Genomic DNA, 264,743 nt, shown 5'->3' with positions numbered 1-264,743 from the left:
ACACAGATATGATTTTTTTAAAAAAATGTACACACACATATAAATACCTACACACACAGGTATGTAAAATACTCAGGGTGCTGTCCAGAGAAATCTAACAGAAGTTCCACTGCTAAAAGGTACACACACACACATGCACAATTTAAGAATTTCAGATTTTTTCTTGAAAGTCAAGACACCATTTGATCGCTATTCGAAGCTGCACAACTGACCCTCAGATACTACCTCTTCCCTTATTTTATTTACTGTGCAATATCCACAGCAGCTGGACAAATTTTCAAGAGCCCTTTCAAGACAGACACTGTAGTTTTTTACAATTTAATTCAATTTCTTTCTAACAAAATCCTGGTAGGGATAAAAATTCTTCATCAACCAAGGCAGTTTTTTTCAACACATTGCTCCTGGGGAGTGTAAAGCCCTAAGACAGCAGAGCTGCCAAATGTTTTACACTCAGCCCTCTCCCGCTGCTGCAGTACAAGCTTGAGACCTTCTGTTTTGTTGCTGTAGAGCAAAAACTTTCTTCCTCAGAACTAGCCTTAACTTTCTTCCTTTTTAAATAGTCAGAGCCTACATAAGCACAACTATCACCATTTATTTTAACATCTTCTGAGCTGACCGAAATTCCCACCTGGAGACAAAACTCCAGCCTAGCATGGCAAAGTCCCTCTCCCGTGGGGAGCGTGTGTGAGCTCTGGTGGAGCAATGAAATTACATCAGTTCATACATTTCAACAGAGCAGTGTTAAAGCATGTAAGTGTCTTCTCACATTTAATGTGCAAATGCCAGAGGAGCCATTCCAGTGTTAATCTCCAGGACTGAAGACACATTCTCACAAGTCCTAAGGTACACTAAAGTACTCTAAACTCTTCCTCTGAAGCCTTAGCTCCATTTGCAGACCTCTTCAGGACAGTTAGCCATCTATCACCTTCTTGTTTATTTTTATTATTTTTTTCGTATATAGTCAGGGCCAACCACTATGGCAAATGTATTATGGTGTAAAGAAGCACTGCAGCAGCTGGGAGAGAACCTCTTTTTCTTCAGCAGCCCCATGTGCTTGCAGATGACAGAGGTCAGAGTCCAGGCAGCGCACACCTCGCGTGTGCAGAGAACTCACTGAGGCAAAGTCATTGCCAGATACAAGAAATTGGAAGTGCTGTTTGGTTTGTGGTCAAAGGATTATTTTTAAAAGGCAGCACAGTCGGGAAAGACAAGGCAGAGCTAAAGATGTTCGCTTTCCCTTCAGTCTGTTCTGGCTAAGAACAAAAAGAGTCAGCCCTCGTACATGAACTTTGGAAGATTCTTGAAAACACCTACTCCCTGTAACAAGCCAGTATTATTACCCAAAGTTAAGTGGCATGCCCAGGGCCACCAACAATTCGGTGGCACATTCAGACTTGGAAAGGAAGGATGGACCTCGCCTGTCTTTGCTGCGGTTGTTGGAAGAGCTGCTGTAGTTCTACTGGCTGGTCCGCAGCAGCAGGGACAGCAGCATCACCCTCCTCTGAAATGGAACCCGGTCATTCTCCAAGGGCTGTAACCCAGGCTGGATTAAAGAACTCCTTGGACTAACGAGCTGCTTAAAATTGAAAACTGCATAAGCCATCATCTCTTGCAGATGATACAGAAGACAGAAAATATGACTTGCAGGTACTGGCTAATCAGTCCACCCAGATGCATAATGACAAGGGATGCTTCATTAAGTGGTTGTTCTAGCTGGCTAAATGAACGCGCTGATGTTAGAGAAGGAACATGCATCTGCCATCCCAGCATTCAAGCAGCATCCCAGGATGACTAACATAGTGCTGTATGTTTAGTGATGTTACCACAAAAACCCTAAGCTGCCTGAAAACGTTAGTCACATCAAAACCGCGGTACAGTGTTAGAGCACAGCTGGCTACCCGCGTTTAGAAGTGAGAGAGCTTGGTACTCACCCTGGAGAGCACACAGAAAGTGCCGCGGCTCCGCCTGGTCCAGACTTTATATGCCCCTATCTCAAGGTCATTGGTCATAACTGTTTAAAGACATCAGCAGCTTTCCCTCATGCCTATATTTGTCCGCCGGATCCCGGGTGAGGAGACAATGCCCGAGGAGGGGACACGTGTGGCTGCGCCCTGGTGAAGGGACGGGGGGAGGGGGGGCAAGAATGTCAGCGGGGAGCGGCGTGCTCCTCGCCGGCCGCCCCTCGCCACACCATTCTTGCTCCATGACTTCATGGAAGAAGCTTTTCCTGCCTCTGTGTTTTCACAGGGGCAAGTGTTGCTTTTCCAAGTGCCTCAGAACTTAATTAGCATGGGCTTGGGGGTAGGGAGTGAGGGGTAGAAATTAAGACTATTCAGATGTAACTCCTTTGGGATATGAAAATCTAATCTTGCACAAGGGACAAGCGATTTTAAAGGGAATTTGGTTACGTGAGCCAAACTACCTTCAAGGAACAAAGCTAGGATGTGAGTTCTCACATCGCAGTCAAGCACTTTAAATCCCCTTCTTCAAAGAACAACAGACAAGCCTCTAGGCTGAGGTTTAGGATACACAGGTATTCCTCAGTTTATGAACAAGGCAAGGCATATATTAAGGATATATTGATTCTGCCTAGAAAGGGAATCACAGATAATGAACAAAGTAGGCACTAATTTTAGTGAGTGCTTTGCTTCAGGAAACTCATTTATGAGACGGATTTTAGGTGGTGTCTGGCCTTCTTATCATAAACTCATTTTTGCTGTAAAACAAGTGCCGTAAGTAACTCAGGTCTTATTTCACTTCCACCCACAAACAGCAAAACAACTGGCATATTCAGATTGATTTGCTTTTACCAGCAACGGGTAAATATATAGGTTTCCTTTGATTCCAGCATAAACTGATTATAAAAGCACAAAGGAAAATAAATATTGTGGATAATGCTTGTCAGCCATAAGAAAAGACAATATATTACAGCTTTAGAAAACACAGTCCCAGGGAAGCAAGGGGGAGCAGGGAGGGAGCTTACCCACAGCTCCATCGAATTCTCCGATAGCCACAGGAGCAAGTGGTTTGGTTTGTGACCAGGCAAGAAGAAAAATGTTTGCATACCGAGTCAGCTATTTTTAAAGCTGTTGTCCTGATGACTGGACAGGGACAGGTTGCACAGATAAAGTAGGTTTGTAAGAAACAGGGGGATTTATGGAAGTGACAGACTCCAGGAGAGGAGATTGAAGTGGCAGGTCTGAGGATCTGAGTGCTTTAGTGGCCTGGTATTTTTAGCGTTTGGGGAATGCATCCAAGAGACAGAGAATCAGTACTGCTTTTCTAGAGGCGTGCCCACCTCCAGACAGGCTGAAGCTGAGGAGTGGGCCCTCTGTTACAGCTGGAGTGAGGCTTTCAGTCCTGGTCTGGAGACATCTGCAAAAGGAGCCTGCGCTCGAGCTGAAAACGAACAGCGTGTGTCACGCACGCTCCAGCGCTTGACGGGCTGTCGTCCTCTTCTCACTCGTTTCCTTAAGCCAGGATCGCTTCCCGCCCCTCCCAGCCTGCTGCTTTAGAGCTGCTTGGTGCTCTGCAGCACAGATAGATGTTGGTGTTGGATCTAACTCATCACCTTTTTGGTTTATGTCTGGCAAGAAAGAAAACAGAGCCAGTGATCTCAGCTGCTTAGGTGAACAGTGAGTGACTGTGTTAAGCTCAAGCAGGTGCTCCTGATCACGTAATTTGAAACAGTAAACTGCATGCGCCACCAAGTTTTATGGATGCTGTTAATCTGCTGTGAAGACTGAGAATATGATTATTTCATGCCATGAGGGTATATAATATTCTCTCCCTCCTGCTCCTCTTTCACATTGCCAGTAGCTTTAGTTCTAAACACAATATTGCCATGATCACCTACTTTGCTTAGAAGAAGGCATCTTTTTACAAATACACTGTTATCACTTCCATTTTTCCTGTACTGCAAATATTCAGCTTTCACCAGCCCTGCACGAACACTACAATCTCACTCCCACGCCTCCCTTTTCTTTTTTAGGGCTGCAAACCACTGCTTCCATAGCTGATGCCAATGCAATTTCAATGCTTCTGTTGCTTAGAAAGGGATACAGCCATCACTGGTTCAAACATGATCAATTAATTTTCCTTGCTAGCCTGATGTGAATTGATATTGCATGTGTTCTTTTAATATGAACCAGAATTTGCAGCACATTTTGCCCAGATTAAATTTGTAACAGTGACAACCAAAGACATTTGTCTCTCACAGGGGTTACTTTTAGAAAGGTTAATGCTGGTCACTGTTTCTAGGGAAACAAGGGACTTTGATAAGAAGCCCCTGTGACGAACCTATTTTTAATAACATTACACATTGGAAAGGAATGCAATAACGTTTATCAGCTCTAGACACAGATAGTGTCAATATTGTGGTCTTATATAGAAAAGTTGGCATCTGGGATCTGTAATGAACCCTCTCTATCTTCTCAGAAGAAAAGATTGACCAGCCAGCTGCATTTTGTCAAAAGCTGTCCTTTAGACTACTCCTAATTAAATGCGCACTGCAATAAGCTGGCACTCCTGAAAAGCAAGATCAATGAGACAGGAGGACACTAGCTCAAGATAAAGATGCTTGGAGAAAGCGTCTTCCGAGTCAGGATCCTCTGGACTGCTCCATAAGCAGACAGAAAGACCGTCCCTCATCGAGACGCATCTAAGTGACTGTATCTAAAGAGATTGAGAACCTGTTATTTGCCTTGAGGGGTTTTTGGCTAATAGTCCCTGCTGCTGTTGCAGTCTCCATTTAAAGGACAAACGGGAAAGAGCCAAAGTGACCTAGTTGGATGCCCTTTCAAAGAAAAAGGTCTGCCACGTAGGAATAGCTGCAGCAGAAGAAAAATGTGAATGTTGTACCCAGCAGCAAATCCTGACCCATTCTGTACAAGTGGATGTATTTTCTCCTGCGAGGAATTATGGTTTCATTCTTCAAGCCATTGATGCCCCAAAGAGAAATCAGAGGAGGAGGGAAGTTTAGCTTTAAAAATAGTTGCACTCTGCTACATCTCTAAAGGATGAGAAAACTGGCACTAAACAGTACATCTGAAGTGTGTTTATGACAGCTAGATTCACTTACTGGAATGGGAGATTTTCAGGTTTCTGCAAGCCTTTGTGCTCCCCCTGCCGCAGTGCGCATGCTAGAAGTGGACACAAGCGTCTGTACCCTGAGGGGCTATCAGGAGCTTCTGTTCATGCTCCTTTCAGAATCATCATTTTAAACAGTTTCCTCCACTTCATTCTTTGCTGATAGCTACCGCGTGGTGTGACAGTATGAAGCAAATTTAAATTTCTCTATGGAAAGCATCTGCTTTCATGCAAACATGCCTGGGGAAATAATTTCTAAGCCACCAAAAATGTTTTAAGTGCCTTTTAAGCCACTGAAATCCATGATCTATTGCTATCAGTATGCAGACCCCTGAAACAGAATACCTCTTCCCTCTTTGAACAGCTTGAAAGCACCAGTGACTGCGGAGAATTAACGCACGAAACCACAAGAGGAGAGCAGCCGATTGTATCGGCTCGGTATCGCCCAGCAGCATCCGTCCCTTGGCCACGCTGCCAGCAGGCCCCCGGCCTCTCATCCCGTGCCAAGCGCCGAGCTCCGGGCTGCATCGGCACACTCCCCTTCTAACCCGGGCTGCGATAATAAACATTTCAGAGCTGTCATTGCTGCCTCTCCCCTGCTGACATTCGATCATTACGGTATCTGAAGAACGTTTAAATAGGTCAGGGTTTTAATAGGAGAGCTCGGCTTCTGGGAGCGAGACTGACAGCACTTTGAGAGCAGATTACGGCGCTGATAAATCAACCCCAAACTGATTCACAGCCCTAAGAAAAATAAGAAGGTGAAAACAGTAAGAAGCATGCCTAATTAAATAAATGGTCTCAGCTCTTCCGCCCTGGAGATATACAGGGGAAAGGAAAGAAGGTTTTTGTCAAGTGCCTTCTCACTCTTCTCTCTCTAAAAGCTGACATGCCCCATCCCCTCTGAGAAAAGTTCTCCATCTCCAGCAATCTTGAGCATCCCACCTTCCCAGTCAGGTCAGAGAGCACGTAATGGCATGTTTTCAGAATTGCTGTGCATCCTTTTCCCAACTTTCACATATCCTAATTGCCACTAGCGAGATCTGGGGTTTTCTTCCTCTCATCTTAAACTGCTCTGCATTTTCCATAACCACTGGGGGAAGGCAGGGAGTTAAAAGCCCTAATAATGCATGTAAGTAGTTCAGCTTAATCTTTTCAATATTCATTAACTAAGCATTTGTTTGCAGAGCACGTCATTAGAATTACCATAGCCCATTCACCAACTTTATTATGCCCTTCTGAAGTTAATAGAAGTACTTTAGCCTTGATCAATGCAGGAAAAAAAAAAATCCATCAATATGTGTCTAGGGTTTGTATTGCACAACCTGGCTTCAAAGACAGGGTACTTCATTACCCGGGCTTCACTGTGACTATGATGCACTCTCTCTGCTCCAGCAGCCTGAAAACCACATTTCCATTTCAATAAGCAGCACTGCCCTAAAATACTGCTAGGCCTTCAGACAGAACGTATTCTAGCTCCTGGTGCCAAGCTCCTGCAAGATAACTTACCTTCCTTTGCCTTTTTTACATTTCAGCTTCAAGGGTTCAGAGCCTGCCTTTCAGGTGTGGGCAGAGGCGGGTACAGTCCTTGCTGATCGCCTGCGTTTGCTGCTGTGGAGGTTTATTTTTCAGAGGAGGTGAGGGGGAAAGGAAGGAAAACATTCATGTCTTCTTAGACACAAGCCATTTTTCATTTTCTTGCTTCTGTAACTCTCAGAGTTGTAACTTGAGTTCCTGTCAAGGATTGTTTGCTATCTTGTGTTTACCTTCTGCCAAGTGCAAATGATGCTAAAAAATGCAGCGACACTTTAATTGGTGAAATAATTGCCATGGGGGGAATACTTTATTGACATTGCAAGTGCCAACAGAATAAACCTGGTGCAATTGACACAGCACTAAATAACAAGCAGGCACTGCAGACAGCAGACTGTATGACTCTTTTTCAGCATTTACATTCTGTAAATAAAGACATGACACTGTTCCTCTCCAAGCACAGCTATGCTGAGCTGGTCACCTCCGCCAGGAAACTGAGTCAGCAAAGCTCCTTGAAGAAACAAGGCCAGTTTTTAAAGAAAATCTGTTTCCAGAGCTATTACTTTCTGCCAGGAGCCTTAAAAAGCACAAGCCTGTGCTTCTCACATGGTCTAATGACTTGATGTTTCTCATCAGTTGAATTTAGACGCCTCCAAAAATGGACATGAGATCCTTCTCTCCAGCAGCAACGTTCTGGAGCGACTGGCAGGTGTGTGCATATAAGTGTGTGTGTGGATATATATATATATATATATACACACGTGCATATATATTTATATGTCTGTGAGTGTGTAGATATATATATATAAACACATGCATATATATTTATATGTCTGTGTGTAGAGAGATATATATATAAAAACACATGCATATATATTTATATGTCTGTGAGTATATCTAAACATACATATACATGCATATATGTAGATTTATATACGTGAAAACAAGTTTATTCTCTCCCAACTATGATGCTCCATGCTCACATCTTAATACTAATTAAAATGACCATTTTCCCTTGGAGACCTGCCGAACTGATCCTGCGAAGCGGCGCTGTACCGCAGCCGAGCCGTGGTGGGCTCCGCCGCCGCTGCGCTCCCCCCTTTCGCTACGCCAGGCTCCTGCTACCCAGACTCAGCATCAGCGAGATGCAGAGGCTGACACTGGAGCTGAAACCCTGCCACCAGCAAGACCCCTGCAGCGCTTCAGGCTCAGCCCCTTTTCTGCACAGGGCATTTCTGTTTTGCTGGACGAGCACACCGTGTCTAACCCCAGACTAGTTTCCGAAAAGGCATCGGAGGGTGAGGTTGGAGAGGGGTGAGCTGCAGCACGCTGGGCTGCTGCAAACTCCCACCGCTTCAGCGCTGTTTGGGGAGGGCAGAGGCTGGAGTGCTGAGACGCCACGAGTTACAGGAGAGAGGGTCGAGAAGGCCACAGTGAGAAAAGACCATGCTGGACCACCTAGAGAAACCCACGGAGCCCTTTAGGGACAGGCTACGCTACATGTCTAGACCAAAACCCACTGACAGACCATCGCCAAGATCAGCCAGGCATCGCTTTTGCCACAACAGCGAGCAGGAGCTGGGATTTCCAGTGAGGTTACAGGCATAACTCCCTTCAGAGTCACACCGGCTCCCCAGCAGCAGCTAATCCTGTTGTAACAGAATTGATTTTAAATATCTTTTTTTCTGTAATTGAAATACACATTTTGTCTTTACAGGAAAAAAATGAAGGATATGGGGAGAAAAAAAAAAAATCAGATTATATGCTTGAGGCTTATTGCACAAAGCTAAAGTACCTGCCACACATGCAGTTTTAGGCACTTAGGTCTCACACAATGGTCTAGAAAAGAAAAGGGAAAGGAAAAAAGAAATAAAGCATCTGTTATGATCATGCAAAGCTAGATTGCTGTAAAAACACTGAGCAAGAATGGGAGATGTGCCCTGCCTCAGTTGGGGCCTCTGAACCTTCGCTTTAAATACCAGTAGCTCAGGGGCATGAAAACACCAAATAACTCATTTACAGGACCACCAGCCCATGCTCAGTAACTTGTTAAATTTTCATCAAAACTCGCTCAGTCAAAAACCTCAGGATTTGATCTATGCAGCCAGTCCCACAGAAACTTCTCACCAGCAGCTCCACCTATTCAAATTTATTCACCAAGAGAGCACTTTGGAATAGTCTTGATTGAAGAGCTGTTGCTGTACTGCACTGTGGATGCCGATACTCACCTCCCCTTTCTAGACGTTGCTCTGCAGGTCCGGTGCCTGTGCCTTGCCTCTGCTAGAGGAGAGAATAGGATCCTAACAATAACTCCTGCAGGGCAACAAAATAACATTTTTATTTATATAGCTATAGAAAGATGTATATAATTTTTTTTAAAAATAATCGCTGATGTTTTTCAGAGCATCCAATTTTACAGCAGAAGGCTTAGCTGCAAAATTTAACACAGAACTTTGACAAATATGTGGGCTATTTTGGGGTATGAAAATATGTTATGGAAAAAAAGAAAACAAAGCTTTAAGTTGGATTATTCTGCCTCTTGTCTGTCAGGATATACTGGTCCTGGTGGAAACTCGGGTCCTTCTCGCTGTACTGCAGTTGATGAACAGGGATTTTCCAGAGTAAAATCTCTCTACCCATCCTCACCTAAATGTGCACCAGAACCTCAGAAAACGAATTGCAGAGCTTAAGTGCAGCTGATGTCCATTGCATTGCCAGCACGATCTTGATAACCTGCATTCGTCAATTACTGACCCACCTTCATACTTCAAGATCTGCAATGTATCCACCCTCAGGAAAAAAATAAAAAGAAATATATAAAAAAAAAAATCACTGTGATACAGAAATTACTGATGCCTTTCTAGGAAAGGGAAGCTGATTGAGGCAAAAGGTAGAGGCTACATCCATATAAACGATGAGGCATTTAATTCCCACTGCCTTCTCTGTGTGGAGTTACAAAGCTGATTACCTTGGAAGAAGAGGGACTAAGCAGCCTGTTCACGATCACGCTGTTGGACCATGAAAAACCACCGGGCAACAGGGTGGTAAGAATTTGTCAGCACCCTGGGAGTCAGAGTTCCACTCTTCTCCATTGGGAGACAGGCTTCTCACCAGATGGGTCGTCTCCTTCATGCTTACTTGGTTTAAAAAGTAGGAAGTTTACCCATGTGAAAACTAATGGCAAGTCGTTCTTGTGTGCCCAGTTTATTCCAAATCAAGAACCAGAGGGCCAGATTTTAGATACCGAAAGTATAAGGGGCAACAGCACTAAGCGGCACTATTGTTCAAAGCAGAATAGGTAGATACATTCAAAGATAACAGCAACACCCATAACGTTTAAAGTTACCTCTCAGGGAAACCTGGCTCACTCTTTACTGGACACACAGAACTGAATTTTAGCTACTTGCAGCAATCAGTAAACTATCCCAAACAGACCTGAACAACTCACAGTTTTCTATTGCCACACAGGCTGTCTGTGCCTTGGCGTGAAGAAAGCATGCAAAGTGGAGTATGAGACCAATCAGTAGAATTTATTTCAATGAGAGAATGAATCAGAAAGCAGACGTATAGATCCATTCCCCAGAAAAAATAAACCAAACGCTGTTTAATACTGAGTCCAACAGTGGGCACCAATTCTATCCCATACCCATGCAATGCAGACAGGTTTTACTGGTTTGATCATAGCGTGTGCATAAAGTTCAAAGAAAAAGAACCACCCAAACAATCCCTTAACCAGAAAGGACATGGTCTTTCAGACTACAGCTTCAAGATCTTTTAGTTAGCATTAAAAACAAACAAATATAAATGAGTGCTTTTGTACAGCTCATGGAAAGGAGGTTGCAAAAGGACTAACGAAATGAAATCTTCCGGTCTCTCCTGTTCCCCATACCACAGCCTGTTTGTCAGCAGTAACAACGTGTGACATGTCACACAGGGCTCCGCTGAGCTGAGCTCCAGACCCTTGACACCAAACCACTGATAAAGTCATAACATGGAAAAAAGGGCCGTCCAAGTCCCTTCACAATGGCCAAGCTCAGCAATGCCCGCCTTCATCCAGCTATCTCCATTAAGTGTCTCCCACCACCCTTATCAGAACCAGAAGTGAAAGGTATTAGCAAAGGAAAGATATTTTTGCACAGTGCTCTTTCGCTGGATAGGGTTCGTGTCCGATTTCCACTGTCCAGCTCAGCAGCAATGGGCTGAGAGAGGAGAGTATGTGTGTGCCAGGGCACGGGTAAGGACTGTCAGCCAGCCGTGAAGGCCGCTCCTGACACGTGCATTCAAAGAGCAAGTCAAATGACAATCGTTCAACCATGCTCATATCATTTAGTTTTCCTTAGTGTCACCTCCTTTCTCTCCCTGTCCCCAACTAAGGCCAAGATGATCTAGGAGCCAGCCCATAACCTCCCTCCACATCATTCTCTTTTTGGAGTTGGGGGAAGCGCACTGCAGGAGGAGATCACCAGGAAAGCTCATCGCTTGTGACTCTGCATTTACAAAACAGAAGACAATCTTATATAGGCAAGAAAGATAATTAGCAGATATTGTTTCAGTCTCAACTCCTCCTTTATTCACTACTGTCTTCAAAGACATCCCCATCCTCCCGCAAAATAAACCCCTCATTGAAACAACAGGATGGACACATCACCTTGCGTGTTTTTACAACCTGACACAATATATCAAGCACTGACCTCTACTTCATCATTCTCAAGATTCAGCACTTGTTGTCTCTATCAGAATTTCTTCAGAGATGGGAAATATCAAAAAAGGAATCCAGCACTTCCTAAGACAGTATCTCCCTAGCCATAAAGTATTAGGGCCCTTAAATAAAAGCTGAAAGTTCCGCATGAACTGATGGTAGGAACAGATCATTAGTATTAAAAAATGCAAACACACAGAGGATATGCCATCCTCCTGCACCACTAGTATTTCTGATCAGATGGTCTAAGTAAATCCAACTTGGTATTTATGTATTCAACTTGAAGAAAAATACATATTAAGGACAGAATCACAGTTAGGAATATGACAAATGATGCTGCCATTAGCCTCCAACCAAGCATCACTGATCCAGAAAATTAGGAGACTGGATAAAAAGAAACCCAACCAAACTGACATAAGAAACATATAATTAGGGAGTTCAAAAAGTCTTAATGTTGCTGTATAGTCAGGACAGCCTGTGACTAAGGCATCTAAGTGCTTGTATTCCTACAAACATTTTTAAAGCTGATCCCACTTTTCTGAAGTCATTGAAGGAATAATCACTAGCATGCGTTCACTTTATCAGGCTTTTTTCTTCTCCCCCCTTCAGGAAGTCCCCATTTCAAAGCGACTACGTGGAGGTGGAGGCTCAACGAGGAGCACCAGCTGGGGGGCTCCTGCACCACATTTCTGCCCTTCTGGAGGAGCAGAGCACCAACCAGCAGAGCGAGTGCTATTTTAGGGGCAGAGCTACTGGAGAAGCACAAGACAACCAGCGGTCGCCAGCCCTCTGAGGAGACTCGCCTCTGTTTTGCATGACTGGGGCCTCACAGAGCAGCCCGTTCCACTCACGGGTTTGGCTTTTAATTTGCAACGGCAGAATTGGCTTAGGGCTTTTTTTAGAAGGCAGAACACATACAAAGAAAGGCCTGAAGATCCTTCTGCTGGAGTCCACCAGAAGTTTGGTGCCGGCAGTTCTCCGTGGTTCAGCCTCATTGCCACCAGCAGGCAAGGATTCAGTGGCGTGGGGCACATTTCAAGCAGAAACATGGAAGCCCCTCAACAATTAAGCCATTTAACCTTTAAAGACTACAGCTAAGTGACATGGCTAATCCACCAGTGAAACTCTATGTGCCTGTCTCCCCCATAAGAGTGGCATTTCAGCCTCTGCAGAAGACGGATAATAAGTTGCATTATCTCTGATACCACGGTGGACTTAGTTAAGAATTTTTAGCCTGGCTGTACTCTATATGTAACATTAAATACAGCCATTGCTAATTAGCCGATTTCTTCATATACACGCAGGCAAATGATCTCAATTATGTTTAATTGCATGGAAAGTTCCAAGTGTCTGTTCTATTCTGTTAAGATCATTCAGAACTCAGTAAAACCTGCAAACGCCTAATTCTTTAAATGACAGTTTTTAATTAATTTGAACTCAGGCTAATTAAAAGATTTGCAGATTGCAACAATCCAGTCCATTTTCAACTGGCAAGCCTTCACGTCTGCAGAAAACATGTTCTGTCTTCTGTTCAGATTAAAGATTCAGCCCCTACTTTTAAGTGCAAAAACCTCCTCAGCCTTAACAGTGGAATTACAGCTGACAGGATGTAATAGAAATGCTCTGTTGGTTTGGGCTCTAAGCTACAAACCATCTCTGGAGAATACCCAAGCCGACTGCTCCCCCTTGCATGAAAATCTAGCTGCTGCAGACAGAAACAAGAGCTTTAGCCAGAGCCTTTGGTGGTAACAGCCTTGGCTTACTCACCCTCATCTACCAAACACTTACCTGTCCGTGCAACGCTGTATGAAGGGTGAAACCAACACCCAGCTCTGACAGCCACCTTGCAAGAAAATAAGGGAACTGTATTTGCTAGGTAGCCCCCAGAAACACTAACTGCAGTGGGCAACTTCAAAAAGGTAAGATAGAATATTTTACTTTAAGTTTGCAGTCAATGAAAATAAGGCTTGTGGTTGTGCTATAGACCTCTCCACACCCACAGCTACTTTTACCCTCACCGATCGATTCTAATGACATTTGAGAAAGGGAAAGTGTCTCTGGTGACAGCCCTACAAGTCAATAGCTGGCTAGAAGCTGGACTCTGAAGCCAACATGGGCAGAAGTTCTTTTTCTCATATTCTGAACACCAGAGCCTGGGCCAGCTAGCACCTCCATAATCTCCAAGGCAGCATTGTGACGTGCTGTTTCCATCCCCGTGGAAAAACCTCCCCATGGACATGGTAGAGCCCTCATCACAGGAGGGTTTCGGGGTGCGATTGGGCAGGGTGCCAGATAATCTCATCTAGGCTCCCTTCCCCACGGAAGTCTGGGCCAGCTGATCTCTCCAGGTCCCTTCCAAGCCAGGGTTCTGCGATCACTTGGAGCACAGAGACGAGGAACTGAGGTCACTTTTGCACAGGGCAAAACAAGGGCTTGAGGCGGACACAGGACCCGATCCCACGGTGCGCAAGTTCTGCTGCTTTCAGTGTGTGCTGCTTTAAATGTGTGAAAGTCACTAAGTCCTTGACTGGCACAAACAAAGTTGAATTTTCAGCACAACACCTTCACACAGCTGCTGGCAATGAGCTTCCTTCGCATACAAATATAGTTAATGTATACAGCGATTGTTGGCTTGATTTCTCCATTGAGAGTGAGTAATGCATATAGCCATAGTAACCACCTCCTGCCACTGAGGCTTCCTTCCCGTCTGAAGTCAGCCTGTTTATGCACGGATCTGTGGAGAGGAGCTTACATTTCTCCTGGTTGGAAGAGCAGGTGAGGGTGACCTGGTTCTGCTGTTCCGCAAACACGCTGCAGAAGTGACATGGAGTGACCTTGGCTGTTGTTCTGCACGTGGTTTTCCAGCATGTCACATGCATCTGTTACCCACTTCTTGACCCACTTGAGGCTACATAAACCAGCCAATATTCTCTTTGCTAAACAGGGTTATTAAAAATGCAACTTTGCATGCAGGAATACCTCCAAACAAATTTCCCCATCAAGGTATTAATAGTTTTAAGGTGTTTGAAAATCATTCTCAATTAGTTTATGGAGCTTCACAGCAAAATAGGTTTGTAGTTAGTATTCACATTAGCATTTTGCTTGCTTAAAGCATCTCAAATCAGAGGACATTTAGCTTTTAATGTTTTAAAGATACAAGCATGTCAAAGCCTTTAGCACAAGATAACAAAATCCAATTTCACTTGCCCAGATCAGCCTTTAAGTGTTGCTACCCAAGTGCTGAACTCGGGTCTCAGATCTGATCTGAGCTTTATCCCTTTCTAACTGGGTAAAAATAAACACATCGTTTCTTGCCCTTTGTGGAGACAAAACCTGGCAAAGAAGGAAGCGCATGTGTACTGCAAAGGACTGAGCCAAGCAGCAAAGATTACCCCAAAAGAACATGCAGCAAGTACTACTGTTATTGAGCTCTTTATAGTAAATAGTGGTGCTTATATATAAAATTAATGATTGAGATGGTAGCTTAGACTACAGACCTGTGCCTGGAAGAAGGGGAAATTCTGCCTCCTTCCCCAGGAAGCACTAAAGAGGTTACAGAGACCTTTGCATGGAGGGAAGATACTTAGAGACTAAGAAAAAGATCAAAGCTATGATTTTTTTTTTTTTTTACTGTTACACAGTACCTTACTGAATGAGAGGGAAGCCGGCCATGTGCGTGAACCGTGGAAAGCAACTTATTTTAGAGAGCAGTAAAACAGGTTTTACCTAAATTGCTGAGCTTAACTTTACCTTGGGCTATGCACAAGTGCAGAAGTTACCAGAGCCCAGGTGGCATCAGTAATCCCACTGAAACCCTTAGCTTATCCTCAAATTGTGAGGGATCATTGTGACTATCTAACAAAAAATCATCAGTTCGTATCAGTGGTCTGAATGGTCACTGTTTAATATTTCAGTCCAGCAGACTTCCCATCCAAGCACACGTCCTTGTTAAATATGCTGGGGACTGACGACGTTTAATGAGCCTGGGAGAAATCCAGGAAAATGTTATCACTGAACAACAGACAGAGACTAATGCCAGACTTCAGCTACCTGATTTAAAATTTTTATCACACTTCAACACTACAACGAACAGAAAATACTTCCCAAAGATTAGCTCCTATCTCTCCCCTAATCGCTTTCTACCTTAAGTTCTGAGAAACGGAAGAATTCTGGGGAGTTGATGGTGGAGGGGACGCTCCAGTTTCTGTAGCGCAAGCCATCCAGCACTTCTTAGCTTATGGGGCAAAAGACACTCCTGTGTCCTCCCTACCCACAGCTTTAGAGCAATAAGTCTTTTTAATTGCACACATCACACCCAATAGTAAAATTCTTAAAGAATTTAATCTTTCCCTCCTACTGACCTAAAATATCAGTTTTATCTCAACCAAATATTAAGAAAAGATAAAGGAGACTTAACAAGCAAGTATCACTCTCCTATCAAACAGTGAAGTCGCCTCCCCGAGAACTGTACCGCAGGACTGGCACTCGCCTGGGCTCAGCCAAAAGGCTTTTCACCCCCAAGCAATGGTCGTTTGCAGTCCTCCTGGTGCGCAGCCTGGGCGAGATAATAAAACTGTATCTGCAGTTTAGGTCTAGCTCATGTCCTTTCTTCTCACCAACTCTTGAATAAACATGACAGTTTCTCATCAGGCCTCAAGTAGTTAGATTTATAATAAACAAGGCTTGGGAGCAGGAGGGAAAGGGGGAAGGAAAAAGTGTTATTTGAGTACTCCAGGCTTCAGAAACAGAACTAAAATCGGAGGCTGTGTGACCTTGCTTCAGCACCTGCATGCGTAAGCGCTGTGCTTCCAGTGGTGATTAGATGCTATTTCCCCCCCCTCCGGGGGCTCTGCCTCCTTCTGCATATGAGATGGGCCTGCGTGGGGAGGAAGGCAAAGTCAGGTGGTGAAGGAGACTGCTGTCTGTAAGTCCCTTTCCACTCTGTTGCAGAAGCTGCCTCCTGCATGAGTCAGAAGTGGGAAAAGAAAGACGACTTCAAGATTCAAGTAATTGCTTGCTGCATTAGTATTCCAGGAGGCTTCACCACAAGTACCTGTGTGATGGCAAACAAGCTTTTTACACCAACCTTTAGACAGGCAACCACTGTAACTGGTCTTATTTTCTGTGCAGCTAGGTTTAAAGCCCCTGCTTTGCATGGAAATGCTGAGTGGAAGTGCATGAAAGGACTGCACACCAGGGCCGCAGCCAAAGCACTCAAGACCCATCCTTTGGAGCTATACAAATTACACCTGTGCACACGTGTACAGAGTGTTATGTACTCACAAATGGAGGCTTTCAACTTTTCACATAATGAGCCCCAAATTAGCAGTTGACCCAATGTGCATCTTGATTCTTTGTTGGTAACATGAAGGTAACCGTGTGTGGATACCCTAAGTACCATATAGAAATGAATGGGCGAGAAAAATATTTAATCTTCACCTGTTTAGCCTAGCATGCAGCAGCTAAACATTGGCAAAGGTTTTTCAGACACACACAATCCCTCGAGCAGGCTAAGCAGCAGCAGCGCGTTTGAGCAGCGACGAGCTGCAGCCGCGTTCTGCTCACGCAGGGAGAGGCAGGAGCAGCCCCCATCCTGGCAGCCTGCAGAGCTGAGCAGCCCACTGCCTCTCTGGGGGACAGTGGCCGCGCACCAGCCAGCCCACAGACCGCGCTCGGCAAGCACACCTTGCCTAACGCCACACAGCGCTCCAGCCGCAGGCATTGGGCGGGTGAAGGGGGGACAGCAGCCTCGCAGGGTGCTGTTCCCCAGCGTATTGACACCCCTGAACGATGACTTCTGCCCTGGCCAGCGATGGGGATAGCGGCGTTTGCTCCATCTCTGCAGCAGGCAAGCAAGGCAACAGCACAGTACCTTGTGGCATGTTCTGGGGAGCTTTTCGGTGTCTAAGAAAACCGTTAAACTGATACTGAAACGAACACAATAGCGCTCAGATTTCCCGCTGCCGGAGAAAGCCACAACAGAAGAAGTCGTATTGACTCACCTCATCCTGACTATAAGTAAGAAAATTAAAGGCTTCTTTTAAAACCTGGATTCACTTCCAGTTGCTAGATCCATGATAAAAATAAACCAAAGATATTTTTCTAAGCTTTATCCTCAATAGATAAAAAAAGAAACAATTAAGGCACTTACGACACATAAGCAAACAGAAATGGCTCCTCATCATGGCCCCCACCCTCCACCAAGATTAAACAAAATATACTGTAACTGAGCAGCACTGGATCTTTTTCCCCGGGGCTTATCATAAGCCTCTGGACTTTTAAATTACAATAACCTTGTATTTCCTTCAAAGGTTATAGGATTTTCTGGCTGTACTGTAAAATACAACTGAAATGCCACACTTGAGTATCAATATAAGTAAATAATACACCCAGATAGATCATTCTGAAGTAAAACGGAGCCAAAACAACAGCTGCTTACTCACAAAATTAGTTTTTAATAACTTAATACAGTGCAAAACCCTAAAAAACATTGTTAGCTCAGTTACTCTGAAGAAAAAAATTAACTAATACAGTATTTGCTCTCTAACGTAAAGGCTCAGGTATGCACAGGGAAATCAAGAGCTAGCTGTCCCTGCTATGTGGGAGATCCCAGCAGTATGAGGTGCTTGTTCTCCACACAGAGATAACCTTTTCAGGGATGTACTTTAGTCCAAAGGAAACAGAATTTCATCATCGTGTATTAAGTGACCACCCACAGGCTAGAGTTAGAACAGAGACGCTGTATCACAAGCCAACCTTTCTTTTTTAAAAGAAAACTGCAGTCAACTGTTACAACACAGTAGCTTAGCCAAGGAAATTTGGGATCTTTCCACCCCTATAATTTTCTTCAGGATCTAGTGACACACACACCCACCCTTTCCCTGCACTCTCCTTTCCTCATCCCAGAGCATAACCAGTGCTGGGAATGTCCCACAGGAAAAAAAACAACTGCACTGGCCATCTCCCTAGGCTCCCCATGTTGCAACGAGGAACATGTACGCCGCCACCATCATATTTCTCCAACACCGAAGAGTTTGTTTCTGATGCAGAGTTTTAGAAGGAAAAGATGTTTTCAAGCCCTGCAAACAAGCAGTACGTTCAAAGTCCATCTACGCAATACGAGCTGCAGTGGCTACTCCTGAGCAACGCATGTTGTCCCTGGCTTTGTGCCACCTTTCTTTAAGAGCCCCAGAGGTTTGTATCACACACACAGTATGCCGCGCTCAGGACTGGGGCTGTGTACTGACTGAAATGGTACTTCAGATCATTCCCAAATATGCTTCCAGGTCCTTTGTACCTCCTTCCTTCCTGCCCACATACAGAAAGTTTTTCATTGCCTGCTTTCCTCAAGGTTGTGCAAAGGCTCAGCTATTCACCCAACCGCTTCGGGTTCAGTTTTACAAGTGTAACACCATGCACGTTTGATACAACTACGTTGACACTTCCTATTGCCATTAAGACTTCTTGCATAGACTGTGGCCAATTTTGTCCATGCAGTCAATTCTTGAAGCTAGGCGGAAGCCTGCACTGCAAGACTAAATCTCTGGGGCAGGTGAACCTAGACTTCTGTCCTCCTAGACAGGCGGCCTTACTCCGACACCATCTTTTTGTTTGTTTCTCTGGTCAACTTTGAGAACGCACAAGGCTAAAGGAGAAAGTTGCTGCCCCACTACCTTTGTTACATTGGTTTCCCTTTTCAGTGGTTTCTCCACAAACCTGTTTGGAAAGGAAGACGTGGCAGAAGGAAGAACGCAGCACGCAGTGATGCTCTTGCACATTCCTCCTGGAAAGATGGGGTAGTGCAGCAAATACCACAAAACTTTTAATAGACATACACCAGTAGACTTGTGTATTTCCATTTCCAAAGACATCCTCAGTAAAAAAAAAAACCACAAAACCCACAAAAAAACCAAACAAAAACAACCAACAAACCTATTTTTATGAGCAAATTGGCTGTAATGCTTGCTCAAAACCCAACACAGCCCAACAATAATGGATTAGGAAGAAATACCATAAACACATCACTGGTAACAACATATATTGTATAAGGGCTCCCACAATTCTTGAGCTTCCATTTTCAAACAACAGCTAACGACCATAAAAAACCCCAACCAGCAAAAAAAACTCCAACCCAAAACAATCCCCACTTTCTAGACTCAAATTTGCATTTATAATTCAGTTCGAAAGCCATGCAGGCGTAAGAGACATGGAGAGTTTCTAATCACATGCATGATGCTAATGCTGAGCGTGAAACACGTGCACGGATCCAGTTGGCTCTTCTTACTAGTTCCCCTTCACAAGAATCATTCAAAATAGGACAAGATATTCCAGCTGACCACCAGCTTTTCAGCCAAGAACTCCAGTTAATCCCAGGTTGAAGGACAACATGTCAGAAGGGACACCAGGTTGTTCCTTAGCAGGAGTTTAACATATCGCAACTATGAGAAGTGCAGGCAGAGAGCAGTCAAACAGATGAAAAAGAGAGGATTATACTAGCTTGTTATTTCTGTTCTGAAATGGACGCCCTCTTTGATTGAAGTCCCTAATTTTTCCAGCAGTGACCAGAACAATCCAGACTGCCATTCAGGAAGTGGGGAAGCACCTTGCCCTGGTTGTCAGGCATGGTCCAGGACTACCAAGATATTTACATCACCAACTACACAGTTTTCAGCATGGCATAATTCAGCCTAACTAGTTATCCCTCATTTCTATATACTCCTAGGAAAGCAGCCAATTTAGATTGGACTGGGGTAGACACACACGAATGTGTCACTGGGGATATAAAGCTAGCAGACTGTCCCAAATTTTATCACACTGCAGAAGGGAAATTGTTGAGAAAGAATTGGAAAGTAAGCCTGCTTCAGACAGTGAACAAACTGGAATATTTCAAAAGTAACCAGATGGAATGCACAAAGGAGTTTCTTTATATATAAACCAACTTTGCAAGGTTGAAAGCATTTTTTTGTGAAGTAAGTACTTGACCTTTGGCTGTTAACAAACTCTAAGAAAAAGGAGCAGAGAACCTCTCCTTACATCTTCACAAGAACACTTAAACCAAACCTATAAAGCTGGGTGTCACAGTTCCAGTGGAGTTTGTCCCATTTTTGACCTGACTTACTCCAGAAAAGTACACTGCTAGAGAATTCCTGGAGAACTAGACATATACCTCTGAACCAAGAAAACTGTAAGCATAAACAAGACACAAATCCTTGCCAGCAGCTAACACTTTTGACACTGCTGAATCTGTAGCCTAAGTGGTTTTTAGGCTTCCTTACTCAGAATTTTATATTTTGTTTACAACATCTGTAAATAAATCCCACTACTCACAATCAGTACTAAATACTTCCTGAGAAATCTATCAAAGACCATATCAGCTGTTCATTATATTGCTTGTTTTAAACAGGCTTACTTACCAGCACTTACATTTAGGATCACTTCCTACAGCTAGGCCATGCTTTCAGTTTGTAAAGCTCAAAAGTCCTACCGTTTGTGCAGGATGTTAACTTCATTCCAAAGCTAAGAAAATTCCAGCCAAAGTTTCAAAGGCCTGGGAGGAAAGGGATTTTTGGCTACGTTAATTTGCACATGCTAGCACAAATACCACAGCATAGATATTTTGACCACACCAAATAAAAAAAAAAAGTTCTGTCTTATTAATAACACGGATAAGCGTAAGGGGAGGACAAGGAGAGCACGGGAAGTGGTTCAGGAAAAGCTTCATGGTCCATCTTCTGGGCAGGCACGTATGATCAATTGCATTTAATTCAGAGTTCAGTTCCAGAGCCTGTTTTATCCTAGAGGTGGGAAAGACTCCACTACTAGATCCAAACAGCACACAAGAACAGCTTCCTAGTTTGAATACCAGACAGACTTCACCAGGCAAGAGCAAGTGGCAGGCACTGTCAGTTGGAATCAGCGGTGAAAGAGAGGTAGAGATGCAGAAGTAGGGGAAAGTGAAAGTCTAAAATAAACCACTAGCAGGGAAATAGAAAAAGATCACAGAACGCAGAATCGAGACCAGAGAGTGACAAGATGAAGACATTATACAACAAACGATGAACTGAAGAGCATCAGCTTCAAACTGTTTACCCTCTTCATTACCCCCAAAAAAGTACGCCAAAAATGAACTGGAAAGAACAGAGAACACACACCACAGAAAAAGAAATACTGCTTTTACAACAGGATTGAAGTAATGTACAAAGCTGTATAGAACCACATGCTGAACCGAATACTTTCTCCAGATTATGTAGATAAGAAGTATTAGAGTGCCTGATACTGAGATGTGCGGTTGCTTTGAACTAAGACAGCTCAAGAGTCTCTGCACTTGTAAAACAGGCCATTGACAATCTGACATAACACACAGATAATTAAAAATTGACTCTGTTGAAGAGCTATTAGTTGTGCTGGCGCCAGCTACTCTCTGCACTAAATGAGGGAGCCTGTGGGAAAGAAAAAAAAGTCCAACAGCATATTGGATACAGCATGTAGCAAGAATATTAAAACTGCACAGCGAACCTTATTACAGAGCTATTTTCAACACTGATACTATCAAGACACCTGAAAGCAAAACCCCAGAACACAGCTATTTCTCTGCATGAATTCAATGTAAAAATCTACAGGGTTTTCTACATTGATGTCTGTTTGAAATTTTGTTCAAAATACACAGTTCTCCAATTTATTTGCTAGTTCCATTAGCCACTATTCATTGCCAACTGGAAAAGCGCTGCCAGGAAAGAACGCAGAAATGCTGTCAAAGTAGCTTGATGTGTCCATGCATTTATTTGCTATGCAACCCAACAGAGTTCAGCAACGCTTGGCTTAGAACAGCATACTGAAGTAGCACATTTTTCCAGAGGAAAAAAAACCACCCCAAACAATCAATATTTATACACCATGCTTATTACTGTGGATTCTATCATGTAAACTCCAAAGATTCATTTACCGTTTTCTGGGGACATGAACCTTATTACTGCATAACCTTACCCTGGTAAGCAGCTTGACATTTTTGCCCTCCCATTTCACCATTTGAAAACAAAGTCAGACGAGCATTTATTAGTTTAATTAGTAACACGCTTGACATTTCCTACTTGAATTTCTTTACAAGAGCATTTTCTGGCAGAAAGGGAGCAAAAAAACCCATTTACTCACCCTTTCCCCCATGACCAAGAGATTTAAATAGAAATGAACCCATGTCTGCAAATTTACTGTGACACTCAAATTTCTTAACCTATTAGAGCGAAGTAAATATTTATTAATGAACCTTTCTTTCTCACTTGAGTTTGCAAAAACTCTAACAAAACCCTTTGCCTCAGCAATTCTGATAACATTTTTTTTTGACCTTCTTAAGCAATACCTGCATTTTATGCAAAAAAGCAACCAAGCTGCATGTATTTTGCACAAACTTGGCAGTCATCCCTATAATTTACCTTACTTAAGAGAATACGTAAAACACAGGAAAAAAAACAATTGTTTTTTTATTATTCCCCTGGTCCTCACAGAGACCAGAACGATGTCTATAAATCTTACCTGTGGTTAAGTTATAAAGAAATATATTTCAGGAATAGGTTAAAACAGATAAATTAGATGAACGGTATAATTGCAATGGAATGTACAAGGCTGTACTTCGACATGATTTGAACAGATTCAATAAGAAACTGGAAAAAACCAAAGAATCTCAGTATTTCAAAATCTAGTCATTACAAATTAGATACAAATAAAGGCAGTAGTGCTACAAAAAAGAAAAAGACATATATTAGATCACCCAAAACTCCGGCAGTTTTATTAAAATAGAGATACTAATGAAATAACTCTGCCAACTGCGAAAAGATATGTTATTCATGTCACATGTAAATTAAGGACAGTGTTCTGCCACTCAAAAATGTGCATCAAATTCTAGTACTGTCTTTCATATGAAAGTATTTTTTAAAAAATGAAATTACTTGAATAGTTATATAATGAACAATATAAGAAATCCTGTTGGTGTACAGCAGAAAATGACAATGCTGACAATAGCTACCATGCATCAGATAATACTGTCAAAAAAGTACAGATCTTTTTCTTAAATACTAGATAATACTTTCGTAATGCGACATTTCCTTTCATTCTTTAAAAAAGTTTGTACATCAATGAATTTTTTTTAGCACATTTTCCCTAATTGATGCTATTTGCTGAAAAGTCATTCAGATGCGGTGTTTTACTTGCTCAAATTCACATCTCCTCATAGTTAGAAATGTCTCCACATATTTACTACCTGAAGAACTTGCACCAATATGCTGATAAATACAGCTTTCAACGTAACATGTTCTAATTTATATAATCCATTTTATTTTTATGTTTGTACCTTAGACATCAGGAAGCAACACTGCACAAATAGTAATGGTATTCAGAAGAGACAAAATTAACAAGATTAAACTATAAAAGTGCTTAACCTATGAAGCACACTGCTTGCCAGATCGCTAACAGAAGAACCTACAGACAAAAAGAGTTGACGGTGACTCCTATTTTGCTTTATGTTTCCCTATACATATATTTAAGAAGGTTAGTTACCCAACAAAAGTTGCATTCAGCTCCCAGCACAGATGCTAATAGTTCTACCAAGACCATCCGAAGACCTATTTGCTACACAGTACATCAGGTTTTTTTTAGACTAAAGCTTCTGCAGTTACTACTTTTTCTTCTCAATTGATAGTTAAGCTACTTTCTTTTTAGATTTAAGCCAGAGTATGCTAGTTTCACGTTTAAAAATCTTTACATATATTCATACATATGTATAAAATACCGAACCCTCAACAACAGAGCCCTATAAAGTGAGGTTCACTGTTTCTGCACTTAACTTGCCACCACTTAGACTGTGAATCATTGCAATCATGTTGGAGTGTTTGTTCAGTTCTTCCTTCTGTAGTTTTACAAGCGCTTCTTTTTCTTCTAAGCGTCCTTCCAACTGGGACTTTTGAACTTCCAGAGAAGATGCCTGCAGAAACAACAACAAAAAAATGTTATTATTAAACTGAAATACATATTATGTGGGAAACTGACATTTAGTTCGACTTTGTTATAGTTTTAGTTTAATTTTGTTTAATTAATACGCAATACAGTGAAAGCTGAGCGGCCCGGTGGTGAATTTAAGCAAGTAATTAAATAAACAGAGTATTAAAATTACAGTCTTGTTTCAGAAACATCTCTCGGCTACACATATGGTACACATGAATGATTACAACTACTGCCACCCTTCAAAACATTAGATACCATGCAAAAGCATCAACCCCCATGTTCTCGTTGTCCTATTTAAGCAGGAGTGTTCACAGTTAAACCATACACATTTCATTTCAAACTCCACACGGGTAAGTATTTACCGAGAACAAGAGAAATATTTGCTATATACTGGATAATAGTGCTTGGAGAGATTGGACTTTGCTTCCAGGGAAGGGAAATACAGCAAACACTTTTCCAGACTGCACACTTTGTGACTGCTGTTTGCATGTAAAAGAAATCTCTGCCTTGAGTTTACAGGCAAGGGACATAAAGGCTGCACTGAAGTTTTGGGGGTTTTGTTTCATTTTTTAAACATTAGTTGTTTAACTTGGTATAGCCAAACTGCTCCTGTTTTGAAAAAATACACTTTTTTTTTTAGGGATAAAAATAGATATTCTATTAGAATTTCAAAGATGAAAAAGTAAGTCAGATGCATTTTGGTGTGTACATATGTTACATATGTTATTTAATTCAGGACACAACAAAGGCGAGAAAGTAAGCCAATCCACATTTTACAATAGTCAAAACTACTGAAGAGGAGTGTGCTATATTCTCTTACTTAATATTGCCCTAGAGGTGCAACATTTTTTTTTCCTTCCAAACATTATATACTCGCACACTATGCTTCATAAAGTGTCATTAGAGCCTGACCTTAACTTCTTTTCTCTTAAATTCAAGCTTAGCTACTGAAAACTCAACTAAGCCTGAGATAATTTGCTCTTGTCCACTACATAAGACTGCTCTGGTTTCTTCAGCCACTTTACCACTGAAATACTGATTTACCAACTTTATCAGTTATATAGATATCTAAAATTCTGGGCTCTAGAATGCAGGTGCAAATAATTCCTTACCTTGATACTCAGTTCCTTCCTTGCTTGTTCTGTTTTACTTAACTCCTTTCTAAGAATATCTATAGTTTGTTCCATATCTGTTTTTTCTTTCTGCTGAGCTTTCAGTTTTTCTTCCAGAACTTTTATTTTCTGTTCCAAGGCTTAAGAAAACAAACACATTAAAAGATGGGTTGCAAAACTTGGAAAAGAAATACTGCATTGCCTGGGAAACAAGGCTTTTTTTTCAGACTCAACGTGGCTGTTTAATAATCAAATTAATGAGCAGCGCCACCTACTGCTAAATTTTAGTTGTTGCGTCCACTCATTTGCAGAAGAATTACATTAAGCTCTTTTAATCTGCAGTTCCTACAGAAAGTATTTCTAATTGACATGCCGTAAAAAGATCCTGCAGGGACATACTATGCTGTGCAGAGATTCAGTGAAGTCCATATTATCTGGGAAATCACGTTTATGTATCCTTTCAAAAAAATAAAAACCTACATTTGTTTCATTCAACAGTTAAATTACGTATGCCTGGCTAAGTAAGATTTATGAGTTAGTTAGTAAGATACAGCTGCTTATCTGGTGCACTTAACATCTAGCTCACCCAGTTAGTTCTCTAGGTTCAGTGACCTTTAGGTAAGTGACTTACTCGCTATTTTGCCCTCTTTCTCCTGTAGCTGTTGCTGTAATTCTTTTCTGTGATCTTCGGTTTCTGCCAACTGTGCAGCAGTCCTAAAGTCGCAGAGAAATAAATTTTAATGATCAAAGTGAGATATGCCACCTTTTCTTTGTCGTAAGAAGCTAGAATGATTTCGTATCATTTCCAGTTGCTGTCAGGAGCTTCAAATCAACAAATATATGAATTTGCAAGGTGTGAGTACAAACAGATTTTATTTCCTTTTTTCTCCCCCATGAAGCAGTCATTTCCCATCTCTGATCATGGACACACGGTAGAAACTACTGAAAAGGTTCCTATGTGGAACTTGAACACCAGAAACTCTTGCCTTTGATTACAGAAACAAAGCATTCAAAATGCCATGACAGAACTGAAATTGTCATTCAATCAGAGTCAAAATTCACTGCCATCAGCGACTGAGTATGCTGAAGTTTCAGCTCTTAGTATGCTCCTGAATCGACAACACCATTAGTAAAAACTGCTTCAGGTATTTTCCATGCAAGCACATCTATGCATAAAGATTTTCCAGTACCATTCTGAACATCTTCCAAAAAACCCGACCCTTTCATAAGATATCGCCGTAGCCCATATACAGGTCTGCTACAGTCCTCACTAGTTAGGATAATATTTAGTTTCCACGATCATTTAATGTACAGGTACTGTCATCTACCAGCATTACAGCTATAACCTGAGCACTTTATACTCTGTGAAGCTAATCTACTTTTTCCATTATTAGCTAGCGTAATTTTTAAGGCATATTCCTCTAAGGCACTTACCTTGCATAGATGGCATCTACTGACACTCATTTACTTGTTTATCTACTTCTTACCTGCCAGTTTCTAAGCTGCAGCCTCTCGCAAGAGAGGGACAGAGTGTATTTCCAGGGTCTCCATTTTATTCATGGCAGTTCAAGGATACCTATATAATAACTGCTCTCCCGACCCACCTTGAAAAAGGGGCAGCTTTCATCAGAGTATCTCCCCGATTACACTGAGCTGCATATTGTACCAGTGAAAGCAAGCGTCCAAATTTATTCAGTAGCAAACTAACTTATCAGTATGAAAATTTTTCCATTTGAATTGGGAGTCGAGGCAGTGATTTGGATTGCTCTGATTACTGACAAGGCAACAGCCTAGAAGGATGAAGTGAACTTTGCAAGTAAAACCAAGAACAGCATTTTATTTCTAAACCAAATACAAGGCCTGCCTATAAGCATATTTTAAAGATAACTTCTGCAAAATGAAGTATTAAATAAAATTTCTCAAATAGGAACCCTCTTTCCTTAGTTACATTGGTCAAAGGTACATCAGATCTCTATTTTAAGCCATCGAAAAGAGACTATGATTTTTTTCTCAAGAACACAGAAGTAATGCTAGTTTTATGGTTGAGGAATGATGGTTTATACTACAGACAGAATATCAACCATCACTATTTCTAATATGATTTTTAAATCTATCAGTTTAGTAGAGTTAGGGTTTTTTTCTGATCTGGTAACATTATAGAGAAACCTTGCATGCTAAAACGGAATACTTGAAAGTCTTTGCGTGATAACACCATTTAAGAATTCAACCACCACCAAAAAGACACCTCCCCACCCCCTCAAATGCACCCAAGAATGGGCTTCTCTTCATTATGCTTTGTAATTCCTACTGTCACTGAAGTCTGTGGGTATTCCTCCCCACCCCCAACCAATACAGGAGCAAATGAAATAAACCAGAGTCACTACTGTGGATTTTCATCTAACATACACGTATAAAGTAACCCTGAAGCATCTTTTGCTTCCTCCAACTCCACTTCTCGGATGTTACTAAAAGCACAATTGAAAAATTCACACTACAGTGCTATTTAGTTTTACTGCTTATCTTTAATTTGCTCTAAAAAGACCGAATTGAACTTACCTGTCATTCTGCTGCTTGAGTGATTCACTTAGTTTCTTCATTGCTTCCATTTGTTTATTTAGTGAATTGCATGTAATCTGCAGATCTTTGTATTGTCTTTCAGTTGTTTCATGCCTACAAATGAATTAGGGGGTTATGGTTGAAGAGTATTAAGTGCTTTCGAAGAGATTTTATTTTCATAGTTTGTAAAAAAAAATCTTGACATCATCTGTGCAATCATCCCACTAAAGCTAAAAGCAAGGTGGTTTGGATGTGGGGGTTTCACTGAGGATTTTTTTTGTGATATTTTGTTGTTTGTTTGGGTGTTGTTTTGTTTTTCAAATAAACATACTTAGAGGAAGAAAAACAATTTTAAAAAGCACCAAACTTCAGCAGATCCCTTACTTATCCTTAAGTATTAATGATCGGGAAGCAATCTTCCTCCAGTAGAAAACTCTTAGGAACTGATAAAACATACAGATGACTTCAGAAATCCGACATACACAAGCTGTTACAAATTCGCTATTTGCAGTCATCTTTTAGGGACCATTTGAGTCAGTCTATGACCTCTAGTTGTCTGGTGATAGTAAAAACTGAAGATACTGAAGACAACGCAATGTGCATTTAATACAAGTCTGAGGCAGATCTTATGCTCTAAGCAAATGTTTTCCTACGTTTCTACCAAAAGGAGAATTCTCTCCCCTGGTATCAGTTATCTGATCATTTTTAAGGAGCAGTATATTTAAAGTGTGCAGGTTGTTTAGAAAGCAAATTTTTGATTTATAAACACATTGTAAGGATCAGAAAGCTATTTTATTCCTACTTTGGAGAACTTAAAACTGTTCGATACTAGATTGAAGCTAGTCACGTAGATTAGTTAAATACATGTTCACAGAGTGTATGGCTGCATACAATTCAAGTAAAAAAGAAGGCATTTCCACAGTGACCATACTAGATACTTATTCAAGAAACCCCATAATGCACAAGTTTTATACATTTTTTTCCTCCCTCAATGACTCCCTTATTGGCAGTAACACACCTTCAAAGTAGTCTAATACAATGCCTGCTCCCATTATTAAACGCGAAGCTTGCTTTCAGTTTTATCAGGCTTTTTGCCTTGCTGACACCTACTGACAAGACCAGCTCACGCAAGCTGAAAAGCCAAAGCTCTTTTAAGCCTTTATTCTTCCAAACCATATTCTATTTTCACAAGTGGTTTCTATCTCTATGTACTTTTTTTGTCTCACATGGCCTTTTTTAGGTTAAGATTCAAAAGAAATAATGCTTACATGCAATTTGGGATACACAAGGTGTCTCCTTCCTCCTTACCTCACTTTTACCTTATTTCAGTCAAATTTGCTACAGAAGTGATCAAAGATGCAAGCTACTACCTTATATAGATATACTGTATTGGCTGCTTCTCCAGACTATTTATAGCATATCAGCAAGACAGCATATAAGGTCAAAGAAAGAAGCTAAGAGTATGGTATAATACTAATAGAAACTAAGCATTGATAATTCTGTTTTTAGAGAACAACGCTCCCTGTTATACAAAGTTCGTGCTATTTCCTGACCGGGACCTTCAACATCCACAGCTTCAGTCCTCACTCCATTTAACATATTAACTTCTTGAATGACTTAAGTTAACCTCATTGACAAGCATATAGAAGAAATAAAAAATAATTATTTTTTTCCACTTAAAAACATGAAGTAGCATGTAACATTGCCCTTCTTACGTACCTAGCCCAGTAAAGAGCTTCCTCATTCTTTGAATACAAAGTATTTGCTTAGAGATTTTATGTGCCTTACCTCTGAAGAAGATCGACAGAGGATTTTTTCAACATTTCATGCTCTTCAGCAACTGTTTGTAATTTCCTGTTGTGTTGAAAGAGCTGTTCAATATCAGTCTGTGCTCTTTCAGATTCTACCTGTTGAGCTTTCAGCAAATCATTAAGTTCTTCATTTTTTCGTTCCGTATTCTTCAACATTGCAGCAAGAGTTCTCGCCTTGAGTGGAAAGACACCCGCCACCAAAAAAAACCCCCACAATTACAAGCAATTCTGTTTCACAAGTCACTTTGTAATAGCCCTATTTGAGGCCACAGATCTAACACTAAAATGTCATCAGCTGCATTAAGAAAAGGGTATCTCTTGCCTGATATTAACTACAAATTAATTTGTTCACTAAATTCCTTTAGCTTCCTTTACAGACAGCATGAGGGGAGAAGGAAGAAGAAAGTATAAGATGATAACATTCTAGTTATGCATTTAGTAATCTGCAGTCCAATCTTTATTATAATATTTAAAGAATAGAAATGGTTCTGAGTTTTCAATGCACACCTCAAATACAGGACCCACAGAAGCACGCTTTATTTGAAAGTTCATTTTTGACAAGTGATTAAAAGACATAAACAGGAAACATTTCTTCATATAGCAGCAAATTCTATATAGAATTGCAGTAAGTGGCTTTATAATTTCCAAGATCACTACCATTAAATTAACACTAATGGTTAACAAACGATAATCAGTACTGTAGGTTAGTTTTGTTGGCTTCCTATAAGGGAAAGGACATTAAAGAACACTGTTCCAAAGAACAATCCAGAGGAAACCAGGATGTTTATAATGAAAATAAAGACTGCCCTAACTTGCAAGCATAGCTTACACCTAAGCGGCATAGAGTTTCCACACATGCAATCACAGTTAAAACTTCCCAGCCCCATCCCAAGAGTCCCAGAAGGAAGCTCCTGTACTTACTTCGGACTCAGCCTGGGCTCTCTGGCATCGGTACTGAGCCATCAGCCTATCAGCCTGAGCCAGAGCTAGCGCCTTTGCTTCCAGAAGGTCTTGCAGCCTAGTTTCTTTAGACTGTACACAGAAAGAACGTTTTTCATTAATGTTTTCTGAATGTACAGACAGAAACATACACATACGCATTAGGTTGTACTCACTGCTAACGCCGACAGCTTCTGCTCATAGACATCCATTATGTCAGATATCCTCATATCAGCGATTGGCTCCTTCATCTGTGGAAACGTTTTCCAATTACTGCTACTGTAACTTTGTATTTACTTAGATAGGTAACGTGTGCCTAAAGAGCTCAGACATTTTGTGAACTCCACCAGTCCACTAGCTTTTTAAGCTCTTATTTTTATATTTGAGACTGTCTGCCCAAATGCATCCACCTGACTCTTGTAGAAAGTTAGTGAATAATTTAACTATTTGGGCTGAACAGGATTCATCTGCAGAAGACTATCAGTCCAGCACTATGAAACAGTAACATCATCACTCCAAAATGGTTCCCTTCGGTCTAATCTTTCCTGGAGAATTAGCAGTTGCTTCACAGGACACCTAAAGTAATTTGCCCTAATATTAACAGCACGAAATGCAAGTGGCTAAAAATCCTTGTTCATACTCGGTGGCCTTCTCAACATACAGATTATGAAAAAAGGCCCAGGAAAGTTGTTCTGCAAGGATACCATCCAGAACAGAACTTACTATATTGACCCGCTGAGTTGGTAGAGGAAATTTATTTACCATATATGACACAACAAGTCCTAAGTGTTTATTAAAATATATGCCCAAGTCAAGTGAGAATGCTACTTGGTGATTTCAGGATATTTTTTCTTAAGCAGTGCTACTGTAACATCAGTTTCGAGCTGCTGTTCATAGACACTGATGCATGACCAAGTGCAAGCTATCCCAGCTGTTCATATAATGAACACCTAATGAAAAGCTACCATCTCTGCACCATTCTGAATCATTATGTAAGATTATTTTTTTTTTGCACATTAACAGTAGCCCCCAAGTAGCTCGAGTTCTTAGCTCCTTTTGCCGGCCCTGAAGCAGGAAACAAGCAGGTTCTTTTCCTGCTTGCAAACTTGTCATCTCTACATCCTTTTAAATATTACTACTGTAAGAAAAGCTTCTGTAAGTTCCTTTCACTCTGTATAGTAGTATGATTAAAAGTGTTTTCTCAATTATGTTTTTACACACATTTGAGCTTCACACAACATACAGAACGCATACAGAGATGAAGTACTGGATATTTTAAGTGAATGTGTATATTGATTTTTAAAGGAAAGTTCTACTAATTAGAAGGTCTAAGAAAAGATTCACTCCGTTAGTCAACAACTTTCTCCCCTCAAAAATCAAAGCAGCTTTACAATCTGTCACATTACTCGAAGCTGCTGCACTAGTGCTGTTAGGCACCTGTGGCTGCTTTGACTTACATTAATCTATACACAGCAGTGCACCTACAGTCTGTCACACGCAGTCCTGAACAGGATGATTAATGGGAGCATCCAGTGGCAGAAAACAAAGTAAGCCAATGAAGACTCACTTGACCTTTTTCACTATTATTGTAGCAGCTGACCGGAACTGATAGCTTTCCAAGTTTCATTCTTACCAGTTACAACAAAGAGAGAAGGGTTGCAAAGCTAAGGCTGGAAGATAATGCCACTAATACAGATATCAAGCTGTTATCAGCACTTCCTGTTAATTTTCCCAATTTGTATACTGTTCTTTTAAGCCAAACAAAAATAGAAGCAATAATCCATCATTTCATCTAGAACAGCTACAAAACAAGTAACTTGCTTTGAACAGAAGAGGAAATATATCCAGTACCTGACAGTACAGCTTGCAAAGAACCACACTGTATGTGGTGCCTGTTTGAGTGTCTTATTCACAATGCACACTGCTGCAGAGGGAAGCAAAAACTTTCTTCTGAAGTAACAATAGTGCCTTTCCAAGAAAGCCACAAAAATTGAACTGCAAATGCTAAAGAGTCAGCTACATGCAAGAAAAGGCAAGTGTTCATATGTCTATTCAGGTATACAAGAGATGCACCATAATCTTATAACTATTTTATCACAGGCTATTTCTCAGGAAGCTGGGGAAGGAGGTTCCTTGTACGTGTCTCAGCAAGTCTAGGCAGCTGCGACTGTATCCGACACCCGTCTCCACATCTGACAGCTAGAAGAGCGTGTGCAACCCCACCAGAGAAAGGGTTCTCAATAAAAAGCCTAGCTTCTGATGTAGCTCAAAGAACCATCACTGAGTTCTGCTCAGGAGCTCAGTAAAAGGAGCACATTCTAAATAGGCAGGAATCTAGACTGAACTCCAGTGATACACGTGCCTTAGCCTGACACTTGCATTTTAAATTCTATCCCCCTGCAGTAAAAAAGTGTTAAATATTTAACAATGATATATAAATTCTACTAGCCTCTAGTCCAGAATGAAGTTTTTGTATCAGTTCCTGAATATTTGAAGTTGTGGATTCATCACTTGAAGGACAGGATGAAGAACATCTCACCGAAGTAACGCTGGTCACAGGTGACTGTATTTCTATTCTTTTTGATGCATGTTCCTTTTCTTGTTGTCTGTAAGCATTATTTGCTGCAATGCTTTCACCAAGCCTGTATAAACATAAAGGCTATTAATGAAACAGCTGCTACAAATATTGTTGCAAGGACTGAAGATGAGAACAATTTCATTACACAATTAACTTCTCTTTCACTGAAAACAGACTACTGGGAACAGTCACATTTTCATTACTACACGATGTTAAGCTGTAGTATCAGACACATGCCCAAACTGTCCAGAGATCCGGAAAGCAGAAAAAAAAAATGAAAGCCTGTCATGGCTAGCCTCCAGAAACAAATGCACTGTCTCACCAGAAAGGGCATGGTGTTCAGGTGTCTTGAACAATGCAGATATCTATCTCCTAGCTTGACAAACAGGTTATTTCACCTCATCATTCAACTTAACTAGGCCACTGTTTGTAAGTAGGAAGACAGAGAAGGTATTTAGTAAGAATTTTAATTTGGTATAAGATTGAATCACGAAAAGGCAGAATGCTACCAATAAACCTCAGTTTTTCCTTGCTGTGATGCTATTTTACAATACTGTATTGAGTACAGTGCCTTTCATTTTGTAAATTTTAACTCTCTAGGATCTGATGTTAACTGAATACCATCAGCATTTGAACTACTTCCTCTGCCCTCCAAGATCACAACTGTCTTTTAACTGCAGATAAAGAAGAAACAAGACAATTTTTCTAAGGTTTGTGTCTTGGATGATCTGAAATTAATCTGCCAAGAAACATGAACATCACTAAACCCATAAAAATGTCAAATTCTATCAGACTATCACAAAAATAAACTTACACTATGGCAGGAAAATCTGGTAAGGGTGCAGCCTCAAATAGTATTCTAAGTCCCACTTGGACTTGCTCTCTATGGTTTGATGTTAAAGCAAAAGTCAAAGGCGTAATCAGGCGTTGATCCTAAAAAAGAAACTACTGTGGTCAAAACAAGATATAACAGTCAACAACAACAAAACCACCTAGATATCACAATATCAAGGCCCATGAACAAAGAAATGTTTTATTCAAAACTTAAGCTACCTTCTTAAAGTTTGCCCTTCTCCATTGGCTTCAGGCTCAGAAACTTAGGAGAAGGGATTTTAAAAATAGTTTACAGTTCAGAGTATTTAGAAACCTGTTTTGCTATTAATGCAGATGCAACAGGTGAAGAGACTGCTTAATTCCTTCAAGTTTTCAACTGCTTGATTTCCATCATAAAGGGTCACAGTCTTAAGTTTTATAAGGATTTCCTGAGGACTGAGAAACTCTTATTACTGCTCATTAAATTTCACAATTGCCATTCTTGAAAGAAAACCCTCCAAAACAGCATGAAGTGTTTGACTGTCTGGATTACTCTTCCATCTACAAAGTAAGTTGTTAAGGTACCATCTGACCAACAGTTATGAGAAGCTGTTTTGACTATGCAAAGTCACAAATTAGATGTATACATTTAATACTAACCAACCCCACAAATAATTTAATTATATGGTTGTGATAACTTTTTTCTAGTTTGCTACCTTTAAATTGCAGTCCCAATGCATTCTTCAAAGGGTAATTCTTACCAGGCAGCTGAAGTATGATTTCACATGCATTACTGAAATAAATGATTGGAGTAAAAACAAACTGCTCTTATTTTACAAGAATTAACAATGAAATAACCTTTAAGAATTGTGCCCAGGGGACTATACTTTCCTAGAAGGTTTATCACTTTATAAATAAGCACGCAAAACATTCAGAACTAAAACTACTGTAGTGCTATGACACTTTCCTTCACAGAAAAGCTTCATAAGACATTTTACAATCATACCTGCAGAATTCTGTAGAAGCCGACTTCCATACCAGATACATCCTGCTTCAGTCTGCTCATGAGATCAAGTGTTTTCAAAATAGTATCAGCAGCAAGTTTGCTTTTAAACATACAAACAGAAAAGCAAAGTTCGGGGGGGGGGGCAGGGGGAAGGCAGAGCAAGATTTGTCAAATCAGCACTGATAAATAAATTCAGTCAATTTTAAAAAATGAATATATACCTTCAAAAAAAATTAAATATGTCTAGCAAGGCAACAATAGAAACACCAAGAGAGACCACCGAGCTCCTTGGACATGCTGGTAAGCTACTCCAGCATACCAAGGATGGCAAAAGTGAAGACCAAAAAACCACTTTCAAGTTGAAAGTGAGCAGGGTTTAATCATAGGTCAATTATATTTCACTGCTTTTCGGCCATATAACTCTTAAGTTATACAACATTCCATTAATGACACTGAGCTAAATGAATGTATATTCTATTTTTAGTGCAGTAACACCCCACCCCCACAACGTGTGGTATTTTTGAACTCTGGTTGCATAAAATCAAAACGAAAAATTAGGTGCCATGAGCAGCTCTGGTAAGCTTCAACTACTGCATGAGGTTTAAGGTCATTGTTCCACATAAGTGGATCTCCAGCTTATGGTGAAAACAATATCTGAATGTTTAAGCTAAGTCTTACTTATTGGCCTGACCAACAACATTACTGTCTATTGCCACAAAAATACTGTTTGATTTTAAAATAATATTCATTTACGTGCATTTAAATGGTATTTTCAACTACAACATACTTTTCATTGGCACAATATCACAAGTCTCATACAAGTCTTGCTAAATTAGATTTTATATAAATTTGTGTGCTCACCACAATTTCGAGTCCACTACTTTTGTCCCCAAACCAGTATCAATCCCACTGTAGGTAAACTGGTGTTCTATTAGAGATGTGCATTGGCTGGCAGTCAGTACCTTCGAAGCATGCATTTTCAGTATGTCATCTCTACAAAGCAGTAGGCCGAGTTAAGAACAAAACTTAATATATCTATGCTTAGGTATTGGCACCAAAAGGCAACATTTTCTAATAATAAAGGACACAAAAGTAAGCGTATTAAAGCACAAGAGCTACTAAAAATGCTTTTAAAACCCAGCTACATATACCATTTGTATCATGCTCAAATCATGAGCCAAGTAAGCTTCACTTTAAAATTAAAACACACACTTGGAAACGGATAGCTAAGGTAAACCACAATAAAATGAGTGGCATAAAGAAGGAAGATGAACAAAAGGCAGTGAACAATCATTCCCTAATACAAGAACTCGTTCTCTAGGAGTGAACGAGCAAAGAGATTTCTTCACAGAACTGAGCTTAGATGCAGGACTATATCCTGCAGTCACGCACTCCTTACTACATGACAATGTGGACATTAAGGACTCCAAGTGGAGTGTATCATTCCACATTATTTTTCCTCATTTCACTGATCTAAATTTGTATTATATTCAGCTGGGAGCTACATTTGACTCAGCTAGGTGAAAAAACTATACTGATCAAGAAGATGGCCACCCAAACTCCCCCTGCAATTTCAACAGAAAACACTCATCTTTATTTTTGACCTTGTGAAGTGCTTCTATACTGCTGAATAGCCACCACATTTTATCCTGCACCACTGTATTACACAGTAATTTCACAGCAATTAGAAAGCTACTTAAGGTCTTTCAAGACAACAGTCCTAAGTAAAATTATGGCAGTTATTGTCATTAAAAGCTATTAAAGTGACCCAAGATGGACGTTTCTCCTAATATCTTAGAGCAGCTCATGGTGGAGGAATAAGAAATTAACTGCCAATAGGCACAGAAAAAGGATATTTATCAGGACATTGATAGCCTTGACCATTCTTTCACACTTTTTCTTCACTAGTATCTCATCCACAATCTGTTCTGGCATCTGAAGATGATCAAGAAGAACAGGCAGCAAAAGATCCACAAAGTGTTCAGTTGCAGTACTGTTCCCAGTATTAATAACATCCTGCAATAAACGCATTTTATTTCATATTAATATTTAGAACTACAGAACAAGGAAGTCAAGCCTACTCTACCCCTTCCACCACCAGCCTGTCTTCTAGCTTTCCCATCCTCTTGCTATTTCAGGTTCAAGACTGCTGATCAGTATCGTACTGGAGGAGGAAGTTTAACAAAGAGCAAAGAAACAGCAGAAACTTCCTCACGTCTACAAGTCCTAGAAAGCAATTCTTCGATAGCTTTGTATCTACCTCACGAACTGCTGCACCTCCCACTTAACCTTCAGTGCAGACATATTTCTAAAATACAGCATGTCTTTAAAAGAAAAATTGTTCTACAAAGTATGGAATTCTAGAACAGGGAGAATTTTACTTCAGGTGTATTTTTACATGCTACTTTTCAAGTAAAGTTCTAACAGTTGTTAAAAAAAATCAATTAAAAATGCAGCTGCTAAGAAGCTCTTTAAACTCAATTATCAGTCTTGGTACCTCAAAAATCTCTTTGAATAGTTGCAATGCTAGAACTGAACAGTCTTCAGAGCCTTCCAATGGTTGGTTTGACAAGTGCACCAATGCAACAGACGGTTCAAAACTCTTTGAGCGAGTCATAAATCCGGTATTTCCAGACACTAGCAAGCCAGATGGTTCCAGTATTGCCTGCCGCAGGGTATGACGCAGTTCTATCACAGAACAGAAGGCAAGCAGCAGTTCTAAGATCTGTGTGAAGTGAATGAGAGTTCAAATGCTTTTAAATCAAGTACTTACACAGAAATTGCAACTCCCATAGCACAGGTCTAAAGAGATATGTAAGTTCTATGCAACTCCTTTTAGCATTTTAAAGTTTTCGAAGAATAGTTTTCTTTCCTTAAAGCCAAGTCAGCAGCAGGAACACAGTTTATTAGACTGGTGAAGGCTTGTGACAGTATTCAGTGTATTGCTTTCCCTTCTTTTTTAAAAAGCATGAATAATGGCTAGAGGTCTAATAAGCAGTAGAAGTGCACATACACTCAGAATTCAGAAAGCTGTGGAAGGGAAAATATTCTGAGACACAAATGGATGCACATGTGCATACTCAAGAGGTGAAGACGAAAGCTCCTTGCTGGCAAGCTCCTTTGTCAATATCTCTTTCTAAATAAAACCAGTAAACAACAACAAAAATCAAATACACAGAAACATTAGCATTTATCATTTACTATTATCTGAAATACATTCATTAAAAAAAAATTAAGACTCATTTCACAGATGTATTTAGCCCAAATATTTTCATGACATTTCATATTTTAGCATTTAGCAAAAGATAGACAATGTTTCATTTACATAAGGTGGCACTGAGACAAAGTCGAATGCAACAGTTAACTGCTTAACCAAATGTGGCACCAATTTGTTCAACTAATATGAAAGAATTTATTCCTGTCTTTGAAATGATCATCATGGTTCCCCAATCATCAGTTCAAAGTCTGAGTAGTGCCAATTCAAGTTGTAGCAAATGAAGTGGAATACACGCTGCATTTCTGGTAGATCCCAAAATTTCTTATTTGCCAAAGCACAAAAGGTGTTTATGTTGGCTATTTGCCTGAAAGCAAACACACATAATCTGGCAAAAAAAACACAACCATTACAAATTCAACCTGACAGCCTTTTGAACAATGACAAAAATACCATAGGTCACTTAAGAGTCCTGAAGTCAATGTATTTCATTATCAACCTGCGTGCACAAGTAACCTACTTATGACTACAGAAGTAGAACTAGATTAGGAGTTGCACCCTCTTAGGCTTAAACTGAAAAAGTATAAATACCTTAGATGATGAAACAGGATCCCTTCCATGAAGAAGATTTAGTACTTGACCAAGGCACGAGGTAAAGTGCTCGTACCTACAGCACACAGAGGAGAGAGGAAGGAAAAAAAAAAATTTCACCACACTCAGACATTTATACAGTGGTGAATGCAAATGTGCTATTCTCCTCCTTACGTCCAAACACTTCAAGTACAGTGATAGTTTTGATAATGTAATTTCTATGTAACATAGACTAAGTTTTAAAAATATCCTAAGAATGAAAGCAAATTCCTTAAAGTAAGCCAAGATTTTCTAGCTATTTGTACTGCTAGATTTAGACTGAAATTTAGCAGCTAAATTCTGTCAGCTGAATTTGCAGAACCACCAGTCAAGCCCTCCACAGAATTACTCTGTAATGCCCTCCAGAAAAATTATTACAACTTCAACCATACTATTTCACTTCAAGATAATATAGACCTGTAAAAGGCAAGATAGCTATTAATCAAGTTGTCTGACCACCCATATTGTCCAAAGAATTACTGAACAGAACTATGAAATATTCTTTAAGTGATGATGAATAAACAGAATTTGATTCACTCTATGTGAAACTAGTAACACAAGAATCCTCACTTCTGGTACAATAGTTACAATCAAATAGTAACATTCAAAAAGCACCTAGGAAATTTTCCAATGTTTGGTTCAGAATACAAAGAGCATACAGCAAAGGAACTGAACAAGAGCTTAGGAAAAATATCCTGCATTTTTAGGAAGTGAAGCCATACCTGGTAAGATAATCTGCAACTCTGGGGTTCTTCAGAAGATCCACGAGTAGATCAACAGAGTATTTTCTTGTTAGAGTACCATCTCCATTTACAACAATATTGAATATTAGCTGAAATGTCTGATGGATATTTTGAGCATGAAAGAGCTGAAAGGAAGAAGAAAGTTATGTATGGCACATACTTATTTTGCTGTGTCTCTTGCTCATTAAAACTAGCTGGAATTTGAAATTTATTTGACCAGTGTGACTATTAGTTTTATCTACAACTTAGGAATACGACAGACTTCAAAGTATGACTTACTTTTTCTCCTACTTCTTCATTTAAAGTAAGGCTTGATAATACTGAAAGCGCAAACACAACCATAGTCAAACTACTATGGGCCAGGAAACTTATCAAGGTACGATAGAAACTCTTCACATTATTCTAAAGCAAAAAGGAGAAACATAGACATTATAAGTTTGATTCTGTTCTATAAAAACACCAAATTTACAGATTGTATATATTTATAAAAAAGCCATATAAATCATGAGAAATAATACAAAAAATATATTGGAATGATAACAGTTCTCTAGGAAATCTATTTTATTTTAGTGTTCTGCTGCACAATATTGGTGTTGATGTCAATGACTAAATTCTGTTGAATTTGTATAAGGAAAAATAAATAAATAAATAAAACAAGGAACAAAATCTATCATTATCTTAAAGAAAGATGAGAAAGTCATTTTGCTAAAATCTCTAACAGAAAACAACCACTGAAAATTGACCCCCACCCCTTCTCCACTCGGTCATCAGATCTGACACTAGTTCCACCTCCCCCTCGCCCCTCTCCCTTACAAGGTAACCAGTACAACGTTCACTGCCATGCAGATGAATTTGTATTTCTGAAGTAAAAAATATGGTATGTTTGCACTGATTTATGAAGAGACAGGAACTGAGTAGCTCAGATACAGGTATGTATTTGAAGACTCAAGGGGCCCTGACCTGACATCAAGAATAGTGGTATTTTATCGATTTCCTTTAAAAGGCAAATTTCTTTCTTGGCCAAAATTAATGTAGCTTAAAAAATTACAGCTACAGTCTTTATGTTAACAACATTTACTTTTTCCTAATGAAGAATGCTCAAATTTTAAATTTCACATTTCATTTGCAGAGAACAGTTGCAGAAACTAAACATATAACACAAGCTACTGCAACAACACAATAATGTAGTGAATGAAAAAGTACTCAGGTTCCTGTTCTACTGGTTATTTGCCCCAACATGAGAGAAACAACCCCCAACTCTGCAGAACAAGCAGGCCAGGGCTATCATTGCTGCAAAAAAAAGCAGTTAATCAATACTAAGGTAATTCCCCAGAGTCAAGTAACTCTCTTTTGCCCTCAAGCCAGAAGGATGATGCCACTAAAACAAAACTCTTACCAAAGACTTTATCCGAGTTTGAATAGATAAGTTGTGACGACAGAGATTTGCCAGGAGTCCTAAACATGGTATCGTTAACTCGTCTTCAGTGGACTGACTTCAAAGGAAAGTCCAGAAGTTTAAACAAAGATATGTTTATAAAAGCATCTAGAATTTAATTAGAAGAAACTAAAGGGTGGAAAACGGTGGGGTAGGACTGTAGTGAGGGTCATGTTTGTTTTTAATTAGACATTATTCTGCCAAGCAAAGCAGAATTCAGATTGCAGTCTCCCCAGCATGGGCAGTTTTTCATGGAGTAGAAATGCAACAGGATCAGAGATCAGTGCTACCAAAGGTCATTCACTGCAGGTGCTTTTGACAGTCATCAGACCTCTTGCAGGGACCCTCACACAAAGTTTGTGTTCTAACAATTCCACTCCTCATGACAGGCAGCAATTTTCTCCTGGCTTTTCTCTTTGCCAACATCCTGCTCCTGCGGGTGTGGGGGTGGGCTAAGAGGCCGATTAATATTCAATCACTACATTAAATGATCTGTAACAACACGGCTTTCCAAGAAAAGTCTCTGTTAACTTCAGAGCAAAAATGCCACAGCTCACTGGGGAGACCAGGGCAGTGCAATACGCCAACAGCCTTCAGAAAGTTCAGAAACTTGGCTAGTCATTTCCCATGTGAAAAGACAAGATAGCACACACTTACACACGATGCGTCAGAAATGAAATTAATTCATCGATGCTGGCACCAGCGCAAAAGACTGGAACATTGTAGGTTAGCCTCTGCAGGAACTGAATACTCTGAGGAAATAAAAAACTATTCACATGTGGCTTTGCTACAGCATCTCGCTGAAGGATGTCACCAGTCACAAAAGCTCAAACTGAAAGGACAGGTAACCAGACACCACAACTGAATGAGTTTTCAGACTCTGCAATGTCAACAGAACAATCATACCAGCTGCTGCAAGCACACCGAGTAATGCCCTACCACACTGACATATTTATTAACAGCCCAAGCAGATTAATCAGGTTTTCTTTTGACAGAGGAGTTACCTTTTGAGCCCACCCAATTCTGCCCCTTGCCTCACCAGCCAGTTCTCCATCCTGTCAGTGAGACAGGGGCTTTGTCCTGCTGGAAGATCTAGAAGTCTCACCAAAACCCCAAAAGCACTTTCAACCTCTTGTGAAAAGTATGTTTACAGGAAAACTGCTCTGCTGTACACACTGCCAACACATTAACGGTAGTCAAGTCCTTCATCCAGCATTCTTTCGGCACATAACTGAGTGAATGGGAAGCCCATGTATTCAAACATGACAAAAACCACAGCACAGCATAGCCACTGAAACAAAAATCTCACCATGTAAATTGTAAATATCTAATAGAAGACCGTAAAGGTCTCAGAATTGGATCTCTTTGGTGACTACAAAATCTCTCCCACTGACCAGCAAGTCACTTGGGTCCCAAGTCCTTCTCCCAAGCAACCAGCAATATAGGATGAGTGGCAATGGCCTCAAGTTGTGTCAGGGGAGACTCAGATTGGATATGAGGAAAAATTTCTTTACTGAAAGAGTGGTCAGGCATTGGAACAGGCTGCCCAGGGAGGTGGTGGAGTCCCCATCCCTGGAGGTGTTCAAAAAAACATGTAGATGTGGCACTTCGGGACATGGTTTAGGAGGCATGGTGGTGTTGGGGTGACGGTTGGCCTTGATGATTTTAGAGGTTTATTCCAACCTTAACGATTCTGTGATTCCGTAAGTCTTCTGGTACTCCCACTGCTTTAAAAAATATGAAGCCATGAGAAGAGTGTTCTTTACCGGATGCTTGACTCATTTTGCAAAGATCAAGGGCAACAGAACTTCTGGCAAATTCGTTTTCTGCTCTACCTCCCCAGAAGAGAGATGTGACCACAGGCAGCCAGCAAGTACTTGCCGAAAGCTAAGAACCACGTCTGAGAAAACCTGTGCGTATTTTAAGAAAACAAAGAAAACTTTACTGTTAAACGCACACAAAGGACAGGTTAAAACTACTGAAGTCAGACTGGGAGATGTCACATGTTCACTTAAAAAAAATATAATAGAATCATAGAATGCTTTGGGTTGGAAGAGACCTTTAGAGGTCATCTAGCCCAAGCCCCCTGTAGTGAGCAGCAACATCTTCAACTAGACGAGGTTGCTCAGAGCCCCATCCAACCTGGCCTTGAATGTTTCCAGGGATGGGGCCTCCACTGCCTCTCTGGGCAACCCGTTTCAGTGTTTCACCACCCTCATCGTAAAAAATTCCTTCCTGATATCGATACAGTCTAAATCTACCCTCCCTTAGTTTCAAGCCATCGTTCCTTGTCCTGACAATGGACAGGCAGACAGCAAAGCAAGCTTCCGTCAGCATAGCCCCCTTGCATTCAGCGGCAGACAGCGCTGACCAGAGGGAAGGAGGCAAAGGTCACACATGCCCTGCAAACCTTCCATGAGAACTGGCTGCCACAGCTTCCCTTTCTCTCCTCCACAATTACCTCTCAAAGTATTGATCATACATATCAATCTCCAGGTCTTTGTTATGAACAGGAGCAGAAATAACCAAGTGCCTCAACTGGAAAATAACCTTCCAAGCTCTCTCATGCACTCATTTCTTGAAATAATTTCAATACCAGGGTTTTTTTTTTGTGTTTGCTTAATGGTTTCGTTTTTTTTGTGGCTTTTGGGTTTGTTTATTTTTGAATTAGAGCAGGTGAGAAGCACAAGGAATATTAAAGACAAAATACAAGGAACCCTATGCAGTGTTAAAATCCTGTCACAATAGCCTCACACAGCAAACAAAATACACAGCTGCAATCAACTTTCCTCAACACATTATTTCACATAGCGCTTTTAAAGAGTCATCATATGCATACAGTATAATGACTACTATGTAACAGTAGCCAAATATGATTAAGCATTACTTTCTGTTACCTGTAATAAGACTGGGTCGTTAAGATTAGCAGAACTTCGATGAACCACTCCTGCCAGCACGCTGGTCAGATTGTAGGTATCCTGAAGAGCTTCTCTAGTCTCATTGTCTAAAGCTAGAATTTAAGAATTGTTGATAAAAACACCTATCTAATAGCAGAAGCAACTGCTGCATGAGCTACCAAGCTCAGCAGAAGCCAAGGTCTTTGACCAGTCTTTCGTCTATGTTTCACAAATAACAACCAATAAATCACAGCTCTTATGCGCTTGCATCTCTGCCTTGCTTCTGAACTTACAGCTAACTGAAACACTAATACTCTCCCTTGAGTCGCGCGGACACCGAAGGAACAGCCTGCCTCCTACCTACAAAGCCTTAGTTCTGTTTGAGAGCAGGAAACCTGCACTTAGAAAGCTTTAAAGCTTAAAATCAGTGATCTGTTTCTTGCTTCACACTACGGCGGGCAAACACACTAAAACTGGTACCTTGATAGGGTTATGTAGCAACAGTTAAATAACTGAAGCCACTTCTGCTTAGGTAGTCCTGGAAAAGATGCAGCAAACCAGGATAACAGGTAAAGCAACAGACAAAGGTCAGTTGGACGAGGTCTAATCTTAAAATTTTCCAGAAACAACAGGTTGGAAAGGATAGTTAAGAACCCCAGCAACAAATATAATTCTACACAACTGTTTCAAAAAACTAAAAGGAAGCTCAAAGAGGCTAAAACCTCCAAGAATCAGAGAGGATAAACAAGGGGTCATCATAAAGGACTCAATTCCTGAATAACTACTCACGCACAATGAGAAACTACGCAGTGAAGAGGTAATTCTTCCCTGGGTACGTACACTACAGCGAGCACAAAGCTCCCTAGACAATGAAGTCCCACTTCTGAGAAATGGGGAATGCGGTGGGAAGAGGCGAATGCATCTCAAGAAACAAGTCAGAGGCAGTAGAACCCATTCTGTAATTGCAAAACTTGATGCACGCAGGCCCAGGCCGTTGGGGGAGCCCAGGCTGCTGCCCAGCAAACACTCCAATGGGAGAGGTAAACTGAAGCAATGACAGCTGCTGAAGTAATAGGGCTCCTCCCCATCTTTGCACCCCCTTGGCAGGTTTCTTCACCTCACTGAAAAGGGTACTACCTACAAAGTCTTAGTTCTGTTTGAGAGCATGAAACCTGCACACGCCACAGAATCAGCACCTGTCTTGTCTTCCCTTTCCCACACCCAAGATAAAAAGTTCAGATGCAAACCTTACCTAGCTGTGAGAGCAAAGTAACCACAGACGAGGTCACAGATGGGTTTACATTAGCGTCCTCAAGGAGTTCTACTAGGCAGCTGAGACACTCGCTTGGTAGAATCTGGTTTGAAGCAAATAATCGCGTAAGCTTCAGTCCAGAGATGACCTGGAGATGAAGGGAGAGAAACAACCTCAATTACTCAACTGCAACAAAGTATTTAACACAGATGTCAAAGCACAGAGTAGTATTAAACAGATTTCTCCCTATTTGACAAACCAAGAATCTCAGTGCAACTCCTAACGGGACATTTGTATTCACACTTCCAGGGAAGAAAAAAAAAAGGGTTTGGAAAAAATCTGAGATTTGTTGCTGTGGATGTGTTCTCTTTACTCTTGGAAAGCACCAAGTTTGCTTTGTGATCCTTTATAAACACATTGAGGCTTCTTTTGTTTGCCTGCTGACAGCATTCATAGCAACAGGCTTCTCCAGGCTGAACAGCCCCAACTCTCTCAGCCTTTCCTCACACGAGGGCTGCTCCAGCCCTCTGCCATCCTTCTTCCTATATCATTCATCATACTTTCTTCAGTCCCAAACTACCGTTGCGGGTCCGAATTGAGGGGATAGGGAAAAAAAAGTTCCTCGTCAGGCACACTCTATGCTTAGCCTATGTGTATCGAAACGCACTGCCCGCATCTGCAAGCGTACACAGACACCACAAAACGGCAGTAACGAAGGGCACACCAATAGCCGGGGACAGTGCCACAACCTGAGGCGGTTCTTCCGTCCGACGGCCTCCCCCGGCCGCCCGCTCCCCCGCCAATCGCTCACCGGGGCACTCTCCCCGGCCCCGCCCGCTGAGCCGCGGCGGAGGCCGCGGGCCCGGCCAAGGCCCCGGCGGCTCCAGAGCCCGCGCTGCGGCCGCACAGGGCAGCGGCGGAGCGGAGCCAGGCGGGGCCGGACCCCGAGACAGCCACCCCAAGCCCGGGGGGACACCACCGACACCCCTCCTTCCTTCCGGTCCGCGCCGCCCCGCTTCCGCCGCGGCCCGGGGACCCAGGCCCGGCGCCGCTCTCACCTCCAGGCCGCGCTGCAGGAGCGCCGCGTTGCACGGGGTCTTGGCGGCCCGGTACTGCGCGGCTGCCAGCAGCAGGGACTTCATGCAGCCCAGCGCGTCCATGGCGCCCCAGCCGCCCCCTCAGACGCGCCAACCACAAAGCCCGCTCGTCATTCCCGCCGCCGCCGCCGCCGCCGCCACCTTGCTGACAGCCGCCGCTGAGGGGGAGCGGCCGCCGACCCCGCGGGGCACGACGGGAGACCCCGCCCCCGCCGTCTCGGCTGAGGAGGGAAGGGGCGGGGCGGGCTTGGGGCGGCGGCGCGTCTGGCTGGGGCTGTGGACGCCTGAGGGAGAAGCGGGGAGACCCGGGACGTGCGGCCGCTGGGGCGGGTCCGTCCTGCTCCGGGGCTGACGTGCCGCCGAGGGCTGCGGAAAGTCGGGGAAGGAGGCTCTTCCCCGGCGGAGGCGGCGGCGGCTGGAGCGTGCTGAGCCTTGCGGCCCCCCGGCCTCTGGAAGGCAGCGTGGGGCCTGGAGCTGCCGCCGGCTCCCACAGCCCTCCTTGTCCTCGCTGCCGCCTCTGGGCCACCCGAGTCGGGTCGGCCTTTGCCAGGGCTTTGGGGCGGGCTTGAGGCCGGGCAGCAGCCGGGCGGCCCGGCCCTCCTGTCCTGCCTGAGGTTCCCTGGCCCCTCCCGCGGGCAGGGGGGCAAAGAGCCAGGGCAAGAAGCCTCCCGGCACGGGCGGCAGGGAAGGCGAAGCTGCCCGGGCGCTGCCAGCCCAGGCGGGGCCGAGGCGAGAGAGCAGAGGCCAGAGGAAGGGGCGCGGGGCTCCCTCGGCCTCGGCCGCCTGCCCGCCCCGGGGCAAAAAGCGGCGGCGCGGCTCGAACATGCGGCCCAGCGCACTCCCGCCACGCCCACCTGGCCACTGTGCCACCGAGTCCGCACCCGCGGGGGAGGTGCACGGCCACGCCTACAGCCCTCCCACCGCCCCGCCCCGCTCCCAGCCCGCCCCGCGCGCCCCCGTCCAACCACGCACCCAGGCCGCCACCGACACCCCGACGCCGCACCCCGCTCCCGCCCCGCTCCTCCCACGCACGCCCAGCCCCCTCGCCCTCACAGCCCGCCCCACGCTCTCCGCCCGCGCCGCCGCTCCTCCCGCCCGCACACCGCCTCCCGCTCCACGCACGGCCCCGGCCCTGCCTCCCCGCCGCAAAACCTCTCCTCTGCTGCGCCCGGGCCCTGCTCGCCGCCTCCTGCCCTCCCGGCGCCGCCGCCGCCGTTCCACAGCCGGCCCCTGCGCGCCCGCAGAGAGGCCGGGGCGCGACAGCGGCTCTGGCTTCGTGCGCACCGGGGGGCCCTGCCGAGCGGGGGGGCTGCGGGGCACCCCGAACGCGCTTCCACCTGCTGGGCCAGCGCTCGGGCCCAGCACCACCGCACCCCTCGCCGCTCAGCCCAACGCCCAGACAGCCGCTGCCGCCCAGCAGCTCCTGGCCTCTGGCGGCATCTCCCCTCAGCTTCTTTCCGCAGCGAAACGTCCCTGGCGCCGCTCGTGCTCCAGCCCCTTCCCTGCGGGGCCAGGCCACGGGGAGCTTTCACCGAGGGGCTGCAGGGGCTGGGCTGCTCTCGGTCGGCCAGGGGTGGCCTCTGCCCCTCCGGCTGGGGGCTGTCCTGCTCCTCCTGCCGTGGCCTGGGCTCCTTCAGCTGTGCTTGCTCGACCAGGACTGCACGGGAGCCAATGGGAAATAACTAACTAGCTAACTAACCAGCTAACTAACTTGGTAACTCACTTCTCTAGGAAAGCTCCCACTCACTCTGCTCCTCCACCTGCAGCTACAGCCAGGCAGGGCCACCACGGCCCGTCGCCCTTCAGTCTCCTTCCTAGCACTGCAGGGAAGGAAGGAAGGAAGGAAGGAAGGAGAGGACCCGGCTCCTGTTCTACTGGTTATTTGCCCCAGCACGGGAGAAACAACCCCCAACTCTGCAGAACAAGGAGGCCAGGGCTATCACTGCTGCCAAAAAAACGTGTCGAACCAGTACTAAGGTAATTCCCCAGAGTCAAGTAACTCTCTTTTGCCCTCAAGCCACAAGATGATGCCACAAAAACAAAACTCTTACCAAAGACTTTATCTGAGTTTGAAGTTGTGTCAGGGGAGGTTTAGATTGGATATGAGGAAAAATTTATTTACTGAAAGAGCGGTCAGGCGTTGGAACAGGCTGTCCAGGGAGGTGGTGGAGTCCCCATCCCTGGAGGCGTTCAAAAAACGTGTAGATGTGGCACCTTGGGATATGGTTTAGCAGGCATGGCGGTGTTGGTTATGCAGTAGGACTGCATGATCTTAGGGGTCTTTTCCAACCTATGATTCTGTAAGTCTTCTGGTATACTATGTATACTATGTAACAGTAGCCCAATATGATTAAGCATTACTTCCTGTTACCTGTAATAAGACTGGGTCACTAAGATTAGCAGAACTTCGATGAACCACTCCTGCCAGCACGCTGGTCAGATTGTAGGTATCCTGAAGAGCTTCTCTAGTCTCATTGTCTAAAGCTAGAATTTAAGAATTGTTGATAAAAACACCTATCTAATAGCAGAAGCAACTGCTGCATGAGCTACCAAGCTCAGCAGAAGCCAAGGTCTTTGACCAGTCTTTCGTCTATGTTTCACAAATAACAACCAATAAATCACAGCTCCTATGCGCTTGCATCTCTGCCTTGCTTCTGAACTTACAGCTAACTGAAACACTAATACTCTCCCTTGAGTCGCGCGGACACCGAAGGAACAGCCTGCCTCCTACCTACAAAGCCTTAGTTCTGTTTGAGAGCAGGAAACCTGCACTTAGAAAGCTTTAAAGCTTAAAATCAGTGATCTGTTTCTTGCTTCACACTACGGCGGGCAAACACACTAAAACTGGTACCTTGATAGGGTTATGTAGCAACAGTTAAATAACTGAAGCCACTTCTGCTTAGGTAGTCCTGGAAAAGATGCAGCAGACCAGGATAACAGGTAAAGCAACAGACAAAGGTCAGTTGGACGAGGTCTAATCTTAAAATTTTCCAGAAACAACAGGTTGGAAAGGATAGTTAAGAACCCCAGCAACAAATATAATTCTACACAACTGTTTCAAAAAACTAAAAGGAAGCTCAAAGAGGCTAAAACCTCCAAGAATCAGAGAGGATAAACAAGGGGTCATCATAAAGGACTCAATTCCTGAATAACTACTCACGCACAATGAGAAACTACGCAGTGAAGAGGTTAATTCTTCCCTGGGTACGTACACTACAGCGAGCACAAAGCTCCCTAGACAATGAAGTCCCACTTCTGAGAAATGGGGAATGCGGTGGGAAGAGGCGAATGCATCTCAAGAAACAAGTCAGAGGCAGTAGAACCCATTCTGTAATTGCGAAACTTGATGCACGCAGGCCCAGGCCGTTGGGGGAGCCCAGGCTGCTGCCCAGCAAACACTCCAATGGGAGAGGTAAACTGAAGCAATGACAGCTGCTGAAGTAATAGGGCTCCTCCCCATCTTTGCACCCCCTTGGCAGGTTTCTTCACCTCACTGAAAAGGGTACTACCTACAAAGTCTTAGTTCTGTTTGAGAGCATGAAACCTGCACACGCCACAGAATCACCACCTGTCTTGTCTTCCCTTTCCCACACCCAAGATAAAAAGTTCAGATGCAAACCTTACCTAGCTGTGAGAGCAAAGTAACCACAGACGAGGTCACAGATGGGTTTACATTAGCGTCCTCAAGGAGTTCTACTAGGCAGCTGAGACATTCGCTTGGTAGAATCTGGTCTGAAGCAAATAATCGCGTAAGCTTCAGTCCAGAGATGACCTGGAGATGAAGGGAGAGAAACAACCTCAATTACTCAACTGCAACAAAGTATTTAACACAGATGTCAAAGCACAGAGTAGTATTAAACAGATTTCTCCCTATTTGACAAACCAAGAATCTCAGTGCAACTCCTAACGGGACATTTGTATTCACACTTCCAGGGAAGAAAAAAAAAAAGGGTTTGGAAAAAATCTGAGATTTGTTGCTGTGGATGTGTTCTCTTTACTCTTGGAAAGCACCAAGTTTGCTTTGTGATCCTTTATAAACACATTGAGGCTTCTTTTGTTTGCCTGCTGACAGCATTCATAGCAACAGGCTTCTCCAGGCTGAACAGCCCCAACTCTCTCAGCCTTTCCTCACACGAGGGCTGCTCCAGCCCTCTGCCATCCTTCTTCCTATATCATTCATCATACTTTCTTCAGTCCCAAACTACCGTTGCGGGTCCGAATTGAGGGGATAGGGAAAAAAAAGTTCCTCGTTCCTATGCTTAGCCTATGTGTATCGAAACGCACTGCCCGCATCTGCAAGCGTACACAGACACCACAAAACGGCGGTAACGAAGGGCACACCAATAGCCGGGGACAGTGCCACAACCTGAGGCGGTTCTTCCGTCCGACGGCCTCCCCCGGCCGCCCGCTCCCCCGCCAATCGCTCACCGGGGCACTCTCCCCGGCCCCGCCCGCTGAGCCGCGGCGGAGGCCGCGGGCCCGGCCAAGGCCCCGGCGGCTCCAGAGCCCGCGCTGCGGCCGCACAGGGCGGCGGCAGAGCGGAGCCAGGCGGGGCCGGACCCCGAGACAGCCACCCCAAGCCCGGGGGGACACCACCGACACCCCTCCTTCCTTCGGGTCCGCGCCGCCCCGCTTCCGCCGCGGCCCGGGGACCCAGGCCCGGCCCCGCTCTCACCTCCAGGCCGCGCTGCAGGAGCGCCGCGTTGCACGGGGTCTTGGCGGCCCGGTACTGCGCGGCTGCCAGCAGCAGGGACTTCATGCAGCCCAGCGCGTCCATGGCGCCCCAGCCGCCCCCTCAGACGCGCCAACCACAAAGCCCGCTCGTCATTCCCGCCGCCGCCGCCGCCTTGCTGACAGCCGCCGCTGAGGGGGAGCGGCCGCCGACCCCGCGGGGCACGACGGGAGACCCCGCCCCCGCCGTCTCGGCTGAGGAGGAAAGGGGCGGGGCGGGCTTGGGGCGGCGGCGCGTCTGGCTGGGGCTGTGGACGCCTGAGGGAGAAGCGGGGAGACCCGGGACGTGCGGCCGCTGGGGCGGGTCCGTCCTGCTCCGGGGCTGACGTGCCGCCGAGGGCTGCGGAAAGTCGGGGAAGGAGGCTCTTCCCCGGCGGAGGCGGCGGCGGCTGGAGCGTGCTGAGCCTTGCGGCCCCCCGGCCTCTGGAAGGCAGCGTGGGGCCTGGAGCTGCCGCCGGCTCCCACAGCCCTCCTTGTCCTCGCTGCCGCCTCTGGGCCACCCGAGTCGGGTCGGCCTTTGCCAGGGCTTTGGGGCGGGCTTGAGGCCGGGCAGCAGCCGGGCGGCCCGGCCCTCCTGTCCTGCCTGAGGTTCCCTGGCCCCTCCCGCGGGCAGGGGGGCAAAGAGCCAGGGCAAGAAGCCTCCCGGCACGGGCGGCAGGGAAGGCGAAGCTGCCCGGGCGCTGCCAGCCCAGGCGGGGCCGAGGCGAGAGAGCAGAGGCCAGAGGAAGGGGCGCGGGGCTCCCTCGGCCTCGGCCGCCTGCCCGCCCCGGGGCAAAAAGCGGCGGCGCGGCTCGAACATGCGGCCCAGCGCACTCCCGCCACGCCCACCTGGCCACTGTGCCACCGAGTCCGCACCCGCGGGGGAGGTGCACGGCCACGCCTACAGCCCTCCCACCGCCCCGCCCCGCTCCCAGCCCGCCCCGCGCGCCCCCGTCCAACCACGCACCCAGGCCGCCACCGACACCCCGACGCCGCACCCCGCTCCCGCCCCGCTCCTCCCACGCACGCCCAGCCCCCTCGCCCTCACAGCCCGCCCCACGCTCTCCGCCCGCGCCGCCGCTCCTCCCGCCCGCACACCGCCTCCCGCTCCACGCACGGCCCCGGCCCTGCCTCCCCGCCGCAAAACCTCTCCTCTGCTGCGCCCGGGCCCTGCTCGCCGCCTCCTGCCCTCCCGGCGCCGCCGCCGCCGTTCCACAGCCGGCCCCTGCGCGCCCGCAGAGAGGCCGGGGCGCGACAGCGGCTCTGGCTTCGTGCGCACCGGGGGGCCCTGCCGAGCGGGGGGGCTGCGGGGCACCCCGAACGCGCTTCCACCTGCTGGGCCAGCGCTCGGGCCCAGCACCACCGCACCCCTCGCCGCTCAGCCCAACGCCCAGACAGCCGCTGCCGCCCAGCAGCTCCTGGCCTCTGGCGGCATCTCCCCTCAGCTTCTTTCCGCAGCGAAACGTCCCTGGCGCCGCTCGTGCTCCAGCCCCTTCCCTGCGGGGCCAGGCCACGGGGAGCTTTCACCGAGGGGCTGCAGGGGCTGGGCTGCTCTCGGTCGGCCAGGGGTGGCCTCTGCCCCTCCGGCTGGGGGCTGTCCTGCTCCTCCTGCCGTGGCCTGGGCTCCTTCAGCTGTGCTTGCTCGACCAGGACTGCACGGGAGCCAATGGGAAATAACTAACTAGCTAACTAACCAGCTAACTAACTTGGTAACTCACTTCTCTAGGAAAGCTCCCACTCACTCTGCTCCTCCACCTGCAGCTACAGCCAGGCAGGGCCACCACGGCCCGTCGCCCTTCAGTCTCCTTCCTAGCACTGCAGGGAAGGAAGGAAGGAAGGAAGGAAGGAAGGAAGGAAGGAAGGAAGGAGAGGACCCGGCTCCTGTTCTACTGGTTATTTGCCCCAGCACGGGAGAAACAACCCCCAACTCTGCAGAACAAGGAGGCCAGGGCTATCACTGCTGCCAAAAAAACGTGTCGAACCAGTACTAAGGTAATTCCCCAGAGTCAAGTAACTCTCTTTTGCCCTCAAGCCACAAGATGATGCCACAAAAACAAAACTCTTACCAAAGACTTTATCTGAGTTTGAAGTTGTGTCAGGGGAGGTTTAGATTGGATATGAGGAAAAATTTATTTACTGAAAGAGCGGTCAGGCGTTGGAACAGGCTGTCCAGGGAGGTGGTGGAGTCCCCATCCCTGGAGGCGTTCAAAAAACGTGTAGATGTGGCACCTTGGGATATGGTTTAGCAGGCATGGCGGTGTTGGTTATGCAGTAGGACTGCATGATCTTAGGGGTCTTTTCCAACCTATGATTCTGTAAGTCTTCTGGTATACTATGTATACTATGTAACAGTAGCCCAATATGATTAAGCATTACTTCCTGTTACCTGTAATAAGACTGGGTCACTAAGATTAGCAGAACTTCGATGAACCACTCCTGCCAGCACGCTGGTCAGATTGTAGGTATCCTGAAGAGCTTCTCTAGTCTCATTGTCTAAAGCTAGAATTTAAGAATTGTTGATAAAAACACCTATCTAATAGCAGAAGCAACTGCTGCATGAGCTACCAAGCTCAGCAGAAGCCAAGGTCTTTGACCAGTCTTTCGTCTATGTTTCACAAATAACAACCAATAAATCACAGCTCCTATGCGCTTGCATCTCTGCCTTGCTTCTGAACTTACAGCTAACTGAAACACTAATACTCTCCCTTGAGTCGCGCGGACACCGAAGGAACAGCCTGCCTCCTACCTACAAAGCCTTAGTTCTGTTTGAGAGCAGGAAACCTGCACTTAGAAAGCTTTAAAGCTTAAAATCAGTGATCTGTTTCTTGCTTCACACTACGGCGGGCAAACACACTAAAACTGGTACCTTGATAGGGTTATGTAGCAACAGTTAAATAACTGAAGCCACTTCTGCTTAGGTAGTCCTGGAAAAGATGCAGCAAACCAGGATAACAGGTAAAGCAACAGACAAAGGTCAGTTGGACGAGGTCTAATCTTAAAATTTTCCAGAAACAACAGGTTGGAAAGGATAGTTAAGAACCCCAGCAACAAATATAATTCTACACAACTGTTTCAAAAAACTAAAAGGAAGCTCAAAGAGGCTAAAACCTCCAAGAATCAGAGAGGATAAACAAGGGGTCATCATAAAGGACTCAATTCCTGAATAACTACTCACGCACAATGAGAAACTACGCAGTGAAGAGGTAATTCTTCCCTGGGTACGTACACTACAGCGAGCACAAAGCTCCCTAGACAATGAAGTCCCACTTCTGAGAAATGGGGAATGCGGTGGGAAGAGGCGAATGCATCTCAAGAAACAAGTCAGAGGCAGTAGAACCCATTCTGTAATTGCGAAACTTGATGCACGCAGGCCCAGGCCGTTGGGGGAGCCCAGGCTGCTGCCCAGCAAACACTCCAATGGGAGAGGTAAACTGAAGCAATGACAGCTGCTGAAGTAATAGGGCTCCTCCCCATCTTTGCACCCCCTTGGCAGGTTTCTTCACCTCACTGAAAAGGGTACTACCTACAAAGTCTTAGTTCTGTTTGAGAGCATGAAACCTGCACACGCCACAGAATCAGCACCTGTCTTGTCTTCCCTTTCCCACACCCAAGATAAAAAGTTCAGATGCAAACCTTACCTAGCTGTGAGAGCAAAGTAACCACAGACGAGGTCACAGATGGGTTTACATTAGCGTCCTCAAGGAGTTCTACTAGGCAGCTGAGACATTCGCTTGGTAGAATCTGGTCTGAAGCAAATAATCGCGTAAGCTTCAGTCCAGAGATGACCTGGAGATGAAGGGAGAGAAACAACCTCAATTACTCAACTGCAACAAAGTATTTAACACAGATGTCAAAGCACAGAGTAGTATTAAACAGATTTCTCCCTATTTGACAAACCAAGAATCTCAGTGCAACTCCTAACGGGACATTTGTATTCACACTTCCAGGGAAGAAAAAAAAAAAGGGTTTGGAAAAAATCTGAGATTTGTTGCTGTGGATGTGTTCTCTTTACTCTTGGAAAGCACCAAGTTTGCTTTGTGATCCTTTATAAACACATTGAGGCTTTTTTTGTTTGCCTGCTGACAGCATTCATAGCAACAGGCTTCTCCAGGCTGAACAGCCCCAACTCTCTCAGCCTTTCCTCACACGAGGGCTGCTCCAGCCCTCTGCCATCCTTCTTCCTATATCATTCATCATACTTTCTTCAGTCCCAAACTACCGTTGCGGGTCCGAATTGAGGGGATAGGGAAAAAAAAGTTCCTCGTTCCTATGCTTAGCCTATGTGTATCGAAACGCACTGCCCGCATCTGCAAGCGTACACAGACACCACAAAACGGCGGTAACGAAGGGCACACCAATAGCCGGGGACAGTGCCACAACCTGAGGCGGTTCTTCCGTCCGACGGCCTCCCCCGGCCGCCCGCTCCCCCGCCAATCGCTCACCGGGGCACTCTCCCCGGCCCCGCCCGCTGAGCCGCGGCGGAGGCCGCGGGCCCGGCCAAGGCCCCGGCGGCTCCAGAGCCCGCACTGCGGCCGCACAGGGCGGCGGCAGAGCGGAGCCAGGCGGGGCCGGACCCCGAGACAGCCACCCCAAGCCCGGGGGGACACCACCGACACCCCCTCCTTCCTTCCGGTCCGCGCCGCCCCGCTTCCGCCGCGGCCCGGGGACCCAGGCCCGGCGCCGCTCTCACCTCCAGGCCGCGCTGCAGGAGCGCCGCGTTGCACGGGGTCTTGGCGGCCCGGTACTGCGCGGCTGCCAGCAGCAGGGACTTCATGCAGCCCAGCGCGTCCATGGCGCCCCAGCCGCCCCCTCAGACGCGCCAACCACAAAGCCCGCTCGTCATTCCCGCCGCCGCCGCCGCCTTGCTGACAGCCGCCGCTGAGGGGGAGCGGCCGCCGACCCCGCGGGGCACGACGGGAGACCCCGCCCCCGCCGTCTCGGCTGAGGAGGGAAGGGGCGGGGCGGGCTTGGGGCGGCGGCGCGTCTGGCTGGGGCTGTGGACGCCTGAGGGAGAAGCGGGGAGACCCGGGACGTGCGGCCGCTGGGGCGGGTCCGTCCTGCTCCGGGGCTGACGTGCCGCCGAGGGCTGCGGAAAGTCGGGGAAGGAGGCTCTTCCCCGGCGGAGGCGGCGGCGGCTGGAGCGTGCTGAGCCTTGCGGCCCCCCGGCCTCTGGAAGGCAGCGTGGGGCCTGGAGCTGCCGCCGGCTCCCACAGCCCTCCTTGTCCTCGCTGCCGCCTCTGGGCCACCCGAGTCGGGTCGGCCTTTGCCAGGGCTTTGGGGCGGGCTTGAGGCCGGGCAGCAGCCGGGCGGCCCGGCCCTCCTGTCCTGCCTGAGGTTCCCTGGCCCCTCCCGCGGGCAGGGGGGCAAAGAGCCAGGGCAAGAAGCCTCCCGGCACGGGCGGCAGGGAAGGCGAAGCTGCCCGGGCGCTGCCAGCCCAGGCGGGGCCGAGGCGAGAGAGCAGAGGCCAGAGGAAGGGGCGCGGGGCTCCCTCGGCCTCGGCCGCCTGCCCGCCCCGGGGCAAAAAGCGGCGGCGCGGCTCGAACATGCGGCCCAGCGCACTCCCGCCACGCCCACCTGGCCACTGTGCCACCGAGTCCGCACCCGCGGGGGAGGTGCACGGCCACGCCTACAGCCCTCCCACCGCCCCGCCCCGCTCCCAGCCCGCCCCGCGCGCCCCCGTCCAACCACGCACCCAGGCCGCCACCGACACCCCGACGCCGCACCCCGCTCCCGCCCCGCTCCTCCCACGCACGCCCAGCCCCCTCGCCCTCACAGCCCGCCCCACGCTCTCCGCCCGCGCCGCCGCTCCTCCCGCCCGCACACCGCCTCCCGCTCCACGCACGGCCCCGGCCCTGCCTCCCCGCCGCAAAACCTCTCCTCTGCTGCGCCCGGGCCCTGCTCGCCGCCTCCTGCCCTCCCGGCGCCGCCGCCGCCGTTCCACAGCCGGCCCCTGCGCGCCCGCAGAGAGGCCGGGGCGCGACAGCGGCTCTGGCTTCGTGCGCACCGGGGGGCCCTGCCGAGCGGGGGGGCTGCGGGGCACCCCGAACGCGCTTCCACCTGCTGGGCCAGCGCTCGGGCCCAGCACCACCGCACCCCTCGCCGCTCAGCCCAACGCCCAGACAGCCGCTGCCGCCCAGCAGCTCCTGGCCTCTGGCGGCATCTCCCCTCAGCTTCTTTCCGCAGCGAAACGTCCCTGGCGCCGCTCGTGCTCCAGCCCCTTCCCTGCGGGGCCAGGCCACGGGGAGCTTTCACCGAGGGGCTGCAGGGGCTGGGCTGCTCTCGGTCGGCCAGGGGTGGCCTCTGCCCCTCCGGCTGGGGGCTGTCCTGCTCCTCCTGCCGTGGCCTGGGCTCCTTCAGCTGTGCTTGCTCGACCAGGACTGCACGGGAGCCAATGGGAAATAACTAACTAGCTAACTAACCAGCTAACTAACTTGGTAACTCACTTCTCTAGGAAAGCTCCCACTCACTCTGCTCCTCCACCTGCAGCTACAGCCAGGCAGGGCCACCACGGCCCGTCGCCCTTCAGTCTCCTTCCTAGCACTGCAGGGAAGGAAGGAAGGAAGGAAGGAAGGAAGGAAGGAAGGAGAGGACCCGGCTCCTGTTCTACTGGTTATTTGCCCCAGCACGGGAGAAACAACCCCCAACTCCGCAGAACAAGGAGGCCAGGGCTATCACTGCTGCCAAAAAAACGTGTCGAACCAGTACTAAGGTAATTCCCCAGAGTCAAGTAACTCTCTTTTGCCCTCAAGCCACAAGATGATGCCACAAAAACAAAACTCTTACCAAAGACTTTATCTGAGTTTGAAGTTGTGTCAGGGGAGGTTTAGATTGGATATGAGGAAAAATTTATTTACTGAAAGAGCGGTCAGGCGTTGGAACAGGCTGTCCAGGGAGGTGGTGGAGTCCCCATCCCTGGAGGCGTTCAAAAAACGTGTAGATGTGGCACCTTGGGATATGGTTTAGCAGGCATGGCGGTGTTGGTTATGCAGTAGGACTGCATGATCTTAGGGGTCTTTTCCAACCTATGATTCTGTAAGTCTTCTGGTATACTATGTATACTATGTAACAGTAGCCCAATATGATTAAGCATTACTTCCTGTTACCTGTAATAAGACTGGGTCACTAAGATTAGCAGAACTTCGATGAACCACTCCTGCCAGCACGCTGGTCAGATTGTAGGTATCCTGAAGAGCTTCTCTAGTCTCATTGTCTAAAGCTAGAATTTAAGAATTGTTGATAAAAACACCTATCTAATAGCAGAAGCAACTGCTGCATGAGCTACCAAGCTCAGCAGAAGCCAAGGTCTTTGACCAGTCTTTCGTCTATGTTTCACAAATAACAACCAATAAATCACAGCTCCTATGCGCTTGCATCTCTGCCTTGCTTCTGAACTTACAGCTAACTGAAACACTAATACTCTCCCTTGAGTCGCGCGGACACCGAAGGAACAGCCTGCCTCCTACCTACAAAGCCTTAGTTCTGTTTGAGAGCAGGAAACCTGCACTTAGAAAGCTTTAAAGCTTAAAATCAGTGATCTGTTTCTTGCTTCACACTACGGCGGGCAAACACACTAAAACTGGTACCTTGATAGGGTTATGTAGCAACAGTTAAATAACTGAAGCCACTTCTGCTTAGGTAGTCCTGGAAAAGATGCAGCAAACCAGGATAACAGGTAAAGCAACAGACAAAGGTCAGTTGGACGAGGTCTAATCTTAAAATTTTCCAGAAACAACAGGTTGGAAAGGATAGTTAAGAACCCCAGCAACAAATATAATTCTACACAACTGTTTCAAAAAACTAAAAGGAAGCTCAAAGAGGCTAAAACCTCCAAGAATCAGAGAGGATAAACAAGGGGTCATCATAAAGGACTCAATTCCTGAATAACTACTCACGCACAATGAGAAACTACGCAGTGAAGAGGTAATTCTTCCCTGGGTACGTACACTACAGCGAGCACAAAGCTCCCTAGACAATGAAGTCCCACTTCTGAGAAATGGGGAATGCGGTGGGAAGAGGCGAATGCATCTCAAGAAACAAGTCAGAGGCAGTAGAACCCATTCTGTAATTGCGAAACTTGATGCACGCAGGCCCAGGCCGTTGGGGGAGCCCAGGCTGCTGCCCAGCAAACACTCCAATGGGAGAGGTAAACTGAAGCAATGACAGCTGCTGAAGTAATAGGGCTCCTCCCCATCTTTGCACCCCCTTGGCAGGTTTCTTCACCTCACTGAAAAGGGTACTACCTACAAAGTCTTAGTTCTGTTTGAGAGCATGAAACCTGCACACGCCACAGAATCAGCACCTGTCTTGTCTTCCCTTTCCCACACCCAAGATAAAAAGTTCAGATGCAAACCTTACCTAGCTGTGAGAGCAAAGTAACCACAGACGAGGTCACAGATGGGTTTACATTAGCGTCCTCAAGGAGTTCTACTAGGCAGCTGAGACATTCGCTTGGTAGAATCTGGTCTGAAGCAAATAATCGCGTAAGCTTCAGTCCAGAGATGACCTGGAGATGAAGGGAGAGAAACAACCTCAATTACTCAACTGCAACAAAGTATTTAACACAGATGTCAAAGCACAGAGTAGTATTAAACAGATTTCTCCCTATTTGACAAACCAAGAATCTCAGTGCAACTCCTAACGGGACATTTGTATTCACACTTCCAGGGAAGAAAAAAAAAAAGGGTTTGGAAAAAATCTGAGATTTGTTGCTGTGGATGTGTTCTCTTTACTCTTGGAAAGCACCAAGTTTGCTTTGTGATCCTTTATAAACACATTGAGGCTTCTTTTGTTTGCCTGCTGACAGCATTCATAGCAACAGGCTTCTCCAGGCTGAACAGCCCCAACTCTCTCAGCCTTTCCTCACACGAGGGCTGCTCCAGCCCTCTGCCATCCTTCTTCCTATATCATTCATCATACTTTCTTCAGTCCCAAACTACCGTTGCGGGTCCGAATTGAGGGGATAGGGAAAAAAAAGTTCCTCGTTCCTATGCTTAGCCTATGTGTATCGAAACGCACTGCCCGCATCTGCAAGCGTACACAGACACCACAAAACGGCGGTAACGAAGGGCACACCAATAGCCGGGGACAGTGCCACAACCTGAGGCGGTTCTTCCGTCCGACGGCCTCCCCCGGCCGCCCGCTCCCCCGCCAATCGCTCACCGGGGCACTCTCCCCGGCCCCGCCCGCTGAGCCGCGGCGGAGGCCGCGGGCCCGGCCAAGGCCCCGGCGGCTCCAGAGCCCGCGCTGCGGCCGCACAGGGCGGCGGCAGAGCGGAGCCAGGCGGGGCCGGACCCCGAGACAGCCACCCCAAGCCCGGGGGGACACCACCGACACCCCTCCTTCCTTCGGGTCCGCGCCGCCCCGCTTCCGCCGCGGCCCGGGGACCCAGGCCCGGCCCCGCTCTCACCTCCAGGCCGCGCTGCAGGAGCGCCGCGTTGCACGGGGTCTTGGCGGCCCGGTACTGCGCGGCTGCCAGCAGCAGGGACTTCATGCAGCCCAGCGCGTCCATGGCGCCCCAGCCGCCCCCTCAGACGCGCCAACCACAAAGCCCGCTCGTCATTCCCGCCGCCGCCGCCGCCTTGCTGACAGCCGCCGCTGAGGGGGAGCGGCCGCCGACCCCGCGGGGCACGACGGGAGACCCCGCCCCCGCCGTCTCGGCTGAGGAGGAAAGGGGCGGGGCGGGCTTGGGGCGGCGGCGCGTCTGGCTGGGGCTGTGGACGCCTGAGGGAGAAGCGGGGAGACCCGGGACGTGCGGCCGCTGGGGCGGGTCCGTCCTGCTCCGGGGCTGACGTGCCGCCGAGGGCTGCGGAAAGTCGGGGAAGGAGGCTCTTCCCCGGCGGAGGCGGCGGCGGCTGGAGCGTGCTGAGCCTTGCGGCCCCCCGGCCTCTGGAAGGCAGCGTGGGGCCTGGAGCTGCCGCCGGCTCCCACAGCCCTCCTTGTCCTCGCTGCCGCCTCTGGGCCACCCGAGTCGGGTCGGCCTTTGCCAGGGCTTTGGGGCGGGCTTGAGGCCGGGCAGCAGCCGGGCGGCCCGGCCCTCCTGTCCTGCCTGAGGTTCCCTGGCCCCTCCCGCGGGCAGGGGGGCAAAGAGCCAGGGCAAGAAGCCTCCCGGCACGGGCGGCAGGGAAGGCGAAGCTGCCCGGGCGCTGCCAGCCCAGGCGGGGCCGAGGCGAGAGAGCAGAGGCCAGAGGAAGGGGCGCGGGGCTCCCTCGGCCTCGGCCGCCTGCCCGCCCCGGGGCAAAAAGCGGCGGCGCGGCTCGAACATGCGGCCCAGCGCACTCCCGCCACGCCCACCTGGCCACTGTGCCACCGAGTCCGCACCCGCGGGGGAGGTGCACGGCCACGCCTACAGCCCTCCCACCGCCCCGCCCCGCTCCCAGCCCGCCCCGCGCGCCCCCGTCCAACCACGCACCCAGGCCGCCACCGACACCCCGACGCCGCACCCCGCTCCCGCCCCGCTCCTCCCACGCACGCCCAGCCCCCTCGCCCTCACAGCCCGCCCCACGCTCTCCGCCCGCGCCGCCGCTCCTCCCGCCCGCACACCGCCTCCCGCTCCACGCACGGCCCCGGCCCTGCCTCCCCGCCGCAAAACCTCTCCTCTGCTGCGCCCGGGCCCTGCTCGCCGCCTCCTGCCCTCCCGGCGCCGCCGCCGCCGTTCCACAGCCGGCCCCTGCGCGCCCGCAGAGAGGCCGGGGCGCGACAGCGGCTCTGGCTTCGTGCGCACCGGGGGGCCCTGCCGAGCGGGGGGGCTGCGGGGCACCCCGAACGCGCTTCCACCTGCTGGGCCAGCGCTCGGGCCCAGCACCACCGCACCCCTCGCCGCTCAGCCCAACGCCCAGACAGCCGCTGCCGCCCAGCAGCTCCTGGCCTCTGGCGGCATCTCCCCTCAGCTTCTTTCCGCAGCGAAACGTCCCTGGCGCCGCTCGTGCTCCAGCCCCTTCCCTGCGGGGCCAGGCCACGGGGAGCTTTCACCGAGGGGCTGCAGGGGCTGGGCTGCTCTCGGTCGGCCAGGGGTGGCCTCTGCCCCTCCGGCTGGGGGCTGTCCTGCTCCTCCTGCCGTGGCCTGGGCTCCTTCAGCTGTGCTTGCTCGACCAGGACTGCACGGGAGCCAATGGGAAATAACTAACTAGCTAACTAACCAGCTAACTAACTTGGTAACTCACTTCTCTAGGAAAGCTCCCACTCACTCTGCTCCTCCACCTGCAGCTACAGCCAGGCAGGGCCACCACGGCCCGTCGCCCTTCAGTCTCCTTCCTAGCACTGCAGGGAAGGAAGGAAGGAAGGAAGGAAGGAAGGAAGGAGAGGACCCGGCTCCTGTTCTACTGGTTATTTGCCCCAGCACGGGAGAAACAACCCCCAACTCTGCAGAACAAGGAGGCCAGGGCTATCACTGCTGCCAAAAAAACGTGTCGAACCAGTACTAAGGTAATTCCCCAGAGTCAAGTAACTCTCTTTTGCCCTCAAGCCACAAGATGATGCCACAAAAACAAAACTCTTACCAAAGACTTTATCTGAGTTTGAAGTTGTGTCAGGGGAGGTTTAGATTGGATATGAGGAAAAATTTATTTACTGAAAGAGCGGTCAGGCGTTGGAACAGGCTGTCCAGGGAGGTGGTGGAGTCCCCATCCCTGGAGGCGTTCAAAAAACGTGTAGATGTGGCACCTTGGGATATGGTTTAGCAGGCATGGCGGTGTTGGTTATGCAGTAGGACTGCATGATCTTAGGGGTCTTTTCCAACCTATGATTCTGTAAGTCTTCTGGTATACTATGTATACTATGTAACAGTAGCCCAATATGATTAAGCATTACTTCCTGTTACCTGTAATAAGACTGGGTCACTAAGATTAGCAGAACTTCGATGAACCACTCCTGCCAGCACGCTGGTCAGATTGTAGGTATCCTGAAGAGCTTCTCTAGTCTCATTGTCTAAAGCTAGAATTTAAGAATTGTTGATAAAAACACCTATCTAATAGCAGAAGCAACTGCTGCATGAGCTACCAAGCTCAGCAGAAGCCAAGGTCTTTGACCAGTCTTTCGTCTATGTTTCACAAATAACAACCAATAAATCACAGCTCCTATGCGCTTGCATCTCTGCCTTGCTTCTGAACTTACAGCTAACTGAAACACTAATACTCTCCCTTGAGTCGCGCGGACACCGAAGGAACAGCCTGCCTCCTACCTACAAAGCCTTAGTTCTGTTTGAGAGCAGGAAACCTGCACTTAGAAAGCTTTAAAGCTTAAAATCAGTGATCTGTTTCTTGCTTCACACTACGGCGGGCAAACACACTAAAACTGGTACCTTGATAGGGTTATGTAGCAACAGTTAAATAACTGAAGCCACTTCTGCTTAGGTAGTCCTGGAAAAGATGCAGCAAACCAGGATAACAGGTAAAGCAACAGACAAAGGTCAGTTGGACGAGGTCTAATCTTAAAATTTTCCAGAAACAACAGGTTGGAAAGGATAGTTAAGAACCCCAGCAACAAATATAATTCTACACAACTGTTTCAAAAAACTAAAAGGAAGCTCAAAGAGGCTAAAACCTCCAAGAATCAGAGAGGATAAACAAGGGGTCATCATAAAGGACTCAATTCCTGAATAACTACTCACGCACAATGAGAAACTACGCAGTGAAGAGGTAATTCTTCCCTGGGTACGTACACTACAGCGAGCACAAAGCTCCCTAGACAATGAAGTCCCACTTCTGAGAAATGGGGAATGCGGTGGGAAGAGGCGAATGCATCTCAAGAAACAAGTCAGAGGCAGTAGAACCCATTCTGTAATTGCGAAACTTGATGCACGCAGGCCCAGGCCGTTGGGGGAGCCCAGGCTGCTGCCCAGCAAACACTCCAATGGGAGAGGTAAACTGAAGCAATGACAGCTGCTGAAGTAATAGGGCTCCTCCCCATCTTTGCACCCCCTTGGCAGGTTTCTTCACCTCACTGAAAAGGGTACTACCTACAAAGTCTTAGTTCTGTTTGAGAGCATGAAACCTGCACACGCCACAGAATCAGCACCTGTCTTGTCTTCCCTTTCCCACACCCAAGATAAAAAGTTCAGATGCAAACCTTACCTAGCTGTGAGAGCAAAGTAACCACAGACGAGGTCACAGATGGGTTTACATTAGCGTCCTCAAGGAGTTCTACTAGGCAGCTGAGACATTCGCTTGGTAGAATCTGGTCTGAAGCAAATAATCGCGTAAGCTTCAGTCCAGAGATGACCTGGAGATGAAGGGAGAGAAACAACCTCAATTACTCAACTGCAACAAAGTATTTAACACAGATGTCAAAGCACAGAGTAGTATTAAACAGATTTCTCCCTATTTGACAAACCAAGAATCTCAGTGCAACTCCTAACGGGACATTTGTATTCACACTTCCAGGGAAGAAAAAAAAAAAGGGTTTGGAAAAAATCTGAGATTTGTTGCTGTGGATGTGTTCTCTTTACTCTTGGAAAGCACCAAGTTTGCTTTGTGATCCTTTATAAACACATTGAGGCTTTTTTTGTTTGCCTGCTGACAGCATTCATAGCAACAGGCTTCTCCAGGCTGAACAGCCCCAACTCTCTCAGCCTTTCCTCACACGAGGGCTGCTCCAGCCCTCTGCCATCCTTCTTCCTATATCATTCATCATACTTTCTTCAGTCCCAAACTACCGTTGCGGGTCCGAATTGAGGGGATAGGGAAAAAAAAGTTCCTCGTTCCTATGCTTAGCCTATGTGTATCGAAACGCACTGCCCGCATCTGCAAGCGTACACAGACACCACAAAACGGCGGTAACGAAGGGCACACCAATAGCCGGGGACAGTGCCACAACCTGAGGCGGTTCTTCCGTCCGACGGCCTCCCCCGGCCGCCCGCTCCCCCGCCAATCGCTCACCGGGGCACTCTCCCCGGCCCCGCCCGCTGAGCCGCGGCGGAGGCCGCGGGCCCGGCCAAGGCCCCGGCGGCTCCAGAGCCCGCACTGCGGCCGCACAGGGCGGCGGCAGAGCGGAGCCAGGCGGGGCCGGACCCCGAGACAGCCACCCCAAGCCCGGGGGGACACCACCGACACCCCTCCTTCCTTCCGGTCCGCGCCGCCCCGCTTCCGCCGCGGCCCGGGGACCCAGGCCCGGCCCCGCTCTCACCTCCAGGCCGCGCTGCAGGAGCGCCGCGTTGCACGGGGTCTTGGCGGCCCGGTACTGCGCGGCTGCCAGCAGCAGGGACTTCATGCAGCCCAGCGCGTCCATGGCGCCCCAGCCGCCCCCTCAGACGCGCCAACCACAAAGCCCGCTCGTCATTCCCGCCGCCGCCGCCGCCGCCACCTTGCTGACAGCCGCCGCTGAGGGGGAGCGGCCGCCGACCCCGCGGGGCACGACGGGAGACCCCGCCCCCGCCGTCTCGGCTGAGGAGGGAAGGGGCGGGGCGGGCTTGGGGCGGCGGCGCGTCTGGCTGGGGCTGTGGACGCCTGAGGGAGAAGCGGGGAGACCCGGGACGTGCGGCCGCTGGGGCGGGTCCGTCCTGCTCCGGGGCTGACGTGCCGCCGAGGGCTGCGGAAAGTCGGGGAAGGAGGCTCTTCCCCGGCGGAGGCGGCGGCGGCTGGAGCGTGCTGAGCCTTGCGGCCCCCCGGCCTCTGGAAGGCAGCGTGGGGCCTGGAGCTGCCGCCGGCTCCCACAGCCCTCCTTGTCCTCGCTGCCGCCTCTGGGCCACCCGAGTCGGGTCGGCCTTTGCCAGGGCTTTGGGGCGGGCTTGAGGCCGGGCAGCAGCCGGGCGGCCCGGCCCTCCTGTCCTGCCTGAGGTTCCCTGGCCCCTCCCGCGGGCAGGGGGGCAAAGAGCCAGGGCAAGAAGCCTCCCGGCACGGGCGGCAGGGAAGGCGAAGCTGCCCGGGCGCTGCCAGCCCAGGCGGGGCCGAGGCGAGAGAGCAGAGGCCAGAGGAAGGGGCGCGGGGCTCCCTCGGCCTCGGCCGCCTGCCCGCCCCGGGGCAAAAAGCGGCGGCGCGGCTCGAACATGCGGCCCAGCGCACTCCCGCCACGCCCACCTGGCCACTGTGCCACCGAGTCCGCACCCGCGGGGGAGGTGCACGGCCACGCCTACAGCCCTCCCACCGCCCCGCCCCGCTCCCAGCCCGCCCCGCGCGCCCCCGTCCAACCACGCACCCAGGCCGCCACCGACACCCCGACGCCGCACCCCGCTCCCGCCCCGCTCCTCCCACGCACGCCCAGCCCCCTCGCCCTCACAGCCCGCCCCACGCTCTCCGCCCGCGCCGCCGCTCCTCCCGCCCGCACACCGCCTCCCGCTCCACGCACGGCCCCGGCCCTGCCTCCCCGCCGCAAAACCTCTCCTCTGCTGCGCCCGGGCCCTGCTCGCCGCCTCCTGCCCTCCCGGCGCCGCCGCCGCCGTTCCACAGCCGGCCCCTGCGCGCCCGCAGAGAGGCCGGGGCGCGACAGCGGCTCTGGCTTCGTGCGCACCGGGGGGCCCTGCCGAGCGGGGGGGCTGCGGGGCACCCCGAACGCGCTTCCACCTGCTGGGCCAGCGCTCGGGCCCAGCACCACCGCACCCCTCGCCGCTCAGCCCAACGCCCAGACAGCCGCTGCCGCCCAGCAGCTCCTGGCCTCTGGCGGCATCTCCCCTCAGCTTCTTTCCGCAGCGAAACGTCCCTGGCGCCGCTCGTGCTCCAGCCCCTTCCCTGCGGGGCCAGGCCACGGGGAGCTTTCACCGAGGGGCTGCAGGGGCTGGGCTGCTCTCGGTCGGCCAGGGGTGGCCTCTGCCCCTCCGGCTGGGGGCTGTCCTGCTCCTCCTGCCGTGGCCTGGGCTCCTTCAGCTGTGCTTGCTCGACCAGGACTGCACGGGAGCCAATGGGAAATAACTAACTAGCTAACTAACCAGCTAACTAACTTGGTAACTCACTTCTCTAGGAAAGCTCCCACTCACTCTGCTCCTCCACCTGCAGCTACAGCCAGGCAGGGCCACCACGGCCCGTTGCCCTTCAGTCTCCTTCCTAGCACTGCAGGGAAGGAAGGAAGGAAGGAAGGAAGGAGAGGACCCGGCTCCTGTTCTACTGGTTATTTGCCCCAGCACGGGAGAAACAACCCCCAACTCTGCAGAACAAGGAGGCCAGGGCTATCACTGCTGCCAAAAAAACGTGTCGAACCAGTACTAAGGTAATTCCCCAGAGTCAAGTAACTCTCTTTTGCCCTCAAGCCACAAGATGATGCCACAAAAACAAAACTCTTACCAAAGACTTTATCTGAGTTTGAAGTTGTGTCAGGGGAGGTTTAGATTGGATATGAGGAAAAATTTATTTACTGAAAGAGCGGTCAGGCGTTGGAACAGGCTGTCCAGGGAGGTGGTGGAGTCCCCATCCCTGGAGGCGTTCAAAAAACGTGTAGATGTGGCACCTTGGGATATGGTTTAGCAGGCATGGCGGTGTTGGTTATGCAGTAGGACTGCATGATCTTAGGGGTCTTTTCCAACCTATGATTCTGTAAGTCTTCTGGTATACTATGTATACTATGTAACAGTAGCCCAATATGATTAAGCATTACTTCCTGTTACCTGTAATAAGACTGGGTCACTAAGATTAGCAGAACTTCGATGAACCACTCCTGCCAGCACGCTGGTCAGATTGTAGGTATCCTGAAGAGCTTCTCTAGTCTCATTGTCTAAAGCTAGAATTTAAGAATTGTTGATAAAAACACCTATCTAATAGCAGAAGCAACTGCTGCATGAGCTACCAAGCTCAGCAGAAGCCAAGGTCTTTGACCAGTCTTTCGTCTATGTTTCACAAATAACAACCAATAAATCACAGCTCCTATGCGCTTGCATCTCTGCCTTGCTTCTGAACTTACAGCTAACTGAAACACTAATACTCTCCCTTGAGTCGCGCGGACACCGAAGGAACAGCCTGCCTCCTACCTACAAAGCCTTAGTTCTGTTTGAGAGCAGGAAACCTGCACTTAGAAAGCTTTAAAGCTTAAAATCAGTGATCTGTTTCTTGCTTCACACTACGGCGGGCAAACACACTAAAACTGGTACCTTGATAGGGTTATGTAGCAACAGTTAAATAACTGAAGCCACTTCTGCTTAGGTAGTCCTGGAAAAGATGCAGCAAACCAGGATAACAGGTAAAGCAACAGACAAAGGTCAGTTGGACGAGGTCTAATCTTAAAATTTTCCAGAAACAACAGGTTGGAAAGGATAGTTAAGAACCCCAGCAACAAATATAATTCTACACAACTGTTTCAAAAAACTAAAAGGAAGCTCAAAGAGGCTAAAACCTCCAAGAATCAGAGAGGATAAACAAGGGGTCATCATAAAGGACTCAATTCCTGAATAACTACTCACGCACAATGAGAAACTACGCAGTGAAGAGGTAATTCTTCCCTGGGTACGTACACTACAGCGAGCACAAAGCTCCCTAGACAATGAAGTCCCACTTCTGAGAAATGGGGAATGCGGTGGGAAGAGGCGAATGCATCTCAAGAAACAAGTCAGAGGCAGTAGAACCCATTCTGTAATTGCGAAACTTGATGCACGCAGGCCCAGGCCGTTGGGGGAGCCCAGGCTGCTGCCCAGCAAACACTCCAATGGGAGAGGTAAACTGAAGCAATGACAGCTGCTGAAGTAATAGGGCTCCTCCCCATCTTTGCACCCCCTTGGCAGGTTTCTTCACCTCACTGAAAAGGGTACTACCTACAAAGTCTTAGTTCTGTTTGAGAGCATGAAACCTGCACACGCCACAGAATCAGCACCTGTCTTGTCTTCCCTTTCCCACACCCAAGATAAAAAGTTCAGATGCAAACCTTACCTAGCTGTGAGAGCAAAGTAACCACAGACGAGGTCACAGATGGGTTTACATTAGCGTCCTCAAGGAGTTCTACTAGGCAGCTGAGACATTCGCTTGGTAGAATCTGGTCTGAAGCAAATAATCGCGTAAGCTTCAGTCCAGAGATGACCTGGAGATGAAGGGAGAGAAACAACCTCAATTACTCAACTGCAACAAAGTATTTAACACAGATGTCAAAGCACAGAGTAGTATTAAACAGATTTCTCCCTATTTGACAAACCAAGAATCTCAGTGCAACTCCTAACGGGACATTTGTATTCACACTTCCAGGGAAGAAAAAAAAAAAGGGTTTGGAAAAAATCTGAGATTTGTTGCTGTGGATGTGTTCTCTTTACTCTTGGAAAGCACCAAGTTTGCTTTGTGATCCTTTATAAACACATTGAGGCTTTTTTTGTTTGCCTGCTGACAGCATTCATAGCAACAGGCTTCTCCAGGCTGAACAGCCCCAACTCTCTCAGCCTTTCCTCACACGAGGGCTGCTCCAGCCCTCTGCCATCCTTCTTCCTATATCATTCATCATACTTTCTTCAGTCCCAAACTACCGTTGCGGGTCCGAATTGAGGGGATAGGGAAAAAAAAGTTCCTCGTTCCTATGCTTAGCCTATGTGTATCGAAACGCACTGCCCGCATCTGCAAGCGTACACAGACACCACAAAACGGCGGTAACGAAGGGCACACCAATAGCCGGGGACAGTGCCACAACCTGAGGCGGTTCTTCCGTCCGACGGCCTCCCCCGGCCGCCCGCTCCCCCGCCAATCGCTCACCGGGGCACTCTCCCCGGCCCCGCCCGCTGAGCCGCGGCGGAGGCCGCGGGCCCGGCCAAGGCCCCGGCGGCTCCAGAGCCCGCACTGCGGCCGCACAGGGCGGCGGCAGAGCGGAGCCAGGCGGGGCCGGACCCCGAGACAGCCACCCCAAGCCCGGGGGGACACCACCGACACCCCTCCTTCCTTCCGGTCCGCGCCGCCCCGCTTCCGCCGCGGCCCGGGGACCCAGGCCCGGCCCCGCTCTCACCTCCAGGCCGCGCTGCAGGAGCGCCGCGTTGCACGGGGTCTTGGCGGCCCGGTACTGCGCGGCTGCCAGCAGCAGGGACTTCATGCAGCCCAGCGCGTCCATGGCGCCCCAGCCGACCCCTCAGACGCGCCAACCACAAAGCCCGCTCGTCATTCCCGCCGCCGCCGCCGCCGCCGCCACCTTGCTGACAGCCGCCGCTGAGGGGGAGCGGCCGCCGACCCCGCGGGGCACGACGGGAGACCCCGCCCCCGCCGTCTCGGCTGAGGAGGGAAGGGGCGGGGCGGGCTTGGGGCGGCGGCGCGTCTGGCTGGGGCTGTGGACGCCTGAGGGAGAAGCGGGGAGACCCGGGACGTGCGGCCGCTGGGGCGGGTCCGTCCTGCTCCGGGGCTGACGTGCCGCCGAGGGCTGCGGAAAGTCGGGGAAGGAGGCTCTTCCCCGGCGGAGGCGGCGGCGGCTGGAGCGTGCTGAGCCTTGCGGCCCCCCGGCCTCTGGAAGGCAGCGTGGGGCCTGGAGCTGCCGCCGGCTCCCACAGCCCTCCTTGTCCTCGCTGCCGCCTCTGGGCCACCCGAGTCGGGTCGGCCTTTGCCAGGGCTTTGGGGCGGGCTTGAGGCCGGGCAGCAGCCGGGCGGCCCGGCCCTCCTGTCCTGCCTGAGGTTCCCTGGCCCCTCCCGCGGGCAGGGGGGCAAAGAGCCAGGGCAAGAAGCCTCCCGGCACGGGCGGCAGGGAAGGCGAAGCTGCCCGGGCGCTGCCAGCCCAGGCGGGGCCGAGGCGAGAGAGCAGAGGCCAGAGGAAGGGGCGCGGGGCTCCCTCGGCCTCGGCCGCCTGCCCGCCCCGGGGCAAAAAGCGGCGGCGCGGCTCGAACATGCGGCCCAGCGCACTCCCGCCACGCCCACCTGGCCACTGTGCCACCGAGTCCGCACCCGCGGGGGAGGTGCACGGCCACGCCTACAGCCCTCCCACCGCCCCGCCCCGCTCCCAGCCCGCCCCGCGCGCCCCCGTCCAACCACGCACCCAGGCCGCCACCGACACCCCGACGCCGCACCCCGCTCCCGCCCCGCTCCTCCCACGCACGCCCAGCCCCCTCGCCCTCACAGCCCGCCCCACGCTCTCCGCCCGCGCCGCCGCTCCTCCCGCCCGCACACCGCCTCCCGCTCCACGCACGGCCCCGGCCCTGCCTCCCCGCCGCAAAACCTCTCCTCTGCTGCGCCCGGGCCCTGCTCGCCGCCTCCTGCCCTCCCGGCGCCGCCGCCGCCGTTCCACAGCCGGCCCCTGCGCGCCCGCAGAGAGGCCGGGGCGCGACAGCGGCTCTGGCTTCGTGCGCACCGGGGGGCCCTGCCGAGCGGGGGGGCTGCGGGGCACCCCGAACGCGCTTCCACCTGCTGGGCCAGCGCTCGGGCCCAGCACCACCGCACCCCTCGCCGCTCAGCCCAACGCCCAGACAGCCGCTGCCGCCCAGCAGCTCCTGGCCTCTGGCGGCATCTCCCCTCAGCTTCTTTCCGCAGCGAAACGTCCCTGGCGCCGCTCGTGCTCCAGCCCCTTCCCTGCGGGGCCAGGCCACGGGGAGCTTTCACCGAGGGGCTGCAGGGGCTGGGCTGCTCTCGGTCGGCCAGGGGTGGCCTCTGCCCCTCCGGCTGGGGGCTGTCCTGCTCCTCCTGCCGTGGCCTGGGCTCCTTCAGCTGTGCTTGCTCGACCAGGACTGCACGGGAGCCAATGGGAAATAACTAACTAGCTAACTAACCAGCTAACTAACTTGGTAACTCACTTCTCTAGGAAAGCTCCCACTCACTCTGCTCCTCCACCTGCAGCTACAGCCAGGCAGGGCCACCACGGCCCGTCGCCCTTCAGTCTCCTTCCTAGCACTGCAGGGAAGGAAGGAAGGAAGGAAGGAAGGAAGGAAGGAAGGAAGGAGAGGACCCGGCTCCTGTTCTACTGGTTATTTGCCCCAGCACGGGAGAAACAACCCCCAACTCTGCAGAACAAGGAGGCCAGGGCTATCACTGCTGCCAAAAAAACGTGTCGAACCAGTACTAAGGTAATTCCCCAGAGTCAAGTAACTCTCTTTTGCCCTCAAGCCACAAGATGATGCCACAAAAACAAAACTCTTACCAAAGACTTTATCTGAGTTTGAAGTTGTGTCAGGGGAGGTTTAGATTGGATATGAGGAAAAATTTATTTACTGAAAGAGCGGTCAGGCGTTGGAACAGGCTGTCCAGGGAGGTGGTGGAGTCCCCATCCCTGGAGGCGTTCAAAAAACGTGTAGATGTGGCACCTTGGGATATGGTTTAGCAGGCATGGCGGTGTTGGTTATGCAGTAGGACTGCATGATCTTAGGGGTCTTTTCCAACCTATGATTCTGTAAGTCTTCTGGTATACTATGTATACTATGTAACAGTAGCCCAATATGATTAAGCATTACTTCCTGTTACCTGTAATAAGACTGGGTCACTAAGATTAGCAGAACTTCGATGAACCACTCCTGCCAGCACGCTGGTCAGATTGTAGGTATCCTGAAGAGCTTCTCTAGTCTCATTGTCTAAAGCTAGAATTTAAGAATTGTTGATAAAAACACCTATCTAATAGCAGAAGCAACTGCTGCATGAGCTACCAAGCTCAGCAGAAGCCAAGGTCTTTGACCAGTCTTTCGTCTATGTTTCACAAATAACAACCAATAAATCACAGCTCCTATGCGCTTGCATCTCTGCCTTGCTTCTGAACTTACAGCTAACTGAAACACTAATACTCTCCCTTGAGTCGCGCGGACACCGAAGGAACAGCCTGCCTCCTACCTACAAAGCCTTAGTTCTGTTTGAGAGCAGGAAACCTGCACTTAGAAAGCTTTAAAGCTTAAAATCAGTGATCTGTTTCTTGCTTCACACTACGGCGGGCAAACACACTAAAACTGGTACCTTGATAGGGTTATGTAGCAACAGTTAAATAACTGAAGCCACTTCTGCTTAGGTAGTCCTGGAAAAGATGCAGCAAACCAGGATAACAGGTAAAGCAACAGACAAAGGTCAGTTGGACGAGGTCTAATCTTAAAATTTTCCAGAAACAACAGGTTGGAAAGGATAGTTAAGAACCCCAGCAACAAATATAATTCTACACAACTGTTTCAAAAAACTAAAAGGAAGCTCAAAGAGGCTAAAACCTCCAAGAATCAGAGAGGATAAACAAGGGGTCATCATAAAGGACTCAATTCCTGAATAACTACTCACGCACAATGAGAAACTACGCAGTGAAGAGGTAATTCTTCCCTGGGTACGTACACTACAGCGAGCACAAAGCTCCCTAGACAATGAAGTCCCACTTCTGAGAAATGGGGAATGCGGTGGGAAGAGGCGAATGCATCTCAAGAAACAAGTCAGAGGCAGTAGAACCCATTCTGTAATTGCGAAACTTGATGCACGCAGGCCCAGGCCGTTGGGGGAGCCCAGGCTGCTGCCCAGCAAACACTCCAATGGGAGAGGTAAACTGAAGCAATGACAGCTGCTGAAGTAATAGGGCTCCTCCCCATCTTTGCACCCCCTTGGCAGGTTTCTTCACCTCACTGAAAAGGGTACTACCTACAAAGTCTTAGTTCTGTTTGAGAGCATGAAACCTGCACACGCCACAGAATCAGCACCTGTCTTGTCTTCCCTTTCCCACACCCAAGATAAAAAGTTCAGATGCAAACCTTACCTAGCTGTGAGAGCAAAGTAACCACAGACGAGGTCACAGATGGGTTTACATTAGCGTCCTCAAGGAGTTCTACTAGGCAGCTGAGACATTCGCTTGGTAGAATCTGGTCTGAAGCAAATAATCGCGTAAGCTTCAGTCCAGAGATGACCTGGAGATGAAGGGAGAGAAACAACCTCAATTACTCAACTGCAACAAAGTATTTAACACAGATGTCAAAGCACAGAGTAGTATTAAACAGATTTCTCCCTATTTGACAAACCAAGAATCTCAGTGCAACTCCTAACGGGACATTTGTATTCACACTTCCAGGGAAGAAAAAAAAAAAGGGTTTGGAAAAAATCTGAGATTTGTTGCTGTGGATGTGTTCTCTTTACTCTTGGAAAGCACCAAGTTTGCTTTGTGATCCTTTATAAACACATTGAGGCTTTTTTTGTTTGCCTGCTGACAGCATTCATAGCAACAGGCTTCTCCAGGCTGAACAGCCCCAACTCTCTCAGCCTTTCCTCACACGAGGGCTGCTCCAGCCCTCTGCCATCCTTCTTCCTATATCATTCATCATACTTTCTTCAGTCCCAAACTACCGTTGCGGGTCCGAATTGAGGGGATAGGGAAAAAAAAGTTCCTCGTTCCTATGCTTAGCCTATGTGTATCGAAACGCACTGCCCGCATCTGCAAGCGTACACAGACACCACAAAACGGCGGTAACGAAGGGCACACCAATAGCCGGGGACAGTGCCACAACCTGAGGCGGTTCTTCCGTCCGACGGCCTCCCCCGGCCGCCCGCTCCCCCGCCAATCGCTCACCGGGGCACTCTCCCCGGCCCCGCCCGCTGAGCCGCGGCGGAGGCCGCGGGCCCGGCCAAGGCCCCGGCGGCTCCAGAGCCCGCACTGCGGCCGCACAGGGCGGCGGCAGAGCGGAGCCAGGCGGGGCCGGACCCCGAGACAGCCACCCCAAGCCCGGGGGGACACCACCGACACCCCTCCTTCCTTCCGGTCCGCGCCGCCCCGCTTCCGCCGCGGCCCGGGGACCCAGGCCCGGCCCCGCTCTCACCTCCAGGCCGCGCTGCAGGAGCGCCGCGTTGCACGGGGTCTTGGCGGCCCGGTACTGCGCGGCTGCCAGCAGCAGGGACTTCATGCAGCCCAGCGCGTCCATGGCGCCCCAGCCGCCCCCTCAGACGCGCCAACCACAAAGCCCGCTCGTCATTCCCGCCGCCGCCGCCGCCGCCGCCACCTTGCTGACAGCCGCCGCTGAGGGGGAGCGGCCGCCGACCCCGCGGGGCACGACGGGAGACCCCGCCCCCGCCGTCTCGGCTGAGGAGGGAAGGGGCGGGGCGGGCTTGGGGCGGCGGCGCGTCTGGCTGGGGCTGTGGACGCCTGAGGGAGAAGCGGGGAGACCCGGGACGTGCGGCCGCTGGGGCGGGTCCGTCCTGCTCCGGGGCTGACGTGCCGCCGAGGGCTGCGGAAAGTCGGGGAAGGAGGCTCTTCCCCGGCGGAGGCGGCGGCGGCTGGAGCGTGCTGAGCCTTGCGGCCCCCCGGCCTCTGGAAGGCAGCGTGGGGCCTGGAGCTGCCGCCGGCTCCCACAGCCCTCCTTGTCCTCGCTGCCGCCTCTGGGCCACCCGAGTCGGGTCGGCCTTTGCCAGGGCTTTGGGGCGGGCTTGAGGCCGGGCAGCAGCCGGGCGGCCCGGCCCTCCTGTCCTGCCTGAGGTTCCCTGGCCCCTCCCGCGGGCAGGGGGGCAAAGAGCCAGGGCAAGAAGCCTCCCGGCACGGGCGGCAGGGAAGGCGAAGCTGCCCGGGCGCTGCCAGCCCAGGCGGGGCCGAGGCGAGAGAGCAGAGGCCAGAGGAAGGGGCGCGGGGCTCCCTCGGCCTCGGCCGCCTGCCCGCCCCGGGGCAAAAAGCGGCGGCGCGGCTCGAACATGCGGCCCAGCGCACTCCCGCCACGCCCACCTGGCCACTGTGCCACCGAGTCCGCACCCGCGGGGGAGGTGCACGGCCACGCCTACAGCCCTCCCACCGCCCCGCCCCGCTCCCAGCCCGCCCCGCGCGCCCCCGTCCAACCACGCACCCAGGCCGCCACCGACACCCCGACGCCGCACCCCGCTCCCGCCCCGCTCCTCCCACGCACGCCCAGCCCCCTCGCCCTCACAGCCCGCCCCACGCTCTCCGCCCGCGCCGCCGCTCCTCCCGCCCGCACACCGCCTCCCGCTCCACGCACGGCCCCGGCCCTGCCTCCCCGCCGCAAAACCTCTCCTCTGCTGCGCCCGGGCCCTGCTCGCCGCCTCCTGCCCTCCCGGCGCCGCCGCCGCCGTTCCACAGCCGGCCCCTGCGCGCCCGCAGAGAGGCCGGGGCGCGACAGCGGCTCTGGCTTCGTGCGCACCGGGGGGCCCTGCCGAGCGGGGGGGCTGCGGGGCACCCCGAACGCGCTTCCACCTGCTGGGCCAGCGCTCGGGCCCAGCACCACCGCACCCCTCGCCGCTCAGCCCAACGCCCAGACAGCCGCTGCCGCCCAGCAGCTCCTGGCCTCTGGCGGCATCTCCCCTCAGCTTCTTTCCGCAGCGAAACGTCCCTGGCGCCGCTCGTGCTCCAGCCCCTTCCCTGCGGGGCCAGGCCACGGGGAGCTTTCACCGAGGGGCTGCAGGGGCTGGGCTGCTCTCGGTCGGCCAGGGGTGGCCTCTGCCCCTCCGGCTGGGGGCTGTCCTGCTCCTCCTGCCGTGGCCTGGGCTCCTTCAGCTGTGCTTGCTCGACCAGGACTGCACGGGAGCCAATGGGAAATAACTAACTAGCTAACTAACCAGCTAACTAACTTGGTAACTCACTTCTCTAGGAAAGCTCCCACTCACTCTGCTCCTCCACCTGCAGCTACAGCCAGGCAGGGCCACCACGGCCCGTCGCCCTTCAGTCTCCTTCCTAGCACTGCAGGGAAGGAAGGAAGGAAGGAAGGAAGGAAGGAAGGAAGGAAGGAGAGGACCCGGCTCCTGTTCTACTGGTTATTTGCCCCAGCACGGGAGAAACAACCCCCAACTCTGCAGAACAAGGAGGCCAGGGCTATCACTGCTGCCAAAAAAACGTGTCGAACCAGTACTAAGGTAATTCCCCAGAGTCAAGTAACTCTCTTTTGCCCTCAAGCCACAAGATGATGCCACAAAAACAAAACTCTTACCAAAGACTTTATCTGAGTTTGAAGTTGTGTCAGGGGAGGTTTAGATTGGATATGAGGAAAAATTTATTTACTGAAAGAGCGGTCAGGCGTTGGAACAGGCTGTCCAGGGAGGTGGTGGAGTCCCCATCCCTGGAGGCGTTCAAAAAACGTGTAGATGTGGCACCTTGGGATATGGTTTAGCAGGCATGGCGGTGTTGGTTATGCAGTAGGACTGCATGATCTTAGGGGTCTTTTCCAACCTATGATTCTGTAAGTCTTCTGGTATACTATGTATACTATGTAACAGTAGCCCAATATGATTAAGCATTACTTCCTGTTACCTGTAATAAGACTGGGTCACTAAGATTAGCAGAACTTCGATGAACCACTCCTGCCAGCACGCTGGTCAGATTGTAGGTATCCTGAAGAGCTTCTCTAGTCTCATTGTCTAAAGCTAGAATTTAAGAATTGTTGATAAAAACACCTATCTAATAGCAGAAGCAACTGCTGCATGAGCTACCAAGCTCAGCAGAAGCCAAGGTCTTTGACCAGTCTTTCGTCTATGTTTCACAAATAACAACCAATAAATCACAGCTCCTATGCGCTTGCATCTCTGCCTTGCTTCTGAACTTACAGCTAACTGAAACACTAATACTCTCCCTTGAGTCGCGCGGACACCGAAGGAACAGCCTGCCTCCTACCTACAAAGCCTTAGTTCTGTTTGAGAGCAGGAAACCTGCACTTAGAAAGCTTTAAAGCTTAAAATCAGTGATCTGTTTCTTGCTTCACACTACGGCGGGCAAACACACTAAAACTGGTACCTTGATAGGGTTATGTAGCAACAGTTAAATAACTGAAGCCACTTCTGCTTAGGTAGTCCTGGAAAAGATGCAGCAAACCAGGATAACAGGTAAAGCAACAGACAAAGGTCAGTTGGACGAGGTCTAATCTTAAAATTTTCCAGAAACAACAGGTTGGAAAGGATAGTTAAGAACCCCAGCAACAAATATAATTCTACACAACTGTTTCAAAAAACTAAAAGGAAGCTCAAAGAGGCTAAAACCTCCAAGAATCAGAGAGGATAAACAAGGAGTCATCATAAAGGACTCAATTCCTGAATAACTACTCACGCACAATGAGAAACTACGCAGTGAAGAGGTAATTCTTCCCTGGGTACGTACACTACAGCGAGCACAAAGCTCCCTAGACAATGAAGTCCCACTTCTGAGAAATGGGGAATGCGATGGGAAGAGGCGAATGCATCTCAAGAAACAAGTCAGAGGCAGTAGAACCCATTCTGTAATTGCGAAACTTGATGCACGCAGGCCCAGGCCGTTGGGGGAGCCCAGGCTGCTGCCCAGCAAACACTCCAATGGGAGAGGTAAACAGAAGCAATGACAGCTGCTGAAGTAATAGGGCTCCTCCCCATCTTTGCACCCCCTTGGCAGGTTTCTTCACCTCACTGAAAAGGGTACTACCTACAAAGTCTTAGTTCTGTTTGAGAGCATGAAACCTGCACACGCCACAGAATCAGCACCTGTCTTGTCTTCCCTTTCCCACACCCAAGATAAAAAGTTCAGATGCAAACCTTACCTAGCTGTGAGAGCAAAGTAACCACAGACGAGGTCACAGATGGGTTTACATTAGCGTCCTCAAGGAGTTCTACTAGGCAGCTGAGACATTCGCTTGGTAGAATCTGGTCTGAAGCAAATAATCGCGTAAGCTTCAGTCCAGAGATGACCTGGAGATGAAGGGAGAGAAACAACCTCAATTACTCAACTGCAACAAAGTATTTAACACAGATGTCAAAGCAGAGAGTAGTATTAAACAGATTTCTCCCTATTTGACAAACCAAGAATCTCAGTGCAACTCCTAACGGGACATTTGTATTCACACTTCCAGGGAAGAAAAAAAAAAAGGGTTTGGAAAAAATCTGAGATTTGTTGCTGTGGATGTGTTCTCTTTACTCTTGGAAAGCACCAAGTTTGCTTTGTGATCCTTTATAAACACATTGAGGCTTCTTTTGTTTGCCTGCTGACAGCATTCATAGCAACAGGCTTCTCCAGGCTGAACAGCCCCAACTCTCTCAGCCTTTCCTCACACGAGGGCTGCTCCAGCCCTCTGCCATCCTTCTTCCTATATCATTCATCATACTTTCTTCAGTCCCAAACTACCGTTGCGGGTCCGAATTGAGGGGATAGGGAAAAAAAAGTTCCTCGTTCCTATGCTTAGCCTATGTGTATCGAAACGCACTGCCCGCATCTGCAAGCGTACACAGACACCACAAAACGGCGGTAACGAAGGGCACACCAATAGCCGGGGACAGTGCCACAACCTGAGGCGGTTCTTCCGTCCGACGGCCTCCCCCGGCCGCCCGCTCCCCCGCCAATCGCTCACCGGGGCACTCTCCCCGGCCCCGCCCGCTGAGCCGCGGCGGAGGCCGCGGGCCCGGCCAAGGCCCCGGCGGCTCCAGAGCCCGCGCTGCGGCCGCACAGGGCGGCGGCGGAGCGGAGCCAGGCGGGGCCGGACCCCGAGACAGCCACCCCAAGCCCGGGGGGACACCACCGACACCCCCTCCTTCCTTCCGGTCCGCGCCGCCCCGCTTCCGCCGCGGCCCGGGGACCCAGGCCCGGCCCCGCTCTCACCTCCAGGCCGCGCTGCAGGAGCGCCGCGTTGCACGGGGTCTTGGCGGCCCGGTACTGCGCGGCTGCCAGCAGCAGGGACTTCATGCAGCCCAGCGCGTCCATGGCGCCCCAGCCGCCCCCTCAGACGCGCCAACCACAAAGCCCGCTCATCATTCCCGCCGCCGCCGCCGCCTTGCTGACAGCCGCCGCTGAGGGGGAGCGGCCGCCGACCCCGCGGGGCACGACGGGAGACCCCGCCCCCGCCGTCTCGGCTGAGGAGGAAAGGGGCGGGGCGGGCTTGGGGCGGCGGCGCGTCTGGCTGGGGCTGTGGACGCCTGAGGGAGAAGCGGGGAGACCCGGGACGTGCGGCCGCTGGGGCGGGTCCGTCCTGCTCCGGGGCTGACGTGCCGCCGAGGGCTGCGGAAAGTCGGGGAAGGAGGCTCTTCCCCGGCGGAGGCGGCGGCGGCTGGAGCGTGCTGAGCCTTGCGGCCCCCCGGCCTCTGGAAGGCAGCGTGGGGCCTGGAGCTGCCGCCGGCTCCCACAGCCCTCCTTGTCCTCGCTGCCGCCTCTGGGCCACCCGAGTCGGGTCGGCCTTTGCCAGGGCTTTGGGGCGGGCTTGAGGCCGGGCAGCAGCCGGGCGGCCCGGCCCTCCTGTCCTGCCTGAGGTTCCCTGGCCCCTCCCGCGGGCAGGGGGGCAAAGAGCCAGGGCAAGAAGCCTCCCGGCACGGGCGGCAGGGAAGGCGAAGCTGCCCGGGCGCTGCCAGCCCAGGCGGGGCCGAGGCGAGAGAGCAGAGGCCAGAGGAAGGGGCGCGGGGCTCCCTCGGCCTCGGCCGCCTGCCCGCCCCGGGGCAAAAAGCGGCGGCGCGGCTCGAACATGCGGCCCAGCGCACTCCCGCCACGCCCACCTGGCCACTGTGCCACCGAGTCCGCACCCGCGGGGGAGGTGCACGGCCACGCCTACAGCCCTCCCACCGCCCCGCCCCGCTCCCAGCCCGCCCCGCGCGCCCCCGTCCAACCACGCACCCAGGCCGCCACCGACACCCCGACGCCGCACCCCGCTCCCGCCCCGCTCCTCCCACGCACGCCCAGCCCCCTCGCCCTCACAGCCCGCCCCACGCTCTCCGCCCGCGCCGCCGCTCCTCCCGCCCGCACACCGCCTCCCGCTCCACGCACGGCCCCGGCCCTGCCTCCCCGCCGCAAAACCTCTCCTCTGCTGCGCCCGGGCCCTGCTCGCCGCCTCCTGCCCTCCCGGCGCCGCCGCCGCCGTTCCACAGCCGGCCCCTGCGCGCCCGCAGAGAGGCCGGGGCGCGACAGCGGCTCTGGCTTCGTGCGCACCGGGGGGCCCTGCCGAGCGGGGGGGCTGCGGGGCACCCCGAACGCGCTTCCACCTGCTGGGCCAGCGCTCGGGCCCAGCACCACCGCACCCCTCGCCGCTCAGCCCAACGCCCAGACAGCCGCTGCCGCCCAGCAGCTCCTGGCCTCTGGCGGCATCTCCCCTCAGCTTCTTTCCGCAGCGAAACGTCCCTGGCGCCGCTCGTGCTCCAGCCCCTTCCCTGCGGGGCCAGGCCACGGGGAGCTTTCACCGAGGGGCTGCAGGGGCTGGGCTGCTCTCGGTCGGCCAGGGGTGGCCTCTGCCCCTCCGGCTGGGGGCTGTCCTGCTCCTCCTGCCGTGGCCTGGGCTCCTTCAGCTGTGCTTGCTCGACCAGGACTGCACGGGAGCCAATGGGAAATAACTAACTAGCTAACTAACCAGCTAACTAACTTGGTAACTCACTTCTCTAGGAAAGCTCCCACTCACTCTGCTCCTCCACCTGCAGCTACAGCCAGGCAGGGCCACCACGGCCCGTCGCCCTTCAGTCTCCTTCCTAGCACTGCAGGGAAGGAAGGAAGGAAGGAAGGAAGGAAGGAAGGAAGGAGAGGACCCGGCTCCTGTTCTACTGGTTATTTGCCCCAGCACGGGAGAAACAACCCCCAACTCTGCAGAACAAGGAGGCCAGGGCTATCACTGCTGCCAAAAAAACGTGTCGAACCAGTACTAAGGTAATTCCCCAGAGTCAAGTAACTCTCTTTTGCCCTCAAGCCACAAGATGATGCCACAAAAACAAAACTCTTACCAAAGACTTTATCTGAGTTTGAAGTTGTGTCAGGGGAGGTTTAGATTGGATATGAGGAAAAATTTATTTACTGAAAGAGCGGTCAGGCGTTGGAACAGGCTGTCCAGGGAGGTGGTGGAGTCCCCATCCCTGGAGGCGTTCAAAAAACGTGTAGATGTGGCACCTTGGGATATGGTTTAGCAGGCATGGCGGTGTTGGTTATGCAGTAGGACTGCATGATCTTAGGGGTCTTTTCCAACCTATGATTCTGTAAGTCTTCTGGTATACTATGTATACTATGTAACAGTAGCCCAATATGATTAAGCATTACTTCCTGTTACCTGTAATAAGACTGGGTCACTAAGATTAGCAGAACTTCGATGAACCACTCCTGCCAGCACGCTGGTCAGATTGTAGGTATCCTGAAGAGCTTCTCTAGTCTCATTGTCTAAAGCTAGAATTTAAGAATTGTTGATAAAAACACCTATCTAATAGCAGAAGCAACTGCTGCATGAGCTACCAAGCTCAGCAGAAGCCAAGGTCTTTGACCAGTCTTTCGTCTATGTTTCACAAATAACAACCAATAAATCACAGCTCCTATGCGCTTGCATCTCTGCCTTGCTTCTGAACTTACAGCTAACTGAAACACTAATACTCTCCCTTGAGTCGCGCGGACACCGAAGGAACAGCCTGCCTCCTACCTACAAAGCCTTAGTTCTGTTTGAGAGCAGGAAACCTGCACTTAGAAAGCTTTAAAGCTTAAAATCAGTGATCTGTTTCTTGCTTCACACTACGGCGGGCAAACACACTAAAACTGGTACCTTGATAGGGTTATGTAGCAACAGTTAAATAACTGAAGCCACTTCTGCTTAGGTAGTCCTGGAAAAGATGCAGCAAACCAGGATAACAGGTAAAGCAACAGACAAAGGTCAGTTGGACGAGGTCTAATCTTAAAATTTTCCAGAAACAACAGGTTGGAAAGGATAGTTAAGAACCCCAGCAACAAATATAATTCTACACAACTGTTTCAAAAAACTAAAAGGAAGCTCAAAGAGGCTAAAACCTCCAAGAATCAGAGAGGATAAACAAGGGGTCATCATAAAGGACTCAATTCCTGAATAACTACTCACGCACAATGAGAAACTACGCAGTGAAGAGGTAATTCTTCCCTGGGTACGTACACTACAGCGAGCACAAAGCTCCCTAGACAATGAAGTCCCACTTCTGAGAAATGGGGAATGCGGTGGGAAGAGGCGAATGCATCTCAAGAAACAAGTCAGAGGCAGTAGAACCCATTCTGTAATTGCGAAACTTGATGCACGCAGGCCCAGGCCGTTGGGGGAGCCCAGGCTGCTGCCCAGCAAACACTCCAATGGGAGAGGTAAACTGAAGCAATGACAGCTGCTGAAGTAATAGGGCTCCTCCCCATCTTTGCACCCCCTTGGCAGGTTTCTTCACCTCACTGAAAAGGGTACTACCTACAAAGTCTTAGTTCTGTTTGAGAGCATGAAACCTGCACACGCCACAGAATCAGCACCTGTCTTGTCTTCCCTTTCCCACACCCAAGATAAAAAGTTCAGATGCAAACCTTACCTAGCTGTGAGAGCAAAGTAACCACAGACGAGGTCACAGATGGGTTTACATTAGCGTCCTCAAGGAGTTCTACTAGGCAGCTGAGACATTCGCTTGGTAGAATCTGGTCTGAAGCAAATAATCGCGTAAGCTTCAGTCCAGAGATGACCTGGAGATGAAGGGAGAGAAACAACCTCAATTACTCAACTGCAACAAAGTATTTAACACAGATGTCAAAGCACAGAGTAGTATTAAACAGATTTCTCCCTATTTGACAAACCAAGAATCTCAGTGCAACTCCTAACGGGACATTTGTATTCACACTTCCAGGGAAGAAAAAAAAAAAGGGTTTGGAAAAAATCTGAGATTTGTTGCTGTGGATGTGTTCTCTTTACTCTTGGAAAGCACCAAGTTTGCTTTGTGATCCTTTATAAACACATTGAGGCTTTTTTTGTTTGCCTGCTGACAGCATTCATAGCAACAGGCTTCTCCAGGCTGAACAGCCCCAACTCTCTCAGCCTTTCCTCACACGAGGGCTGCTCCAGCCCTCTGCCATCCTTCTTCCTATATCATTCATCATACTTTCTTCAGTCCCAAACTACCGTTGCGGGTCCGAATTGAGGGGATAGGGAAAAAAAAGTTCCTCGTCAGGCACACTCTATGCTTAGCCTATGTGTATCGAAACGCACTGCCCGCATCTGCAAGCGTACACAGACACCACAAAACGGCGGTAACGAAGGGCACACCAATAGCCGGGGACAGTGCCACAACCTGAGGCGGTTCTTCCGTCCGACGGCCTCCCCCGGCCGCCCGCTCCCCCGCCAATCGCTCACCGGGGCACTCTCCCCGGCCCCGCCCGCTGAGCCGCGGCGGAGGCCGCGGGCCCGGCCAAGGCCCCGGCGGCTCCAGAGCCCGCACTGCGGCCGCACAGGGCGGCGGCAGAGCGGAGCCAGGCGGGGCCGGACCCCGAGACAGCCACCCCAAGCCCGGGGGGACACCACCGACACCCCTCCTTCCTTCCGGTCCGCGCCGCCCCGCTTCCGCCGCGGCCCGGGGACCCAGGCCCGGCCCCGCTCTCACCTCCAGGCCGCGCTGCAGGAGCGCCGCGTTGCACGGGGTCTTGGCGGCCCGGTACTGCGCGGCTGCCAGCAGCAGGGACTTCATGCAGCCCAGCGCGTCCATGGCGCCCCAGCCGCCCCCTCAGACGCGCCAACCACAAAGCCCGCTCGTCATTCCCGCCGCCGCCGCCGCCGCCACCTTGCTGACAGCCGCCGCTGAGGGGGAGCGGCCGCCGACCCCGCGGGGCACGACGGGAGACCCCGCCCCCGCCGTCTCGGCTGAGGAGGGAAGGGGCGGGGCGGGCTTGGGGCGGCGGCGCGTCTGGCTGGGGCTGTGGACGCCTGAGGGAGAAGCGGGGAGACCCGGGACGTGCGGCCGCTGGGGCGGGTCCGTCCTGCTCCGGGGCTGACGTGCCGCCGAGGGCTGCGGAAAGTCGGGGAAGGAGGCTCTTCCCCGGCGGAGGCGGCGGCGGCTGGAGCGTGCTGAGCCTTGCGGCCCCCCGGCCTCTGGAAGGCAGCGTGGGGCCTGGAGCTGCCGCCGGCTCCCACAGCCCTCCTTGTCCTCGCTGCCGCCTCTGGGCCACCCGAGTCGGGTCGGCCTTTGCCAGGGCTTTGGGGCGGGCTTGAGGCCGGGCAGCAGCCGGGCGGCCCGGCCCTCCTGTCCTGCCTGAGGTTCCCTGGCCCCTCCCGCGGGCAGGGGGGCAAAGAGCCAGGGCAAGAAGCCTCCCGGCACGGGCGGCAGGGAAGGCGAAGCTGCCCGGGCGCTGCCAGCCCAGGCGGGGCCGAGGCGAGAGAGCAGAGGCCAGAGGAAGGGGCGCGGGGCTCCCTCGGCCTCGGCCGCCTGCCCGCCCCGGGGCAAAAAGCGGCGGCGCGGCTCGAACATGCGGCCCAGCGCACTCCCGCCACGCCCACCTGGCCACTGTGCCACCGAGTCCGCACCCGCGGGGGAGGTGCACGGCCACGCCTACAGCCCTCCCACCGCCCCGCCCCGCTCCCAGCCCGCCCCGCGCGCCCCCGTCCAACCACGCACCCAGGCCGCCACCGACACCCCGACGCCGCACCCCGCTCCCGCCCCGCTCCTCCCACGCACGCCCAGCCCCCTCGCCCTCACAGCCCGCCCCACGCTCTCCGCCCGCGCCGCCGCTCCTCCCGCCCGCACACCGCCTCCCGCTCCACGCACGGCCCCGGCCCTGCCTCCCCGCCGCAAAACCTCTCCTCTGCTGCGCCCGGGCCCTGCTCGCCGCCTCCTGCCCTCCCGGCGCCGCCGCCGCCGTTCCACAGCCGGCCCCTGCGCGCCCGCAGAGAGGCCGGGGCGCGACAGCGGCTCTGGCTTCGTGCGCACCGGGGGGCCCTGCCGAGCGGGGGGGCTGCGGGGCACCCCGAACGCGCTTCCACCTGCTGGGCCAGCGCTCGGGCCCAGCACCACCGCACCCCTCGCCGCTCAGCCCAACGCCCAGACAGCCGCTGCCGCCCAGCAGCTCCTGGCCTCTGGCGGCATCTCCCCTCAGCTTCTTTCCGCAGCGAAACGTCCCTGGCGCCGCTCGTGCTCCAGCCCCTTCCCTGCGGGGCCAGGCCACGGGGAGCTTTCACCGAGGGGCTGCAGGGGCTGGGCTGCTCTCGGTCGGCCAGGGGTGGCCTCTGCCCCTCCGGCTGGGGGCTGTCCTGCTCCTCCTGCCGTGGCCTGGGCTCCTTCAGCTGTGCTTGCTCGACCAGGACTGCACGGGAGCCAATGGGAAATAACTAACTAGCTAACTAACCAGCTAACTAACTTGGTAACTCACTTCTCTAGGAAAGCTCCCACTCACTCTGCTCCTCCACCTGCAGCTACAGCCAGGCAGGGCCACCACGGCCCGTCGCCCTTCAGTCTCCTTCCTAGCACTGCAGGGAAGGAAGGAAGGAAGGAAGGAAGGAAGGAAGGAGAGGACCCGGCTCCTGTTCTACTGGTTATTTGCCCCAGCACGGGAGAAACAACCCCCAACTCTGCAGAACAAGGAGGCCAGGGCTATCACTGCTGCCAAAAAAACGTGTCGAACCAGTACTAAGGTAATTCCCCAGAGTCAAGTAACTCTCTTTTGCCCTCAAGCCACAAGATGATGCCACAAAAACAAAACTCTTACCAAAGACTTTATCTGAGTTTGAAGTTGTGTCAGGGGAGGTTTAGATTGGATATGAGGAAAAATTTATTTACTGAAAGAGCGGTCAGGCGTTGGAACAGGCTGTCCAGGGAGGTGGTGGAGTCCCCATCCCTGGAGGCGTTCAAAAAACGTGTAGATGTGGCACCTTGGGATATGGTTTAGCAGGCATGGCGGTGTTGGTTATGCAGTAGGACTGCATGATCTTAGGGGTCTTTTCCAACCTATGATTCTGTAAGTCTTCTGGTATACTATGTATACTATGTAACAGTAGCCCAATATGATTAAGCATTACTTCCTGTTACCTGTAATAAGACTGGGTCACTAAGATTAGCAGAACTTCGATGAACCACTCCTGCCAGCACGCTGGTCAGATTGTAGGTATCCTGAAGAGCTTCTCTAGTCTCATTGTCTAAAGCTAGAATTTAAGAATTGTTGATAAAAACACCTATCTAATAGCAGAAGCAACTGCTGCATGAGCTACCAAGCTCAGCAGAAGCCAAGGTCTTTGACCAGTCTTTCGTCTATGTTTCACAAATAACAACCAATAAATCACAGCTCCTATGCGCTTGCATCTCTGCCTTGCTTCTGAACTTACAGCTAACTGAAACACTAATACTCTCCCTTGAGTCGCGCGGACACCGAAGGAACAGCCTGCCTCCTACCTACAAAGCCTTAGTTCTGTTTGAGAGCAGGAAACCTGCACTTAGAAAGCTTTAAAGCTTAAAATCAGTGATCTGTTTCTTGCTTCACACTACGGCGGGCAAACACACTAAAACTGGTACCTTGATAGGGTTATGTAGCAACAGTTAAATAACTGAAGCCACTTCTGCTTAGGTAGTCCTGGAAAAGATGCAGCAAACCAGGATAACAGGTAAAGCAACAGACAAAGGTCAGTTGGACGAGGTCTAATCTTAAAATTTTCCAGAAACAACAGGTTGGAAAGGATAGTTAAGAACCCCAGCAACAAATATAATTCTACACAACTGTTTCAAAAAACTAAAAGGAAGCTCAAAGAGGCTAAAACCTCCAAGAATCAGAGAGGATAAACAAGGGGTCATCATAAAGGACTCAATTCCTGAATAACTACTCACGCACAATGAGAAACTACGCAGTGAAGAGGTAATTCTTCCCTGGGTACGTACACTACAGCGAGCACAAAGCTCCCTAGACAATGAAGTCCCACTTCTGAGAAATGGGGAATGCGGTGGGAAGAGGCGAATGCATCTCAAGAAACAAGTCAGAGGCAGTAGAACCCATTCTGTAATTGCGAAACTTGATGCACGCAGGCCCAGGCCGTTGGGGGAGCCCAGGCTGCTGCCCAGCAAACACTCCAATGGGAGAGGTAAACTGAAGCAATGACAGCTGCTGAAGTAATAGGGCTCCTCCCCATCTTTGCACCCCCTTGGCAGGTTTCTTCACCTCACTGAAAAGGGTACTACCTACAAAGTCTTAGTTCTGTTTGAGAGCATGAAACCTGCACACGCCACAGAATCAGCACCTGTCTTGTCTTCCCTTTCCCACACCCAAGATAAAAAGTTCAGATGCAAACCTTACCTAGCTGTGAGAGCAAAGTAACCACAGACGAGGTCACAGATGGGTTTACATTAGCGTCCTCAAGGAGTTCTACTAGGCAGCTGAGACATTCGCTTGGTAGAATCTGGTCTGAAGCAAATAATCGCGTAAGCTTCAGTCCAGAGATGACCTGGAGATGAAGGGAGAGAAACAACCTCAATTACTCAACTGCAACAAAGTATTTAACACAGATGTCAAAGCACAGAGTAGTATTAAACAGATTTCTCCCTATTTGACAAACCAAGAATCTCAGTGCAACTCCTAACGGGACATTTGTATTCACACTTCCAGGGAAGAAAAAAAAAAAGGGTTTGGAAAAAATCTGAGATTTGTTGCTGTGGATGTGTTCTCTTTACTCTTGGAAAGCACCAAGTTTGCTTTGTGATCCTTTATAAACACATTGAGGCTTCTTTTGTTTGCCTGCTGACAGCATTCATAGCAACAGGCTTCTCCAGGCTGAACAGCCCCAACTCTCTCAGCCTTTCCTCACACGAGGGCTGCTCCAGCCCTCTGCCATCCTTCTTCCTATATCATTCATCATACTTTCTTCAGTCCCAAACTACCGTTGCGGGTCCGAATTGAGGGGATAGGGAAAAAAAAGTTCCTCGTTCCTATGCTTAGCCTATGTGTATCGAAACGCACTGCCCGCATCTGCAAGCGTACACAGACACCACAAAACGGCGGTAACGAAGGGCACACCAATAGCCGGGGACAGTGCCACAACCTGAGGCGGTTCTTCCGTCCGACGGCCTCCCCCGGCCGCCCGCTCCCCCGCCAATCGCTCACCGGGGCACTCTCCCCGGCCCCGCCCGCTGAGCCGCGGCGGAGGCCGCGGGCCCGGCCAAGGCCCCGGCGGCTCCAGAGCCCGCGCTGCGGCCGCACAGGGCGGCGGCGGAGCGGAGCCAGGCGGGGCCGGACCCCGAGACAGCCACCCCAAGCCCGGGGGGACACCACCGACACCCCCTCCTTCCTTCCGGTCCGCGCCGCCCCGCTTCCGCCGCGGCCCGGGGACCCAGGCCCGGCCCCGCTCTCACCTCCAGGCCGCGCTGCAGGAGCGCCGCGTTGCACGGGGTCTTGGCGGCCCGGTACTGCGCGGCTGCCAGCAGCAGGGACTTCATGCAGCCCAGCGCGTCCATGGCGCCCCAGCCGCCCCCTCAGACGCGCCAACCACAAAGCCCGCTCGTCATTCCCGCCGCCGCCGCCGCCTTGCTGACAGCCGCCGCTGAGGGGGAGCGGCCGCCGACCCCGCGGGGCACGACGGGAGACCCCGCCCCCGCCGTCTCGGCTGAGGAGGAAAGGGGCGGGGCGGGCTTGGGGCGGCGGCGCGTCTGGCTGGGGCTGTGGACGCCTGAGGGAGAAGCGGGGAGACCCGGGACGTGCGGCCGCTGGGGCGGGTCCGTCCTGCTCCGGGGCTGACGTGCCGCCGAGGGCTGCGGAAAGTCGGGGAAGGAGGCTCTTCCCCGGCGGAGGCGGCGGCGGCTGGAGCGTGCTGAGCCTTGCGGCCCCCCGGCCTCTGGAAGGCAGCGTGGGGCCTGGAGCTGCCGCCGGCTCCCACAGCCCTCCTTGTCCTCGCTGCCGCCTCTGGGCCACCCGAGTCGGGTCGGCCTTTGCCAGGGCTTTGGGGCGGGCTTGAGGCCGGGCAGCAGCCGGGCGGCCCGGCCCTCCTGTCCTGCCTGAGGTTCCCTGGCCCCTCCCGCGGGCAGGGGGGCAAAGAGCCAGGGCAAGAAGCCTCCCGGCACGGGCGGCAGGGAAGGCGAAGCTGCCCGGGCGCTGCCAGCCCAGGCGGGGCCGAGGCGAGAGAGCAGAGGCCAGAGGAAGGGGCGCGGGGCTCCCTCGGCCTCGGCCGCCTGCCCGCCCCGGGGCAAAAAGCGGCGGCGCGGCTCGAACATGCGGCCCAGCGCACTCCCGCCACGCCCACCTGGCCACTGTGCCACCGAGTCCGCACCCGCGGGGGAGGTGCACGGCCACGCCTACAGCCCTCCCACCGCCCCGCCCCGCTCCCAGCCCGCCCCGCGCGCCCCCGTCCAACCACGCACCCAGGCCGCCACCGACACCCCGACGCCGCACCCCGCTCCCGCCCCGCTCCTCCCACGCACGCCCAGCCCCCTCGCCCTCACAGCCCGCCCCACGCTCTCCGCCCGCGCCGCCGCTCCTCCCGCCCGCACACCGCCTCCCGCTCCACGCACGGCCCCGGCCCTGCCTCCCCGCCGCAAAACCTCTCCTCTGCTGCGCCCGGGCCCTGCTCGCCGCCTCCTGCCCTCCCGGCGCCGCCGCCGCCGTTCCACAGCCGGCCCCTGCGCGCCCGCAGAGAGGCCGGGGCGCGACAGCGGCTCTGGCTTCGTGCGCACCGGGGGGCCCTGCCGAGCGGGGGGGCTGCGGGGCACCCCGAACGCGCTTCCACCTGCTGGGCCAGCGCTCGGGCCCAGCACCACCGCACCCCTCGCCGCTCAGCCCAACGCCCAGACAGCCGCTGCCGCCCAGCAGCTCCTGGCCTCTGGCGGCATCTCCCCTCAGCTTCTTTCCGCAGCGAAACGTCCCTGGCGCCGCTCGTGCTCCAGCCCCTTCCCTGCGGGGCCAGGCCACGGGGAGCTTTCACCGAGGGGCTGCAGGGGCTGGGCTGCTCTCGGTCGGCCAGGGGTGGCCTCTGCCCCTCCGGCTGGGGGCTGTCCTGCTCCTCCTGCCGTGGCCTGGGCTCCTTCAGCTGTGCTTGCTCGACCAGGACTGCACGGGAGCCAATGGGAAATAACTAACTAGCTAACTAACCAGCTAACTAACTTGGTAACTCACTTCTCTAGGAAAGCTCCCACTCACTCTGCTCCTCCACCTGCAGCTACAGCCAGGCAGGGCCACCACGGCCCGTCGCCCTTCAGTCTCCTTCCTAGCACTGCAGGGAAGGAAGGAAGGAAGGAAGGAAGGAAGGAAGGAGAGGACCCGGCTCCTGTTCTACTGGTTATTTGCCCCAGCACGGGAGAAACAACCCCCAACTCTGCAGAACAAGGAGGCCAGGGCTATCACTGCTGCCAAAAAAACGTGTCGAACCAGTACTAAGGTAATTCCCCAGAGTCAAGTAACTCTCTTTTGCCCTCAAGCCACAAGATGATGCCACAAAAACAAAACTCTTACCAAAGACTTTATCTGAGTTTGAAGTTGTGTCAGGGGAGGTTTAGATTGGATATGAGGAAAAATTTATTTACTGAAAGAGCGGTCAGGCGTTGGAACAGGCTGTCCAGGGAGGTGGTGGAGTCCCCATCCCTGGAGGCGTTCAAAAAACGTGTAGATGTGGCACCTTGGGATATGGTTTAGCAGGCATGGCGGTGTTGGTTATGCAGTAGGACTGCATGATCTTAGGGGTCTTTTCCAACCTATGATTCTGTAAGTCTTCTGGTATACTATGTATACTATGTAACAGTAGCCCAATATGATTAAGCATTACTTCCTGTTACCTGTAATAAGACTGGGTCACTAAGATTAGCAGAACTTCGATGAACCACTCCTGCCAGCACGCTGGTCAGATTGTAGGTATCCTGAAGAGCTTCTCTAGTCTCATTGTCTAAAGCTAGAATTTAAGAATTGTTGATAAAAACACCTATCTAATAGCAGAAGCAACTGCTGCATGAGCTACCAAGCTCAGCAGAAGCCAAGGTCTTTGACCAGTCTTTCGTCTATGTTTCACAAATAACAACCAATAAATCACAGCTCCTATGCGCTTGCATCTCTGCCTTGCTTCTGAACTTACAGCTAACTGAAACACTAATACTCTCCCTTGAGTCGCGCGGACACCGAAGGAACAGCCTGCCTCCTACCTACAAAGCCTTAGTTCTGTTTGAGAGCAGGAAACCTGCACTTAGAAAGCTTTAAAGCTTAAAATCAGTGATCTGTTTCTTGCTTCACACTACGGCGGGCAAACACACTAAAACTGGTACCTTGATAGGGTTATGTAGCAACAGTTAAATAACTGAAGCCACTTCTGCTTAGGTAGTCCTGGAAAAGATGCAGCAAACCAGGATAACAGGTAAAGCAACAGACAAAGGTCAGTTGGACGAGGTCTAATCTTAAAATTTTCCAGAAACAACAGGTTGGAAAGGATAGTTAAGAACCCCAGCAACAAATATAATTCTACACAACTGTTTCAAAAAACTAAAAGGAAGCTCAAAGAGGCTAAAACCTCCAAGAATCAGAGAGGATAAACAAGGGGTCATCATAAAGGACTCAATTCCTGAATAACTACTCACGCACAATGAGAAACTACGCAGTGAAGAGGTAATTCTTCCCTGGGTACGTACACTACAGCGAGCACAAAGCTCCCTAGACAATGAAGTCCCACTTCTGAGAAATGGGGAATGCGGTGGGAAGAGGCGAATGCATCTCAAGAAACAAGTCAGAGGCAGTAGAACCCATTCTGTAATTGCGAAACTTGATGCACGCAGGCCCAGGCCGTTGGGGGAGCCCAGGCTGCTGCCCAGCAAACACTCCAATGGGAGAGGTAAACTGAAGCAATGACAGCTGCTGAAGTAATAGGGCTCCTCCCCATCTTTGCACCCCCTTGGCAGGTTTCTTCACCTCACTGAAAAGGGTACTACCTACAAAGTCTTAGTTCTGTTTGAGAGCATGAAACCTGCACACGCCACAGAATCAGCACCTGTCTTGTCTTCCCTTTCCCACACCCAAGATAAAAAGTTCAGATGCAAACCTTACCTAGCTGTGAGAGCAAAGTAACCACAGACGAGGTCACAGATGGGTTTACATTAGCGTCCTCAAGGAGTTCTACTAGGCAGCTGAGACATTCGCTTGGTAGAATCTGGTCTGAAGCAAATAATCGCGTAAGCTTCAGTCCAGAGATGACCTGGAGATGAAGGGAGAGAAACAACCTCAATTACTCAACTGCAACAAAGTATTTAACACAGATGTCAAAGCACAGAGTAGTATTAAACAGATTTCTCCCTATTTGACAAACCAAGAATCTCAGTGCAACTCCTAACGGGACATTTGTATTCACACTTCCAGGGAAGAAAAAAAAAAAGGGTTTGGAAAAAATCTGAGATTTGTTGCTGTGGATGTGTTCTCTTTACTCTTGGAAAGCACCAAGTTTGCTTTGTGATCCTTTATAAACACATTGAGGCTTCTTTTGTTTGCCTGCTGACAGCATTCATAGCAACAGGCTTCTCCAGGCTGAACAGCCCCAACTCTCTCAGCCTTTCCTCACACGAGGGCTGCTCCAGCCCTCTGCCATCCTTCTTCCTATATCATTCATCATACTTTCTTCAGTCCCAAACTACCGTTGCGGGTCCGAATTGAGGGGATAGGGAAAAAAAAGTTCCTCGTTCCTATGCTTAGCCTATGTGTATCGAAACGCACTGCCCGCATCTGCAAGCGTACACAGACACCACAAAACGGCGGTAACGAAGGGCACACCAATAGCCGGGGACAGTGCCACAACCTGAGGCGGTTCTTCCGTCCGACGGCCTCCCCCGGCCGCCCGCTCCCCCGCCAATCGCTCACCGGGGCACTCTCCCCGGCCCCGCCCGCTGAGCCGCGGCGGAGGCCGCGGGCCCGGCCAAGGCCCCGGCGGCTCCAGAGCCCGCGCTGCGGCCGCACAGGGCGGCGGCGGAGCGGAGCCAGGCGGGGCCGGACCCCGAGACAGCCACCCCAAGCCCGGGGGGACACCACCGACACCCCTCCTTCCTTCGGGTCCGCGCCGCCCCGCTTCCGCCGCGGCCCGGGGACCCAGGCCCGGCCCCGCTCTCACCTCCAGGCCGCGCTGCAGGAGCGCCGCGTTGCACGGGGTCTTGGCGGCCCGGTACTGCGCGGCTGCCAGCAGCAGGGACTTCATGCAGCCCAGCGCGTCCATGGCGCCCCAGCCGCCCCCTCAGACGCGCCAACCACAAAGCCCGCTCGTCATTCCCGCCGCCGCCGCCGCCTTGCTGACAGCCGCCGCTGAGGGGGAGCGGCCGCCGACCCCGCGGGGCACGACGGGAGACCCCGCCCCCGCCGTCTCGGCTGAGGAGGAAAGGGGCGGGGCGGGCTTGGGGCGGCGGCGCGTCTGGCTGGGGCTGTGGACGCCTGAGGGAGAAGCGGGGAGACCCGGGACGTGCGGCCGCTGGGGCGGGTCCGTCCTGCTCCGGGGCTGACGTGCCGCCGAGGGCTGCGGAAAGTCGGGGAAGGAGGCTCTTCCCCGGCGGAGGCGGCGGCGGCTGGAGCGTGCTGAGCCTTGCGGCCCCCCGGCCTCTGGAAGGCAGCGTGGGGCCTGGAGCTGCCGCCGGCTCCCACAGCCCTCCTTGTCCTCGCTGCCGCCTCTGGGCCACCCGAGTCGGGTCGGCCTTTGCCAGGGCTTTGGGGCGGGCTTGAGGCCGGGCAGCAGCCGGGCGGCCCGGCCCTCCTGTCCTGCCTGAGGTTCCCTGGCCCCTCCCGCGGGCAGGGGGGCAAAGAGCCAGGGCAAGAAGCCTCCCGGCACGGGCGGCAGGGAAGGCGAAGCTGCCCGGGCGCTGCCAGCCCAGGCGGGGCCGAGGCGAGAGAGCAGAGGCCAGAGGAAGGGGCGCGGGGCTCCCTCGGCCTCGGCCGCCTGCCCGCCCCGGGGCAAAAAGCGGCGGCGCGGCTCGAACATGCGGCCCAGCGCACTCCCGCCACGCCCACCTGGCCACTGTGCCACCGAGTCCGCACCCGCGGGGGAGGTGCACGGCCACGCCTACAGCCCTCCCACCGCCCCGCCCCGCTCCCAGCCCGCCCCGCGCGCCCCCGTCCAACCACGCACCCAGGCCGCCACCGACACCCCGACGCCGCACCCCGCTCCCGCCCCGCTCCTCCCACGCACGCCCAGCCCCCTCGCCCTCACAGCCCGCCCCACGCTCTCCGCCCGCGCCGCCGCTCCTCCCGCCCGCACACCGCCTCCCGCTCCACGCACGGCCCCGGCCCTGCCTCCCCGCCGCAAAACCTCTCCTCTGCTGCGCCCGGGCCCTGCTCGCCGCCTCCTGCCCTCCCGGCGCCGCCGCCGCCGTTCCACAGCCGGCCCCTGCGCGCCCGCAGAGAGGCCGGGGCGCGACAGCGGCTCTGGCTTCGTGCGCACCGGGGGGCCCTGCCGAGCGGGGGGGCTGCGGGGCACCCCGAACGCGCTTCCACCTGCTGGGCCAGCGCTCGGGCCCAGCACCACCGCACCCCTCGCCGCTCAGCCCAACGCCCAGACAGCCGCTGCCGCCCAGCAGCTCCTGGCCTCTGGCGGCATCTCCCCTCAGCTTCTTTCCGCAGCGAAACGTCCCTGGCGCCGCTCGTGCTCCAGCCCCTTCCCTGCGGGGCCAGGCCACGGGGAGCTTTCACCGAGGGGCTGCAGGGGCTGGGCTGCTCTCGGTCGGCCAGGGGTGGCCTCTGCCCCTCCGGCTGGGGGCTGTCCTGCTCCTCCTGCCGTGGCCTGGGCTCCTTCAGCTGTGCTTGCTCGACCAGGACTGCACGGGAGCCAATGGGAAATAACTAACTAGCTAACTAACCAGCTAACTAACTTGGTAACTCACTTCTCTAGGAAAGCTCCCACTCACTCTGCTCCTCCACCTGCAGCTACAGCCAGGCAGGGCCACCACGGCCCGTCGCCCTTCAGTCTCCTTCCTAGCACTGCAGGGAAGGAAGGAAGGAAGGAAGGAAGGAAGGAAGGAGAGGACCCGGCTCCTGTTCTACTGGTTATTTGCCCCAGCACGGGAGAAACAACCCCCAACTCTGCAGAACAAGGAGGCCAGGGCTATCACTGCTGCCAAAAAAACGTGTCGAACCAGTACTAAGGTAATTCCCCAGAGTCAAGTAACTCTCTTTTGCCCTCAAGCCACAAGATGATGCCACAAAAACAAAACTCTTACCAAAGACTTTATCTGAGTTTGAAGTTGTGTCAGGGGAGGTTTAGATTGGATATGAGGAAAAATTTATTTACTGAAAGAGCGGTCAGGCGTTGGAACAGGCTGTCCAGGGAGGTGGTGGAGTCCCCATCCCTGGAGGCGTTCAAAAAACGTGTAGATGTGGCACCTTGGGATATGGTTTAGCAGGCATGGCGGTGTTGGTTATGCAGTAGGACTGCATGATCTTAGGGGTCTTTTCCAACCTATGATTCTGTAAGTCTTCTGGTATACTATGTATACTATGTAACAGTAGCCCAATATGATTAAGCATTACTTCCTGTTACCTGTAATAAGACTGGGTCACTAAGATTAGCAGAACTTCGATGAACCACTCCTGCCAGCACGCTGGTCAGATTGTAGGTATCCTGAAGAGCTTCTCTAGTCTCATTGTCTAAAGCTAGAATTTAAGAATTGTTGATAAAAACACCTATCTAATAGCAGAAGCAACTGCTGCATGAGCTACCAAGCTCAGCAGAAGCCAAGGTCTTTGACCAGTCTTTCGTCTATGTTTCACAAATAACAACCAATAAATCACAGCTCCTATGCGCTTGCATCTCTGCCTTGCTTCTGAACTTACAGCTAACTGAAACACTAATACTCTCCCTTGAGTCGCGCGGACACCGAAGGAACAGCCTGCCTCCTACCTACAAAGCCTTAGTTCTGTTTGAGAGCAGGAAACCTGCACTTAGAAAGCTTTAAAGCTTAAAATCAGTGATCTGTTTCTTGCTTCACACTACGGCGGGCAAACACACTAAAACTGGTACCTTGATAGGGTTATGTAGCAACAGTTAAATAACTGAAGCCACTTCTGCTTAGGTAGTCCTGGAAAAGATGCAGCAAACCAGGATAACAGGTAAAGCAACAGACAAAGGTCAGTTGGACGAGGTCTAATCTTAAAATTTTCCAGAAACAACAGGTTGGAAAGGATAGTTAAGAACCCCAGCAACAAATATAATTCTACACAACTGTTTCAAAAAACTAAAAGGAAGCTCAAAGAGGCTAAAACCTCCAAGAATCAGAGAGGATAAACAAGGGGTCATCATAAAGGACTCAATTCCTGAATAACTACTCACGCACAATGAGAAACTACGCAGTGAAGAGGTAATTCTTCCCTGGGTACGTACACTACAGCGAGCACAAAGCTCCCTAGACAATGAAGTCCCACTTCTGAGAAATGGGGAATGCGGTGGGAAGAGGCGAATGCATCTCAAGAAACAAGTCAGAGGCAGTAGAACCCATTCTGTAATTGCGAAACTTGATGCACGCAGGCCCAGGCCGTTGGGGGAGCCCAGGCTGCTGCCCAGCAAACACTCCAATGGGAGAGGTAAACTGAAGCAATGACAGCTGCTGAAGTAATAGGGCTCCTCCCCATCTTTGCACCCCCTTGGCAGGTTTCTTCACCTCACTGAAAAGGGTACTACCTACAAAGTCTTAGTTCTGTTTGAGAGCATGAAACCTGCACACGCCACAGAATCAGCACCTGTCTTGTCTTCCCTTTCCCACACCCAAGATAAAAAGTTCAGATGCAAACCTTACCTAGCTGTGAGAGCAAAGTAACCACAGACGAGGTCACAGATGGGTTTACATTAGCGTCCTCAAGGAGTTCTACTAGGCAGCTGAGACATTCGCTTGGTAGAATCTGGTCTGAAGCAAATAATCGCGTAAGCTTCAGTCCAGAGATGACCTGGAGATGAAGGGAGAGAAACAACCTCAATTACTCAACTGCAACAAAGTATTTAACACAGATGTCAAAGCACAGAGTAGTATTAAACAGATTTCTCCCTATTTGACAAACCAAGAATCTCAGTGCAACTCCTAACGGGACATTTGTATTCACACTTCCAGGGAAGAAAAAAAAAAAGGGTTTGGAAAAAATCTGAGATTTGTTGCTGTGGATGTGTTCTCTTTACTCTTGGAAAGCACCAAGTTTGCTTTGTGATCCTTTATAAACACATTGAGGCTTCTTTTGTTTGCCTGCTGACAGCATTCATAGCAACAGGCTTCTCCAGGCTGAACAGCCCCAACTCTCTCAGCCTTTCCTCACACGAGGGCTGCTCCAGCCCTCTGCCATCCTTCTTCCTATATCATTCATCATACTTTCTTCAGTCCCAAACTACCGTTGCGGGTCCGAATTGAGGGGATAGGGAAAAAAAAGTTCCTCGTTCCTATGCTTAGCCTATGTGTATCGAAACGCACTGCCCGCATCTGCAAGCGTACACAGACACCACAAAACGGCGGTAACGAAGGGCACACCAATAGCCGGGGACAGTGCCACAACCTGAGGCGGTTCTTCCGTCCGACGGCCTCCCCCGGCCGCCCGCTCCCCCGCCAATCGCTCACCGGGGCACTCTCCCCGGCCCCGCCCGCTGAGCCGCGGCGGAGGCCGCGGGCCCGGCCAAGGCCCCGGCGGCTCCAGAGCCCGCGCTGCGGCCGCACAGGGCGGCGGCGGAGCGGAGCCAGGCGGGGCCGGACCCCGAGACAGCCACCCCAAGCCCGGGGGGACACCACCGACACCCCTCCTTCCTTCGGGTCCGCGCCGCCCCGCTTCCGCCGCGGCCCGGGGACCCAGGCCCGGCCCCGCTCTCACCTCCAGGCCGCGCTGCAGGAGCGCCGCGTTGCACGGGGTCTTGGCGGCCCGGTACTGCGCGGCTGCCAGCAGCAGGGACTTCATGCAGCCCAGCGCGTCCATGGCGCCCCAGCCGCCCCCTCAGACGCGCCAACCACAAAGCCCGCTCGTCATTCCCGCCGCCGCCGCCGCCTTGCTGACAGCCGCCGCTGAGGGGGAGCGGCCGCCGACCCCGCGGGGCACGACGGGAGACCCCGCCCCCGCCGTCTCGGCTGAGGAGGAAAGGGGCGGGGCGGGCTTGGGGCGGCGGCGCGTCTGGCTGGGGCTGTGGACGCCTGAGGGAGAAGCGGGGAGACCCGGGACGTGCGGCCGCTGGGGCGGGTCCGTCCTGCTCCGGGGCTGACGTGCCGCCGAGGGCTGCGGAAAGTCGGGGAAGGAGGCTCTTCCCCGGCGGAGGCGGCGGCGGCTGGAGCGTGCTGAGCCTTGCGGCCCCCCGGCCTCTGGAAGGCAGCGTGGGGCCTGGAGCTGCCGCCGGCTCCCACAGCCCTCCTTGTCCTCGCTGCCGCCTCTGGGCCACCCGAGTCGGGTCGGCCTTTGCCAGGGCTTTGGGGCGGGCTTGAGGCCGGGCAGCAGCCGGGCGGCCCGGCCCTCCTGTCCTGCCTGAGGTTCCCTGGCCCCTCCCGCGGGCAGGGGGGCAAAGAGCCAGGGCAAGAAGCCTCCCGGCACGGGCGGCAGGGAAGGCGAAGCTGCCCGGGCGCTGCCAGCCCAGGCGGGGCCGAGGCGAGAGAGCAGAGGCCAGAGGAAGGGGCGCGGGGCTCCCTCGGCCTCGGCCGCCTGCCCGCCCCGGGGCAAAAAGCGGCGGCGCGGCTCGAACATGCGGCCCAGCGCACTCCCGCCACGCCCACCTGGCCACTGTGCCACCGAGTCCGCACCCGCGGGGGAGGTGCACGGCCACGCCTACAGCCCTCCCACCGCCCCGCCCCGCTCCCAGCCCGCCCCGCGCGCCCCCGTCCAACCACGCACCCAGGCCGCCACCGACACCCCGACGCCGCACCCCGCTCCCGCCCCGCTCCTCCCACGCACGCCCAGCCCCCTCGCCCTCACAGCCCGCCCCACGCTCTCCGCCCGCGCCGCCGCTCCTCCCGCCCGCACACCGCCTCCCGCTCCACGCACGGCCCCGGCCCTGCCTCCCCGCCGCAAAACCTCTCCTCTGCTGCGCCCGGGCCCTGCTCGCCGCCTCCTGCCCTCCCGGCGCCGCCGCCGCCGTTCCACAGCCGGCCCCTGCGCGCCCGCAGAGAGGCCGGGGCGCGACAGCGGCTCTGGCTTCGTGCGCACCGGGGGGCCCTGCCGAGCGGGGGGGCTGCGGGGCACCCCGAACGCGCTTCCACCTGCTGGGCCAGCGCTCGGGCCCAGCACCACCGCACCCCTCGCCGCTCAGCCCAACGCCCAGACAGCCGCTGCCGCCCAGCAGCTCCTGGCCTCTGGCGGCATCTCCCCTCAGCTTCTTTCCGCAGCGAAACGTCCCTGGCGCCGCTCGTGCTCCAGCCCCTTCCCTGCGGGGCCAGGCCACGGGGAGCTTTCACCGAGGGGCTGCAGGGGCTGGGCTGCTCTCGGTCGGCCAGGGGTGGCCTCTGCCCCTCCGGCTGGGGGCTGTCCTGCTCCTCCTGCCGTGGCCTGGGCTCCTTCAGCTGTGCTTGCTCGACCAGGACTGCACGGGAGCCAATGGGAAATAACTAACTAGCTAACTAACCAGCTAACTAACTTGGTAACTCACTTCTCTAGGAAAGCTCCCACTCACTCTGCTCCTCCACCTGCAGCTACAGCCAGGCAGGGCCACCACGGCCCGTCGCCCTTCAGTCTCCTTCCTAGCACTGCAGGGAAGGAAGGAAGGAAGGAAGGAAGGAAGGAAGGAGAGGACCCGGCTCCTGTTCTACTGGTTATTTGCCCCAGCACGGGAGAAACAACCCCCAACTCTGCAGAACAAGGAGGCCAGGGCTATCACTGCTGCCAAAAAAACGTGTCGAACCAGTACTAAGGTAATTCCCCAGAGTCAAGTAACTCTCTTTTGCCCTCAAGCCACAAGATGATGCCACAAAAACAAAACTCTTACCAAAGACTTTATCTGAGTTTGAAGTTGTGTCAGGGGAGGTTTAGATTGGATATGAGGAAAAATTTATTTACTGAAAGAGCGGTCAGGCGTTGGAACAGGCTGTCCAGGGAGGTGGTGGAGTCCCCATCCCTGGAGGCGTTCAAAAAACGTGTAGATGTGGCACCTTGGGATATGGTTTAGCAGGCATGGCGGTGTTGGTTATGCAGTAGGACTGCATGATCTTAGGGGTCTTTTCCAACCTATGATTCTGTAAGTCTTCTGGTATACTATGTATACTATGTAACAGTAGCCCAATATGATTAAGCATTACTTCCTGTTACCTGTAATAAGACTGGGTCACTAAGATTAGCAGAACTTCGATGAACCACTCCTGCCAGCACGCTGGTCAGATTGTAGGTATCCTGAAGAGCTTCTCTAGTCTCATTGTCTAAAGCTAGAATTTAAGAATTGTTGATAAAAACACCTATCTAATAGCAGAAGCAACTGCTGCATGAGCTACCAAGCTCAGCAGAAGCCAAGGTCTTTGACCAGTCTTTCGTCTATGTTTCACAAATAACAACCAATAAATCACAGCTCCTATGCGCTTGCATCTCTGCCTTGCTTCTGAACTTACAGCTAACTGAAACACTAATACTCTCCCTTGAGTCGCGCGGACACCGAAGGAACAGCCTGCCTCCTACCTACAAAGCCTTAGTTCTGTTTGAGAGCAGGAAACCTGCACTTAGAAAGCTTTAAAGCTTAAAATCAGTGATCTGTTTCTTGCTTCACACTACGGCGGGCAAACACACTAAAACTGGTACCTTGATAGGGTTATGTAGCAACAGTTAAATAACTGAAGCCACTTCTGCTTAGGTAGTCCTGGAAAAGATGCAGCAAACCAGGATAACAGGTAAAGCAACAGACAAAGGTCAGTTGGACGAGGTCTAATCTTAAAATTTTCCAGAAACAACAGGTTGGAAAGGATAGTTAAGAACCCCAGCAACAAATATAATTCTACACAACTGTTTCAAAAAACTAAAAGGAAGCTCAAAGAGGCTAAAACCTCCAAGAATCAGAGAGGATAAACAAGGGGTCATCATAAAGGACTCAATTCCTGAATAACTACTCACGCACAATGAGAAACTACGCAGTGAAGAGGTAATTCTTCCCTGGGTACGTACACTACAGCGAGCACAAAGCTCCCTAGACAATGAAGTCCCACTTCTGAGAAATGGGGAATGCGGTGGGAAGAGGCGAATGCATCTCAAGAAACAAGTCAGAGGCAGTAGAACCCATTCTGTAATTGCGAAACTTGATGCACGCAGGCCCAGGCCGTTGGGGGAGCCCAGGCTGCTGCCCAGCAAACACTCCAATGGGAGAGGTAAACTGAAGCAATGACAGCTGCTGAAGTAATAGGGCTCCTCCCCATCTTTGCACCCCCTTGGCAGGTTTCTTCACCTCACTGAAAAGGGTACTACCTACAAAGTCTTAGTTCTGTTTGAGAGCATGAAACCTGCACACGCCACAGAATCAGCACCTGTCTTGTCTTCCCTTTCCCACACCCAAGATAAAAAGTTCAGATGCAAACCTTACCTAGCTGTGAGAGCAAAGTAACCACAGACGAGGTCACAGATGGGTTTACATTAGCGTCCTCAAGGAGTTCTACTAGGCAGCTGAGACATTCGCTTGGTAGAATCTGGTCTGAAGCAAATAATCGCGTAAGCTTCAGTCCAGAGATGACCTGGAGATGAAGGGAGAGAAACAACCTCAATTACTCAACTGCAACAAAGTATTTAACACAGATGTCAAAGCACAGAGTAGTATTAAACAGATTTCTCCCTATTTGACAAACCAAGAATCTCAGTGCAACTCCTAACGGGACATTTGTATTCACACTTCCAGGGAAGAAAAAAAAAAAGGGTTTGGAAAAAATCTGAGATTTGTTGCTGTGGATGTGTTCTCTTTACTCTTGGAAAGCACCAAGTTTGCTTTGTGATCCTTTATAAACACATTGAGGCTTTTTTTGTTTGCCTGCTGACAGCATTCATAGCAACAGGCTTCTCCAGGCTGAACAGCCCCAACTCTCTCAGCCTTTCCTCACACGAGGGCTGCTCCAGCCCTCTGCCATCCTTCTTCCTATATCATTCATCATACTTTCTTCAGTCCCAAACTACCGTTGCGGGTCCGAATTGAGGGGATAGGGAAAAAAAAGTTCCTCGTTCCTATGCTTAGCCTATGTGTATCGAAACGCACTGCCCGCATCTGCAAGCGTACACAGACACCACAAAACGGCGGTAACGAAGGGCACACCAATAGCCGGGGACAGTGCCACAACCTGAGGCGGTTCTTCCGTCCGACGGCCTCCCCCGGCCGCCCGCTCCCCCGCCAATCGCTCACCGGGGCACTCTCCCCGGCCCCGCCCGCTGAGCCGCGGCGGAGGCCGCGGGCCCGGCCAAGGCCCCGGCGGCTCCAGAGCCCGCACTGCGGCCGCACAGGGCGGCGGCAGAGCGGAGCCAGGCGGGGCCGGACCCCGAGACAGCCACCCCAAGCCCGGGGGGACACCACCGACACCCCTCCTTCCTTCCGGTCCGCGCCGCCCCGCTTCCGCCGCGGCCCGGGGACCCAGGCCCGGCCCCGCTCTCACCTCCAGGCCGCGCTGCAGGAGCGCCGCGTTGCACGGGGTCTTGGCGGCCCGGTACTGCGCGGCTGCCAGCAGCAGGGACTTCATGCAGCCCAGCGCGTCCATGGCGCCCCAGCCGCCCCCTCAGACGCGCCAACCACAAAGCCCGCTCGTCATTCCCGCCGCCGCCGCCGCCACCTTGCTGACAGCCGCCGCTGAGGGGGAGCGGCCGCCGACCCCGCGGGGCACGACGGGAGACCCCGCCCCCGCCGTCTCGGCTGAGGAGGGAAGGGGCGGGGCGGGCTTGGGGCGGCGGCGCGTCTGGCTGGGGCTGTGGACGCCTGAGGGAGAAGCGGGGAGACCCGGGACGTGCGGCCGCTGGGGCGGGTCCGTCCTGCTCCGGGGCTGACGTGCCGCCGAGGGCTGCGGAAAGTCGGGGAAGGAGGCTCTTCCCCGGCGGAGGCGGCGGCGGCTGGAGCGTGCTGAGCCTTGCGGCCCCCCGGCCTCTGGAAGGCAGCGTGGGGCCTGGAGCTGCCGCCGGCTCCCACAGCCCTCCTTGTCCTCGCTGCCGCCTCTGGGCCACCCGAGTCGGGTCGGCCTTTGCCAGGGCTTTGGGGCGGGCTTGAGGCCGGGCAGCAGCCGGGCGGCCCGGCCCTCCTGTCCTGCCTGAGGTTCCCTGGCCCCTCCCGCGGGCAGGGGGGCAAAGAGCCAGGGCAAGAAGCCTCCCGGCACGGGCGGCAGGGAAGGCGAAGCTGCCCGGGCGCTGCCAGCCCAGGCGGGGCCGAGGCGAGAGAGCAGAGGCCAGAGGAAGGGGCGCGGGGCTCCCTCGGCCTCGGCCGCCTGCCCGCCCCGGGGCAAAAAGCGGCGGCGCGGCTCGAACATGCGGCCCAGCGCACTCCCGCCACGCCCACCTGGCCACTGTGCCACCGAGTCCGCACCCGCGGGGGAGGTGCACGGCCACGCCTACAGCCCTCCCACCGCCCCGCCCCGCTCCCAGCCCGCCCCGCGCGCCCCCGTCCAACCACGCACCCAGGCCGCCACCGACACCCCGACGCCGCACCCCGCTCCCGCCCCGCTCCTCCCACGCACGCCCAGCCCCCTCGCCCTCACAGCCCGCCCCACGCTCTCCGCCCGCGCCGCCGCTCCTCCCGCCCGCACACCGCCTCCCGCTCCACGCACGGCCCCGGCCCTGCCTCCCCGCCGCAAAACCTCTCCTCTGCTGCGCCCGGGCCCTGCTCGCCGCCTCCTGCCCTCCCGGCGCCGCCGCCGCCGTTCCACAGCCGGCCCCTGCGCGCCCGCAGAGAGGCCGGGGCGCGACAGCGGCTCTGGCTTCGTGCGCACCGGGGGGCCCTGCCGAGCGGGGGGGCTGCGGGGCACCCCGAACGCGCTTCCACCTGCTGGGCCAGCGCTCGGGCCCAGCACCACCGCACCCCTCGCCGCTCAGCCCAACGCCCAGACAGCCGCTGCCGCCCAGCAGCTCCTGGCCTCTGGCGGCATCTCCCCTCAGCTTCTTTCCGCAGCGAAACGTCCCTGGCGCCGCTCGTGCTCCAGCCCCTTCCCTGCGGGGCCAGGCCACGGGGAGCTTTCACCGAGGGGCTGCAGGGGCTGGGCTGCTCTCGGTCGGCCAGGGGTGGCCTCTGCCCCTCCGGCTGGGGGCTGTCCTGCTCCTCCTGCCGTGGCCTGGGCTCCTTCAGCTGTGCTTGCTCGACCAGGACTGCACGGGAGCCAATGGGAAATAACTAACTAGCTAACTAACCAGCTAACTAACTTGGTAACTCACTTCTCTAGGAAAGCTCCCACTCACTCTGCTCCTCCACCTGCAGCTACAGCCAGGCAGGGCCACCACGGCCCGTCGCCCTTCAGTCTCCTTCCTAGCACTGCAGGGAAGGAAGGAAGGAAGGAAGGAAGGAAGGAAGGAGAGGACCCGGCTCCTGTTCTACTGGTTATTTGCCCCAGCACGGGAGAAACAACCCCCAACTCTGCAGAACAAGGAGGCCAGGGCTATCACTGCTGCCAAAAAAACGTGTCGAACCAGTACTAAGGTAATTCCCCAGAGTCAAGTAACTCTCTTTTGCCCTCAAGCCACAAGATGATGCCACAAAAACAAAACTCTTACCAAAGACTTTATCTGAGTTTGAAGTTGTGTCAGGGGAGGTTTAGATTGGATATGAGGAAAAATTTATTTACTGAAAGAGCGGTCAGGCGTTGGAACAGGCTGTCCAGGGAGGTGGTGGAGTCCCCATCCCTGGAGGCGTTCAAAAAACGTGTAGATGTGGCACCTTGGGATATGGTTTAGCAGGCATGGCGGTGTTGGTTATGCAGTAGGACTGCATGATCTTAGGGGTCTTTTCCAACCTATGATTCTGTAAGTCTTCTGGTATACTATGTATACTATGTAACAGTAGCCCAATATGATTAAGCATTACTTCCTGTTACCTGTAATAAGACTGGGTCACTAAGATTAGCAGAACTTCGATGAACCACTCCTGCCAGCACGCTGGTCAGATTGTAGGTATCCTGAAGAGCTTCTCTAGTCTCATTGTCTAAAGCTAGAATTTAAGAATTGTTGATAAAAACACCTATCTAATAGCAGAAGCAACTGCTGCATGAGCTACCAAGCTCAGCAGAAGCCAAGGTCTTTGACCAGTCTTTCGTCTATGTTTCACAAATAACAACCAATAAATCACAGCTCCTATGCGCTTGCATCTCTGCCTTGCTTCTGAACTTACAGCTAACTGAAACACTAATACTCTCCCTTGAGTCGCGCGGACACCGAAGGAACAGCCTGCCTCCTACCTACAAAGCCTTAGTTCTGTTTGAGAGCAGGAAACCTGCACTTAGAAAGCTTTAAAGCTTAAAATCAGTGATCTGTTTCTTGCTTCACACTACGGCGGGCAAACACACTAAAACTGGTACCTTGATAGGGTTATGTAGCAACAGTTAAATAACTGAAGCCACTTCTGCTTAGGTAGTCCTGGAAAAGATGCAGCAAACCAGGATAACAGGTAAAGCAACAGACAAAGGTCAGTTGGACGAGGTCTAATCTTAAAATTTTCCAGAAACAACAGGTTGGAAAGGATAGTTAAGAACCCCAGCAACAAATATAATTCTACACAACTGTTTCAAAAAACTAAAAGGAAGCTCAAAGAGGCTAAAACCTCCAAGAATCAGAGAGGATAAACAAGGGGTCATCATAAAGGACTCAATTCCTGAATAACTACTCACGCACAATGAGAAACTACGCAGTGAAGAGGTAATTCTTCCCTGGGTACGTACACTACAGCGAGCACAAAGCTCCCTAGACAATGAAGTCCCACTTCTGAGAAATGGGGAATGCGGTGGGAAGAGGCGAATGCATCTCAAGAAACAAGTCAGAGGCAGTAGAACCCATTCTGTAATTGCGAAACTTGATGCACGCAGGCCCAGGCCGTTGGGGGAGCCCAGGCTGCTGCCCAGCAAACACTCCAATGGGAGAGGTAAACTGAAGCAATGACAGCTGCTGAAGTAATAGGGCTCCTCCCCATCTTTGCACCCCCTTGGCAGGTTTCTTCACCTCACTGAAAAGGGTACTACCTACAAAGTCTTAGTTCTGTTTGAGAGCATGAAACCTGCACACGCCACAGAATCAGCACCTGTCTTGTCTTCCCTTTCCCACACCCAAGATAAAAAGTTCAGATGCAAACCTTACCTAGCTGTGAGAGCAAAGTAACCACAGACGAGGTCACAGATGGGTTTACATTAGCGTCCTCAAGGAGTTCTACTAGGCAGCTGAGACATTCGCTTGGTAGAATCTGGTCTGAAGCAAATAATCGCGTAAGCTTCAGTCCAGAGATGACCTGGAGATGAAGGGAGAGAAACAACCTCAATTACTCAACTGCAACAAAGTATTTAACACAGATGTCAAAGCACAGAGTAGTATTAAACAGATTTCTCCCTATTTGACAAACCAAGAATCTCAGTGCAACTCCTAACGGGACATTTGTATTCACACTTCCAGGGAAGAAAAAAAAAAAGGGTTTGGAAAAAATCTGAGATTTGTTGCTGTGGATGTGTTCTCTTTACTCTTGGAAAGCACCAAGTTTGCTTTGTGATCCTTTATAAACACATTGAGGCTTTTTTTGTTTGCCTGCTGACAGCATTCATAGCAACAGGCTTCTCCAGGCTGAACAGCCCCAACTCTCTCAGCCTTTCCTCACACGAGGGCTGCTCCAGCCCTCTGCCATCCTTCTTCCTATATCATTCATCATACTTTCTTCAGTCCCAAACTACCGTTGCGGGTCCGAATTGAGGGGATAGGGAAAAAAAAGTTCCTCGTTCCTATGCTTAGCCTATGTGTATCGAAACGCACTGCCCGCATCTGCAAGCGTACACAGACACCACAAAACGGCGGTAACGAAGGGCACACCAATAGCCGGGGACAGTGCCACAACCTGAGGCGGTTCTTCCGTCCGACGGCCTCCCCCGGCCGCCCGCTCCCCCGCCAATCGCTCACCGGGGCACTCTCCCCGGCCCCGCCCGCTGAGCCGCGGCGGAGGCCGTGGGCCCGGCCAAGGCCCCGGCGGCTCCAGAGCCCGCGCTGCGGCCGCACAGGGCGGCGGCAGAGCGGAGCCAGGCGGGGCCGGACCCCGAGACAGCCACCCCAAGCCCGGGGGGACACCACCGACACCCCCTCCTTCCTTCCGGTCCGCGCCGCCCCGCTTCCGCCGCGGCCCGGGGACCCAGGCCCGGCGCCGCTCTCACCTCCAGGCCGCGCTGCAGGAGCGCCGCGTTGCACGGGGTCTTGGCGGCCCGGTACTGCGCGGCTGCCAGCAGCAGGGACTTCATGCAGCCCAGCGCGTCCATGGCGCCCCAGCCGCCCCCTCAGACGCGCCAACCACAAAGCCCGCTCGTCATTCCCGCCGCCGCCGCCGCCGCCGCCGCCGCCTTGCTGACAGCCGCCGCTGAGGGGGAGCGGCCGCCGACCCCGCGGGGCACGACGGGAGACCCCGCCCCCGCCGTCTCGGCTGAGGAGGGAAGGGGCGGGGCGGGCTTGGGGCGGCGGCGCGTCTGGCTGGGGCTGTGGACGCCTGAGGGAGAAGCGGGGAGACCCGGGACGTGCGGCCGCTGGGGCGGGTCCGTCCTGCTCCGGGGCTGACGTGCCGCCGAGGGCTGCGGAAAGTCGGGGAAGGAGGCTCTTCCCCGGCGGAGGCGGCGGCGGCTGGAGCGTGCTGAGCCTTGCGGCCCCCCGGCCTCTGGAAGGCAGCGTGGGGCCTGGAGCTGCCGCCGGCTCCCACAGCCCTCCTTGTCCTCGCTGCCGCCTCTGGGCCACCCGAGTCGGGTCGGCCTTTGCCAGGGCTTTGGGGCGGGCTTGAGGCCGGGCAGCAGCCGGGCGGCCCGGCCCTCCTGTCCTGCCTGAGGTTCCCTGGCCCCTCCCGCGGGCAGGGGGGCAAAGAGCCAGGGCAAGAAGCCTCCCGGCACGGGCGGCAGGGAAGGCGAAGCTGCCCGGGCGCTGCCAGCCCAGGCGGGGCCGAGGCGAGAGAGCAGAGGCCAGAGGAAGGGGCGCGGGGCTCCCTCGGCCTCGGCCGCCTGCCCGCCCCGGGGCAAAAAGCGGCGGCGCGGCTCGAACATGCGGCCCAGCGCACTCCCGCCACGCCCACCTGGCCACTGTGCCACCGAGTCCGCACCCGCGGGGGAGGTGCACGGCCACGCCTACAGCCCTCCCACCGCCCCGCCCCGCTCCCAGCCCGCCCCGCGCGCCCCCGTCCAACCACGCACCCAGGCCGCCACCGACACCCCGACGCCGCACCCCGCTCCCGCCCCGCTCCTCCCACGCACGCCCAGCCCCCTCGCCCTCACAGCCCGCCCCACGCTCTCCGCCCGCGCCGCCGCTCCTCCCGCCCGCACACCGCCTCCCGCTCCACGCACGGCCCCGGCCCTGCCTCCCCGCCGCAAAACCTCTCCTCTGCTGCGCCCGGGCCCTGCTCGCCGCCTCCTGCCCTCCCGGCGCCGCCGCCGCCGTTCCACAGCCGGCCCCTGCGCGCCCGCAGAGAGGCCGGGGCGCGACAGCGGCTCTGGCTTCGTGCGCACCGGGGGGCCCTGCCGAGCGGGGGGGCTGCGGGGCACCCCGAACGCGCTTCCACCTGCTGGGCCAGCGCTCGGGCCCAGCACCACCGCACCCCTCGCCGCTCAGCCCAACGCCCAGACAGCCGCTGCCGCCCAGCAGCTCCTGGCCTCTGGCGGCATCTCCCCTCAGCTTCTTTCCGCAGCGAAACGTCCCTGGCGCCGCTCGTGCTCCAGCCCCTTCCCTGCGGGGCCAGGCCACGGGGAGCTTTCACCGAGGGGCTGCAGGGGCTGGGCTGCTCTCGGTCGGCCAGGGGTGGCCTCTGCCCCTCCGGCTGGGGGCTGTCCTGCTCCTCCTGCCGTGGCCTGGGCTCCTTCAGCTGTGCTTGCTCGACCAGGACTGCACGGGAGCCAATGGGAAATAACTAACTAGCTAACTAACCAGCTAACTAACTTGGTAACTCACTTCTCTAGGAAAGCTCCCACTCACTCTGCTCCTCCACCTGCAGCTACAGCCAGGCAGGGCCACCACGGCCCGTCGCCCTTCAGTCTCCTTCCTAGCACTGCAGGGAAGGAAGGAAGGAAGGAAGGAAGGAAGGAAGGAGAGGACCCGGCTCCTGTTCTACTGGTTATTTGCCCCAGCACGGGAGAAACAACCCCCAACTCTGCAGAACAAGGAGGCCAGGGCTATCACTGCTGCCAAAAAAACGTGTCGAACCAGTACTAAGGTAATTCCCCAGAGTCAAGTAACTCTCTTTTGCCCTCAAGCCACAAGATGATGCCACAAAAACAAAACTCTTACCAAAGACTTTATCTGAGTTTGAAGTTGTGTCAGGGGAGGTTTAGATTGGATATGAGGAAAAATTTATTTACTGAAAGAGCGGTCAGGCGTTGGAACAGGCTGTCCAGGGAGGTGGTGGAGTCCCCATCCCTGGAGGCGTTCAAAAAACGTGTAGATGTGGCACCTTGGGATATGGTTTAGCAGGCATGGCGGTGTTGGTTATGCAGTAGGACTGCATGATCTTAGGGGTCTTTTCCAACCTATGATTCTGTAAGTCTTCTGGTATACTATGTATACTATGTAACAGTAGCCCAATATGATTAAGCATTACTTCCTGTTACCTGTAATAAGACTGGGTCACTAAGATTAGCAGAACTTCGATGAACCACTCCTGCCAGCACGCTGGTCAGATTGTAGGTATCCTGAAGAGCTTCTCTAGTCTCATTGTCTAAAGCTAGAATTTAAGAATTGTTGATAAAAACACCTATCTAATAGCAGAAGCAACTGCTGCATGAGCTACCAAGCTCAGCAGAAGCCAAGGTCTTTGACCAGTCTTTCGTCTATGTTTCACAAATAACAACCAATAAATCACAGCTCCTATGCGCTTGCATCTCTGCCTTGCTTCTGAACTTACAGCTAACTGAAACACTAATACTCTCCCTTGAGTCGCGCGGACACCGAAGGAACAGCCTGCCTCCTACCTACAAAGCCTTAGTTCTGTTTGAGAGCAGGAAACCTGCACTTAGAAAGCTTTAAAGCTTAAAATCAGTGATCTGTTTCTTGCTTCACACTACGGCGGGCAAACACACTAAAACTGGTACCTTGATAGGGTTATGTAGCAACAGTTAAATAACTGAAGCCACTTCTGCTTAGGTAGTCCTGGAAAAGATGCAGCAAACCAGGATAACAGGTAAAGCAACAGACAAAGGTCAGTTGGACGAGGTCTAATCTTAAAATTTTCCAGAAACAACAGGTTGGAAAGGATAGTTAAGAACCCCAGCAACAAATATAATTCTACACAACTGTTTCAAAAAACTAAAAGGAAGCTCAAAGAGGCTAAAACCTCCAAGAATCAGAGAGGATAAACAAGGGGTCATCATAAAGGACTCAATTCCTGAATAACTACTCACGCACAATGAGAAACTACGCAGTGAAGAGGTAATTCTTCCCTGGGTACGTACACTACAGCGAGCACAAAGCTCCCTAGACAATGAAGTCCCACTTCTGAGAAATGGGGAATGCGGTGGGAAGAGGCGAATGCATCTCAAGAAACAAGTCAGAGGCAGTAGAACCCATTCTGTAATTGCGAAACTTGATGCACGCAGGCCCAGGCCGTTGGGGGAGCCCAGGCTGCTGCCCAGCAAACACTCCAATGGGAGAGGTAAACTGAAGCAATGACAGCTGCTGAAGTAATAGGGCTCCTCCCCATCTTTGCACCCCCTTGGCAGGTTTCTTCACCTCACTGAAAAGGGTACTACCTACAAAGTCTTAGTTCTGTTTGAGAGCATGAAACCTGCACACGCCACAGAATCAGCACCTGTCTTGTCTTCCCTTTCCCACACCCAAGATAAAAAGTTCAGATGCAAACCTTACCTAGCTGTGAGAGCAAAGTAACCACAGACGAGGTCACAGATGGGTTTACATTAGCGTCCTCAAGGAGTTCTACTAGGCAGCTGAGACATTCGCTTGGTAGAATCTGGTCTGAAGCAAATAATCGCGTAAGCTTCAGTCCAGAGATGACCTGGAGATGAAGGGAGAGAAACAACCTCAATTACTCAACTGCAACAAAGTATTTAACACAGATGTCAAAGCACAGAGTAGTATTAAACAGATTTCTCCCTATTTGACAAACCAAGAATCTCAGTGCAACTCCTAACGGGACATTTGTATTCACACTTCCAGGGAAGAAAAAAAAAAAGGGTTTGGAAAAAATCTGAGATTTGTTGCTGTGGATGTGTTCTCTTTACTCTTGGAAAGCACCAAGTTTGCTTTGTGATCCTTTATAAACACATTGAGGCTTTTTTTGTTTGCCTGCTGACAGCATTCATAGCAACAGGCTTCTCCAGGCTGAACAGCCCCAACTCTCTCAGCCTTTCCTCACACGAGGGCTGCTCCAGCCCTCTGCCATCCTTCTTCCTATATCATTCATCATACTTTCTTCAGTCCCAAACTACCGTTGCGGGTCCGAATTGAGGGGATAGGGAAAAAAAAGTTCCTCGTTCCTATGCTTAGCCTATGTGTATCGAAACGCACTGCCCGCATCTGCAAGCGTACACAGACACCACAAAACGGCGGTAACGAAGGGCACACCAATAGCCGGGGACAGTGCCACAACCTGAGGCGGTTCTTCCGTCCGACGGCCTCCCCCGGCCGCCCGCTCCCCCGCCAATCGCTCACCGGGGCACTCTCCCCGGCCCCGCCCGCTGAGCCGCGGCGGAGGCCGTGGGCCCGGCCAAGGCCCCGGCGGCTCCAGAGCCCGCGCTGCGGCCGCACAGGGCGGCGGCAGAGCGGAGCCAGGCGGGGCCGGACCCCGAGACAGCCACCCCAAGCCCGGGGGGACACCACCGACACCCCCTCCTTCCTTCCGGTCCGCGCCGCCCCGCTTCCGCCGCGGCCCGGGGACCCAGGCCCGGCGCCGCTCTCACCTCCAGGCCGCGCTGCAGGAGCGCCGCGTTGCACGGGGTCTTGGCGGCCCGGTACTGCGCGGCTGCCAGCAGCAGGGACTTCATGCAGCCCAGCGCGTCCATGGCGCCCCAGCCGCCCCCTCAGACGCGCCAACCACAAAGCCCGCTCGTCATTCCCGCCGCCGCCGCCGCCGCCGCCGCCGCCTTGCTGACAGCCGCCGCTGAGGGGGAGCGGCCGCCGACCCCGCGGGGCACGACGGGAGACCCCGCCCCCGCCGTCTCGGCTGAGGAGGGAAGGGGCGGGGCGGGCTTGGGGCGGCGGCGCGTCTGGCTGGGGCTGTGGACGCCTGAGGGAGAAGCGGGGAGACCCGGGACGTGCGGCCGCTGGGGCGGGTCCGTCCTGCTCCGGGGCTGACGTGCCGCCGAGGGCTGCGGAAAGTCGGGGAAGGAGGCTCTTCCCCGGCGGAGGCGGCGGCGGCTGGAGCGTGCTGAGCCTTGCGGCCCCCCGGCCTCTGGAAGGCAGCGTGGGGCCTGGAGCTGCCGCCGGCTCCCACAGCCCTCCTTGTCCTCGCTGCCGCCTCTGGGCCACCCGAGTCGGGTCGGCCTTTGCCAGGGCTTTGGGGCGGGCTTGAGGCCGGGCAGCAGCCGGGCGGCCCGGCCCTCCTGTCCTGCCTGAGGTTCCCTGGCCCCTCCCGCGGGCAGGGGGGCAAAGAGCCAGGGCAAGAAGCCTCCCGGCACGGGCGGCAGGGAAGGCGAAGCTGCCCGGGCGCTGCCAGCCCAGGCGGGGCCGAGGCGAGAGAGCAGAGGCCAGAGGAAGGGGCGCGGGGCTCCCTCGGCCTCGGCCGCCTGCCCGCCCCGGGGCAAAAAGCGGCGGCGCGGCTCGAACATGCGGCCCAGCGCACTCCCGCCACGCCCACCTGGCCACTGTGCCACCGAGTCCGCACCCGCGGGGGAGGTGCACGGCCACGCCTACAGCCCTCCCACCGCCCCGCCCCGCTCCCAGCCCGCCCCGCGCGCCCCCGTCCAACCACGCACCCAGGCCGCCACCGACACCCCGACGCCGCACCCCGCTCCCGCCCCGCTCCTCCCACGCACGCCCAGCCCCCTCGCCCTCACAGCCCGCCCCACGCTCTCCGCCCGCGCCGCCGCTCCTCCCGCCCGCACACCGCCTCCCGCTCCACGCACGGCCCCGGCCCTGCCTCCCCGCCGCAAAACCTCTCCTCTGCTGCGCCCGGGCCCTGCTCGCCGCCTCCTGCCCTCCCGGCGCCGCCGCCGCCGTTCCACAGCCGGCCCCTGCGCGCCCGCAGAGAGGCCGGGGCGCGACAGCGGCTCTGGCTTCGTGCGCACCGGGGGGCCCTGCCGAGCGGGGGGGCTGCGGGGCACCCCGAACGCGCTTCCACCTGCTGGGCCAGCGCTCGGGCCCAGCACCACCGCACCCCTCGCCGCTCAGCCCAACGCCCAGACAGCCGCTGCCGCCCAGCAGCTCCTGGCCTCTGGCGGCATCTCCCCTCAGCTTCTTTCCGCAGCGAAACGTCCCTGGCGCCGCTCGTGCTCCAGCCCCTTCCCTGCGGGGCCAGGCCACGGGGAGCTTTCACCGAGGGGCTGCAGGGGCTGGGCTGCTCTCGGTCGGCCAGGGGTGGCCTCTGCCCCTCCGGCTGGGGGCTGTCCTGCTCCTCCTGCCGTGGCCTGGGCTCCTTCAGCTGTGCTTGCTCGACCAGGACTGCACGGGAGCCAATGGGAAATAACTAACTAGCTAACTAACCAGCTAACTAACTTGGTAACTCACTTCTCTAGGAAAGCTCCCACTCACTCTGCTCCTCCACCTGCAGCTACAGCCAGGCAGGGCCACCACGGCCCGTCGCCCTTCAGTCTCCTTCCTAGCACTGCAGGGAAGGAAGGAAGGAAGGAAGGAAGGAAGGAAGGAGAGGACCCGGCTCCTGTTCTACTGGTTATTTGCCCCAGCACGGGAGAAACAACCCCCAACTCTGCAGAACAAGGAGGCCAGGGCTATCACTGCTGCCAAAAAAACGTGTCGAACCAGTACTAAGGTAATTCCCCAGAGTCAAGTAACTCTCTTTTGCCCTCAAGCCACAAGATGATGCCACAAAAACAAAACTCTTACCAAAGACTTTATCTGAGTTTGAAGTTGTGTCAGGGGAGGTTTAGATTGGATATGAGGAAAAATTTATTTACTGAAAGAGCGGTCAGGCGTTGGAACAGGCTGTCCAGGGAGGTGGTGGAGTCCCCATCCCTGGAGGCGTTCAAAAAACGTGTAGATGTGGCACCTTGGGATATGGTTTAGCAGGCATGGCGGTGTTGGTTATGCAGTAGGACTGCATGATCTTAGGGGTCTTTTCCAACCTATGATTCTGTAAGTCTTCTGGTATACTATGTATACTATGTAACAGTAGCCCAATATGATTAAGCATTACTTCCTGTTACCTGTAATAAGACTGGGTCACTAAGATTAGCAGAACTTCGATGAACCACTCCTGCCAGCACGCTGGTCAGATTGTAGGTATCCTGAAGAGCTTCTCTAGTCTCATTGTCTAAAGCTAGAATTTAAGAATTGTTGATAAAAACACCTATCTAATAGCAGAAGCAACTGCTGCATGAGCTACCAAGCTCAGCAGAAGCCAAGGTCTTTGACCAGTCTTTCGTCTATGTTTCACAAATAACAACCAATAAATCACAGCTCCTATGCGCTTGCATCTCTGCCTTGCTTCTGAACTTACAGCTAACTGAAACACTAATACTCTCCCTTGAGTCGCGCGGACACCGAAGGAACAGCCTGCCTCCTACCTACAAAGCCTTAGTTCTGTTTGAGAGCAGGAAACCTGCACTTAGAAAGCTTTAAAGCTTAAAATCAGTGATCTGTTTCTTGCTTCACACTACGGCGGGCAAACACACTAAAACTGGTACCTTGATAGGGTTATGTAGCAACAGTTAAATAACTGAAGCCACTTCTGCTTAGGTAGTCCTGGAAAAGATGCAGCAAACCAGGATAACAGGTAAAGCAACAGACAAAGGTCAGTTGGACGAGGTCTAATCTTAAAATTTTCCAGAAACAACAGGTTGGAAAGGATAGTTAAGAACCCCAGCAACAAATATAATTCTACACAACTGTTTCAAAAAACTAAAAGGAAGCTCAAAGAGGCTAAAACCTCCAAGAATCAGAGAGGATAAACAAGGGGTCATCATAAAGGACTCAATTCCTGAATAACTACTCACGCACAATGAGAAACTACGCAGTGAAGAGGTAATTCTTCCCTGGGTACGTACACTACAGCGAGCACAAAGCTCCCTAGACAATGAAGTCCCACTTCTGAGAAATGGGGAATGCGGTGGGAAGAGGCGAATGCATCTCAAGAAACAAGTCAGAGGCAGTAGAACCCATTCTGTAATTGCGAAACTTGATGCACGCAGGCCCAGGCCGTTGGGGGAGCCCAGGCTGCTGCCCAGCAAACACTCCAATGGGAGAGGTAAACTGAAGCAATGACAGCTGCTGAAGTAATAGGGCTCCTCCCCATCTTTGCACCCCCTTGGCAGGTTTCTTCACCTCACTGAAAAGGGTACTACCTACAAAGTCTTAGTTCTGTTTGAGAGCATGAAACCTGCACACGCCACAGAATCAGCACCTGTCTTGTCTTCCCTTTCCCACACCCAAGATAAAAAGTTCAGATGCAAACCTTACCTAGCTGTGAGAGCAAAGTAACCACAGACGAGGTCACAGATGGGTTTACATTAGCGTCCTCAAGGAGTTCTACTAGGCAGCTGAGACATTCGCTTGGTAGAATCTGGTCTGAAGCAAATAATCGCGTAAGCTTCAGTCCAGAGATGACCTGGAGATGAAGGGAGAGAAACAACCTCAATTACTCAACTGCAACAAAGTATTTAACACAGATGTCAAAGCACAGAGTAGTATTAAACAGATTTCTCCCTATTTGACAAACCAAGAATCTCAGTGCAACTCCTAACGGGACATTTGTATTCACACTTCCAGGGAAGAAAAAAAAAAAGGGTTTGGAAAAAATCTGAGATTCGTTGCTGTGGATGTGTTCTCTTTACTCTTGGAAAGCACCAAGTTTGCTTTGTGATCCTTTATAAACACATTGAGGCTTTTTTTGTTTGCCTGCTGACAGCATTCATAGCAACAGGCTTCTCCAGGCTGAACAGCCCCAACTCTCTCAGCCTTTCCTCACACGAGGGCTGCTCCAGCCCTCTGCCATCCTTCTTCCTATATCATTCATCATACTTTCTTCAGTCCCAAACTACCGTTGCGGGTCCGAATTGAGGGGATAGGGAAAAAAAAGTTCCTCGTCAGGCACACTCTATGCTTAGCCTATGTGTATCGAAACGCACTGCCCGCATCTGCAAGCGTACACAGACACCACAAAACGGCGGTAACGAAGGGCACACCAATAGCCGGGGACAGTGCCACAACCTGAGGCGGTTCTTCCGTCCGACGGCCTCCCCCGGCCGCCCGCTCCCCCGCCAATCGCTCACCGGGGCACTCTCCCCGGCCCCGCCCGCTGAGCCGCGGCGGAGGCCGCGGGCCCGGCCAAGGCCCCGGCGGCTCCAGAGCCCGCGCTGCGGCCGCACAGGGCGGCGGCGGAGCGGAGCCAGGCGGGGCCGGACCCCGAGACAGCCACCCCAAGCCCGGGGGGACACCACCGACACCCCTCCTTCCTTCCGGTCCGCGCCGCCCCGCTTCCGCCGCGGCCCGGGGACCCAGGCCCGGCCCCGCTCTCACCTCCAGGCCGCGCTGCAGGAGCGCCGCGTTGCACGGGGTCTTGGCGGCCCGGTACTGCGCGGCTGCCAGCAGCAGGGACTTCATGCAGCCCAGCGCGTCCATGGCGCCCCAGCCGCCCCCTCAGACGCGCCAACCACAAAGCCCGCTCGTCATTCCCGCCGCCGCCGCCGCCGCCACCTTGCTGACAGCCGCCGCTGAGGGGGAGCGGCCGCCGACCCCGCGGGGCACGACGGGAGACCCCGCCCCCGCCGTCTCGGCTGAGGAGGGAAGGGGCGGGGCGGGCTTGGGGCGGCGGCGCGTCTGGCTGGGGCTGTGGACGCCTGAGGGAGAAGCGGGGAGACCCGGGACGTGCGGCCGCTGGGGCGGGTCCGTCCTGCTCCGGGGCTGACGTGCCGCCGAGGGCTGCGGAAAGTCGGGGAAGGAGGCTCTTCCCCGGCGGAGGCGGCGGCGGCTGGAGCGTGCTGAGCCTTGCGGCCCCCCGGCCTCTGGAAGGCAGCGTGGGGCCTGGAGCTGCCGCCGGCTCCCACAGCCCTCCTTGTCCTCGCTGCCGCCTCTGGGCCACCCGAGTCGGGTCGGCCTTTGCCAGGGCTTTGGGGCGGGCTTGAGGCCGGGCAGCAGCCGGGCGGCCCGGCCCTCCTGTCCTGCCTGAGGTTCCCTGGCCCCTCCCGCGGGCAGGGGGGCAAAGAGCCAGGGCAAGAAGCCTCCCGGCACGGGCGGCAGGGAAGGCGAAGCTGCCCGGGCGCTGCCAGCCCAGGCGGGGCCGAGGCGAGAGAGCAGAGGCCAGAGGAAGGGGCGCGGGGCTCCCTCGGCCTCGGCCGCCTGCCCGCCCCGGGGCAAAAAGCGGCGGCGCGGCTCGAACATGCGGCCCAGCGCACTCCCGCCACGCCCACCTGGCCACTGTGCCACCGAGTCCGCACCCGCGGGGGAGGTGCACGGCCACGCCTACAGCCCTCCCACCGCCCCGCCCCGCTCCCAGCCCGCCCCGCGCGCCCCCGTCCAACCACGCACCCAGGCCGCCACCGACACCCCGACGCCGCACCCCGCTCCCGCCCCGCTCCTCCCACGCACGCCCAGCCCCCTCGCCCTCACAGCCCGCCCCACGCTCTCCGCCCGCGCCGCCGCTCCTCCCGCCCGCACACCGCCTCCCGCTCCACGCACGGCCCCGGCCCTGCCTCCCCGCCGCAAAACCTCTCCTCTGCTGCGCCCGGGCCCTGCTCGCCGCCTCCTGCCCTCCCGGCGCCGCCGCCGCCGTTCCACAGCCGGCCCCTGCGCGCCCGCAGAGAGGCCGGGGCGCGACAGCGGCTCTGGCTTCGTGCGCACCGGGGGGCCCTGCCGAGCGGGGGGGCTGCGGGGCACCCCGAACGCGCTTCCACCTGCTGGGCCAGCGCTCGGGCCCAGCACCACCGCACCCCTCGCCGCTCAGCCCAACGCCCAGACAGCCGCTGCCGCCCAGCAGCTCCTGGCCTCTGGCGGCATCTCCCCTCAGCTTCTTTCCGCAGCGAAACGTCCCTGGCGCCGCTCGTGCTCCAGCCCCTTCCCTGCGGGGCCAGGCCACGGGGAGCTTTCACCGAGGGGCTGCAGGGGCTGGGCTGCTCTCGGTCGGCCAGGGGTGGCCTCTGCCCCTCCGGCTGGGGGCTGTCCTGCTCCTCCTGCCGTGGCCTGGGCTCCTTCAGCTGTGCTTGCTCGACCAGGACTGCACGGGAGCCAATGGGAAATAACTAACTAGCTAACTAACCAGCTAACTAACTTGGTAACTCACTTCTCTAGGAAAGCTCCCACTCACTCTGCTCCTCCACCTGCAGCTACAGCCAGGCAGGGCCACCACGGCCCGTCGCCCTTCAGTCTCCTTCCTAGCACTGCAGGGAAGGAAGGAAGGAAGGAAGGAAGGAAGGAAGGAAGGAGAGGACCCGGCTCCTGTTCTACTGGTTATTTGCCCCAGCACGGGAGAAACAACCCCCAACTCTGCAGAACAAGGAGGCCAGGGCTATCACTGCTGCCAAAAAAACGTGTCGAACCAGTACTAAGGTAATTCCCCAGAGTCAAGTAACTCTCTTTTGCCCTCAAGCCACAAGATGATGCCACAAAAACAAAACTCTTACCAAAGACTTTATCTGAGTTTGAAGTTGTGTCAGGGGAGGTTTAGATTGGATATGAGGAAAAATTTATTTACTGAAAGAGCGGTCAGGCGTTGGAACAGGCTGTCCAGGGAGGTGGTGGAGTCCCCATCCCTGGAGGCGTTCAAAAAACGTGTAGATGTGGCACCTTGGGATATGGTTTAGCAGGCATGGCGGTGTTGGTTATGCAGTAGGACTGCATGATCTTAGGGGTCTTTTCCAACCTATGATTCTGTAAGTCTTCTGGTATACTATGTATACTATGTAACAGTAGCCCAATATGATTAAGCATTACTTCCTGTTACCTGTAATAAGACTGGGTCACTAAGATTAGCAGAACTTCGATGAACCACTCCTGCCAGCACGCTGGTCAGATTGTAGGTATCCTGAAGAGCTTCTCTAGTCTCATTGTCTAAAGCTAGAATTTAAGAATTGTTGATAAAAACACCTATCTAATAGCAGAAGCAACTGCTGCATGAGCTACCAAGCTCAGCAGAAGCCAAGGTCTTTGACCAGTCTTTCGTCTATGTTTCACAAATAACAACCAATAAATCACAGCTCCTATGCGCTTGCATCTCTGCCTTGCTTCTGAACTTACAGCTAACTGAAACACTAATACTCTCCCTTGAGTCGCGCGGACACCGAAGGAACAGCCTGCCTCCTACCTACAAAGCCTTAGTTCTGTTTGAGAGCAGGAAACCTGCACTTAGAAAGCTTTAAAGCTTAAAATCAGTGATCTGTTTCTTGCTTCACACTACGGCGGGCAAACACACTAAAACTGGTACCTTGATAGGGTTATGTAGCAACAGTTAAATAACTGAAGCCACTTCTGCTTAGGTAGTCCTGGAAAAGATGCAGCAAACCAGGATAACAGGTAAAGCAACAGACAAAGGTCAGTTGGACGAGGTCTAATCTTAAAATTTTCCAGAAACAACAGGTTGGAAAGGATAGTTAAGAACCCCAGCAACAAATATAATTCTACACAACTGTTTCAAAAAACTAAAAGGAAGCTCAAAGAGGCTAAAACCTCCAAGAATCAGAGAGGATAAACAAGGGGTCATCATAAAGGACTCAATTCCTGAATAACTACTCACGCACAATGAGAAACTACGCAGTGAAGAGGTAATTCTTCCCTGGGTACGTACACTACAGCGAGCACAAAGCTCCCTAGACAATGAAGTCCCACTTCTGAGAAATGGGGAATGCGGTGGGAAGAGGCGAATGCATCTCAAGAAACAAGTCAGAGGCAGTAGAACCCATTCTGTAATTGCGAAACTTGATGCACGCAGGCCCAGGCCGTTGGGGGAGCCCAGGCTGCTGCCCAGCAAACACTCCAATGGGAGAGGTAAACTGAAGCAATGACAGCTGCTGAAGTAATAGGGCTCCTCCCCATCTTTGCACCCCCTTGGCAGGTTTCTTCACCTCACTGAAAAGGGTACTACCTACAAAGTCTTAGTTCTGTTTGAGAGCATGAAACCTGCACACGCCACAGAATCAGCACCTGTCTTGTCTTCCCTTTCCCACACCCAAGATAAAAAGTTCAGATGCAAACCTTACCTAGCTGTGAGAGCAAAGTAACCACAGACGAGGTCACAGATGGGTTTACATTAGCGTCCTCAAGGAGTTCTACTAGGCAGCTGAGACATTCGCTTGGTAGAATCTGGTCTGAAGCAAATAATCGCGTAAGCTTCAGTCCAGAGATGACCTGGAGATGAAGGGAGAGAAACAACCTCAATTACTCAACTGCAACAAAGTATTTAACACAGATGTCAAAGCACAGAGTAGTATTAAACAGATTTCTCCCTATTTGACAAACCAAGAATCTCAGTGCAACTCCTAACGGGACATTTGTATTCACACTTCCAGGGAAGAAAAAAAAAAAGGGTTTGGAAAAAATCTGAGATTTGTTGCTGTGGATGTGTTCTCTTTACTCTTGGAAAGCACCAAGTTTGCTTTGTGATCCTTTATAAACACATTGAGGCTTTTTTTGTTTGCCTGCTGACAGCATTCATAGCAACAGGCTTCTCCAGGCTGAACAGCCCCAACTCTCTCAGCCTTTCCTCACACGAGGGCTGCTCCAGCCCTCTGCCATCCTTCTTCCTATATCATTCATCATACTTTCTTCAGTCCCAAACTACCGTTGCGGGTCCGAATTGAGGGGATAGGGAAAAAAAAGTTCCTCGTTCCTATGCTTAGCCTATGTGTATCGAAACGCACTGCCCGCATCTGCAAGCGTACACAGACACCACAAAACGGCGGTAACGAAGGGCACACCAATAGCCGGGGACAGTGCCACAACCTGAGGCGGTTCTTCCGTCCGACGGCCTCCCCCGGCCGCCCGCTCCCCCGCCAATCGCTCACCGGGGCACTCTCCCCGGCCCCGCCCGCTGAGCCGCGGCGGAGGCCGCGGGCCCGGCCAAGGCCCCGGCGGCTCCAGAGCCCGCACTGCGGCCGCACAGGGCGGCGGCAGAGCGGAGCCAGGCGGGGCCGGACCCCGAGACAGCCACCCCAAGCCCGGGGGGACACCACCGACACCCCTCCTTCCTTCCGGTCCGCGCCGCCCCGCTTCCGCCGCGGCCCGGGGACCCAGGCCCGGCCCCGCTCTCACCTCCAGGCCGCGCTGCAGGAGCGCCGCGTTGCACGGGGTCTTGGCGGCCCGGTACTGCGCGGCTGCCAGCAGCAGGGACTTCATGCAGCCCAGCGCGTCCATGGCGCCCCAGCCGCCCCCTCAGACGCGCCAACCACAAAGCCCGCTCGTCATTCCCGCCGCCGCCGCCGCCGCCGCCTTGCTGACAGCCGCCGCTGAGGGGGAGCGGCCGCCGACCCCGCGGGGCACGACGGGAGACCCCGCCCCCGCCGTCTCGGCTGAGGAGGGAAGGGGCGGGGCGGGCTTGGGGCGGCGGCGCGTCTGGCTGGGGCTGTGGACGCCTGAGGGAGAAGCGGGGAGACCCGGGACGTGCGGCCGCTGGGGCGGGTCCGTCCTGCTCCGGGGCTGACGTGCCGCCGAGGGCTGCGGAAAGTCGGGGAAGGAGGCTCTTCCCCGGCGGAGGCGGCGGCGGCTGGAGCGTGCTGAGCCTTGCGGCCCCCCGGCCTCTGGAAGGCAGCGTGGGGCCTGGAGCTGCCGCCGGCTCCCACAGCCCTCCTTGTCCTCGCTGCCGCCTCTGGGCCACCCGAGTCGGGTCGGCCTTTGCCAGGGCTTTGGGGCGGGCTTGAGGCCGGGCAGCAGCCGGGCGGCCCGGCCCTCCTGTCCTGCCTGAGGTTCCCTGGCCCCTCCCGCGGGCAGGGGGGCAAAGAGCCAGGGCAAGAAGCCTCCCGGCACGGGCGGCAGGGAAGGCGAAGCTGCCCGGGCGCTGCCAGCCCAGGCGGGGCCGAGGCGAGAGAGCAGAGGCCAGAGGAAGGGGCGCGGGGCTCCCTCGGCCTCGGCCGCCTGCCCGCCCCGGGGCAAAAAGCGGCGGCGCGGCTCGAACATGCGGCCCAGCGCACTCCCGCCACGCCCACCTGGCCACTGTGCCACCGAGTCCGCACCCGCGGGGGAGGTGCACGGCCACGCCTACAGCCCTCCCACCGCCCCGCCCCGCTCCCAGCCCGCCCCGCGCGCCCCCGTCCAACCACGCACCCAGGCCGCCACCGACACCCCGACGCCGCACCCCGCTCCCGCCCCGCTCCTCCCACGCACGCCCAGCCCCCTCGCCCTCACAGCCCGCCCCACGCTCTCCGCCCGCGCCGCCGCTCCTCCCGCCCGCACACCGCCTCCCGCTCCACGCACGGCCCCGGCCCTGCCTCCCCGCCGCAAAACCTCTCCTCTGCTGCGCCCGGGCCCTGCTCGCCGCCTCCTGCCCTCCCGGCGCCGCCGCCGCCGTTCCACAGCCGGCCCCTGCGCGCCCGCAGAGAGGCCGGGGCGCGACAGCGGCTCTGGCTTCGTGCGCACCGGGGGGCCCTGCCGAGCGGGGGGGCTGCGGGGCACCCCGAACGCGCTTCCACCTGCTGGGCCAGCGCTCGGGCCCAGCACCACCGCACCCCTCGCCGCTCAGCCCAACGCCCAGACAGCCGCTGCCGCCCAGCAGCTCCTGGCCTCTGGCGGCATCTCCCCTCAGCTTCTTTCCGCAGCGAAACGTCCCTGGCGCCGCTCGTGCTCCAGCCCCTTCCCTGCGGGGCCAGGCCACGGGGAGCTTTCACCGAGGGGCTGCAGGGGCTGGGCTGCTCTCGGTCGGCCAGGGGTGGCCTCTGCCCCTCCGGCTGGGGGCTGTCCTGCTCCTCCTGCCGTGGCCTGGGCTCCTTCAGCTGTGCTTGCTCGACCAGGACTGCACGGGAGCCAATGGGAAATAACTAACTAGCTAACTAACCAGCTAACTAACTTGGTAACTCACTTCTCTAGGAAAGCTCCCACTCACTCTGCTCCTCCACCTGCAGCTACAGCCAGGCAGGGCCACCACGGCCCGTCGCCCTTCAGTCTCCTTCCTAGCACTGCAGGGAAGGAAGGAAGGAAGGAAGGAAGGAAGGAAGGAAGGAGAGGACCCGGCTCCTGTTCTACTGGTTATTTGCCCCAGCACGGGAGAAACAACCCCCAACTCTGCAGAACAAGGAGGCCAGGGCTATCACTGCTGCCAAAAAAACGTGTCGAACCAGTACTAAGGTAATTCCCCAGAGTCAAGTAACTCTCTTTTGCCCTCAAGCCACAAGATGATGCCACAAAAACAAAACTCTTACCAAAGACTTTATCTGAGTTTGAAGTTGTGTCAGGGGAGGTTTAGATTGGATATGAGGAAAAATTTATTTACTGAAAGAGCGGTCAGGCGTTGGAACAGGCTGTCCAGGGAGGTGGTGGAGTCCCCATCCCTGGAGGCGTTCAAAAAACGTGTAGATGTGGCACCTTGGGATATGGTTTAGCAGGCATGGCGGTGTTGGTTATGCAGTAGGACTGCATGATCTTAGGGGTCTTTTCCAACCTATGATTCTGTAAGTCTTCTGGTATACTATGTATACTATGTAACAGTAGCCCAATATGATTAAGCATTACTTCCTGTTACCTGTAATAAGACTGGGTCACTAAGATTAGCAGAACTTCGATGAACCACTCCTGCCAGCACGCTGGTCAGATTGTAGGTATCCTGAAGAGCTTCTCTAGTCTCATTGTCTAAAGCTAGAATTTAAGAATTGTTGATAAAAACACCTATCTAATAGCAGAAGCAACTGCTGCATGAGCTACCAAGCTCAGCAGAAGCCAAGGTCTTTGACCAGTCTTTCGTCTATGTTTCACAAATAACAACCAATAAATCACAGCTCCTATGCGCTTGCATCTCTGCCTTGCTTCTGAACTTACAGCTAACTGAAACACTAATACTCTCCCTTGAGTCGCGCGGACACCGAAGGAACAGCCTGCCTCCTACCTACAAAGCCTTAGTTCTGTTTGAGAGCAGGAAACCTGCACTTAGAAAGCTTTAAAGCTTAAAATCAGTGATCTGTTTCTTGCTTCACACTACGGCGGGCAAACACACTAAAACTGGTACCTTGATAGGGTTATGTAGCAACAGTTAAATAACTGAAGCCACTTCTGCTTAGGTAGTCCTGGAAAAGATGCAGCAAACCAGGATAACAGGTAAAGCAACAGACAAAGGTCAGTTGGACGAGGTCTAATCTTAAAATTTTCCAGAAACAACAGGTTGGAAAGGATAGTTAAGAACCCCAGCAACAAATATAATTCTACACAACTGTTTCAAAAAACTAAAAGGAAGCTCAAAGAGGCTAAAACCTCCAAGAATCAGAGAGGATAAACAAGGAGTCATCATAAAGGACTCAATTCCTGAATAACTACTCACGCACAATGAGAAACTACGCAGTGAAGAGGTAATTCTTCCCTGGGTACGTACACTACAGCGAGCACAAAGCTCCCTAGACAATGAAGTCCCACTTCTGAGAAATGGGGAATGCGATGGGAAGAGGCGAATGCATCTCAAGAAACAAGTCAGAGGCAGTAGAACCCATTCTGTAATTGCGAAACTTGATGCACGCAGGCCCAGGCCGTTGGGGGAGCCCAGGCTGCTGCCCAGCAAACACTCCAATGGGAGAGGTAAACAGAAGCAATGACAGCTGCTGAAGTAATAGGGCTCCTCCCCATCTTTGCACCCCCTTGGCAGGTTTCTTCACCTCACTGAAAAGGGTACTACCTACAAAGTCTTAGTTCTGTTTGAGAGCATGAAACCTGCACACGCCACAGAATCAGCACCTGTCTTGTCTTCCCTTTCCCACACCCAAGATAAAAAGTTCAGATGCAAACCTTACCTAGCTGTGAGAGCAAAGTAACCACAGACGAGGTCACAGATGGGTTTACATTAGCGTCCTCAAGGAGTTCTACTAGGCAGCTGAGACATTCGCTTGGTAGAATCTGGTCTGAAGCAAATAATCGCGTAAGCTTCAGTCCAGAGATGACCTGGAGATGAAGGGAGAGAAACAACCTCAATTACTCAACTGCAACAAAGTATTTAACACAGATGTCAAAGCACAGAGTAGTATTAAACAGATTTCTCCCTATTTGACAAACCAAGAATCTCAGTGCAACTCCTAACGGGACATTTGTATTCACACTTCCAGGGAAGAAAAAAAAAAAGGGTTTGGAAAAAATCTGAGATTTGTTGCTGTGGATGTGTTCTCTTTACTCTTGGAAAGCACCAAGTTTGCTTTGTGATCCTTTATAAACACATTGAGGCTTCTTTTGTTTGCCTGCTGACAGCATTCATAGCAACAGGCTTCTCCAGGCTGAACAGCCCCAACTCTCTCAGCCTTTCCTCACACGAGGGCTGCTCCAGCCCTCTGCCATCCTTCTTCCTATATCATTCATCATACTTTCTTCAGTCCCAAACTACCGTTGCGGGTCCGAATTGAGGGGATAGGGAAAAAAAAGTTCCTCGTTCCTATGCTTAGCCTATGTGTATCGAAACGCACTGCCCGCATCTGCAAGCGTACACAGACACCACAAAACGGCGGTAACGAAGGGCACACCAATAGCCGGGGACAGTGCCACAACCTGAGGCGGTTCTTCCGTCCGACGGCCTCCCCCGGCCGCCCGCTCCCCCGCCAATCGCTCACCGGGGCACTCTCCCCGGCCCCGCCCGCTGAGCCGCGGCGGAGGCCGCGGGCCCGGCCAAGGCCCCGGCGGCTCCAGAGCCCGCGCTGCGGCCGCACAGGGCGGCGGCGGAGCGGAGCCAGGCGGGGCCGGACCCCGAGACAGCCACCCCAAGCCCGGGGGGACACCACCGACACCCCCTCCTTCCTTCCGGTCCGCGCCGCCCCGCTTCCGCCGCGGCCCGGGGACCCAGGCCCGGCCCCGCTCTCACCTCCAGGCCGCGCTGCAGGAGCGCCGCGTTGCACGGGGTCTTGGCGGCCCGGTACTGCGCGGCTGCCAGCAGCAGGGACTTCATGCAGCCCAGCGCGTCCATGGCGCCCCAGCCGCCCCCTCAGACGCGCCAACCACAAAGCCCGCTCGTCATTCCCGCCGCCGCCGCCGCCTTGCTGACAGCCGCCGCTGAGGGGGAGCGGCCGCCGACCCCGCGGGGCACGACGGGAGACCCCGCCCCCGCCGTCTCGGCTGAGGAGGAAAGGGGCGGGGCGGGCTTGGGGCGGCGGCGCGTCTGGCTGGGGCTGTGGACGCCTGAGGGAGAAGCGGGGAGACCCGGGACGTGCGGCCGCTGGGGCGGGTCCGTCCTGCTCCGGGGCTGACGTGCCGCCGAGGGCTGCGGAAAGTCGGGGAAGGAGGCTCTTCCCCGGCGGAGGCGGCGGCGGCTGGAGCGTGCTGAGCCTTGCGGCCCCCCGGCCTCTGGAAGGCAGCGTGGGGCCTGGAGCTGCCGCCGGCTCCCACAGCCCTCCTTGTCCTCGCTGCCGCCTCTGGGCCACCCGAGTCGGGTCGGCCTTTGCCAGGGCTTTGGGGCGGGCTTGAGGCCGGGCAGCAGCCGGGCGGCCCGGCCCTCCTGTCCTGCCTGAGGTTCCCTGGCCCCTCCCGCGGGCAGGGGGGCAAAGAGCCAGGGCAAGAAGCCTCCCGGCACGGGCGGCAGGGAAGGCGAAGCTGCCCGGGCGCTGCCAGCCCAGGCGGGGCCGAGGCGAGAGAGCAGAGGCCAGAGGAAGGGGCGCGGGGCTCCCTCGGCCTCGGCCGCCTGCCCGCCCCGGGGCAAAAAGCGGCGGCGCGGCTCGAACATGCGGCCCAGCGCACTCCCGCCACGCCCACCTGGCCACTGTGCCACCGAGTCCGCACCCGCGGGGGAGGTGCACGGCCACGCCTACAGCCCTCCCACCGCCCCGCCCCGCTCCCAGCCCGCCCCGCGCGCCCCCGTCCAACCACGCACCCAGGCCGCCACCGACACCCCGACGCCGCACCCCGCTCCCGCCCCGCTCCTCCCACGCACGCCCAGCCCCCTCGCCCTCACAGCCCGCCCCACGCTCTCCGCCCGCGCCGCCGCTCCTCCCGCCCGCACACCGCCTCCCGCTCCACGCACGGCCCCGGCCCTGCCTCCCCGCCGCAAAACCTCTCCTCTGCTGCGCCCGGGCCCTGCTCGCCGCCTCCTGCCCTCCCGGCGCCGCCGCCGCCGTTCCACAGCCGGCCCCTGCGCGCCCGCAGAGAGGCCGGGGCGCGACAGCGGCTCTGGCTTCGTGCGCACCGGGGGGCCCTGCCGAGCGGGGGGGCTGCGGGGCACCCCGAACGCGCTTCCACCTGCTGGGCCAGCGCTCGGGCCCAGCACCACCGCACCCCTCGCCGCTCAGCCCAACGCCCAGACAGCCGCTGCCGCCCAGCAGCTCCTGGCCTCTGGCGGCATCTCCCCTCAGCTTCTTTCCGCAGCGAAACGTCCCTGGCGCCGCTCGTGCTCCAGCCCCTTCCCTGCGGGGCCAGGCCACGGGGAGCTTTCACCGAGGGGCTGCAGGGGCTGGGCTGCTCTCGGTCGGCCAGGGGTGGCCTCTGCCCCTCCGGCTGGGGGCTGTCCTGCTCCTCCTGCCGTGGCCTGGGCTCCTTCAGCTGTGCTTGCTCGACCAGGACTGCACGGGAGCCAATGGGAAATAACTAACTAGCTAACTAACCAGCTAACTAACTTGGTAACTCACTTCTCTAGGAAAGCTCCCACTCACTCTGCTCCTCCACCTGCAGCTACAGCCAGGCAGGGCCACCACGGCCCGTCGCCCTTCAGTCTCCTTCCTAGCACTGCAGGGAAGGAAGGAAGGAAGGAAGGAAGGAAGGAAGGAGAGGACCCGGCTCCTGTTCTACTGGTTATTTGCCCCAGCACGGGAGAAACAACCCCCAACTCTGCAGAACAAGGAGGCCAGGGCTATCACTGCTGCCAAAAAAACGTGTCGAACCAGTACTAAGGTAATTCCCCAGAGTCAAGTAACTCTCTTTTGCCCTCAAGCCACAAGATGATGCCACAAAAACAAAACTCTTACCAAAGACTTTATCTGAGTTTGAAGTTGTGTCAGGGGAGGTTTAGATTGGATATGAGGAAAAATTTATTTACTGAAAGAGCGGTCAGGCGTTGGAACAGGCTGTCCAGGGAGGTGGTGGAGTCCCCATCCCTGGAGGCGTTCAAAAAACGTGTAGATGTGGCACCTTGGGATATGGTTTAGCAGGCATGGCGGTGTTGGTTATGCAGTAGGACTGCATGATCTTAGGGGTCTTTTCCAACCTATGATTCTGTAAGTCTTCTGGTATACTATGTATACTATGTAACAGTAGCCCAATATGATTAAGCATTACTTCCTGTTACCTGTAATAAGACTGGGTCACTAAGATTAGCAGAACTTCGATGAACCACTCCTGCCAGCACGCTGGTCAGATTGTAGGTATCCTGAAGAGCTTCTCTAGTCTCATTGTCTAAAGCTAGAATTTAAGAATTGTTGATAAAAACACCTATCTAATAGCAGAAGCAACTGCTGCATGAGCTACCAAGCTCAGCAGAAGCCAAGGTCTTTGACCAGTCTTTCGTCTATGTTTCACAAATAACAACCAATAAATCACAGCTCCTATGCGCTTGCATCTCTGCCTTGCTTCTGAACTTACAGCTAACTGAAACACTAATACTCTCCCTTGAGTCGCGCGGACACCGAAGGAACAGCCTGCCTCCTACCTACAAAGCCTTAGTTCTGTTTGAGAGCAGGAAACCTGCACTTAGAAAGCTTTAAAGCTTAAAATCAGTGATCTGTTTCTTGCTTCACACTACGGCGGGCAAACACACTAAAACTGGTACCTTGATAGGGTTATGTAGCAACAGTTAAATAACTGAAGCCACTTCTGCTTAGGTAGTCCTGGAAAAGATGCAGCAAACCAGGATAACAGGTAAAGCAACAGACAAAGGTCAGTTGGACGAGGTCTAATCTTAAAATTTTCCAGAAACAACAGGTTGGAAAGGATAGTTAAGAACCCCAGCAACAAATATAATTCTACACAACTGTTTCAAAAAACTAAAAGGAAGCTCAAAGAGGCTAAAACCTCCAAGAATCAGAGAGGATAAACAAGGGGTCATCATAAAGGACTCAATTCCTGAATAACTACTCACGCACAATGAGAAACTACGCAGTGAAGAGGTAATTCTTCCCTGGGTACGTACACTACAGCGAGCACAAAGCTCCCTAGACAATGAAGTCCCACTTCTGAGAAATGGGGAATGCGGTGGGAAGAGGCGAATGCATCTCAAGAAACAAGTCAGAGGCAGTAGAACCCATTCTGTAATTGCGAAACTTGATGCACGCAGGCCCAGGCCGTTGGGGGAGCCCAGGCTGCTGCCCAGCAAACACTCCAATGGGAGAGGTAAACTGAAGCAATGACAGCTGCTGAAGTAATAGGGCTCCTCCCCATCTTTGCACCCCCTTGGCAGGTTTCTTCACCTCACTGAAAAGGGTACTACCTACAAAGTCTTAGTTCTGTTTGAGAGCATGAAACCTGCACACGCCACAGAATCAGCACCTGTCTTGTCTTCCCTTTCCCACACCCAAGATAAAAAGTTCAGATGCAAACCTTACCTAGCTGTGAGAGCAAAGTAACCACAGACGAGGTCACAGATGGGTTTACATTAGCGTCCTCAAGGAGTTCTACTAGGCAGCTGAGACATTCGCTTGGTAGAATCTGGTCTGAAGCAAATAATCGCGTAAGCTTCAGTCCAGAGATGACCTGGAGATGAAGGGAGAGAAACAACCTCAATTACTCAACTGCAACAAAGTATTTAACACAGATGTCAAAGCACAGAGTAGTATTAAACAGATTTCTCCCTATTTGACAAACCAAGAATCTCAGTGCAACTCCTAACGGGACATTTGTATTCACACTTCCAGGGAAGAAAAAAAAAAAGGGTTTGGAAAAAATCTGAGATTTGTTGCTGTGGATGTGTTCTCTTTACTCTTGGAAAGCACCAAGTTTGCTTTGTGATCCTTTATAAACACATTGAGGCTTTTTTTGTTTGCCTGCTGACAGCATTCATAGCAACAGGCTTCTCCAGGCTGAACAGCCCCAACTCTCTCAGCCTTTCCTCACACGAGGGCTGCTCCAGCCCTCTGCCATCCTTCTTCCTATATCATTCATCATACTTTCTTCAGTCCCAAACTACCGTTGCGGGTCCGAATTGAGGGGATAGGGAAAAAAAAGTTCCTCGTTCCTATGCTTAGCCTATGTGTATCGAAACGCACTGCCCGCATCTGCAAGCGTACACAGACACCACAAAACGGCGGTAACGAAGGGCACACCAATAGCCGGGGACAGTGCCACAACCTGAGGCGGTTCTTCCGTCCGACGGCCTCCCCCGGCCGCCCGCTCCCCCGCCAATCGCTCACCGGGGCACTCTCCCCGGCCCCGCCCGCTGAGCCGCGGCGGAGGCCGCGGGCCCGGCCAAGGCCCCGGCGGCTCCAGAGCCCGCGCTGCGGCCGCACAGGGCGGCGGCAGAGCGGAGCCAGGCGGGGCCGGACCCCGAGACAGCCACCCCAAGCCCGGGGGGACACCACCGACACCCCCTCCTTCCTTCCGGTCCGCGCCGCCCCGCTTCCGCCGCGGCCCGGGGACCCAGGCCCTGCGCCGCTCTCACCTCCAGGCCGCGCTGCAGGAGCGCCGCGTTGCACGGGGTCTTGGCGGCCCGGTACTGCGCGGCTGCCAGCAGCAGGGACTTCATGCAGCCCAGCGCGTCCATGGCGCCCCAGCCGCCCCCTCAGACGCGCCAACCACAAAGCCCGCTCGTCATTCCCGCCGCCGCCGCCGCCGCCGCCTTGCTGACAGCCGCCGCTGAGGGGGAGCGGCCGCCGACCCCGCGGGGCACGACGGGAGACCCCGCCCCCGCCGTCTCGGCTGAGGAGGGAAGGGGCGGGGCGGGCTTGGGGCGGCGGCGCGTCTGGCTGGGGCTGTGGACGCCTGAGGGAGAAGCGGGGAGACCCGGGACGTGCGGCCGCTGGGGCGGGTCCGTCCTGCTCCGGGGCTGACGTGCCGCCGAGGGCTGCGGAAAGTCGGGGAAGGAGGCTCTTCCCCGGCGGAGGCGGCGGCGGCTGGAGCGTGCTGAGCCTTGCGGCCCCCCGGCCTCTGGAAGGCAGCGTGGGGCCTGGAGCTGCCGCCGGCTCCCACAGCCCTCCTTGTCCTCGCTGCCGCCTCTGGGCCACCCGAGTCGGGTCGGCCTTTGCCAGGGCTTTGGGGCGGGCTTGAGGCCGGGCAGCAGCCGGGCGGCCCGGCCCTCCTGTCCTGCCTGAGGTTCCCTGGCCCCTCCCGCGGGCAGGGGGGCAAAGAGCCAGGGCAAGAAGCCTCCCGGCACGGGCGGCAGGGAAGGCGAAGCTGCCCGGGCGCTGCCAGCCCAGGCGGGGCCGAGGCGAGAGAGCAGAGGCCAGAGGAAGGGGCGCGGGGCTCCCTCGGCCTCGGCCGCCTGCCCGCCCCGGGGCAAAAAGCGGCGGCGCGGCTCGAACATGCGGCCCAGCGCACTCCCGCCACGCCCACCTGGCCACTGTGCCACCGAGTCCGCACCCGCGGGGGAGGTGCACGGCCACGCCTACAGCCCTCCCACCGCCCCGCCCCGCTCCCAGCCCGCCCCGCGCGCCCCCGTCCAACCACGCACCCAGGCCGCCACCGACACCCCGACGCCGCACCCCGCTCCCGCCCCGCTCCTCCCACGCACGCCCAGCCCCCTCGCCCTCACAGCCCGCCCCACGCTCTCCGCCCGCGCCGCCGCTCCTCCCGCCCGCACACCGCCTCCCGCTCCACGCACGGCCCCGGCCCTGCCTCCCCGCCGCAAAACCTCTCCTCTGCTGCGCCCGGGCCCTGCTCGCCGCCTCCTGCCCTCCCGGCGCCGCCGCCGCCGTTCCACAGCCGGCCCCTGCGCGCCCGCAGAGAGGCCGGGGCGCGACAGCGGCTCTGGCTTCGTGCGCACCGGGGGGCCCTGCCGAGCGGGGGGGCTGCGGGGCACCCCGAACGCGCTTCCACCTGCTGGGCCAGCGCTCGGGCCCAGCACCACCGCACCCCTCGCCGCTCAGCCCAACGCCCAGACAGCCGCTGCCGCCCAGCAGCTCCTGGCCTCTGGCGGCATCTCCCCTCAGCTTCTTTCCGCAGCGAAACGTCCCTGGCGCCGCTCGTGCTCCAGCCCCTTCCCTGCGGGGCCAGGCCACGGGGAGCTTTCACCGAGGGGCTGCAGGGGCTGGGCTGCTCTCGGTCGGCCAGGGGTGGCCTCTGCCCCTCCGGCTGGGGGCTGTCCTGCTCCTCCTGCCGTGGCCTGGGCTCCTTCAGCTGTGCTTGCTCGACCAGGACTGCACGGGAGCCAATGGGAAATAACTAACTAGCTAACTAACCAGCTAACTAACTTGGTAACTCACTTCTCTAGGAAAGCTCCCACTCACTCTGCTCCTCCACCTGCAGCTACAGCCAGGCAGGGCCACCACGGCCCGTTGCCCTTCAGTCTCCTTCCTAGCACTGCAGGGAAGGAAGGAAGGAAGGAAGGAAGGAGAGGACCCGGCTCCTGTTCTACTGGTTATTTGCCCCAGCACGGGAGAAACAACCCCCAACTCTGCAGAACAAGGAGGCCAGGGCTATCACTGCTGCCAAAAAAACGTGTCGAACCAGTACTAAGGTAATTCCCCAGAGTCAAGTAACTCTCTTTTGCCCTCAAGCCACAAGATGATGCCACAAAAACAAAACTCTTACCAAAGACTTTATCTGAGTTTGAAGTTGTGTCAGGGGAGGTTTAGATTGGATATGAGGAAAAATTTATTTACTGAAAGAGCGGTCAGGCGTTGGAACAGGCTGTCCAGGGAGGTGGTGGAGTCCCCATCCCTGGAGGCATTCAAAAAACGTGTAGATGTGGCACCTTGGGATATGGTTTAGCAGGCATGGCGGTGTTGGTTATGCAGTAGGACTGCATGATCTTAGGGGTCTTTTCCAACCTATGATTCTGTAAGTCTTCTGGTATACTATGTATACTATGTAACAGTAGCCCAATATGATTAAGCATTACTTCCTGTTACCTGTAATAAGACTGGGTCACTAAGATTAGCAGAACTTCGATGAACCACTCCTGCCAGCACGCTGGTCAGATTGTAGGTATCCTGAAGAGCTTCTCTAGTCTCATTGTCTAAAGCTAGAATTTAAGAATTGTTGATAAAAACACCTATCTAATAGCAGAAGCAACTGCTGCATGAGCTACCAAGCTCAGCAGAAGCCAAGGTCTTTGACCAGTCTTTCGTCTATGTTTCACAAATAACAACCAATAAATCACAGCTCCTATGCGCTTGCATCTCTGCCTTGCTTCTGAACTTACAGCTAACTGAAACACTAATACTCTCCCTTGAGTCGCGCGGACACCGAAGGAACAGCCTGCCTCCTACCTACAAAGCCTTAGTTCTGTTTGAGAGCAGGAAACCTGCACTTAGAAAGCTTTAAAGCTTAAAATCAGTGATCTGTTTCTTGCTTCACACTACGGCGGGCAAACACACTAAAACTGGTACCTTGATAGGGTTATGTAGCAACAGTTAAATAACTGAAGCCACTTCTGCTTAGGTAGTCCTGGAAAAGATGCAGCAAACCAGGATAACAGGTAAAGCAACAGACAAAGGTCAGTTGGACGAGGTCTAATCTTAAAATTTTCCAGAAACAACAGGTTGGAAAGGATAGTTAAGAACCCCAGCAACAAATATAATTCTACACAACTGTTTCAAAAAACTAAAAGGAAGCTCAAAGAGGCTAAAACCTCCAAGAATCAGAGAGGATAAACAAGGGGTCATCATAAAGGACTCAATTCCTGAATAACTACTCACGCACAATGAGAAACTACGCAGTGAAGAGGTAATTCTTCCCTGGGTACGTACACTACAGCGAGCACAAAGCTCCCTAGACAATGAAGTCCCACTTCTGAGAAATGGGGAATGCGGTGGGAAGAGGCGAATGCATCTCAAGAAACAAGTCAGAGGCAGTAGAACCCATTCTGTAATTGCAAAACTTGATGCACGCAGGCCCAGGCCGTTGGGGGAGCCCAGGCTGCTGCCCAGCAAACACTCCAATGGGAGAGGTAAACAGAAGCAATGACAGCTGCTGAAGTAATAGGGCTCCTCCCCATCTTTGCACCCCCTTGGCAGGTTTCTTCACCTCACTGAAAAGGGTACTACCTACAAAGTCTTAGTTCTGTTTGAGAGCATGAAACCTGCACACGCCACAGAATCAGCACCTGTCTTGTCTTCCCTTTCCCACACCCAAGATAAAAAGTTCAGATGCAAACCTTACCTAGCTGTGAGAGCAAAGTAACCACAGACGAGGTCACAGATGGGTTTACATTAGCGTCCTCAAGGAGTTCTACTAGGCAGCTGAGACATTCGCTTGGTAGAATCTGGTCTGAAGCAAATAATCGCGTAAGCTTCAGTCCAGAGATGACCTGGAGATGAAGGGAGAGAAACAACCTCAATTACTCAACTGCAACAAAGTATTTAACACAGATGTCAAAGCACAGAGTAGTATTAAACAGATTTCTCCCTATTTGACAAACCAAGAATCTCAGTGCAACTCCTAACGGGACATTTGTATTCACACTTCCAGGGAAGAAAAAAAAAAAGGGTTTGGAAAAAATCTGAGATTTGTTGCTGTGGATGTGTTCTCTTTACTCTTGGAAAGCACCAAGTTTGCTTTGTGATCCTTTATAAACACATTGAGGCTTTTTTTGTTTGCCTGCTGACAGCATTCATAGCAACAGGCTTCTCCAGGCTGAACAGCCCCAACTCTCTCAGCCTTTCCTCACACGAGGGCTGCTCCAGCCCTCTGCCATCCTTCTTCCTATATCATTCATCATACTTTCTTCAGTCCCAAACTACCGTTGCGGGTCCGAATTGAGGGGATAGGGAAAAAAAAGTTCCTCGTTCCTATGCTTAGCCTATGTGTATCGAAACGCACTGCCCGCATCTGCAAGCGTACACAGACACCACAAAACGGCGGTAACGAAGGGCACACCAATAGCCGGGGACAGTGCCACAACCTGAGGCGGTTCTTCCGTCCGACGGCCTCCCCCGGCCGCCCGCTCCCCCGCCAATCGCTCACCGGGGCACTCTCCCCGGCCCCGCCCGCTGAGCCGCGGCGGAGGCCGCGGGCCCGGCCAAGGCCCCGGCGGCTCCAGAGCCCGCACTGCGGCCGCACAGGGCGGCGGCGGAGCGGAGCCAGGCGGGGCCGGACCCCGAGACAGCCACCCCAAGCCCGGGGGGACACCACCGACACCCCTCCTTCCTTCCGGTCCGCGCCGCCCCGCTTCCGCCGCGGCCCGGGGACCCAGGCCCGGCCCCGCTCTCACCTCCAGGCCGCGCTGCAGGAGCGCCGCGTTGCACGGGGTCTTGGCGGCCCGGTACTGCGCGGCTGCCAGCAGCAGGGACTTCATGCAGCCCAGCGCGTCCATGGCGCCCCAGCCGCCCCCTCAGACGCGCCAACCACAAAGCCCGCTCGTCATTCCCGCCGCCGCCGCCGCCACCTTGCTGACAGCCGCCGCTGAGGGGGAGCGGCCGCCGACCCCGCGGGGCACGACGGGAGACCCCGCCCCCGCCGTCTCGGCTGAGGAGGAAAGGGGCGGGGCGGGCTTGGGGCGGCGGCGCGTCTGGCTGGGGCTGTGGACGCCTGAGGGAGAAGCGGGGAGACCCGGGACGTGCGGCCGCTGGGGCGGGTCCGTCCTGCTCCGGGGCTGACGTGCCGCCGAGGGCTGCGGAAAGTCGGGGAAGGAGGCTCTTCCCCGGCGGAGGCGGCGGCGGCTGGAGCGTGCTGAGCCTTGCGGCCCCCCGGCCTCTGGAAGGCAGCGTGGGGCCTGGAGCTGCCGCCGGCTCCCACAGCCCTCCTTGTCCTCGCTGCCGCCTCTGGGCCACCCGAGTCGGGTCGGCCTTTGCCAGGGCTTTGGGGCGGGCTTGAGGCCGGGCAGCAGCCGGGCGGCCCGGCCCTCCTGTCCTGCCTGAGGTTCCCTGGCCCCTCCCGCGGGCAGGGGGGCAAAGAGCCAGGGCAAGAAGCCTCCCGGCACGGGCGGCAGGGAAGGCGAAGCTGCCCGGGCGCTGCCAGCCCAGGCGGGGCCGAGGCGAGAGAGCAGAGGCCAGAGGAAGGGGCGCGGGGCTCCCTCGGCCTCGGCCGCCTGCCCGCCCCGGGGCAAAAAGCGGCGGCGCGGCTCGAACATGCGGCCCAGCGCACTCCCGCCACGCCCACCTGGCCACTGTGCCACCGAGTCCGCACCCGCGGGGGAGGTGCACGGCCACGCCTACAGCCCTCCCACCGCCCCGCCCCGCTCCCAGCCCGCCCCGCGCGCCCCCGTCCAACCACGCACCCAGGCCGCCACCGACACCCCGACGCCGCACCCCGCTCCCGCCCCGCTCCTCCCACGCACGCCCAGCCCCCTCGCCCTCACAGCCCGCCCCACGCTCTCCGCCCGCGCCGCCGCTCCTCCCGCCCGCACACCGCCTCCCGCTCCACGCACGGCCCCGGCCCTGCCTCCCCGCCGCAAAACCTCTCCTCTGCTGCGCCCGGGCCCTGCTCGCCGCCTCCTGCCCTCCCGGCGCCGCCGCCGCCGTTCCACAGCCGGCCCCTGCGCGCCCGCAGAGAGGCCGGGGCGCGACAGCGGCTCTGGCTTCGTGCGCACCGGGGGGCCCTGCCGAGCGGGGGGGCTGCGGGGCACCCCGAACGCGCTTCCACCTGCTGGGCCAGCGCTCGGGCCCAGCACCACCGCACCCCTCGCCGCTCAGCCCAACGCCCAGACAGCCGCTGCCGCCCAGCAGCTCCTGGCCTCTGGCGGCATCTCCCCTCAGCTTCTTTCCGCAGCGAAACGTCCCTGGCGCCGCTCGTGCTCCAGCCCCTTCCCTGCGGGGCCAGGCCACGGGGAGCTTTCACCGAGGGGCTGCAGGGGCTGGGCTGCTCTCGGTCGGCCAGGGGTGGCCTCTGCCCCTCCGGCTGGGGGCTGTCCTGCTCCTCCTGCCGTGGCCTGGGCTCCTTCAGCTGTGCTTGCTCGACCAGGACTGCACGGGAGCCAATGGGAAATAACTAACTAGCTAACTAACCAGCTAACTAACTTGGTAACTCACTTCTCTAGGAAAGCTCCCACTCACTCTGCTCCTCCACCTGCAGCTACAGCCAGGCAGGGCCACCACGGCCCGTCGCCCTTCAGTCTCCTTCCTAGCACTGCAGGGAAGGAAGGAAGGAAGGAAGGAAGGAAGGAAGGAAGGAAGGAGAGGACCCGGCTCCTGTTCTACTGGTTATTTGCCCCAGCACGGGAGAAACAACCCCCAACTCTGCAGAACAAGGAGGCCAGGGCTATCACTGCTGCCAAAAAAACGTGTCGAACCAGTACTAAGGTAATTCCCCAGAGTCAAGTAACTCTCTTTTGCCCTCAAGCCACAAGATGATGCCACAAAAACAAAACTCTTACCAAAGACTTTATCTGAGTTTGAAGTTGTGTCAGGGGAGGTTTAGATTGGATATGAGGAAAAATTTATTTACTGAAAGAGCGGTCAGGCGTTGGAACAGGCTGTCCAGGGAGGTGGTGGAGTCCCCATCCCTGGAGGCGTTCAAAAAACGTGTAGATGTGGCACCTTGGGATATGGTTTAGCAGGCATGGCGGTGTTGGTTATGCAGTAGGACTGCATGATCTTAGGGGTCTTTTCCAACCTATGATTCTGTAAGTCTTCTGGTATACTATGTATACTATGTAACAGTAGCCCAATATGATTAAGCATTACTTCCTGTTACCTGTAATAAGACTGGGTCACTAAGATTAGCAGAACTTCGATGAACCACTCCTGCCAGCACGCTGGTCAGATTGTAGGTATCCTGAAGAGCTTCTCTAGTCTCATTGTCTAAAGCTAGAATTTAAGAATTGTTGATAAAAACACCTATCTAATAGCAGAAGCAACTGCTGCATGAGCTACCAAGCTCAGCAGAAGCCAAGGTCTTTGACCAGTCTTTCGTCTATGTTTCACAAATAACAACCAATAAATCACAGCTCCTATGCGCTTGCATCTCTGCCTTGCTTCTGAACTTACAGCTAACTGAAACACTAATACTCTCCCTTGAGTCGCGCGGACACCGAAGGAACAGCCTGCCTCCTACCTACAAAGCCTTAGTTCTGTTTGAGAGCAGGAAACCTGCACTTAGAAAGCTTTAAAGCTTAAAATCAGTGATCTGTTTCTTGCTTCACACTACGGCGGGCAAACACACTAAAACTGGTACCTTGATAGGGTTATGTAGCAACAGTTAAATAACTGAAGCCACTTCTGCTTAGGTAGTCCTGGAAAAGATGCAGCAAACCAGGATAACAGGTAAAGCAACAGACAAAGGTCAGTTGGACGAGGTCTAATCTTAAAATTTTCCAGAAACAACAGGTTGGAAAGGATAGTTAAGAACCCCAGCAACAAATATAATTCTACACAACTGTTTCAAAAAACTAAAAGGAAGCTCAAAGAGGCTAAAACCTCCAAGAATCAGAGAGGATAAACAAGGGGTCATCATAAAGGACTCAATTCCTGAATAACTACTCACGCACAATGAGAAACTACGCAGTGAAGAGGTAATTCTTCCCTGGGTACGTACACTACAGCGAGCACAAAGCTCCCTAGACAATGAAGTCCCACTTCTGAGAAATGGGGAATGCGGTGGGAAGAGGCGAATGCATCTCAAGAAACAAGTCAGAGGCAGTAGAACCCATTCTGTAATTGCGAAACTTGATGCACGCAGGCCCAGGCCGTTGGGGGAGCCCAGGCTGCTGCCCAGCAAACACTCCAATGGGAGAGGTAAACAGAAGCAATGACAGCTGCTGAAGTAATAGGGCTCCTCCCCATCTTTGCACCCCCTTGGCAGGTTTCTTCACCTCACTGAAAAGGGTACTACCTACAAAGTCTTAGTTCTGTTTGAGAGCATGAAACCTGCACACGCCACAGAATCAGCACCTGTCTTGTCTTCCCTTTCCCACACCCAAGATAAAAAGTTCAGATGCAAACCTTACCTAGCTGTGAGAGCAAAGTAACCACAGACGAGGTCACAGATGGGTTTACATTAGCGTCCTCAAGGAGTTCTACTAGGCAGCTGAGACATTCGCTTGGTAGAATCTGGTCTGAAGCAAATAATCGCGTAAGCTTCAGTCCAGAGATGACCTGGAGATGAAGGGAGAGAAACAACCTCAATTACTCAACTGCAACAAAGTATTTAACACAGATGTCAAAGCACAGAGTAGTATTAAACAGATTTCTCCCTATTTGACAAACCAAGAATCTCAGTGCAACTCCTAACGGGACATTTGTATTCACACTTCCAGGGAAGAAAAAAAAAAAGGGTTTGGAAAAAATCTGAGATTTGTTGCTGTGGATGTGTTCTCTTTACTCTTGGAAAGCACCAAGTTTGCTTTGTGATCCTTTATAAACACATTGAGGCTTTTTTTGTTTGCCTGCTGACAGCATTCATAGCAACAGGCTTCTCCAGGCTGAACAGCCCCAACTCTCTCAGCCTTTCCTCACACGAGGGCTGCTCCAGCCCTCTGCCATCCTTCTTCCTATATCATTCATCATACTTTCTTCAGTCCCAAACTACCGTTGCGGGTCCGAATTGAGGGGATAGGGAAAAAAAAGTTCCTCGTTCCTATGCTTAGCCTATGTGTATCGAAACGCACTGCCCGCATCTGCAAGCGTACACAGACACCACAAAACGGCGGTAACGAAGGGCACACCAATAGCCGGGGACAGTGCCACAACCTGAGGCGGTTCTTCCGTCCGACGGCCTCCCCCGGCCGCCCGCTCCCCCGCCAATCGCTCACCGGGGCACTCTCCCCGGCCCCGCCCGCTGAGCCGCGGCGGAGGCCGCGGGCCCGGCCAAGGCCCCGGCGGCTCCAGAGCCCGCACTGCGGCCGCACAGGGCGGCGGCAGAGCGGAGCCAGGCGGGGCCGGACCCCGAGACAGCCACCCCAAGCCCGGGGGGACACCACCGACACCCCTCCTTCCTTCCGGTCCGCGCCGCCCCGCTTCCGCCGCGGCCCGGGGACCCAGGCCCGGCCCCGCTCTCACCTCCAGGCCGCGCTGCAGGAGCGCCGCGTTGCACGGGGTCTTGGCGGCCCGGTACTGCGCGGCTGCCAGCAGCAGGGACTTCATGCAGCCCAGCGCGTCCATGGCGCCCCAGCCGCCCCCTCAGACGCGCCAACCACAAAGCCCGCTCGTCATTCCCGCCGCCGCCGCCGCCGCCGCCACCTTGCTGACAGCCGCCGCTGAGGGGGAGCGGCCGCCGACCCCGCGGGGCACGACGGGAGACCCCGCCCCCGCCGTCTCGGCTGAGGAGGGAAGGGGCGGGGCGGGCTTGGGGCGGCGGCGCGTCTGGCTGGGGCTGTGGACGCCTGAGGGAGAAGCGGGGAGACCCGGGACGTGCGGCCGCTGGGGCGGGTCCGTCCTGCTCCGGGGCTGACGTGCCGCCGAGGGCTGCGGAAAGTCGGGGAAGGAGGCTCTTCCCCGGCGGAGGCGGCGGCGGCTGGAGCGTGCTGAGCCTTGCGGCCCCCCGGCCTCTGGAAGGCAGCGTGGGGCCTGGAGCTGCCGCCGGCTCCCACAGCCCTCCTTGTCCTCGCTGCCGCCTCTGGGCCACCCGAGTCGGGTCGGCCTTTGCCAGGGCTTTGGGGCGGGCTTGAGGCCGGGCAGCAGCCGGGCGGCCCGGCCCTCCTGTCCTGCCTGAGGTTCCCTGGCCCCTCCCGCGGGCAGGGGGGCAAAGAGCCAGGGCAAGAAGCCTCCCGGCACGGGCGGCAGGGAAGGCGAAGCTGCCCGGGCGCTGCCAGCCCAGGCGGGGCCGAGGCGAGAGAGCAGAGGCCAGAGGAAGGGGCGCGGGGCTCCCTCGGCCTCGGCCGCCTGCCCGCCCCGGGGCAAAAAGCGGCGGCGCGGCTCGAACATGCGGCCCAGCGCACTCCCGCCACGCCCACCTGGCCACTGTGCCACCGAGTCCGCACCCGCGGGGGAGGTGCACGGCCACGCCTACAGCCCTCCCACCGCCCCGCCCCGCTCCCAGCCCGCCCCGCGCGCCCCCGTCCAACCACGCACCCAGGCCGCCACCGACACCCCGACGCCGCACCCCGCTCCCCCCACGCACGCCCAGCCCCCTCGCCCTCACAGCCCGCCCCACGCTCTCCGCCCGCGCCGCCGCTCCTCCCGCCCGCACACCGCCTCCCGCTCCACGCACGGCCCCGGCCCTGCCTCCCCGCCGCAAAACCTCTCCTCTGCTGCGCCCGGGCCCTGCTCGCCGCCTCCTGCCCTCCCGGCGCCGCCGCCGCCGTTCCACAGCCGGCCCCTGCGCGCCCGCAGAGAGGCCGGGGCGCGACAGCGGCTCTGGCTTCGTGCGCACCGGGGGGCCCTGCCGAGCGGGGGGGCTGCGGGGCACCCCGAACGCGCTTCCACCTGCTGGGCCAGCGCTCGGGCCCAGCACCACCGCACCCCTCGCCGCTCAGCCCAACGCCCAGACAGCCGCTGCCGCCCAGCAGCTCCTGGCCTCTGGCGGCATCTCCCCTCAGCTTCTTTCCGCAGCGAAACGTCCCTGGCGCCGCTCGTGCTCCAGCCCCTTCCCTGCGGGGCCAGGCCACGGGGAGCTTTCACCGAGGGGCTGCAGGGGCTGGGCTGCTCTCGGTCGGCCAGGGGTGGCCTCTGCCCCTCCGGCTGGGGGCTGTCCTGCTCCTCCTGCCGTGGCCTGGGCTCCTTCAGCTGTGCTTGCTCGACCAGGACTGCACGGGAGCCAATGGGAAATAACTAACTAGCTAACTAACCAGCTAACTAACTTGGTAACTCACTTCTCTAGGAAAGCTCCCACTCACTCTGCTCCTCCACCTGCAGCTACAGCCAGGCAGGGCCACCACGGCCCGTCGCCCTTCAGTCTCCTTCCTAGCACTGCAGGGAAGGAAGGAAGGAAGGAAGGAAGGAAGGAAGGAGAGGACCCGGCTCCTGTTCTACTGGTTATTTGCCCCAGCACGGGAGAAACAACCCCCAACTCTGCAGAACAAGGAGGCCAGGGCTATCACTGCTGCCAAAAAAACGTGTCGAACCAGTACTAAGGTAATTCCCCAGAGTCAAGTAACTCTCTTTTGCCCTCAAGCCACAAGATGATGCCACAAAAACAAAACTCTTACCAAAGACTTTATCTGAGTTTGAAGTTGTGTCAGGGGAGGTTTAGATTGGATATGAGGAAAAATTTATTTACTGAAAGAGCGGTCAGGCGTTGGAACAGGCTGTCCAGGGAGGTGGTGGAGTCCCCATCCCTGGAGGCGTTCAAAAAACGTGTAGATGTGGCACCTTGGGATATGGTTTAGCAGGCATGGCGGTGTTGGTTATGCAGTAGGACTGCATGATCTTAGGGGTCTTTTCCAACCTATGATTCTGTAAGTCTTCTGGTATACTATGTATACTATGTAACAGTAGCCCAATATGATTAAGCATTACTTCCTGTTACCTGTAATAAGACTGGGTCACTAAGATTAGCAGAACTTCGATGAACCACTCCTGCCAGCACGCTGGTCAGATTGTAGGTATCCTGAAGAGCTTCTCTAGTCTCATTGTCTAAAGCTAGAATTTAAGAATTGTTGATAAAAACACCTATCTAATAGCAGAAGCAACTGCTGCATGAGCTACCAAGCTCAGCAGAAGCCAAGGTCTTTGACCAGTCTTTCGTCTATGTTTCACAAATAACAACCAATAAATCACAGCTCCTATGCGCTTGCATCTCTGCCTTGCTTCTGAACTTACAGCTAACTGAAACACTAATACTCTCCCTTGAGTCGCGCGGACACCGAAGGAACAGCCTGCCTCCTACCTACAAAGCCTTAGTTCTGTTTGAGAGCAGGAAACCTGCACTTAGAAAGCTTTAAAGCTTAAAATCAGTGATCTGTTTCTTGCTTCACACTACGGCGGGCAAACACACTAAAACTGGTACCTTGATAGGGTTATGTAGCAACAGTTAAATAACTGAAGCCACTTCTGCTTAGGTAGTCCTGGAAAAGATGCAGCAAACCAGGATAACAGGTAAAGCAACAGACAAAGGTCAGTTGGACGAGGTCTAATCTTAAAATTTTCCAGAAACAACAGGTTGGAAAGGATAGTTAAGAACCCCAGCAACAAATATAATTCTACACAACTGTTTCAAAAAACTAAAAGGAAGCTCAAAGAGGCTAAAACCTCCAAGAATCAGAGAGGATAAACAAGGGGTCATCATAAAGGACTCAATTCCTGAATAACTACTCACGCACAATGAGAAACTACGCAGTGAAGAGGTAATTCTTCCCTGGGTACGTACACTACAGCGAGCACAAAGCTCCCTAGACAATGAAGTCCCACTTCTGAGAAATGGGGAATGCGGTGGGAAGAGGCGAATGCATCTCAAGAAACAAGTCAGAGGCAGTAGAACCCATTCTGTAATTGCGAAACTTGATGCACGCAGGCCCAGGCCGTTGGGGGAGCCCAGGCTGCTGCCCAGCAAACACTCCAATGGGAGAGGTAAACAGAAGCAATGACAGCTGCTGAAGTAATAGGGCTCCTCCCCATCTTTGCACCCCCTTGGCAGGTTTCTTCACCTCACTGAAAAGGGTACTACCTACAAAGTCTTAGTTCTGTTTGAGAGCATGAAACCTGCACACGCCACAGAATCAGCACCTGTCTTGTCTTCCCTTTCCCACACCCAAGATAAAAAGTTCAGATGCAAACCTTACCTAGCTGTGAGAGCAAAGTAACCACAGACGAGGTCACAGATGGGTTTACATTAGCGTCCTCAAGGAGTTCTACTAGGCAGCTGAGACATTCGCTTGGTAGAATCTGGTCTGAAGCAAATAATCGCGTAAGCTTCAGTCCAGAGATGACCTGGAGATGAAGGGAGAGAAACAACCTCAATTACTCAACTGCAACAAAGTATTTAACACAGATGTCAAAGCACAGAGTAGTATTAAACAGATTTCTCCCTATTTGACAAACCAAGAATCTCAGTGCAACTCCTAACGGGACATTTGTATTCACACTTCCAGGGAAGAAAAAAAAAAAGGGTTTGGAAAAAATCTGAGATTTGTTGCTGTGGATGTGTTCTCTTTACTCTTGGAAAGCACCAAGTTTGCTTTGTGATCCTTTATAAACACATTGAGGCTTTTTTTGTTTGCCTGCTGACAGCATTCATAGCAACAGGCTTCTCCAGGCTGAACAGCCCCAACTCTCTCAGCCTTTCCTCACACGAGGGCTGCTCCAGCCCTCTGCCATCCTTCTTCCTATATCATTCATCATACTTTCTTCAGTCCCAAACTACCGTTGCGGGTCCGAATTGAGGGGATAGGGAAAAAAAAGTTCCTCGTCAGGCACACTCTATGCTTAGCCTATGTGTATCGAAACGCACTGCCCGCATCTGCAAGCGTACACAGACACCACAAAACGGCGGTAACGAAGGGCACACCAATAGCCGGGGACAGTGCCACAACCTGAGGCGGTTCTTCCGTCCGACGGCCTCCCCCGGCCGCCCGCTCCCCCGCCAATCGCTCACCGGGGCACTCTCCCCGGCCCCGCCCGCTGAGCCGCGGCGGAGGCCGCGGGCCCGGCCAAGGCCCCGGCGGCTCCAGAGCCCGCGCTGCGGCCGCACAGGGCGGCGGCGGAGCGGAGCCAGGCGGGGCCGGACCCCGAGACAGCCACCCCAAGCCCGGGGGGACACCACCGACACCCCCTCCTTCCTTCCGGTCCGCGCCGCCCCGCTTCCGCCGCGGCCCGGGGACCCAGGCCCGGCCCCGCTCTCACCTCCAGGCCGCGCTGCAGGAGCGCCGCGTTGCACGGGGTCTTGGCGGCCCGGTACTGCGCGGCTGCCAGCAGCAGGGACTTCATGCAGCCCAGCGCGTCCATGGCGCCCCAGCCGCCCCCTCAGACGCGCCAACCACAAAGCCCGCTCGTCATTCCCGCCGCCGCCGCCGCCGCCACCTTGCTGACAGCCGCCGCTGAGGGGGAGCGGCCGCCGACCCCGCGGGGCACGACGGGAGACCCCGCCCCCGCCGTCTCGGCTGAGGAGGGAAGGGGCGGGGCGGGCTTGGGGCGGCGGCGCGTCTGGCTGGGGCTGTGGACGCCTGAGGGAGAAGCGGGGAGACCCGGGACGTGCGGCCGCTGGGGCGGGTCCGTCCTGCTCTGGGGCTGACGTGCCGCCGAGGGCTGCGGAAAGTCGGGGAAGGAGGCTCTTCCCCGGCGGAGGCGGCGGCGGCTGGAGCGTGCTGAGCCTTGCGGCCCCCCGGCCTCTGGAAGGCAGCGTGGGGCCTGGAGCTGCCGCCGGCTCCCACAGCCCTCCTTGTCCTCGCTGCCGCCTCTGGGCCACCCGAGTCGGGTCGGCCTTTGCCAGGGCTTTGGGGCGGGCTTGAGGCCGGGCAGCAGCCGGGCGGCCCGGCCCTCCTGTCCTGCCTGAGGTTCCCTGGCCCCTCCCGCGGGCAGGGGGGCAAAGAGCCAGGGCAAGAAGCCTCCCGGCACGGGCGGCAGGGAAGGCGAAGCTGCCCGGGCGCTGCCAGCCCAGGCGGGGCCGAGGCGAGAGAGCAGAGGCCAGAGGAAGGGGCGCGGGGCTCCCTCGGCCTCGGCCGCCTGCCCGCCCCGGGGCAAAAAGCGGCGGCGCGGCTCGAACATGCGGCCCAGCGCACTCCCGCCACGCCCACCTGGCCACTGTGCCACCGAGTCCGCACCCGCGGGGGAGGTGCACGGCCACGCCTACAGCCCTCCCACCGCCCCGCCCCGCTCCCAGCCCGCCCCGCGCGCCCCCGTCCAACCACGCACCCAGGCCGCCACCGACACCCCGACGCCGCACCCCGCTCCCGCCCCGCTCCTCCCACGCACGCCCAGCCCCCTCGCCCTCACAGCCCGCCCCACGCTCTCCGCCCGCGCCGCCGCTCCTCCCGCCCGCACACCGCCTCCCGCTCCACGCACGGCCCCGGCCCTGCCTCCCCGCCGCAAAACCTCTCCTCTGCTGCGCCCGGGCCCTGCTCGCCGCCTCCTGCCCTCCCGGCGCCGCCGCCGCCGTTCCACAGCCGGCCCCTGCGCGCCCGCAGAGAGGCCGGGGCGCGACAGCGGCTCTGGCTTCGTGCGCACCGGGGGGCCCTGCCGAGCGGGGGGGCTGCGGGGCACCCCGAACGCGCTTCCACCTGCTGGGCCAGCGCTCGGGCCCAGCACCACCGCACCCCTCGCCGCTCAGCCCAACGCCCAGACAGCCGCTGCCGCCCAGCAGCTCCTGGCCTCTGGCGGCATCTCCCCTCAGCTTCTTTCCGCAGCGAAACGTCCCTGGCGCCGCTCGTGCTCCAGCCCCTTCCCTGCGGGGCCAGGCCACGGGGAGCTTTCACCGAGGGGCTGCAGGGGCTGGGCTGCTCTCGGTCGGCCAGGGGTGGCCTCTGCCCCTCCGGCTGGGGGCTGTCCTGCTCCTCCTGCCGTGGCCTGGGCTCCTTCAGCTGTGCTTGCTCGACCAGGACTGCACGGGAGCCAATGGGAAATAACTAACTAGCTAACTAACCAGCTAACTAACTTGGTAACTCACTTCTCTAGGAAAGCTCCCACTCACTCTGCTCCTCCACCTGCAGCTACAGCCAGGCAGGGCCACCACGGCCCGTCGCCCTTCAGTCTCCTTCCTAGCACTGCAGGGAAGGAAGGAAGGAAGGAAGGAAGGAGAGGACCCGGCTCCTGTTCTACTGGTTATTTGCCCCAGCACGGGAGAAACAACCCCCAACTCTGCAGAACAAGGAGGCCAGGGCTATCACTGCTGCAAAAAAAACGTGTCGAACCAGTACTAAGGTAATTCCCCAGAGTCAAGTAACTCTCTTTTGCCCTCAAGCCACAAGATGATGCCACAAAAACAAAACTCTTACCAAAGACTTTATCTGAGTTTGAAGTTGTGTCAGGGGAGGTTTAGATTGGATATGAGGAAAAATTTATTTACTGAAAGAGCGGTCAGGCGTTGGAACAGGCTGTCCAGGGAGGTGGTGGAGTCCCCATCCCTGGAGGCGTTCAAAAAACGTGTAGATGTGGCACCTTGGGATATGGTTTAGCAGGCATGGCGGTGTTGGTTATGCAGTAGGACTGCATGATCTTAGGGGTCTTTTCCAACCTATGATTCTGTAAGTCTTCTGGTATACTATGTATACTATGTAACAGTAGCCCAATATGATTAAGCATTACTTCCTGTTACCTGTAATAAGACTGGGTCACTAAGATTAGCAGAACTTCGATGAACCACTCCTGCCAGCACGCTGGTCAGATTGTAGGTATCCTGAAGAGCTTCTCTAGTCTCATTGTCTAAAGCTAGAATTTAAGAATTGTTGATAAAAACACCTATCTAATAGCAGAAGCAACTGCTGCATGAGCTACCAAGCTCAGCAGAAGCCAAGGTCTTTGACCAGTCTTTCGTCTATGTTTCACAAATAACAACCAATAAATCACAGCTCCTATGCGCTTGCATCTCTGCCTTGCTTCTGAACTTACAGCTAACTGAAACACTAATACTCTCCCTTGAGTCGCGCGGACACCGAAGGAACAGCCTGCCTCCTACCTACAAAGCCTTAGTTCTGTTTGAGAGCAGGAAACCTGCACTTAGAAAGCTTTAAAGCTTAAAATCAGTGATCTGTTTCTTGCTTCACACTACGGCGGGCAAACACACTAAAACTGGTACCTTGATAGGGTTATGTAGCAACAGTTAAATAACTGAAGCCACTTCTGCTTAGGTAGTCCTGGAAAAGATGCAGCAAACCAGGATAACAGGTAAAGCAACAGACAAAGGTCAGTTGGACGAGGTCTAATCTTAAAATTTTCCAGAAACAACAGGTTGGAAAGGATAGTTAAGAACCCCAGCAACAAATATAATTCTACACAACTGTTTCAAAAAACTAAAAGGAAGCTCAAAGAGGCTAAAACCTCCAAGAATCAGAGAGGATAAACAAGGGGTCATCATAAAGGACTCAATTCCTGAATAACTACTCACGCACAATGAGAAACTACGCAGTGAAGAGGTAATTCTTCCCTGGGTACGTACACTACAGCGAGCACAAAGCTCCCTAGACAATGAAGTCCCACTTCTGAGAAATGGGGAATGCGGTGGGAAGAGGCGAATGCATCTCAAGAAACAAGTCAGAGGCAGTAGAACCCATTCTGTAATTGCGAAACTTGATGCACGCAGGCCCAGGCCGTTGGGGGAGCCCAGGCTGCTGCCCAGCAAACACTCCAATGGGAGAGGTAAACAGAAGCAATGACAGCTGCTGAAGTAATAGGGCTCCTCCCCATCTTTGCACCCCCTTGGCAGGTTTCTTCACCTCACTGAAAAGGGTACTACCTACAAAGTCTTAGTTCTGTTTGAGAGCATGAAACCTGCACACGCCACAGAATCAGCACCTGTCTTGTCTTCCCTTTCCCACACCCAAGATAAAAAGTTCAGATGCAAACCTTACCTAGCTGTGAGAGCAAAGTAACCACAGACGAGGTCACAGATGGGTTTACATTAGCGTCCTCAAGGAGTTCTACTAGGCAGCTGAGACATTCGCTTGGTAGAATCTGGTCTGAAGCAAATAATCGCGTAAGCTTCAGTCCAGAGATGACCTGGAGATGAAGGGAGAGAAACAACCTCAATTACTCAACTGCAACAAAGTATTTAACACAGATGTCAAAGCACAGAGTAGTATTAAACAGATTTCTCCCTATTTGACAAACCAAGAATCTCAGTGCAACTCCTAACGGGACATTTGTATTCACACTTCCAGGGAAGAAAAAAAAAAAGGGTTTGGAAAAAATCTGAGATTTGTTGCTGTGGATGTGTTCTCTTTACTCTTGGAAAGCACCAAGTTTGCTTTGTGATCCTTTATAAACACATTGAGGCTTTTTTTGTTTGCCTGCTGACAGCATTCATAGCAACAGGCTTCTCCAGGCTGAACAGCCCCAACTCTCTCAGCCTTTCCTCACACGAGGGCTGCTCCAGCCCTCTGCCATCCTTCTTCCTATATCATTCATCATACTTTCTTCAGTCCCAAACTACCGTTGCGGGTCTGAATTGAGGGGATAGGGAAAAAAAAGTTCCTCGTTCCTATGCTTAGCCTATGTGTATCGAAACGCACTGCCCGCATCTGCAAGCGTACACAGACACCACAAAACGGCGGTAACGAAGGGCACACCAATAGCCGGGGACAGTGCCACAACCTGAGGCGGTTCTTCCGTCCGACGGCCTCCCCCGGCCGCCCGCTCCCCCGCCAATCGCTCACCGGGGCACTCTCCCCGGCCCCGCCCGCTGAGCCGCGGCGGAGGCCGCGGGCCCGGCCAAGGCCCCGGCGGCTCCAGAGCCCGCACTGCGGCCGCACAGGGCGGCGGCAGAGCGGAGCCAGGCGGGGCCGGACCCCGAGACAGCCACCCCAAGCCCGGGGGGACACCACCGACACCCCTCCTTCCTTCCGGTCCGCGCCGCCCCGCTTCCGCCGCGGCCCGGGGACCCAGGCCCGGCCCCGCTCTCACCTCCAGGCCGCGCTGCAGGAGCGCCGCGTTGCACGGGGTCTTGGCGGCCCGGTACTGCGCGGCTGCCAGCAGCAGGGACTTCATGCAGCCCAGCGCATCCATGGCGCCCCAGCCGCCCCCTCAGACGCGCCAACCACAAAGCCCGCTCGTCATTCCCGCCGCCGCCGCCGCCGCCGCCACCTTGCTGACAGCCGCCGCTGAGGGGGAGCGGCCGCCGACCCCGCGGGGCACGACGGGAGACCCCGCCCCCGCCGTCTCGGCTGAGGAGGGAAGGGGCGGGGCGGGCTTGGGGCGGCGGCGCGTCTGGCTGGGGCTGTGGACGCCTGAGGGAGAAGCGGGGAGACCCGGGACGTGCGGCCGCTGGGGCGGGTCCGTCCTGCTCCGGGGCTGACGTGCCGCCGAGGGCTGCGGAAAGTCGGGGAAGGAGGCTCTTCCCCGGCGGAGGCGGCGGCGGCTGGAGCGTGCTGAGCCTTGCGGCCCCCCGGCCTCTGGAAGGCAGCGTGGGGCCTGGAGCTGCCGCCGGCTCCCACAGCCCTCCTTGTCCTCGCTGCCGCCTCTGGGCCACCCGAGTCGGGTCGGCCTTTGCCAGGGCTTTGGGGCGGGCTTGAGGCCGGGCAGCAGCCGGGCGGCCCGGCCCTCCTGTCCTGCCTGAGGTTCCCTGGCCCCTCCCGCGGGCAGGGGGGCAAAGAGCCAGGGCAAGAAGCCTCCCGGCACGGGCGGCAGGGAAGGCGAAGCTGCCCGGGCGCTGCCAGCCCAGGCGGGGCCGAGGCGAGAGAGCAGAGGCCAGAGGAAGGGGCGCGGGGCTCCCTCGGCCTCGGCCGCCTGCCCGCCCCGGGGCAAAAAGCGGCGGCGCGGCTCGAACATGCGGCCCAGCGCACTCCCGCCACGCCCACCTGGCCACTGTGCCACCGAGTCCGCACCCGCGGGGGAGGTGCACGGCCACGCCTACAGCCCTCCCACCGCCCCGCCCCGCTCCCAGCCCGCCCCGCGCGCCCCCGTCCAACCACGCACCCAGGCCGCCACCGACACCCCGACGCCGCACCCCGCTCCCGCCCCGCTCCTCCCACGCACGCCCAGCCCCCTCGCCCTCACAGCCCGCCCCACGCTCTCCGCCCGCGCCGCCGCTCCTCCCGCCCGCACACCGCCTCCCGCTCCACGCACGGCCCCGGCCCTGCCTCCCCGCCGCAAAACCTCTCCTCTGCTGCGCCCGGGCCCTGCTCGCCGCCTCCTGCCCTCCCGGCGCCGCCGCCGCCGTTCCACAGCCGGCCCCTGCGCGCCCGCAGAGAGGCCGGGGCGCGACAGCGGCTCTGGCTTCGTGCGCACCGGGGGGCCCTGCCGAGCGGGGGGGCTGCGGGGCACCCCGAACGCGCTTCCACCTGCTGGGCCAGCGCTCGGGCCCAGCACCACCGCACCCCTCGCCGCTCAGCCCAACGCCCAGACAGCCGCTGCCGCCCAGCAGCTCCTGGCCTCTGGCGGCATCTCCCCTCAGCTTCTTTCCGCAGCGAAACGTCCCTGGCGCCGCTCGTGCTCCAGCCCCTTCCCTGCGGGGCCAGGCCACGGGGAGCTTTCACCGAGGGGCTGCAGGGGCTGGGCTGCTCTCGGTCGGCCAGGGGTGGCCTCTGCCCCTCCGGCTGGGGGCTGTCCTGCTCCTCCTGCCGTGGCCTGGGCTCCTTCAGCTGTGCTTGCTCGACCAGGACTGCACGGGAGCCAATGGGAAATAACTAACTAGCTAACTAACCAGCTAACTAACTTGGTAACTCACTTCTCTAGGAAAGCTCCCACTCACTCTGCTCCTCCACCTGCAGCTACAGCCAGGCAGGGCCACCACGGCCCGTCGCCCTTCAGTCTCCTTCCTAGCACTGCAGGGAAGGAAGGAAGGAAGGAAGGAAGGAAGGAGAGGACCCGGCTCCTGTTCTACTGGTTATTTGCCCCAGCACGGGAGAAACAACCCCCAACTCCGCAGAACAAGGAGGCCAGGGCTATCACTGCTGCCAAAAAAACGTGTCGAACCAGTACTAAGGTAATTCCCCAGAGTCAAGTAACTCTCTTTTGCCCTCAAGCCACAAGATGATGCCACAAAAACAAAACTCTTACCAAAGACTTTATCTGAGTTTGAAGTTGTGTCAGGGGAGGTTTAGATTGGATATGAGGAAAAATTTATTTACTGAAAGAGCGGTCAGGCGTTGGAACAGGCTGTCCAGGGAGGTGGTGGAGTCCCCATCCCTGGAGGCGTTCAAAAAACGTGTAGATGTGGCACCTTGGGATATGGTTTAGCAGGCATGGCGGTGTTGGTTATGCAGTAGGACTGCATGATCTTAGGGGTCTTTTCCAACCTATGATTCTGTAAGTCTTCTGGTATACTATGTATACTATGTAACAGTAGCCCAATATGATTAAGCATTACTTCCTGTTACCTGTAATAAGACTGGGTCACTAAGATTAGCAGAACTTCGATGAACCACTCCTGCCAGCACGCTGGTCAGATTGTAGGTATCCTGAAGAGCTTCTCTAGTCTCATTGTCTAAAGCTAGAATTTAAGAATTGTTGATAAAAACACCTATCTAATAGCAGAAGCAACTGCTGCATGAGCTACCAAGCTCAGCAGAAGCCAAGGTCTTTGACCAGTCTTTCGTCTATGTTTCACAAATAACAACCAATAAATCACAGCTCCTATGCGCTTGCATCTCTGCCTTGCTTCTGAACTTACAGCTAACTGAAACACTAATACTCTCCCTTGAGTCGCGCGGACACCGAAGGAACAGCCTGCCTCCTACCTACAAAGCCTTAGTTCTGTTTGAGAGCAGGAAACCTGCACTTAGAAAGCTTTAAAGCTTAAAATCAGTGATCTGTTTCTTGCTTCACACTACGGCGGGCAAACACACTAAAACTGGTACCTTGATAGGGTTATGTAGCAACAGTTAAATAACTGAAGCCACTTCTGCTTAGGTAGTCCTGGAAAAGATGCAGCAAACCAGGATAACAGGTAAAGCAACAGACAAAGGTCAGTTGGACGAGGTCTAATCTTAAAATTTTCCAGAAACAACAGGTTGGAAAGGATAGTTAAGAACCCCAGCAACAAATATAATTCTACACAACTGTTTCAAAAAACTAAAAGGAAGCTCAAAGAGGCTAAAACCTCCAAGAATCAGAGAGGATAAACAAGGGGTCATCATAAAGGACTCAATTCCTGAATAACTACTCACGCACAATGAGAAACTACGCAGTGAAGAGGTAATTCTTCCCTGGGTACGTACACTACAGCGAGCACAAAGCTCCCTAGACAATGAAGTCCCACTTCTGAGAAATGGGGAATGCGGTGGGAAGAGGCGAATGCATCTCAAGAAACAAGTCAGAGGCAGTAGAACCCATTCTGTAATTGCGAAACTTGATGCACGCAGGCCCAGGCCGTTGGGGGAGCCCAGGCTGCTGCCCAGCAAACACTCCAATGGGAGAGGTAAACAGAAGCAATGACAGCTGCTGAAGTAATAGGGCTCCTCCCCATCTTTGCACCCCCTTGGCAGGTTTCTTCACCTCACTGAAAAGGGTACTACCTACAAAGTCTTAGTTCTGTTTGAGAGCATGAAACCTGCACACGCCACAGAATCAGCACCTGTCTTGTCTTCCCTTTCCCACACCCAAGATAAAAAGTTCAGATGCAAACCTTACCTAGCTGTGAGAGCAAAGTAACCACAGACGAGGTCACAGATGGGTTTACATTAGCGTCCTCAAGGAGTTCTACTAGGCAGCTGAGACATTCGCTTGGTAGAATCTGGTCTGAAGCAAATAATCGCGTAAGCTTCAGTCCAGAGATGACCTGGAGATGAAGGGAGAGAAACAACCTCAATTACTCAACTGCAACAAAGTATTTAACACAGATGTCAAAGCACAGAGTAGTATTAAACAGATTTCTCCCTATTTGACAAACCAAGAATCTCAGTGCAACTCCTAACGGGACATTTGTATTCACACTTCCAGGGAAGAAAAAAAAAAAGGGTTTGGAAAAAATCTGAGATTTGTTGCTGTGGATGTGTTCTCTTTACTCTTGGAAAGCACCAAGTTTGCTTTGTGATCCTTTATAAACACATTGAGGCTTTTTTTGTTTGCCTGCTGACAGCATTCATAGCAACAGGCTTCTCCAGGCTGAACAGCCCCAACTCTCTCAGCCTTTCCTCACACGAGGGCTGCTCCAGCCCTCTGCCATCCTTCTTCCTATATCATTCATCATACTTTCTTCAGTCCCAAACTACCGTTGCGGGTCTGAATTGAGGGGATAGGGAAAAAAAAGTTCCTCGTTCCTATGCTTAGCCTATGTGTATCGAAACGCACTGCCCGCATCTGCAAGCGTACACAGACACCACAAAACGGCGGTAACGAAGGGCACACCAATAGCCGGGGACAGTGCCACAACCTGAGGCGGTTCTTCCGTCCGACGGCCTCCCCCGGCCGCCCGTTCCCCCGCCAATCGCTCACCGGGGCACTCTCCCCGGCCCCGCCCGCTGAGCCGCGGCGGAGGCCGCGGGCCCGGCCAAGGCCCCGGCGGCTCCAGAGCCCGCACTGCGGCCGCACAGGGCGGCGGCGGAGCGGAGCCAGGCGGGGCCGGACCCCGAGACAGCCACCCCAATCCCGGGGGGACACCACCGACACCCCTCCTTCCTTCCGGTCCGCGCCGCCCCGCTTCCGCCGCGGCCCGGGGACCCAGGCCCGGCCCCGCTCTCACCTCCAGGCCGCGCTGCAGGAGCGCCGCGTTGCACGGGGTCTTGGCGGCCCGGTACTGCGCGGCTGCCAGCAGCAGGGACTTCATGCAGCCCAGCGCGTCCATGGCGCCCCAGCCGCCCCCTCAGACGCGCCAACCACAAAGCCCGCTCGTCACTCCCGCCGCCGCCGCCGCCGCCACCTTGCTGACAGCCGCCGCTGAGGGGGAGCGGCCGCCGACCCCGCGGGGCACGACGGGAGACCCCGCCCCCGCCGTCTCGGCTGAGGAGGGAAGGGGCGGGGCGGGCTTGGGGCGGCGGCGCGTCTGGCTGGGGCTGTGGACGCCTGAGGGAGAAGCGGGGAGACCCGGGACGTGCGGCCGCTGGGGCGGGTCCGTCCTGCTCCGGGGCTGACGTGCCGCCGAGGGCTGCGGAAAGTCGGGGAAGGAGGCTCTTCCCCGGCGGAGGCGGCGGCGGCTGGAGCGTGCTGAGCCTTGCGGCCCCCCGGCCTCTGGAAGGCAGCGTGGGGCCTGGAGCTGCCGCCGGCTCCCACAGCCCTCCTTGTCCTCGCTGCCGCCTCTGGGCCACCCGAGTCGGGTCGGCCTTTGCCAGGGCTTTGGGGCGGGCTTGAGGCCGGGCAGCAGCCGGGCGGCCCGGCCCTCCTGTCCTGCCTGAGGTTCCCTGGCCCCTCCCGCGGGCAGGGGGGCAAAGAGCCAGGGCAAGAAGCCTCCCGGCACGGGCGGCAGGGAAGGCGAAGCTGCCCGGGCGCTGCCAGCCCAGGCGGGGCCGAGGCGAGAGAGCAGAGGCCAGAGGAAGGGGCGCGGGGCTCCCTCGGCCTCGGCCGCCTGCCCGCCCCGGGGCAAAAAGCGGCGGCGCGGCTCGAACATGCGGCCCAGCGCACTCCCGCCACGCCCACCTGGCCACTGTGCCACCGAGTCCGCACCCGCGGGGGAGGTGCACGGCCACGCCTACAGCCCTCCCACCGCCCCGCCCCGCTCCCAGCCCGCCCCGCGCGCCCCCGTCCAACCACGCACCCAGGCCGCCACCGACACCCCGACGCCGCACCCCGCTCCCCCCACGCACGCCCAGCCCCCTCGCCCTCACAGCCCGCCCCACGCTCTCCGCCCGCGCCGCCGCTCCTCCCGCCCGCACACCGCCTCCCGCTCCACGCACGGCCCCGGCCCTGCCTCCCCGCCGCAAAACCTCTCCTCTGCTGCGCCCGGGCCCTGCTCGCCGCCTCCTGCCCTCCCGGCGCCGCCGCCGCCGTTCCACAGCCGGCCCCTGCGCGCCCGCAGAGAGGCCGGGGCGCGACAGCGGCTCTGGCTTCGTGCGCACCGGGGGGCCCTGCCGAGCGGGGGGGCTGCGGGGCACCCCGAACGCGCTTCCACCTGCTGGGCCAGCGCTCGGGCCCAGCACCACCGCACCCCTCGCCGCTCAGCCCAACGCCCAGACAGCCGCTGCCGCCCAGCAGCTCCTGGCCTCTGGCGGCATCTCCCCTCAGCTTCTTTCCGCAGCGAAACGTCCCTGGCGCCGCTCGTGCTCCAGCCCCTTCCCTGCGGGGCCAGGCCACGGGGAGCTTTCACCGAGGGGCTGCAGGGGCTGGGCTGCTCTCGGTCGGCCAGGGGTGGCCTCTGCCCCTCCGGCTGGGGGCTGTCCTGCTCCTCCTGCCGTGGCCTGGGCTCCTTCAGCTGTGCTTGCTCGACCAGGACTGCACGGGAGCCAATGGGAAATAACTAACTAGCTAACTAACCAGCTAACTAACTTGGTAACTCACTTCTCTAGGAAAGCTCCCACTCACTCTGCTCCTCCACCTGCAGCTACAGCCAGGCAGGGCCACCACGGCCCGTCGCCCTTCAGTCTCCTTCCTAGCACTGCAGGGAAGGAAGGAAGGAAGGAAGGAAGGAAGGAGAGGACCCGGCTCCTGTTCTACTGGTTATTTGCCCCAGCACGGGAGAAACAACCCCCAACTCCGCAGAACAAGGAGGCCAGGGCTATCACTGCTGCCAAAAAAACGTGTCGAACCAGTACTAAGGTAATTCCCCAGAGTCAAGTAACTCTCTTTTGCCCTCAAGCCACAAGATGATGCCACAAAAACAAAACTCTTACCAAAGACTTTATCTGAGTTTGAAGTTGTGTCAGGGGAGGTTTAGATTGGATATGAGGAAAAATTTATTTACTGAAAGAGCGGTCAGGCGTTGGAACAGGCTGTCCAGGGAGGTGGTGGAGTCCCCATCCCTGGAGGCGTTCAAAAAACGTGTAGATGTGGCACCTTGGGATATGGTTTAGCAGGCATGGCGGTGTTGGTTATGCAGTAGGACTGCATGATCTTAGGGGTCTTTTCCAACCTATGATTCTGTAAGTCTTCTGGTATACTATGTATACTATGTAACAGTAGCCCAATATGATTAAGCATTACTTCCTGTTACCTGTAATAAGACTGGGTCACTAAGATTAGCAGAACTTCGATGAACCACTCCTGCCAGCACGCTGGTCAGATTGTAGGTATCCTGAAGAGCTTCTCTAGTCTCATTGTCTAAAGCTAGAATTTAAGAATTGTTGATAAAAACACCTATCTAATAGCAGAAGCAACTGCTGCATGAGCTACCAAGCTCAGCAGAAGCCAAGGTCTTTGACCAGTCTTTCGTCTATGTTTCACAAATAACAACCAATAAATCACAGCTCCTATGCGCTTGCATCTCTGCCTTGCTTCTGAACTTACAGCTAACTGAAACACTAATACTCTCCCTTGAGTCGCGCGGACACCGAAGGAACAGCCTGCCTCCTACCTACAAAGCCTTAGTTCTGTTTGAGAGCAGGAAACCTGCACTTAGAAAGCTTTAAAGCTTAAAATCAGTGATCTGTTTCTTGCTTCACACTACGGCGGGCAAACACACTAAAACTGGTACCTTGATAGGGTTATGTAGCAACAGTTAAATAACTGAAGCCACTTCTGCTTAGGTAGTCCTGGAAAAGATGCAGCAAACCAGGATAACAGGTAAAGCAACAGACAAAGGTCAGTTGGACGAGGTCTAATCTTAAAATTTTCCAGAAACAACAGGTTGGAAAGGATAGTTAAGAACCCCAGCAACAAATATAATTCTACACAACTGTTTCAAAAAACTAAAAGGAAGCTCAAAGAGGCTAAAACCTCCAAGAATCAGAGAGGATAAACAAGGGGTCATCATAAAGGACTCAATTCCTGAATAACTACTCACGCACAATGAGAAACTACGCAGTGAAGAGGTAATTCTTCCCTGGGTACGTACACTACAGCGAGCACAAAGCTCCCTAGACAATGAAGTCCCACTTCTGAGAAATGGGGAATGCGGTGGGAAGAGGCGAATGCATCTCAAGAAACAAGTCAGAGGCAGTAGAACCCATTCTGTAATTGCGAAACTTGATGCACGCAGGCCCAGGCCGTTGGGGGAGCCCAGGCTGCTGCCCAGCAAACACTCCAATGGGAGAGGTAAACTGAAGCAATGACAGCTGCTGAAGTAATAGGGCTCCTCCCCATCTTTGCACCCCCTTGGCAGGTTTCTTCACCTCACTGAAAAGGGTACTACCTACAAAGTCTTAGTTCTGTTTGAGAGCATGAAACCTGCACACGCCACAGAATCAGCACCTGTCTTGTCTTCCCTTTCCCACACCCAAGATAAAAAGTTCAGATGCAAACCTTACCTAGCTGTGAGAGCAAAGTAACCACAGACGAGGTCACAGATGGGTTTACATTAGCGTCCTCAAGGAGTTCTACTAGGCAGCTGAGACATTCGCTTGGTAGAATCTGGTCTGAAGCAAATAATCGCGTAAGCTTCAGTCCAGAGATGACCTGGAGATGAAGGGAGAGAAACAACCTCAATTACTCAACTGCAACAAAGTATTTAACACAGATGTCAAAGCACAGAGTAGTATTAAACAGATTTCTCCCTATTTGACAAACCAAGAATCTCAGTGCAACTCCTAACGGGACATTTGTATTCACACTTCCAGGGAAGAAAAAAAAAAAGGGTTTGGAAAAAATCTGAGATTTGTTGCTGTGGATGTGTTCTCTTTACTCTTGGAAAGCACCAAGTTTGCTTTGTGATCCTTTATAAACACATTGAGGCTTTTTTTGTTTGCCTGCTGACAGCATTCATAGCAACAGGCTTCTCCAGGCTGAACAGCCCCAACTCTCTCAGCCTTTCCTCACACGAGGGCTGCTCCAGCCCTCTGCCATCCTTCTTCCTATATCATTCATCATACTTTCTTCAGTCCCAAACTACCGTTGCGGGTCTGAATTGAGGGGATAGGGAAAAAAAAGTTCCTCGTTCCTATGCTTAGCCTATGTGTATCGAAACGCACTGCCCGCATCTGCAAGCGTACACAGACACCACAAAACGGCGGTAACGAAGGGCACACCAATAGCCGGGGACAGTGCCACAACCTGAGGCGGTTCTTCCGTCCGACGGCCTCCCCCGGCCGCCCGTTCCCCCGCCAATCGCTCACCGGGGCACTCTCCCCGGCCCCGCCCGCTGAGCCGCGGCGGAGGCCGCGGGCCCGGCCAAGGCCCCGGCGGCTCCAGAGCCCGCACTGCGGCCGCACAGGGCGGCGGCGGAGCGGAGCCAGGCGGGGCCGGACCCCGAGACAGCCACCCCAATCCCGGGGGGACACCACCGACACCCCTCCTTCCTTCCGGTCCGCGCCGCCCCGCTTCCGCCGCGGCCCGGGGACCCAGGCCCGGCCCCGCTCTCACCTCCAGGCCGCGCTGCAGGAGCGCCGCGTTGCACGGGGTCTTGGCGGCCCGGTACTGCGCGGCTGCCAGCAGCAGGGACTTCATGCAGCCCAGCGCGTCCATGGCGCCCCAGCCGCCCCCTCAGACGCGCCAACCACAAAGCCCGCTCGTCACTCCCGCCGCCGCCGCCGCCGCCACCTTGCTGACAGCCGCCGCTGAGGGGGAGCGGCCGCCGACCCCGCGGGGCACGACGGGAGACCCCGCCCCCGCCGTCTCGGCTGAGGAGGGAAGGGGCGGGGCGGGCTTGGGGCGGCGGCGCGTCTGGCTGGGGCTGTGGACGCCTGAGGGAGAAGCGGGGAGACCCGGGACGTGCGGCCGCTGGGGCGGGTCCGTCCTGCTCCGGGGCTGACGTGCCGCCGAGGGCTGCGGAAAGTCGGGGAAGGAGGCTCTTCCCCGGCGGAGGCGGCGGCGGCTGGAGCGTGCTGAGCCTTGCGGCCCCCCGGCCTCTGGAAGGCAGCGTGGGGCCTGGAGCTGCCGCCGGCTCCCACAGCCCTCCTTGTCCTCGCTGCCGCCTCTGGGCCACCCGAGTCGGGTCGGCCTTTGCCAGGGCTTTGGGGCGGGCTTGAGGCCGGGCAGCAGCCGGGCGGCCCGGCCCTCCTGTCCTGCCTGAGGTTCCCTGGCCCCTCCCGCGGGCAGGGGGGCAAAGAGCCAGGGCAAGAAGCCTCCCGGCACGGGCGGCAGGGAAGGCGAAGCTGCCCGGGCGCTGCCAGCCCAGGCGGGGCCGAGGCGAGAGAGCAGAGGCCAGAGGAAGGGGCGCGGGGCTCCCTCGGCCTCGGCCGCCTGCCCGCCCCGGGGCAAAAAGCGGCGGCGCGGCTCGAACATGCGGCCCAGCGCACTCCCGCCACGCCCACCTGGCCACTGTGCCACCGAGTCCGCACCCGCGGGGGAGGTGCACGGCCACGCCTACAGCCCTCCCACCGCCCCGCCCCGCTCCCAGCCCGCCCCGCGCGCCCCCGTCCAACCACGCACCCAGGCCGCCACCGACACCCCGACGCCGCACCCCGCTCCCGCCCCGCTCCTCCCACGCACGCCCAGCCCCCTCGCCCTCACAGCCCGCCCCACGCTCTCCGCCCGCGCCGCCGCTCCTCCCGCCCGCACACCGCCTCCCGCTCCACGCACGGCCCCGGCCCTGCCTCCCCGCCGCAAAACCTCTCCTCTGCTGCGCCCGGGCCCTGCTCGCCGCCTCCTGCCCTCCCGGCGCCGCCGCCGCCGTTCCACAGCCGGCCCCTGCGCGCCCGCAGAGAGGCCGGGGCGCGACAGCGGCTCTGGCTTCGTGCGCACCGGGGGGCCCTGCCGAGCGGGGGGGCTGCGGGGCACCCCGAACGCGCTTCCACCTGCTGGGCCAGCGCTCGGGCCCAGCACCACCGCACCCCTCGCCGCTCAGCCCAACGCCCAGACAGCCGCTGCCGCCCAGCAGCTCCTGGCCTCTGGCGGCATCTCCCCTCAGCTTCTTTCCGCAGCGAAACGTCCCTGGCGCCGCTCGTGCTCCAGCCCCTTCCCTGCGGGGCCAGGCCACGGGGAGCTTTCACCGAGGGGCTGCAGGGGCTGGGCTGCTCTCGGTCGGCCAGGGGTGGCCTCTGCCCCTCCGGCTGGGGGCTGTCCTGCTCCTCCTGCCGTGGCCTGGGCTCCTTCAGCTGTGCTTGCTCGACCAGGACTGCACGGGAGCCAATGGGAAATAACTAACTAGCTAACTAACCAGCTAACTAACTTGGTAACTCACTTCTCTAGGAAAGCTCCCACTCACTCTGCTCCTCCACCTGCAGCTACAGCCAGGCAGGGCCACCACGGCCCGTCGCCCTTCAGTCTCCTTCCTAGCACTGCAGGGAAGGAAGGAAGGAAGGAAGGAAGGAAGGAAGGAAGGAAGGAGAGGACCCGGCTCCTGTTCTACTGGTTATTTGCCCCAGCACGGGAGAAACAACCCCCAACTCTGCAGAACAAGGAGGCCAGGGCTATCACTGCTGCAAAAAAAACGTGTCGAACCAGTACTAAGGTAATTCCCCAGAGTCAAGTAACTCTCTTTTGCCCTCAAGCCACAAGATGATGCCACAAAAACAAAACTCTTACCAAAGACTTTATCTGAGTTTGAAGTTGTGTCAGGGGAGGTTTAGATTGGATATGAGGAAAAATTTATTTACTGAAAGAGCGGTCAGGCGTTGGAACAGGCTGTCCAGGGAGGTGGTGGAGTCCCCATCCCTGGAGGCGTTCAAAAAACGTGTAGATGTGGCACCTTGGGATATGGTTTAGCAGGCATGGCGGTGTTGGTTATGCAGTAGGACTGCATGATCTTAGGGGTCTTTTCCAACCTATGATTCTGTAAGTCTTCTGGTATACTATGTATACTATGTAACAGTAGCCCAATATGATTAAGCATTACTTCCTGTTACCTGTAATAAGACTGGGTCACTAAGATTAGCAGAACTTCGATGAACCACTCCTGCCAGCACGCTGGTCAGATTGTAGGTATCCTGAAGAGCTTCTCTAGTCTCATTGTCTAAAGCTAGAATTTAAGAATTGTTGATAAAAACACCTATCTAATAGCAGAAGCAACTGCTGCATGAGCTACCAAGCTCAGCAGAAGCCAAGGTCTTTGACCAGTCTTTCGTCTATGTTTCACAAATAACAACCAATAAATCACAGCTCCTATGCGCTTGCATCTCTGCCTTGCTTCTGAACTTACAGCTAACTGAAACACTAATACTCTCCCTTGAGTCGCGCGGACACCGAAGGAACAGCCTGCCTCCTACCTACAAAGCCTTAGTTCTGTTTGAGAGCAGGAAACCTGCACTTAGAAAGCTTTAAAGCTTAAAATCAGTGATCTGTTTCTTGCTTCACACTACGGCGGGCAAACACACTAAAACTGGTACCTTGATAGGGTTATGTAGCAACAGTTAAATAACTGAAGCCACTTCTGCTTAGGTAGTCCTGGAAAAGATGCAGCAAACCAGGATAACAGGTAAAGCAACAGACAAAGGTCAGTTGGACGAGGTCTAATCTTAAAATTTTCCAGAAACAACAGGTTGGAAAGGATAGTTAAGAACCCCAGCAACAAATATAATTCTACACAACTGTTTCAAAAAACTAAAAGGAAGCTCAAAGAGGCTAAAACCTCCAAGAATCAGAGAGGATAAACAAGGGGTCATCATAAAGGACTCAATTCCTGAATAACTACTCACGCACAATGAGAAACTACGCAGTGAAGAGGTAATTCTTCCCTGGGTACGTACACTACAGCGAGCACAAAGCTCCCTAGACAATGAAGTCCCACTTCTGAGAAATGGGGAATGCGGTGGGAAGAGGCGAATGCATCTCAAGAAACAAGTCAGAGGCAGTAGAACCCATTCTGTAATTGCGAAACTTGATGCACGCAGGCCCAGGCCGTTGGGGGAGCCCAGGCTGCTGCCCAGCAAACACTCCAATGGGAGAGGTAAACAGAAGCAATGACAGCTGCTGAAGTAATAGGGCTCCTCCCCATCTTTGCACCCCCTTGGCAGGTTTCTTCACCTCACTGAAAAGGGTACTACCTACAAAGTCTTAGTTCTGTTTGAGAGCATGAAACCTGCACACGCCACAGAATCAGCACCTGTCTTGTCTTCCCTTTCCCACACCCAAGATAAAAAGTTCAGATGCAAACCTTACCTAGCTGTGAGAGCAAAGTAACCACAGACGAGGTCACAGATGGGTTTACATTAGCGTCCTCAAGGAGTTCTACTAGGCAGCTGAGACATTCGCTTGGTAGAATCTGGTCTGAAGCAAATAATCGCGTAAGCTTCAGTCCAGAGATGACCTGGAGATGAAGGGAGAGAAACAACCTCAATTACTCAACTGCAACAAAGTATTTAACACAGATGTCAAAGCACAGAGTAGTATTAAACAGATTTCTCCCTATTTGACAAACCAAGAATCTCAGTGCAACTCCTAACGGGACATTTGTATTCACACTTCCAGGGAAGAAAAAAAAAAAGGGTTTGGAAAAAATCTGAGATTTGTTGCTGTGGATGTGTTCTCTTTACTCTTGGAAAGCACCAAGTTTGCTTTGTGATCCTTTATAAACACATTGAGGCTTTTTTTGTTTGCCTGCTGACAGCATTCATAGCAACAGGCTTCTCCAGGCTGAACAGCCCCAACTCTCTCAGCCTTTCCTCACACGAGGGCTGCTCCAGCCCTCTGCCATCCTTCTTCCTATATCATTCATCATACTTTCTTCAGTCCCAAACTACCGTTGCGGGTCCGAATTGAGGGGATAGGGAAAAAAAAGTTCCTCGTTCCTATGCTTAGCCTATGTGTATCGAAACGCACTGCCCGCATCTGCAAGCGTACACAGACACCACAAAACGGCGGTAACGAAGGGCACACCAATAGCCGGGGACAGTGCCACAACCTGAGGCGGTTCTTCCGTCCGACGGCCTCCCCCGGCCGCCCGCTCCCCCGCCAATCGCTCACCGGGGCACTCTCCCCGGCCCCGCCCGCTGAGCCGCGGCGGAGGCCGCGGGCCCGGCCAAGGCCCCGGCGGCTCCAGAGCCCGCGCTGCGGCCGCACAGGGCGGCGGCGGAGCGGAGCCAGGCGGGGCCGGACCCCGAGACAGCCACCCCAAGCCCGGGGGGACACCACCGACACCCCTCCTTCCTTCCGGTCCGCGCCGCCCCGCTTCCGCCGCGGCCCGGGGACCCAGGCCCGGCCCCGCTCTCACCTCCAGGCCGCGCTGCAGGAGCGCCGCGTTGCACGGGGTCTTGGCGGCCCGGTACTGCGCGGCTGCCAGCAGCAGGGACTTCATGCAGCCCAGCGCGTCCATGGCGCCCCAGCCGCCCCCTCAGACGCGCCAACCACAAAGCCCGCTCGTCATTCCCGCCGCCGCCGCCGCCGCCACCTTGCTGACAGCCGCCGCTGAGGGGGAGCGGCCGCCGACCCCGCGGGGCACGACGGGAGACCCCGCCCCCGCCGTCTCGGCTGAGGAGGGAAGGGGCGGGGCGGGCTTGGGGCGGCGGCGCGTCTGGCTGGGGCTGTGGACGCCTGAGGGAGAAGCGGGGAGACCCGGGACGTGCGGCCGCTGGGGCGGGTCCGTCCTGCTCCGGGGCTGACGTGCCGCCGAGGGCTGCGGAAAGTCGGGGAAGGAGGCTCTTCCCCGGCGGAGGCGGCGGCGGCTGGAGCGTGCTGAGCCTTGCGGCCCCCCGGCCTCTGGAAGGCAGCGTGGGGCCTGGAGCTGCCGCCGGCTCCCACAGCCCTCCTTGTCCTCGCTGCCGCCTCTGGGCCACCCGAGTCGGGTCGGCCTTTGCCAGGGCTTTGGGGCGGGCTTGAGGCCGGGCAGCAGCCGGGCGGCCCGGCCCTCCTGTCCTGCCTGAGGTTCCCTGGCCCCTCCCGCGGGCAGGGGGGCAAAGAGCCAGGGCAAGAAGCCTCCCGGCACGGGCGGCAGGGAAGGCGAAGCTGCCCGGGCGCTGCCAGCCCAGGCGGGGCCGAGGCGAGAGAGCAGAGGCCAGAGGAAGGGGCGCGGGGCTCCCTCGGCCTCGGCCGCCTGCCCGCCCCGGGGCAAAAAGCGGCGGCGCGGCTCGAACATGCGGCCCAGCGCACTCCCGCCACGCCCACCTGGCCACTGTGCCACCGAGTCCGCACCCGCGGGGGAGGTGCACGGCCACGCCTACAGCCCTCCCACCGCCCCGCCCCGCTCCCAGCCCGCCCCGCGCGCCCCCGTCCAACCACGCACCCAGGCCGCCACCGACACCCCGACGCCGCACCCCGCTCCCGCCCCGCTCCTCCCACGCACGCCCAGCCCCCTCGCCCTCACAGCCCGCCCCACGCTCTCCGCCCGCGCCGCCGCTCCTCCCGCCCGCACACCGCCTCCCGCTCCACGCACGGCCCCGGCCCTGCCTCCCCGCCGCAAAACCTCTCCTCTGCTGCGCCCGGGCCCTGCTCGCCGCCTCCTGCCCTCCCGGCGCCGCCGCCGCCGTTCCACAGCCGGCCCCTGCGCGCCCGCAGAGAGGCCGGGGCGCGACAGCGGCTCTGGCTTCGTGCGCACCGGGGGGCCCTGCCGAGCGGGGGGGCTGCGGGGCACCCCGAACGCGCTTCCACCTGCTGGGCCAGCGCTCGGGCCCAGCACCACCGCACCCCTCGCCGCTCAGCCCAACGCCCAGACAGCCGCTGCCGCCCAGCAGCTCCTGGCCTCTGGCGGCATCTCCCCTCAGCTTCTTTCCGCAGCGAAACGTCCCTGGCGCCGCTCGTGCTCCAGCCCCTTCCCTGCGGGGCCAGGCCACGGGGAGCTTTCACCGAGGGGCTGCAGGGGCTGGGCTGCTCTCGGTCGGCCAGGGGTGGCCTCTGCCCCTCCGGCTGGGGGCTGTCCTGCTCCTCCTGCCGTGGCCTGGGCTCCTTCAGCTGTGCTTGCTCGACCAGGACTGCACGGGAGCCAATGGGAAATAACTAACTAGCTAACTAACCAGCTAACTAACTTGGTAACTCACTTCTCTAGGAAAGCTCCCACTCACTCTGCTCCTCCACCTGCAGCTACAGCCAGGCAGGGCCACCACGGCCCGTCGCCCTTCAGTCTCCTTCCTAGCACTGCAGGGAAGGAAGGAAGGAAGGAAGGAAGGAAGGAAGGAAGGAAGGAAGGAGAGGACCCGGCTCCTGTTCTACTGGTTATTTGCCCCAGCACGGGAGAAACAACCCCCAACTCTGCAGAACAAGGAGGCCAGGGCTATCACTGCTGCAAAAAAAACGTGTCGAACCAGTACTAAGGTAATTCCCCAGAGTCAAGTAACTCTCTTTTGCCCTCAAGCCACAAGATGATGCCACAAAAACAAAACTCTTACCAAAGACTTTATCTGAGTTTGAAGTTGTGTCAGGGGAGGTTTAGATTGGATATGAGGAAAAATTTATTTACTGAAAGAGCGGTCAGGCGTTGGAACAGGCTGTCCAGGGAGGTGGTGGAGTCCCCATCCCTGGAGGCGTTCAAAAAACGTGTAGATGTGGCACCTTGGGATATGGTTTAGCAGGCATGGCGGTGTTGGTTATGCAGTAGGACTGCATGATCTTAGGGGTCTTTTCCAACCTATGATTCTGTAAGTCTTCTGGTATACTATGTATACTATGTAACAGTAGCCCAATATGATTAAGCATTACTTCCTGTTACCTGTAATAAGACTGGGTCACTAAGATTAGCAGAACTTCGATGAACCACTCCTGCCAGCACGCTGGTCAGATTGTAGGTATCCTGAAGAGCTTCTCTAGTCTCATTGTCTAAAGCTAGAATTTAAGAATTGTTGATAAAAACACCTATCTAATAGCAGAAGCAACTGCTGCATGAGCTACCAAGCTCAGCAGAAGCCAAGGTCTTTGACCAGTCTTTCGTCTATGTTTCACAAATAACAACCAATAAATCACAGCTCCTATGCGCTTGCATCTCTGCCTTGCTTCTGAACTTACAGCTAACTGAAACACTAATACTCTCCCTTGAGTCGCGCGGACACCGAAGGAACAGCCTGCCTCCTACCTACAAAGCCTTAGTTCTGTTTGAGAGCAGGAAACCTGCACTTAGAAAGCTTTAAAGCTTAAAATCAGTGATCTGTTTCTTGCTTCACACTACGGCGGGCAAACACACTAAAACTGGTACCTTGATAGGGTTATGTAGCAACAGTTAAATAACTGAAGCCACTTCTGCTTAGGTAGTCCTGGAAAAGATGCAGCAAACCAGGATAACAGGTAAAGCAACAGACAAAGGTCAGTTGGACGAGGTCTAATCTTAAAATTTTCCAGAAACAACAGGTTGGAAAGGATAGTTAAGAACCCCAGCAACAAATATAATTCTACACAACTGTTTCAAAAAACTAAAAGGAAGCTCAAAGAGGCTAAAACCTCCAAGAATCAGAGAGGATAAACAAGGGGTCATCATAAAGGACTCAATTCCTGAATAACTACTCACGCACAATGAGAAACTACGCAGTGAAGAGGTAATTCTTCCCTGGGTACGTACACTACAGCGAGCACAAAGCTCCCTAGACAATGAAGTCCCACTTCTGAGAAATGGGGAATGCGGTGGGAAGAGGCGAATGCATCTCAAGAAACAAGTCAGAGGCAGTAGAACCCATTCTGTAATTGCGAAACTTGATGCACGCAGGCCCAGGCCGTTGGGGGAGCCCAGGCTGCTGCCCAGCAAACACTCCAATGGGAGAGGTAAACAGAAGCAATGACAGCTGCTGAAGTAATAGGGCTCCTCCCCATCTTTGCACCCCCTTGGCAGGTTTCTTCACCTCACTGAAAAGGGTACTACCTACAAAGTCTTAGTTCTGTTTGAGAGCATGAAACCTGCACACGCCACAGAATCAGCACCTGTCTTGTCTTCCCTTTCCCACACCCAAGATAAAAAGTTCAGATGCAAACCTTACCTAGCTGTGAGAGCAAAGTAACCACAGACGAGGTCACAGATGGGTTTACATTAGCGTCCTCAAGGAGTTCTACTAGGCAGCTGAGACATTCGCTTGGTAGAATCTGGTCTGAAGCAAATAATCGCATAAGCTTCAGTCCAGAGATGACCTGGAGATGAAGGGAGAGAAACAACCTCAATTACTCAACTGCAACAAAGTATTTAACACAGATGTCAAAGCACAGAGTAGTATTAAACAGATTTCTCCCTATTTGACAAACCAAGAATCTCAGTGCAACTCCTAACGGGACATTTGTATTCACACTTCCAGGGAAGAAAAAAAAAAAGGGTTTGGAAAAAATCTGAGATTTGTTGCTGTGGATGTGTTCTCTTTACTCTTGGAAAGCACCAAGTTTGCTTTGTGATCCTTTATAAACACATTGAGGCTTTTTTTGTTTGCCTGCTGACAGCATTCATAGCAACAGGCTTCTCCAGGCTGAACAGCCCCAACTCTCTCAGCCTTTCCTCACACGAGGGCTGCTCCAGCCCTCTGCCATCCTTCTTCCTATATCATTCATCATACTTTCTTCAGTCCCAAACTACCGTTGCGGGTCCGAATTGAGGGGATAGGGAAAAAAAAGTTCCTCGTCAGGCACACTCTATGCTTAGCCTATGTGTATCGAAACGCACTGCCCGCATCTGCAAGCGTACACAGACACCACAAAACGGCGGTAACGAAGGGCACACCAATAGCCGGGGACAGTGCCACAACCTGAGGCGGTTCTTCCGTCCGACGGCCTCCCCCGGCCGCCCGCTCTCCCGCCAATCGCTCACCGGGGCACTCTCCCCGGCCCCGCCCGCTGAGCCGCGGCGGAGGCCGCGGGCCCGGCCAAGGCCCCGGCGGCTCCAGAGCCCGCGCTGCGGCCGCACAGGGCGGCGGCGGAGCGGAGCCAGGCGGGGCCGGACCCCGAGACAGCCACCCCAAGCCCGGGGGGACACCACCGACACCCCCTCCTTCCTTCCGGTCCGCGCCGCCCCGCTTCCGCCGCGGCCCGGGGACCCAGGCCCGGCCCCGCTCTCACCTCCAGGCCGCGCTGCAGGAGCGCCGCGTTGCACGGGGTCTTGGCGGCCCGGTACTGCGCGGCTGCCAGCAGCAGGGACTTCATGCAGCCCAGCGCGTCCATGGCGCCCCAGCCGCCCCCTCAGACGCGCCAACCACAAAGCCCGCTCGTCATTCCCGCCGCCGCCGCCGCCGCCACCTTGCTGACAGCCGCCGCTGAGGGGGAGCGGCCGCCGACCCCGCGGGGCACGACGGGAGACCCCGCCCCCGCCGTCTCGGCTGAGGAGGGAAGGGGCGGGGCGGGCTTGGGGCGGCGGCGCGTCTGGCTGGGGCTGTGGACGCCTGAGGGAGAAGCGGGGAGACCCGGGACGTGCGGCCGCTGGGGCGGGTCCGTCCTGCTCCGGGGCTGACGTGCCGCCGAGGGCTGCGGAAAGTCGGGGAAGGAGGCTCTTCCCCGGCGGAGGCGGCGGCGGCTGGAGCGTGCTGAGCCTTGCGGCCCCCCGGCCTCTGGAAGGCAGCGTGGGGCCTGGAGCTGCCGCCGGCTCCCACAGCCCTCCTTGTCCTCGCTGCCGCCTCTGGGCCACCCGAGTCGGGTCGGCCTTTGCCAGGGCTTTGGGGCGGGCTTGAGGCCGGGCAGCAGCCGGGCGGCCCGGCCCTCCTGTCCTGCCTGAGGTTCCCTGGCCCCTCCCGCGGGCAGGGGGGCAAAGAGCCAGGGCAAGAAGCCTCCCGGCACGGGCGGCAGGGAAGGCGAAGCTGCCCGGGCGCTGCCAGCCCAGGCGGGGCCGAGGCGAGAGAGCAGAGGCCAGAGGAAGGGGCGCGGGGCTCCCTCGGCCTCGGCCGCCTGCCCGCCCCGGGGCAAAAAGCGGCGGCGCGGCTCGAACATGCGGCCCAGCGCACTCCCGCCACGCCCACCTGGCCACTGTGCCACCGAGTCCGCACCCGCGGGGGAGGTGCACGGCCACGCCTACAGCCCTCCCACCGCCCCGCCCCGCTCCCAGCCCGCCCCGCGCGCCCCCGTCCAACCACGCACCCAGGCCGCCACCGACACCCCGACGCCGCACCCCGCTCCCGCCCCGCTCCTCCCACGCACGCCCAGCCCCCTCGCCCTCACAGCCCGCCCCACGCTCTCCGCCCGCGCCGCCGCTCCTCCCGCCCGCACACCGCCTCCCGCTCCACGCACGGCCCCGGCCCTGCCTCCCCGCCGCAAAACCTCTCCTCTGCTGCGCCCGGGCCCTGCTCGCCGCCTCCTGCCCTCCCGGCGCCGCCGCCGCCGTTCCACAGCCGGCCCCTGCGCGCCCGCAGAGAGGCCGGGGCGCGACAGCGGCTCTGGCTTCGTGCGCACCGGGGGGCCCTGCCGAGCGGGGGGGCTGCGGGGCACCCCGAACGCGCTTCCACCTGCTGGGCCAGCGCTCGGGCCCAGCACCACCGCACCCCTCGCCGCTCAGCCCAACGCCCAGACAGCCGCTGCCGCCCAGCAGCTCCTGGCCTCTGGCGGCATCTCCCCTCAGCTTCTTTCCGCAGCGAAACGTCCCTGGCGCCGCTCGTGCTCCAGCCCCTTCCCTGCGGGGCCAGGCCACGGGGAGCTTTCACCGAGGGGCTGCAGGGGCTGGGCTGCTCTCGGTCGGCCAGGGGTGGCCTCTGCCCCTCCGGCTGGGGGCTGTCCTGCTCCTCCTGCCGTGGCCTGGGCTCCTTCAGCTGTGCTTGCTCGACCAGGACTGCACGGGAGCCAATGGGAAATAACTAACTAGCTAACTAACCAGCTAACTAACTTGGTAACTCACTTCTCTAGGAAAGCTCCCACTCACTCTGCTCCTCCACCTGCAGCTACAGCCAGGCAGGGCCACCACGGCCCGTCGCCCTTCAGTCTCCTTCCTAGCACTGCAGGGAAGGAAGGAAGGAAGGAAGGAAGGAAGGAGAGGACCCGGCTCCTGTTCTACTGGTTATTTGCCCCAGCACGGGAGAAACAACCCCCAACTCTGCAGAACAAGGAGGCCAGGGCTATCACTGCTGCAAAAAAAACGTGTCGAACCAGTACTAAGGTAATTCCCCAGAGTCAAGTAACTCTCTTTTGCCCTCAAGCCACAAGATGATGCCACAAAAACAAAACTCTTACCAAAGACTTTATCTGAGTTTGAAGTTGTGTCAGGGGAGGTTTAGATTGGATATGAGGAAAAATTTATTTACTGAAAGAGCGGTCAGGCGTTGGAACAGGCTGTCCAGGGAGGTGGTGGAGTCCCCATCCCTGGAGGCGTTCAAAAAACGTGTAGATGTGGCACCTTGGGATATGGTTTAGCAGGCATGGCGGTGTTGGTTATGCAGTAGGACTGCATGATCTTAGGGGTCTTTTCCAACCTATGATTCTGTAAGTCTTCTGGTATACTATGTATACTATGTAACAGTAGCCCAATATGATTAAGCATTACTTCCTGTTACCTGTAATAAGACTGGGTCACTAAGATTAGCAGAACTTCGATGAACCACTCCTGCCAGCACGCTGGTCAGATTGTAGGTATCCTGAAGAGCTTCTCTAGTCTCATTGTCTAAAGCTAGAATTTAAGAATTGTTGATAAAAACACCTATCTAATAGCAGAAGCAACTGCTGCATGAGCTACCAAGCTCAGCAGAAGCCAAGGTCTTTGACCAGTCTTTCGTCTATGTTTCACAAATAACAACCAATAAATCACAGCTCCTATGCGCTTGCATCTCTGCCTTGCTTCTGAACTTACAGCTAACTGAAACACTAATACTCTCCCTTGAGTCGCGCGGACACCGAAGGAACAGCCTGCCTCCTACCTACAAAGCCTTAGTTCTGTTTGAGAGCAGGAAACCTGCACTTAGAAAGCTTTAAAGCTTAAAATCAGTGATCTGTTTCTTGCTTCACACTACGGCGGGCAAACACACTAAAACTGGTACCTTGATAGGGTTATGTAGCAACAGTTAAATAACTGAAGCCACTTCTGCTTAGGTAGTCCTGGAAAAGATGCAGCAAACCAGGATAACAGGTAAAGCAACAGACAAAGGTCAGTTGGACGAGGTCTAATCTTAAAATTTTCCAGAAACAACAGGTTGGAAAGGATAGTTAAGAACCCCAGCAACAAATATAATTCTACACAACTGTTTCAAAAAACTAAAAGGAAGCTCAAAGAGGCTAAAACCTCCAAGAATCAGAGAGGATAAACAAGGGGTCATCATAAAGGACTCAATTCCTGAATAACTACTCACGCACAATGAGAAACTACGCAGTGAAGAGGTAATTCTTCCCTGGGTACGTACACTACAGCGAGCACAAAGCTCCCTAGACAATGAAGTCCCACTTCTGAGAAATGGGGAATGCGGTGGGAAGAGGCGAATGCATCTCAAGAAACAAGTCAGAGGCAGTAGAACCCATTCTGTAATTGCGAAACTTGATGCACGCAGGCCCAGGCCGTTGGGGGAGCCCAGGCTGCTGCCCAGCAAACACTCCAATGGGAGAGGTAAACTGAAGCAATGACAGCTGCTGAAGTAATAGGGCTCCTCCCCATCTTTGCACCCCCTTGGCAGGTTTCTTCACCTCACTGAAAAGGGTACTACCTACAAAGTCTTAGTTCTGTTTGAGAGCATGAAACCTGCACACGCCACAGAATCAGCACCTGTCTTGTCTTCCCTTTCCCACACCCAAGATAAAAAGTTCAGATGCAAACCTTACCTAGCTGTGAGAGCAAAGTAACCACAGACGAGGTCACAGATGGGTTTACATTAGCGTCCTCAAGGAGTTCTACTAGGCAGCTGAGACATTCGCTTGGTAGAATCTGGTCTGAAGCAAATAATCGCGTAAGCTTCAGTCCAGAGATGACCTGGAGATGAAGGGAGAGAAACAACCTCAATTACTCAACTGCAACAAAGTATTTAACACAGATGTCAAAGCACAGAGTAGTATTAAACAGATTTCTCCCTATTTGACAAACCAAGAATCTCAGTGCAACTCCTAACGGGACATTTGTATTCACACTTCCAGGGAAGAAAAAAAAAAAGGGTTTGGAAAAAATCTGAGATTTGTTGCTGTGGATGTGTTCTCTTTACTCTGGGAAAGCACCAAGTTTGCTTTGTGATCCTTTATAAACACATTGAGGCTTTTTTTGTTTGCCTGCTGACAGCATTCATAGCAACAGGCTTCTCCAGGCTGAACAGCCCCAACTCTCTCAGCCTTTCCTCACACGAGGGCTGCTCCAGCCCTCTGCCATCCTTCTTCCTATATCATTCATCATACTTTCTTCAGTCCCAAACTACCGTTGCGGGTCCGAATTGAGGGGATAGGGAAAAAAAAGTTCCTCGTTCCTATGCTTAGCCTATGTGTATCGAAACGCACTGCCCGCATCTGCAAGCGTACACAGACACCACAAAACGGCGGTAACGAAGGGCACACCAATAGCCGGGGACAGTGCCACAACCTGAGGCGGTTCTTCCGTCCGACAGCCTCCCCCGGCCGCCCGCTCCCCCGCCAATCGCTCACCGGGGCACTCTCCCCGGCCCCGCCCGCTGAGCCGCGGCGGAGGCCGCGGGCCCGGCCAAGGCCCCGGCGGCTCCAGAGCCCGCACTGCGGCCGCACAGGGCGGCGGCAGAGCGGAGCCAGGCGGGGCCGGACCCCGAGACAGCCACCCCAAGCCCGGGGGGACACCACCGACACCCCTCCTTCCTTCCGGTCCGCGCCGCCCCGCTTCCGCCGCGGCCCGGGGACCCAGGCCCGGCGCCGCTCTCACCTCCAGGCCGCGCTGCAGGAGCGCCGCGTTGCACGGGGTCTTGGCGGCCCGGTACTGCGCGGCTGCCAGCAGCAGGGACTTCATGCAGCCCAGCGCGTCCATGGCGCCCCAGCCGCCCCCTCAGACGCGCCAACCACAAAGCCCGCTCGTCATTCCCGCCGCCGCCGCCGCCTTGCTGACAGCCGCCGCTGAGGGGGAGCGGCCGCCGACCCCGCGGGGCACGACGGGAGACCCCGCCCCCGCCGTCTCGGCTGAGGAGGGAAGGGGCGGGGCGGGCTTGGGGCGGCGGCGCGTCTGGCTGGGGCTGTGGACGCCTGAGGGAGAAGCGGGGAGACCCGGGACGTGCGGCCGCTGGGGCGGGTCCGTCCTGCTCCGGGGCTGACGTGCCGCCGAGGGCTGCGGAAAGTCGGGGAAGGAGGCTCTTCCCCGGCGGAGGCGGCGGCGGCTGGAGCGTGCTGAGCCTTGCGGCCCCCCGGCCTCTGGAAGGCAGCGTGGGGCCTGGAGCTGCCGCCGGCTCCCACAGCCCTCCTTGTCCTCGCTGCCGCCTCTGGGCCACCCGAGTCGGGTCGGCCTTTGCCAGGGCTTTGGGGCGGGCTTGAGGCCGGGCAGCAGCCGGGCGGCCCGGCCCTCCTGTCCTGCCTGAGGTTCCCTGGCCCCTCCCGCGGGCAGGGGGGCAAAGAGCCAGGGCAAGAAGCCTCCCGGCACGGGCGGCAGGGAAGGCGAAGCTGCCCGGGCGCTGCCAGCCCAGGCGGGGCCGAGGCGAGAGAGCAGAGGCCAGAGGAAGGGGCGCGGGGCTCCCTCGGCCTCGGCCGCCTGCCCGCCCCGGGGCAAAAAGCGGCGGCGCGGCTCGAACATGCGGCCCAGCGCACTCCCGCCACGCCCACCTGGCCACTGTGCCACCGAGTCCGCACCCGCGGGGGAGGTGCACGGCCACGCCTACAGCCCTCCCACCGCCCCGCCCCGCTCCCAGCCCGCCCCGCGCGCCCCCGTCCAACCACGCACCCAGGCCGCCACCGACACCCCGACGCCGCACCCCGCTCCCGCCCCGCTCCTCCCACGCACGCCCAGCCCCCTCGCCCTCACAGCCCGCCCCACGCTCTCCGCCCGCGCCGCCGCTCCTCCCGCCCGCACACCGCCTCCCGCTCCACGCACGGCCCCGGCCCTGCCTCCCCGCCGCAAAACCTCTCCTCTGCTGCGCCCGGGCCCTGCTCGCCGCCTCCTGCCCTCCCGGCGCCGCCGCCGCCGTTCCACAGCCGGCCCCTGCGCGCCCGCAGAGAGGCCGGGGCGCGACAGCGGCTCTGGCTTCGTGCGCACCGGGGGGCCCTGCCGAGCGGGGGGGCTGCGGGGCACCCCGAACGCGCTTCCACCTGCTGGGCCAGCGCTCGGGCCCAGCACCACCGCACCCCTCGCCGCTCAGCCCAACGCCCAGACAGCCGCTGCCGCCCAGCAGCTCCTGGCCTCTGGCGGCATCTCCCCTCAGCTTCTTTCCGCAGCGAAACGTCCCTGGCGCCGCTCGTGCTCCAGCCCCTTCCCTGCGGGGCCAGGCCACGGGGAGCTTTCACCGAGGGGCTGCAGGGGCTGGGCTGCTCTCGGTCGGCCAGGGGTGGCCTCTGCCCCTCCGGCTGGGGGCTGTCCTGCTCCTCCTGCCGTGGCCTGGGCTCCTTCAGCTGTGCTTGCTCGACCAGGACTGCACGGGAGCCAATGGGAAATAACTAACTAGCTAACTAACCAGCTAACTAACTTGGTAACTCACTTCTCTAGGAAAGCTCCCACTCACTCTGCTCCTCCACCTGCAGCTACAGCCAGGCAGGGCCACCACGGCCCGTCGCCCTTCAGTCTCCTTCCTAGCACTGCAGGGAAGGAAGGAAGGAAGGAAGGAAGGAAGGAGAGGACCCGGCTCCTGTTCTACTGGTTATTTGCCCCAGCACGGGAGAAACAACCCCCAACTCTGCAGAACAAGGAGGCCAGGGCTATCACTGCTGCAAAAAAAACGTGTCGAACCAGTACTAAGGTAATTCCCCAGAGTCAAGTAACTCTCTTTTGCCCTCAAGCCACAAGATGATGCCACAAAAACAAAACTCTTACCAAAGACTTTATCTGAGTTTGAAGTTGTGTCAGGGGAGGTTTAGATTGGATATGAGGAAAAATTTATTTACTGAAAGAGCGGTCAGGCGTTGGAACAGGCTGTCCAGGGAGGTGGTGGAGTCCCCATCCCTGGAGGCGTTCAAAAAACGTGTAGATGTGGCACCTTGGGATATGGTTTAGCAGGCATGGCGGTGTTGGTTATGCAGTAGGACTGCATGATCTTAGGGGTCTTTTCCAACCTATGATTCTGTAAGTCTTCTGGTATACTATGTATACTATGTAACAGTAGCCCAATATGATTAAGCATTACTTCCTGTTACCTGTAATAAGACTGGGTCACTAAGATTAGCAGAACTTCGATGAACCACTCCTGCCAGCACGCTGGTCAGATTGTAGGTATCCTGAAGAGCTTCTCTAGTCTCATTGTCTAAAGCTAGAATTTAAGAATTGTTGATAAAAACACCTATCTAATAGCAGAAGCAACTGCTGCATGAGCTACCAAGCTCAGCAGAAGCCAAGGTCTTTGACCAGTCTTTCGTCTATGTTTCACAAATAACAACCAATAAATCACAGCTCCTATGCGCTTGCATCTCTGCCTTGCTTCTGAACTTACAGCTAACTGAAACACTAATACTCTCCCTTGAGTCGCGCGGACACCGAAGGAACAGCCTGCCTCCTACCTACAAAGCCTTAGTTCTGTTTGAGAGCAGGAAACCTGCACTTAGAAAGCTTTAAAGCTTAAAATCAGTGATCTGTTTCTTGCTTCACACTACGGCGGGCAAACACACTAAAACTGGTACCTTGATAGGGTTATGTAGCAACAGTTAAATAACTGAAGCCACTTCTGCTTAGGTAGTCCTGGAAAAGATGCAGCAAACCAGGATAACAGGTAAAGCAACAGACAAAGGTCAGTTGGACGAGGTCTAATCTTAAAATTTTCCAGAAACAACAGGTTGGAAAGGATAGTTAAGAACCCCAGCAACAAATATAATTCTACACAACTGTTTCAAAAAACTAAAAGGAAGCTCAAAGAGGCTAAAACCTCCAAGAATCAGAGAGGATAAACAAGGGGTCATCATAAAGGACTCAATTCCTGAATAACTACTCACGCACAATGAGAAACTACGCAGTGAAGAGGTAATTCTTCCCTGGGTACGTACACTACAGCGAGCACAAAGCTCCCTAGACAATGAAGTCCCACTTCTGAGAAATGGGGAATGCGGTGGGAAGAGGCGAATGCATCTCAAGAAACAAGTCAGAGGCAGTAGAACCCATTCTGTAATTGCGAAACTTGATGCACGCAGGCCCAGGCCGTTGGGGGAGCCCAGGCTGCTGCCCAGCAAACACTCCAATGGGAGAGGTAAACAGAAGCAATGACAGCTGCTGAAGTAATAGGGCTCCTCCCCATCTTTGCACCCCCTTGGCAGGTTTCTTCACCTCACTGAAAAGGGTACTACCTACAAAGTCTTAGTTCTGTTTGAGAGCATGAAACCTGCACACGCCACAGAATCAGCACCTGTCTTGTCTTCCCTTTCCCACACCCAAGATAAAAAGTTCAGATGCAAACCTTACCTAGCTGTGAGAGCAAAGTAACCACAGACGAGGTCACAGATGGGTTTACATTAGCGTCCTCAAGGAGTTCTACTAGGCAGCTGAGACATTCGCTTGGTAGAATCTGGTCTGAAGCAAATAATCGCGTAAGCTTCAGTCCAGAGATGACCTGGAGATGAAGGGAGAGAAACAACCTCAATTACTCAACTGCAACAAAGTATTTAACACAGATGTCAAAGCACAGAGTAGTATTAAACAGATTTCTCCCTATTTGACAAACCAAGAATCTCAGTGCAACTCCTAACGGGACATTTGTATTCACACTTCCAGGGAAGAAAAAAAAAAGGGTTTGGAAAAAATCTGAGATTTGTTGCTGTGGATGTGTTCTCTTTACTCTTGGAAAGCACCAAGTTTGCTTTGTGATCCTTTATAAACACATTGAGGCTTTTTTTGTTTGCCTGCTGACAGCATTCATAGCAACAGGCTTCTCCAGGCTGAACAGCCCCAACTCTCTCAGCCTTTCCTCACACGAGGGCTGCTCCAGCCCTCTGCCATCCTTCTTCCTATATCATTCATCATACTTTCTTCAGTCCCAAACTACCGTTGCGGGTCCGAATTGAGGGGATAGGGAAAAAAAAGTTCCTCGTTCCTATGCTTAGCCTATGTGTATCGAAACGCACTGCCCGCATCTGCAAGCGTACACAGACACCACAAAACGGCGGTAACGAAGGGCACACCAATAGCCGGGGACAGTGCCACAACCTGAGGCGGTTCTTCCGTCCGACGGCCTCCCCCGGCCGCCCGCTCCCCCGCCAATCGCTCACCGGGGCACTCTCCCCGGCCCCGCCCGCTGAGCCGCGGCGGAGGCCGCGGGCCCGGCCAAGGCCCCGGCGGCTCCAGAGCCCGCGCTGCGGCCGCACAGGGCGGCGGCGGAGCGGAGCCAGGCGGGGCCGGACCCCGAGACAGCCACCCCAAGCCCGGGGGGACACCACCGACACCCCTCCTTCCTTCCGGTCCGCGCCGCCCCGCTTCCGCCGCGGCCCGGGGACCCAGGCCCGGCGCCGCTCTCACCTCCAGGCCGCGCTGCAGGAGCGCCGCGTTGCACGGGGTCTTGGCGGCCCGGTACTGCGCGGCTGCCAGCAGCAGGGACTTCATGCAGCCCAGCGCGTCCATGGCGCCCCAGCCGCCCCCTCAGACGCGCCAACCACAAAGCCCGCTCGTCATTCCCGCCGCCGCCGCCACCTTGCTGACAGCCGCCGCTGAGGGGGAGCGGCCGCCGACCCCGCGGGGCACGACGGGAGACCCCGCCCCCGCCGTCTCGGCTGAGGAGGGAAGGGGCGGGGCGGGCTTGGGGCGGCGGCGCGTCTGGCTGGGGCTGTGGACGCCTGAGGGAGAAGCGGGGAGACCCGGGACGTGCGGCCGCTGGGGCGGGTCCGTCCTGCTCCGGGGCTGACGTGCCGCCGAGGGCTGCGGAAAGTCGGGGAAGGAGGCTCTTCCCCGGCGGAGGCGGCGGCGGCTGGAGCGTGCTGAGCCTTGCGGCCCCCCGGCCTCTGGAAGGCAGCGTGGGGCCTGGAGCTGCCGCCGGCTCCCACAGCCCTCCTTGTCCTCGCTGCCGCCTCTGGGCCACCCGAGTCGGGTCGGCCTTTGCCAGGGCTTTGGGGCGGGCTTGAGGCCGGGCAGCAGCCGGGCGGCCCGGCCCTCCTGTCCTGCCTGAGGTTCCCTGGCCCCTCCCGCGGGCAGGGGGGCAAAGAGCCAGGGCAAGAAGCCTCCCGGCACGGGCGGCAGGGAAGGCGAAGCTGCCCGGGCGCTGCCAGCCCAGGCGGGGCCGAGGCGAGAGAGCAGAGGCCAGAGGAAGGGGCGCGGGGCTCCCTCGGCCTCGGCCGCCTGCCCGCCCCGGGGCAAAAAGCGGCGGCGCGGCTCGAACATGCGGCCCAGCGCACTCCCGCCACGCCCACCTGGCCACTGTGCCACCGAGTCCGCACCCGCGGGGGAGGTGCACGGCCACGCCTACAGCCCTCCCACCGCCCCGCCCCGCTCCCAGCCCGCCCCGCGCGCCCCCGTCCAACCACGCACCCAGGCCGCCACCGACACCCCGACGCCGCACCCCGCTCCCGCCCCGCTCCTCCCACGCACGCCCAGCCCCCTCGCCCTCACAGCCCGCCCCACGCTCTCCGCCCGCGCCGCCGCTCCTCCCGCCCGCACACCGCCTCCCGCTCCACGCACGGCCCCGGCCCTGCCTCCCCGCCGCAAAACCTCTCCTCTGCTGCGCCCGGGCCCTGCTCGCCGCCTCCTGCCCTCCCGGCGCCGCCGCCGCCGTTCCACAGCCGGCCCCTGCGCGCCCGCAGAGAGGCCGGGGCGCGACAGCGGCTCTGGCTTCGTGCGCACCGGGGGGCCCTGCCGAGCGGGGGGGCTGCGGGGCACCCCGAACGCGCTTCCACCTGCTGGGCCAGCGCTCGGGCCCAGCACCACCGCACCCCTCGCCGCTCAGCCCAACGCCCAGACAGCCGCTGCCGCCCAGCAGCTCCTGGCCTCTGGCGGCATCTCCCCTCAGCTTCTTTCCGCAGCGAAACGTCCCTGGCGCCGCTCGTGCTCCAGCCCCTTCCCTGCGGGGCCAGGCCACGGGGAGCTTTCACCGAGGGGCTGCAGGGGCTGGGCTGCTCTCGGTCGGCCAGGGGTGGCCTCTGCCCCTCCGGCTGGGGGCTGTCCTGCTCCTCCTGCCGTGGCCTGGGCTCCTTCAGCTGTGCTTGCTCGACCAGGACTGCACGGGAGCCAATGGGAAATAACTAACTAGCTAACTAACCAGCTAACTAACTTGGTAACTCACTTCTCTAGGAAAGCTCCCACTCACTCTGCTCCTCCACCTGCAGCTACAGCCAGGCAGGGCCACCACGGCCCGTCGCCCTTCAGTCTCCTTCCTAGCACTGCAGGGAAGGAAGGAAGGAAGGAAGGAAGGAAGGAAGGAAGGAAGGAGAGGACCCGGCTCCTGTTCTACTGGTTATTTGCCCCAGCACGGGAGAAACAACCCCCAACTCTGCAGAACAAGGAGGCCAGGGCTATCACTGCTGCAAAAAAAACGTGTCGAACCAGTACTAAGGTAATTCCCCAGAGTCAAGTAACTCTCTTTTGCCCTCAAGCCACAAGATGATGCCACAAAAACAAAACTCTTACCAAAGACTTTATCTGAGTTTGAAGTTGTGTCAGGGGAGGTTTAGATTGGATATGAGGAAAAATTTATTTACTGAAAGAGCGGTCAGGCGTTGGAACAGGCTGTCCAGGGAGGTGGTGGAGTCCCCATCCCTGGAGGCGTTCAAAAAACGTGTAGATGTGGCACCTTGGGATATGGTTTAGCAGGCATGGCGGTGTTGGTTATGCAGTAGGACTGCATGATCTTAGGGGTCTTTTCCAACCTATGATTCTGTAAGTCTTCTGGTATACTATGTATACTATGTAACAGTAGCCCAATATGATTAAGCATTACTTCCTGTTACCTGTAATAAGACTGGGTCACTAAGATTAGCAGAACTTCGATGAACCACTCCTGCCAGCACGCTGGTCAGATTGTAGGTATCCTGAAGAGCTTCTCTAGTCTCATTGTCTAAAGCTAGAATTTAAGAATTGTTGATAAAAACACCTATCTAATAGCAGAAGCAACTGCTGCATGAGCTACCAAGCTCAGCAGAAGCCAAGGTCTTTGACCAGTCTTTCGTCTATGTTTCACAAATAACAACCAATAAATCACAGCTCCTATGCGCTTGCATCTCTGCCTTGCTTCTGAACTTACAGCTAACTGAAACACTAATACTCTCCCTTGAGTCGCGCGGACACCGAAGGAACAGCCTGCCTCCTACCTACAAAGCCTTAGTTCTGTTTGAGAGCAGGAAACCTGCACTTAGAAAGCTTTAAAGCTTAAAATCAGTGATCTGTTTCTTGCTTCACACTACGGCGGGCAAACACACTAAAACTGGTACCTTGATAGGGTTATGTAGCAACAGTTAAATAACTGAAGCCACTTCTGCTTAGGTAGTCCTGGAAAAGATGCAGCAAACCAGGATAACAGGTAAAGCAACAGACAAAGGTCAGTTGGACGAGGTCTAATCTTAAAATTTTCCAGAAACAACAGGTTGGAAAGGATAGTTAAGAACCCCAGCAACAAATATAATTCTACACAACTGTTTCAAAAAACTAAAAGGAAGCTCAAAGAGGCTAAAACCTCCAAGAATCAGAGAGGATAAACAAGGGGTCATCATAAAGGACTCAATTCCTGAATAACTACTCACGCACAATGAGAAACTACGCAGTGAAGAGGTAATTCTTCCCTGGGTACGTACACTACAGCGAGCACAAAGCTCCCTAGACAATGAAGTCCCACTTCTGAGAAATGGGGAATGCGGTGGGAAGAGGCGAATGCATCTCAAGAAACAAGTCAGAGGCAGTAGAACCCATTCTGTAATTGCGAAACTTGATGCACGCAGGCCCAGGCCGTTGGGGGAGCCCAGGCTGCTGCCCAGCAAACACTCCAATGGGAGAGGTAAACAGAAGCAATGACAGCTGCTGAAGTAATAGGGCTCCTCCCCATCTTTGCACCCCCTTGGCAGGTTTCTTCACCTCACTGAAAAGGGTACTACCTACAAAGTCTTAGTTCTGTTTGAGAGCATGAAACCTGCACACGCCACAGAATCAGCACCTGTCTTGTCTTCCCTTTCCCACACCCAAGATAAAAAGTTCAGATGCAAACCTTACCTAGCTGTGAGAGCAAAGTAACCACAGACGAGGTCACAGATGGGTTTACATTAGCGTCCTCAAGGAGTTCTACTAGGCAGCTGAGACATTCGCTTGGTAGAATCTGGTCTGAAGCAAATAATCGCGTAAGCTTCAGTCCAGAGATGACCTGGAGATGAAGGGAGAGAAACAACCTCAATTACTCAACTGCAACAAAGTATTTAACACAGATGTCAAAGCACAGAGTAGTATTAAACAGATTTCTCCCTATTTGACAAACCAAGAATCTCAGTGCAACTCCTAACGGGACATTTGTATTCACACTTCCAGGGAAGAAAAAAAAAAAGGGTTTGGAAAAAATCTGAGATTTGTTGCTGTGGATGTGTTCTCTTTACTCTTGGAAAGCACCAAGTTTGCTTTGTGATCCTTTATAAACACATTGAGGCTTTTTTTGTTTGCCTGCTGACAGCATTCATAGCAACAGGCTTCTCCAGGCTGAACAGCCCCAACTCTCTCAGCCTTTCCTCACACGAGGGCTGCTCCAGCCCTCTGCCATCCTTCTTCCTATATCATTCATCATACTTTCTTCAGTCCCAAACTACCGTTGCGGGTCCGAATTGAGGGGATAGGGAAAAAAAAGTTCCTCGTTCCTATGCTTAGCCTATGTGTATCGAAACGCACTGCCCGCATCTGCAAGCGTACACAGACACCACAAAACGGCGGTAACGAAGGGCACACCAATAGCCGGGGACAGTGCCACAACCTGAGGCGGTTCTTCCGTCCGACGGCCTCCCCCGGCCGCCCGCTCCCCCGCCAATCGCTCACCGGGGCACTCTCCCCGGCCCCGCCCGCTGAGCCGCGGCGGAGGCCGCGGGCCCGGCCAAGGCCCCGGCGGCTCCAGAGCCCGCGCTGCGGCCGCACAGGGCGGCGGCGGAGCGGAGCCAGGCGGGGCCGGACCCCGAGACAGCCACCCCAAGCCCGGGGGGACACCACCGACACCCCTCCTTCCTTCCGGTCCGCGCCGCCCCGCTTCCGCCGCGGCCCGGGGACCCAGGCCCGGCGCCGCTCTCACCTCCAGGCCGCGCTGCAGGAGCGCCGCGTTGCACGGGGTCTTGGCGGCCCGGTACTGCGCGGCTGCCAGCAGCAGGGACTTCATGCAGCCCAGCGCGTCCATGGCGCCCCAGCCGCCCCCTCAGACGCGCCAACCACAAAGCCCGCTCGTCATTCCCGCCGCCGCCGCCACCTTGCTGACAGCCGCCGCTGAGGGGGAGCGGCCGCCGACCCCGCGGGGCACGACGGGAGACCCCGCCCCCGCCGTCTCGGCTGAGGAGGGAAGGGGCGGGGCGGGCTTGGGGCGGCGGCGCGTCTGGCTGGGGCTGTGGACGCCTGAGGGAGAAGCGGGGAGACCCGGGACGTGCGGCCGCTGGGGCGGGTCCGTCCTGCTCTGGGGCTGACGTGCCGCCGAGGGCTGCGGAAAGTCGGGGAAGGAGGCTCTTCCCCGGCGGAGGCGGCGGCGGCTGGAGCGTGCTGAGCCTTGCGGCCCCCCGGCCTCTGGAAGGCAGCGTGGGGCCTGGAGCTGCCGCCGGCTCCCACAGCCCTCCTTGTCCTCGCTGCCGCCTCTGGGCCACCCGAGTCGGGTCGGCCTTTGCCAGGGCTTTGGGGCGGGCTTGAGGCCGGGCAGCAGCCGGGCGGCCCGGCCCTCCTGTCCTGCCTGAGGTTCCCTGGCCCCTCCCGCGGGCAGGGGGGCAAAGAGCCAGGGCAAGAAGCCTCCCGGCACGGGCGGCAGGGAAGGCGAAGCTGCCCGGGCGCTGCCAGCCCAGGCGGGGCCGAGGCGAGAGAGCAGAGGCCAGAGGAAGGGGCGCGGGGCTCCCTCGGCCTCGGCCGCCTGCCCGCCCCGGGGCAAAAAGCGGCGGCGCGGCTCGAACATGCGGCCCAGCGCACTCCCGCCACGCCCACCTGGCCACTGTGCCACCGAGTCCGCACCCGCGGGGGAGGTGCACGGCCACGCCTACAGCCCTCCCACCGCCCCGCCCCGCTCCCAGCCCGCCCCGCGCGCCCCCGTCCAACCACGCACCCAGGCCGCCACCGACACCCCGACGCCGCACCCCGCTCCCGCCCCGCTCCTCCCACGCACGCCCAGCCCCCTCGCCCTCACAGCCCGCCCCACGCTCTCCGCCCGCGCCGCCGCTCCTCCCGCCCGCACACCGCCTCCCGCTCCACGCACGGCCCCGGCCCTGCCTCCCCGCCGCAAAACCTCTCCTCTGCTGCGCCCGGGCCCTGCTCGCCGCCTCCTGCCCTCCCGGCGCCGCCGCCGCCGTTCCACAGCCGGCCCCTGCGCGCCCGCAGAGAGGCCGGGGCGCGACAGCGGCTCTGGCTTCGTGCGCACCGGGGGGCCCTGCCGAGCGGGGGGGCTGCGGGGCACCCCGAACGCGCTTCCACCTGCTGGGCCAGCGCTCGGGCCCAGCACCACCGCACCCCTCGCCGCTCAGCCCAACGCCCAGACAGCCGCTGCCGCCCAGCAGCTCCTGGCCTCTGGCGGCATCTCCCCTCAGCTTCTTTCCGCAGCGAAACGTCCCTGGCGCCGCTCGTGCTCCAGCCCCTTCCCTGCGGGGCCAGGCCACGGGGAGCTTTCACCGAGGGGCTGCAGGGGCTGGGCTGCTCTCGGTCGGCCAGGGGTGGCCTCTGCCCCTCCGGCTGGGGGCTGTCCTGCTCCTCCTGCCGTGGCCTGGGCTCCTTCAGCTGTGCTTGCTCGACCAGGACTGCACGGGAGCCAATGGGAAATAACTAACTAGCTAACTAACCAGCTAACTAACTTGGTAACTCACTTCTCTAGGAAAGCTCCCACTCACTCTGCTCCTCCACCTGCAGCTACAGCCAGGCAGGGCCACCACGGCCCGTCGCCCTTCAGTCTCCTTCCTAGCACTGCAGGGAAGGAAGGAAGGAAGGAAGGAAGGAAGGAGAGGACCCGGCTCCTGTTCTACTGGTTATTTGCCCCAGCACGGGAGAAACAACCCCCAACTCTGCAGAACAAGGAGGCCAGGGCTATCACTGCTGCAAAAAAAACGTGTCGAACCAGTACTAAGGTAATTCCCCAGAGTCAAGTAACTCTCTTTTGCCCTCAAGCCACAAGATGATGCCACAAAAACAAAACTCTTACCAAAGACTTTATCTGAGTTTGAAGTTGTGTCAGGGGAGGTTTAGATTGGATATGAGGAAAAATTTATTTACTGAAAGAGCGGTCAGGCGTTGGAACAGGCTGTCCAGGGAGGTGGTGGAGTCCCCATCCCTGGAGGCGTTCAAAAAACGTGTAGATGTGGCACCTTGGGATATGGTTTAGCAGGCATGGCGGTGTTGGTTATGCAGTAGGACTGCATGATCTTAGGGGTCTTTTCCAACCTATGATTCTGTAAGTCTTCTGGTATACTATGTATACTATGTAACAGTAGCCCAATATGATTAAGCATTACTTCCTGTTACCTGTAATAAGACTGGGTCACTAAGATTAGCAGAACTTCGATGAACCACTCCTGCCAGCACGCTGGTCAGATTGTAGGTATCCTGAAGAGCTTCTCTAGTCTCATTGTCTAAAGCTAGAATTTAAGAATTGTTGATAAAAACACCTATCTAATAGCAGAAGCAACTGCTGCATGAGCTACCAAGCTCAGCAGAAGCCAAGGTCTTTGACCAGTCTTTCGTCTATGTTTCACAAATAACAACCAATAAATCACAGCTCCTATGCGCTTGCATCTCTGCCTTGCTTCTGAACTTACAGCTAACTGAAACACTAATACTCTCCCTTGAGTCGCGCGGACACCGAAGGAACAGCCTGCCTCCTACCTACAAAGCCTTAGTTCTGTTTGAGAGCAGGAAACCTGCACTTAGAAAGCTTTAAAGCTTAAAATCAGTGATCTGTTTCTTGCTTCACACTACGGCGGGCAAACACACTAAAACTGGTACCTTGATAGGGTTATGTAGCAACAGTTAAATAACTGAAGCCACTTCTGCTTAGGTAGTCCTGGAAAAGATGCAGCAAACCAGGATAACAGGTAAAGCAACAGACAAAGGTCAGTTGGACGAGGTCTAATCTTAAAATTTTCCAGAAACAACAGGTTGGAAAGGATAGTTAAGAACCCCAGCAACAAATATAATTCTACACAACTGTTTCAAAAAACTAAAAGGAAGCTCAAAGAGGCTAAAACCTCCAAGAATCAGAGAGGATAAACAAGGGGTCATCATAAAGGACTCAATTCCTGAATAACTACTCACGCACAATGAGAAACTACGCAGTGAAGAGGTAATTCTTCCCTGGGTACGTACACTACAGCGAGCACAAAGCTCCCTAGACAATGAAGTCCCACTTCTGAGAAATGGGGAATGCGGTGGGAAGAGGCGAATGCATCTCAAGAAACAAGTCAGAGGCAGTAGAACCCATTCTGTAATTGCGAAACTTGATGCACGCAGGCCCAGGCCGTTGGGGGAGCCCAGGCTGCTGCCCAGCAAACACTCCAATGGGAGAGGTAAACTGAAGCAATGACAGCTGCTGAAGTAATAGGGCTCCTCCCCATCTTTGCACCCCCTTGGCAGGTTTCTTCACCTCACTGAAAAGGGTACTACCTACAAAGTCTTAGTTCTGTTTGAGAGCATGAAACCTGCACACGCCACAGAATCAGCACCTGTCTTGTCTTCCCTTTCCCACACCCAAGATAAAAAGTTCAGATGCAAACCTTACCTAGCTGTGAGAGCAAAGTAACCACAGACGAGGTCACAGATGGGTTTACATTAGCGTCCTCAAGGAGTTCTACTAGGCAGCTGAGACATTCGCTTGGTAGAATCTGGTCTGAAGCAAATAATCGCGTAAGCTTCAGTCCAGAGATGACCTGGAGATGAAGGGAGAGAAACAACCTCAATTACTCAACTGCAACAAAGTATTTAACACAGATGTCAAAGCACAGAGTAGTATTAAACAGATTTCTCCCTATTTGACAAACCAAGAATCTCAGTGCAACTCCTAACGGGACATTTGTATTCACACTTCCAGGGAAGAAAAAAAAAAAGGGTTTGGAAAAAATCTGAGATTTGTTGCTGTGGATGTGTTCTCTTTACTCTGGGAAAGCACCAAGTTTGCTTTGTGATCCTTTATAAACACATTGAGGCTTTTTTTGTTTGCCTGCTGACAGCATTCATAGCAACAGGCTTCTCCAGGCTGAACAGCCCCAACTCTCTCAGCCTTTCCTCACACGAGGGCTGCTCCAGCCCTCTGCCATCCTTCTTCCTATATCATTCATCATACTTTCTTCAGTCCCAAACTACCGTTGCGGGTCCGAATTGAGGGGATAGGGAAAAAAAAGTTCCTCGTTCCTATGCTTAGCCTATGTGTATCGAAACGCACTGCCCGCATCTGCAAGCGTACACAGACACCACAAAACGGCGGTAACGAAGGGCACACCAATAGCCGGGGACAGTGCCACAACCTGAGGCGGTTCTTCCGTCCGACAGCCTCCCCCGGCCGCCCGCTCCCCCGCCAATCGCTCACCGGGGCACTCTCCCCGGCCCCGCCCGCTGAGCCGCGGCGGAGGCCGCGGGCCCGGCCAAGGCCCCGGCGGCTCCAGAGCCCGCACTGCGGCCGCACAGGGCGGCGGCAGAGCGGAGCCAGGCGGGGCCGGACCCCGAGACAGCCACCCCAAGCCCGGGGGGACACCACCGACACCCCTCCTTCCTTCCGGTCCGCGCCGCCCCGCTTCCGCCGCGGCCCGGGGACCCAGGCCCGGCGCCGCTCTCACCTCCAGGCCGCGCTGCAGGAGCGCCGCGTTGCACGGGGTCTTGGCGGCCCGGTACTGCGCGGCTGCCAGCAGCAGGGACTTCATGCAGCCCAGCGCGTCCATGGCGCCCCAGCCGCCCCCTCAGACGCGCCAACCACAAAGCCCGCTCGTCATTCCCGCCGCCGCCGCCGCCTTGCTGACAGCCGCCGCTGAGGGGGAGCGGCCGCCGACCCCGCGGGGCACGACGGGAGACCCCGCCCCCGCCGTCTCGGCTGAGGAGGGAAGGGGCGGGGCGGGCTTGGGGCGGCGGCGCGTCTGGCTGGGGCTGTGGACGCCTGAGGGAGAAGCGGGGAGACCCGGGACGTGCGGCCGCTGGGGCGGGTCCGTCCTGCTCCGGGGCTGACGTGCCGCCGAGGGCTGCGGAAAGTCGGGGAAGGAGGCTCTTCCCCGGCGGAGGCGGCGGCGGCTGGAGCGTGCTGAGCCTTGCGGCCCCCCGGCCTCTGGAAGGCAGCGTGGGGCCTGGAGCTGCCGCCGGCTCCCACAGCCCTCCTTGTCCTCGCTGCCGCCTCTGGGCCACCCGAGTCGGGTCGGCCTTTGCCAGGGCTTTGGGGCGGGCTTGAGGCCGGGCAGCAGCCGGGCGGCCCGGCCCTCCTGTCCTGCCTGAGGTTCCCTGGCCCCTCCCGCGGGCAGGGGGGCAAAGAGCCAGGGCAAGAAGCCTCCCGGCACGGGCGGCAGGGAAGGCGAAGCTGCCCGGGCGCTGCCAGCCCAGGCGGGGCCGAGGCGAGAGAGCAGAGGCCAGAGGAAGGGGCGCGGGGCTCCCTCGGCCTCGGCCGCCTGCCCGCCCCGGGGCAAAAAGCGGCGGCGCGGCTCGAACATGCGGCCCAGCGCACTCCCGCCACGCCCACCTGGCCACTGTGCCACCGAGTCCGCACCCGCGGGGGAGGTGCACGGCCACGCCTACAGCCCTCCCACCGCCCCGCCCCGCTCCCAGCCCGCCCCGCGCGCCCCCGTCCAACCACGCACCCAGGCCGCCACCGACACCCCGACGCCGCACCCCGCTCCCGCCCCGCTCCTCCCACGCACGCCCAGCCCCCTCGCCCTCACAGCCCGCCCCACGCTCTCCGCCCGCGCCGCCGCTCCTCCCGCCCCGCACACCGCCTCCCGCTCCACGCACGGCCCCGGCCCTGCCTCCCCGCCGCAAAACCTCTCCTCTGCTGCGCCCGGGCCCTGCTCGCCGCCTCCTGCCCTCCCGGCGCCGCCGCCGCCGTTCCACAGCCGGCCCCTGCGCGCCCGCAGAGAGGCCGGGGCGCGACAGCGGCTCTGGCTTCGTGCGCACCGGGGGGCCCTGCCGAGCGGGGGGGCTGCGGGGCACCCCGAACGCGCTTCCACCTGCTGGGCCAGCGCTCGGGCCCAGCACCACCGCACCCCTCGCCGCTCAGCCCAACGCCCAGACAGCCGCTGCCGCCCAGCAGCTCCTGGCCTCTGGCGGCATCTCCCCTCAGCTTCTTTCCGCAGCGAAACGTCCCTGGCGCCGCTCGTGCTCCAGCCCCTTCCCTGCGGGGCCAGGCCACGGGGAGCTTTCACCGAGGGGCTGCAGGGGCTGGGCTGCTCTCGGTCGGCCAGGGGTGGCCTCTGCCCCTCCGGCTGGGGGCTGTCCTGCTCCTCCTGCCGTGGCCTGGGCTCCTTCAGCTGTGCTTGCTCGACCAGGACTGCACGGGAGCCAATGGGAAATAACTAACTAGCTAACTAACCAGCTAACTAACTTGGTAACTCACTTCTCTAGGAAAGCTCCCACTCACTCTGCTCCTCCACCTGCAGCTACAGCCAGGCAGGGCCACCACGGCCCGTCGCCCTTCAGTCTCCTTCCTAGCACTGCAGGGAAGGAAGGAAGGAAGGAAGGAAGGAGAGGACCCGGCTCCTGTTCTACTGGTTATTTGCCCCAGCACGGGAGAAACAACCCCCAACTCTGCAGAACAAGGAGGCCAGGGCTATCACTGCTGCCAAAAAAACGTGTCGAACCAGTACTAAGGTAATTCCCCAGAGTCAAGTAACTCTCTTTTGCCCTCAAGCCACAAGATGATGCCACAAAAACAAAACTCTTACCAAAGACTTTATCTGAGTTTGAAGTTGTGTCAGGGGAGGTTTAGATTGGATATGAGGAAAAATTTATTTACTGAAAGAGCGGTCAGGCGTTGGAACAGGCTGTCCAGGGAGGTGGTGGAGTCCCCATCCCTGGAGGCGTTCAAAAAACGTGTAGATGTGGCACCTTGGGATATGGTTTAGCAGGCATGGCGGTGTTGGTTATGCAGTAGGACTGCATGATCTTAGGGGTCTTTTCCAACCTATGATTCTGTAAGTCTTCTGGTATACTATGTATACTATGTAACAGTAGCCCAATATGATTAAGCATTACTTCCTGTTACCTGTAATAAGACTGGGTCACTAAGATTAGCAGAACTTCGATGAACCACTCCTGCCAGCACGCTGGTCAGATTGTAGGTATCCTGAAGAGCTTCTCTAGTCTCATTGTCTAAAGCTAGAATTTAAGAATTGTTGATAAAAACACCTATCTAATAGCAGAAGCAACTGCTGCATGAGCTACCAAGCTCAGCAGAAGCCAAGGTCTTTGACCAGTCTTTCGTCTATGTTTCACAAATAACAACCAATAAATCACAGCTCCTATGCGCTTGCATCTCTGCCTTGCTTCTGAACTTACAGCTAACTGAAACACTAATACTCTCCCTTGAGTCGCGCGGACACCGAAGGAACAGCCTGCCTCCTACCTACAAAGCCTTAGTTCTGTTTGAGAGCAGGAAACCTGCACTTAGAAAGCTTTAAAGCTTAAAATCAGTGATCTGTTTCTTGCTTCACACTACGGCGGGCAAACACACTAAAACTGGTACCTTGATAGGGTTATGTAGCAACAGTTAAATAACTGAAGCCACTTCTGCTTAGGTAGTCCTGGAAAAGATGCAGCAAACCAGGATAACAGGTAAAGCAACAGACAAAGGTCAGTTGGACGAGGTCTAATCTTAAAATTTTCCAGAAACAACAGGTTGGAAAGGATAGTTAAGAACCCCAGCAACAAATATAATTCTACACAACTGTTTCAAAAAACTAAAAGGAAGCTCAAAGAGGCTAAAACCTCCAAGAATCAGAGAGGATAAACAAGGGGTCATCATAAAGGACTCAATTCCTGAATAACTACTCACGCACAATGAGAAACTACGCAGTGAAGAGGTAATTCTTCCCTGGGTACGTACACTACAGCGAGCACAAAGCTCCCTAGACAATGAAGTCCCACTTCTGAGAAATGGGGAATGCGGTGGGAAGAGGCGAATGCATCTCAAGAAACAAGTCAGAGGCAGTAGAACCCATTCTGTAATTGCAAAACTTGATGCACGCAGGCCCAGGCCGTTGGGGGAGCCCAGGCTGCTGCCCAGCAAACACTCCAATGGGAGAGGTAAACTGAAGCAATGACAGCTGCTGAAGTAATAGGGCTCCTCCCCATCTTTGCACCCCCTTGGCAGGTTTCTTCACCTCACTGAAAAGGGTACTACCTACAAAGTCTTAGTTCTGTTTGAGAGCATGAAACCTGCACACGCCACAGAATCAGCACCTGTCTTGTCTTCCCTTTCCCACACCCAAGATAAAAAGTTCAGATGCAAACCTTACCTAGCTGTGAGAGCAAAGTAACCACAGACGAGGTCACAGATGGGTTTACATTAGCGTCCTCAAGGAGTTCTACTAGGCAGCTGAGACATTCGCTTGGTAGAATCTGGTCTGAAGCAAATAATCGCGTAAGCTTCAGTCCAGAGATGACCTGGAGATGAAGGGAGAGAAACAACCTCAATTACTCAACTGCAACAAAGTATTTAACACAGATGTCAAAGCACAGAGTAGTATTAAACAGATTTCTCCCTATTTGACAAACCAAGAATCTCAGTGCAACTCCTAACGGGACATTTGTATTCACACTTCCAGGGAAGAAAAAAAAAAAGGGTTTGGAAAAAATCTGAGATTTGTTGCTGTGGATGTGTTCTCTTTACTCTGGGAAAGCACCAAGTTTGCTTTGTGATCCTTTATAAACACATTGAGGCTTTTTTTGTTTGCCTGCTGACAGCATTCATAGCAACAGGCTTCTCCAGGCTGAACAGCCCCAACTCTCTCAGCCTTTCCTCACACGAGGGCTGCTCCAGCCCTCTGCCATCCTTCTTCCTATATCATTCATCATACTTTCTTCAGTCCCAAACTACCGTTGCGGGTCCGAATTGAGGGGATAGGGAAAAAAAAGTTCCTCGTTCCTATGCTTAGCCTATGTGTATCGAAACGCACTGCCCGCATCTGCAAGCGTACACAGACACCACAAAACGGCGGTAACGAAGGGCACACCAATAGCCGGGGACAGTGCCACAACCTGAGGCGGTTCTTCCGTCCGACGGCCTCCCCCGGCCGCCCGCTCCCCCGCCAATCGCTCACCGGGGCACTCTCCCCGGCCCCGCCCGCTGAGCCGCGGCGGAGGCCGCGGGCCCGGCCAAGGCCCCGGCGGCTCCAGAGCCCGCACTGCGGCCGCACAGGGCGGCGGCAGAGCGGAGCCAGGCGGGGCCGGACCCCGAGACAGCCACCCCAAGCCCGGGGGGACACCACCGACACCCCTCCTTCCTTCCGGTCCGCGCCGCCCCGCTTCCGCCGCGGCCCGGGGACCCAGGCCCGGCCCCGCTCTCACCTCCAGGCCGCGCTGCAGGAGCGCCGCGTTGCACGGGGTCTTGGCGGCCCGGTACTGCGCGGCTGCCAGCAGCAGGGACTTCATGCAGCCCAGCGCGTCCATGGCGCCCCAGCCGCCCCCTCAGACGCGCCAACCACAAAGCCCGCTCGTCATTCCCGCCGCCGCCGCCACCTTGCTGACAGCCGCCGCTGAGGGGGAGCGGCCGCCGACCCCGCGGGGCACGACGGGAGACCCCGCCCCCGCCGTCTCGGCTGAGGAGGAAAGGGGCGGGGCGGGCTTGGGGCGGCGGCGCGTCTGGCTGGGGCTGTGGACGCCTGAGGGAGAAGCGGGGAGACCCGGGACGTGCGGCCGCTGGGGCGGGTCCGTCCTGCTCCGGGGCTGACGTGCCGCCGAGGGCTGCGGAAAGTCGGGGAAGGAGGCTCTTCCCCGGCGGAGGCGGCGGCGGCTGGAGCGTGCTGAGCCTTGCGGCCCCCCGGCCTCTGGAAGGCAGCGTGGGGCCTGGAGCTGCCGCCGGCTCCCACAGCCCTCCTTGTCCTCGCTGCCGCCTCTGGGCCACCCGAGTCGGGTCGGCCTTTGCCAGGGCTTTGGGGCGGGCTTGAGGCCGGGCAGCAGCCGGGCGGCCCGGCCCTCCTGTCCTGCCTGAGGTTCCCTGGCCCCTCCCGCGGGCAGGGGGGCAAAGAGCCAGGGCAAGAAGCCTCCCGGCACGGGCGGCAGGGAAGGCGAAGCTGCCCGGGCGCTGCCAGCCCAGGCGGGGCCGAGGCGAGAGAGCAGAGGCCAGAGGAAGGGGCGCGGGGCTCCCTCGGCCTCGGCCGCCTGCCCGCCCCGGGGCAAAAAGCGGCGGCGCGGCTCGAACATGCGGCCCAGCGCACTCCCGCCACGCCCACCTGGCCACTGTGCCACCGAGTCCGCACCCGCGGGGGAGGTGCACGGCCACGCCTACAGCCCTCCCACCGCCCCGCCCCGCTCCCAGCCCGCCCCGCGCGCCCCCGTCCAACCACGCACCCAGGCCGCCACCGACACCCCGACGCCGCACCCCGCTCCCGCCCCGCTCCTCCCACGCACGCCCAGCCCCCTCGCCCTCACAGCCCGCCCCACGCTCTCCGCCCGCGCCGCCGCTCCTCCCGCCCCGCACACCGCCTCCCGCTCCACGCACGGCCCCGGCCCTGCCTCCCCGCCGCAAAACCTCTCCTCTGCTGCGCCCGGGCCCTGCTCGCCGCCTCCTGCCCTCCCGGCGCCGCCGCCGCCGTTCCACAGCCGGCCCCTGCGCGCCCGCAGAGAGGCCGGGGCGCGACAGCGGCTCTGGCTTCGTGCGCACCGGGGGGCCCTGCCGAGCGGGGGGGCTGCGGGGCACCCCGAACGCGCTTCCACCTGCTGGGCCAGCGCTCGGGCCCAGCACCACCGCACCCCTCGCCGCTCAGCCCAACGCCCAGACAGCCGCTGCCGCCCAGCAGCTCCTGGCCTCTGGCGGCATCTCCCCTCAGCTTCTTTCCGCAGCGAAACGTCCCTGGCGCCGCTCGTGCTCCAGCCCCTTCCCTGCGGGGCCAGGCCACGGGGAGCTTTCACCGAGGGGCTGCAGGGGCTGGGCTGCTCTCGGTCGGCCAGGGGTGGCCTCTGCCCCTCCGGCTGGGGGCTGTCCTGCTCCTCCTGCCGTGGCCTGGGCTCCTTCAGCTGTGCTTGCTCGACCAGGACTGCACGGGAGCCAATGGGAAATAACTAACTAGCTAACTAACCAGCTAACTAACTTGGTAACTCACTTCTCTAGGAAAGCTCCCACTCACTCTGCTCCTCCACCTGCAGCTACAGCCAGGCAGGGCCACCACGGCCCGTCGCCCTTCAGTCTCCTTCCTAGCACTGCAGGGAAGGAAGGAAGGAAGGAAGGAAGGAGAGGACCCGGCTCCTGTTCTACTGGTTATTTGCCCCAGCACGGGAGAAACAACCCCCAACTCTGCAGAACAAGGAGGCCAGGGCTATCACTGCTGCCAAAAAAACGTGTCGAACCAGTACTAAGGTAATTCCCCAGAGTCAAGTAACTCTCTTTTGCCCTCAAGCCACAAGATGATGCCACAAAAACAAAACTCTTACCAAAGACTTTATCTGAGTTTGAAGTTGTGTCAGGGGAGGTTTAGATTGGATATGAGGAAAAATTTATTTACTGAAAGAGCGGTCAGGCGTTGGAACAGGCTGTCCAGGGAGGTGGTGGAGTCCCCATCCCTGGAGGCGTTCAAAAAACGTGTAGATGTGGCACCTTGGGATATGGTTTAGCAGGCATGGCGGTGTTGGTTATGCAGTAGGACTGCATGATCTTAGGGGTCTTTTCCAACCTATGATTCTGTAAGTCTTCTGGTATACTATGTATACTATGTAACAGTAGCCCAATATGATTAAGCATTACTTCCTGTTACCTGTAATAAGACTGGGTCACTAAGATTAGCAGAACTTCGATGAACCACTCCTGCCAGCACGCTGGTCAGATTGTAGGTATCCTGAAGAGCTTCTCTAGTCTCATTGTCTAAAGCTAGAATTTAAGAATTGTTGATAAAAACACCTATCTAATAGCAGAAGCAACTGCTGCATGAGCTACCAAGCTCAGCAGAAGCCAAGGTCTTTGACCAGTCTTTCGTCTATGTTTCACAAATAACAACCAATAAATCACAGCTCCTATGCGCTTGCATCTCTGCCTTGCTTCTGAACTTACAGCTAACTGAAACACTAATACTCTCCCTTGAGTCGCGCGGACACCGAAGGAACAGCCTGCCTCCTACCTACAAAGCCTTAGTTCTGTTTGAGAGCAGGAAACCTGCACTTAGAAAGCTTTAAAGCTTAAAATCAGTGATCTGTTTCTTGCTTCACACTACGGCGGGCAAACACACTAAAACTGGTACCTTGATAGGGTTATGTAGCAACAGTTAAATAACTGAAGCCACTTCTGCTTAGGTAGTCCTGGAAAAGATGCAGCAAACCAGGATAACAGGTAAAGCAACAGACAAAGGTCAGTTGGACGAGGTCTAATCTTAAAATTTTCCAGAAACAACAGGTTGGAAAGGATAGTTAAGAACCCCAGCAACAAATATAATTCTACACAACTGTTTCAAAAAACTAAAAGGAAGCTCAAAGAGGCTAAAACCTCCAAGAATCAGAGAGGATAAACAAGGGGTCATCATAAAGGACTCAATTCCTGAATAACTACTCACGCACAATGAGAAACTACGCAGTGAAGAGGTAATTCTTCCCTGGGTACGTACACTACAGCGAGCACAAAGCTCCCTAGACAATGAAGTCCCACTTCTGAGAAATGGGGAATGCGGTGGGAAGAGGCGAATGCATCTCAAGAAACAAGTCAGAGGCAGTAGAACCCATTCTGTAATTGCAAAACTTGATGCACGCAGGCCCAGGCCGTTGGGGGAGCCCAGGCTGCTGCCCAGCAAACACTCCAATGGGAGAGGTAAACTGAAGCAATGACAGCTGCTGAAGTAATAGGGCTCCTCCCCATCTTTGCACCCCCTTGGCAGGTTTCTTCACCTCACTGAAAAGGGTACTACCTACAAAGTCTTAGTTCTGTTTGAGAGCATGAAACCTGCACACGCCACAGAATCAGCACCTGTCTTGTCTTCCCTTTCCCACACCCAAGATAAAAAGTTCAGATGCAAACCTTACCTAGCTGTGAGAGCAAAGTAACCACAGACGAGGTCACAGATGGGTTTACATTAGCGTCCTCAAGGAGTTCTACTAGGCAGCTGAGACATTCGCTTGGTAGAATCTGGTCTGAAGCAAATAATCGCGTAAGCTTCAGTCCAGAGATGACCTGGAGATGAAGGGAGAGAAACAACCTCAATTACTCAACTGCAACAAAGTATTTAACACAGATGTCAAAGCACAGAGTAGTATTAAACAGATTTCTCCCTATTTGACAAACCAAGAATCTCAGTGCAACTCCTAACGGGACATTTGTATTCACACTTCCAGGGAAGAAAAAAAAAAAGGGTTTGGAAAAAATCTGAGATTTGTTGCTGTGGATGTGTTCTCTTTACTCTGGGAAAGCACCAAGTTTGCTTTGTGATCCTTTATAAACACATTGAGGCTTTTTTTGTTTGCCTGCTGACAGCATTCATAGCAACAGGCTTCTCCAGGCTGAACAGCCCCAACTCTCTCAGCCTTTCCTCACACGAGGGCTGCTCCAGCCCTCTGCCATCCTTCTTCCTATATCATTCATCATACTTTCTTCAGTCCCAAACTACCGTTGCGGGTCCGAATTGAGGGGATAGGGAAAAAAAAGTTCCTCGTTCCTATGCTTAGCCTATGTGTATCGAAACGCACTGCCCGCATCTGCAAGCGTACACAGACACCACAAAACGGCGGTAACGAAGGGCACACCAATAGCCGGGGACAGTGCCACAACCTGAGGCGGTTCTTCCGTCCGACAGCCTCCCCCGGCCGCCCGCTCCCCCGCCAATCGCTCACCGGGGCACTCTCCCCGGCCCCGCCCGCTGAGCCGCGGCGGAGGCCGCGGGCCCGGCCAAGGCCCCGGCGGCTCCAGAGCCCGCACTGCGGCCGCACAGGGCGGCGGCAGAGCGGAGCCAGGCGGGGCCGGACCCCGAGACAGCCACCCCAAGCCCGGGGGGACACCACCGACACCCCTCCTTCCTTCCGGTCCGCGCCGCCCCGCTTCCGCCGCGGCCCGGGGACCCAGGCCCGGCGCCGCTCTCACCTCCAGGCCGCGCTGCAGGAGCGCCGCGTTGCACGGGGTCTTGGCGGCCCGGTACTGCGCGGCTGCCAGCAGCAGGGACTTCATGCAGCCCAGCGCGTCCATGGCGCCCCAGCCGCCCCCTCAGACGCGCCAACCACAAAGCCCGCTCGTCATTCCCGCCGCCGCCGCCGCCTTGCTGACAGCCGCCGCTGAGGGGGAGCGGCCGCCGACCCCGCGGGGCACGACGGGAGACCCCGCCCCCGCCGTCTCGGCTGAGGAGGGAAGGGGCGGGGCGGGCTTGGGGCGGCGGCGCGTCTGGCTGGGGCTGTGGACGCCTGAGGGAGAAGCGGGGAGACCCGGGACGTGCGGCCGCTGGGGCGGGTCCGTCCTGCTCCGGGGCTGACGTGCCGCCGAGGGCTGCGGAAAGTCGGGGAAGGAGGCTCTTCCCCGGCGGAGGCGGCGGCGGCTGGAGCGTGCTGAGCCTTGCGGCCCCCCGGCCTCTGGAAGGCAGCGTGGGGCCTGGAGCTGCCGCCGGCTCCCACAGCCCTCCTTGTCCTCGCTGCCGCCTCTGGGCCACCCGAGTCGGGTCGGCCTTTGCCAGGGCTTTGGGGCGGGCTTGAGGCCGGGCAGCAGCCGGGCGGCCCGGCCCTCCTGTCCTGCCTGAGGTTCCCTGGCCCCTCCCGCGGGCAGGGGGGCAAAGAGCCAGGGCAAGAAGCCTCCCGGCACGGGCGGCAGGGAAGGCGAAGCTGCCCGGGCGCTGCCAGCCCAGGCGGGGCCGAGGCGAGAGAGCAGAGGCCAGAGGAAGGGGCGCGGGGCTCCCTCGGCCTCGGCCGCCTGCCCGCCCCGGGGCAAAAAGCGGCGGCGCGGCTCGAACATGCGGCCCAGCGCACTCCCGCCACGCCCACCTGGCCACTGTGCCACCGAGTCCGCACCCGCGGGGGAGGTGCACGGCCACGCCTACAGCCCTCCCACCGCCCCGCCCCGCTCCCAGCCCGCCCCGCGCGCCCCCGTCCAACCACGCACCCAGGCCGCCACCGACACCCCGACGCCGCACCCCGCTCCCGCCCCGCTCCTCCCACGCACGCCCAGCCCCCTCGCCCTCACAGCCCGCCCCACGCTCTCCGCCCGCGCCGCCGCTCCTCCCGCCCCGCACACCGCCTCCCGCTCCACGCACGGCCCCGGCCCTGCCTCCCCGCCGCAAAACCTCTCCTCTGCTGCGCCCGGGCCCTGCTCGCCGCCTCCTGCCCTCCCGGCGCCGCCGCCGCCGTTCCACAGCCGGCCCCTGCGCGCCCGCAGAGAGGCCGGGGCGCGACAGCGGCTCTGGCTTCGTGCGCACCGGGGGGCCCTGCCGAGCGGGGGGGCTGCGGGGCACCCCGAACGCGCTTCCACCTGCTGGGCCAGCGCTCGGGCCCAGCACCACCGCACCCCTCGCCGCTCAGCCCAACGCCCAGACAGCCGCTGCCGCCCAGCAGCTCCTGGCCTCTGGCGGCATCTCCCCTCAGCTTCTTTCCGCAGCGAAACGTCCCTGGCGCCGCTCGTGCTCCAGCCCCTTCCCTGCGGGGCCAGGCCACGGGGAGCTTTCACCGAGGGGCTGCAGGGGCTGGGCTGCTCTCGGTCGGCCAGGGGTGGCCTCTGCCCCTCCGGCTGGGGGCTGTCCTGCTCCTCCTGCCGTGGCCTGGGCTCCTTCAGCTGTGCTTGCTCGACCAGGACTGCACGGGAGCCAATGGGAAATAACTAACTAGCTAACTAACCAGCTAACTAACTTGGTAACTCACTTCTCTAGGAAAGCTCCCACTCACTCTGCTCCTCCACCTGCAGCTACAGCCAGGCAGGGCCACCACGGCCCGTCGCCCTTCAGTCTCCTTCCTAGCACTGCAGGGAAGGAAGGAAGGAAGGAAGGAAGGAGAGGACCCGGCTCCTGTTCTACTGGTTATTTGCCCCAGCACGGGAGAAACAACCCCCAACTCTGCAGAACAAGGAGGCCAGGGCTATCACTGCTGCCAAAAAAACGTGTCGAACCAGTACTAAGGTAATTCCCCAGAGTCAAGTAACTCTCTTTTGCCCTCAAGCCACAAGATGATGCCACAAAAACAAAACTCTTACCAAAGACTTTATCTGAGTTTGAAGTTGTGTCAGGGGAGGTTTAGATTGGATATGAGGAAAAATTTATTTACTGAAAGAGCGGTCAGGCGTTGGAACAGGCTGTCCAGGGAGGTGGTGGAGTCCCCATCCCTGGAGGCGTTCAAAAAACGTGTAGATGTGGCACCTTGGGATATGGTTTAGCAGGCATGGCGGTGTTGGTTATGCAGTAGGACTGCATGATCTTAGGGGTCTTTTCCAACCTATGATTCTGTAAGTCTTCTGGTATACTATGTATACTATGTAACAGTAGCCCAATATGATTAAGCATTACTTCCTGTTACCTGTAATAAGACTGGGTCACTAAGATTAGCAGAACTTCGATGAACCACTCCTGCCAGCACGCTGGTCAGATTGTAGGTATCCTGAAGAGCTTCTCTAGTCTCATTGTCTAAAGCTAGAATTTAAGAATTGTTGATAAAAACACCTATCTAATAGCAGAAGCAACTGCTGCATGAGCTACCAAGCTCAGCAGAAGCCAAGGTCTTTGACCAGTCTTTCGTCTATGTTTCACAAATAACAACCAATAAATCACAGCTCCTATGCGCTTGCATCTCTGCCTTGCTTCTGAACTTACAGCTAACTGAAACACTAATACTCTCCCTTGAGTCGCGCGGACACCGAAGGAACAGCCTGCCTCCTACCTACAAAGCCTTAGTTCTGTTTGAGAGCAGGAAACCTGCACTTAGAAAGCTTTAAAGCTTAAAATCAGTGATCTGTTTCTTGCTTCACACTACGGCGGGCAAACACACTAAAACTGGTACCTTGATAGGGTTATGTAGCAACAGTTAAATAACTGAAGCCACTTCTGCTTAGGTAGTCCTGGAAAAGATGCAGCAAACCAGGATAACAGGTAAAGCAACAGACAAAGGTCAGTTGGACGAGGTCTAATCTTAAAATTTTCCAGAAACAACAGGTTGGAAAGGATAGTTAAGAACCCCAGCAACAAATATAATTCTACACAACTGTTTCAAAAAACTAAAAGGAAGCTCAAAGAGGCTAAAACCTCCAAGAATCAGAGAGGATAAACAAGGGGTCATCATAAAGGACTCAATTCCTGAATAACTACTCACGCACAATGAGAAACTACGCAGTGAAGAGGTAATTCTTCCCTGGGTACGTACACTACAGCGAGCACAAAGCTCCCTAGACAATGAAGTCCCACTTCTGAGAAATGGGGAATGCGGTGGGAAGAGGCGAATGCATCTCAAGAAACAAGTCAGAGGCAGTAGAACCCATTCTGTAATTGCAAAACTTGATGCACGCAGGCCCAGGCCGTTGGGGGAGCCCAGGCTGCTGCCCAGCAAACACTCCAATGGGAGAGGTAAACTGAAGCAATGACAGCTGCTGAAGTAATAGGGCTCCTCCCCATCTTTGCACCCCCTTGGCAGGTTTCTTCACCTCACTGAAAAGGGTACTACCTACAAAGTCTTAGTTCTGTTTGAGAGCATGAAACCTGCACACGCCACAGAATCAGCACCTGTCTTGTCTTCCCTTTCCCACACCCAAGATAAAAAGTTCAGATGCAAACCTTACCTAGCTGTGAGAGCAAAGTAACCACAGACGAGGTCACAGATGGGTTTACATTAGCGTCCTCAAGGAGTTCTACTAGGCAGCTGAGACATTCGCTTGGTAGAATCTGGTCTGAAGCAAATAATCGCGTAAGCTTCAGTCCAGAGATGACCTGGAGATGAAGGGAGAGAAACAACCTCAATTACTCAACTGCAACAAAGTATTTAACACAGATGTCAAAGCACAGAGTAGTATTAAACAGATTTCTCCCTATTTGACAAACCAAGAATCTCAGTGCAACTCCTAACGGGACATTTGTATTCACACTTCCAGGGAAGAAAAAAAAAAAGGGTTTGGAAAAAATCTGAGATTTGTTGCTGTGGATGTGTTCTCTTTACTCTGGGAAAGCACCAAGTTTGCTTTGTGATCCTTTATAAACACATTGAGGCTTTTTTTGTTTGCCTGCTGACAGCATTCATAGCAACAGGCTTCTCCAGGCTGAACAGCCCCAACTCTCTCAGCCTTTCCTCACACGAGGGCTGCTCCAGCCCTCTGCCATCCTTCTTCCTATATCATTCATCATACTTTCTTCAGTCCCAAACTACCGTTGCGGGTCCGAATTGAGGGGATAGGGAAAAAAAAGTTCCTCGTTCCTATGCTTAGCCTATGTGTATCGAAACGCACTGCCCGCATCTGCAAGCGTACACAGACACCACAAAACGGCGGTAACGAAGGGCACACCAATAGCCGGGGACAGTGCCACAACCTGAGGCGGTTCTTCCGTCCGACGGCCTCCCCCGGCCGCCCGCTCCCCCGCCAATCGCTCACCGGGGCACTCTCCCCGGCCCCGCCCGCTGAGCCGCGGCGGAGGCCGCGGGCCCGGCCAAGGCCCCGGCGGCTCCAGAGCCCGCACTGCGGCCGCACAGGGCGGCGGCAGAGCGGAGCCAGGCGGGGCCGGACCCCGAGACAGCCACCCCAAGCCCGGGGGGACACCACCGACACCCCTCCTTCCTTCCGGTCCGCGCCGCCCCGCTTCCGCCGCGGCCCGGGGACCCAGGCCCGGCGCCGCTCTCACCTCCAGGCCGCGCTGCAGGAGCGCCGCGTTGCACGGGGTCTTGGCGGCCCGGTACTGCGCGGCTGCCAGCAGCAGGGACTTCATGCAGCCCAGCGCGTCCATGGCGCCCCAGCCGCCCCCTCAGACGCGCCAACCACAAAGCCCGCTCGTCATTCCCGCCGCCGCCGCCACCTTGCTGACAGCCGCCGCTGAGGGGGAGCGGCCGCCGACCCCGCGGGGCACGACGGGAGACCCCGCCCCCGCCGTCTCGGCTGAGGAGGAAAGGGGCGGGGCGGGCTTGGGGCGGCGGCGCGTCTGGCTGGGGCTGTGGACGCCTGAGGGAGAAGCGGGGAGACCCGGGACGTGCGGCCGCTGGGGCGGGTCCGTCCTGCTCCGGGGCTGACGTGCCGCCGAGGGCTGCGGAAAGTCGGGGAAGGAGGCTCTTCCCCGGCGGAGGCGGCGGCGGCTGGAGCGTGCTGAGCCTTGCGGCCCCCCGGCCTCTGGAAGGCAGCGTGGGGCCTGGAGCTGCCGCCGGCTCCCACAGCCCTCCTTGTCCTCGCTGCCGCCTCTGGGCCACCCGAGTCGGGTCGGCCTTTGCCAGGGCTTTGGGGCGGGCTTGAGGCCGGGCAGCAGCCGGGCGGCCCGGCCCTCCTGTCCTGCCTGAGGTTCCCTGGCCCCTCCCGCGGGCAGGGGGGCAAAGAGCCAGGGCAAGAAGCCTCCCGGCACGGGCGGCAGGGAAGGCGAAGCTGCCCGGGCGCTGCCAGCCCAGGCGGGGCCGAGGCGAGAGAGCAGAGGCCAGAGGAAGGGGCGCGGGGCTCCCTCGGCCTCGGCCGCCTGCCCGCCCCGGGGCAAAAAGCGGCGGCGCGGCTCGAACATGCGGCCCAGCGCACTCCCGCCACGCCCACCTGGCCACTGTGCCACCGAGTCCGCACCCGCGGGGGAGGTGCACGGCCACGCCTACAGCCCTCCCACCGCCCCGCCCCGCTCCCAGCCCGCCCCGCGCGCCCCCGTCCAACCACGCACCCAGGCCGCCACCGACACCCCGACGCCGCACCCCGCTCCCGCCCCGCTCCTCCCACGCACGCCCAGCCCCCTCGCCCTCACAGCCCGCCCCACGCTCTCCGCCCGCGCCGCCGCTCCTCCCGCCCCGCACACCGCCTCCCGCTCCACGCACGGCCCCGGCCCTGCCTCCCCGCCGCAAAACCTCTCCTCTGCTGCGCCCGGGCCCTGCTCGCCGCCTCCTGCCCTCCCGGCGCCGCCGCCGCCGTTCCACAGCCGGCCCCTGCGCGCCCGCAGAGAGGCCGGGGCGCGACAGCGGCTCTGGCTTCGTGCGCACCGGGGGGCCCTGCCGAGCGGGGGGGCTGCGGGGCACCCCGAACGCGCTTCCACCTGCTGGGCCAGCGCTCGGGCCCAGCACCACCGCACCCCTCGCCGCTCAGCCCAACGCCCAGACAGCCGCTGCCGCCCAGCAGCTCCTGGCCTCTGGCGGCATCTCCCCTCAGCTTCTTTCCGCAGCGAAACGTCCCTGGCGCCGCTCGTGCTCCAGCCCCTTCCCTGCGGGGCCAGGCCACGGGGAGCTTTCACCGAGGGGCTGCAGGGGCTGGGCTGCTCTCGGTCGGCCAGGGGTGGCCTCTGCCCCTCCGGCTGGGGGCTGTCCTGCTCCTCCTGCCGTGGCCTGGGCTCCTTCAGCTGTGCTTGCTCGACCAGGACTGCACGGGAGCCAATGGGAAATAACTAACTAGCTAACTAACCAGCTAACTAACTTGGTAACTCACTTCTCTAGGAAAGCTCCCACTCACTCTGCTCCTCCACCTGCAGCTACAGCCAGGCAGGGCCACCACGGCCCGTCGCCCTTCAGTCTCCTTCCTAGCACTGCAGGGAAGGAAGGAAGGAAGGAAGGAAGGAGAGGACCCGGCTCCTGTTCTACTGGTTATTTGCCCCAGCACGGGAGAAACAACCCCCAACTCTGCAGAACAAGGAGGCCAGGGCTATCACTGCTGCCAAAAAAACGTGTCGAACCAGTACTAAGGTAATTCCCCAGAGTCAAGTAACTCTCTTTTGCCCTCAAGCCACAAGATGATGCCACAAAAACAAAACTCTTACCAAAGACTTTATCTGAGTTTGAAGTTGTGTCAGGGGAGGTTTAGATTGGATATGAGGAAAAATTTATTTACTGAAAGAGCGGTCAGGCGTTGGAACAGGCTGTCCAGGGAGGTGGTGGAGTCCCCATCCCTGGAGGCGTTCAAAAAACGTGTAGATGTGGCACCTTGGGATATGGTTTAGCAGGCATGGCGGTGTTGGTTATGCAGTAGGACTGCATGATCTTAGGGGTCTTTTCCAACCTATGATTCTGTAAGTCTTCTGGTATACTATGTATACTATGTAACAGTAGCCCAATATGATTAAGCATTACTTCCTGTTACCTGTAATAAGACTGGGTCACTAAGATTAGCAGAACTTCGATGAACCACTCCTGCCAGCACGCTGGTCAGATTGTAGGTATCCTGAAGAGCTTCTCTAGTCTCATTGTCTAAAGCTAGAATTTAAGAATTGTTGATAAAAACACCTATCTAATAGCAGAAGCAACTGCTGCATGAGCTACCAAGCTCAGCAGAAGCCAAGGTCTTTGACCAGTCTTTCGTCTATGTTTCACAAATAACAACCAATAAATCACAGCTCCTATGCGCTTGCATCTCTGCCTTGCTTCTGAACTTACAGCTAACTGAAACACTAATACTCTCCCTTGAGTCGCGCGGACACCGAAGGAACAGCCTGCCTCCTACCTACAAAGCCTTAGTTCTGTTTGAGAGCAGGAAACCTGCACTTAGAAAGCTTTAAAGCTTAAAATCAGTGATCTGTTTCTTGCTTCACACTACGGCGGGCAAACACACTAAAACTGGTACCTTGATAGGGTTATGTAGCAACAGTTAAATAACTGAAGCCACTTCTGCTTAGGTAGTCCTGGAAAAGATGCAGCAAACCAGGATAACAGGTAAAGCAACAGACAAAGGTCAGTTGGACGAGGTCTAATCTTAAAATTTTCCAGAAACAACAGGTTGGAAAGGATAGTTAAGAACCCCAGCAACAAATATAATTCTACACAACTGTTTCAAAAAACTAAAAGGAAGCTCAAAGAGGCTAAAACCTCCAAGAATCAGAGAGGATAAACAAGGGGTCATCATAAAGGACTCAATTCCTGAATAACTACTCACGCACAATGAGAAACTACGCAGTGAAGAGGTAATTCTTCCCTGGGTACGTACACTACAGCGAGCACAAAGCTCCCTAGACAATGAAGTCCCACTTCTGAGAAATGGGGAATGCGGTGGGAAGAGGCGAATGCATCTCAAGAAACAAGTCAGAGGCAGTAGAACCCATTCTGTAATTGCAAAACTTGATGCACGCAGGCCCAGGCCGTTGGGGGAGCCCAGGCTGCTGCCCAGCAAACACTCCAATGGGAGAGGTAAACTGAAGCAATGACAGCTGCTGAAGTAATAGGGCTCCTCCCCATCTTTGCACCCCCTTGGCAGGTTTCTTCACCTCACTGAAAAGGGTACTACCTACAAAGTCTTAGTTCTGTTTGAGAGCATGAAACCTGCACACGCCACAGAATCAGCACCTGTCTTGTCTTCCCTTTCCCACACCCAAGATAAAAAGTTCAGATGCAAACCTTACCTAGCTGTGAGAGCAAAGTAACCACAGACGAGGTCACAGATGGGTTTACATTAGCGTCCTCAAGGAGTTCTACTAGGCAGCTGAGACATTCGCTTGGTAGAATCTGGTCTGAAGCAAATAATCGCGTAAGCTTCAGTCCAGAGATGACCTGGAGATGAAGGGAGAGAAACAACCTCAATTACTCAACTGCAACAAAGTATTTAACACAGATGTCAAAGCACAGAGTAGTATTAAACAGATTTCTCCCTATTTGACAAACCAAGAATCTCAGTGCAACTCCTAACGGGACATTTGTATTCACACTTCCAGGGAAGAAAAAAAAAAAGGGTTTGGAAAAAATCTGAGATTTGTTGCTGTGGATGTGTTCTCTTTACTCTGGGAAAGCACCAAGTTTGCTTTGTGATCCTTTATAAACACATTGAGGCTTTTTTTGTTTGCCTGCTGACAGCATTCATAGCAACAGGCTTCTCCAGGCTGAACAGCCCCAACTCTCTCAGCCTTTCCTCACACGAGGGCTGCTCCAGCCCTCTGCCATCCTTCTTCCTATATCATTCATCATACTTTCTTCAGTCCCAAACTACCGTTGCGGGTCCGAATTGAGGGGATAGGGAAAAAAAAGTTCCTCGTTCCTATGCTTAGCCTATGTGTATCGAAACGCACTGCCCGCATCTGCAAGCGTACACAGACACCACAAAACGGCGGTAACGAAGGGCACACCAATAGCCGGGGACAGTGCCACAACCTGAGGCGGTTCTTCCGTCCGACGGCCTCCCCCGGCCGCCCGCTCCCCCGCCAATCGCTCACCGGGGCACTCTCCCCGGCCCCGCCCGCTGAGCCGCGGCGGAGGCCGCGGGCCCGGCCAAGGCCCCGGCGGCTCCAGAGCCCGCACTGCGGCCGCACAGGGCGGCGGCAGAGCGGAGCCAGGCGGGGCCGGACCCCGAGACAGCCACCCCAAGCCCGGGGGGACACCACCGACACCCCTCCTTCCTTCCGGTCCGCGCCGCCCCGCTTCCGCCGCGGCCCGGGGACCCAGGCCCGGCGCCGCTCTCACCTCCAGGCCGCGCTGCAGGAGCGCCGCGTTGCACGGGGTCTTGGCGGCCCGGTACTGCGCGGCTGCCAGCAGCAGGGACTTCATGCAGCCCAGCGCGTCCATGGCGCCCCAGCCGCCCCCTCAGACGCGCCAACCACAAAGCCCGCTCGTCATTCCCGCCGCCGCCGCCACCTTGCTGACAGCCGCCGCTGAGGGGGAGCGGCCGCCGACCCCGCGGGGCACGACGGGAGACCCCGCCCCCGCCGTCTCGGCTGAGGAGGAAAGGGACGGGGCGGGCTTGGGGCGGCGGCGCGTCTGGCTGGGGCTGTGGACGCCTGAGGGAGAAGCGGGGAGACCCGGGACGTGCGGCCGCTGGGGCGGGTCCGTCCTGCTCCGGGGCTGACGTGCCGCCGAGGGCTGCGGAAAGTCGGGGAAGGAGGCTCTTCCCCGGCGGAGGCGGCGGCGGCTGGAGCGTGCTGAGCCTTGCGGCCCCCCGGCCTCTGGAAGGCAGCGTGGGGCCTGGAGCTGCCGCCGGCTCCCACAGCCCTCCTTGTCCTCGCTGCCGCCTCTGGGCCACCCGAGTCGGGTCGGCCTTTGCCAGGGCTTTGGGGCGGGCTTGAGGCCGGGCAGCAGCCGGGCGGCCCGGCCCTCCTGTCCTGCCTGAGGTTCCCTGGCCCCTCCCGCGGGCAGGGGGGCAAAGAGCCAGGGCAAGAAGCCTCCCGGCACGGGCGGCAGGGAAGGCGAAGCTGCCCGGGCGCTGCCAGCCCAGGCGGGGCCGAGGCGAGAGAGCAGAGGCCAGAGGAAGGGGCGCGGGGCTCCCTCGGCCTCGGCCGCCTGCCCGCCCCGGGGCAAAAAGCGGCGGCGCGGCTCGAACATGCGGCCCAGCGCACTCCCGCCACGCCCACCTGGCCACTGTGCCACCGAGTCCGCACCCGCGGGGGAGGTGCACGGCCACGCCTACAGCCCTCCCACCGCCCCGCCCCGCTCCCAGCCCGCCCCGCGCGCCCCCGTCCAACCACGCACCCAGGCCGCCACCGACACCCCGACGCCGCACCCCGCTCCCGCCCCGCTCCTCCCACGCACGCCCAGCCCCCTCGCCCTCACAGCCCGCCCCACGCTCTCCGCCCGCGCCGCCGCTCCTCCCGCCCGCACACCGCCTCCCGCTCCACGCACGGCCCCGGCCCTGCCTCCCCGCCGCAAAACCTCTCCTCTGCTGTGCCCGGGCCCTGCTCGCCGCCTCCTGCCCTCCCGGCGCCGCCGCCGCCGTTCCACAGCCGGCCCCTGCGCGCCCGCAGAGAGGCCGGGGCGCGACAGCGGCTCTGGCTTCGTGCGCACCGGGGGGCCCTGCCGAGCGGGGGGGCTGCGGGGCACCCCGAACGCGCTTCCACCTGCTGGGCCAGCGCTCGGGCCCAGCACCACCGCACCCCTCGCCGCTCAGCCCAACGCCCAGACAGCCGCTGCCGCCCAGCAGCTCCTGGCCTCTGGCGGCATCTCCCCTCAGCTTCTTTCCGCAGCGAAACGTCCCTGGCGCCGCTCGTGCTCCAGCCCCTTCCCTGCGGGGCCAGGCCACGGGGAGCTTTCACCGAGGGGCTGCAGGGGCTGGGCTGCTCTCGGTCGGCCAGGGGTGGCCTCTGCCCCTCCGGCTGGGGGCTGTCCTGCTCCTCCTGCCGTGGCCTGGGCTCCTTCAGCTGTGCTTGCTCGACCAGGACTGCACGGGAGCCAATGGGAAATAACTAACTAGCTAACTAACCAGCTAACTAACTTGGTAACTCACTTCTCTAGGAAAGCTCCCACTCACTCTGCTCCTCCACCTGCAGCTACAGCCAGGCAGGGCCACCACGGCCCGTCGCCCTTCAGTCTCCTTCCTAGCACTGCAGGGAAGGAAGGAAGGAAGGAAGGAAGGAGAGGACCCGGCTCCTGTTCTACTGGTTATTTGCCCCAGCACGGGAGAAACAACCCCCAACTCTGCAGAACAAGGAGGCCAGGGCTATCACTGCTGCCAAAAAAACGTGTCGAACCAGTACTAAGGTAATTCCCCAGAGTCAAGTAACTCTCTTTTGCCCTCAAGCCACAAGATGATGCCACAAAAACAAAACTCTTACCAAAGACTTTATCTGAGTTTGAAGTTGTGTCAGGGGAGGTTTAGATTGGATATGAGGAAAAATTTATTTACTGAAAGAGCGGTCAGGCGTTGGAACAGGCTGTCCAGGGAGGTGGTGGAGTCCCCATCCCTGGAGGCGTTCAAAAAACGTGTAGATGTGGCACCTTGGGATATGGTTTAGCAGGCATGGCGGTGTTGGTTATGCAGTAGGACTGCATGATCTTAGGGGTCTTTTCCAACCTATGATTCTGTAAGTCTTCTGGTATACTATGTATACTATGTAACAGTAGCCCAATATGATTAAGCATTACTTCCTGTTACCTGTAATAAGACTGGGTCACTAAGATTAGCAGAACTTCGATGAACCACTCCTGCCAGCACGCTGGTCAGATTGTAGGTATCCTGAAGAGCTTCTCTAGTCTCATTGTCTAAAGCTAGAATTTAAGAATTGTTGATAAAAACACCTATCTAATAGCAGAAGCAACTGCTGCATGAGCTACCAAGCTCAGCAGAAGCCAAGGTCTTTGACCAGTCTTTCGTCTATGTTTCACAAATAACAACCAATAAATCACAGCTCCTATGCGCTTGCATCTCTGCCTTGCTTCTGAACTTACAGCTAACTGAAACACTAATACTCTCCCTTGAGTCGCGCGGACACCGAAGGAACAGCCTGCCTCCTACCTACAAAGCCTTAGTTCTGTTTGAGAGCAGGAAACCTGCACTTAGAAAGCTTTAAAGCTTAAAATCAGTGATCTGTTTCTTGCTTCACACTACGGCGGGCAAACACACTAAAACTGGTACCTTGATAGGGTTATGTAGCAACAGTTAAATAACTGAAGCCACTTCTGCTTAGGTAGTCCTGGAAAAGATGCAGCAAACCAGGATAACAGGTAAAGCAACAGACAAAGGTCAGTTGGACGAGGTCTAATCTTAAAATTTTCCAGAAACAACAGGTTGGAAAGGATAGTTAAGAACCCCAGCAACAAATATAATTCTACACAACTGTTTCAAAAAACTAAAAGGAAGCTCAAAGAGGCTAAAACCTCCAAGAATCAGAGAGGATAAACAAGGGGTCATCATAAAGGACTCAATTCCTGAATAACTACTCACGCACAATGAGAAACTACGCAGTGAAGAGGTAATTCTTCCCTGGGTACGTACACTACAGCGAGCACAAAGCTCCCTAGACAATGAAGTCCCACTTCTGAGAAATGGGGAATGCGGTGGGAAGAGGCGAATGCATCTCAAGAAACAAGTCAGAGGCAGTAGAACCCATTCTGTAATTGCGAAACTTGATGCACGCAGGCCCAGGCCGTTGGGGGAGCCCAGGCTGCTGCCCAGCAAACACTCCAATGGGAGAGGTAAACAGAAGCAATGACAGCTGCTGAAGTAATAGGGCTCCTCCCCATCTTTGCACCCCCTTGGCAGGTTTCTTCACCTCACTGAAAAGGGTACTACCTACAAAGTCTTAGTTCTGTTTGAGAGCATGAAACCTGCACACGCCACAGAATCAGCACCTGTCTTGTCTTCCCTTTCCCACACCCAAGATAAAAAGTTCAGATGCAAACCTTACCTAGCTGTGAGAGCAAAGTAACCACAGACGAGGTCACAGATGGGTTTACATTAGCGTCCTCAAGGAGTTCTACTAGGCAGCTGAGACATTCGCTTGGTAGAATCTGGTCTGAAGCAAATAATCGCGTAAGCTTCAGTCCAGAGATGACCTGGAGATGAAGGGAGAGAAACAACCTCAATTACTCAACTGCAACAAAGTATTTAACACAGATGTCAAAGCACAGAGTAGTATTAAACAGATTTCTCCCTATTTGACAAACCAAGAATCTCAGTGCAACTCCTAACGGGACATTTGTATTCACACTTCCAGGGAAGAAAAAAAAAAAGGGTTTGGAAAAAATCTGAGATTTGTTGCTGTGGATGTGTTCTCTTTACTCTGGGAAAGCACCAAGTTTGCTTTGTGATCCTTTATAAACACATTGAGGCTTTTTTTGTTTGCCTGCTGACAGCATTCATAGCAACAGGCTTCTCCAGGCTGAACAGCCCCAACTCTCTCAGCCTTTCCTCACACGAGGGCTGCTCCAGCCCTCTGCCATCCTTCTTCCTATATCATTCATCATACTTTCTTCAGTCCCAAACTACCGTTGCGGGTCCGAATTGAGGGGATAGGGAAAAAAAAGTTCCTCGTTCCTATGCTTAGCCTATGTGTATCGAAACGCACTGCCCGCATCTGCAAGCGTACACAGACACCACAAAACGGCGGTAACGAAGGGCACACCAATAGCCGGGGACAGTGCCACAACCTGAGGCGGTTCTTCCGTCCGACGGCCTCCCCCGGCCGCCCGCTCCCCCGCCAATCGCTCACCGGGGCACTCTCCCCGGCCCCGCCCGCTGAGCCGCGGCGGAGGCCGCGGGCCCGGCCAAGGCCCCGGCGGCTCCAGAGCCCGCGCTGCGGCCGCACAGGGCGGCGGCAGAGCGGAGCCAGGCGGGGCCGGACCCCGAGACAGCCACCCCAAGCCCGGGGGGACACCACCGACACCCCCTCCTTCCTTCCGGTCCGCGCCGCCCCGCTTCCGCCGCGGCCCGGGGACCCAGGCCCGGCCCCGCTCTCACCTCCAGGCCGCGCTGCAGGAGCGCCGCGTTGCACGGGGTCTTGGCGGCCCGGTACTGCGCGGCTGCCAGCAGCAGGGACTTCATGCAGCCCAGCGCGTCCATGGCGCCCCAGCCGCCCCCTCAGACGCGCCAACCACAAAGCCCGCTCGTCATTCCCGCCGCCGCCGCCGCCGCCACCTTGCTGACAGCCGCCGCTGAGGGGGAGCGGCCGCCGACCCCGCGGGGCACGACGGGAGACCCCGCCCCCGCCGTCTCGGCTGAGGAGGGAAGGGGCGGGGCGGGCTTGGGGCGGCGGCGCGTCTGGCTGGGGCTGTGGACGCCTGAGGGAGAAGCGGGGAGACCCGGGACGTGCGGCCGCTGGGGCGGGTCCGTCCTGCTCCGGGGCTGACGTGCCGCCGAGGGCTGCGGAAAGTCGGGGAAGGAGGCTCTTCCCCGGCGGAGGCGGCGGCGGCTGGAGCGTGCTGAGCCTTGCGGCCCCCCGGCCTCTGGAAGGCAGCGTGGGGCCTGGAGCTGCCGCCGGCTCCCACAGCCCTCCTTGTCCTCGCTGCCGCCTCTGGGCCACCCGAGTCGGGTCGGCCTTTGCCAGGGCTTTGGGGCGGGCTTGAGGCCGGGCAGCAGCCGGGCGGCCCGGCCCTCCTGTCCTGCCTGAGGTTCCCTGGCCCCTCCCGCGGGCAGGGGGGCAAAGAGCCAGGGCAAGAAGCCTCCCGGCACGGGCGGCAGGGAAGGCGAAGCTGCCCGGGCGCTGCCAGCCCAGGCGGGGCCGAGGCGAGAGAGCAGAGGCCAGAGGAAGGGGCGCGGGGCTCCCTCGGCCTCGGCCGCCTGCCCGCCCCGGGGCAAAAAGCGGCGGCGCGGCTCGAACATGCGGCCCAGCGCACTCCCGCCACGCCCACCTGGCCACTGTGCCACCGAGTCCGCACCCGCGGGGGAGGTGCACGGCCACGCCTACAGCCCTCCCACCGCCCCGCCCCGCTCCCAGCCCGCCCCGCGCGCCCCCGTCCAACCACGCACCCAGGCCGCCACCGACGCCCCGACGCCGCACCCCGCTCCCGCCCCGCTCCTCCCACGCACGCCCAGCCCCCTCGCCCTCACAGCCCGCCCCACGCTCTCCGCCCGCGCCGCCGCTCCTCCCGCCCGCACACCGCCTCCCGCTCCACGCACGGCCCCGGCCCTGCCTCCCCGCCGCAAAACCTCTCCTCTGCTGCGCCCGGGCCCTGCTCGCCGCCTCCTGCCCTCCCGGCGCCGCCGCCGCCGTTCCACAGCCGGCCCCTGCGCGCCCGCAGAGAGGCCGGGGCGCGACAGCGGCTCTGGCTTCGTGCGCACCGGGGGGCCCTGCCGAGCGGGGGGGCTGCGGGGCACCCCGAACGCGCTTCCACCTGCTGGGCCAGCGCTCGGGCCCAGCACCACCGCACCCCTCGCCGCTCAGCCCAACGCCCAGACAGCCGCTGCCGCCCAGCAGCTCCTGGCCTCTGGCGGCATCTCCCCTCAGCTTCTTTCCGCAGCGAAACGTCCCTGGCGCCGCTCGTGCTCCAGCCCCTTCCCTGCGGGGCCAGGCCACGGGGAGCTTTCACCGAGGGGCTGCAGGGGCTGGGCTGCTCTCGGTCGGCCAGGGGTGGCCTCTGCCCCTCCGGCTGGGGGCTGTCCTGCTCCTCCTGCCGTGGCCTGGGCTCCTTCAGCTGTGCTTGCTCGACCAGGACTGCACGGGAGCCAATGGGAAATAACTAACTAGCTAACTAACCAGCTAACTAACTTGGTAACTCACTTCTCTAGGAAAGCTCCCACTCACTCTGCTCCTCCACCTGCAGCTACAGCCAGGCAGGGCCACCACGGCCCGTCGCCCTTCAGTCTCCTTCCTAGCACTGCAGGGAAGGAAGGAAGGAAGGAAGGAAGGAGAGGACCCGGCTCCTGTTCTACTGGTTATTTGCCCCAGCACGGGAGAAACAACCCCCAACTCTGCAGAACAAGGAGGCCAGGGCTATCACTGCTGCCAAAAAAACGTGTCGAACCAGTACTAAGGTAATTCCCCAGAGTCAAGTAACTCTCTTTTGCCCTCAAGCCACAAGATGATGCCACAAAAACAAAACTCTTACCAAAGACTTTATCTGAGTTTGAAGTTGTGTCAGGGGAGGTTTAGATTGGATATGAGGAAAAATTTATTTACTGAAAGAGCGGTCAGGCGTTGGAACAGGCTGTCCAGGGAGGTGGTGGAGTCCCCATCCCTGGAGGCGTTCAAAAAACGTGTAGATGTGGCACCTTGGGATATGGTTTAGCAGGCATGGCGGTGTTGGTTATGCAGTAGGACTGCATGATCTTAGGGGTCTTTTCCAACCTATGATTCTGTAAGTCTTCTGGTATACTATGTATACTATGTAACAGTAGCCCAATATGATTAAGCATTACTTCCTGTTACCTGTAATAAGACTGGGTCACTAAGATTAGCAGAACTTCGATGAACCACTCCTGCCAGCACGCTGGTCAGATTGTAGGTATCCTGAAGAGCTTCTCTAGTCTCATTGTCTAAAGCTAGAATTTAAGAATTGTTGATAAAAACACCTATCTAATAGCAGAAGCAACTGCTGCATGAGCTACCAAGCTCAGCAGAAGCCAAGGTCTTTGACCAGTCTTTCGTCTATGTTTCACAAATAACAACCAATAAATCACAGCTCCTATGCGCTTGCATCTCTGCCTTGCTTCTGAACTTACAGCTAACTGAAACACTAATACTCTCCCTTGAGTCGCGCGGACACCGAAGGAACAGCCTGCCTCCTACCTACAAAGCCTTAGTTCTGTTTGAGAGCAGGAAACCTGCACTTAGAAAGCTTTAAAGCTTAAAATCAGTGATCTGTTTCTTGCTTCACACTACGGCGGGCAAACACACTAAAACTGGTACCTTGATAGGGTTATGTAGCAACAGTTAAATAACTGAAGCCACTTCTGCTTAGGTAGTCCTGGAAAAGATGCAGCAAACCAGGATAACAGGTAAAGCAACAGACAAAGGTCAGTTGGACGAGGTCTAATCTTAAAATTTTCCAGAAACAACAGGTTGGAAAGGATAGTTAAGAACCCCAGCAACAAATATAATTCTACACAACTGTTTCAAAAAACTAAAAGGAAGCTCAAAGAGGCTAAAACCTCCAAGAATCAGAGAGGATAAACAAGGGGTCATCATAAAGGACTCAATTCCTGAATAACTACTCACGCACAATGAGAAACTACGCAGTGAAGAGGTAATTCTTCCCTGGGTACGTACACTACAGCGAGCACAAAGCTCCCTAGACAATGAAGTCCCACTTCTGAGAAATGGGGAATGCGGTGGGAAGAGGCGAATGCATCTCAAGAAACAAGTCAGAGGCAGTAGAACCCATTCTGTAATTGCGAAACTTGATGCACGCAGGCCCAGGCCGTTGGGGGAGCCCAGGCTGCTGCCCAGCAAACACTCCAATGGGAGAGGTAAACAGAAGCAATGACAGCTGCTGAAGTAATAGGGCTCCTCCCCATCTTTGCACCCCCTTGGCAGGTTTCTTCACCTCACTGAAAAGGGTACTACCTACAAAGTCTTAGTTCTGTTTGAGAGCATGAAACCTGCACACGCCACAGAATCAGCACCTGTCTTGTCTTCCCTTTCCCACACCCAAGATAAAAAGTTCAGATGCAAACCTTACCTAGCTGTGAGAGCAAAGTAACCACAGACGAGGTCACAGATGGGTTTACATTAGCGTCCTCAAGGAGTTCTACTAGGCAGCTGAGACATTCGCTTGGTAGAATCTGGTCTGAAGCAAATAATCGCGTAAGCTTCAGTCCAGAGATGACCTGGAGATGAAGGGAGAGAAACAACCTCAATTACTCAACTGCAACAAAGTATTTAACACAGATGTCAAAGCACAGAGTAGTATTAAACAGATTTCTCCCTATTTGACAAACCAAGAATCTCAGTGCAACTCCTAACGGGACATTTGTATTCACACTTCCAGGGAAGAAAAAAAAAAAGGGTTTGGAAAAAATCTGAGATTTGTTGCTGTGGATGTGTTCTCTTTACTCTGGGAAAGCACCAAGTTTGCTTTGTGATCCTTTATAAACACATTGAGGCTTTTTTTGTTTGCCTGCTGACAGCATTCATAGCAACAGGCTTCTCCAGGCTGAACAGCCCCAACTCTCTCAGCCTTTCCTCACACGAGGGCTGCTCCAGCCCTCTGCCATCCTTCTTCCTATATCATTCATCATACTTTCTTCAGTCCCAAACTACCGTTGCGGGTCCGAATTGAGGGGATAGGGAAAAAAAAGTTCCTCGTTCCTATGCTTAGCCTATGTGTATCGAAACGCACTGCCCGCATCTGCAAGCGTACACAGACACCACAAAACGGCGGTAACGAAGGGCACACCAATAGCCGGGGACAGTGCCACAACCTGAGGCGGTTCTTCCGTCCGACGGCCTCCCCCGGCCGCCCGCTCCCCCGCCAATCGCTCACCGGGGCACTCTCCCCGGCCCCGCCCGCTGAGCCGCGGCGGAGGCCGCGGGCCCGGCCAAGGCCCCGGCGGCTCCAGAGCCCGCGCTGCGGCCGCACAGGGCGGCGGCGGAGCGGAGCCAGGCGGGGCCGGACCCCGAGACAGCCACCCCAAGCCCGGGGGGACACCACCGACACCCCCTCCTTCCTTCCGGTCCGCGCCGCCCCGCTTCCGCCGCGGCCCGGGGACCCAGGCCCGGCGCCGCTCTCACCTCCAGGCCGCGCTGCAGGAGCGCCGCGTTGCACGGGGTCTTGGCGGCCCGGTACTGCGCGGCTGCCAGCAGCAGGGACTTCATGCAGCCCAGCGCGTCCATGGCGCCCCAGCCGCCCCCTCAGACGCGCCAACCACAAAGCCCGCTCGTCATTCCCGCCGCCGCCGCCACCTTGCTGACAGCCGCCGCTGAGGGGGAGCGGCCGCCGACCCCGCGGGGCACGACGGGAGACCCCGCCCCCGCCGTCTCGGCTGAGGAGGGAAGGGGCGGGGCGGGCTTGGGGCGGCGGCGCGTCTGGCTGGGGCTGTGGACGCCTGAGGGAGAAGCGGGGAGACCCGGGACGTGCGGCCGCTGGGGCGGGTCCGTCCTGCTCCGGGGCTGACGTGCCGCCGAGGGCTGCGGAAAGTCGGGGAAGGAGGCTCTTCCCCGGCGGAGGCGGCGGCGGCTGGAGCGTGCTGAGCCTTGCGGCCCCCCGGCCTCTGGAAGGCAGCGTGGGGCCTGGAGCTGCCGCCGGCTCCCACAGCCCTCCTTGTCCTCGCTGCCGCCTCTGGGCCACCCGAGTCGGGTCGGCCTTTGCCAGGGCTTTGGGGCGGGCTTGAGGCCGGGCAGCAGCCGGGCGGCCCGGCCCTCCTGTCCTGCCTGAGGTTCCCTGGCCCCTCCCGCGGGCAGGGGGGCAAAGAGCCAGGGCAAGAAGCCTCCCGGCACGGGCGGCAGGGAAGGCGAAGCTGCCCGGGCGCTGCCAGCCCAGGCGGGGCCGAGGCGAGAGAGCAGAGGCCAGAGGAAGGGGCGCGGGGCTCCCTCGGCCTCGGCCGCCTGCCCGCCCCGGGGCAAAAAGCGGCGGCGCGGCTCGAACATGCGGCCCAGCGCACTCCCGCCACGCCCACCTGGCCACTGTGCCACCGAGTCCGCACCCGCGGGGGAGGTGCACGGCCACGCCTACAGCCCTCCCACCGCCCCGCCCCGCTCCCAGCCCGCCCCGCGCGCCCCCGTCCAACCACGCACCCAGGCCGCCACCGACACCCCGACGCCGCACCCCGCTCCCGCCCCGCTCCTCCCACGCACGCCCAGCCCCCTCGCCCTCACAGCCCGCCCCACGCTCTCCGCCCGCGCCGCCGCTCCTCCCGCCCGCACACCGCCTCCCGCTCCACGCACGGCCCCGGCCCTGCCTCCCCGCCGCAAAACCTCTCCTCTGCTGCGCCCGGGCCCTGCTCGCCGCCTCCTGCCCTCCCGGCGCCGCCGCCGCCGTTCCACAGCCGGCCCCTGCGCGCCCGCAGAGAGGCCGGGGCGCGACAGCGGCTCTGGCTTCGTGCGCACCGGGGGGCCCTGCCGAGCGGGGGGGCTGCGGGGCACCCCGAACGCGCTTCCACCTGCTGGGCCAGCGCTCGGGCCCAGCACCACCGCACCCCTCGCCGCTCAGCCCAACGCCCAGACAGCCGCTGCCGCCCAGCAGCTCCTGGCCTCTGGCGGCATCTCCCCTCAGCTTCTTTCCGCAGCGAAACGTCCCTGGCGCCGCTCGTGCTCCAGCCCCTTCCCTGCGGGGCCAGGCCACGGGGAGCTTTCACCGAGGGGCTGCAGGGGCTGGGCTGCTCTCGGTCGGCCAGGGGTGGCCTCTGCCCCTCCGGCTGGGGGCTGTCCTGCTCCTCCTGCCGTGGCCTGGGCTCCTTCAGCTGTGCTTGCTCGACCAGGACTGCACGGGAGCCAATGGGAAATAACTAACTAGCTAACTAACCAGCTAACTAACTTGGTAACTCACTTCTCTAGGAAAGCTCCCACTCACTCTGCTCCTCCACCTGCAGCTACAGCCAGGCAGGGCCACCACGGCCCGTCGCCCTTCAGTCTCCTTCCTAGCACTGCAGGGAAGGAAGGAAGGAAGGAAGGAAGGAAGGAGAGGACCCGGCTCCTGTTCTACTGGTTATTTGCCCCAGCACGGGAGAAACAACCCCCAACTCTGCAGAACAAGGAGGCCAGGGCTATCACTGCTGCCAAAAAAACGTGTCGAACCAGTACTAAGGTAATTCCCCAGAGTCAAGTAACTCTCTTTTGCCCTCAAGCCACAAGATGATGCCACAAAAACAAAACTCTTACCAAAGACTTTATCTGAGTTTGAAGTTGTGTCAGGGGAGGTTTAGATTGGATATGAGGAAAAATTTATTTACTGAAAGAGCGGTCAGGCGTTGGAACAGGCTGTCCAGGGAGGTGGTGGAGTCCCCATCCCTGGAGGCGTTCAAAAAACGTGTAGATGTGGCACCTTGGGATATGGTTTAGCAGGCATGGCGGTGTTGGTTATGCAGTAGGACTGCATGATCTTAGGGGTCTTTTCCAACCTATGATTCTGTAAGTCTTCTGGTATACTATGTATACTATGTAACAGTAGCCCAATATGATTAAGCATTACTTCCTGTTACCTGTAATAAGACTGGGTCACTAAGATTAGCAGAACTTCGATGAACCACTCCTGCCAGCACGCTGGTCAGATTGTAGGTATCCTGAAGAGCTTCTCTAGTCTCATTGTCTAAAGCTAGAATTTAAGAATTGTTGATAAAAACACCTATCTAATAGCAGAAGCAACTGCTGCATGAGCTACCAAGCTCAGCAGAAGCCAAGGTCTTTGACCAGTCTTTCGTCTATGTTTCACAAATAACAACCAATAAATCACAGCTCCTATGCGCTTGCATCTCTGCCTTGCTTCTGAACTTACAGCTAACTGAAACACTAATACTCTCCCTTGAGTCGCGCGGACACCGAAGGAACAGCCTGCCTCCTACCTACAAAGCCTTAGTTCTGTTTGAGAGCAGGAAACCTGCACTTAGAAAGCTTTAAAGCTTAAAATCAGTGATCTGTTTCTTGCTTCACACTACGGCGGGCAAACACACTAAAACTGGTACCTTGATAGGGTTATGTAGCAACAGTTAAATAACTGAAGCCACTTCTGCTTAGGTAGTCCTGGAAAAGATGCAGCAAACCAGGATAACAGGTAAAGCAACAGACAAAGGTCAGTTGGACGAGGTCTAATCTTAAAATTTTCCAGAAACAACAGGTTGGAAAGGATAGTTAAGAACCCCAGCAACAAATATAATTCTACACAACTGTTTCAAAAAACTAAAAGGAAGCTCAAAGAGGCTAAAACCTCCAAGAATCAGAGAGGATAAACAAGGGGTCATCATAAAGGACTCAATTCCTGAATAACTACTCACGCACAATGAGAAACTACGCAGTGAAGAGGTAATTCTTCCCTGGGTACGTACACTACAGCGAGCACAAAGCTCCCTAGACAATGAAGTCCCACTTCTGAGAAATGGGGAATGCGGTGGGAAGAGGCGAATGCATCTCAAGAAACAAGTCAGAGGCAGTAGAACCCATTCTGTAATTGCGAAACTTGATGCACGCAGGCCCAGGCCGTTGGGGGAGCCCAGGCTGCTGCCCAGCAAACACTCCAATGGGAGAGGTAAACAGAAGCAATGACAGCTGCTGAAGTAATAGGGCTCCTCCCCATCTTTGCACCCCCTTGGCAGGTTTCTTCACCTCACTGAAAAGGGTACTACCTACAAAGTCTTAGTTCTGTTTGAGAGCATGAAACCTGCACACGCCACAGAATCAGCACCTGTCTTGTCTTCCCTTTCCCACACCCAAGATAAAAAGTTCAGATGCAAACCTTACCTAGCTGTGAGAGCAAAGTAACCACAGACGAGGTCACAGATGGGTTTACATTAGCGTCCTCAAGGAGTTCTACTAGGCAGCTGAGACATTCGCTTGGTAGAATCTGGTCTGAAGCAAATAATCGCGTAAGCTTCAGTCCAGAGATGACCTGGAGATGAAGGGAGAGAAACAACCTCAATTACTCAACTGCAACAAAGTATTTAACACAGATGTCAAAGCACAGAGTAGTATTAAACAGATTTCTCCCTATTTGACAAACCAAGAATCTCAGTGCAACTCCTAACGGGACATTTGTATTCACACTTCCAGGGAAGAAAAAAAAAAAGGGTTTGGAAAAAATCTGAGATTTGTTGCTGTGGATGTGTTCTCTTTACTCTGGGAAAGCACCAAGTTTGCTTTGTGATCCTTTATAAACACATTGAGGCTTTTTTTGTTTGCCTGCTGACAGCATTCATAGCAACAGGCTTCTCCAGGCTGAACAGCCCCAACTCTCTCAGCCTTTCCTCACACGAGGGCTGCTCCAGCCCTCTGCCATCCTTCTTCCTATATCATTCATCATACTTTCTTCAGTCCCAAACTACCGTTGCGGGTCCGAATTGAGGGGATAGGGAAAAAAAAGTTCCTCGTTCCTATGCTTAGCCTATGTGTATCGAAACGCACTGCCTGCATCTGCAAGCGTACACAGACACCACAAAACGGCGGTAACGAAGGGCACACCAATAGCCGGGGACAGTGCCACAACCTGAGGCGGTTCTTCCGTCCGACGGCCTCCCCCGGCCGCCCGCTCCCCCGCCAATCGCTCACCGGGGCACTCTCCCCGGCCCCGCCCGCTGAGCCGCGGCGGAGGCCGCGGGCCCGGCCAAGGCCCCGGCGGCTCCAGAGCCCGCGCTGCGGCCGCACAGGGCGGCGGCGGAGCGGAGCCAGGCGGGGCCGGACCCCGAGACAGCCACCCCAAGCCCGGGGGGACACCACCGACACCCCCTCCTTCCTTCCGGTCCGCGCCGCCCCGCTTCCGCCGCGGCCCGGGGACCCAGGCCCGGCGCCGCTCTCACCTCCAGGCCGCGCTGCAGGAGCGCCGCGTTGCACGGGGTCTTGGCGGCCCGGTACTGCGCGGCTGCCAGCAGCAGGGACTTCATGCAGCCCAGCGCGTCCATGGCGCCCCAGCCGCCCCCTCAGACGCGCCAACCACAAAGCCCGCTCGTCATTCCCGCCGCCGCCGCCACCTTGCTGACAGCCGCCGCTGAGGGGGAGCGGCCGCCGACCCCGCGGGGCACGACGGGAGACCCCGCCCCCGCCGTCTCGGCTGAGGAGGGAAGGGGCGGGGCGGGCTTGGGGCGGCGGCGCGTCTGGCTGGGGCTGTGGACGCCTGAGGGAGAAGCGGGGAGACCCGGGACGTGCGGCCGCTGGGGCGGGTCCGTCCTGCTCCGGGGCTGACGTGCCGCCGAGGGCTGCGGAAAGTCGGGGAAGGAGGCTCTTCCCCGGCGGAGGCGGCGGCGGCTGGAGCGTGCTGAGCCTTGCGGCCCCCCGGCCTCTGGAAGGCAGCGTGGGGCCTGGAGCTGCCGCCGGCTCCCACAGCCCTCCTTGTCCTCGCTGCCGCCTCTGGGCCACCCGAGTCGGGTCGGCCTTTGCCAGGGCTTTGGGGCGGGCTTGAGGCCGGGCAGCAGCCGGGCGGCCCGGCCCTCCTGTCCTGCCTGAGGTTCCCTGGCCCCTCCCGCGGGCAGGGGGGCAAAGAGCCAGGGCAAGAAGCCTCCCGGCACGGGCGGCAGGGAAGGCGAAGCTGCCCGGGCGCTGCCAGCCCAGGCGGGGCCGAGGCGAGAGAGCAGAGGCCAGAGGAAGGGGCGCGGGGCTCCCTCGGCCTCGGCCGCCTGCCCGCCCCGGGGCAAAAAGCGGCGGCGCGGCTCGAACATGCGGCCCAGCGCACTCCCGCCACGCCCACCTGGCCACTGTGCCACCGAGTCCGCACCCGCGGGGGAGGTGCACGGCCACGCCTACAGCCCTCCCACCGCCCCGCCCCGCTCCCAGCCCGCCCCGCGCGCCCCCGTCCAACCACGCACCCAGGCCGCCACCGACACCCCGACGCCGCACCCCGCTCCCGCCCCGCTCCTCCCACGCACGCCCAGCCCCCTCGCCCTCACAGCCCGCCCCACGCTCTCCGCCCGCGCCGCCGCTCCTCCCGCCCGCACACCGCCTCCCGCTCCACGCACGGCCCCGGCCCTGCCTCCCCGCCGCAAAACCTCTCCTCTGCTGCGCCCGGGCCCTGCTCGCCGCCTCCTGCCCTCCCGGCGCCGCCGCCGCCGTTCCACAGCCGGCCCCTGCGCGCCCGCAGAGAGGCCGGGGCGCGACAGCGGCTCTGGCTTCGTGCGCACCGGGGGGCCCTGCCGAGCGGGGGGGCTGCGGGGCACCCCGAACGCGCTTCCACCTGCTGGGCCAGCGCTCGGGCCCAGCACCACCGCACCCCTCGCCGCTCAGCCCAACGCCCAGACAGCCGCTGCCGCCCAGCAGCTCCTGGCCTCTGGCGGCATCTCCCCTCAGCTTCTTTCCGCAGCGAAACGTCCCTGGCGCCGCTCGTGCTCCAGCCCCTTCCCTGCGGGGCCAGGCCACGGGGAGCTTTCACCGAGGGGCTGCAGGGGCTGGGCTGCTCTCGGTCGGCCAGGGGTGGCCTCTGCCCCTCCGGCTGGGGGCTGTCCTGCTCCTCCTGCCGTGGCCTGGGCTCCTTCAGCTGTGCTTGCTCGACCAGGACTGCACGGGAGCCAATGGGAAATAACTAACTAGCTAACTAACCAGCTAACTAACTTGGTAACTCACTTCTCTAGGAAAGCTCCCACTCACTCTGCTCCTCCACCTGCAGCTACAGCCAGGCAGGGCCACCACGGCCCGTCGCCCTTCAGTCTCCTTCCTAGCACTGCAGGGAAGGAAGGAAGGAAGGAAGGAAGGAAGGAGAGGACCCGGCTCCTGTTCTACTGGTTATTTGCCCCAGCACGGGAGAAACAACCCCCAACTCTGCAGAACAAGGAGGCCAGGGCTATCACTGCTGCAAAAAAAACGTGTCGAACCAGTACTAAGGTAATTCCCCAGAGTCAAGTAACTCTCTTTTGCCCTCAAGCCACAAGATGATGCCACAAAAACAAAACTCTTACCAAAGACTTTATCTGAGTTTGAAGTTGTGTCAGGGGAGGTTTAGATTGGATATGAGGAAAAATTTATTTACTGAAAGAGCGGTCAGGCGTTGGAACAGGCTGTCCAGGGAGGTGGTGGAGTCCCCATCCCTGGAGGCGTTCAAAAAACGTGTAGATGTGGCACCTTGGGATATGGTTTAGCAGGCATGGCGGTGTTGGTTATGCAGTAGGACTGCATGATCTTAGGGGTCTTTTCCAACCTATGATTCTGTAAGTCTTCTGGTATACTATGTATACTATGTAACAGTAGCCCAATATGATTAAGCATTACTTCCTGTTACCTGTAATAAGACTGGGTCACTAAGATTAGCAGAACTTCGATGAACCACTCCTGCCAGCACGCTGGTCAGATTGTAGGTATCCTGAAGAGCTTCTCTAGTCTCATTGTCTAAAGCTAGAATTTAAGAATTGTTGATAAAAACACCTATCTAATAGCAGAAGCAACTGCTGCATGAGCTACCAAGCTCAGCAGAAGCCAAGGTCTTTGACCAGTCTTTCGTCTATGTTTCACAAATAACAACCAATAAATCACAGCTCCTATGCGCTTGCATCTCTGCCTTGCTTCTGAACTTACAGCTAACTGAAACACTAATACTCTCCCTTGAGTCGCGCGGACACCGAAGGAACAGCCTGCCTCCTACCTACAAAGCCTTAGTTCTGTTTGAGAGCAGGAAACCTGCACTTAGAAAGCTTTAAAGCTTAAAATCAGTGATCTGTTTCTTGCTTCACACTACGGCGGGCAAACACACTAAAACTGGTACCTTGATAGGGTTATGTAGCAACAGTTAAATAACTGAAGCCACTTCTGCTTAGGTAGTCCTGGAAAAGATGCAGCAAACCAGGATAACAGGTAAAGCAACAGACAAAGGTCAGTTGGACGAGGTCTAATCTTAAAATTTTCCAGAAACAACAGGTTGGAAAGGATAGTTAAGAACCCCAGCAACAAATATAATTCTACACAACTGTTTCAAAAAACTAAAAGGAAGCTCAAAGAGGCTAAAACCTCCAAGAATCAGAGAGGATAAACAAGGGGTCATCATAAAGGACTCAATTCCTGAATAACTACTCACGCACAATGAGAAACTACGCAGTGAAGAGGTAATTCTTCCCTGGGTACGTACACTACAGCGAGCACAAAGCTCCCTAGACAATGAAGTCCCACTTCTGAGAAATGGGGAATGCGGTGGGAAGAGGCGAATGCATCTCAAGAAACAAGTCAGAGGCAGTAGAACCCATTCTGTAATTGCAAAACTTGATGCACGCAGGCCCAGGCCGTTGGGGGAGCCCAGGCTGCTGCCCAGCAAACACTCCAATGGGAGAGGTAAACTGAAGCAATGACAGCTGCTGAAGTAATAGGGCTCCTCCCCATCTTTGCACCCCCTTGGCAGGTTTCTTCACCTCACTGAAAAGGGTACTACCTACAAAGTCTTAGTTCTGTTTGAGAGCATGAAACCTGCACACGCCACAGAATCAGCACCTGTCTTGTCTTCCCTTTCCCACACCCAAGATAAAAAGTTCAGATGCAAACCTTACCTAGCTGTGAGAGCAAAGTAACCACAGACGAGGTCACAGATGGGTTTACATTAGCGTCCTCAAGGAGTTCTACTAGGCAGCTGAGACATTCGCTTGGTAGAATCTGGTCTGAAGCAAATAATCGCGTAAGCTTCAGTCCAGAGATGACCTGGAGATGAAGGGAGAGAAACAACCTCAATTACTCAACTGCAACAAAGTATTTAACACAGATGTCAAAGCACAGAGTAGTATTAAACAGATTTCTCCCTATTTGACAAACCAAGAATCTCAGTGCAACTCCTAACGGGACATTTGTATTCACACTTCCAGGGAAGAAAAAAAAAAAGGGTTTGGAAAAAATCTGAGATTTGTTGCTGTGGATGTGTTCTCTTTACTCTGGGAAAGCACCAAGTTTGCTTTGTGATCCTTTATAAACACATTGAGGCTTTTTTTGTTTGCCTGCTGACAGCATTCATAGCAACAGGCTTCTCCAGGCTGAACAGCCCCAACTCTCTCAGCCTTTCCTCACACGAGGGCTGCTCCAGCCCTCTGCCATCCTTCTTCCTATATCATTCATCATACTTTCTTCAGTCCCAAACTACCGTTGCGGGTCCGAATTGAGGGGATAGGGAAAAAAAAGTTCCTCGTTCCTATGCTTAGCCTATGTGTATCGAAACGCACTGCCCGCATCTGCAAGCGTACACAGACACCACAAAACGGCGGTAACGAAGGGCACACCAATAGCCGGGGACAGTGCCACAACCTGAGGCGGTTCTTCCGTCCGACAGCCTCCCCCGGCCGCCCGCTCCCCCGCCAATCGCTCACCGGGGCACTCTCCCCGGCCCCGCCCGCTGAGCCGCGGCGGAGGCCGCGGGCCCGGCCAAGGCCCCGGCGGCTCCAGAGCCCGCACTGCGGCCGCACAGGGCGGCGGCAGAGCGGAGCCAGGCGGGGCCGGACCCCGAGACAGCCACCCCAAGCCCGGGGGGACACCACCGACACCCCTCCTTCCTTCCGGTCCGCGCCGCCCCGCTTCCGCCGCGGCCCGGGGACCCAGGCCCGGCGCCGCTCTCACCTCCAGGCCGCGCTGCAGGAGCGCCGCGTTGCACGGGGTCTTGGCGGCCCGGTACTGCGCGGCTGCCAGCAGCAGGGACTTCATGCAGCCCAGCGCGTCCATGGCGCCCCAGCCGCCCCCTCAGACGCGCCAACCACAAAGCCCGCTCGTCATTCCCGCCGCCGCCGCCACCTTGCTGACAGCCGCCGCTGAGGGGGAGCGGCCGCCGACCCCGCGGGGCACGACGGGAGACCCCGCCCCCGCCGTCTCGGCTGAGGAGGAAAGGGGCGGGGCGGGCTTGGGGCGGCGGCGCGTCTGGCTGGGGCTGTGGACGCCTGAGGGAGAAGCGGGGAGACCCGGGACGTGCGGCCGCTGGGGCGGGTCCGTCCTGCTCCGGGGCTGACGTGCCGCCGAGGGCTGCGGAAAGTCGGGGAAGGAGGCTCTTCCCCGGCGGAGGCGGCGGCGGCTGGAGCGTGCTGAGCCTTGCGGCCCCCCGGCCTCTGGAAGGCAGCGTGGGGCCTGGAGCTGCCGCCGGCTCCCACAGCCCTCCTTGTCCTCGCTGCCGCCTCTGGGCCACCCGAGTCGGGTCGGCCTTTGCCAGGGCTTTGGGGCGGGCTTGAGGCCGGGCAGCAGCCGGGCGGCCCGGCCCTCCTGTCCTGCCTGAGGTTCCCTGGCCCCTCCCGCGGGCAGGGGGGCAAAGAGCCAGGGCAAGAAGCCTCCCGGCACGGGCGGCAGGGAAGGCGAAGCTGCCCGGGCGCTGCCAGCCCAGGCGGGGCCGAGGCGAGAGAGCAGAGGCCAGAGGAAGGGGCGCGGGGCTCCCTCGGCCTCGGCCGCCTGCCCGCCCCGGGGCAAAAAGCGGCGGCGCGGCTCGAACATGCGGCCCAGCGCACTCCCGCCACGCCCACCTGGCCACTGTGCCACCGAGTCCGCACCCGCGGGGGAGGTGCACGGCCACGCCTACAGCCCTCCCACCGCCCCGCCCCGCTCCCAGCCCGCCCCGCGCGCCCCCGTCCAACCACGCACCCAGGCCGCCACCGACACCCCGACGCCGCACCCCGCTCCCGCCCCGCTCCTCCCACGCACGCCCAGCCCCCTCGCCCTCACAGCCCGCCCCACGCTCTCCGCCCGCGCCGCCGCTCCTCCCGCCCCGCACACCGCCTCCCGCTCCACGCACGGCCCCGGCCCTGCCTCCCCGCCGCAAAACCTCTCCTCTGCTGCGCCCGGGCCCTGCTCGCCGCCTCCTGCCCTCCCGGCGCCGCCGCCGCCGTTCCACAGCCGGCCCCTGCGCGCCCGCAGAGAGGCCGGGGCGCGACAGCGGCTCTGGCTTCGTGCGCACCGGGGGGCCCTGCCGAGCGGGGGGGCTGCGGGGCACCCCGAACGCGCTTCCACCTGCTGGGCCAGCGCTCGGGCCCAGCACCACCGCACCCCTCGCCGCTCAGCCCAACGCCCAGACAGCCGCTGCCGCCCAGCAGCTCCTGGCCTCTGGCGGCATCTCCCCTCAGCTTCTTTCCGCAGCGAAACGTCCCTGGCGCCGCTCGTGCTCCAGCCCCTTCCCTGCGGGGCCAGGCCACGGGGAGCTTTCACCGAGGGGCTGCAGGGGCTGGGCTGCTCTCGGTCGGCCAGGGGTGGCCTCTGCCCCTCCGGCTGGGGGCTGTCCTGCTCCTCCTGCCGTGGCCTGGGCTCCTTCAGCTGTGCTTGCTCGACCAGGACTGCACGGGAGCCAATGGGAAATAACTAACTAGCTAACTAACCAGCTAACTAACTTGGTAACTCACTTCTCTAGGAAAGCTCCCACTCACTCTGCTCCTCCACCTGCAGCTACAGCCAGGCAGGGCCACCACGGCCCGTCGCCCTTCAGTCTCCTTCCTAGCACTGCAGGGAAGGAAGGAAGGAAGGAAGGAAGGAGAGGACCCGGCTCCTGTTCTACTGGTTATTTGCCCCAGCACGGGAGAAACAACCCCCAACTCTGCAGAACAAGGAGGCCAGGGCTATCACTGCTGCCAAAAAAACGTGTCGAACCAGTACTAAGGTAATTCCCCAGAGTCAAGTAACTCTCTTTTGCCCTCAAGCCACAAGATGATGCCACAAAAACAAAACTCTTACCAAAGACTTTATCTGAGTTTGAAGTTGTGTCAGGGGAGGTTTAGATTGGATATGAGGAAAAATTTATTTACTGAAAGAGCGGTCAGGCGTTGGAACAGGCTGTCCAGGGAGGTGGTGGAGTCCCCATCCCTGGAGGCGTTCAAAAAACGTGTAGATGTGGCACCTTGGGATATGGTTTAGCAGGCATGGCGGTGTTGGTTATGCAGTAGGACTGCATGATCTTAGGGGTCTTTTCCAACCTATGATTCTGTAAGTCTTCTGGTATACTATGTATACTATGTAACAGTAGCCCAATATGATTAAGCATTACTTCCTGTTACCTGTAATAAGACTGGGTCACTAAGATTAGCAGAACTTCGATGAACCACTCCTGCCAGCACGCTGGTCAGATTGTAGGTATCCTGAAGAGCTTCTCTAGTCTCATTGTCTAAAGCTAGAATTTAAGAATTGTTGATAAAAACACCTATCTAATAGCAGAAGCAACTGCTGCATGAGCTACCAAGCTCAGCAGAAGCCAAGGTCTTTGACCAGTCTTTCGTCTATGTTTCACAAATAACAACCAATAAATCACAGCTCCTATGCGCTTGCATCTCTGCCTTGCTTCTGAACTTACAGCTAACTGAAACACTAATACTCTCCCTTGAGTCGCGCGGACACCGAAGGAACAGCCTGCCTCCTACCTACAAAGCCTTAGTTCTGTTTGAGAGCAGGAAACCTGCACTTAGAAAGCTTTAAAGCTTAAAATCAGTGATCTGTTTCTTGCTTCACACTACGGCGGGCAAACACACTAAAACTGGTACCTTGATAGGGTTATGTAGCAACAGTTAAATAACTGAAGCCACTTCTGCTTAGGTAGTCCTGGAAAAGATGCAGCAAACCAGGATAACAGGTAAAGCAACAGACAAAGGTCAGTTGGACGAGGTCTAATCTTAAAATTTTCCAGAAACAACAGGTTGGAAAGGATAGTTAAGAACCCCAGCAACAAATATAATTCTACACAACTGTTTCAAAAAACTAAAAGGAAGCTCAAAGAGGCTAAAACCTCCAAGAATCAGAGAGGATAAACAAGGGGTCATCATAAAGGACTCAATTCCTGAATAACTACTCACGCACAATGAGAAACTACGCAGTGAAGAGGTAATTCTTCCCTGGGTACGTACACTACAGCGAGCACAAAGCTCCCTAGACAATGAAGTCCCACTTCTGAGAAATGGGGAATGCGGTGGGAAGAGGCGAATGCATCTCAAGAAACAAGTCAGAGGCAGTAGAACCCATTCTGTAATTGCAAAACTTGATGCACGCAGGCCCAGGCCGTTGGGGGAGCCCAGGCTGCTGCCCAGCAAACACTCCAATGGGAGAGGTAAACTGAAGCAATGACAGCTGCTGAAGTAATAGGGCTCCTCCCCATCTTTGCACCCCCTTGGCAGGTTTCTTCACCTCACTGAAAAGGGTACTACCTACAAAGTCTTAGTTCTGTTTGAGAGCATGAAACCTGCACACGCCACAGAATCAGCACCTGTCTTGTCTTCCCTTTCCCACACCCAAGATAAAAAGTTCAGATGCAAACCTTACCTAGCTGTGAGAGCAAAGTAACCACAGACGAGGTCACAGATGGGTTTACATTAGCGTCCTCAAGGAGTTCTACTAGGCAGCTGAGACATTCGCTTGGTAGAATCTGGTCTGAAGCAAATAATCGCGTAAGCTTCAGTCCAGAGATGACCTGGAGATGAAGGGAGAGAAACAACCTCAATTACTCAACTGCAACAAAGTATTTAACACAGATGTCAAAGCACAGAGTAGTATTAAACAGATTTCTCCCTATTTGACAAACCAAGAATCTCAGTGCAACTCCTAACGGGACATTTGTATTCACACTTCCAGGGAAGAAAAAAAAAAAGGGTTTGGAAAAAATCTGAGATTTGTTGCTGTGGATGTGTTCTCTTTACTCTGGGAAAGCACCAAGTTTGCTTTGTGATCCTTTATAAACACATTGAGGCTTTTTTTGTTTGCCTGCTGACAGCATTCATAGCAACAGGCTTCTCCAGGCTGAACAGCCCCAACTCTCTCAGCCTTTCCTCACACGAGGGCTGCTCCAGCCCTCTGCCATCCTTCTTCCTATATCATTCATCATACTTTCTTCAGTCCCAAACTACCGTTGCGGGTCCGAATTGAGGGGATAGGGAAAAAAAAGTTCCTCGTTCCTATGCTTAGCCTATGTGTATCGAAACGCACTGCCCGCATCTGCAAGCGTACACAGACACCACAAAACGGCGGTAACGAAGGGCACACCAATAGCCGGGGACAGTGCCACAACCTGAGGCGGTTCTTCCGTCCGACGGCCTCCCCCGGCCGCCCGCTCCCCCGCCAATCGCTCACCGGGGCACTCTCCCCGGCCCCGCCCGCTGAGCCGCGGCGGAGGCCGCGGGCCCGGCCAAGGCCCCGGCGGCTCCAGAGCCCGCACTGCGGCCGCACAGGGCGGCGGCAGAGCGGAGCCAGGCGGGGCCGGACCCCGAGACAGCCACCCCAAGCCCGGGGGGACACCACCGACACCCCTCCTTCCTTCCGGTCCGCGCCGCCCCGCTTCCGCCGCGGCCCGGGGACCCAGGCCCGGCGCCGCTCTCACCTCCAGGCCGCGCTGCAGGAGCGCCGCGTTGCACGGGGTCTTGGCGGCCCGGTACTGCGCGGCTGCCAGCAGCAGGGACTTCATGCAGCCCAGCGCGTCCATGGCGCCCCAGCCGCCCCCTCAGACGCGCCAACCACAAAGCCCGCTCGTCATTCCCGCCGCCGCCGCCACCTTGCTGACAGCCGCCGCTGAGGGGGAGCGGCCGCCGACCCCGCGGGGCACGACGGGAGACCCCGCCCCCGCCGTCTCGGCTGAGGAGGAAAGGGGCGGGGCGGGCTTGGGGCGGCGGCGCGTCTGGCTGGGGCTGTGGACGCCTGAGGGAGAAGCGGGGAGACCCGGGACGTGCGGCCGCTGGGGCGGGTCCGTCCTGCTCCGGGGCTGACGTGCCGCCGAGGGCTGCGGAAAGTCGGGGAAGGAGGCTCTTCCCCGGCGGAGGCGGCGGCGGCTGGAGCGTGCTGAGCCTTGCGGCCCCCCGGCCTCTGGAAGGCAGCGTGGGGCCTGGAGCTGCCGCCGGCTCCCACAGCCCTCCTTGTCCTCGCTGCCGCCTCTGGGCCACCCGAGTCGGGTCGGCCTTTGCCAGGGCTTTGGGGCGGGCTTGAGGCCGGGCAGCAGCCGGGCGGCCCGGCCCTCCTGTCCTGCCTGAGGTTCCCTGGCCCCTCCCGCGGGCAGGGGGGCAAAGAGCCAGGGCAAGAAGCCTCCCGGCACGGGCGGCAGGGAAGGCGAAGCTGCCCGGGCGCTGCCAGCCCAGGCGGGGCCGAGGCGAGAGAGCAGAGGCCAGAGGAAGGGGCGCGGGGCTCCCTCGGCCTCGGCCGCCTGCCCGCCCCGGGGCAAAAAGCGGCGGCGCGGCTCGAACATGCGGCCCAGCGCACTCCCGCCACGCCCACCTGGCCACTGTGCCACCGAGTCCGCACCCGCGGGGGAGGTGCACGGCCACGCCTACAGCCCTCCCACCGCCCCGCCCCGCTCCCAGCCCGCCCCGCGCGCCCCCGTCCAACCACGCACCCAGGCCGCCACCGACACCCCGACGCCGCACCCCGCTCCCGCCCCGCTCCTCCCACGCACGCCCAGCCCCCTCGCCCTCACAGCCCGCCCCACGCTCTCCGCCCGCGCCGCCGCTCCTCCCGCCCGCACACCGCCTCCCGCTCCACGCACGGCCCCGGCCCTGCCTCCCCGCCGCAAAACCTCTCCTCTGCTGTGCCCGGGCCCTGCTCGCCGCCTCCTGCCCTCCCGGCGCCGCCGCCGCCGTTCCACAGCCGGCCCCTGCGCGCCCGCAGAGAGGCCGGGGCGCGACAGCGGCTCTGGCTTCGTGCGCACCGGGGGGCCCTGCCGAGCGGGGGGGCTGCGGGGCACCCCGAACGCGCTTCCACCTGCTGGGCCAGCGCTCGGGCCCAGCACCACCGCACCCCTCGCCGCTCAGCCCAACGCCCAGACAGCCGCTGCCGCCCAGCAGCTCCTGGCCTCTGGCGGCATCTCCCCTCAGCTTCTTTCCGCAGCGAAACGTCCCTGGCGCCGCTCGTGCTCCAGCCCCTTCCCTGCGGGGCCAGGCCACGGGGAGCTTTCACCGAGGGGCTGCAGGGGCTGGGCTGCTCTCGGTCGGCCAGGGGTGGCCTCTGCCCCTCCGGCTGGGGGCTGTCCTGCTCCTCCTGCCGTGGCCTGGGCTCCTTCAGCTGTGCTTGCTCGACCAGGACTGCACGGGAGCCAATGGGAAATAACTAACTAGCTAACTAACCAGCTAACTAACTTGGTAACTCACTTCTCTAGGAAAGCTCCCACTCACTCTGCTCCTCCACCTGCAGCTACAGCCAGGCAGGGCCACCACGGCCCGTCGCCCTTCAGTCTCCTTCCTAGCACTGCAGGGAAGGAAGGAAGGAAGGAAGGAAGGAAGGAGAGGACCCGGCTCCTGTTCTACTGGTTATTTGCCCCAGCACGGGAGAAACAACCCCCAACTCTGCAGAACAAGGAGGCCAGGGCTATCACTGCTGCAAAAAAAACGTGTCGAACCAGTACTAAGGTAATTCCCCAGAGTCAAGTAACTCTCTTTTGCCCTCAAGCCACAAGATGATGCCACAAAAACAAAACTCTTACCAAAGACTTTATCTGAGTTTGAAGTTGTGTCAGGGGAGGTTTAGATTGGATATGAGGAAAAATTTATTTACTGAAAGAGCGGTCAGGCGTTGGAACAGGCTGTCCAGGGAGGTGGTGGAGTCCCCATCCCTGGAGGCGTTCAAAAAACGTGTAGATGTGGCACCTTGGGATATGGTTTAGCAGGCATGGCGGTGTTGGTTATGCAGTAGGACTGCATGATCTTAGGGGTCTTTTCCAACCTATGATTCTGTAAGTCTTCTGGTATACTATGTATACTATGTAACAGTAGCCCAATATGATTAAGCATTACTTCCTGTTACCTGTAATAAGACTGGGTCACTAAGATTAGCAGAACTTCGATGAACCACTCCTGCCAGCACGCTGGTCAGATTGTAGGTATCCTGAAGAGCTTCTCTAGTCTCATTGTCTAAAGCTAGAATTTAAGAATTGTTGATAAAAACACCTATCTAATAGCAGAAGCAACTGCTGCATGAGCTACCAAGCTCAGCAGAAGCCAAGGTCTTTGACCAGTCTTTCGTCTATGTTTCACAAATAACAACCAATAAATCACAGCTCCTATGCGCTTGCATCTCTGCCTTGCTTCTGAACTTACAGCTAACTGAAACACTAATACTCTCCCTTGAGTCGCGCGGACACCGAAGGAACAGCCTGCCTCCTACCTACAAAGCCTTAGTTCTGTTTGAGAGCAGGAAACCTGCACTTAGAAAGCTTTAAAGCTTAAAATCAGTGATCTGTTTCTTGCTTCACACTACGGCGGGCAAACACACTAAAACTGGTACCTTGATAGGGTTATGTAGCAACAGTTAAATAACTGAAGCCACTTCTGCTTAGGTAGTCCTGGAAAAGATGCAGCAAACCAGGATAACAGGTAAAGCAACAGACAAAGGTCAGTTGGACGAGGTCTAATCTTAAAATTTTCCAGAAACAACAGGTTGGAAAGGATAGTTAAGAACCCCAGCAACAAATATAATTCTACACAACTGTTTCAAAAAACTAAAAGGAAGCTCAAAGAGGCTAAAACCTCCAAGAATCAGAGAGGATAAACAAGGGGTCATCATAAAGGACTCAATTCCTGAATAACTACTCACGCACAATGAGAAACTACGCAGTGAAGAGGTAATTCTTCCCTGGGTACGTACACTACAGCGAGCACAAAGCTCCCTAGACAATGAAGTCCCACTTCTGAGAAATGGGGAATGCGGTGGGAAGAGGCGAATGCATCTCAAGAAACAAGTCAGAGGCAGTAGAACCCATTCTGTAATTGCGAAACTTGATGCACGCAGGCCCAGGCCGTTGGGGGAGCCCAGGCTGCTGCCCAGCAAACACTCCAATGGGAGAGGTAAACTGAAGCAATGACAGCTGCTGAAGTAATAGGGCTCCTCCCCATCTTTGCACCCCCTTGGCAGGTTTCTTCACCTCACTGAAAAGGGTACTACCTACAAAGTCTTAGTTCTGTTTGAGAGCATGAAACCTGCACACGCCACAGAATCAGCACCTGTCTTGTCTTCCCTTTCCCACACCCAAGATAAAAAGTTCAGATGCAAACCTTACCTAGCTGTGAGAGCAAAGTAACCACAGACGAGGTCACAGATGGGTTTACATTAGCGTCCTCAAGGAGTTCTACTAGGCAGCTGAGACATTCGCTTGGTAGAATCTGGTCTGAAGCAAATAATCGCGTAAGCTTCAGTCCAGAGATGACCTGGAGATGAAGGGAGAGAAACAACCTCAATTACTCAACTGCAACAAAGTATTTAACACAGATGTCAAAGCACAGAGTAGTATTAAACAGATTTCTCCCTATTTGACAAACCAAGAATCTCAGTGCAACTCCTAACGGGACATTTGTATTCACACTTCCAGGGAAGAAAAAAAAAAAGGGTTTGGAAAAAATCTGAGATTTGTTGCTGTGGATGTGTTCTCTTTACTCTGGGAAAGCACCAAGTTTGCTTTGTGATCCTTTATAAACACATTGAGGCTTTTTTTGTTTGCCTGCTGACAGCATTCATAGCAACAGGCTTCTCCAGGCTGAACAGCCCCAACTCTCTCAGCCTTTCCTCACACGAGGGCTGCTCCAGCCCTCTGCCATCCTTCTTCCTATATCATTCATCATACTTTCTTCAGTCCCAAACTACCGTTGCGGGTCCGAATTGAGGGGATAGGGAAAAAAAAGTTCCTCGTCAGGCACACTCTATGCTTAGCCTATGTGTATCGAAACGCACTGCCCGCATCTGCAAGCGTACACAGACACCACAAAACGGCGGTAACGAAGGGCACACCAATAGCCGGGGACAGTGCCACAACCTGAGGCGGTTCTTCCGTCCGACGGCCTCCCCCGGCCGCCCGCTCCCCCGCCAATCGCTCACCGGGGCACTCTCCCCGGCCCCGCCCGCTGAGCCGCGGCGGAGGCCGCGGGCCCGGCCAAGGCCCCGGCGGCTCCAGAGCCCGCGCTGCGGCCGCACAGGGCGGCGGCGGAGCGGAGCCAGGCGGGGCCGGACCCCGAGACAGCCACCCCAAGCCCGGGGGGACACCACCGACACCCCCTCCTTCCTTCGGGTCCGCGCCGCCCCGCTTCCGCCGCGGCCCGGGGACCCAGGCCCGGCGCCGCTCTCACCTCCAGGCCGCGCTGCAGGAGCGCCGCGTTGCACGGGGTCTTGGCGGCCCGGTACTGCGCGGCTGCCAGCAGCAGGGACTTCATGCAGCCCAGCGCGTCCATGGCGCCCCAGCCGCCCCCTCAGACGCGCCAACCACAAAGCCCGCTCGTCATTCCCGCCGCCGCCGCCGCCACCTTGCTGACAGCCGCCGCTGAGGGGGAGCGGCCGCCGACCCCGCGGGGCACGACGGGAGACCCCGCCCCCGCCGTCTCGGCTGAGGAGGGAAGGGGCGGGGCGGGCTTGGGGCGGCGGCGCGTGTGGCTGGGGCTGTGGACGCCTGAGGGAGAAGCGGGGAGACCCGGGACGTGCGGCCGCTGGGGCGGGTCCGTCCTGCTCCGGGGCTGACGTGTCGTCGAGGGCTGCGGAAAGTCGGGGAAGGAGGCTCTTCCCCGGCGGAGGCGGCGGCGGCTGGAGCGTGCTGAGCCTTGCGGCCCCCCGGCCTCTGGAAGGCAGCGTGGGGCCTGGAGCTGCCGCCGGCTCCCACAGCCCTCCTTGTCCTCGCTGCCGCCTCTGGGCCACCCGAGTCGGGTCGACCTTTGCCAGGGCTTTGGGGCGGGCTTGAGGCCGGGCAGCAGCTGTGTGAGCGCTGCTCAGCAATAAGGAAAACATCGCTGTGTTACCCGCAGTGTTTTCTGCAGAAATCCAAAACATAGCCCCATGGAAAGCTACTATGGAGAAAATTAATTCTATCCCAGTGAAACCAGTACATTCTTTGGCCCTTATTCCATACCATTTGCGTCATGGTACGGTCCATTACTATCCAACACGTTCTCGTTAACCACCACCCCTGTTCCATCCTTTGATGTGACAAATACCATTCCCTTAGTCTATGGACTGTTAAAGAAATGTTCTTGACGCTTGGTCTCCCACAGCGTAATTTCAGACGTTTGTGCTTATAACGTAATTTAATTAAAAATATAGACTGAAAGGTACAGAAAAGAAACGGTCCGGATTGGGTGCCTCTTTGAGAGAGCGACTCAGAACAAAGATATCCCTGGGTGTTTATGCCCTTGCAATCTATTCTGCAACAGGACCACCCACGTAAAATGTCCATAAATACCCAGAAATGTGGCAAAATTTCCACCGGGTTAATTTAGTCCATGACTTTGGGCTCCATCTGTTATGGTGGTCGCTCAGGAGAGTAGAGGTGGTGTGTTGTGTGGCGTTACTGGGCACTAAAGCCGCTCAGGTCGGGTACACTGCTGCCCTGCTACAGCATTTCCCACTGCTGAACCCACACACAGACACGCACACGCAGCTTTAGGGTGTTGGAAAGTAGATGCTGGCGTGTGAAGCTTTTGAACACACTTTTTCAAAAATCACGCACTGATTGTTTTCTAATGTATTAGGGCTGTGAAGAAGCGTAGGAATGCGTGTATTAACCTAATTTTCTTATACTGTTAACAGAACAAATGTATTCCTGTAAAGCACAGCTGAATATTGTAAATATAATGTAAATGTAATGTAAATTGAATCATGAATTTTTTTTCATTCTGTGTCCTTGCTTCCTCCTTTGAATCCTTGATCCTTCGCATGCTCTGTGCTTCAGCTGACCACCTCGGAGGTGATACCTGAGAAGTGACCGGAGTGTGTGCTTGGATGTACCCTCAGGTCTAGATGCAGCATCTGGAGCTGCAGCCACCACAGCATTGTAAATCCGAGTCCAAAGCACGGCTGCCTGCAGTGCAGCGCTTTAACCAGAGCAACTGCTGGCTAAAAAGCACCACAGCCCAGGCCCTTGCCCCCGTCAGCTGTGAGTAATAGTCTGTTCAGCCATCAGGAATCACGCAGTTGGGGTCGTGAGGCACAGCCTGGGATTCCTTGTCACTCAGCCTTTTCCTAAGGTTGAACATCAGTCTGACTGACTGAGCATGTGGAGGGCTGCTGAGACTCTCATTTCAGAAAAACTGTAATGGTGTGTTCTGTTAAAGACAAGGTTGCTGGAGCTGGCACCTCGCAGCACAGCAGCAGCTCTGTCTGATACATGTGATAACCAACTGTTGGGCAGGCTGCTGAATTCTGCAAATAAAGAGACACATCAGCGTATGTGCTTCTACAGAGCAAGGGTGGGTTTTTTTTTCCTGTCCAGTAGTAGCATTTTTCACGGACAACTACTTTCTTTTCAATTCATGATTTTTTGACACATATGTTGGTATTTTTGGCAATGCCAGAGTTAACGAATATTCTTATTTTTTGTCTACTTCATGCTAGAAGTACCAGTTGAGCCTGCCACCAAAAACTGTTAGCACTGTTGAGTTCATAATGAAGTCCAAAGCACTGAAAGATCTGAAAGTCCTTTAACAAATATTGGTGTGAAAGAAACATAACAGAAAGAAATCTAAGTAGTATTATCCATTAAAATACATTAATAATTTGTGAAAGATCTTAAACACACAATAAATATAAATGTCTTCCTCAAGATCACAAACGGAGAGGGAGTTGGCACTAGCAACTGAGAGAATCAGGACATTTGTTCCAGTTCTGGCTTTGGCTACTAGTTGCAGGCCATCTTCAGAACGAAAGTATATATTAACTATTTAAAATTAGGGATAAGATTAAAGCAAATTCTTACATAAAAAAATAACATAACACATATGCATTGTAATACAGAGCTTATGGCAGTAGCAAATGAAATGTAGTAAGCATTCTCATATGTACAGCACCTATGAAAAAAGAGGATGTGTTCATACTGACATGCTTGTAGAACTCGCACTCCTCTTGTAATCTACCAGAAACATTCATCAATATTAAAAGTATTTCAAATAATTTTCATGCTGGTGATTCACTTTTCATGGCATGGATTTAACACAGCCTCTTTGTTTTAATTTAGATTATTCCAAACTACAGTATAATACTAGTATTCCTTGACATAGCTGAAATACTATCAACTTATCCGACAATGAGGTAACACAAATGCACAAAATAACAGGGTTTAGAGGTTTAACAGAGTTTAGCAGTTTTTAAGCATCATATGATGCCAATAGAATTTCTGTCGTGTATAGTTTTTAGCAACACTACCAGTTCTGCCATAAACCACTGCTTTATGCACGTTCATGTATTGTATTTATATTGCTGCTTTCTAATAGATTATTCATTTTAGCAGTAGACATCTTGGACAGTTCGCTGTCTAAAAAAACAAAATACATATACATGCACACAGATACCCTTCCCCCCTATATGCGTGTACATGTATGCATATGTCTCTTATAAAAATGAATCCTTTTATGGCCTGACAAAAATATATCGTAGCTTGTGATCTACTGTGACAAAACACAGCTGCTCTGACAGTCCCAGAGGTACAGATCCACAGCAGAGAATGCCCAGCTGTTTGCTCTTCCCAGCTGATCCATTGCGCTGCAGCACAGCCTCAAACGGCAGCTTCCCAAGTCGTCAGGTTACAGCTCATTCAGGGTAAGACAGAGACGTAATCGCTGTCATCAATTTCTGTGAAGAAATCAACAACAAAAGAAAGATGTTGTCATTGCAAATGGCTCCTCTGAAAGCTCATGGTAAACAGGGCGGCCTGTGGCCGCGTTGCTGGGCAGGTGTCAGTAACCCAACTTGGTTTCTCGGTATTCTCTCTGCTATTGTAGGGCCACCATTTAGACCCCACGTCCTACGGACTGGGTCCTCCAGGGGTCCATCTGGAGGCAAAGCCTGCACTGGCTTTTCTGAGCCAGCAAGCTCTGCTATTAAACAGTTGCATCCACATGAGACCCCTTCTTCAAGAGGAACAGTCAAATGTCAGGAATCGATAGCTGAGATAGCATAACACACCCTTTCTTCTCAAAATAAATACCCAGCAGAAAACCTCTCCTCCCAACTAAGGGAGGAGAGCCTGAAAAAACCCTTTCTTTCTTAGACCTTGTCAGATTTATTGTGTTTTTTTGAGAAGCTGGAGGAAAGGCAGAAATTGAATGCTTGGGACTCAGTCTCCACTATGGAAACCTACGTCTCTTCAAGCAGCCACCCTCAGACAAGCTGTTCCTAGGCTAGAAAGCAATGTTCAAAACTGTCCAACAACCAGTATCATGACCTCAGTCCCCTGAGGTGTTCCAGTGGCTGCACTGGAGCTCTCAGTCCTGCACGTGCTGCAAAGCCAGCTGCCGGTGCAACACGAGGGACCGGGCCAGGTGCTTGCTTTAGGAAGCGCTGCGGTGTTTTCTGTGGTGCCTGCGTTTCAGAGAGATGTCCGTCATGACATTAACCGAAGCTCCCACTGTGACCACGTAATAAAGCAGTCTGAGGGGGAAGTTTGAAATGCTGTATAAGTGAAATTTAAAGTAAAATTGAACAGCAACATTTCCAAAGTAATTTGATTATTTCTAAAAGCCTCCATTTTTATGGACAACCACAAACATTTTGACAGTGAAATGAAAGGGTTTGTTTTCCTCCCTGTGAGTCCAGACCAGGACATTGTGCATCTTCTAGAAAAGTTCATGTTGCAGGACCAAACAATAACATTTGTATCATACCTGATTTTTCCTAAAAATATATCCATGAAACTGCAGTATTTCCCATCTCCCTGGAGCGGGAACAACAACACACCATAAAAACCTCTGTAGAGCAAATGTGGCACATCTGCTTTAGTGATACAAGTGATCATGTAATGTTGGAGACACTGGAAATGTCTCTTTGCTACTGCTTCTCCCAGCAAGGCTGTTGCTGCACTGCCCCCTAAAAATGCAGCTTAGTGCACAAAGTGGTGGGGAGAGCTCAGCTCTTCCTACCCCACCTGCTTGACGCAGGGACCGACAGAGCTCTGCGCTGTCCTGCTGCGCAGAAACCCAGCGTCTGTTGTACCGGCTGCAGCACATGCAGGCTGTATCTGAGCTAGCGTTACTCGTGAGGCATAAACCACACAGAAGGTTGGATACTCCAAGATTTTTTTCCTTTACGATAACTGTACTTAATGAAAGGAATTCCCTTGCTCACGCATGCTCTCGCTGTGGCTGTCGTTATGCTTCGCCAGAGGACCTAGAAGACTTCCGAAGATATTTTGCAGCCTGTGACCTGATGGATGCTGCAGCTGAGCATCGTACCACAGCAATATGAAAAGTGGCTTTCAAAAGTGGGTGAGGGATGCTGGCAAGTTACCAATAGTATCTCTATTCATCCTCCCCAAACCAACGACGTAAAGATGACATGGGACTACAAAACGTGGTCTACCACTTTGTGAAAACCTCTATCTTCATTGTATTCATTTGCATAATATTTCTGTCAGGCAGAAACACTGTATCTTTCTCTTACACCTGGGACTTATGAGCATAAATTAGCAGAGTATCAACCAGAGGCTGAACTCTGGCTCCAAGGCTGTGATCCTGAGCACAAGGCTACATGCTTCTTATTTTCAACATACTAACTTAAAAAATTATGCATGTTTTGGTAGAAATCACAGCAAACCACAAGCTGGCTGGCTTTTTTTTTCTTTTTTTTTTTTCTTAGCATCTCAAAAATAAGTGAGTTAGATTTTGGTATAAAAATAGCTTTTAACCTGGACAATGAAGGTAAAGGACAGCCTTAACTCCCAGCAAAGTGCAGGGGCCTGGCAGCTTGGCAGAACCACATTGGGTAAAACTGGTCCCCAGCCTTCCCTAGCCTAGAAGCATCAACACTCATGAAGGAGTGAGCTGTGGGCAACATCATGCTTTGCCTTCTGTACCTCTCGCAATTTTAACTTGTTAGTTTGCAGTGGATGAGAGTATGTAACTGGTGAGCTAGGAATAACTGTTTTCCAGTAAACATAAGAGCGAAGGAAGGATGTTGAACTTCTGTCCACATGAGCTGGTCTCAGAGGAAATGTAGCAGCTATTCACCACAAACCTGTCAATGCAGTCATCTTAAAAAAAACCCACAAAGGCAGAGCTAAGTTTCTCACCATCATAAATGTCATCCTTTTCTGACTTGAACCTCCGGCTTCTTTGCGAGGCATTTGGCTTGTTTACTGGGTAGCGGAGGTTGGTTACTAGTCCTTGATCTGGCTTTTCATAAGTATATATTAGGTCCTTTAATGTTCTGAAGATTCTCTCTGGAACACCTGCAGAAGTCTGCAAAGAAAGGAAAATAAAGTTTGTTTGCAACTGCCCCTCACATAGAGTCCTCTAAATGAAAGGAATGATATGTTGTTTCTTGTCTAGCAAGGAGCTGTTTTGTAAACAGATTTGGTGACAGAATATTGTACTATCCTTAAAACACTAGGGTCACTTGTTTGGTGGTGTGGTTACAGCACTAAGTGTAACCTCCCTTGCCATCTTTTTTTTGAAAACAGAATATCAGTTTTAAATATTGTCTCAGACATGTGCTGCAGCAATCCACTACAGCAGTGTTGAAGAGTGACAGCATTACAGACTTCCCTCTGGTCTTATAGCACAAATTTAGGGGCAATATATTTAGTTCTCACTCAAAATGTATTTAAACAATTATGTGACAAGCAGAAGCCAAACACTTTACAAAACATCAGCTTTGTCAAGCATAGGACATGTGCAGAGGCACCGGCCATATCTGATGATCCTTATGAAAGTCTCCGGCACCAGCTTTCACGTTTAGGCAGGAGTTTGTTATTTGTCCAGCTTTGTGACTTGCACTGGAGACTCCTGAGGCCAAACATGGAGGATGGCACTCATAAGCAGGGGAACAGCATTCTCACAAATTGCTTTTTAATGTGTGGGTTCATATATCTGGACTGAACGGCTTCTACGGTACAGCTCCTCGGTGATCTGTACAGAGACTTTGCAATGCTGGTGACTTCAGGACAGTGACAGACAGTAAGCACATTAATCAGGTCTAATCACAGCGAGACTCCTACTACTAGTCGCTAAAAGTGAATAGGGCTTTGGTTTCGCTTAATTTGCTAACAAAGAAACATATCTTCATTTTCTTTATTTTTCTGCATCCTTATCTTCCGATCAGCCCTGTATGGACTGGATGCCACTGCCTCTCTGTACTGGGTCTGGCTGGGATGGAGTTACCTTTCTTTGTAGTAGCCTATATAGTGCTGTGTTTTGAATTTGTGACTAAAACAGTGTTGACAACACACCTGCGTTTTGACTGTTGCTGAACAGTGCTCGCCCAGCCTTGAGGTTCTCTGTTTTCCCTGCTCTGCTCCCCCAGTGAGTAGGCTGGGGGTGCACAAGGCGCTGGGAGGGGACACAGCAGGGCAGTGGGCCTGAATTCACCAGAGGACTATCCCATTTGGCACTGTGCTCAGCAATAAAAGCTCAGGGAAAGTGGGGATGATCATGGTTATGGCATTTGTCTTCTCAAGTAACCATTACACACGCAGAGGCCCTGCTTTCCAGGATGTGGCTAAACATCTGTCTGCCGATGGAAAGTAGTGACTGAACTCCTCCTTTGCTTGCATGCACAACTTCCCTTCAGCTATTAAACTATCTATTATCTTGATCCAGGAGTTTCCTGACTTTTACTCTTCATGTTCTCTTCCCCCCACCCTGTCCTGGTAAGGCAGGGAGGTAGCAAGCAGATCTTTGGGTGCTTTGAATCCTAGAATCCTAGAATCCTAGGTTGGAAAAGACCTCTAAGATCATTGAGTCCAACCATCCACCCAACAACACCATGCCTACTAAACCGTATCCTGAAGTGCCACATCTACACACTTTTTAAACACCTCCAGGGATGGGGACTCAACCACCTCCCTGGGCAGCCTGTTCCAATGCCTGACCACTCTTTCAGTAAAGAAATTCTTCACAATATCTCATGTAAATACCTCCCCTGACGCAACTTGAGGCCATCTTCTCTCATCCTGTTGCTGGTTACTTGGAAGAAGAGACCAACACCTGCCTCACTGCAACCTCCTTTCAGGTAGTTGTAGAGACCAATAAGGTCCCCCCTCAGCCTCCTTTTCTCCAGACTAAACAGCCCCAGTTCCTTCAGTTGCTCCTTGTAAGACTTGCTCTCCAGACCCTTTGCCAGCCCCGTTGCCCTTCTCTGGACACGCACTCCAGCAGCTCAATGCCCTTCTTGTAGTGAGGGGCCCAAAACTGAACACAGCACTTGTGGTGCAACCTCACGAGAGTCGAGTACAGGAGCTGATGGTCAGGGTCAAGCTACCACACTCTAGAAAGTTCATGGCTGAATCTGGCCCTTAAAAAAACCCAAACAATCTCCCCTCCACCGTCAATATATTATTTCATTCTATTATTTTAGTAAGCCAAAACAATCTGACTTAAAAATACGAAGAATAGAACTCCTCTTTCACATTCTTGGCAAAAAGCTTGAAAGAATATTTGGTTTGAAAAAACTAGAAGTGTTTGAGTTATTATCTGCTGATAGGCATGACAGCAAACCCCAGAAGAGTGGCTATAGTTTATTATTTTGTCAACAAACCATTCTTCATGGGAAATTGTGTGTTTTGCACTCAGTCCAAACCACTAATAAGCAAGAAATTACCAGCATGGGAGAGCTTGGTGTATCCTTTAAGGAGCGAGTTCCTCTTTCCACTTAAACGCTACTTAATTGTTGGCAGTCCTGTTGGCTGTCCTTCTACAGCCAGAGGAGTGAGACAGTTTTTCAAGTGTCCTCTCACCTTGCCTAGGCATTTGATTGATGTAGTCTGCTCTTATGCTTATTCAAGCAACGAGCAGCATTATCTGGGGTCATCGCTCTGGGTGCCTCAGAATTGCACAGAATTACAGATAAGTCTCTTTAAATCGAAAAGATCACTGCAATATTCCAAATCCCTACAAGACGCGGGGTGCAATGGCAGAGCTTTCAAATAGAAAAAGGTAATTAGGAACAGGAGCAAGTAAAAAAAGTGATACATTTTCCTTCAATGCTATCAAAATGAAATGGTCAAATAAGAAACCAGCTGGTTAACAAATAACAGATCCACTTAGGATATAATGGATTTCTACAAAGATAATAGCTACTTCTGAGCTCATATGTAATAAGAAGTATAACATTAAAAAGTCAAGAATTGAGTAGAGAAGAGTGCAAACTTGGAAACATTTTCTAAGGTAAGGAGTACGTGTATATACATATTTTTTTAATCAAGACAATGATCTTTAGTGCAACATTTACAGATGAAATGAGAGTTACTCACCTGTATTCTAAAATATCCTTGGTGTTCCCTGAAGATACGGTAAGTGTAGATGAATTCTTCAAAGCTGTGAAAAACATTGTTGCATACATTATGCTTTTTGTCAACTGTCAGACCACTGCAACTTTAAGCACTTAGACTACTACAGCTGATCTTGACAGCCAGATTTTGGTTTTGTTTGTTTGCTTGTATCTTAAAGTAAACTGCAATACAATGAAAGACTAAAACCAAAGAAACATCTCTAAAGGAATACGTGACGCTGAATAGAATCAATTTTATGTATATACATGTATATTCACTTTTCCATTTAATTCGTACATTGGAGCTTTCAAAATACTTGAGATTCTCGAAGTCATATGTTTAATTGTCTGTTAGCTAAAATTGGTCATGCATGTTGTTTTCGTAAGCCTCAGAAACCCAAATAATACTTTATTATGCCTTGCCAATTCAAATGTAACACTTTGTACATCACTATGCAGATCTGTTTGAGTTTGGACCAAATTTATGGCACTCTTTTTTGCCCTGCAGAGTTAGGCCATGTATGGTAAATGTAGCTAAGAGTGCTGTGTTCAGTCTGCAGTCACTGCACTGTACTTACCATAGATCTTGGTAAAGCATGTCTGACTAGCTCTCCATCACATCAGCTAACTGCCTGAGCTTTCCTCCAGCTTCTTAGGTTCATTTTCTGTGCTAGGTTTTGTACTACTACAGCTCCAATGAAATAGATCTGGTAAGTCAAAGAAGTGAAAATTCCTCAAGTTTAGACATCCAGAAAGGGCTGGATGTCACTGTGCTACTTATTCTGAGGCAGTAAAATACAAAATAGACCCTGGAATTCCACTGCAGGTACCATGTAAGAGAAGAGTCCTTGCCTCCATAGGGTGCCTGAGTCCTTGCTCACCACCAGCAGAAATGCTGCATGTCACTAGAAACCGCTTCATACCACTAGAAACCACTTCATGCAAATGTCAACATGGGAATAAACTGCAAGCCAAGGGGTGGAACATGAGTCATCAAGAATGACAGTATCTCCATCAGCAGTGAGAAGAAGGGGAGCTATGGCCTGGTACACTCTCAGACTTTGCACCAGGTTGGACTAATCATCGGACAACCTTTTCATGATGGACAGACAGTGCTAATATGTACCCCTCTTTCAGAAATGGAGCTATAATGAAGACTTAAATACCTACAAAGACAAAAGTGAGGTGCCCTTCTTTGAAGTCATATGCTAGGGGACAATGGGCTGGCTTCCAACTAAATACCACATCCACAAGAGAAGCAGTCAGCTTCCAGAAGACTGAGCTACAACTGAGAACAAAGATGAGAGATTCACCTGGGATATGACACAAGACTGCAATGCTATATGGAAGCAAGCACACTGGCATGGAGTGATACTCTGAAAGATTGTCTTTGTGAATGTCTTCTGTCGTATTGATAGAAGTTGGGAGGGATTTGAGGGGAGAGAGAAAGAAAACCATATTAATCTAAGTAGTGGTAAAGAATGATTCTGTAGAAAACTTGCGGTTCGCCTTTCACGTGAGATCTGCTGGCATTCCTCTGGGGAAAGGACAGGCGAGGAGGTTGCCATGGCACACATGACTGTGAAGTTGCAGAATGTTTTTCATGTTTCTGCAGAATGTTTTTCATGTTTCTGCTTTGCTTGTGGGAACCCTCAAGTAACTGCAGCACCAAAAATTCATACCATTATTCCACCCCACACTGCCCCACAGAGTGACCCCCTGAGTTGTCTGCACCTTCATATATTCCAGATGTGATCGTGTACCAGGCTATTTCAACCTAGAATATGTCTAATTTGACCAGAGCATTGCTACAATTGTATATGATACTGGACATATACTCAAGAGTATGTATGATATTAGGGACTTAATAGTGGGCTGAGTCTCTGACCCCTGCTGCCAAAAGCAGACACTGTGGTGAAAGGAAGAAACACCATATTTTTCACAAAGCATGAGACTGGACATGTCTGCAAACAGCAGGTAGTATTAAAGACATGAGAAGTTATGCAGTAAAATTGAACGAGACAGAGATAGAAAAGCAGAACAGAAGGGAGCCTAGAGTTTGCAAAACGAGAGAAAGTTTCATATCTTGAAACATAACATTACTCTAACCAGGGGTTTCAAAGAGCTTATGAAATAAACTTAACATAGGCCTTTGTATAAGAGTAATTTGATTCCACAGACATCCCATCCTCTCATCTATCTTCTTATCTTACTTACGTGTGATACCTCCCTAAACTTCATTTTGTGGTTGTATCACAAGAAGGCTGTTGAATTCTTGGAGAGATGGCCTCCAGTAACCAGCAACCAGAAAATGACTGCACAGGTCCTGCTTCTAAGAAAATTATTCTTCCTTTGCATTTCCCAGGGTTTTAGTTATTATTATTTTTAATATGCTTGTGTTTGAACTCTCAAACTACACGTTCTTTTAACTGGTATACATGTTCATCAGAAGGTTTGAAGTCATAGCTACATGAATTGAGCTGTCATGAGAGGGAGACTCTTAGGGTGAAAACCTAGCTCAGGAGACTTGCGCACAAATTAATAGTTACTCTCAAAACAAACTACATTGTTCTGCAAAAAAAGTTACAATGGGTTGAGATCAGGAGAAGACTTCCAGTTAGAATATATTTACTTTAATTCAAAGAGTTGCATCACAGGGATGCATCTTTTGTTTTTTTCCTCCTGGAGGTATCTGTGGAAATTCACATGTTCCTGGCTTAAGAGTATTTTATAAATGTGGGTGTTCGTTCTTTAAACATAGATATAGAAGTGAGAAAAAAAAAATCAGAAACAGATAATTTTTAAAACTCATTCTTTACCAATCATCTAAATTTTGAAAGGTTGCTGCCTGGATATTATTTGGCTACTGTAATTTTTACTAAATAAACATGAAACTACCACTAAAATGGAAACTTGTGTTTCTACATTAACTACTAAATGCTTACCAACAGCTGCCTATTATACAAATTAGTAAAGTTCCTGGTCTGAGCATGGAGGAGATCCAGTGGAAGAAAGGCAGGATGAGAGGACTTTTTTTTGGGAGAACCACATGTTGAACCATAAGAAGAACAGCAGCAAGAGCGGTAGGTCTGGACTGAGGCACTGTCAGAAATCTGGGACAGCTTTGTGTGAAAGCAGCAGTGTGCTGTGGAGGAAGACATATCAGTAGAGCTGTGCACTATGCCTGATTTAGTAAGAGATGTTTTTGAACTGGTCCCACCATTCTGACTCCCAGATCCTCCATGGGAGCGCCCTCCTGCACGTACCCCAGTCTGTAGAGGACAAAAAATTTGGTTGTTTTCTGTAGCAAGTAGATCAGTATCTCTGTCCACGGATCAGCTAATTTGAGAGAAGTTGACCTAACATCAACCATATTAAGTGCTAAGCAATGTTTTAAGATGTAGTTCTAATCCAAAAGTTGTCTTGAAACAGCACTGAGAGTTTCAGTGTTGATTGCCTCCAGTTTTAGGACAGCTTTCCTAGTCAACCACTGGCAGTCCAGTCTCTGAGGCAATTCTGAGGCAATACACTATTACCATCCCATTTGCTATCTGCAAGCAATCCTTGCTTTCACCTCTGCCAGCCAGTATCTGTTATGCCAGTGCTGTCAACCCTGCAGTTTAACTATCACATTTGTTAATGCACGAGTTAAAGTCAAATACACTAAACACTAAAGTTTTAAACAGTTTTTGACACTAAAAACCCACCCAGAACACTGCTGATGGACAATAGCATGTCTGCAAGCTATCACAAGATAGGTCTGGTTTGCCCTTTAAAAAAAAAAAAGGAAAGAAACTGTATTAGTGTGGCACCAAGCTTAACCTTTACATCAGCTTGTATCTGCCCACAGTGTACTCTGTAGATATGCCCTCTGTTACGTCAGTAGTTCAAACTCACTGCACACACCTAAGCAGGCCTTCACTTTCGCATCTACCTCTTCTGCATGAGGTCTTAACAGCCATCTTCACGTGTCAGGGATTAATATCGTCATCCTCTCTCTGTGCCAGGACCCCTGTCTGTCCCTTCTTGCAGGGTATGCATGCCCTTTCCCTCCCGTGCTCCCTGCCCTCCCCGCATGCCCTACGCTGTCTCCTTCCACACCTTACTGAAGGCAGGTTCCCTCAGCTCTGTCCCCGAGCATTCTGTTTGCCCTCCACTTGCCATTTCTCTTCTTGTTACTCTATCATTTCATGGACCTCCTTTCTTCTACCCACCAATCCCATAGTACCCCATTTCCCTCTCCCTTTTTCTCCCTTCTCCTTTGATTTGTTTCGAAAGAAACGCATTTGTGACTATTGATAAAAGTGTTTTCTGATATTTTTGAATTAATTAGATGTGGTGTTAAAAATTTTTCGTGTCACACTCAAATACACCCTCAAGGAGAGTGTAAAACCTCATAGGGTCAAAGAAAGAAAGAGTCAGACTTACTAATTTATAAACTTTGAACGCATTAGGAACAGATCAGGTATACATGAAAAGTACATAACAGGTTTCTTGAAGCCTGTTTTCCCTATGGAAAAATAAAATCATACAATTTTAATTGTAGCAATTAAAGTTGAGTTCTAGAAGTAGCAATTTTCTATGCCCGTCTTGTTCGTGGACTTGTCCTATGGATTCGAACAGGACATTATAGCTTTCTGTCTCAGCTTATGTTTTTACATCAGATAAAACTCCTTTGAAGCACAAGGCTAAGATTTCATCAGACAGAAAGCCTACCAAGAAGGTACTGTTTTGTAGCCTACCGTGAGACTTCTCAGTGTCGCAACAGTGCTAAAACGCTATTTACTCGTCATTACAGAGACAGTAACTTTGAGTAAGGTTCTCACCATGTTTTGGCAGGATAAGGTATTTTCTCTGGGCTCCCCTCGTTGTCCGTGGAGAGAGACCAGCACCAGCAAATTACAGTTCATCTGTTCTCTGGTGTACAAAATGTCTTTTGCAAATGCCACCCCCTCACCACTCACTATAAAAGAAGCCTAAGGCAACAAATGTTACTTGAATGTTACATATACACCCCCCTTTGCATTCTGTTAATATTGCAGTCTGTTAACATTAGGGAAGAACAATTAATGTTAGAGAAGATGAATGCTTGTCTTTGGATCTATCTAAAAAATCATAAAAAATTTAGCATTAGAGTACTTACAAAACACAGAGACACAAGGCTCCTTCCACGCTTTCACTCTCTCGTATTAAATAGCTACCATTCCTTCTGTTCTTGCTCAGGAGATCTTCACAGGTTCTTCTTGTTATCTTTCCATGAAAAAATGGGAAATCCATGGACAAAGGAAAACAAGGACTATTGCCTTTCAAACCAATTCCAGCAAAGGTCAGAATGCTGGCATTAAAAGAAGACTTATTCCACGTGCAGCTGTCTGCAGACAACTGAAGTGCTAAGTACATGCACGAGTTCATCTGTGTTGTTATCACTGACCTGTCCGTCACGCAGTCGGTTACCAGCCTGTGCTCACAGCTCGTGAACGCGGTGAAGGCAGGAAATGGGACATAGTGTGCCTACACTGGTCACAGTCCACTTCAGAAAGGAAGTCTCTTGTCACAGTGCATCAGCAGGCACTTCAGTTGTGTAACGCACTTCTAAGCTATGCAATAGCTAAGTTGTCACCTAAGTATAGTTACATTTTTTGTGTTAACTTTTATGTTGAAAGTTGCTGAAAGCCCTGCGAATAGGGTTCTTGCTCATAGTCGTGAAAAATGCTGCTTGGTTTGATTCCTTTCCTTGCCAGACTTGCTTTCTAAGACAGTTTGGTCTTTGTTGCAGGTTTTTTTTCTTTTTCTGGGGGGGAGGGTTTACTTGATTTTTCAAATGTCGGTGAAAGTTGGTCACCAATATTTGAGAATGCGATTTTCCAAAACAGAGCATTCTCCTCCCCTCCTTCTTATTTTTAAAGTATAGCTATTTTATCAAGAAGTTCTGCTGTCTCTGTTCCATGATTTAGGAAACGTGGCAGGAAGGAGAAGGGGGTCAGGCCATGCCTCTTGCCACCCCTGGGAAGCTGCTGTCAATTCAACAAGGACAGGATACAGCCACATATAGAACTGCTTCTCCCTGATGGAGGAAATGCTGCCCGACTCCATGGGAGATGCTCTCCCAGGCATCTTGTACTTTCCCCTCTGGAAGCCAAGAACAAGGGGAAGAGCACAGAGACCTGGAGAAGCAGAAGATAAGAACCAGTCTGGGCAGTGTTTATGAGGGAGAACAAATTGAGGGAGGACCTCAAGGTGTGGGGGAAGCAGTGATTCAGACAGCAAGAATGGCAGGAGACAGAGTCCTCAAAGGAGGAGAGAAGGATCTGAGAGCCCTGCAATACAGCCTGCTCTCAAGGTCAAAATGGAGTCCAGATACACGAGTGCTGGCACTGGCAAGCGTCTGACTGATTTCAAAACGTGCTGTTTGCATGTTCACCTCCCAGCTCTGACACCTATGGCCAACTCATTCTGAACTATGAAGTCCTCATGATGCGTCATGATTTCCTTGTTGCCAAGCCACGCTGGTGACCCCCTTGCCATGAGGCAATGACCCCTGCACTTTCAGTTCAAGATGATAACATCTGACATCACTACTGCCACTTACTCCATTAGTACCAGTGACATTGGACCTGTGTGGTGCAGTTCCAGGACCCACCTTGCTGATGGATCAAGGATCAAGGATCAAGGGAATGCCAAAAAACTACATTTTGATATTTCCGCCTTCTTTTTCACAAATCCTCCTGTTTCACAAAACTCCAAAAAAACTGTGATGGCAAGTACTCAACACTTAGAATATGCCAGGGTTACAGCGTGCTGCTGGCAAAATCTCAGTTCTCCTCCCTTTGTGCAAATGAAGTATGATAGAGGATCAGGTGTGATGGTAAGGACGGTCAGTTATGTAACTTTATTATTTTTCTGTGTGTCATCTACCTCATTAAAGCCATAGATTGGGCTATGCTATGGGATAAAGTCAGGAACTCTTGCCTCTTGTTCAAAATTAACAGGTGAATTTGAGAAAAGAATATGAGCGTTCGTGATGTCCTGATCAGCCTCAGTCATGAAGCCATGGAAAGCTCCAGAAAACACTTGGCAATTCTCCGTTCCTGCAGAGGTTTAAACAGAGTTCATCAAAATAAGCTGTAGAACTACAGAGGGATTTTAATAGACAAACAAAATGTGAGATAGAGTGACTGCTGGCATCTTGACCACAGGGTGGGAAAAACATCCTGTGGAAAAAAAAAAAAAGGTAAATACTGTCTGAATACTAGCAAGGAGGGCTGTTATACGTGCAGGTGTTACTTTCATGTTTCTTACTCCGGCAACTTTATACACACAAAAATCTTATATTAACATTAGTGTGTTTAACTGCAAGTTAATCATGCATGACACTAAGAGCATTTCCAGGTGACATCTTAGTTCAGGAATAAAGCAAAAAGACTTTGTGTTAAGGAAATTTAGGGAGTTCGAAAAAAAGATTCCACTAAGAGAGAAACGTAGAAATGGCAAGTCCAAGGTGAAGCCAAAGCCGAGATCCGTGCTGCAGTGACCACAGACTACCAATTAAACAAGTCCCCATTCCCAAAGGGATAGTGAGAGTGGTGGGAAAATACCCGCCTCGCTTTGCGAGTGTCCTTAAGAGCATGTGGCCAAGGTTCTTCTTGTTTGTATGGGTTACAAGTGTTTGGGGCTTCTGTCTGCACATCTTATGAATAAAAGATTTCCATGAGGTATTGTGACGTGAGCGACTATTCCAGAAGCCCAGCTCTGCAAAGGAAGAGCAGCAGTTGCCCAGCGCTGCCCTGCTTCAGGCAGTTTCTCTCTCCTCCGCATTGGAAGGAAAGCAAATAGGAAACAACTGCAAATTCCTCTTTCAGGAACGTAATGACTACATGTTCTTCACAATTTTCTCAAAAGATCTCATTAGCTAGGTGCAGCAACAGAAGACAGTAATTTCAGTAGATCTTGCAGATCTGAATCTAGAAGTTACTTGACAGGAAATGGCAGCCACATGTTGCCCACTGACTGCTTAGTAGGGTGCTTGTCTGATGACAAAAAAACCTAGAGAAGGTGAAAGTACTTGAGGGGAAATGGAAGCTGGGGGCTCCTTTCAGCAGCAGTCACCATGCACAGCCTTGACCACCTTCCTCCTCAGGCAACAGCAGGAGCAGCAGGTTCGTTCTTGCCCAGCCTTTTCTTTTTCCTGCCAATGACAGATGCAGTGTTGTTGACAGTCCTTAAGCTGACACGTTTCTGTTTCATCGATGCTCTTGAGAAGCCTTGAACTAGCTCTGGGAAAGATATGGTAAGGTTTGAGATGATGCTGAGGCCCAGGCAAAGGTCATCAGGCAAGGAGAAGTACAGAGCAGGGTCTGGACAGAGAAAATGTGACAGTGGTAGGAAGGCAAAGGGTGGAGTGGGGACTCTGCTCAGAGCAGCAGCAGCAACAACTGGAGGGACTGGGAGCAATGCAACAAGGAACAACACAATGGAGTGACAGGGAAGATACTGAAAAAACATGGCAAGAGAAGAAGCAATGGACCTAAAAAAAAGTGAAAAAGTGCTTAAATGGGTTTGGGACATAAAGGAGAGTTTAAATCAAGAGACTTGAATGATAGTGAATTTATCAGAGGCTTTGCAACAATTTCAAGAGCTCAATGGGATGAGAAATTTTGGCACAGCAATCAGGAGCTACAGTTAAGGGAGGGGCCAACACTGTAGTGGTGTAACAGCTAAGGATTATCAGAAAATTAATGAAAAAAAAATTCATTTGTGTAATGTTTTTAGGACTGAAAAAAGAGTGAGACAAATGGACGGGAGCTTGAGAATAGTGAAAAAGAATATTTGAAAAGGAAAATCTCAGGTTAAAGGTAGAAAGGAGTTAGCCTATGTTAAAATAATTCAGTACACCAAACAGAAAAAGCTTTTAAAGAAAATGAAACAAGGACAGCAGAAGGGTTAGAACAGGGAGAAGGCTTTAACATAAGTAAGAGGGGCTGGAATAGACACCAAAGATAACAGATTTGGTAACAAATAACTGAATATAGTGAAAGATACTAACTGTCAGCCATGATCACTAATACATGTAACCCTGTCAGCCATGATCACTAATACATGTAACCTCCTTCCTTATTTCAAGGTCTGGGCAGTTATTTGGCTCACGTCAGAGCAATAGTGCTAGCGCTGGTGTAAATGACAAATTTTGAGCTTGGTACTCAGCTCTGGATACTACTATTGATGAAGTTCTGCTCAGTCTACCTAATTTCCAAGTCTGAAAACCACCGAGCTGAATCACCTTTAAAATTCTCTGAGAGTGTGGATTTGGGTGCCTAGAAGAGTGCCCTGTGCCGCAGCAGACATCCTGGGACATGTGAGATAGCCGAACAGGGCTGGCAGGTGTGACACTGGACTGGTGTGGGCAGACCCGTGATCGTTTGGAGCGGCAGATGGAGGTCAGTCAGAATAACTACAGCATCTCAAGCAGCATGAGATGGTCATGAATTGCTACTTTTGTGTCTAAGGAGGCAAACTACTTTACCTGCTTCTTAAATAATTAGTTTCTACTCTGTATACAGAAAAATGAAGGTGAAACCACTGACTTCATTTCAGGAGAAAGTACAGTGGCCTCAGTAGCTTTCTCTTCTGAGGAAGATTTGTTTTCCTTTTTATATTTGTGCACCCATCCAGCAATTCTCTACTACAAAACCAAGTACTGTCTGCATTCCTCTTTAGAAACACTTCCGTTGTGCTTTCTGGAAGAAAAAGAAACTGAATTTGCTTCTGCTTCTGTCCCATAAACCACTGCACCGAGTCAGAACCAGAGACCTTTGATTTTCTTAGTGATGTGCATCTGCATAGCCAGCTTTATTAAAACTCCAGCAACAATTCAAAATTTCCAACCATTGTGGTAAGTTCCTGTTAGGAAGGAAAAAATTTTCTTGTGCCACTATTCAGGTGGTCTGCTTTGTGCAACGCACTCCATTTGTTCACAAGCGTGGTCCCATATCTGATGTATTCCTGTCAGCTGGAGGCAAGGGCATTGATGTGTTTGACATGGCAAGATTAGAGCTTTGGTGTGGTTAATCTAAGGTCATTGTTTTATAACCTCTCCGCTTGGAAAGCATCATGAGATGGAGAGGGAGGAGTTGTGCAATAGTGGATTTTTGGTTCCTTTTAAATTTTCTGATTCTTTATTCAAACAAAGAAGTGATATTCCCAGGCAGTAAAACAGAAACTTCAGACACAGAAAGCCTTCCTGTTGCTTACTGTGCATGATGCAAGCACAGCTTTGGCAGGGTTGAGAATTTCAAGGATATGTCAAGGCAATATAGGTTCCACAGCTCCCTGACTGTGTTTGAGAGAAGAGAGCACCTGGGAATTAACATGATGCTTCTGTCTTACCTTACTTCTCTGTATTATTCAAGTGAAGCTGAGAATAGGAGCATGGTTTCAAAGCAGAAATCATAGAAATATACCAGAGAAAGAGTTCTGGGAGGGAGAAAGAAGAGAGAGGCTGTAAATACGTTCTGGTCTGTCACTAAGCCACAAACATGATTCAGTGGCCAGACACAGGAACTCTGCATAGTGTCCTGTGTGCATACATACACGTATATATGCTTTGCTCTGGCACTGGTGGGCTAGTCCAGGGGAAAAATGCAAGGCTCTGGCAAAGACAAAACAGGGCTCACAGATCACAGTCTGAGATACCTGTTAATGGATGCTGTGTAAATACCTGGAAGGCGGTGGGAGACGTCCTTGTCAGCCACCACAGAGCTGCACCACGAGCCTCACCATGACTTGTATCACACAGCATCAGAATCTTTACCATGTATGTTGGGATCACATAACAATATATCTCCATGGGCCAAATTTAGCTGTAAACTCTTAAGCAAGCACTTCCTAACAAGTATTTCTGACTTAACAAATTTAGCAAGTGTTTTTGGCTTACACAAACCTACATAGCCAGGCTGCTGTCTCAGCTGAGTCTGAGGAACAGTCAGAAATACAAGCTGATGGTATTAATTGTGATGAAATCTGTGTATATTTCAGTTTCTGAGCCAGGGGGATGCAGAGAGAGCACAACACCTGGGTTTCTTCGCTGCTGTTCACTGATAGAAATTTCTAGACTGCCTGTTGTCTGAGGGGCTCTCGTTTGAAAAGAAGAGAACTGAAAGGGGTGTCATCTACATGACAAGTGAGGAGCAGAGCCTTTCTCAGTGGATTCAGGATACTGCATGGTATAATAACTTTTGTGCATCCAGAGCAGAGTCAGGGCTTCTGGTCAGTGTGGAGGAGCCCTTTCCTGCAAGCTGCTGTAACCCCGCCTGGTGAAAACCACAGTGGGCGAGCCTGTTCTCATTTCTCACGTTGGCTGTGCTCGTGGCGGTGACAGAGCTTAAAGCCACTCTAATTCATGCTGCAGACAGTTTGTGGCAGTAGGGGCTTTTCGTTTCAGAGTCATAAAAGACCTAGAACTGCTCCAAGTTCTGCATAATTTGTGATGAGAGGCCTGGGAAGGTAGAATGGCAGTGATGGCCCAGGGACTTGAGCAGTGAGGCACTGGTGCCAGGCTGAGCCTCTGGGCATTGTCACGTGAGTCTTAGCTACAGCAAACCAACCTGTGGCTGTTGTGAGTCTGCTCTTAAAATCATTTTACTCCACTCCAAAATATGGTTAGGTTGTTTTTTTCTCCCCATCCACTGAAGGAGATTTCACATTTCCTAGGATGGCCTCCTGCAGTGAACAACTAGCCTTTTAGATGTCAGAAAAAAGGGAAAAAGCAAAATTATTTTTCCTGAGAGACTGCCTCTTGTCCTGCTTCTAACACTACATGGAAAAAAAATAGCTAGAGTATCACTTCCTAAAAATCTTCAGAACACTTACATCCTTTACTTAGTCTTGTGTTTTCTTAAGCAAATGCAACCACTTCCTTCAGTCTTTTCCCACAAGCCACGTTTTCTTGCAATCGTTCTCTTTATTTATCTCCAACACAACTTTCGCTACTGCTTCTATAAAACTTGATGCCTCTAATTGAACAAAATCTTTTGATTAGAGGAGCAGGATAGTTAGCTGCTCTTCCTTACACAGAACAGCTGCTACAGAAACAAGACCTGCAACATTTTGGCAGCAGTGCCAGGTCCTTGTTGACCCTGTGTCTAATTTGTTTTCTGCCATGCTGCTGCCTTTACCCATTTTCCGTTTTTCCTTCAGTTAGTGTAAAACTCAGTGGGGCCGTTTCATAGTGACACTTCATATTATCAAGGACATTTGGAGCTCTGGTTCTACAACCTCTCCTGGATGCAGCTCTAACACAGCAAAGCTCTTGACAGAGCCTTTTGTAAGAATAGGAAATCTGAGGAAGAGCTAGGTTGCTTAACAACATTGAGAGTTAAAAGTCCAGTGAATAATTGGGCAGGGTGAGGGAGATCAGGGTTTGATTGAAAGCTGTGGTCAAAAGCAGCTAAAAGCAAAGCCGGTATGCCTGACAGCTGGTGTGAATAACGCAGGAATGTGAAGTGTCATCTGTTGTTTGACCAGATAGCAAAAAACACACGATACGAAAATAGAAAGAAAGCTGAGTTCTAGCTAAGTCTCCTGAAAATTGGAGTTCTCACATTGACCTATGTTGCTAGGCAGTCACAATACTATGGCTTACTGTACAAACTGCACCAATAAAGGTTTTTGCAAGAAGTACTGTTAAAGCAACAAATTACATATAATTTTGCAAATTTCACAAACTGTAGCATATCTACATGTGTCTGTAGTTTTGCAATTGTATTTGCAAAGGGTTTTTGTGGTATTTGTTGATGGTTCCAGAACTCTGCCATTAGCTTTCTAATCAAATGTAAACCTTGGAGGAAAAGCCAGATTTATAGCCCACTGAACATATTTTCTTTTTTTTAAAATGCAAGTAAATTGAAAATGAACCTTCAAAACGCAAACTGCTCTGTGCTAAAAATAGAATGAAAGGGTCATAGAACCAAACAATTAAAAAAATATATATATCTATAAAATACAGGAGTATGGGTAAGTAGTGGGTTTTGGTTTTGAAATTATCTAGAATGCTTAAAAATTGACTTGAAAGATGGAGTCACAAAATTACATTTTCCTTCTCACTGGCAACCCTGTTGTCAGGATTCTCAGTGATCCATATTTAATTACTCCCTGAGCTTATAATATTTCTGATTTTTTTGTATTTAAGTTAATATACTTGCAAAAAGAAAGAAAAATCAGAAAAACTGAGAGATGAGGGGAAAAAAAAAGGTTTCCATTGACATAAGAGTTTTCAGTATCTTTAAACTGAAGAAACTGGTGGCATAAAGTGGTCCCTCAAAGACATCTTGGTGCCTCCTGAAAGACTTTGTCCAGCCAGTGGGGAACAGATGCTTAAGGCATGTGGAAGCCCACTGGCACTGGAGCTCTTAAGCTGCAGCACAAATGCAGAGAAACAATTCAGCCTGACTGGAAACACACTGCGGGTGCTAGATGCCACCAAAATTCCTCTGTGGACTTCAGTGAAACACCAGTTCCACCAAGACAATTACCTGAAGTTCATTCAATCCATCCTAAATGGCACAGGTCTTCCTAAGAAGTACACTTAGACTTTCTTGTAACAAGTCTGCACTACTACGATAACACAGTCTTCAAGACCTAGAAAGCACATTCTTCAGCTTCGTTTTCACAAAAGCAGTTCCCCAGTTTGACAGTCCTGATTCATGTTAACTGTTATACACCCTGAAAATTCAGGTCCTAAGACATCATTGGTCTCAAATATCACATCAAATAATTCATGAAGTGCAGTAAGAAGTCAGTTCACAGCACAATGTCCCCAAAGTACTGCCTTGCTGTTAAGAAATGTGCAAATAAAGCTGTCGGAGGTGACAAAACCAACTTAGACTTAATCACATTTCTATACTTCTGCTGCATACTACCTCAAATATAACTTCACTATAAAACTCTCTTTTGCAGCTTTTTTCTTACTACTTGACAACAAGACTCTGACTAGGGCGTTCATGTGTCCTCCACACCTAGAGTTATATCAACAGTGACATCTTTTTTGCTATCTCCATTTAGTCTAATACCTCTTTTTACCCTTACTAATATTTTTCTAGTCACTAAGTTGCCACTGTACTGTCCAGAGCACAGTCTACCTGGCAACTACAGCTTGCCACTTTGGAAGAGTGGCTTGTCCTAGTGCTGCTGGTTTCTCATCTTCGCACAATCTCAGAAACAACACATTTTGCTGTAGTAATTAGGCATTGCACGTTGTAAAGAAAAACAAACAGGATGATAACATTAAACTTCCGAGGGCTCTTGCATAATTTTCTGAGCCACTTTGATGCCAGAATTTCATTATTATTCTTCAAATACCGAACTTCCTTCACATATTCCTATCCCTTTAATAATTGTCTAGGCAACGCTAGAAAGGTGATCGGAGAACTAGGCTCTCCAAGTACAAGATGCAGTGCCTGCACAGGACAAAATCACGGTTCAAACACTCAGGAGTTTATGAGGCAGGTTCACACACAGAGCCTGGGCTTCAATCCATGTCTTCAAACAAGGCAGACAGACATGAATGCCCATAGCGGCTTATACTTGAAAGTATCAACTAGGCTAAAACTCAAATGGGAGTTTAAGTCATAGATATAAAAATAATTGGGTCAAAAGGATAGGCTAGGAGAACTGTTTAAAGCAGAATTTCTGGAGCATATCAAAAGCAAAGAAAGCATTAAGATAGCCCACCTGGTTTGAACCAAAAGTCATTTTTATGTCTCACCTCCAACAACGGTCATTAGCAGATATGTAGAAAAAGAAAGTGTAAGAAATACACCTTTTTGTACAATAGTGAATACAGTTTTTGTACAAAGGAGGATAAAAACTGTATTACAACAGCTAGGATACGAACCTTATCTGTGAAGATGAGTAGGAAAGGCCTTGTCCTGGGGTTAGTAGACAGAATCTGCAAAGTTCAGATGAAGACTGAATATGGGAGCCAGGAGATGCCTCACTGAAGGTGACATTTGGCTTTGTGTCCATTTGGTTGTGCTGTGTGGTGGAGAAGATAACTGGAGGAACGGTTGAAAGGAAGACTGGCTTGGTAGCCAGAGATTCCAGAGGATGCATCAGTTAACTTGGATAGAGGGGTTTAACCTGTGAGGGTCTGTCAAGCAGGTTGTCAACAACCTGTGGATGCATTTGTGACTGCAGCGAAAACAAGCAGGAGAAAGATCTCAGAATCTGCTGGGATTCCTCAAAGAAAAGGCAGAAAGAGGCAAAGGGAATCCCTCGAGGCGTGTACAAATCACACCAGAGCAAGTTACAGGATAGAAGGGACAGAGCTAGACAAAAGGGCGCAGAATGAGCAGGATGCAATAGAAAGCAGAAGTGAGATCCTGGGAGGGGTCCTTAAAGTGGGGGACACTAAAACCATGGGAAGAGAAACAGGTGCCTCAGAGGCAGTTGCAACCATGCAACAGGTCAGTCGATGAGGTAAGCCACAAGTGAAGGGAAAGGTGGAGGCAAGCCACCAGAGGAGGAGAAGGAGGTGAACTAGGAAAAAGAAAAGGTGAGACAAAACCCCATTTTGTTTAAAACCAATAAAAGGCTGAAGAGAATAATATAAAGGTTAAAGTATCTAAACACCATTTAACCGTATTTTGTTTCACGACATATGAGCAAACATTGATCATATAATCTGAGCAGTATGAAGTGTTAGAACTATGTAAATGTAACCCATGAACTGCACTGCAATATGGTTTTCCTGCACTGTTTCAGCTTCTCTGATCAAATTCACGTGGCTAGTTTTGATCTTCTCCAGCACAGCTGTATTTGAGAAGGGGAACTTTTATCTTTTTCAGGGACAGTTCCTATTAGTGACCTGAGTGGGGGCCATGTAAGGATTCCCCCATTCTGTGGATTTCAGAGTGCAAGAGCATCTTGTTGGCAGTTTCCTACTTACCTGTGAAGGCAACTCCCTGTCTCAGTGAGAAACATTCTCCCTAACCCCTAGCTGGTCTTCTACTAGTTCTCATTATTTTGCAAAGAATTAGATTAAGATTTAGGAAATGAGAGTATAGTTTAGTTTTTCAGCCAAAATTAGCTCTTCTGGATCCCCAGGCTAGTTAGCGAGCCTCTGTTCTTTTTGACACAAATTAGTAGATGCCAACATTTATCAAGGGCTTTACATTTTTACAGCATGCTTGGATTAGAGCTGCTGAGCCAGGCAGAAATACTTTGTCACTTGATTAAGAGGGGAGAAAGAACGGACTTGAACTACGGCAGCACAGCTATAACTGAGTAACTCTCACTGATGGGAGTTCTCAGTTCTGTTTCATTTTGACTCCCTTTGGCAGATATAGCTTCCCACTGCTACTGTTGCTACTATCAAATTCATATTCAAACCCAAATGCTCCATCTCACAGCATGAAAGCCATGTGAAATGATTCTCTGACTTGGTGCCTCTGAAAATAACTCCACTACGCTGGTTAAATTAATCATGAAGAAGGAAGCAGGAATGAAAACTAGCAGCATGAACACTTCAATTTTTCTTTGGAAATCTAGGAGTTTATCAACAAAGCTCACTTAACTCCTGTAAAGGAGAGAAGGATAAGAATATGTGATCACATAAAGACTGTCCTAATCTACGTATACAGATATGCTCCATTAAAAAGTAGCAACATAAACCTTACTATGCAATTTTCCCACTGTCCCAGCTCTGCAACATGACATACTGGTAGTATAAATGTAGCAAGCTCTCACTCTTTCATTTTGTTGAGTCTGTCCTACTCACAGTTCACTGCCTCCCTTCTGTGATCTAGAGGAGACATCTGTTTGGATATGAATTCACAGGACCTTATTTCTCACCTGTGAAGAAAAAACTTGTCATAAGATGCCACTTAAAATATGTGCAAAAACCCCCAGATGCTCTGTAACTGTAAGTAGGATCAAGAGAAAGAAAATGCAGTGCAGAAACTCTTCAGGTACAAGCTGCAAGGGCCCTGAGCGCAGCCCATGGGGTGGCTGGCATGGCTGCGGGGGGCCCTGGGTGCCCAGGGGAGCGCAACCTGGACCCAGGAGCTGCTTTCAGTCCAGGCCCAGCAGGAAACCCTCGTCCCAGCAGGACCTGCCTCGTCCCAGCCGTGGGCACTGGCCTATCCCTGTCCCCATGGAGAAACTCCTGAATGTGACTGTAAAACAGTACAAGTGGAACATCTGGATTTACAGTAAAAACAGGTTTTTCCCACAGACTTCCTCACAAATTTGAAGATTATTAGGCTCAAAATAAAAAGTGATTTTTAACAGAGCTATCAGCAAACTATCAAGTGGATCTGCTTTCTTGTGCACCCTCTGAGAGAGACCAGTTAGACCCCTCTGCTCCACAGCCCTTGCTCTTTACTACGTGCTGGGCATTTTGGTTTAGCTTGGAGTTATTTTTTGACTGCTGAAAAATACGGAAGGTCTGTTGTGCTGATTTGTCACATTGAAGTGATTCAACAAATTTCCCCATCAAACTGAAAGAAGCTCTGTAGGTTTCCTCAACAACTTTCATAAAATAACATCTCACTCAGCTTGTTACAGATAAATATGCACTTGTTACATTTAATAATGGGCAAACAGCAGGTAGACTTTGTGTTCTGGTTTTGGTTAAAATACAACTGATTCTCCTTTAGTCAGTCTTCCTTACAGCTGAGTTCTTCTAAGTAACTGCATTTCTCTGAAGCTGGCTGCACATTTTATAGACAGTGTCTGCTCCAAAGCTGATAACACCTGATGTTTACAGTTACACTGAGCTAACGGTAAGAAAGGAATGCAGAAAAAGGCCCCTGTTTATCACTATTAGTGTAGGAGCCAAGGTCACTGACAGATCTCTTAGGTCCCACAAGTGAGGAGTTGGAAGGGGTCGCACTTGCGGGGAGGGCTGGACAGGACAGGTGACCCCACACTGACCAGCCAGGTATTCCATGCCATGCACGTCACACTCAGTTTAAAGCTGGGGGATCATGAGGGTCTTGCTCTCTTCATCCATGGCCGCCTTCTGAAGAGGACCCTGCTCGTTGTCCTGCCTGCGATCCTGAAACAGATCCCAATCCATGCATCTCTGAGTCCAGTTCCCATCTGCTGGGGCCAGTCCGGGACTGCCTGGTGCTGCCCGGCAGCTGCTGGAGGGACGCCAGCACCCAGCACCCAGCTCTGGGAAACTCAGTGTCGGTTTTGTATATTTTGCATTATTTCTCTTATTATTAATATTATTAGTATTATTAGTGCTATGAGTATAACTTTTTATATTCAATTTGTAAGTCGCTCTCCCTTTTCCTCCTTTTCCCTTCCTCTGGTGGGAGGGTGGGGGTTAACAGAGAGCGTCTGCCACTCAGTTTATTGACACCCTGCTCTAAACCGTGACACTTCGGTTGTAGACTTTGGCTTTAGAAAGGTACTCAACTGTGAAACTTTAGAACCCCAAAACACAGGAGAAATTCCTTTCATAGTGGGAAAGAAAACTGATTTCTGGGTAATGTTACAGAATTTTTCCAGTTCTTTCTCTTAAACTATAACTAAATTATGTATAGAAACTAAGAACGAACCAACAAGGTAATTGATATAACACAACAAAACAGAGATCTCCTGCTTGCATTAGTGTATCATAACTAAGCAATACACATACATCCATATATCTAACTAAAGAAATGCAGAAGGGTTTTTTCTGCCATTCTAAGCCTAGTCCTATGAAGGGATGTGAGGGAACAAGGTCTGTAATCTAGACTGAGCTCAAGAGACTTCCTCAGGGCTCCCTTGCCTAAAAATTTTTGATTGTGACTTGCTGCCACTTTCTTTCCCCTTTTTACATTTCACTCAGTTGAGTCAAATGAGGAAGGTGCTTTTCCATCAGCACAGGAAAGAATCAGGCTGGTGGGTGGACCATATGTCCAGTGGTGACTGATAACCCCAAATACACTGCATCCCTTTTGCTTTGACTTTACTCCCTAGATTGAGGACTACAGTAGGACACTGAGGCCAGCCAGCCCCCAAATTTTAATATGTCCTATTTTCATGGACCCATTCCAGTCCTGTATAAGGTGAAAAAAAAATTTCTTATGCATTAAAGAACAGTAACAGAAGGTGGCAAGGCAGAATTTTGCACACCCACCTCAGCATGGGGCTACCCTAGTTTCTTCAGAGACATCACTGTGATGGTGCAGGAGGAGCAGGGCACAGCAACAGCATGAGCAAAAACCACTGGTGTGCCCCTTATCAAGGACTTCCTTTGGCTCCAAAATCCTAGATGCCCCAAAAACAGACACGCTATCAGCTGTTTCAGGAAGGGTTGAGACTTACTTTGCGTAGTGATCATCTGGCAGACCCTGGATGTGGGTGTGTACAATAGCTCTTCTTGCAGAAGGGTAATCCTGGCTTAGCTGTGGCAGTCATCAAGCTCCTTGCACTGTTCCACCTTCATTTCCAGCAGAGAAAAAGCCTTTTCATGAGACAAAAACAACACAGTGAGATCAGGATGTGATAGCTAAACACCCTTACGTGTGCATCCCCAGAGCAACAAAAAGCAAGGACTCCCTCTGCCAGGGGAACAGCAAATTCTTCAAGAAGCTATAGAGGCATACTTTTGGGAGACATGAGGGTCCAGATAGGCCCAGTGTTGCCTGCCAGTGATTTTTCTGCAACCCACACAGTATTTTATTGTTATCATTCAGTTATTGAATCTCCATTAACACTTTGTTTAAAAGGAGAAAAAAATAAGAGTTTGAGTTTACATGTTATGCAAAGAAGATGCATGTATTCAAACATCTAGTGTAAAGTAGTAACAAATTGGGAGGCTTGGAGGTAGCCGGCATCTCAGCTTTGAAGGAGCTTTACAGACACTGAGAAGGGCTGAATGTGGGATTGCCGGTACAGTGGAATTGCTGGGCTTCCCTAAATAATCTATCAAGCCTCCCAGGCCTCCAAACATTTGTCTCCCTTCTTCTTCAAAGCACCAAGAATATGAAATGTAAGCACAAATGACAGCACCTCTGTGGGTCCTGACTGCCCTTTTGGAGATGACATATGTTTGTCTTCTCCACAAGACAAGAGATGTAACCCAACTGAATTACACAAATTATGGCTGTGGAAGCTCTACAGGGCCACGTCGCCCAGCTTCTGATGGTGCGTCTTCACCCTGGGTCTACCTGAATCCCAATGTTTCCATCACAGCTGCAGGTGATTGTTTACAGGGGAATTCTTAACTCATGCTTCAGGTCTCAGGAAAATTCAGACTGGCTCCTTGTCATTACAGGACATTAAGTAAATATCTTTGGTTTAATTAAAAAGATTAAAATGTGTTACTTCTCTCCATTGCTCATCCTAGATTATTTACCTTGGTCCTTCGGGCGAGTGGCTTTGGCCAAGCGTTTGCTCCCCGCAGGTGACGGAGCAGAGCAGAAGTTACGGTCCCCAGACATTCGTTCTGCTATGCCTTCGGCATTCCCTTCCTTGTGATAGCTGTGAAGACACGTGCTAGAAAACAGTGCGTTAGCCAGCACTGAGCAGACAGGCTTCCCCACACAACCCTTGCCAGGAAAGCTGGAAATGCAAAGTACTTCCTAGCTGAGCCTTACCCCCCACCCCGATAAACACGACAAGGGAAAGCATATGCCACCTGCATTAGCTTGTAAGTTCACAAAGAT

General features: G+C 54.4%; 2 protein-coding genes across 2 annotated transcripts; both read right to left on the bottom strand.

Moving 5' to 3' along the window:
* Window positions 1-22,774: 22,774 nt before the first annotated feature.
* On the bottom strand, window positions 22,775-235,829 carry CIP2A (cellular inhibitor of PP2A). The gene is made up of 20 exons (XM_075414005.1): window positions 235,742-235,829; window positions 44,045-44,157; window positions 41,805-41,899; window positions 41,109-41,205; window positions 39,992-40,114; window positions 39,692-39,837; window positions 38,931-39,006; window positions 37,623-37,850; window positions 36,982-37,141; window positions 35,987-36,128; window positions 35,126-35,225; window positions 34,121-34,239; window positions 33,178-33,370; window positions 30,905-30,979; window positions 30,711-30,821; window positions 29,767-29,963; window positions 27,979-28,092; window positions 26,054-26,136; window positions 25,423-25,562; window positions 22,775-24,290 (listed from the first exon to the last, which is right to left on the bottom strand). Exons 1-20 carry the CDS (start codon window positions 235,827-235,829, stop codon window positions 24,120-24,122), a joined length of 2,571 nt encoding a protein of 856 aa, XP_075270120.1. The 3' UTR covers window positions 22,775-24,119.
* Window positions 235,830-237,289: 1,460 nt separating this feature from the next.
* On the bottom strand, window positions 237,290-249,895 carry SH2D1B (SH2 domain containing 1B). Its single transcript, XM_009941226.2, has 4 exons — window positions 249,230-249,895; window positions 244,070-244,133; window positions 240,890-241,058; window positions 237,290-238,455 (listed from the first exon to the last, which is right to left on the bottom strand). The coding sequence occupies exons 1-4, from the start codon at window positions 249,496-249,498 to the stop codon at window positions 238,418-238,420; spliced, it is 540 nt and encodes a 179-aa protein (XP_009939528.2). The 5' UTR covers window positions 249,499-249,895; the 3' UTR covers window positions 237,290-238,417.
* Window positions 249,896-264,743: the final 14,848 nt, after the last annotated feature.

Source organism: Opisthocomus hoazin, chromosome 1, assembly GCF_030867145.1.
Source record: "Opisthocomus hoazin isolate bOpiHoa1 chromosome 1, bOpiHoa1.hap1, whole genome shotgun sequence".
Classification (NCBI taxonomy): domain Eukaryota; kingdom Metazoa; phylum Chordata; class Aves; order Opisthocomiformes; family Opisthocomidae; genus Opisthocomus; species Opisthocomus hoazin.
This window is presented reverse-complemented; position numbering and strand designations above follow the sequence as displayed.

Coding starts and splice junctions, on each gene's coding strand:
- CIP2A (XM_075414005.1), bottom strand. CDS start 235,829: ATGGTATTTGTCACATCAAAGGATGGAACAGGGGTGGTGGTTAACGAG. Junction 36,129..36,981: donor GGCTATCAATGTCCTGATAA/ATATCCTTTTTC, acceptor AACTCGGCCTAC/TGCTTTGTAGAGATGACATA. Junction 34,240..35,125: donor GCTTCTACAGAATTCTGCAG/GTATGATTGTAA, acceptor TTTCTTTTTTAG/GATCAACGCCTGATTACGCC.
- SH2D1B (XM_009941226.2), bottom strand. CDS start 249,498: ATGAACTCGTGCATGTACTTAGCACTTCAGTTGTCTGCAGACAGCTGC. Junction 241,059..244,069: donor AAGGATATTTTAGAATACAG/GTGAGTAACTCT, acceptor CTTTCTTTGCAG/ACTTCTGCAGGTGTTCCAGA. Junction 238,456..240,889: donor AAAGGATGACATTTATGATG/GTGAGAAACTTA, acceptor ATTTCTTCACAG/AAATTGATGACAGCGATTAC.